The sequence below is a fragment of the Coturnix japonica genome, chromosome 1 (assembly GCF_054131305.1).
Source record: "Coturnix japonica strain WE chromosome 1, WE-NBRP24, whole genome shotgun sequence".
Lineage (NCBI taxonomy): Eukaryota > Metazoa > Chordata > Aves > Galliformes > Phasianidae > Coturnix > Coturnix japonica.
In genome coordinates, this window is record NC_140663.1 from 25705281 (window position 1) to 25976773 (window position 271493).

General features: G+C 37.5%; 1 protein-coding gene across 17 annotated transcripts; it reads left to right on the plus strand.

Moving 5' to 3' along the window:
* Positions 1-9066: 9066 nt before the first annotated feature.
* CNTN1 (contactin 1) lies at positions 9067-234748 on the plus strand. 17 transcript variants are annotated; one of them, XM_085536143.1, is made up of 27 exons: positions 9067-9158; positions 26769-26802; positions 34291-34361; positions 76430-76475; positions 102708-102816; positions 151124-151253; positions 167506-167653; positions 169873-170045; positions 173422-173517; positions 174264-174470; positions 175664-175760; positions 175912-176093; positions 177270-177394; positions 179208-179325; positions 180924-181074; positions 181567-181694; positions 184294-184469; positions 196103-196223; positions 199702-199860; positions 202882-203031; positions 206474-206544; positions 207881-208115; positions 211793-211896; positions 217777-217963; positions 219251-219363; positions 219954-220110; positions 232128-234748. In XM_085536143.1, the coding sequence occupies exons 6-27, from the start codon at positions 151199-151201 to the stop codon at positions 232205-232207; spliced, it is 3033 nt and encodes a 1010-aa protein (XP_085392269.1). In that variant the 5' UTR covers positions 9067-9158; positions 26769-26802; positions 34291-34361; positions 76430-76475; positions 102708-102816; positions 151124-151198; the 3' UTR covers positions 232208-234748. The 17 variants fall into 17 exon arrangements, with proteins under 17 accessions (XP_085392269.1, XP_085392310.1, XP_085392285.1 ...); XM_085536184.1 differs by lacking the exon at positions 102708-102816 and having other exon boundaries at positions 9067-9260; XM_085536159.1 differs by lacking the exon at positions 102708-102816.
* The last annotated feature ends 36745 nt before the right edge of the window (positions 234749-271493 follow it).

Consider the following 271493-nt stretch of genomic DNA (forward strand, 5'->3'; position numbering starts at 1 on the left):
TTTTTTCAACCCATGTATGGGTGACAAGAAGGTGACTTAAAAAAGAGGGAATTTCTGAATTGCTTCTTAGCCATTTACACTAAGGTAAACTCTTTATTTCTGGTGCAGTTTCAGCAGCACGTATTCAGTTTGTTATTGTTTCAAACAAGTGGTTAATATTTGGGCAATGCAGCATGTAATGGTGCAGTCAAAAAAACATTTTTATGAATACTCCACAGTGCAAATATGTTTAAAACCACTGTTACCAGTAAAAAAAATATATATATATATCTTTTTTTTCCCTTGAGTAAGAATATGGAGTTTATCTTGGAAGGTCTGTAGACACTATTGTTGAGGACTCAAAATTTCATGATAAGTATGGGGATACTTTGTACTAAGGGAATGGGATTAACAAAATCATTTTCCATCCTCACAATTCTGTCTCACTATGAGTCCCAAGGGGCTCTTTAAAGAAATGCTCATAATGAAGCTCTAGGGACTACTGTATAACCCCATTATTCAGAGAAATGCTTTTCAGCTTGGGTTTTTTGTTCTGTTTTTTACTTTTTCAGAGCTCCATTGTATCTGACTAACACATACTGAATTCTCAGAAGCCTTCTTGTGATCTTCTTACATCACCAGGGCAATTATTCTGTTTTATATGCAAACTAGTCCATAAATTTTATGGATTTTTTTTTTGAAAGCTGAAATAAATGCAAACTGATGTTGTGTATATTTTTCACTCCAAGGGGTACATGTCTAGAGGATGGTCTTTGGCAGTATTGATTTGCTTCAGCATTCTGGGTTTTCAAATAATCAAACAAAAATTGATCCCTCATGCACTTTATTTCCAGCAGCCCCACAGCTAAGAGTTTTCTTCTATTTTCTCCTGTGATTCTCTGATTATGACAGCGTTACAGAAACCAATATTATAATAGAAATGGAAAATGAAATGCTTCCACTAATTTGGTTCACGCACCACAGCCATTTCCATGGGGCTTGGTGGGAGGGCCAGGGACTGCGATCCCAGTCAGGACACCTGGCCCTCCTGAGGAGAAACTGGTAACACCATGCGTGTATTCAGTAAGACACAAGTTTTGTTTAGTACAGTTGTTGAAGTGTGAGGAAAAAGAATTGGGGCAAAAGAGTAGATTTTTCTTTCTTTTTTTTAATTAGAAAATCAGTTTTAACGAAAATACTGGAATAAGACAGGCTGTCATTTTTCAGCTAGAAATGAGGTGAAGTGCTCCTGCCTTCTCAGTTGTTTTCTTCTTTAAAATGTTTGAAAATATAAAAATCTGGTAATGAATATATAATCCCAGACACATCATGAACTTTTTAACAATTTGTCTGGTGTGCCCAAGGGAAGATATCCTGTACTTTTCAGTATAAGTGGTTGTCCTAATCTAAAATAATAATCAGTGCACAACAGTCATGTATGAAGCATTATTAATCAGTGGACTCTTCTTCATCTAAAAAAAAATACTGATCCTGATTTTACATATTAATTCTGTTTTTAATATAATCTTCCTCCAAGATTTATCTGCTGTTATCAGCTGTTCTTAGCTCTTTCTAGAAGCTGCTAGTCAACACTATTGTGTATCCAATGTTGTGGTGTGGATACTGCTGTGCTTTGACATCAACGCACCGGGTAGAATTTATCTGAGGAGATGAGGATATTTGCTGTGCAGATCTCCCCATCTCAGCTATTTCTCTAGCCTGGCTGGGCCTAATCAGTGGAGAGAAAGAAGCACTTGGGTTTATCTCACCCTATTATTGACATCTAAATGAAGTCAAATGAGCAGAATCTTAAAACTGCCTAGTTATATCCATTCACTATGCATGAAGATTACAATGAATGCTGCAGCTGAAAATATTTATGCTGAAGATGTGAGTAGGTAAATAAGATGAATCTGACCACTGCCTTTATATTTTCATCAGCTCTCTCAGTTTCATAATTCACAGGTTATGCTATGGTTGAGCTGATATGGTACAAGGAAGAGCAACAAAGTAACCACAGCCTATTTTGCAATGCTTTCTTTTTGAAGGAAGTAGGCGTTTCAGTAATCATTTACTTAATACAGAGTATTACAGGTGCAATAATTTTTACAGCCTCCAAACATCATAATGTCATGGTCTGGAGAACCTAAAAAAAATACTTAAGACTGTTTTATTGTTATTTAAGGCCTTTGCTACAAGAAAATATTATAGTTTTGATTTAGACACCAGTAAGACAATCAGTCACAGGACTGAAGTGACTTTAAAGAGATCACCTAGTGCAGCCAAGAGGCAGGACCATCTGTAGAAGGATTACTCGTGATTTTCAAAAAGCTCCCAAGATAAAGTCCTCAGACTATGAGTACCTAAACCACTGCTTTCTTGTAATTTACAGCCATTACTTGTCTCCTCTGTTATGGGCTTTAGGAACAGGTGAATCTCTTATTTATTATTTATTTACTTGATTGCCATCAGGTTATCATCTAGTTCTCATTCCTCTAGGCTAAACAAAATCATTCAATCCAGTTTTTCCATATGGCACAGTGACTCTTCTCAGCACATGTGCTATCTCTGTCCAAATTTGCAGCACGTCCCTTTGCTGTTGTGTCTGAAATTTTGCAGCTTTGCTTAGTTCTTTATAAATGACAATGTTGTGGTTTTTGTTTGTACATCAGTGCAACACCATTTCTCGTGCTCATGAATCCTTTCCTAGAGGACAGTTCATAAGCCAGCTAAATCCCACTCCTGTACTTACCTACTCGATAGAATCTCTGCTTTTCAATATTCTGTTTTGAACTAAAACTTGTCCTGCCAAATTAACTTCTTTCTATTAAACTGTCTTGAAACTTAGTAAGCTGTGTGTCTCTTCTACCTCTCTGTCACCAATGAAAACATTGAACTATGCCATTTCAGGACAGGTCCTTGATAAAACATCTCTTAGAGCACCTCTTCATTCTGACCCTGATTCAGTGCCAATTACGCTAGATATGCTCTTCAACCACTTGTAGTCAGGCAATAGCATTTTTTTGTCTAAGCCATCTTGCCCAGTTTGCTTTAGGTCTGTTATGTGAAACCTTAAAAAATGCCTAGTATTTGACATCTACTGCCTTTTATCTCTTAGGCTGTTTTGTAAGAGATTACCCTGGACTGATACAATTTGTTCCTGACATATCTGCAGAGAAGCAGATGTGGGATTTAAGTGCCACCTAACTGTCATTTCTGATGCTTAAGATCCACATCCTCAAAACTCATAATTCGAAAAACCTGAATTCTCTGGCTTCTATGTTCTCTCTAGGAAGTGTGTATTTTGCTAAGTTCGGTCTGCAACCCAAAATTTAGTCCTTATATTCCAATAGGCTTAAGGGTCTCTTAAGCCGAGCCCTGCAAATAAAGATTTAATGTGAGAGATATGAAGAAGAAATTACACTGCTCGCCTAAGACTGAGACATTCAAGTTCTGGTCATAGTTCAGAACTGTTTCTGTATTTTCCACAGAACACTGCTGGAAACAAACAGACAAAACCCTACAGATAGTATCAGGCTGAACTTAAATCTCCCTTTCTAAACAAGCCTTTTAACAGAGGAATTGTGTGCACTGCAGTGTAATGATCCAGCATGTTGCAGTTAGTCACTAAAATGTTAGGGACAAAGGAGACACTAATTGTGAAGTGTAATTGTCTTTTCACCCCTCTCCCCATTGAGTTACAGCATCTGTTAAAGATAATCTCTTCTAATTCACAGATAACATTTTTAATTCCATGATAAATGTTATCTTTCATCGATACCTAGAAGAAAAAGGAATCAGAATACATATAGCTTACAGCTACAATACACGACTTGCATATAAAACTGCCCTTTGCATTAAATTTAATAATTGATTTTATTAAGCAATGTTATTTACAGTACCATTGATTCTCTAAATTCTGTTTTCACAAGCACAATTCAGCAAGACCTGGACGGACCGGGGAGCTGGGCATCAATAAAACAGATAAGGTTTAACAAGAGCAAGTGTACAGTCTTGCACCTGGGAAGGAATTACTGCAAGTATAGTATAGGTTGGGACATGACTTGTGGGAGAGGAGCTCTGTGGAGAAGGACTGGGGAGTCCTGGTGGACAACAGATTGGCCATGGGTCAGCAGTGTGCCCTGGTGGTCAAGAAAGCCAATGGGCTCCTAGAGTGCATTAGAAGGAGTGTGGCCATCACGTCAAGGGAGCTGATCCTTCTCCTCTCTACTCTGCCCTGGTCAGGCCTGACCTGGAGCTAGTAGCTAAGTAGTATATAGACATATAAACAAGTTGTATTTATTTATAGATATATATGGAAACTGACCGTAAATTCCATGGTAAACTTTCAATGCTATTTCTTCAACCTTGGCACTAGAAAGAATAATATTCCATACACTGGAACAGAGATCCAGACTGCTCAAAAGTTGAGTTATCTCTATTCACTGCAGACAGCTAGTGAAAGAAGTGAGTATGAAGGACAAGAATTAGTTGTTTCCCTACAACTCTTTGTCATTACTTCTATCTCTTCATGTTTTCAATTAACTGAGTTAATTCATTAAAATAAATTCAGCAAAATTATTTGTAAAGTATCTTACAAATAGTAAAAAGGGTGGAGAAAACTTTGAAATGTGAGCTCTATAAAGTATGCATTTTGTTACATCTCCCATTCTTTACTTCTTTGCTTTTGTGTCCTTTAAGAAGCAAAAAACATCTGGCTTGAAAAAGAATGAGTGAAAAATGTATAATCTTTTGAAGTGGAAGTTCCTGCTCTTTGAAGTTTAAAGATTAGCCATTTTTAGATGATCGTGACTGCTGGGCAACCAATTTATGTCAGCCCCATGAGAATTCTTTAAATTAAGTTTAGCAGCGCATTGCTGAGAAGATTAAAGACTTTTTTGGTGTTGTAAAAGAAAAAACGGTACTGGATGAAATTTAGGACATCTTAGTTCTTTTTGTTACTTTTTTTCTGATTAAATCTGTTCTAAAATAAGTCATACATGGCATTTATGTGTGTATACCTGTATAGTGGTATGCATATGTGCATGTATCTATGTCAATTACATCCCTTCTATCCACACACAGTCAAAGTGAGGTGCTGGTCTCCGTAAACATTCAGCAACCACCACTGAATGTCAATGGGAGCTAGTTTTCCATATGGTAGAATTACATGACATACCTTTGTTTCATGCACACTTCCATGTCTGATGTCATTTTGTCAGACTGCCCTTCTGCTGCCATCTGTTACATGACAACAAAACGGAATGGGACGTTGTCAGGAAGGTTCAACCATTGCTGACATGCCCCAAACATCCACTTATAGCACTGCTGGCCAACATAATAAAATAGGGGGCATTACTTTTGAAGCAGCCATCACATTTTATGATCTTATACACCTTGAAGAATGAGACATGGATTCATAGAAAAAAACGTAATGATCTCATGTAAGGGCTTGGGTAATGATTAAGAGAAGGGTGATAAAACTAAGGTGATAATTCTTGAAGACTTGAATTGCAACTTTAGTAATTACTAGTGTCCTATTTGCATAGTACCTATGTATATAGCCAGCTCTGTATATACGTAAAGAAAATGGAGATGTCTTCTGAATGAGTAGAACTGTCAACAGCTGAAGACTTTTCTATTCATGACATGGTCATCTCTCACTGGGACTAAATGAGTAAATGTTGGCATTAATAGGTATTATTCTCCATGAGAAACAGCCAATATAGCTGTTTAGCAATATTACTATTTTTAATGTATATTTATTTCCATTAATTTTAGCTTTCTCCTTTGTTTTTGTGTTGAAAGGCTGTAGGTAAGTGCAGGTAAGCAGCTATGGCATCTAGCGATAGGCATCAGTGGAAAATGTATGTAGGTACAGTATTCCATTAAAAGAAATGGTTAGATAAGTTGTTTCTCATTAAATTTACCCAATTTTGTCATTTTGCATCCTCATAATTCTCTGAATCGTTTTCCCAAAACATTTGGGTCTTGAAAGAGATTAAGTACGGGAAATAATAACCTGAATGATTACACAACAGCCTACTGGAAGTAGTGCTGTAAGATACAGAAGCTAACTTGAACTGTAGGTTTTGCTGTATGCCATAATTTAAGGCCTATAATGAAAATGACCTTTCTGACATTCTTTATTCACTTTGGAGAGTTTGGAATTCAACAAGGGTAACGTTCACCTCTGCAGTGGCTGACTCCAAAACTTCAACTTTTGTATGAAAAATTTTATATCATTGGAACAATTTTGCACCGTTTGGAAGCAATGAAAAGGAATTTCCATGCACAAGCTTTATGGTTCAGATGTGGTCAGAGTTCAAATTACCTCCGCAAATACTCACCTGGAATAAAATAAGAGGAAAAAATAGTGAATAACTGTAGAACTGTAGATGTATTGCATTGTTAGCCTTCTTATGGTCACATAAGCTGCAGCGAGGTATTTCAAAGAGGGCATTCAAGACGTTTTAATGTGTTTCCTTCAGCTGCACCACAGCAGTGGGACGAAAGGTTAAATAATTGTTTCTTTTGTGAAATTGCAGGTTAGAACGTGGTTTTCATTTTTTTTCCTTTTAGTAGTAGTCCAAGCACTGGAGCATGGAGCAACATATGGTCATTTCTGTATGTTTACAAGCAAAGCCCTTTTTCAAATAAACAGCCATTAGCAAAACAATAGGCGCTTCTAATCTTATTAATCCTCTGAAAGATTGCTGAGACTGGTAGGGTTGCCTAAAGCTCACGCTGGCCTGAGTCTCCATCTTATCGTAATAATGGAAATCTGTTGTCTTTGCTTCATATTCCCCTGCCGACCCTTCCTCTCCTTGTGGATGCTGTGAGTGTTTGCTGCAGCATATATGAAGCAAGGTCAGTGGCTGCTGTTCCTCTGTGGGAGCTGCTGGCTGCCTCTCTGCCTTTTTGCTATGTATGGTTGGATCCTGAACGACTTCTGCCTCTTTCCAGGAAGCAAATTCAGGAATCAAATGCCAAGGGATTAAGGTATGTGTATAAGTTACAAACTTGCCTTACGAACGGAGTAACAGGCAGCTGATGCTTACAAATGCACAGTGTTGAATCCAATCCATTTCTGCTTTTTGCATGTTTTCTGTTTCTGTTTTGCTTTGCTGAGTGTCTGGCTCTACTAAAGGATGCTGGAATCAAGCGAGGGGAGAGGCAGGGATGTTCTGTGCAGCGCAGAGACACCCACTGGTATATTTAAGCAAAAAATTACCCTGGCTCAAAACGCATGTGACAGCCATCTTAACTTCTGGCAATGAAACTGAAACCTGAATTCACTGAGTGTTATGGAAAAACATCCTTCAGAGGGTATCCTAAATATTTAACATACTGCAGCAGTATGAAGCTGCCTGTGTTGTAGCTCTGAGAGGAACCAGCACTCCCTTCAGCAAATCTTCACCGTAAAGTTGACTTTCATATTTTAGTGCTTCTAGCTGCAAAATGCACCCTAAGGCTGTTTTGGAACCAAGAGCCATTCATAGCAGTCCTAAAACTGCTCTAAATTTTGCTAGGGGCTGAGATGGTTTTATGGTCCTCACTGTACGGAGGCAGATAAGGTCTCTAAAAGCTGGGGCTCAGATGAAGTCTCTACCAGAGTTTCAGCGCTTATTAATATTTTAATGCCTTCTGCTTTGTTAATATATACTGATTGCCAATATGTATAATCCAATCTTGCTCCCCTCGTATGACCTGCTGTATTTTAATGCTCATTTTTCCTTCATGTTTAGTGCTACCCTTGTTGCTCTTTGGTGTGCAAAAATTTCCCTTGGTTCCTATTGATTGCAAAGCACACACACAGAGCAGTAGCTCTCCTCTGCTTTACATGTTTGTGTACACATCCAGCGCTCAGCACCGGATTAAGACACAGGAATTAAAGACCCAGCCCTAAATCTCCAACTCTGGAATGATTAAATGGGAATCTGCTGGGGGGTATTTTTATGAACTATCATTTTATTCCCTGAACAACAAGCTTCTGACCCATGTGCTTCTGGGAGTTATGATCCCATTTTAATTGTCCTATCGGTGTTTTCTGTGATCTGCAGTCTGTAAAGACACGAGGTTGGTGGTGTCTCCTTTAGGGGAGTGAGTTTCACAGAATCACAGAATTATCAAGGTTGGAAAAGACCTAGAAGATCATCTAGTCCAACCATTACCAATACTTCCTGGCTAAATCATATTCCTCAACACAACATCCAAATGTTTATTGAACACTCCCATGGTCGGTGACTCCACCACCTCCCTGGGCAGTGCATTCCAATGCCTGACTACCCTTTCCGAGAAGTAATACTTCCTAATGTCCAGCCTGAATCTCCCCTGGCACAGCTTAAAACCATTCCCTCTAGTTCTGTCACTGATTACACGAGAGAAGAGGCCAACCCCCAGCTCACTACAACCCCCCTTCAGGAAGTTATAGAGAGCAATAAGGTCTCCCCTGAGTTTGAATCCTTTCAGACAAGCAGGGATTGAGAGGACGGATGAATGAAGCAACCCTGGCTATTTCCTCCTATGCCTCTGTCATGCAGATGTGCCAGTGCTTGTGTATATAGTTTACTGATCACAGAGAAAGTAGACAGAAGCAAGTTAGTATTTATGAATGTAATAGAGATGTGCTCCCATTCTGGGGGTGGCTGTCAGGTAGAACCTAATGCCTGTACCTGCTTTACTGTACTGTAGTGTACTGATGCTGAAGGGCATCCTCTTGTTGCCAGCCCCAATCCACCACTTGGCCTTTTCTTACCAACTGATAGAAGGCTCTTAATTTCCACACTAAATGGGGTATAAGTGGCTGTCAGTACCCCAGTATACTTAAAGCTCTTGCAGCTGTTTTACCTGTACCTTGTCAGTACCTCCATTAGGCGGGACCTTCTTCCAGGTCCTTGTTCCACACAGCAGCTTCACCCCGCGCTCAGCTCCATCTCTCCTCACTCAGCTCCATCTCCATCTCTCCTCACTCACCGCCCACCCCACGCTCACAGTGACATCACCCGCGTCCAATCATCCTCCGCCGCGCCCCGCTCGGTCCCGCCGGCTCGGCACGCTCGGCGGTTGGTGCTGGAAGGGGGGGCTGAGGGGGGCGGCTGTCAGCCGAGCCGAGCCGAGCCGTGCTGTGCCGGGAAGCCTCTGGGTGGCAGCCCGGCTGTCACGGCAGCGCTACGCAGGTAGGCACGGCTGTCACCGCAGCGGGACCCTCCCCCGTTCCGCGCTACGGGGCTCGGCTGTGGGGATGGGAGCGGTGAGCCGGCATCGCGACAACTTTCCCGGTGCGCCCGGGGGCGGTGGTGAGGCGGCGGGGTGAAGGGCAAGGGCGGCATCTCCCCGCAGCGGAGCGGGATGGAGGGTAGAGCGGGGCGATGCCGCCGCAGTCGCGGTGCCCTCGGGCGGGCGGCGGGGCGGGGCGGGCGGGTGCCGCAGACGCATCGTGCCCGCTGCGGTTCGGTCGGCGAGCAGCTGCACCGCTCGTTTTCTCTTGGAGTGGATATAACGCCGTCTCACTTCGTTTCCCCCCTCCCCATGTGAAGCGCTAATTGCGCATCTTTTTTGTGCCACTTTCCCGCGAGCTGCAGTAATTGCAGCTGGCTCCAGTGACACACGCGGGTGAGAGGAGAAACGCCGCTGCTGGGCTCTGCTCGAGGCGTCTGAGCGGCTCAGCATCATCGGGAGCCGCGGCCGCTCGGCGGAGCTCTGCGAGCTTCTGCTCTCCGCCCCACCGCAGATGGTCTGTGCCGTTAATCAGCCAAGCTGCGTTTAATAATTCCACCTATGGGCTGAGAACGGGTCTGATGTTAGAACGCATTAAAACAAAATCTTAAAATGTCGTAGGGTTTTACAGACAAGCCGTTACGTAATCGATGTGTGTACAACGTAGGCAAAAATTGCCTACAAATGAAGCCACGTGTGCAGAGGTGGCTCCGGGAAAGGAGGTGCTGACCGATAGACTTCACTTAGTGTCAGTCGTTCGTGCAAATTACTCTTAAAGCAGATAAAATGACGGAGGAGTTGAAACAGCACGAGCACAGGGGCGAGCGTACAGGTCTGTATGTCAGGATGATCTTTTGTCCCATCTTATGTGACTTATTGCCAATAGTTGGCAGAAGAACTTTCTCTAATGCTGCAGAAACCTAATGTTAGTGTCGATTTCTTGCATGTTTATTTGTTTATATCCGAATGCTCACTATCTCTATCTGCATCATTTGATACATTCTTATATTTGTGTTTAGTGATAGCTGACAATGAATCAAAATACCTTATCCATCCCTAAATTATTCAGAACGTAAATATAAACAGTTAAGGAAAAGACTGACCTTTCCCACATTTGTATTCTCTGCAGTTCTGTTCTAAACCACCCAGGGAGGTGGTAGAGCCACCATCCGTGGCAGTGTTGAAGAAGCGTCTGGATAGGGAGCTAGGAGACATGGTTTAGGAGTTTCCTGTAGGTATGGTAAAGGGAGGACAGTTGGATTAGATGATCTAATAGGTCCTTTCCAACCTTGTGATTCTATGATTTTATGAAACCAGCAAGAGATGTTAGTTTTCATTTCAGACTGACACCAGAAAGTAATTCAACTTCTTTACAGCTGCATGGTTATGCAAGAAATGGGTTGATCTCACTGGACATTAAACCCTGTACACCTAGTACAGCCTGGAGAAGAGGAGGCTCAGGGGAGACCTTATAGCTCTCTATAATTTCCTGAAGGGAGGCTGTAGTGAGCTGGGGGTTGGCCTCTTCTCTCGTGTAATCAGTGACAGAACTAGAGGGAATGGTTTTAAGCTGTGCCAGGGGAGATTCAGGCTGGACATTAGGAAGTATTACTTCTTGGAAAGGGTGGTCAGGCATTGGAATGCACTGCCCAGGGAGGTGGTGGAGTCACCAACCATGGGAGTGTTCAAGAAACGTTTGGATGTGGTGTTGAGGGATATGATTTAACTGAGAAGTATTGGTAATGGTTGGACTAGATGATCTTCTCGGCCTTTTCCAACCTTGATAATTCTGTGATTCTAGTAGAAGAAGCCCTAGATCATGGTTACCCAAACTTTTGACTTGCTTGGGCAGTACTGAGCAAACAGGAGTTGCCTTGAGATGCATATAAAATATATAATATTTTTCAGTGTATTTAAGTAACAAAGCTGATTTTTGATGTGTTTTTAAATTAAAACTTAAAAACTGGCAGCAGCAAAAATGTACAACTGGTGGGATGTTTGACCTTGGTTTTGTGGAACATCTGTCTGCTTTAATGGAAGCAGTTGCCATTCCTAGAGACTTCTTAAGGTGTTCATCAGGTTTTTGATGAAATATTATTCTTCCCATACTTCATCCTTGATAATAATTGTTCACAAGTGTACGTACTGCCCAAAAGCAGTGACGTGAACAAGGCATGGCTGTGAAGCAAGGCATATTTTTCTCAGTTAAGAGGGGGCTTACAAAAGTCTGGTAGAGACATGACCATGTTTTTCTTTGAGTTGAAGGTCTGACTGCAACTTCATACATTCTGTATTAAAGTTTGCAAGTAACTTATTTATGTTGGCTGAAAATGAAGTTGGAAAGAATCATTTTTTTGTGGGGTTTTTTGTGTTTTTGTTTTGAAATTTGGAACAGTATTCTCAAATTTCTTTATCAAAATGGTAAGCATGGCTGCGTATTCTTCAGTGTTCACAGGTCTGTGTTTAGCCAGTGTATCAAAATGAATGAAATTATTTGCCATAGTTCAAGCTTGCTGTAATTTAAACTTCATTTCAAACATGGTTATTGTCTGAAACATAGCACAGATAAGGTGATTTTCACCTTGCAGATGCACTCATTTAAATGAGTGGTCAAGTCCAGCAAAAATGCTGAATCTATTAGCCATTTTGAATCCCTTCATTCTGGTACAAGATTTGCTGTCACATTGCAAGCCATTGAGTTTTTTTAGCATTTCATCCCAACTTATGCACCTTCCTTCAGAAAAGTAAATGATGAACCCGTAATCTACATCCATACTTCTGAGGAACTTGTAGAATTGGCGATGATTCAGTCCCTTGGACTTCATGAATTTCAGAGCTTTCATGATGATTTGCATGGCATTCTCCACTCTTAAAGTTCTGCACATAAATTTTCTTGCTGCCAGTGCAGTGATATTTCATCAAACATGAGTTACTGGGGGGAATTGCATCATCTTCTATCAATTTTATAAGTTCCTCCTTTTTACCGACCAGTCTGGAGAAGTCTCTGAGGGAACCTTATAGTCGCCTTCTAGTACCTGAAGGGGCCTACAAGAAAGCTGGGGAGGAACTTTTTATAATGGCAGGTAGCGACAGAAGGAGGGGAAATGGCTTTAAACTGAACGAGTGTAGATTTAGGAATTAGGAAGAAATTCTTTGCTGTGAGGGTGGTGAGATGCTGTAATAAGTTGATCAGTAAGGTTGTGAATGCTCCCACCCTGGAAGCAGTCAAGGCCAGGCTGGATGGGGTTGTGAGCAACCTGGTCTAGTGGGAAGTGTCCCTGCCTATATCAGTGGGGTTGGAGCTAGATGATCTTAAAGGTCCCTTCCAACCCAAAGTGTCCTATGATTCCTTGATATGCATCAAATTTGGCAGCATGTTTGTGCATACAGTGTCTTTTCAGATTGTAATTTTTGAAAACAGACATGATTTCCTTGCAGATTAAGCATAGTGCTATGTTATTTGTCAGCACTATGCTGTGCCCTCGTGTCCTGGTGCTGGGCTGGGCCGCTTGGTGGGGCAGAGCTTACAACATGATGATGCATTGCGTGCAGGTTGGGCATGACTACTCTAGATTATTAAGATTATGGAACAGAGAACTGAACAGTGGCGTCCTGAGTATGTCCCTGATAGAATCTGCATGATCGCATGCTATTATTTTTTTCCTACAGGAGCCCTGCCTCATTCAGTGCACAAGGTGGATGGAGCTCACCTAACACAGTTCAGTCTTTGTTTATCTTTCATATTGATCGATACCTGAGCACATGATTTATTTTCTCTTTCACATAGCTCTGTTTTGAAGACAGAATGGATAACATCTGTATAGGCTGTGCTTATGTGCTTATCGTTATGTGATCAGGATACCTCACAGTTTTTACTTTAGCAAATTCTATGTAAGGTGACAAACGACATTTACAGATGGTGATCAGAGGGTTAGGTTAAAAGCATTCACTATTAAACAACCTTACTTCTGTATATTTGCTCAACTTCAACTGCCACTGTTTTTACTGACAGTCCTGAGTGCTCCACACATAGAATTTCAGAATGACTTAGTCTGGAAAAGAAAGACCTTAAAGACCATCCAGTTTCCACCCTCCTGATGTTAGCAGGGTTACTGCTTACTAGAACAAGCTGCACAGGGCCCCATCCAGCCTGACTTAGATGCCTCTAGGGATGCGATATCCACTTCTTTGGGAAGCCTGTGCCAGTGCCTTACCACCCTCTTAGTGAAAAAATTCCTCCTAATGTGTAACCTTAATCTCTCCTTTTTTAGTTTAAAAGCATTCTGCCTTGTTCTGTCATTGTCTGCTTCTGTAACAAGTCAGTCTTCCTCCTGTTTATAACTTCCAGTCAAGCACTGGAAGGCTGCAATGAGGTCTCCCCAAAGCCTTCCCTTCTCCAGACTGAACAGACTGAACAATAAGTGGAGGCAAATTTAAAAAATAATAAAAATAAAAATCAAACAGAGAAAGTGTAGAAAACATTCAACTTTCAAAGTAAATTTCATACGTTTCCTGATGTGTTACTGCATTGGTCTAGACTCTCCTGTTTCCATACACATTTGCAGCAGTTTACCAGACTCTGGTCTTAATTCTTACTCGTCTTTGTAGCTCAGTGGACTTTGTTTGTACTGAAACATCGCAGTACTTATTTCCAAAAAGTTGGTTAATTTTAGGTTCATTTTTAGAGACACAAGAAAACTTGTAGCATTTACTTAATGCCTGCCTATGTTGATGGCTTGAAAACAGGCCTTATGAGGAGTGTCTAAGGGATCTGGGATTGTTCAGTGTAGAGAAGAGGAGGCCCAGGGGAGACCTCATTGCTCTCCATAACTACCAGAGGGAGGTTGTAGTGAGCAGGGGCTCGGCCTCTTCTCTTGTGTAACTGGTGATGGGCCTAGAGGGAATGGCTTCAAGCTGCGCCAGGGGAGGTTCAGGCTGGTTGTTCGGAAATGCTGCTTCTCTGGAAGAGTGGTCAGCAGTGGAATGGGCTGCTCAGGGAGGTGATGGAGTCACTGACTCTGGTGGTGTTCAAGGAACATTTGGACGTTGTGTTGAGGGACATGGTTTAGTGAGAACTATTGGTGATGGGTGTATGGTTGGACTGGATGATCTTGTAGGTCTTTTCCAATCTGTGTGATTCTGTGACTCTGTGAAAACATAGTAATGATTTTTGAGGTGTTTTGACTCTTTTGCTGAATGAAAGGAAGGATTTTTTTTCTTTATTGTTATGTTTTAAAACTGAGCTCTGCACATTTTCCAGTGTAGTTCATTAATTAGGGTTAATTCACCCTATTGAATTTTGTGGGTTTCTGGGGTGGCAGATTAAATATCTTATGAATTAGGGTTTGGTGTTGATTTTTTTAGGGTTTGTTAATATGTTGTGGTTTGTTTGTTTGTTTGTTTGTTTTTTTAGTTTGATGTTGAATATTCTATTGTTTTATTATTGCTACTTTAGTGAAATTCATAACAAAAGTGCATTGTAAGCCTTTTGTTGGGTTGAAATCTGAATAAAATTGTATCTGACTGAGTTAGCACTGCACCACAGTATTTTGTTTACATAAGCAAGTTGTTTGAATGTGATGAAAATGCCACTTGCGGTGATTAATCTGAAATGGGGGGGTGTGGAGTTGTAGTTTGCATCGTAAATTGAATATTGTAATTCTCGTCAGAGTATATAAAAAAACAGTTGAATATGTATAGAGTCTTCTTAAAGCTTGTATGAGCAGTGCGGTGTTGAAATGAAGAATTACAAATATTTGACAAGGTCTTTGCTTGTAGTTATGTAATGTTTCCTTTTATAATGGACGTATATTGGCCAGATCATGTGTTGTTTCTCGGCAGTGGCGCTACTGTGTCGTGTGTGGGTCATAATTTAGTCATGAGATAAGCGTTCTTTTTATAGTTTTTCTGGAAACATCCTACTTTACCCAGGACAATTTGATTTTCTCCAGCTTAGTAAAAAAAAAAAATTGAACACAAGAATACCTGTAAATTGCTGATGACTTTTGGTCAAGGCAGTAATCAATGTTGAGAAGCTTCTACATGAATTCATTGCTTGTGCAGTTTTTGCTTGCAATTGTTTTTCTATCCAAGATAATTGAATTAATGCACTTCAGTTTAACAACACTTAAATTTCATTTGTTTGTAAAGATAGAGGAAAGGTGATGGTATCTTTATTTATAAGTAGTGATAACTCTTCCCTTTCATTGGAAGAAAGGATTTTATTATTAAAGCTACTTTTCCACAGTATGAAACTGGTATTATTCAAACAGAATCTTGTACACTTAATCTTCTCATACAGAATTCAGATATTTAAAACAAACACTGGAACAGGCTTTTAATGCTGTCTTAATGTTGTTACTTGTTAATGTGTGAATCTTTCTGACAGTGGTGTTTGCTGAATGAAGGAGGTAATTTAGGGCCCTTTCTCAAGCAGAGGGATGGAACAAAAGAAGAATGACTACTTCTAACACATTAGCTTTAGCAAAGTGGGGAATTTAAGATTTCACACAGCTGGGAAAGAAGTTCACCTCATTTTTAACTTCTGTCTTCTGTAAACGCAATGATATTTGCAGGGCCTATTTATAATTTAAGTAATATATGACACAGGAGCGAATGCACCATTTTTGAAGCTGTCTTGATGTTAAGACAAAGAGAATAAATTCACATATTCACATATCATTTTGTTTTTCTTTTCAGACATTTTATCTTCAAGCCCAATCACACTTGAGAAAAAAAAAAAAAGCTTTTTTTTTTTTCCCCCCTGTGTGTAAAAAAAATAATTGCTTTGTATTTTTAACAAAGATTTCCTTCAAGATAACTGGTTTTCAAGCATTTGAAACTAGAGATACTGGCAACTTTGTTTTGATAGAAGAAAGTCAGTTATTTTTCATCTACTCATTGGTAAAATAAAATGAAAAGAAATAAAATGTCTCAAAATGTTAGATATAAACACTCTATTTTTCTTTGCCAACCACTAGTAATGAACTTCTTAAGGGTTCTACTGGGATAATTTGTCTGTTGTAAAGGCTTAGGGTTTCTAGAAGTTAAGAACTGCTCCTGCTAGTAATGCTTCTAGATGAAGTGCAGTTGAAGTGTAGCAGTTTTTTTGCTATGAAGATTTTTCAAGCAAATCAAAAGAAAAATAGTCATTAGGATAGATGGGGAAGAGCAGCTAGAAATATACGTTATTTAGTTTAGTGTATTTCTTCTTGTGAAGAGAAAGCTCTTTTGAACTATTACCAGGCCAGCTTCCCTTTCATTGCCTGTCTTCAGTGTAGTTATTTTCTAAAAATGACGTTTGGAATATTGAACAGTTACCACTTCAGATTTTCATTATAAAGTAGCTCCAAGGGACACCAGCTGCTGTTGAAATAGATCTTGGGAAGGCAGGTGTTCTAGAACTCCATTTTCACTTGCCACTTCCTGAACTCTGCTTCTCTTTGCTTTTGCTATCTATTATATATTTTCTCTCTGACTTTTCCTAGCCCTTTAAATTTCCTTTTTTTTTTTTTTTTTTTTTTAAACAAACAAGCAAACAAAAAGCAACAACATATTAATGTTTTGAAAAAGTATTTGATTCCACCGCTTTTGTAACTTGTAGCAGCACTATCTCCAGAAAAAGCACAGTGAGGATCATCACAATGGCAAAAGCAGTCAATACCTTGACTGCTACAGGTTAGTTTTGAAAGTCACAAACTAAAGAATAATTACTGTGCAAGTTTTGACATTACCTCAGCATTAAAAATGTGTATTAATTTCTTTCTGATAGCTTTTGTTTTTTTATTGACTCCATATATATAGAACACTATAAATGTGCCTCTTCCATTCTCCCCTTCTCCCCTAACTAGCGTGTAGGTCCATGGGTCCCTTCTTTCCCTTGTCACGGAACTAGGCTGAACCATAACATTTTTGGTTCATAGAATCATTTGAGTTGGAAGATGTCTCTAAAATTTAGTCAACCAGTACAACCCAGGTGCAGGACTTTGCCCCTTGTATTCTGCTGTTGATTCATTGATGAAGGTATCAAAGAGCACAGGTACTAATAGAGACATCACTCTGTCTTAGTTTGGACTTTGAGCAATTGACCACCACTCTTTAGGTAAAATCTCATAACCAGTTCCTCATCCATTGAACAGTCCACCCATCAAATCCATATTCAGTATTCAAGGCCCAGCTGGATGTGGCTCTGGGCGGCTTGGTCTAGTGGTTGGCAACCTTGTGTATAGCAGTGGAGTTGAAACTAGAGGATTATTATGGTCCTTTTCAATCTAGGCCATTCTATGATTCTATGATCTTTCCAATTTACAGAGAAGGATGTTATGAAGGGCCATGTCAAAGGCCTTACTGAAGCCCTTGCTCTTGGTGAAGCAGTCTTGGTTGTCTAGTGTCCCTTTCCTCTCCTTCACGTGCCTTAGCATAGCTCCCAGGAGGATCTCCTCCATGATCTTCCCTAACACAGAGATGAGGCTAACAGGTCTGTGGTTTCCTGTTTTGTCCTTTCTACCCTTCTTAAGAATGGGTGCTATATTGCATTTTTCCCGGTCACCCAGGAACTTTACCTGTCTGCCATGACTTTTAATTATCATTGAGAGTGACTTGGTGACTATATTAGCCAGTTCCCTCAGGACCCTGGGTTGAATCTCACTGGGACTCATAGTTGCTCAGGTGGTCACAAACCTGATCTTTGCTCACAGTGGGAGGGACACTGCCCCAGTCCCCCGTTCCAACCCATCTACTCAAGGGGTGTTTGAAGAGCAGTTGCCACTGAAGACTGAGGCAAAAATATTGTTCAGTACCTCAAACTTCTTCTTGTCTGTTGTTACCAGCCTGCCTCTGCTGCTCACTAAGGGGGTTAGGCCTTCTTGGACTTTCCTTTCCTGACTGATATATCTGCAGAGAGAAGCCTTACTTGTTCTACTTTTCATCCCTTGCCCATTTCAGCTCCAGCTGGGCTTTGTCCTTCCTACACAGCGTAGCAGCATCCCTGTACAGGTTACCTGTCCCTCCTTCTACTGCATGTGCATTTTCTTCTTTTTCTGTAGTTTGACCAGCAGATCCCAGTTCAGCCGTGCCAATCTCTCGCCTTTCTTTCCTGACTTCTGTACATGGGGATGGAGAGCTCCTGTGCTCCTGAGGAAAGCTTCCTTAAAGATCTGCCAGTTCTGTTCTGTTCCTTTGACCTTGAGGATAGATTCCCAGGGAGTTTTGTTGACTGACTCTGAGGAGCTGGAATTTAGCTTTTCTAAAATTCAGCATCCTAATTTTACTCTCTGTGCCATGTCCCTCAGAAGTGTGAACTCCATCACTGCATGCTCACTATGGCTCAGGAAACCTCCTGTTGTTCCCAGTCAGTTTGCTAGCATTGGTGAGCTAGATTTGCAAAACTTATTGATGGATTAAATGAAAATTTGTAATACATGGCAAGTTATTTATATCACAACCTATTTCTGTCAATTTTCATGCCTTTTTATAAACTGTTTATCTGTGTAAGTGTAGAATTAGTGGTTTAGATGAGGAGTTAACTTCCTTCTATGCAGTTGGTATTTGCAAAAAGAACCTGGAATGTACAAACAAAAAACTAGTTAAAGTGGAAAAAACTAAAAATTTCACATCTGATGCATTGTTCTAACCTTATTCAGTCACCACTGAACTAGCATACATATGTACTCATACACAACCATACATGTATATATGGCCTTGTTTGTTTGTTTGTTTTCTTTTTCCCAATGCAGTTCTATTTGTCTGGAAGTAAAAGTCTCTAAAAATATCCCCAAAATAAAGAGAAGCAGAAAATCTTTAGTCGGGTGACTTTTAAGAAGTGAGTGTAGTGGTTCATAATTGCATTATTAAAATGTCAATATAAACAGTTTTTTGAGCTACTTACATTGTATTGTTCAAAATAACAAGAAAATCAAAATACAGATCCCTGGTAATGAATGCTGTTTATTCTTCTGGGGTCATTCAGCCAGTATGTGCAAAGCATGAATCATTACGTGAGGGATTTTCCTGAGATCTGAAGTATTTCTCTCCTTTTCTTCGCGGAAAAATCATGTTGAATATGAATCAGGAGTGAAAGCAGTTTAAATTCTCCTCCTGGGATAGTGGAGTGGATATTTTAAAAATATTAAATAGCTTTTTGTTTTTAATGTGATGGAAATCTGCGTTGTGTTAGCTAAGAATGCTTGAGATGACTTCAGAGTTTTGGATGAAGAAACTGTGATTTGTCGGTTTGTCATTTATTGGTCTTTGTGATTACAGAACCTGATTTTTGAGACCTAGAAGAAAGTGGTATTTCTGAGAATTAATTTGTACTTAGTTGCGCAGAGGAGATACAAGTCATGATACATCTGAGTAAACCAAATATTTCTTTGTGGAAATGGCAGCTGTGAATATGCTGAGAATAGTATAGAGCCCTACCTTAGGATAACATAGAGCCTCCTTAAAGGCATAAAGAAAGTTTTGTAGTTGAAACTGCCGCAGGTTTGTAGTAGAGCACAGCTGTTCCCATTTCCGCTCACATTCTTTTATTGTAATATGTTCTGTGGGTTCTCTACAGACCAGCTGACCCAGTCTTAAATGTGGCTGAACCATAAAACCTGTTTTGTCCAATTTCTATGAGATCTTATTTAAAGCATTCAAAAGATATAAAGACTTCTTTTATGTTGTTGTTTTTCTTCAGTGATTAACTCCACTCAAAAGTGATGTTTGTATCTAAAGTTAAAACAGCTACATGCCATTCAGACCTTGGCTTGCTCATATAATGGAGGCACACAGATTCAGGATGTGGGGTTTTTTTAGCTAGAACAACTCTGATAGAACAATACTTACTTCTATTAATGTATACTTATATACTATCTCAATTTTATTCACGTTCATGTGAACTGCTTTGGTGGCCAGCTGAACAATATGTAGATGATCTTATCTTTGGTAATGTTACTAAGTGACAGTATTCAAACTGACTCTGATTAGATAAAGCTTGCATAGAGTCATTAAGGTTTTCCCTGTGCATAGCTTTATTTTTTGGTTTTATTTTTTTGCACCAAGCACTCTTCTATATCTGTGCTAATGTTTAGTGGTACCGATGTGACAAAAGAAGAAAGGAAAACTTGAAAGCAATATCCTTACACTTTTGATTGATGGCCAAAGAATTCTAGCATTGATTTTGTAAATCAATGAGAACAGGTCAGAATTTACTTCCTTGTTGTTATTTAGTATCTGTGCACCCACATTGTATTATGTTACTGAACTAGTGATTTTTCAGACATTTTTCCAGACCAGTTTGAAGGAAGATTTTTTATTGGTGGGTTGATATAAGTACAGATAAGGATATAAAGTATCTTGTAATGTAAATTTGCATCAGCAGTTTTGCACCTATCCTTCACATAGCTCCTTGCTATTCACTACAGCTCTAGGCAGAACTGTTTTGACACGTTTGTGACTGCTTTAAGTAAATCACTTGAAACATTTAGGATATTCTCGGCTTGGCTTGCAGAGTTTTCCGTGATTGATGTGCTCCTAATCTCTTTTTACAGGTGCCTCTTTTCAAATGGGGAACATATTTATTGGTTGTCTGCTAGATAGGTACTGTGGTTTTCAATAGGGTATGCAATTAGCCAAAAAGCAATTATTTGACTTTGACTGGAGATACTATTACCTAAAATAATAAAATAATTCAAAGGAAAATCTGTTAAAGGAAAGTTTAATTACTTGTATGGCTAATAAGTTATATTGTGGGAATTTTAGTTTACCATCAGGTTAATTCCAGTTCAGCTTTGTAAACACAGATCAGAGAATCTGAGTGCAATTTCTTTCCTGCTCCTGGATAATCCGTTGTTCCCAATAATTTTTTACATGTCACTTTTATGTTAATGCATAAACAAGCATGTCACTTCAGTAAGAACACAAAAATCAATCAGTGCTTTTCAGAGTTAAATAGAGGGGCATTTAAAAGAGAGAGTTTGTATTAGCTGTTAGGATTAGGCCTTTGAACTTTATCATCCAAGTTTTGGGCAGGACCCAGCACTCTGACTGAAGGTGTTTATCTTAGCATCACATAAGAATATTGAGGTGTATGGACCTGTATTTGCCTAGAGTTCTTGTGGACGTCCCATCCCTGGAGGCATTTGAGGCCAGGCTGGTTGTGGCTCTGGGCAGCTTGGTCTGGTGATTGGTGACCCTGCACATAGCAGGGGGGTTGAAACCTGATGATCATTGTAGACCTTTTCAACCCTGGCCATTCTATGATTCTGTGATTCTGTGACCACTCACAGCATAGACACTCATGCTCCCTCTAAGTAGAGCTTCAGTGTGTTAGTAAGTTTGTCACGTATGGCTGTTTAATCTGCAGTTTTTATTTAATTTGACTTAACTTCACTCTCATTCTTTGAGACCATTTGCTGGCACATTTTTTTGTCTTTTTTTTTTTTTTGTCTTTTTTTTTTTTTTTTTCCTTTGTTGATGTGTTGAAAGTTGTCAAGTGCCTTCTTTCAATAGGTGAGAGCTGTATGCTGCACAGCTTGGTAATTGGCATAAAACTTGGGTAAGGAAATTGTTTCCTTCTCTCATGCTACAGTATAGTCTTTTAAGACAAGTTCTTTTTCTTTTCCAGAGAAAATCAGCAATTATCCAGTCTTCCCAAAGAAAGAGCATGAATATAAGCAGCATAAGGAATAAGTACTGTCCTCAGAAAAGCTTGCATTTTGCTGAACCAGCTAAGGGTTGACAGCTCAGTATCACTAATATTTTTGAAAACCAGTCTAAGGATGCTTGAAAGTTAAAGTAGATGCCAGTTAGAAAAACTTTAGCTGTAAATGATTCAACTGATTGGAAGAAGTGAAATAAAAAAAAATCAGCTTTTAGTTATACAGACTGTGACTCCTTTTTGCCTTCCGTGGAAAATAATATTGGTACTGTGCATCTGAAAATATGGTTCCTTGCTCCACTTCTTCCTGCTTGCTAAAAAACTTGAGAAAAAAACCCTTCTCCTTCTCCAAATTAAGATGCATATAATCTGAGATTGTAGGAGCTTTGGTCCTGAACTCATTTAGAGCATCCAGACATAGTTGTAAATTCTCTCTTCCCTGTTAGGTGAGTCAGGGAGAGGTAAATCACAATGACAATTTGTTAATCACCTTTTATTAATTAAACTTTTACTATTAGTAGGATCAAACTATTAGTGAAAACAGATAACACTTCACAAAATACACGTGGTTACTCCCTCCCCTGCTGTCACTGATGTGCTTGATGTCACACACATCCAGCCCTACTGTTTTCTCTGCTATGCAAGGCTGCAGTGGTGTGCCAGGGGCTGTGAGCTGGGAGTTGAGGTGCTTTCTTCCTCAGCAGCACTATGGGCCTTTGGCCCCTGACTGCCCACAGTCGCCATTGTCACCTCAGATGTTGCACAGCCTCTTGTCAGTACTAGGATGTGCAGCTGTGCTGAAGCTTGCATTACTGCAAAACATTCCAGCTGTTAATGAAAAAGAACTTCAGTGCATTGGTTCACTGTAACATAAAGTATGTTGTATCTTCTTCAGGTCTTCTTATAATTCCTAGATAGAAACATCAGAAAACTTTATGGATTTCTACTATATCTAACAGGCTGTTGTATCTACAACAGTAACACATGGAATTATGCATTGGGAATAGTTTAGCTGACTTCCAGGGATTGGCACTGACATAAAAACTGATTTTAATGAGTCTGATCTGCCGCTGCAGAGAACTTTGAAGATGAGAATTAATTTACATAACATCTTATTTTGCCCACAAAAGAGAATATTAATTCATCTTCTTAGTTGGTGTTAACTGGACAGTTCATAAAGCACTGTTGGCCCACTGAGAATAAGACAGAAAGATCTGACCTGAAAATGTAAGAACACTGCAATTACTGTTATTTAATCAACTGTTCTCTAAATACTGTTCTATCAGCTACTTCTAATAGATAACATTATTTCTCTCTATTGTATTTGTCTGAACAATATCTGAACCCTCTCCTGAGAGGATGCCCTCGTAACCTACTGTCTTAGCTGTTTGAAGTTCACTCTGGGTACCTTTGTAGATTATTGAGCAATATTGTCATCAAATTATACAGCATCTGTTATGTCTGTATCCCATTAGATTATCTTTGAATTTTCTGTTGGAGTACCACATTGCTTTCAATTGAAAGCTATGTATAACAAGGATACAAATTACATTTGACTTCATTGCTTTGCAAAAGCCTTTTCCCTCACTTTGTTTCAAATGGTGAAATGGAATAAATATATTTCAAAAAAGAACATAATTGATGCTTCAGATTTAATGCATTTCGTTTCTGATGCCTGGTAAAGGCAGCTTGAATGCCTCAGCATGTGAATAAATTTAGGCTGTGCTTTTCACTTCTGAAAAAAAGATAAGATCCCATGTGGATATTGGCATTAGACATCAAAATAGCTGAATTTCTGAGTTGGGTGGTTTTTATGTGTTTTTTGGTGTGTGGGGGTGTTTAGCCATTTCATGTATCCTTCAGATATAGATTGCAACTGTTATGTTTTAATTTCATTTGAAGACTCTTAATTACCTGAACATTTCACTTGGCACTGATATGTACCTTCAAGCATATTGGCTGCAGAGTGTTCTCTTGATGGTTTCGCTATATGGGGTTGTCAATTTTATGTGAAGAATAGCTTGCTAATTATGGAGACATTCTATATTTTGTAACTGTACTGAATTGTGTATTTCAGTCATCTCTGAAAAACTAAATCAGATTCTTTAGGAATCATTAAGCCATATATATATAAATAGCACATTTATATATTTTTCTGAGCCTAGAAGCAATTTAATAAGATGCTGCAAGTAAATTAGACAATTTTTTTTAATTTCTTTTTTTAATATAAATTGCACTAAAATGTGTGTTCTTGCAGGAAATTAGATCTTTCTTTTTTGTTTGTTTATTTCCAATTTTCTTCTGAACTATTATTGTAATGTAATAAAATAATGTGAATTTCTCACCACTGTTCCTACTGACATGTTGCATGTAAATATCTGGTTCTTTAGCTTGTGATAAGTGAAAATGGAATTCATGGTCTTCCAGGCTGCCCAAAGGCATTGAAAATAGTTAACAAAGACTGCTGTGACATTAAAATACCCAAGGCTATTGTTATTTTGCGAGAACTACTTATTATGTAACAGTTCTTGTCTTTCTAGATAGTTAAAATCAACACCTCATCAAAATATGATGAGTGGAGATCATGCTTTGAAGTGTTTCAGTCATGTTTACATTGTTGTTGCCTGGTGGTAATAAGAGAAAAAGTAACATCCATCAGATATCAGATAGTGGTACCTGTGTTCCACTAAACTTCATTAGATGATGTGTGGTCATAGCACTGAGGATTCAGGACTGGAGAGGAAGGGAAGGTTTTGGTAGTGTTTAATTTTTTTGATAATTTTTCAATGTTTTTGAACTTCAGTTTTAAATAATGCAGTTCCTCATTTTGATGTAGTCATTCTGCTTTTCTCTCAATCTTTGCATAACTACTGTTATTGATCCTGAACAATTTTGTTCTTAAATTTCATCCTCAGAATTGTTCATTTGGAGTAGAATTGAATATGGAGCCTACAAGTGTGTAGGGTTTGGAGAAGAGAAGATCAAGTGTTTTTGGCATAGATTTGAATGACTACTTAATGGCTCTTTGAGTTGGACTATTGAAATATGTGAAAAGTTCAAGAGAAGGAATGATATTGCTGGTTATTTAGTTACTTGCTACTGATACAATATACTCACTTTGGCAATAGAAGATTACAAATTTTCATTGGACAAACTATCCAATGTTTAAAAGATGTTTCCCACTTAAAAATTCAAGAGAATCACTCCACTGGTTCTTGGCTTTTTAAATACCTTTGAGTTAGTGCAGGAACACACTGAGCTCATAACTACAGTCTGAACAGTGAAAATCTTAACAGTCCTTTAAAAGCAAGTTCCCTTAAACTATTTACCAGTTCCATTTATCTCCTTTCAGCTCTTCTGTAGCTTAGTGTAACTCACAGCCTTGCAGAGTCTCACCAGATAATACCCCAAAGACACAGCTTGTATTTGTTATCTCTGTGGGTGTAGTGTTTTATCTTCTGTGAAGATATGTTTGATATGGGCATCTTTGTACTCATATGGGTGAGTATACTGAGAAATGCCCTTAGATGTTAGCATGGAGGACTGTGAGCACCCTGTTTTTGTTGATGTACTGGATTGTGATCCTATTTCTTTCTTCTTTTAACCCAGTGCTTAAAAAGGTGTAACAGTCAAAATAGCATAATACAATTTGAATAATTATCATAGATTCATAGGAGCGGGAACACTACTGAATTTTTTGATTGGTAGTCTTAAAATACTCATTTAATTTTGAATAAGTTTTATGTTCTGCTTCTGAATTTTGGTAGCTGTTCAAACAACAGCATTCGTTATTGACACGTTTGGGCAGATGGTGGTCCTGTACAATATGTGCAAGAATGTTCTTATCTCAGGAATGGAATTTCAGCTTTGACTGTTGAGAGCTGGGGTTTAATGCTCATTTTCCCTCTCTGATTCAGACACTGATGGTGTCTCTTGGAGAAAGGTTATTTGGTTATCATTAAGGGTTATAGATGAATGCTGTTAAGATGGAAGATGTAGATCTTTTTCACAAGTGATTTTTTAATTTCTCACTAAATGGAGTAATTTAAACTTCAGTGCTTATGTCATTGTTTTTTGATGCTGATGCTGTCATTGTGAGCTGGAGTTTGACAAGTCCTTGGTTAAAAATGTGCGTGATCGAATTTAACAAGAAAAGAGGTCCTGATGCTATTTCCATTTGCATATGATTCTATTCAACCAGAAGATGGTTTTGCCTTTGATTTTTTTTTTTTTTTCTCCCTAATTTTGGTGTATCTCTTTCTGTAACATTTACTTTTTAAAAGAGATTGCCTTTTTAATGATTCAGCAAAGGTCATTAGGAAGACCACTTTTGAAAATAGCTGTCTCCTATGCTATCTTTTAATCAACAACTTTGTACTTCCCAGCTGGACATTTCTTTCAAGAAAAAAGAATTTTTTTCCCAGAATGCTTATTTTTATTAAAACAAATTTGACATAAATAAGTTTCAGTCAGATGTCTGAATAACTGACAGTTTCACCAGTTCCAAGGCACAAAACATTTCAATTGAATCAAAATGAATGAAGTTTTATACAAATAGGGTTTACTAAGTAATTCTTTAAAACTTTATGTGACAGATTTGGAAACATGAGCAGATGTATTTTTACCCAAGTATGTGGCCATCCAGCAACAGAAGTTTCTTAAACACGTAGTGATATCAGCTAATGCTTTGTCAAATCATCCACAGTGATCTTACAATCAGAAAGACAACAATGGAAGCTTGATGTTCGAAGAGAAAAAAAAAAAAAGGCAGTTGATATGCCATTAATCTTGACATGAAATACAGAGAGTAAATAAACATGGATAAAATTTTCCTGTTATAAGCCAATGTAAGGCAGTGTGGAAGCAGTGCTTTTTTGCATTCTTGTAGTTGTGATTATTTTTCATTTTTATTTGTTTACTATTGCAGATAAAACTGACAGATTCAACAGGTGAACTATGTGGTGAGTTATTTTGGTAATTGTGTTACTTGGTAGATACATACCTTAATGTAATATCATTTTTTTCATAGGTTTAGGCCAGAAGGGTGTTTACTAAAGGGCAGAAATGCAATGTTTTAGAATGCATAAATGGCAAGTGGTTAAGTTCCCAGCTTAAAAATACACATGCTTCCTAATGTAACTCTAAGACTATCAGTGTGATAGCATGCCTTGCTCTCAGCTGTTCTGAATAGTTGTCAAAAACAATCCTTTAATATTTAATTTGCATTTCTTTTTCTTTGATACAACAATAGGATTATGGGTTAAACACTCATGCTTCTAACATGCATTTTTCTTTTCAGTCCAAAAACTAGCCAGGATTTTTAGTTATGATTTGTTTCACAATGAAACTGCTAATTTTGTTCCAAATATTGAGTAGTGCAGATTATGCACTGATTTGTCAGATATTGACCTTTAGTATGCAAATATCACAGCTTCCTTTAACTGTCTTATAAAGTGTATGATGAACCTAATATTTCACATTTTCTTTGGAAAATATTTAGTCTGAGATCAACAAGATAGAATAGTGTTATGTTTTCTTTGGTCTGCTGGTGGACATTGGTAGGTAGCTCAGACCTGTGTCTTGTCCCACTGGTGATTTCATCTGCAGAAGGCAGTAAAACATGCAGGAGGTTGGATGGCACTGCTTCCATTGGGCCAGTACTGCTAAGGAAAAACTCCTTCAGGGTCACAGCTCTTCTATAATGGAAAGACTGGAGAATATACAGATCTCAGGCTCTGTAATGTTTTTTCTTTTGTTGTTGTTGTTGTTTGGTTTTTGTTTTTTGCATTGTCATTTAGGAGAAACTTTGATTCTGTAGCCACTGGACCATTAGTGCTTTCAGCTCCAACACAGCTGACATTTGGGCCAAATCTTTAATGTGGAAAGAGAGGTACCTATTACATAAGCAGTTTGGTTTTGTAGAATTCTGCTGGCTGTTCAAGGTTCTAGCAAGCAAGGTTGTTGTATAAGGTGCGTTTTGTAGTTAAATGTCATGTAGTCATTGTTTCAGATACTGGACAAATACCCAGGAAATAGTACTCTTTTTTTCCCCGCTCATTCCTCTGGTGATGTATCTAGTAAAAAAAAAAGACTAGAATGCTCAAGAAGAGCATTCAGAAGGTGTTATACCACACAAGGTACGCACGAACTGATCATAATTGCCTGAATGTGCTGCTTGTAATAAATGGAGACAAATTGCTCTAATTATTTCTGGTCAAGTAGATGAGTCACAGTGCAGTGTTGTAATGTCATATTCCTCCATTCACAAGGGCATTACAATCTCTTTAGAAAAATACTATGTTAAACTACAATTAGATGCTGTCAGCTGGTTTATCTTTAAGAAAAGCAAGTACTTTACTGAATTTAATTTTTCTCATTGTGGTTTAACTTCATAATGCTAGCAGCACAATACTGTTCTTTTAGTGTATTTTTCCATTTCTGCTCTTAGATAAGTCTATAGTGAGTCTTAAAGGTTTGCTGTATGTTGGGTTGAGGAAAGTACTTCAAGAATTTTCTCAAAGTGTTAGATTATTCTGCATAACTCGATTCAATCTATTCTTAATGTAGTATGAATGAACTTTTAGTTCTAATTGTGGTTCTACTTTTGTGGGGTTTTTTGGTTTTTTTTTGTTTTGTTTTTTGTTTTGTTTTGTTTTGTTTTGTTTTGTTTTTGTTTTTTGTTTTTTGTTGTTGTTGTCGTTTGGGTTTTTTTTTGCCTTGAAATGACCAAAAGGACTGTTGTGTTTAAAATGACATTTCATAAAGAAATTAATAATCTTGTAAAGGCGTGACCATATGGATGGAAATTAACACTGATGGAGAAAATAATCTGGAACATTCATATGGCAGTCCATAATTCAAACATCATCTTCTTTTTCACGTGAGCTTTCATGTTGCCACATACACTGTATGCCAATTGCATGTTTTCCAGTTGCTCTATAGCTTTAAGGCAACTGTCAGCAAGTACATCTCCTTTCTGAAGTGTACCCAGGTAAGGTGGCTGTTGCACAAACTTGCTGTTGTTAGACAAAGGTCTAAATAACCAAAGAAAATGGTGTATTTTTAAACTGGAGAAAAGAAAAACAAAAACAACAACAACAAAAAAAAACAACAACATTTTTCACAAATAGATTTAAGCGTCTTAAACTCTAGTTGCTACTAGCATTTGGCTAGAATAAAAATCTGTTAACTGCACAAATTCTGAAATACTGATTCCACCAAGAATAGAATCGTATTGGAACAATTTTTGATCTCTATAACTCTTGCTGGCATTGATCTTAGGGAATCAAGCATAGTCTCTGTGCTAGCAATCAGTGAAGTGAAATAGTCTTCTTCACAGGAACTCAGTTGCCTGTAATGATAATCTGTTTTTGGGATCTTGGTCTGAGCCATCAAGAAACAACAATAAGATTAGTTCAGGAATTGATATTATCCTGGAACCATTTTCCGGGATACAGCTTGAATGTGGTTATTCTGCTTTGGTGTATAAAGGATGGTAAAAGTGTGGATATGTGTTGCTTAAAACCTTAACCTGCCTTCTGTGTCAAGCAATATAGTTGAGGGCATCTTTAATTTCCTAGTGTAGACATAGCTATAATAATGTAGAATATGTTGAATGACATGCTAAGTTTAGGCAACTGAATATTTTATTGTTTAGGTGGAGTTACAGTAAATGTGACACACGTTTTTGAAGATCTGAGAATCTTATTATACCAGCATCCCTTTCATATTCCTCTGAACCATATTTTATATAATTGTTTTTTTTCTTTTGTTGTGAAAAAGTGTCACCAGGTCCTGTGTTATTTCTGAACAGGCATTGATTCAGCCTACCTGATTAAAAAAAAGATGCTTAGGATGTATCAGGCCAGCTGTGATTGCTCCAAGTTAAGGACTGAGACTAAGTTTTACTTTCTTTTAATATCAGACAAAATTGCCTGAGCCCAGGCAAGTGTGGGTTCATCTACCTAGGCTTTTGCATGTTAGTTGTGTTCCTCTCTGAGATTTAATTGTGAAGCTGAAAAAAGCTGTAATGACCAACCATGGGTTGACTCTACGTCAGGTTTTCATCTTTCTCAGGGCAGATCTTCCCATGAATAGTAAAACTGTTTCTGAGTGAAAAGGAAGAAGACTTTGAAGTTTTCTTTACTTGTATCTGTGCTTCTGATGTAACCTTTTTAATTATCCAGTGGCACTTCCAAACTTATTTAAAGAGCCATGAAATGTAAGCATAGTATTCAAAGCATGAGGGAAACTCAAAAACCAGGTTACACAAATAGTCATGCTGACAAGTCAAGTTGAGCTTTTGTGTTAGAGATAAGAGGGAACTGCAGTGTATTCCAAGGGTAATCCTTTATTAGAAAAAGGTGTGATAATTGATTTCAGAGAGCAGATTCAAAAGCAAATAGTGTAGGTATAGTGTGTATGGGTAGATTTAACTGTATGGATCATTTCACTTTTAATGTTTGGATTCATTGAGATTGATGGCCAGTGCCCAGCCCTCAAGACTGATCATAGATTCGTAGAATGCCTTAGGTTGGAAGGGGCCTTAAAAATCACCTAATTCGAACTCTCCTGCCATGCAAGGTTTTGCTGCATATTTCTATGATACGTTTCTACAATCCCTGGCCGAATTTATAAATCTATATTTGTGGATATATCTTCTGAAATCTGTGAAGAAAACCTCTAACTCCAATGTGGTGTTAGAAAGCAGCATTCCACGATATGTACCAGGCAACTTGACAGAGTGTGCTCTCCTGTAGTTCAGGTTCTACATTTAATAAATAGTTAAGACATACATATGCAGTACATTGTTATACATATTCATTCCTTTCTGAGAATGTATTAATATTTGTTAATATCCCTCTGTGCATGCCCAGTTAGTTGCATTTAGGGTGGTTGTACAACCACTTACTTTATCCTTATTTTTCCATCATCATCTTCATTGCAGAGATGTTTGTCTGACCTTTAGCTGTTTTTTTCCCAATTTGGCAAACTTCCATTGCTTGTTAGAACATAACGAGCAATTTCCAAAACAATATATGTGAAAATCTGAGGGAAATGTTTTGCACCTGATGAAATGCAATGATAAAAGTAGTCTATTATGACTCCAGTGCATCTTGTGAAGCAGAATCGTTGAAGAACATAAGGCTAGAAGAACACTAGGCTAAAGCAAAGTTGAAATTGAAAGTTCTGGTACTAGCACTTGATTCCTTTTGCTAAACTAATATATTGGTCCCCAAACCAATATACTGATCCCTATTGCTAAACAAACCAACTTGTATCAGATAAAATAAGATTGCACTCTATAATTTAATTTCATATCAGTTTCTTGTTTGTATGTTTTAATTTTTCTTCACTTAGTCCTCTAATTTCAAAATTAGTAGTTCTTTGCCTAGGGCTTGCTGTCTTGGATCTTCTAGAGAGCTACAGGTTGTGATCCTCTGTTGATTCACTGAGTTGTCATTCTAGTTTTGCAAATAAATAAATTCAAAGCAACCCACATCCCATGCAACTGTACAAAACTATGGGCTCGTAACAGCAGGTGCCTATTCCTCTATCAGAGGCATTAGCATTTTTAATTATGCTTGAGCTAATTTTAAGCTCACTTAAATGTGTTAATTGGTAAGAAAGCAGACTAGGACAGTGGGGCTCAACAATGGATGCAAAGTCTTCCTGGGGTTTTGGGCAAATTCTTGAGCAATTAACTAACAGTTTCTCCCATGCTGCCACACTGATGCTACTGTCAGTGCTGGGCCTAGATAGGGTAAATATGCTGCAATTATATTTTTGCATAAATCATATAAGTAAGTCTGGAAACAGTGCCATAAGCTCAAAGCATTGGTTTGTATGAAAGACCTGTTAGTGAAAGCAGAATGTTGCTGGGTTTTTTTTTGCCATAAAAAAAAAAAAGTAAAAAAAAAAAAAAAGAAAAAAAAATGTTTTGTCTTCATTTTCAGGGTAAGAAACTGTAGTAATGAGGGCAGTGCTGCAGCTGGATTTTGGTGGCACACTCTAATACACAAAGGAGACAAATCTTAGTCTGTGGAGTTATGCTGGACAGAATGTACACAGAAGCTACAAATGAAGATTTTGGAAGAAAAAGGATCCAAGCTTTCACTTTAAGTCATGCATTTCTCTCCTGCCTTACCCAGTAATGCACAACAGATTGTGTATCTGTGTAATATGGAGCAGGTTTTGGGTTTTTTTCGTTCATTTAGGTCAGGGTAAATAATTCACATATCTCATTAAACTGTGCATCTGTATCATTAATCTTATGAATCAGATGTTCATTGGAAAGCAGTGTCAGCATACAAGTGTTTTAAAGTAGGTCTCACTAGCTTTTCCACTTTCTTAGGTGAAAAGATTCTCTAAAGCAATGACCTTGACCAATATGTTTGAACAAAGGCTACTCAGGAGGCCAAATGTAACTGGTATGGAAAAAAAACTGTTTGGTCTGTGAAAATTATTGCAGAATTTAACATTTAACCTAAGTGAAAGCATTAGTACTTGAATCTGGTTAAAACAGAAAGGTATACTCATGAGGTCATCCCTGATGACCACTAAGTTCAAGCCATTCACTTAAAATGTATTTTGTAAGTTGAGTGAGAAAAGATGGGAAATGCAAAAAGGATAAGAAACTGCACAGGCAACGGATGGATATTTTTGGTATATCAGTTCCTGCTAATTTCATTACCAGCTATATTTGATGCCCTGGTTTGTTGTTAAAAAGTGACAAAATTTGCTTATTTATTAAACTGGCTGGTGTTTACTGTGTCCTTTGAATTCAGAAGCGGTATCGTGAAATACTTCAACTACAGCTTTGCTGGGGTTTTTATTTGTGTGCCATTTATTGATGTCTCTGCAGAGATAAATGTCATAGTAAAGTGGAACATTAGATTACCTAATTAAGCATTTCAGAGGGATATGTGCTAAGAATAAAATTGATAAATGGTAGGAATTCACTGTTCTTAGTAGTTATAAATGTGGAAAATATAGAACATAACTTCAGGCCTAGAGTTGAACGGGTTTTATTTTAAGAGCTTTATTTACAGCCTGCATCATTGCGGGGAGGCTTTTCGTGATTTCTTTCAGACTTGGATGAAGCCCAATAACAACTGAACCACTTAGAATCTCCCAACAGTTTAATTGCCAATTATCTCATTTTTTATGTGGCCTTCAGTCTTTAGTAGGGTACTTTGTGCAATGACAGGCATGGGAGTAGTAGTAAACCCTTCTAGAAATACGATTTTAGTGTTTTGCATGCAGCATGACTCTCTGAGGACTCTCTGACATTTGTTTGCCAGCAGTGATAATACTGTCCATTGTAGTTTTGCTGACAATCAGTGAAATGATTATGAATTTTTCTAGTATTGTAGGATTATGTGGCACATGACTGACAGCTGCAAAAATGATATAATTTGGGCTCCACACAATCATACAGCTAATTGCTTATTAATAAAGCAACAATTATCAAGTAAATGTTATGACTTAATGTGCCCACAAAAGTATGAATCATGTTTCTCTTGAAAATGAATGGTGAATTATGAATTACGTCACATGCCAAACAATATTAGAAAAGAATATGACATAGGTATGTGTACATGACTAATGCTTTTGTTGATTTAATACAATTTAAAGTTTGTTAATCCTGTGAAAATGAGATTCTTTTTCTTTAACTAGGAAGCACTCCATTAAAGGCATTTAATACTCCATAAATCTATTAAATGAAAAAGCCTTAGGATTTCCTTGACAGAAAAGACCTATGATGTGTTTTGCATTGAAAAGTAATTAACTTAGATCATTAAATGGCAACTACTAAATGGGAAGTGTGTGTAAGCATGTTTCAGAGTATATGTTAATGTGATGTTAATCAAAATGTCAGTGTTTTCCTTACATGCTTTAGTGTAAGTTAAGTACTAAGTGTTGAAAGTTACAGCCAAGAAAATCACATGAGTAATTTGATATTTTTGCTCAAAAATAACAAAATAATTTAATTTAAAATGCAGATTTCGTATGTGTGTGTTTGTGTATAAAATGACATACTTAGTGTAACTTGGGGTCAAATGTTACTTGCATAATACTAATAAAAGTGGAGTAACCTGTAAGGTTTCAGGTTGAGTTTGTAAACTGAAAAGTTATATATAACTTAACAATTTTTGTACTTAACTTTGATTTAGGAGGAAGTTTTTCACTCAGTGGGTGGTGACGCACTGGAACAGGTTGCCCAAGGAGGTTGTGGATGCCACATCCCTGGAGGCATTCAAGGCCAGGCTGGATGTGGCTCTGGGCAGCCTGGTCTGGTGGGTGGCATCCTTGCACATAGCAGGGGGTTGAAAATGGATGATCATTGTGGTCCTTTTCAACCCAGGCCATTCTGTGATCCTGTGTAAACAGGTTAATGAAAGTGTCTGCGAACAAACCCTTGATATAATTTCCATTATATTTCACAGAAAGGGGAAAAAAGATAAGAAAGTGGTTGAGATGCTTCATAATTTCTGCAAGCAGAAAATAATTTTCACAGGTTGGTGGTTTCTTTTTGAATTCATTAGTCTGTGTCATGGAGTTTGGCCAGTAAAATGCTTGTTAGTAAGTTATTGCATCATATGAATTTTTTTAATTATCTGATTAAACTGATCGATTGCCTGACACATCTGTTCTCTCTCTGGAGAAGTATCATTCATTGACTAGCACTGGTGTATGAGTTCCTTGGATCAGTCATTTTGCATGGTATTCCATCAGTGTTCTTTTTTATGTTTAAGTGAAGTATGCAGACTATTCTTTTGGAACTTTTGACAGTGTTTAAAGCTATCCTAACTTTGTCATTCAGAGGGTGGTGAGGCACTGGAACAGTTTGTCCAGAGGAACTATGGATGTCCCATCCCTGGAGGTGTTCAAGGCCAGGTTGGATGGAGCCCTGGGTAGCGTGATCTGCTGGGTAGCAATTCTTCCCCACAGCAAGAGGGTTCAAATTCTGTAGTCTTTAAGCCCTTTTCAGTCTAAACCATTCTGTGATTTTGTTATGCAAATTGATGGAAGTATTACTGGTAATAGTTTGCAATGGGATGTTTATCATACAGCTGTCCAAAGTAAGTTATTACTGTGTCCTACTTCTGGTCACCAAATCATGTCAAGTGCATGGTATCATTAGTGCTTTGTTTTGCTGCCTGCAGGAAGCTGAAAGTATGTTACCATTTACTATGGTTGAGTACATTGCTACATGTGTGTATGTATATATAAAAGTGTCATTTAAAAACTTTGTCCATTGCTTTTATATATACACTTTTCCCCACATATCTTTTCTTGAGCATTTTAAATCCATTGTAATGTTGACTTAGCTTACGATATTTCCATTTGTTTATCATAGAGTGATCTGCTTGTTTTCTTTCCTTCCAGGGATGCCAGGAAGTGTAGTAAATATTAGCAGAAAACTCTGAGTTGTAAGAGGCTCCAGAAGACCAGAAATAAAGTATTAGATGGAGGTGCTGCTCAAGGGTCATATGGAAAGCAAATTTTCCTTTAATAAAAGCACTAGATTAAAACAGTTTTCGATTTTTCTTTTTTACTGTCTGTTTTCCAGTAGCTAAAGAAAAAGTGACAGTATGCCATGTCCTCAGCATGGTACAATTAGTTTGTACAATGTAGCTGCCAAACCTGAATAAAAATTGATAATTTCAGTATCTAGAGAAATCATCCTCAGACGTTCCTTAAAGTTTTCCTCTTGGTGTTGTGTTACGGATAACAATTAGTTGTTGTAGCTCTTGAAAAGTTTTCAAAATACTATCAGCTGAATTTGTAAATTACACTTGAGCTCCTGAGGGAACATTAGACTCCTTTACAGTTGAAGTACCTAATTCAGTAATCTAATGAGCAAGGAAAAGCATTTGTGCTGTAAGAATTATTAAATAAGATACAAGAATCCCAATCAAGTCACTCTTATGTTGCACTGTTATAATTTCACTTGACTGAATGTCTTCTCTAGTGTTCATTGACCTCCAGCTTTCCCTGCCTATTAAATCTTTTCATATGCTTGATTACTAGACAACTGCACTGTCAAGTGCCTTCAGAACACACAGAGGAACTTGCTCTCTTTCCTTTTATATGTATTCCCTTTCCTTCCAGCCTTAGCCTTCCTCATTAACCATCATCTCATGAGTACACCTCTGTGAAGAGTTTGGAAACTGCTTTTGTTAGTTCCCTGGAAATGTTGTGAGGTATTTTTACTGTGTCTAACAGGGAAGGCGAGGAAAGGTTAGTATCAAGAATTACACTGAGATTACTTTCCATAATTAGTTCACTTATCTTGATTTCATCTTCCTTTTAACAGACAAGAGTTACATCAGCTGAATTCCAAATGCAAAGGACTTTCTTTCCATTAGGAGTTTAGAATCAGAAAACCAGGACAGTGCTCACAGTATGAAGCAATCCGTGCTGACTTTGCCCAGCTCGTGGCAGCCAGCTGCTTTGTATTGCTGTTTACAGGTCTGGCAAAGTGAAAGGAAGTTTGGGAAGTTCTTAAGTATTCTGATGAAACTCATCTAAATTAATTCAGGCATCTAAAAGTTATTTGTGTCAGCAATCAGTTCTAAGTTAATCCCTCAGAAGGGAGAAACAGCCATGTTAACAATGTTAACAGGAAGATTAATTCACCCTCATTCTCTCCTCTGAACCTGAAGAGAGTCTGAGGGGCCCACGTCTGACACATGTATTAAAAATAATACGGACACCCGAGACTGGCTGAACTACATCGCTCCACTCTGCCATTTCCCATCCACAAAAGAGCCGGGGGCGACAGTACGATGAAAGCAGACTCAGAATTGAGAAATGACAGAGTTCCCTCACCAGTTACCATTATGGACAGAACAGATTCAGCATAGGGAGATTAGTATAATTTATTACCCACTGCTAACAGTCTAGAGCAGTGAAAAGAAAAAACACACTAAAAACACTTCCCCCATCCAGCGTCATCTACCCTCTCACCCTGAACAGGCAGCGATCAGCCCGTAACACTTCATTTCTGCCACAGATCCATGCTCACTGTCCCCTGCTCCGTGCTGGGGCTGCTCCTGCTGGGGTATCCGTGGCCGTACCCCTTGGGGCCCCATCCGATGCCTCCCCGCGGCCCCCCCGTGACCGCAGTTGGGGATCAGCGCGGTGCGGTGCCCACGGGCCGCAGGGGACGGCTGCTCCTCCGCGAGCATCTCCTGGGCTGGAGGGAGCTGCTGCCTCCTGCCCTCCTCCTGTGCTTACACTGACAGATTGCACCTTCCTCCAGTTATTTGTTATTGTTAATTAGTCCTATTTATGAGCAGGGTACACATTACAGAACGTGATTGTTCTGATTCAATGTAAGAATTTGAATCAAGTTTGTTAGGTAGGAGGCAAACCCAGCTTCCCATTGCTTCATAGGTGAGAAGGATTGTATGCCAGCACTGCTGTGTCACACTGCAGCCCCGTGTCTCCCCATGGCATCCAGTGGAAGAGTCCAGTTCATGGGGCAGCTCTGCTCTGCCTCTCTACAGATGTTATGCCTGCCTGTTGGAGTAGATTTCTTTCTGGAATACAAAACTGGGCTAGAGATGAGTTAGGCTTTATTTGTACGTGAGCCTTACTGATTGCTGAAATAGAGCAGTGGCAGAATATCTTGCTATTCATGTTTTCATTTCAAGTTTTAAACATGCTTTCCTAAATGAAAACAGTCTTTAAACTTCCTGAAATAGTCTGCATCATAACAGTGTGAGTAGTCACACATTTACTATCTTCTAAATTGATAAGTCAAATTAATGTTTATTTCCATTTTTGCCCTATTCAAAGAAACTTCAGTTTCATTCATGTGATGTAGAAAAAGGAAGCAGCTTGAACTTTGTTTTTTGATACTGCTACAAAGTCTCTAAATAAGAAACTTGAACCTTTGAAAGCTTCTCTTTAGCAGAAAACCCCACTAAGAGTTTTTTACTTACATGTGCTTTTATCTCTGTTTTCTGTGTTGAATATTCCTTGATGATTCTGCTTCAGAGTGAGAACAAAGCTATTACTATGTTCTTCATAGTCACATGTTTGTGAATGATGAGCTGCTGGTGCCAGTGCTGGCTTTGTTTTATGTTTATTGGTCCATGCTGTAGTGCTGTTGAGCTTGTCCTGAATTTACTCCCTTGACTCAGAGGAACGCAGTGTAAAGGAGAAACTTCTGCTCGAACAACTTCATGGGTGAAAACTGTTTTCATCTTACTTTACTGAGAGCTCAGCAGGAAAATGTAATTCTTCATCCTTAAGAGAGCATGCTAAATGTTTGATCGTATCTTGTTTTGTGTAGCATTTCCAGTTGCCTTGCTATTGCAGGAATAGTCCCAGACCCCACAGGGGAGACTCAGGCAGTGTCACACTGTCACATTCTGTCCCTGCAGTCAGAAACTTCATTACTGCTCTTCCCTTGTGCAGGCTTTCCTCTTTGGGTTTTAGACAGAAGATTTCAGTTAATGTGAAATGATATTCAAATAACTGTGTTAGAAATAAGAAATACTTCCACTTTACCTGGATTGTTTCTCACTGGCTTTCTTTATGTTGTATAGTTAGTGAGGTTTAAAATAAGATTTCCCCCCCAAAAATGATCTTTTTCTGTGTGGTCAGTTAAAATGCTTCCTTGCTGCTTTTGTATGTCCATATGACACTGCATCTAATTGTACTTTAGATACCATTTTGATTGTAACTTGTATTTCTATTTTAGGCACAAAGGAAATAGAGGTCAAAAATGGCATTTTTTTTTCTAGTAATTTCTTCACATGCAAAACTTTACAAATTTCCTTGTGAAAGTTGTTGACTTCAGTTTCTAGAGTGCATTATGGCAAATGCTTATTAAAACTGCTGCATTTTGTAAGTAGATTACAAGAAATTCAACATGCATCAAAATATAGTATCTTATTAGAAATAATTTATCAGTAAGGTAATTTTTCATTTTAAAGGAAAAATTAAGAAGATATTAGAAACTAAGACTTTTCAGAGCCCATAAACACTTTGCTTTTTGTCTGTTCTCCCTAGGTGAGTTTATGTATGTAAATTCTTTGTCTTATTGTATCAATGATCCACGACTGCATTGATCTTTAAATAAATAAAGATAATTCGGATAATTAAGAGTTCTATGACATTCTATGACATGAATTTTCATTCATACGGTGTATTGCTTTGCTGCTGAATAAGGACATGTTCAATATTTCTGTGTATGTGTTAATCTGTTTTTTTCTTACGGGGCTTTCTGAAGATTTCTATATGAAATCTGAATCAACAGGGTCAAATAGCAGTGAGTTGGGGTTTGTTGTTTGTCTAAAAATGTAAGCATTAAACCATGTGTGCAGTCTGCTGAGGTTGTGGAGTAGTAGGAATTTATTTAAAAGTAATAGGTGAGTTATTACTAAATGATGTGTTTTTCTTCATCATTGAGTTCTGGTGTCCAGTGAACAAAAGGGATGTAAAAGGCAAGCATCAGATGCTTTAGTTCAAATATTATATGCAAATGTACATAACAGGCACATAAAAACGTGCAGAATTGTTTTTACTTTTTTGTTTGCTAATGGTAGCTACAAGAATACACTAGAACTGATATTTTTGTTGTCTTGTTTAACATGAGCTACTATAATTTTTTTCTCACTCATATCTTAAAAAAGAGGTTAATGAGAGAATAACATTCTATCTGGAATGTGTTGTCTCTGCTGAAAGACGTTAGTAGAAAGCTTTACCAATCTCTTCATTTCAGTTTCTGATCTGACATAAGATGTTGCTACTACATGTTCCATAAAACCATTAGGTTTTACTGAGAATTAATTAGTCTAAAACCAGCCTATTGCAATCTTAAATTAAGACTTTACTAAATAGGAAATTGTGATCAACGGAAAAATTAACTGTTTTTAAAAATGTGTTTTTCTAACCCAATGATACTTTTATTTTTTAGTGTCTCAGGGCTTAGTAAATATGAAAAGTATACGGACTTCTCTAAGCTGCATTTGCTTTTATTTTAGCAGTCTGTGCAGAAGTGGAAAAGTCATTCACACGTAGCTCATCTCCTCCGAAAGCAACTGCTAAAATTAGGTAATTTTCTGTTTAACTAATGGAACTTCCAGCTCACCGCCCCTCAGATGTGGTGAATGAAGTGTACTGTGCTGCTGTTTTCTAAGTACAGTAAATGCTGTGGAGATTGCGGTTAGATATTTTTTGTAATTAATGAATTGTGAAAATAGTCAATACTTCTTCATATTTTACTAATTTAATGCATTTTACAGTATTAGCAAATGAAGCAAATTGATTATACTTTTTTAAATGGTGTGAGTGCTTGGTGTTACAACCTTTATCTCCAGTAACCAATTTGTGTGCAGCCTCCTGGGAAGGAGTACTTAAGTACTTCTCTGAAGTACTTAAGATTTAAGGAGAATTAAGTGCCCCAAATGAGGAAGGGAAGGTTTCCACCAGCACTGATACGCGTTTTATTGAGCTTTTAGTAGGTTAAAGAAGCTACCCTACTGTTCATCTCTTGTCGTTCCTCAGTCCAGTGAGACTCAGGATACTGAGTGTAAAGTATCCTTATTTTTGGATCTTCTTTGGAGAGGGAGGAGTTCCTTGAAGAAATGGTGTTGCTGCGTGTTGGTACTGCATAGTATTCCATTCACACAATCGTAGTTGTTCCCCAATCTCTCTTTATTTTAAAATACAGCCTAAGCGTAGCTGATGCTATTGTGCTTGCTAAGCATTTGAAATGAGATCTGTAAAGCTGCCTCAGCCTGTCTGAGGTTGTTGGCACCATTTCTGTTTTTGTCATCCTTTTCTCAGTGTTTTTTTTTTTCTTTTTTCTTTTTTTTTTTTTTCCTTCTGTTTTTTAAAGTGTGAAGAAAGGAGAATCTTTACTGTGCAGATCCAAAAGGGTTTTCATAATCTTTCTCTGTTGTCGCATTTTTTTTTTTTTCTCCTTGGGGGTGGCAGACTTTGGAGGGAGATTAGTTTTTCCAGTTTTTAGTCTTAATAATGGAGCATACCTCATGTGAAGGATTTGGAGGAAATCAGCTTTACCTACCATCTGAATTTTGATGTCTGGTTTTGGCAATGGCCACTGGGGGAGATGAGCTTGTTTGCAGAACATGGAGCTATGTTTTCATATGCATGGTTTTCAGGGTATGCCTTTCCATCTGGCCCTGCTGTCTTGTCCTTCTTACTGCTGTGGGCAATGCTGTGGCCCAGGTCCACTGCTGGAGCTGTGGTATGCAGTGTCTTCACAAGCTGCAGTCAGCTGGTCCACAGTGTTTGCAGTCCTGTGTCTTCCTGAGACTGGCCTTGCACAGCTTAGATCAGAAACGTGGCTTGTCAGGGGATTTGTCAGAGTAGCTTCTTTATCCAGGATGACTTGGTAGCATAACACTAAGTACCTGCTGTTGAAGAGCTGCTTGAGGGGCCTAGGTGGCTAGCAGCTCAGATCTGAGCTATGTTTCTCAATTAGGGACATTCTGGTTACTTCATTATGCACTGTATTATGCACCACCTGTCAGTTAGTGTCCTGGATGCAGTGTATTTTCCACTGGTTATATACTTTTCCCATAAAATGAATACGTATACACTCTATAGATGGAAGCAGCTGTGTTTTCAACTGTGTATCTTCAAGAGCTATATTTGGACAGTAACACCAATGTCTTTTATAAAATTTTCAGACTGCACTGAGTACATTCATAATTATTATTTGTTAAGCTCATTGTTAATCCAGTTGCACACCTGCCTTTTTAAGTCTTCATGTTTAGTTTGTTGCTGGCTTCTCAGGCTGCCTATCCTTTTTCCTCACCCAACAAGACATTTGAGATTCAGTGGAAGCTCTGGCTCAGAACAGGGTCAAGGACTGTTCTTAAAGCTTTTTAATGCTTGCTTGGGATTTTGCCAGTTCCTATTCAGCTTCTGTTTGTGAGGAATCTTCTTGCTGACACCTTTCACCTGCCTTGTAGAGCTCTTAGCCTTGTTCCAGTTGTTATTTGGAGCACTAGTTCTGTTGTTGCTGTTTACAAGCGTTTCAGATTTCATAATTTCTATGAAGTATTATTAAATATTTCAAATCATATGTTTTATTGCTGAAATTACAGAGAAGCAACCTTGCAGAATTTCACTGTAGGCGTCCTTGTTGGCAGACTGTAACTGTGTATTCATTGCTGCTGTTTCTTCAATTTAGTCTTCTCTCATCTTTAATGTAATTTTAATAGATTTGCCTGCTTAAAGCTCCAAGATGCAGTATGTGGTATTGGTAATTTCTAGAACTGTAAAAATGGAATGTGCTTGCATAAGAACTAGATTATGGGAGTTGGCTGCGTATAGTTTGACATGAAGTACTGTTTTGTAATATTAGTAAATGAGCAAAAATAAATGTCAGAGAAGTTAACAGCTAGAAATCATTCTAAGAAGGAGAGTTTTCTAAGTGGGAATATTGCTCAGTAAACTTGCATGGTTAAATAGGATTTCTGCTCCAAAAACAGAGAGATGAATTGTATCCTTTGTACCGTGAGAGGCGATTTTCTTTGCTATAAATCTGCCCTGCCAATGAAAGAGGGAATATCTGGCATCCTCCTGGCTCTGAGCAGGGTCTTATTGTCTCATGTTAGTATTAGCACTTGAAAACTCACAGTGATATGAATCATTCATTGTAATGGTGCAGAAAAAAGGGGTTAGAAATAGCTTGAGATGCTGGTGACAACAAGTTTAAGCATAGATTAAGTGTCCTCTTGCTAATCTCAGTCCTGTAAAGCTGTGTGAGATGGAGGCTCCTCCAGAGAGGAACCATTCCTCCAGATTTTGAACAGGACATATAAAAGTCATGCAGATGACTAATTTGAATGATTAACCTAAAATCTGGCATTTTTTTTTTTTTTTTTTTTTTTTTTAACGCAGTAAAATTTAGATAAGAGTTATGTTCTGTATCACCCTTTTGGTCCTGATGCTTGTATGCACTTAATAATCCACTATCTCAAGGAATTCTAATTTTGACCTTATCAATTCCATTTAATTCATTTAATTGATCAGCAGGTGACAGGAAAGAGAAATCTGTTAATAAACTCTCAGAGAAACAATTTAAAGGAGAAGATAAATTTGTTGAGCTGTCTTTTTAAAAAAAAATTATTGAAAACCCCACTCATTTTTTGCAGTGAGAAAAGTTGTATCCTAGCTGAGCTATTTAAAATTAATTTTATTACCTAGAAATCATTGCTAGGAAGTTATTTGTTGTTTTTTTTTTTTTTTTCTTTAGAAAAAAATAATGAGCAAACATGGAGTATACATTCTAATGTTTTGGTCCATAAGTGTGCAATCAGAGTGACTTACAGACTGGAAAAATAATTCATGCTTAGGAGCTATTTGTGGAAACGTGCACTGGAATCTTTCAGTGAGACATTTGTCAGTGTTACATATATTCTTCAGTATAGAGGAGGCTATTACTTTGTGGTTGAATAAGAGCATATTTTGCCTAGAATTTTTAATACATAATAGCATTTCTGAAGAAAATTGACTTAACAAAGATTCAGGCTGTAGGTAGCCAGAAAATGCTTATTCTGTTGTTAAAACTCCTAAGTAACATGCTATTCAAGTTTTACTCACTTTTAAAATTGTTCCTGGTAATCCTGTGATTCCACTTTAATGGCCTGTAACTGTAAGTTATTAGAGCTTTAAGTATTTATCATTATTCATAACTTCCAAAGAACAATTTAAAATGGCTGGTTGCATTTTGCATCTGTTTTCATGGAATAATAAATATTAGTTTAGAAATAAAGATACGCTATAGCAGGCAGGATAAGTCATTTCAGTTTTGCTATTTGTACTTAAAAGTCTTATGACTTAGCACAGAGGTTTTGGGGATTGAGAGCCCAAGCATACGATACTACATGCGTATGTGTGATTTGGGGTAGTAAATTGGTTCATTTTAATATTATTTCTCATTCTCTTAAATTATCCTAATAAATAAATGAAGAAATAGAGCCAAGTAAGGGCTTTGTCTAAGATAGAATATCTGACCATAGGTACCTGAGTCCAAAATTCCATAACAAGAGTGATATTGACAACTTTTATTTGACAACCCATTGTGTGACTCACAGGCTGAAGGTGCTTACCTTTCTCTGTGCTACATGGCTCATATTAGGAGCCTGCACAGATGGAATGGTTGAGCTTGTAGCTTTGACACCCTTGTGAAGTGCTGTAATTGGATGTAATGAGACTTGTTTTAAGTGTTTCTTCGCCTGAATTCTCTGAAGAGTTTGGTTTCACACACGTGTCCAGGGATGTGCCTCATAAATCCATTTAAAAGCAGACCTGTAGAAAAACCCTGGATTGTCTCAGTTGTTATTTTGCCTTAAGAAATAGACCGAGAATATGGTGTGTAGCATTTTATACAGAGCACTCACCCAAGAACCTGAACATCTGTTTGTAAGTGCAATTAAACTGTTTTTTTCCTGCTTCTCAGAGGAGTTCCCAATCTGCTTTGTAATCTGAATAGTGAGTGTACTTATGAGGAAGAGTCCCAGTATTGAAGATACATTATTATGTCAAAAGCAAAGTGTTTTGGTGAATATGTGAGGCCTTGCACTGTCTTCTCAAGCAATGAGTTGATGCATTTTTATATGGGATTATATAGTTCTGCAGTATGACACTGCAAATTAATTTCTAGGTAATACCATGAAGTTCCCATAGCGAGTTTCACACTTAAGCTGAATGGAATATAAACTGAGAAATCTGACTGCTAAGCAAGTGAATTCTGTCTAGGGAGGAGGTTCAGATCTGTAAGCTAAATTATAGAGATGACAGGAGAACAGGAGAGAATATTTCAAACATTTAATCCTGGTTTTATTTCACACTTGTTTCACACAATCACAGTCTGATTTAATAGAAATAGCCCTTACTCTCAGCCAAAAGTCAAGAAGTCAGTTGATGATTCATCCTGCTTGACAGGCAGTCAGAACATAGAATTTTGTATTGCACAGAAGGACTTAGTGAACATGTATGGAATTGCCATCACCTTCATAAGCTTGCCAAGGTTACTGGGAACAGTTCTGACTACATTTAATGCCAATCAGCTGCCCTTAGCTCTCTTTTTAGAGTCAGATTTGTGCACAGTGTTCAAAGCATAGTCAGAGGTTTCATGAGTGCGCATAGAAGTTGATGAGTTTTGAAGAGTCATTTAAAGTGTTCAGAAGAAGGGACATGGTGTAGTGCAGGCAAGGTGGCAGCTCAGGAGATGGTTTGAATGTCTTTCCAGAGCTGTGAATGTCGTGATAAACACCGAAACTGCTGTGGGGGAAAGCAACCAAATAGGGCTGTAAGGGCAGCATTCTACATAATCCTAGAAAGATATTGTACATCCATCTCATTGCATCCAAAATCTTCTATGCATAAAACTGTTTTCACTTTCCCACTGTGCTCTGTGTCTTTTACCTTTCAATTTTTCATATATATACAGAAAGCTTTACTGGCTGTGTATTCGTAACTTCACAATGAGTTGTGAGTAATTCAAAATGAAGGTTTAATAGATAGCACTTGGTTCAGTACCTTTGCAGACTCTTTAAGCAAGATAGAGATGATAGAGATGCTAATGTGAAGATAACAAATAGCAATAGAATAGGTGATGTTTTATTCCTTGCTTCTCATAACTGTAATAGGAGGAATAGTCATAGAAATCTACAAATGAAAAGATTAAAAACGGTGATTAAAAATGATCACCTTTGAAACTAATGTACAACAAACTGGCGGAACTAAGTGACACAAATACCACTGAGGGAAAGAATAATGTAATAAATCATGACTTGTAATGCTGTCTGGCACTTACAGTGTCTGAGCCTGAAGATATGGAGGACAGAATTGTTGAAGAAGTAAGACATCAGATAGCTAATAATGCTACCGGATTGAAAAGTAGCTCCCAGGAATGCATCAGTAATGACTTGTCAACTTTAAGGGCTTTTAAGACTCATTGTAATTCAAAATGTGCAATCAGTCAACCTGAACCACAACCTCATCACGTATGGTTATCATTTTTACGATGACAAAGTACGGGAGAGGTCTGGAGAAATGAGCTCCAGAAAGGTGCAGAAGCAGATGAGAATCGTTTGACATGGCAGCGTGCCTACAGGTACTGAGTCTATTCTGAGGAATCACAGCTGAAGCCTTTTCTCTCTCTTTCTCTGAGGGGAACATTTATGGAGGCAGGTAACAGCAGTTGCAGGATGAATTGTTTCAGCATTTTTCTAATTCCAATAGTGATAACAAAAGGTTTGTGCCCTGAAGAAAGAATGTTAAATGCAACTTAGCTCTGGAGTGCTTTTCCTGTATTTGTCTGATGAGAGACTGACAAGTCTCCTATGCCATTTGATATACCTTGTTTCTTAGACAGTAAGAAATGTGTAGTTTCTGGAGTTTAGTTTAAGAAATATAGGAACAAAAACTATGCAGTTTTTCCTAGTCCTTTGCTGTTGTTAGGAAGACTTCATAACATTATTATTATTATTATTATTATTATTATTATTATTATTATTATTATTATTATTATTATTATTATTAGAAGTATTTGATTTGCACAGTCCATGAATGTGGTTTGCAGTTCTGCCCTTGAAATGTGTCCTGTGCAATGCTGGCAATGTGTTTTTGTTGTATGCTTTTTTTTCCTGTCAGACAGCAATTTTAGACATCTTAAAACCCTATTGTTTCTAGTAGAATTGTCACAGGAGTGTCCTACTTTATGATTCAGTTCTCAGAAGGGCAGATACTGGTTTAAATGTGCGGTTCCAGCAGCAGAATTGTAATGGCTGTTTGATGAAGAGGATTTAGCAAACATGGTCACTGCAGTCTATAGAGAAAAATATAGTTGTGTGGTCTTCCTGATTGCTTACAGAAAACTAGAAGTAACACATGAAGTTTCTTAAATATGGACTAGGGATCAAAGGATGTGTGCTGCTGATCACTACCACTTGAAGTTTAAATGCAGAAAATCACCTTTAGGGGAAAACCCAGAGCTTTAAGTTCACACTGGAACCCCCTGTCATGCCTCTCAGTGCCTTGGTCTCTGTTTTGGCCAGCAAATAATGAAGCAGGCCCAAGCTAATGAGCTTGGATATTGGTACTGAAGGAAGGTGACTTTCATTGCTTTCAATTCTGCTCCACCATTACTTCTTGCTTCTTTCCGTAAACAAATTGTCTTAGAATTCTGGATGTTTTTCCATTAATCAAATTGAAAATTTAAAGTGTTATTCATTAATTAACCACATTTGAAAGGGTTTATATTTTGTTAGATAACAGATCACAAATCAGGGGAAGCTTTATCTTATTTTTTTTATTCTCCTATCTCCTTTACAGTCTAAGTATCTTCTAGTTTGAGATTTTATTTTACTTTTTTAATTACCTTGCAGGGCATCTATCAGAACGATATGTTCAGTATGATTTCTCCAAGCAAGGATTTTAATTGACATAACTTTTTGATTGTATCATCCATCGTGTGTATTTCTGCTTTCCCTACAACAGTATTTACAGAGTGAAATAAAATGCTGAAGCTCTCCAGAAGTTCTCCAAGCTCCTTTGATATAGTGATAGTTACTGCTTGGCAGCTCAAGGATTGTGTCAGAATATCTGAGCAACCATAACTGAAATTGTGCAATAAGTCCCACAGACATTTTATTAATGATTGCCCAGTTATTCCAAATCATGTTTTTACCATTAGAGTGTATGTAAGTATCAGGTTTGGTTCATCTTTGAAAAATAGAAGATTAGTGTTATTATAGCAAAACAGCACTGGCTTGTCTTAAAAATCTCTTTTGGAAAGTGTGCCTTATTGAGTGGACTAAGAACAGTCCTTGGGAATTCTAATTCCTTTTAACAAATTAGAAAGAAAATGACTTTTTCTTTATACCTTCTTAAGGTAAAAAGATTAATTTGAATTTGAAGGGGATCCTTGGGGCATTGGACAAGCAGTAAAAATTAGATCCAAACTGGTACTGATTCAAGATTTTGTTCCTGTCAGTCAGTTCATCCTTTTATTTCAGAAAAGATTTCCACTCTTCAAATATCTAAACTAGGACTTGTGGTCTTTGAGGAGCATCAGGATCCCAGAACAACTGATGTTGGCAGTACCCTCTGGGAACACTTGCCCCCAGCCCCTGCTCAGCAGGGACACCCAGAGCAGGGTGCCCAGAGGGAACCTCTTCCATTCCTGTTTGTGCCCACTGCCTCCTGTCCTGGCACTGAGCACCACTGGCTGGCTCTGTGTTCCTTGCACTCTCCCTTCAGGTATTTATGGATGCTAATGAGATCCCTGACCCTCCTCTTCTCCAGGCTTAATAGATCCATCTCTCTCAGCTTTTCCTCACAGGAGAAGTACTGTGACCTGTCCCTTTGTTATCTTCATAGCCCTTTGCTGGGCTCTCTCCAATATGCGCAGAACTGGACCCAGCTCTTCAGCTGTGGCCTCAGCTGTGCTGAGCAGAGAACATTCACCTCTTTTCACCTGCTGGCAGTACTTTGCCTAAAGCAGCCTGGGATATCGTTGGCCTTCTTTGCTGCAAGGGGACACTGCTTCTTTGTTTCAGGATGCCAGGGATCCTTTTTAACTCATGGGGAAGCTCTGGAAAAAGTTGAAGGTTAGTAGCTCTGGTTAAAAGGTTTTTAGTTTTTCATTTTGACTGTTCTGGGTATTCCTATTTGAGAAATTCCTCAATCCTTTGGTTGCTGTTTGCAACAGTAGTGCTTTTTGATTGCCACTCTGTAGATCTGCATTTGTTACAGTGATTGCTAGCCTTTGTATTTACACACACTAAATGATGCCTGTACAGTCTTTAAAACCTTTTCCACTTTCCGGAAGATGTGCCTTTTTTAATTTTTTAAATAAGATAGGAAAGGTATAGGAAAAGTTTAAACAATATGAGTAAAAATCACTTGAATGGGTACTGAACTCCATGTAAAATGGTAAACGTATTTGTCAGCATGATCAGTGGCAGTCATGTTTCATATCAGGACAAAAACAGGGCCTTCTCTTGCGGTAACTCACCACCATGTATTACTGCTGTGAAGTTCATACATCACTATTGCACTACTTTGAATAACTTCTAGAGATTAAATCTAAAAATCTCACTAGAAATTTAATCTGTCCCTGTTACCAAGTACGTAGCAATTTCTGTGTGGTAGGACCATGCAAGAAGACCTAATTCCTGAGTATTTGTAGTTTAATTCATCTCTAGAGGTGAAAGGTAAGCAAATAAATATAGTTAAAAAATTCCTGTTTTCACTTGCTGATGTGTGTTTATTTTTTTCTTCCCGTTCCAATATCCATACTGTTAAATGCTACAATTTGTAGGGTATTTTTTTGTTGTTTTTGGCACTGAGTTATATCCTTCTATTGCTTTTGAGAGGTCAGCTGCATATAAGATTTGATGAGTGCTTGCCTGTAATTGCAGAAAATCTTCAGTGTCTAGAAATAGTCATAATCTTTTCCTAATGTTTACCCTGTCAGATAATTCTTGTCTCTGACTTCCTGATATGTGGAATGGAAATATTGATGCTTCTCCTTTAAAGTGCTTTGATATTGCTGATGGAAAGCACTACATAAAAGCTTGATATTAATATAATTATATTGTGCAAGGTGCTGCCCTGCCTGATTATTATTAGATAAAATTCTGCTTTGTGCAGAGGACTGTAGTCATGATTTTATTTAGAAATATTTCTACTGCAGATAATGTTATCTGCCTTCTCTCGTTAAGACCTTTTCTGGTTGAATTAGACCAAGACAAAATATATTGGCTTCTCTGTGGCACTAATTATTATAAGTTCAAAATGTGTTTAGAATAGCAGTCATGAGCAAAAGTTAGTGTTTGCTAATGAATTAGGTGTATTCAGTCATTTTTTCAGCAGTATCATAATCTCAATTTAGGCTTAGACTTTTGATTCATTTCCTGACTTCAGTTCATTTGTGCATCTATGACACACTGTATCTGTGCCACACTTTTTCGTCTGAGTTATATCTGAGTTAACGTCAGGCATTTGATACCTGACATCAGGAAATGCTTCCACCCAGTTTACAAGGACAGTAACTTCAGAGCTTTGGTGTATGTAGTTTTCATATGCAAAACTATAGCTTAACTGTATTTCCAGTGCTGCTGTGGCATTTCCTGAATTTTAATAACAGGCCTTTTTTCCTCTCATTTTCTTTATTTTCTTTTTTCTTCTTCTTTCTTTTCTTTCTTTTTTTTTCTTTTTTCTTTTTTTTAAATTGTCAGATTCTAATGAGTTATTTTATTCCTTCTTTTACTTCATATAGATGAAATAAACTGGTTTATAGTTCTAAAATGTACAGTAACCAATCTATCAATGAAAGTTATTCAGTAAATGCTAAATAAAGTCACTTTGTTCATTGCTAATAGTAAACATTCAGGATATGACTGACTGCTTTTTTTTAGTTCACCTTTTTGTTAAAACAGATAAAGGTTATTTTCATCTCTAGCATTGCTGGCTGATCACTGTGTTCCATGTCAGAGAGAGGCTTGAATAATCTCTTTGAAGGCAGTATTGAGGCAGAGAATTAGCATTCTCTCCGGCTGGACTCCATTGCACACAGGTTGGTTTCTCATTTGTCGTGGCAGTGTTTTCATTAGGTCAGCTGAAAACTGCCTTTCTCTCCTTCAGAATGCAAAATGAGAAGGGAATAGAAGCAAATGGAATCATATAAATAAATAGTAGATAATGTATATCAATTAACCATGAAAACATTGACATTTTAATCTTATAGAAATGTTAATAATTTGCATACGCGTGCACAAAAACATATTAGACATGTTGAGCACTCTTATGTTTAAATGAGGACAGTGCGTGGTCTACCAGTGTTAAGTAAGTCTGCTGTCACAAAACCGGGTTAAAACTTTGCTTTTAAATCTGCAGATTGAAAATGCAGATGGCTGAATTCAGAGATTCTATTTGTGAATTAGCAGAAGTGCTTAGCAATAGAGGTGTTCCTAGTGATTTTGTAAATTAGATACTGTTACGAACTTTTCCTTATGTCTTCAAGCCTAGAGCTCTGACCTTTGAGATATGCATTAGTTTATTGAAGTTTCTTCATTTTTGGAAGTTTCCTAAGAGGTGTTTCCCAGTAAAATAATGAACTGTGGGTCCTAAATACTGCATTAGTATCTCTAACTATTTGAGAGTTGATGTGCTGTGATGTAAGATGCCCGTGCCTTCAGCTGTTGTTGCTCTTCACCTCCTTAGAACTGTATGCATGTGCATACAGTGTGTATGTGCGTATCTCCGTGTCATCTATATTTATGTAGATGCTCCAGTATCTACATAGATAACTTTGGAGACACATCCTTTAGTCTGGTTTCCTGAAGCCAGAGGGGAAATCTCACCTATAGGGAACAATTATAACTTTCCTTGGATGGTAGGCAGGAGCAAAAACATTTTGTATTGGACTTACTTTTTACCTTCTTGAAATCTGCAGAAGATAGGGACAATTTTTGTGTACACAGTAAGGTTAGGAACTGATGACTAAGGAAGATCAGATGAGAAATCTATACTGTGTTTAAATTTACTTTAAAATTACTGTTCTTATGATTTATATGTTATAATATCAAGCTGTTATTTCTAGTGCTTTCGAAGTTGTTGTTGTCACTAAAACAATTAGTTGCTAGAAACCCAGTATAATAATATTCTTCCATTCGTGTTAGAAAAAAATTATATAGTCTGTGCCTTGCATCTCTTCAAGATGTCCAGCACATGCAGAATTTTAATAGAAACAATACTTCAGACTTGTAAATTATATAAATAGTGGAAATAGTTGTCAGCCTTGGAAATAACTCCTAGATGCAGCTGGTGGACACAAGGAAGCTATTTATTTTGGATGATACAGTTCCTATAATGGAGAAAAAGTACTGTTTTGCCATCTTTTTATGTTGTTGATCAATTCTGCTTGCACATTAAAAATATTATTCAGTTTCAGATTTCTGACGAGTTCTGTTGATGAATCTCTTGAAGACCAAATGGAAAAGTTCTCTGAAGTTACTGTTGCATTCTTACAACAGTAGTTTAATATTGCTATGCAGTTTAATATTAAAGGCCTTTTATTTATTTATAGGCCCTTTATTTAGCCACAGTGATTTATTTGAGATCCTAGAGAAACATGCTCCAAAAGTCTAAAATTCATCATGTAAGGCTAGAAGTCCAGCAGTCTACCTAAGACTTGGGTTGGCCTTTTTCTTAGCAGTGACAATGGCACTAGAAACATGGACAAAATAGTACAGTGGAATACCACAGAAGGATGTAAATCAAGAGATCCAGTGCTCTTTTCTTTCTCACGTAAAATAAGTTACCTTAGGTGGCTGTAAAATCTGTAGTTCTGATGTCGTTCTGGAGTAGAACTCAAACATGCTGTGCAGTCCTTTGTCAGGCTTGTGTTTGCTCAGGTCTATGTACTTGTGTGTTGTTTCAGCGAAACTTAAGGAAGCAATCTCTCTCTTGGACACAAATACATGAGAATCCCTTAATTTTACAATGATAAAATGCATAAACAATTACATTTTAAGTATACTGCTCATAAAATATCTGAGGCTTTACATTTAATAGTAATCTATTCTTACATGCACTGGCTTCTCCAGTGTCATTTCTTAGGCCCCAGCTCCAGGTGGGGGAATCAGGTTCCTTGTTTTACTGCCAGAAGAATCTGGTGGTTCTGGCATTGGTTAAATGCCATCCAAGTCTTTGTCAACAAATAAGTGACTGCACCAGCAATTGCACAGGAAAACCTACTGTTTGAAAGGCTTTAGCTATTTAGACAGATAATTGCTTGTGGTTGTAACTTTTCACCATAAATTACCATTTACTCTTCCTCGAGGTCTTCAATAACCTGCTGATTATTGTGAAGACCTTTCAAACCATGTAAAAATAAAAGAGAATATTCACTTCTACTCCAGACAACTGAGTCCTTGGGCTTCATGGTTACTTGTGTTGTCAGAGTATTTTTGGCTGCAAGTCATGCTCCAGACTAGTGTGGGGCTTTTTTTTTTTTTTTTTTTTTTTTAATTGTAAAACTAGCAAACAACCAAATACTTCAGTCACATAAAGAAGATTGAAACAGGACTGAAAAGAAGGTCAGAGAGCTGAATTCCCCAAGAGCTTAAGGAATGCCTCAGTTAACATGTGCTGGATTTACTTTCAGAGAGCAATAATAAAATATCACATTTAAAGTCTCATATGAAAACAAAACAAACAAACAAAAAAAAACATTAGAAAAACTGAAATTGCTTTCAATTATACAGTCTGTTTGTGTGAACATGTATTTTTTATTCATGTTTACCATACATGGTGATAAGCAGTTTTCATCCAATTTGCAGGAGATTTGTTTCCTTTTGTAACCGTAGCCATCAGTGTGTGATGTAGACTTCAGAAGTACTACATAATTGCTGCATAAAATAAAAATATTGCAACACTGTAGTCACAAAATTCATGTAGCACTGGTGAGCTGATATTTTTCCTTCTTATTTGTTTATTTCTCTTTTTACTTTAGCTTGACATATCAAAGCCATGTGAGATAGCATGGTGTCATTTATAGTTGCAGGCTGTATAGTTTCCCACTTTGCTTGATTCATTCACGTTATGTGTTAGCCTTGTTCAAGGACCTGACGTTCTAGTTGCTATTCAAGGAAGAGGATGGTTTACAGAAGTGTGCACCAACATGTTTGTGTGCTTTTTTTTTCTTGGCTGCTCATGCTTCCATTTTCTTTTTTCAGTGTGTTCAGGAAGAAGAGTGAAATGCTAAATACAGGCCCGATTCCCTATATGGAAAATACAGCCTGCCATGTAATGAGAGAGAAATTGTCTATTTAAAGGCATAACTACAGTAGTTCTAAAAACCACTGTGTGTACGTTATTTTAAATTAAATAATTATTTTTTTGTCCCTGGTAACTTTATAAGGAGTACAGAAAATGTAAAAAAATAAAAATAAAATAAAACTGAAGCTTCTATTACTTGGTATTATCTACTGCATCCATTTTAGTTTTGCAACTGTCAAATGAAAGGTAGGAAAGTGGAAACAGTGACAGTCCTGAAATGTTTGACAATACAAATAGCCTTCGTCATTAAGAGAGATTTTTCAGTTTAAGAAAGGGCATCGTTATTGTGTTTCTACTGCTGTCTTCTATGATTTTTTTTTTTCTTCCTTTTTCTTTGTTTTGTATAAAACCAACACTAAGAACATGTCTAGTCCCTGCATGTCAGTGCAGCAGTGAGTGCTGTCTGGTGAGTAGGGCAGTAGGCTGGGAATGAAGAAGCAGTTCTGTTCCCAGTGCTGTTTCCTCCATCTCAATGTGTAACTTCAGGAGTGTTATTTTTAGTTCTTTATACTTCGCTGCCTGCGTGTGCTGATGATAATAATGGTATAAGACATACAGTGGAAAAGATGTGCGCTGGTTATTTCATATTTGAAACCAAAACAGACTTAAAACAACCACTGCACATAATGGCATTTATAATCTGTATATACTTGCCAGATCCAATAGGATTGTGGATGCAGATGACACAAGAGATGAGGGTGTGCACATATGCTGCAGTGTAACCCATGATATATTTCCATACAGCTATCCTCTATCCAGTGAATCAACCCCATTGAGAAACAGGGCATATGGGCTGGCTTGCTGTGGTGCCATGCAGATCCAGCTGTACAAACTCTACAGTTGCCACTATTGTCTATATATATATGTTCTGCATTGAGAACTGCTCCCAGAGTTGTAGTGGACTGTGGAGAGCCCTGACACTGTGCTGCATCATAGCATCTTCATGGATCCCAATTTCATGTATGAAGAAGCTTCTGAGGTAGGCTGCTTACACTGGGCAGGCTGTTAATATACACACTCAATCTAAGTGGCATGGTCACTCTTCTCCAAGGAGTTTCAAAATTGTACTTAATGATTTATCAATCATCAGAACAGCATCTTATGGTAGACACTGTTGTAGACACCACAGTAAGATGTATGAAATGATCTCTGTCCTGTTGCTCTTCTAAAAGTAAAGCAGGTAGGAAGAACTACATTGTGGAAGTAGTGTAAGTTGGCAAACAAGAGTTTTTTTCTGAATGCCCTCAAATAATAAAGAAAAAGGAAGAGAAAACCAATTTTAGGGAAAGTAATGAAACTGGAGGAACAACGAATCTAGAGAAGACAGTTCTTGTGGCAACGAAGAAATAGATATAAAAGCAGTCTTGATTTGTGCTACTTATATCTCTTTTCCATTACTTTTATTTCAGTAGAACATGAAATTAATCATATATAGATCAATGTTTTCCTTGTACTTTACATTTGCAATCTGTAAAATAAGACATTTTTAAGTGTCTGCATTTCTTAGTCGATGTTGGAAGGATCAGAGTCAATCAGTTTCTACAGATAAAATGTTAATAAAAGCAGCACATTATTTAGGAGATAAGTACAAAAATCAGAGTAAGTTTTATAAATAGGTAGGAGATGGAGGTATTTTCAAAGATCTGTCTAGAAGATATAAAGTACAGCAGCTGTTTTCAACAGTATTATATATGTATCCTTGTGATGATGTCAAATAGTTCAGCAAAATCCTCTTTAAAAGGCCATATCTACAGTGCTGGATTCTGTGGTAAGTAGATATTTTCTTGAGTCAGAATGCTAATCACTGTCAGCAACGTGTATCTTAAAAATGACCTTAAAGTTTATTTGATGCAACACATGAAATATATATACACATGTATTCTCATGTATACAAATGTTTATTGCCAAAAGCAGTGGCCTGGAGAAATCTTTACATTTGGAATGAAGTCATGTGATATATTTCATCATACAGTCACACTAGCTTGCTCAGGCCATAGTGAGTAGAGGAAGCTGTGATTACAGCCCTGTATCTGCACAGCCCTGGAAAGCTGAGCAGCCTGGAAAAAGTTTGTTGTTGTTTCTAATTGAGCAAAATGAAAAGTTTCTTGTAGTGGCTCTTCCCTCTTAAAGGCTGATGATACTCTGAGTATCAACACACAAGGAGCTCCATGTGCACCATTCAAGATGTGCAGCTAATGGTCTGGCCTCAGTAGTCTTCTCTGGGTGTGTATAGTTGTGAATAGCTGGTGCAGGTTATGTGGACTTTCCTTTATGTCCTTTTCACATTAACTCAATTCACTGTCTTATTTTTTTCTTTTAAAAATCCTTCCGTATCCAAACTGACAGGTATTTTTAGACAACATTGCCTGAATGTAAGTACATTTTTGATAAATAATCAGAAGTAAAAGCATATTAAATGATAATAATAATAGAGCAAATAATAACAGTGTAAATCTGATGCTTTTCTCCCAGTCTGTAAGGGTATTTTTAGCAGAAATTGCTGGTGTCTGTTATGTTATTATGTGGAATCTCATCTTCAAAACATCTGTACATTACAGAGTTAACTGAAAGTATAAAGAAAAAAAGGGAAAACATGGCATTAAAACATAGCTTGGCTTTTTAAGCCTTACTAAAGGAAAATAAGAGAAAGAGGAAATACGTGTTTCTCCCTTTCAAGATGGAAATATGGGCACAAGTCAAATTCTTAAATTGTTTTTGCTGTTAAAGTGCATATGAAGGTTACCCTTGGAGCTGCTGGCATCCTGTGGCTTCCAGCACATTATACAGGTCACTGTATGTGAGAATCTGATGGTGTGATGCGCAGTAATCTGATGGTACTTTCTTTTCTTCTTGCATCTGCCAGACCTGCAACTGTGCTCAGAAAACATCAGTATGGTCGAGTGGATTTCATTTTTATGTATGCAGTCATCTGCAGCAACAGTGGGTAGCCAAGCATTGTTTTCACTGTGTAATTTCAGGGTGTGTAATGTCAAAGAGGAAGAAAAAAAACAACGGTACATCTTATTCATGCTTTTGTTCTTATATGCCCTGGTGAAGTTTTACCATAATAAAACTACAGTGAAGCCACTAGAACCAGTACTGAGAATTACTGTGTTGGTGTCCATTATGTCTATTTTGTCAAGGGCTAGTTTGGGTAACGGTATTAAATACAGTGTTATAAAAAAGCCTGGCATTGTGGAAGCATAAGGTTATAGTAGGAGTGCTTGGGGCAGCACTTCCTATGCTAGAGAACAATAAAAAACAGTACAAACATCAGAGTTTGTTTCCACTTGATGTTGAAGGGAAGTGGTGGGGAAAAAAACCTTAATCCCTCAAGTGTGATTCAGCATCACTGCCTCCTTTATGCCTCAGACCATTCCAGGCATAGGTGAATGTGTGCATGTGTCTCTTGTCAATAGAGCTCTCTAGCTGCCAAGGGCTGAGAGAGAAATGGTTGTGCTGGCTGTGGGGAGGTTCCTGTGCTGGGTTTCTCAACTGCTCCTGCTGCACACCCACCAAGCTGTGCCTCATTGCTGTGTGCTGTGATAGCCCTCCTTTATCCCCTTGAACCAGAAAGACTAGAAAGGTTATGATAGTCCTGGGGTCTTTGTAAGCCATTCTCTTCCTGCAAGTTCTTTCATATTAGTTCACTTTCTTCATGCTGAGGTTGTTATTGAGTTATTAAACCTCTATGCAAGTAAGTATTTATGTGAGGGAAGATATTGTGCTGTCAACATCTGTGGCAAACCGGGCTTTATAAATGATCCCATGTAGTCATGGGAATTCTTCATCTGGGAAGGGTTAGGGAAAGCAGCTGCAGAACAAGAAACTAAATTAAACTGTAGCATTTTTTTCTCTATATCAGAAATGCAGTTTTCAACTCTAGCCTCTCAGAATTCAGAGACAGATTATGCTTTCCTATTCAGAATATAGGGAGTTCCTTTCAACAGTTATTTATTCCTAGCATTCATGGTGTGTTTTAGCACAGCAATGTCATACGATCCAAAATAGGAAGCTTTTATTCAGCAGTTTACAAGTTGATGCGGCAGTCAAAGAAGATGCAGAGCAGACATTCCTGTAGAAAATAAGGTCAAATTGCGCAGTCTCCAGTGACAAGTAAACATCTGTTGTCCTTGTGGTTTTTTTTTTTGTTTTTTTTTTGTTTTTTTTCACTAGCATTAAGAGATGTTTACTGCTCCTTTAATAAAAATGCTGTTGAAAGGTACTGCTGTGCTTCCCCCTGGATTCTTCTTCCTCCACTTGGTATTCAGTAATGCCAAGGTACCTGTCATTAGTTTATTTTGAAGGTTTGCACAAACACAAGCAAAACATACTGCCAAGATACCACAAGATGATGAGAAAGTAAATGAGGATCCACAGAGTTAGTAAAAGTTACAGTTACAAGTATTTTTATTGATTTTGTACCAGCAGTCTACTTTCAACTGAGGAAAGAAATCTTTTCTCTTTCACTCCCCAGAATGTATCCAAGCAGAGTACTATGGGTTAGTAATGGAGAAGAATAGACTGTGAATCTTAACTGAAAGAGAAGAAATGGAAGAAGGTGTTTGGTGGTTTTGGTTGTTTTTTTTTTTTTTTCTATTTTTTTTTTTTTAATTAAATAGAAGGCTTAAAAAATAATCTGGGGAAAGTATATTTTATTTAATTGGGATTCTGAGAATTCAAGTTTGGATTTTTTGAGCTGAAACAGTACTGTTTATATGTGTATTATAAACTTGGGAAGGAGTTAAAATACAGGCAGTTTGGGATGGCCAGGAGATTCTAATTAAAAGGTGTGAGGAATAATCTTGTATGTACTGGGGAATTCCATGACAGCAATGAAATAAAGCACAGGAGAGACTATATGTACCGTCTTTTGAAAGGTCAAAGCAACAGCTATGCTTGTTAAACACTCTGCAGTTAGAAATGAAAAGCTTTATTCAAGAGCATTCAAGAACACACATAGAGAAGAGTGTCAAAAGACATTTTGGGATATAAACAGCTTCTTTTCAGACTTCAGTAGCTTGCTAGCTTCACAAGTGCTTACAATTGAAGATCTGATGCAAAGCGTTATATTTTTTCTCTGTGTTGATGGGTGCTTTTAGGTGTTTAGCTAAATCTGTCAAGAACGCAAGACAAGCCAACTCCCATCTATGGCTATGATCTTTCATGAGGGACTTTTGTGACAGACTGCAGTGTAAGCTGTGTGCGGGGAAAAAAAATACGATAATGGTTTGAGAGTAAAGAGACTTAGAAAAGTATTTGGGTATTTTCCTTAATCAAATCCAAATCAGTCATGTTGAGCAAAAGGAGCACTGATCTGGGGCACAATTTGGGGTGAGGAAGCTGAAGAACAAAGTGACAAGCTGTCACTGGCTGCTATTCCTTTGAGAGCCACCTAGCACCTTACCCAACTGTTTGGTCCAGTTAGTATAGTGTTGTTTTCCAGGGAGGCAGAAAATTAAATAAGCAATGTAATGCAGATCCTTAATCATTTCTAAGTGGATATTCAGGCATGGAGACACACTATCAAAGTCAGCTATGGTATATCAGGACAAATTAGTTTGACTCATTGCTGACTCTGCAAAGCTACTAAGCCTAACTCCAGCAGAACCACTTATGTGTCCCTGTACAGTTAAGAGGAAGCAGGTGCTAATTTTCTTGGTAGGATGCACACATTGACTTTGTAGTAAATCAGCAAGTGCTTGATAAGTTTCATTTCCTGATATTTCTTCAGTCCTCTCCTAGGGTGATACAACATGTTGAGACTGTGCTTTTCCTACTTGACTTTATAGCTGTGAGCAATAGAAAGTCTGGCATATTGAACCTGGCCTAAAGCATCAAACTAAAATACCTAACTCGAGATTCTAATTCATCTATTTTAGTTTCTTACCTAGGTAACAGGCTATTTAGTGGGTTTCCTAATCTGGAAGTAAAAGCATAATTTAGAAATAGCTTTGGCTTTGAAAGATTCAAGTTCCTTTGGATTCAGAGTTAATAATGATGATTATGTCAAAAGCAGAAGGTCAGAGGTTCAGGATTTCCTTCTTAAGGGTAGAGAAGCCGCACAGCCATTCACAACTGGATTCTAACCTTGAAAGGGTGAGAATTCAAAACCTTTTCATCTTATATAAAGAACTTAATTACAGATTTGTCAATTAAATGTGTATGGCGTGTCAGTTAAAGCTGAATGTAGTGTTTAGTCTGTTTCTGATTTTTGCTGGTTCCCAGCTGATGTTGGGTATCACTTACTTGAATAGACTTAACAGTTAAAAAAGGTTCTACAGTGAGAATTCCCAGTTTGAATATGCCCTACTTTTGGCAATGAATCTGTCACCATGTCTATCTGAATTTCAAGATATTTTTTTCTCCTATTTGTCATTTGCTAAGTGTAGCTTTTCTGTCAATTTTCTAATCATAGGAATTGCAGAAATGTAGTTTACGTAATAACAAACAAGGGGTCTAGCAAAATCAGTTTCGGGTCAGTATTTCCTTAAAGCCACACTGGACTGTCGTGGAGGCTGGGGAGTTGTTTCCCTCCTCAGTTTTCCAGTCTTTGAAAAAGAGGAAGTGCAGCAGAAATTACCTTTGGTGAAAAACATGACCTTCTGGGTTTGATTGCTGAATTTTCTTGATTAATTGAAAAACAAAAAATAAGATGACAATGTAACAAATGACTAAGAAGATTGGGTCACATACTCTTTCTTGGGAATCCTGTCTAACCTGTTATGTAATTTTTGTTAATGAATTGAAACACAAACCCTTGCACAGAATGCTTAACCCTTTGTCCTTTTAATCAAAAACATTTCCCAAACAAGCCTATGCATAAGGAGGACATGCAAACTGCCTGTGCAAATCTTGCTATGTTGGTTTATAGCGGCCGCTTTTGTACTACTTCATAAACCATTTTAATCTTCTAGAAATTTGCATCCACATAAAATCCTCATCATTTTCATTAGTGGTCCATTCCCCCATTGCAGACTGTTACATTTTTATTACAGGAAATTACTTCTATAGGACACTGTGGAGTAGTTGATAGAGTAAATGTGTAAGATACAGAATAAATTCCCTTTGTAAAAATTCAATTTACTGACTGGCAAAAAGTTGCTACTTCTAAAACTCTTCAAAAGATACTATTTTTTCAAGGTGTTCCGTTAAATGGTGCTGCAATTCCTAGGCAAGTGCTGACCTGTTAAGGGCTGTTAAAGAAAAATTGTACCACTCATATACAATTTTATTTTTTGACCACCAGATTTATTTGGGAGAAACAAAACCAAAATGTAATGAATAAACAGAAATGTAACAAATTAATTTGCAGCCTAGTAATGAGGGGTTGGAAATGAAATGGAAAAACCAATTTTCATTTTCATTAAAGTACAATTTCCTGGCTATAGGATTTCTTCCAGCATATTAATGGTGCTAACAGGCTTTGATGTGAATAATTTAATTTTGGGAAGTATGAGTATGCATCAAAGTCTATCAGTCTCTAGAAGCCTTGAAATCTACTTAATGAACCACTGATGACTTTATTCTGAAACTATTTCTGGCTTTTAACCAGATTTGAGCAGCAGCAGTGCAAAATTTTTCGGACATCCAGTAGGGGTTAAAGTTTACAAGGCATGGTTGAGCCATGCCTTGTAAACTTCAGGTTATATTATAACATCATGACTTGAGCACAAACAGAATTGGAGTTTGACAGTGGTGTAAAGGGAGATATATGGTCTTTTGGTGGTAAAAGTGAAATGATAACTCTCCTGTGTGATAAATCAAATTTGTCATTGTGATAAATCAGATCTAAATGTACATGATATAATCCACAAGCTTCACAGTACAAATAAAACCTCTGCTCCCTGCATTCAAGGGATGGCAAGGTTCAGGGCACTGTGCTCAAAGAGTGCAAAATTTTCCTAAGCAGACAGCGTTTGCTCTTGTACTTCTTTTGTGATACGGGAAGATGAATGACCTTGACTGAGTTCAAAAAATAACATAAAAGCTAGAAAAATGTAGTCGCTGTTGAGGTCAAAGAACAGAACCACAATTAGTACATGATGCTGTGCCCTGTTTGATTAGTGGGAGTTCTGCCAGAGGCTTCAGTCAGAGCAGAACTGGTTATTTTTTTTGCAGACTCTTACCAGAAGCCAGATGGAAGTGATTTCTTTATTGGCACAGGTTTTCTAGGAATAACTAAACAAGCAAACTTGTAACTTAAAAACAATAAATGAAACTAATGAAACATAACAAAACTAGTGTTTTCATCTGGGATGTTTTGGTTTTAGGAGAAAAGCAGTGTGGGGAGCTGAGTGGGAAAAAGAGATGGGATGGTGGGTGGGTTGGTGGGGAAGGTACAACAAAATCAGAACAGGTGACCTATTCTGGCCAAAGGGATATTCCACTCCATATGATATAATGTGGAAAAAGAAAGCTTGAAAATGGGGGGAATTGGTCAAGTGACCCACTGCTGGTACTGGCTGGGCATCAGTCAATCGGTATTAAGCAATTGCTTATGCATCACTTGCTTTGTGTGTGTATATATATGTGTATCAATGTGTATATATATGTGTGTGTGTGTGTGTATACATACTCATAATTTCTTCCTTTCTCTGTCTTAGTTAATAGCTACTATCTCAACCCACGAGTTCTACTATTTTATTTGTTATTCTCTTCTACCATCCCACTGGGAAGTGGGAGGGACGGGCAAACAACTGTGTGGTGCTTAGCTAATTGCTGGGGTAAACCACAATGAACTAGCATCTATTTTTACTAATTCTGATTTTTGATGATGGTAAAGTAACAGAAGACTATTAGGCGATGTAGTTGTTAAAGCTTTAAAAAGCTGCTCAAATATAAAAAGCAGCAAAGACTAAGAGGAAGAATAGGGGCCAGGAATTTGGTTTCCTCCCCTCAAGGGGAGTGAGATTTGACATACACAGAGGTAGGGGGAAATTGGTAAAACAAAGGGGACTGCCAAAATGATCACCTCTGCAAAAAACATAAGAATTAGTCCTGTGTCCTGAGTCCTGTGAAGTCCTAGAGTAGAGGGGAGGGAAAGCTTATGACCTTGGAGGAGTCTGTCTCACAGGAGCTTCTTGTCTCAGCCAGGTAGACCTATCTGGATCAATCAGAGAAAAATGTTTTCTGGGCAAGTCCTGCAGAAGTCATCTGACCAGTGGCAGTGGTGACTAGGATGACTAACGATGCTCCAGCACAAACATCTCCTCTTTTGGATGAGGGAACAAGGCGTATAGTCTTGTGTAGACTTGTCTGTCTTTCCTCCTCTCCTTTGCATGGAAAAGCTTTATTTCCTTTTGTCCCTCACTGCTGCTGGTGACTGAATGGCAAACTATATTGGCCTGACTTGTGCTCCAAAATCTTGGAGCAGATTACTTCCCTCATCTCTTGCTTTAGGACTACTTGTTAGATCATGAATGTTGAGATATTGGATTTGGAAAGTGTTCAGAAGAGGAAGCTGAAGAGTAAGAAATCAGACAAAAAAGAATGGCCTGTAGTTCTATAGGCTAGTCCTATAGGCTGAACTGTGATGTACTGGCAGGCTACAGATAGCGTAGAGGAGCCCCAGTGTCACTGAACTCTCAGGGACCTAACACAGTGTACATGTTAACAGGAAATCTTTCATAGTGTTTTACTAACAATCTCATTTTCCATGTGTGCCCCGTTCATACACATGAGGAATTATCTCCGTTCTCTTTCCTTTTAGTTAAGTTCATTCAAAACACTGAAGTTCATATTTTTAAACCTATTTTTGCCAGTGGATAAATTGTTTATTACAAGATAAATGGGAACAGGTGATCTGAACTTCAGCATGGTTAGCCTCCCACATTTACAATCCTGTAGTTAACTTAATAATGCTTATGTTGGCATTCTTCTCACTACACTTATTTTGGGGAAATTGCAATGGTAGCTGTAAGTTCTGCAAAAAACAAATATGCATTCCCTCCACCCTGTACATTTCGTTTCAATCTACACCAAACCATCTTCCTTTTCACAGATAGGCAAGTGACATTTAGTTCATGCTGGTGGACGGGCCAATACCCTTGCTAGAGAATTTGAAGGTTGTTCTGAATCTTCTCTTGTTATTACTAAGCTAAACATAAATTCACATCTATATACTACACCATTAGGATACGTATTTTGATGCTTTTATTGCACTGTTTCAGAATGGAGATGACTCCTTGTTTGTGTAATGCATCTTCTAATGGATGCAGGAGGTCAGAGTTCTGCATAGGTTTGATTTGGCTGCCTGCCTGATATATGGATATGTTCCCTCTGACTTCTAGATTTTATGCCCAGGGTGTAGGCTGAATAGAAAAAAAAAAAAGGGGGGGATGGACTGTTGGGGATTCTGCAGTAAACAAAATTATCATCTTCTTGGTTGAGAATGCCAGTTGTGCCAAAGAGTGTGAAATGATACATACCAGCTTTACGGAGTGAAGTGTGGTTCACAGAGTACCAAGATGAAATCATAAAATTAAATCATTCAATGTGGAATAGAGCTGTTATCTCATAAATTGGTTTGTAACGAAAGAGAGGAAGCACGCATTTATTATTTATGACATTTTAGACTCAGTGGGAACACTTCTATTTTGTGTTTTGTTTGTGTGTTTGGTTTTGGTTTTTTTTTAATACCAGAAATTGCCTCTGTGGAAGGCCAGTTTGATAAGGGGGCATGTAATGGAACAGAAATGGTTTTAATTTTAGTACAGATTGAATCCAACCCAAGTGATCAGTATCTTAACAGGATGAATATCTGACATTTAGAGATGGTAATTCATGTGACAGGAACTGGTGATTTTGTTCAGTTCTCAGTGGACTAATTTTGCATAAAAATAATATTTTCAGTAATTGATTCATATCAGAGAAGTGAAAAAAATATGGTAAATTGGCCTTAGTAACTTGAGAGAAGCTGATTTACGCTGGCTGTATGTAAATGTGAGATTTACATTAAAGCATGTCAAAGAAAGCCTATGATGTGCTTGGGGTATCTAGTTTTCCAGACAAATATGGAATGAAAAAATAATCCGTAGCCTATTGTTGAGCCTATTCATAAAGAAATGAAACTTATATTATGGTACTGTTAGCATTCATCTGTTTTTCCCTGATAACTTTCAAACCTACTGTATGAATTTCAACTTCATACTTGATGAAGGGAACTTTCAAAAGTGTCAGTGACAGAGCAGCAGAGTTCAGGTTGCCAGATTTTTGTTTACCAGTTCTGTATGTAATGCGCACACCTGGGATGGCTACTGGATCTTAACTAAGATGTATGGCAGTTTTCAGGGATACTGAAAATGGAGAGTGATTTATGGAATGTGGTGATGAACTGTGGGTGTTGTGGCACACTTAAAGATGTGGCAGAGTAAGGGAGAGAGCTGGATTTCTAATGGACAGTGGAGTCAGTAAAGTTGTAGGAGTCATATGTGTAAGACTTCTTCATTTGTCTATTCATGCAGCAGCTTCTGTCACTCTACATGTGTTTAAAGATACGCAATGAAAAAAGTGCCAAGTGTACTACACAGAGCTGTACTGTTAAGCAACTTGGAAATACAAGTCAGATATAAAAGGTATTTATTTGCTAGTACAGCCAGAAGTGTACATTTTTCTTGTCCAGGTACTTTTTCTTAATAAAGATGATAAATGGCTTTTCAGTATTTCATAGTAAAAAGCAAATGCTTTTAATGTATTGTTCTCTTTAGAGGTTCTGCTCAGTGCCATGCATGATAAATAAAGACTAATAACCAAACAATCTTTTTAAAGAAGTTATTTTATTTCATACTATTTAAATAATAGTATGCTTATTCTCGAGGCTTGGTACTTGTGATGGTGGTATTTTGAATATCTCATCTCATTCTGTCAGAGAAACAAATTAGCACCTTGAAGATTACAGTATTATTGGTGATTTCTCATTTTGTCTTCCAGTTAAAACTCTCGGACTGAGTAAGCTATTTATCATCCTGCTACCTGGCAGAAAGTTTAAGGCAATCCTACTCCCATTTATAGCTAAGCCATGACTAAAAATTGTTTGGTGGTTCCCAAGGAGCCAATAAAATGTGCTTTCTGGTTTCACAAGTGGAGTTAAATCCACAACACTTCGTGATTCTTCAGCACATGCTGCTTAGCTGAAAATCCTGTAATGAAGAATCACATTGTTCGTTTAATTGGTGTTCTACGTGATAGAAACAAGGGCAGGTGCAATTTCTTCCTCTCCCTAGTAAATCCGGGCCTGGGAAATGTACTTTGAAACTGTGTCGATTTCATATTCTCTGGAGTAGAAATGAATTACTCGTTCTACACTCGATGAAATAGAGTTTAGAAGGTAATATAGGTCTAGCTATGAAGCTCAGAAGTCAGCAATCAAAAAACTTAAATGATGTAGAACTTGTAGTTTTCTGCAATCTTTCTTTCTATTGATTCCACTGATATTAATTTTGAACCTTTTGGCAGTTCTTGAAACATTTTTATCAAATTCTACAATGGGAGATTGAAGGTGTCCATGTAACAGAGGTGAACAAGGTTTTTATCATAACTTTTCCTGAGCAGGCTGGATATGCTTGCTGATGTTATTCTCAAGGCTAAAAGATGATTTCTTTCTTTTACTGGCAGAAATATTTTACACGTCCTTGACAGTCCTGAATTTGGACACCTCTGATACATCATTAGAGCTTGGTCCAGTCTGGCAAGCTGTTTTGATTTGGTACTTTTCTTTTGGCAAAACCGCTTGTATTGCATCCTCTTATTTAAACTGTCCAGTTATCTTTCTGAGCAAATACAGCAGTGCTAAAATAGATGAGATTGAATCAGTAAACATCTGACTTTGTTTTCACTCCCTGTGATGTTTTGTCTGAAATAGGAGTATGCTTTTCACATTTAATTGAGCCAGGAAGTGCTCTGGTTAGTGTTGAAGAACATCCACTTTAATGAACTCTGAAATACCCGCTGTAATTACAATACTAATGCCTCACTGAAGTACCACATAATTCTTCATTGGTGTGTAGTTCTAATAACCTAGCATGCAAGATACTGTCTCTTGTTTACGTTACACAATGAAAGCCACTGATTTACACAAATCCATCTGAGTCATTTGATACTAAATCCACACAGAATAGGTCAACAATTTGCTTTATCTTAAGCTCACAATACAGTATGTAGGCAAAATCTGTCTACAGTCCAAACATGTTCCCTGAATCACTGAAATCTACTAATGATCTCTTCTGTCCTTCACTGAACAGGCTTTTTAAAGACAGACAAATGTCAGTGAAGTCAGAGCAAGAAAAGATTGCTTAGTAATGAAGGTCATGCGAGGAATTTCTGATGTTGTGCAAAATAAAATTTACCAGTTCTTTCAAAATACTGTCTGCCTTTTCACTATCACTATCTTTTTAGAGAAGCTTGTTTACTTGTCCATTTTACTGTCATGCAGGTGGTGAGAGTAGCGATGTAAAGGATGACTTTTTGTTTTCTGAGTGTTTGCTCTGTGTCAGCGTCATGTAGGAATGAGGGGAGGTTGCAGTTCAGGATGCTGCTAACCTGTTTGTAAGACATTTGCTAGAATGCTACATATCGCATATCACAGACAGTTGCAAAGAGACTTTTTTTGTTTTCTAGTGCTATAGTGTATAGTCAGTTGATGGCTTGCATAGCCAGTAGTTATTTTCTCCTGTTTCCAGGACAGCTGTAGCTTAAAGATATTCTTAGATTTTCTTTCTAGACTTGGAGGCATCATTCTCTTGCGTTTTTGTTTGTTTGTTTGTTTGTTTTGTTGTTGTTTTTCCTTAATTTAAGTTTATATTGACAGAATGGGTATACCTAGCTTGCCACAAGCAGGTCATTTTGGCCTTGCCTGGATTGATTTCTGCCGCACTTCAGGAAGGAGTCGAGCTGTAGGAAATTTTGAACAGAATTTCCTACTGTTCACCAGGTAACACTGCGTCTCCTGTACATTGCTAAGTTATAGGTTTCCCAATAAGTGGAGTGCACCTCCTGCTAAATTTTTGTGTTAGTCAATATGCTGTTCAAATGCAAACCATATATATCATTTTAATAATTTTAATATTTTAATGTATTAGCAATTCTTTTCTCAATGCTACTGCTAAATTAGTGATATAAAATGAATGACCGCTACTGGATGTGAAGGCTTTATCTCCATGCTGCTCTTACAGGCTTATTCACTAAAGAAGATCCCAATCCTGCAGGATTGCTTGCGTGAATAGAGTTCCTTCTGTGTAAATCTTCTTGGGATAAAGCCTTTGTTTGTAATTTCTAGGGCAGGAACCATATCTGTCTGCTTGCTTTGTGATGCGCCTCCAGTATGAATGCATAACTAATAATATTCAATTTTAATACCTTGTGAAAGCAGTGCCTCCAGCTATGGCCAGTGGCAGTTTTTTTCCATGAGCTAAATCCAGAATAATTAGAGAGCAAGTGTTACAGAGGCTCCTAGCAGATTTGTCACATCCTGCTTTTTGCGCTGTGAATTGCCTGGTTTGCAGCTTAGCTTTGCAATAGGACTAGCTGGTGAGAAAGCAGGAGTCAGAATCTCCACCACTCCCAGATCTAGATCCCCCTGGTTACAGACCTCTATATCTGGTGACACAGCCTGCAGCTAGTTGATGATGAGATGTTGACATGATAAGCCAAAGCAATTGTAAAAACCATTTTCCCCTCTAGCTCAGCAGTAGCATCTGGAAATGTCTTCTCTATCTGGTCCAGTTGCTCTGGTCAGAGCATTGCTCATCACATGGAGCTGCAGGTGTTGTGCTTTTGCTACAGGCAGAAAGGCAGCAGTTAGATGTGGAACTCCAAATTTATTTCTAGACTAACTGAAGATTATATATAGTTCTGTGATTTTCCGACAGTTAATAGCTCATGCGTAAGTATATGTTTTGTTTCCGTAATACTTAGAAATGGGGAGAAAATTGGAAACAATGAATATTCCTTCCTAATATTAAGATCACATCTGGTTAATTAATTTTTTTATACTAGTATAGATTCAAATCTGAATGCAATCCTTTACCTTTTTTTTATTTTTTTTTTAAAGTCAGTCTTGGCCTAGCATCCAGTAATTGAGCTTAGGTTTACACCAGTTAAGAAAATCTGGTGGGACTTATACAACAGCCTGTCCCGAAGGAGACAGTGGTGTGGTCTTTCTGCCCAGAGGACATACTACAGCTACTTCTGTAAGAGAGTTTTGTACACATTCCCTCCTGTTCCATAATGCTGGGTAGACTGCAGAAATAGGAGGGCAAATGCAGCACAGGAGCTGGAGTCTCTCTCCTTGTGCTAGCCTATGTTTTATGTTGTGTGATGGGGAGCCAGTACCAAGTGTTCTCTATGCTCTTAAGATCTGTTCTAACTGGAGCACATCCATGGTAGATTCACATCAGTGTTACCATCTGTGAGTAGTTTGGATGTTCTGGGGACAGGCAAGGAATGTGCCTTCAGCAGTGTGTCTGGATCAAAGACCCTAAGTGAGAGAAATTAAGCTTAGAGTCATATTTTGCCTGTTTCTTCCTGACACCAATGTAAAGGTCTTCTTGGGGTGAAGATTAAATGGAATAGCTTGAGTTGAAAGATTACAACTCGAATGTAAAGTTTTTCTTCCTTTACTCTGATCATTTCTGTCAAAATATCCAGTGACAGATGCTATAGCAAAGGTGAATGCAAAATGCTTACCAAGGTAACAGTTCATTGCTTTGCTCATGCAAATTTTCTCCAGTGAGGTAATAAAGTACACATTAAAACTTCAGTGATCATCATTATAATAATGTCTTTGTTAAAATAAGCTCTCTGAATATTTATATGAACAGTTGTTTTAATAAATCATATTTTGTATGTCAGGCTGTATTTCTGGAATTGGTAGGCACATCCTTGCTGTATTTGCATGTTTTCTTTTTACATTTTGTTCTTGTTGCAACTTTCTCAATGTTGACTCTTAAAATTGCTCTTTTTAATAGCACAAAAGTTAAAGATTCCATCCATCAAAATAGGCCTCTTAGAACTGCTAAGTTGGAGGAAATACTGTTTGAATCTTTCAGGAAAAAGAAAATCTGAATTAAAGGAATAGCTTCATTTTTAAAGTGATGAAGGTCATCAGTTTACACTCACATTTATTATAAGGGAAAGGGAGATTCAGTATGAGAGCATCTATGTATGATACTTGTGTACATACTGAATAGATTATCAAAATGCCATTTCAGATGTTTTATGAGATCACATGGGCATTTAATGCTGGAAGATTTTCCAAGAAACAGAAGTTTCTAAAATTTCTGGATAAGGCTGTGTGATGTGTTTGGAAGCAGACTTGGATAAACTACTAGTCTTGCTGATGGCTTGTTTGTTTATTAGTTTGTTTGTTTTGATATGAGGTACAAAAATGTGTGTGAGTGTGTGCTAAAGCAATTTCCCATCATCAGAATTAAGAGAAAATGGAGAAGTATAAAAATGTGGTAAGGTCAACTTGCATTACGAATTGCTTAGAGAATGGGAACTAAAGTTAGAAAGCTGATGGAAAATTCAATTAGCATTTCAACCAACCACTTAATTTATAATTTTCCAACACTGTGAGTTTAATTTGCTTGGTTTTGACTGACATCTTTCTAATGTAGCATCTGTGATGTCACACTTATGTCTTTTGCATTTGGGTAGTACCCAAATGGCCACTAAGCTGGATCTCTCTCTGAGCTGGTGCTTTTTGCCATTGTTGTGCTGGTTGTATCTTCTGTTTTATATTACATCTATATGCTTTCTGAAACTGTGAAACTGTGTTCTTTCTTATTGTTTATGTAAGTCAAAGAATACTCATTCTGACTTCCTTTTAGAATTGCCTGGAAACTACAAGAAATTATTATTTTTTTGAAAGATATGAACAAACTTTATTTATTTATTATTTTTTTTTTAAAAAACACAGCTTCTTTCTCACAGTAATTTTTGAGCTTCACTTATTACTTTCTGTCATTTTTCCTTGGGTGCACGTGATAAGTGCAAGATGAATTTTCTAGCTATTATGATGAGAGATTGCAGAGAGAGTTAAACCACATAGTCTTTTTTGCAAGTCTCTGACTTTTTTTTAAGGCCTTATGGAAAAGGCCATACATGTCAGAACATGAAAATAGATTAGATGAAAAAGTACAGGAAGACAGTATGGAAAGGAAGCAAATTATCGCTGACAACTTTGACAAAAGCTACTAGAAAAAAAGTCAAAAGTCTTTCCCATTCTGAGTCGAAATTTAAAGCTGAATACAGTTTTTGCCTTTAGAAGGTCTAACAGTTATTACTAAGGTCAATTTTGTGAGTGTTATAATCTAATGTAGCGCATTTCAGTTGAATCTTGATAGAACCACCAAGTTTGGAAAAGAAGTCCAAGGTCATCCAGTCCAACCTTCCACCTGCCACCAGAATTTATTTCCCCACTAAACCATGTCCCTCAGTACAACATCTAAATGTTTCTTGAACACCTCCAGGGTTGGTGACTCCACCACCTCCCTGGACAGCCCATTCCAGTGCCTGACCACTCTTTCAGAGAAGTTGTTTTCCTGATAATGAACCTGAACTTCCCCTGGCACAAAGTGAGGCCATTCTGTCTAGTCCTATTGCTAGTTATGTGGGAGAAGAGGCTGACCACAACCTCCTTTTGAGTAATTGCTCTCTACATGAACTTCTTCCCTGAGTCTCCTCCAGACAAAACAATCCCAGTTCCCTCAGCTGCTTCTCATAAGGTCTGTGCTCCAGACCCCTCACCAGTTTCACTGACTTTCTCTGAACATGTCTTTCTTGTAGTGAGGGGCCCAAAACCGAAGACTGTACTCAAGCTGCGGCCTCACCAGGGCAGTGTGCAGGGGTAGTACCCAGCTCTGAGTACAGTATAGCTCAAATAGATAACGGCTTTATCAGTCTTTGTGCTTTGGAATATCTCTGGAACATGTGAAAATACGTAACTAATGACAGTAACTATGTAGAAAAATAACGTTTTGTAGCTGAGAATTTACTTTATCAAATAGTGTTACTAAGCTCTTTATATCTGTTGCAGTTTCCATGGGAATAAGTAGAGGCATTGCTTTCCAATTGACTTATGTAGATAACAGATAGATATACAGGTATCTTTCAAAGACAAATAATAAATTATCTTTTATTTTGGTAAAGTTAATCTTTTGTGTGTTTCTTGTGATCTTTTTGGATGATGTACTTCTCATATAGCACCCTCTGCAATGGAGTCATCAAAAGAATATTAAGTATTACAAAAAAGCTTTTTTTTTTTTCATGGAGGTTAATTTATGGTGACAGTGCACATCAAATGGCTTATGCTGAACTGATTGGTCCTACTGATTAGTGAAGACTGAAAGTGGCTTTTTCAAGAGCTAATCATGGCTTAGGCATTACTGAGTTCAGCAGTAATCTGTCTGAGTCGCACTTCTCTCTTACCTCATGCTGTTACTTAGACTGAAGAAGTGAATTTAGATCTGCAAAGAGGATCTAAATTTTTTTGTGTTTTTTCATTAATTTAGATGTATAGAGATTGAAGCAAATTACTTCACTATCTTTCACCAGCCACTAAACAGGCAAAACAGGGTAAAATTGAAAGGAAAAAAAAAAAAAAAAAAAAAAAAAAAAAAAGAATATTAGAAACATTTAGATTGGAAAAAGACTTTCGAGATGATCATCAAGTCCAACCATCAACCTGACCTACTGAGTCCCTTCACACATCTTCTAAATACCTCCAGGGATGTTAAGTGCCTATCTCCGTGTGCAGCCTGATCCAGTGCTTGACAACTTTCTCTATGAATAAATTTCCTGTTACCCAATGTAAACATCCCCTGTCACAACTTTAGATCTCTATCACCTAAGAAAAAAGGCTGTCGCCTTCCTTGCTGCAACTTCCTTCCAGGCAGCTGTAGAAAACAATGAGGTTTTGCCTCAGCCTCCTCTTCTCCAGCCTAAAAAGTCCCACTTCCTTCAGCAGTTCCTCATACATCTTGCTTTGCTCTTCTCTGCATATGCTTGAGTTGAGCAACCCAGTATCCTTCTTGCAGTGAGGGGCCCAAAACTGAAAACGGTACTCAAGGTGTGGGCTCACCACATAATGTGTAAGGGAACAATTATTTCCATAATCCTTCTGGCCACATGATTTCTGATGTGGGCCAGGATGCTGTTGGCCTTCTCGGCCATCTGGACATGCTGTTGGCTCATGTTCAAAGAATCTTCTGTCTGTCTTCATTATGTTATGAACTGAGATAATCTAATCAGGTTTTTGTATTACATGTTGCAGTGTTGTCTGCTTGTTCTTGGACGATGAAAAAAAAAATAAAAATTAGGAAAATAGGTAGAAATGCTGTCACTTTCCTGAATGTTTTGCTGGCTCAATTCAGGTAATAACAGACAAAAAAGACGATTCTGGTGTCATTGCTAAACTATGAAAGAAGAGAGTAATCTGGGGGCTCTGGTAGTCTTCTGTTGAAGACAGCTTGTTTTGTCACCACTAGTGAATAGTTTTGGAACACATCCATCCTTCCTCTGTACCTGTGGTGAGCAGGGAAGAGCAAAGCGGCACAGTGATGTGAGCTGCTGTCAAGGAGCTGGAGTGGGGTATCCTGTGGGACATCCCTGCCAGTGCACACCTGGGTATTTCATAGACATGTTTACTTCTTTATATTTTTTTAATACTTGTCAACAAATTCTAAGGCATAAGAAAGGGAAAAAAATAATGAAGTTTTTGTTCTTGCTTCCCTTTTATTTATGGGCTAAAGACCTACAGAGTTCTTCTACTTTCAGAGTTCTCTGTATCTGCGTTTGGTTTTACTGATGCATTGTTTTTTCTTTTACATTGAAGTCCTATAGAGTAGAACAGAGGAAGAATCATTCCTCCAATATCCTATATTCCGTTCATAAGCATCGAGTTGTTGTCTGTATTCCAAGTCAATGCAGTGAGCTACGTAAACCCCTCTTCTTACCCTGTGCCCAGCTGTCTTTACCAAACTAGCTTAAAAAACATAGTCCTCTGCTAGCCATGTAAACAAGAAAAATTTATATTCAATTCTATATGCAAGGACAAGCACTTAATTGGTAATTTCCCACACTATTCTTGGATATTTCATATTTTCCCTTAATAACTGTACCACTCTAGATATTCTGTTTTGTGAATTACATATTTCTATGGCTTATACATATATATTTTCATTCATCCTCCTACATTTCACACTTGGAAAATGCATTTCTAGTTCCTTAATATCCATAATCTTTCTCTCTCTCTCTCTCTCTCTCTCTCTTTTTTTTTTTTTTTTTTAATGGCTACCTACGAGTTTGACAGGCTTTTTCACAGAACATTGGTAGTTAAAACTTACAGAGAGAGGAGAAATACTCACAAATGGTGAATTAGTAATATGCATAATTTCCTACAAACGGGAAAGAAAGTGTAACATTTATCACCGTTTACTTCTTACCAAGTGTTGCCCTCTTAAAGACGAATTTAATGCCTGTTGATTTCTTTAATGTTCCGTGATTCTGTGAATAATGTTAGCATGTTTCACTGAATGTGGTAGGGAATAGCTTTCAACCTGTTACTATTAAAAATATGTTGTAAACTATGGGAACTCACTTGACATTCTTTAAGTGTATATAATTTTATAAAGCTGTTCAGAACCTTGAGGCTCTTCTTTCAGCACTTCAGTTTATTTTCCACCCCTGATAACAGATTATGGAGCAAACATATAAACTTTCTTGTTAAGTATAAGAAGATTAGAATATATTGCATTATCTTGATGATACAGTACCTAACTTGTTACCTCAGGAATTTCTTATTCAGTGTATATGTGTCGCTTGGAAATCAATTTTCAGAGTTGTTAAGAATTAGGAACATGCAAATATGTATTCAGCAAGGGAGTGAATGGGGACTAAAATCTAGTTACAAAATTTTGTGTATATGTTTATGTAAGATTAGTTTAAATTATTTTTGTCCACAGTCTCTCAAGAATAGTTTACAAGAAGGGGGAAATAAGAGGAATATTCTTTATAGATGGAATCTTCCAATAGAATTGGCAGAAGGATTAAATCACATCATATTGAAGAGTACACTTAGTTTATGTGAGTGAGAGAAGGGATGAGCCTGAAATAATAGTTGTTGTTTTTCTTCTCTCAGCACAGTGGCACATTCATGACATTAAACTTCTAGAGATAACGTGCTATTTAATGAGAATGTTGCCAGGGCCACAGAATTGTTGCACTGGTTTACACAGATGTGCATGTGGGGAAAGAACTGGAACTGCACTACTTAATGAAGCCTTGAGAGACATTATTACATTTCCAAATTTGTAAAGAGCCCTAAAACCACTGAAGACAGATCTGATTTTATTTTGCAGTAAATCAGAGCACAGTAGAAACAGAGTACTGACAGCACTTTGACTAAGCTACCTACAAAGTAGCATAGGCTTCAGACAAATACTGCTTTGAAGCCTGAGTGCTTGGTTCATTTATCATCAGTTGAATTAGCAATTAGGCCCTGTATATCTAAAAAATTCCTTACCTCACATTTTCCTTCCTAAATCACTGCCCATTTGGCTATTAGCTTAGAAAGCCTTAATGTAATGTGTATACACTACAGGAAGTACAAGCATGGGAGTGAGCACTAAATGTGTTAGTTTACATAGCCAACTTCTGAAGTGAGTACTCTGAATGATATAATGCACTTGGATTATACTAGATTTTGGAAACATTTGCAAAATTGCATTTAGAGTTAGTGTTGTGTAGTTACTATCTTGGATCCACTGATCCAAACATATTGTGGTTCTTACACCCAAGCTGCTAAAAGAAGAAAAGCAGATTTGGAAGTAGGTAGAAGGTATCTGCAGCTGTAAATCAGCGCTTTGGAAAGAAGAAATCAAAGTAGAAATTGAGTAAAGATTTGTGAATCATTTTGGATGGATATGGCAAAATATACTGGTTGGAGACAAGAATAGGGAGGGATCAGATGAAATACTGAAAAGGGAAGAATTGAAATGTTTCAGAAATGAGTAATTGTGTAACTGAGAATGTATCTGATCAGACACAGCAGTGTAATTTACGGCAGGAGATAACTTCAGGATCTAGTTCATGTGTTAAGGAATTTATGACTAAAATCTTAAATATGCATTTACATTTACTTTCAGAGATGATCTCCTATAGGTTGTCTATCAAGCAATTAGCAAGAGACAAATGCACACAGGATCCTTCTGGACAAGCAGGGCAAGGGGAAATGGTTTTAAGTTGAAAGAGGGAAGATTTAGGTTGGATGTCGGGGGGAATTTCTTTACTAGGAGAGTGGTGAGGTCCTGGAACAGGCTGCCCAGGGATGTTGTGGATGCCCCCATTCCTGGAGGTGTTCAAGGCCAGGTTGGATGGGGCCCTGGGCAACCTGATCTAGTAAATGTGGAAGTTCAGTGGCCCTGCCCGGCAGGGGGTTGGAGCTTCACAATCCTTGAAGACCATTCCAACCTGAGTCATTCTGTGATCCTGTGTATGATTATGTGTGATTCTGCTTTTGAAGTTTAATGTTACTAGGATTTTATCAACATGTCTTAGGTCTGTGCAGGACAGTGGCTAACTGGAAACCCACATGTTTATGAATTGCAAGAAACATCTGGGAAAAGCTGATTGTAAGATCATGTAATGGCAGCATGAATAATAAATTTAAGCATCATCTGTAATTTAAATATTGAGTGTTCAGCAACTAGACTGAACTCTGTCTTTATTCAATCCTAGATACTGCCTCTGGATCTGCTCTGAAACGGAGTCCACTTTGTTAGAGGTTGGTGACTTTCAGTTCTCTAAGTTATTACTGCATTTAAGTAAGGAAGTAAAAATTAGGAGCTTCTTATTAACGAAAACAGTAATCTCAGAATAGTGAAGTAGGTCATAAGGATGCGGTTAATTCAGAAAGCAGTGTTTCTGACATCAACATGATAAATTATTGTCAGCTGCATTGATACATAGTATTTTGTTATTAGATATACATTCAAAGTTTTTTTGATTCAAAGACTTGTCTGGTTAGAATTGATATTTACTATGTATATTTTCATAAAGGAGGTTGGAGTAATCTGTACTTCTGAAACTGGACCCTCTATAAAAGCCACACCAGATGAACTTGTTTGTGTAACACAGAGGCATAGGATCTGATCTGTACTTATTGACTATTCAGAAATGACATATTAGGCTTTACAAAATATGTTTTAAAATGTCAGATGGTGCCTGCTGATCAGGTTTGAGAAGGGTAAAGCTCTTCCTGACATCTCTGTATGTACATATTTTTTGCTGGGAAGAAGCCAAGAGCTCAGTGATGACTGTATTCAATATATAAGATAATTAACCTTGGGCTGCCCTAAAAATCATATTACTCAGCAGTAGGCAACATTACGTGTCTCTTACTCCTAGCTAGTCTTTTAAGATGGGCAACTGAAATAATAGTTGCAACTGAGCAGAGCACAGTTGCTTCTAATTCATCTTGTCTGCAAGTAGAAGCTTGATTTTCATTAGGGGTAGGCAATTAGTTTTTTTGCTCCTTTAGGTCACTTAAAGATTGTATTAAGTTGATGTAATATTCCTAAGACTACCAAGTAGGTATATAAGCAAGAGACATTTTTTTACAGATTTCAAGCACAAACTGAAAACTCTTTTGAAGTGAAATTCACTTTCATGTAGGATGGGACCAGAGGAATTCATGGTTCCTAATGGCCACAATCACTTCCCCTGGTTACATAGCACTTACATTTGAACTTTGGCATCTTTTACCTTCTATAACATCATTAATTTTCTGCTGCTGTACAAGGGGAGAACCAGCTCAGAACTGTGCAGTATCAAATCCAAAAGATACTTATCTCTAACTGTAATCCTCTGGGGAGTCGGAAACCTTGGTGTCCTTGATATACTGACAGACATTTTTGTTGGACATCTGTATTGTACTGAAACCAGAGGATACACACAAATGACACTGATTGTTCTTATGCATTGCTTTTGTGTGTGTGTGAAATGCCACCCTGCATTTCTGTTTCACATACTGCTTCAGTTAATTTTGGTATAATGACAAATTCACATAGATCCCACGTAACAAGAAGACTGCTATAGTAGTTCTGCCCTCTGTGCTTACAAATGTAGCTTATTCTACCTCTGTTTCCATGAGATGGGGGTTTGTGACACAAATCTTCCACTCACTGAGCCCATTTTCTATCTGAGATGAGGTCTGTTAAATTTCACTCATGCACCTTCTCTGTTTGAGAAGGGTTTTGCTACCTTTGTTGAAATGTTGCTTGTATTCAGTTGTTCCATGTATGTGTTATACTTGCCTTACTAATGACCCCATAAATTGGCATGGTGCATGCTGTTATTCTCCTATTAAAACACAATTGTACCCCTGCTTATTGTTCTGTACGAATGAGCTTGTGATCCCAGGAGCAGCTGGATACACCTGATGCTTTTTGTCTTCATTCAAAATGGCCACCATTTCCTGCTGTTTCTAATTTATAACTGCCATCAGCAGAGATGAATAATGCTTTTATTCGTTGGATGAAAAAAGAGCAACATGAAGGATGAAAGCCTTATGTAGGAGGGGGAGGTGGGAATGAAGGATCCTGCACCTTACTGCCACTGCAGAGAGCATTACCTGTGCTTTTGCAGGCACAGGTCACCAGCCTGCTGGTCCCTCAGTTTGTGACTCAGGCCAGGGCCAGTGCAGCAGGCTAGCAGACCAGGTGCAGTTCTGTGGTGTGCAAGTCCCAGCCACTACTTTCCCCCAGGGAAGAAAGCTGACAGTAATCCACTGGTCTCCTGCAGGACTTTTGCCAGGCTTGCAGAGGGAGCAGGCCATGCGGTAAGCTTGCAGCTCAGATGGCCATCTCCTGATAGTGCCTGTCATATAGCACGACAGAGAGGTTGCAGGAGAGCAGTGTAGCCATAATGCGCCATCGTGGCAGCCTGCACATTGCACTTGTGCGCTGATGGGATGAGACAGGACCTGCCAGGGGTTTGTGCAGGGCTCAGGCTGGGGAGGGGTGTGGTGCCATGCTAAGCTGCCTGCTGGGCACTTTGGCTGTGGGCTGACGGGAAGATGTGGCTCTGTGATGTGACCAGGCAGGATGGCCCTCATCTGTTCAAAGGGAAAGCTGGGCAGCAACTCTGTTGTTCAGTGAGTATTGAGCAGGAGCAATGAGGCCATGCTGTGTGTTGTTAATTACTGCATCAGCTGTAGAATCTCACTCAACAAAGCTTTTTGAAGGATGTTATAAGATAATGGAATATCCAAACATTCAAAGGCAATACTTTCCATATAACCATATTTCTGCGATGCAGTATGATCACTTTTAATAAGCAGCGCAATGCCCAGGAAGTACGGAAGAGTTGGATCTGTGTGCGGATGTAATTGTTTCTTCACACTAAATTCTTATTGACAGTCTTTCAGAATTCAATTTGAATATGTTTGAGTAAGTAGAAGCAGTTCAAATCAACATTTTCTTGGGAAGGCCCACACAAGATACATTCTACATTAATTTCTATAACTGTGCAGCTGCCTTTTATATAGTAGATATTATTTTCAAATTACTGAAGTATGGGAAGAGCTATGCTCTTGAAAAGGCATAAACAAAGCACAATGGCCAGTCTGTTTTCCACATAGTAGATTGTTGTTAAAGAGTTTGTGCCAGCCAGTACAGAGAGTGCAATCGTGTCTTACTGCTCTCAAGAGAGATGAATTACACAACTGCCTCAGCTCCTGCTGCTCCACATTCTTACCCATGAATTGCATTGTTGGAATGGCCTACAACTCCTTATTGAGCAGCCCCTAAAAGAGAATACTTTTCTAGTTCAACTGACAAAATGCATGGGTTGATCTGAATGTTATGCCTCCTATATTTTTCCATGGAAACCATAACAAATACAAACACATGATAACACTTTTTGGTAGAGCAAATTCTTAGCAACAAAATGCTGTTTTTCAACATAGTCACCACCATTAGCTATGCATTTATGCTAGTGATGAACAAGAGCCTGCATGTGGTGCTCATAAAAATAATTAAACAAATAAATAATCTTCCCCAGTAGAGTTGACCCACTGTTTCACAGCTGCTATGATAGTGTCATTACTGAAACATACCACCCTCCAGCTCGTTACGTTAATGTCCACAATTTGTTCTCCAGAAATGTTTAGCAAGCATTGATGAATGCTGATGGATGCAGGTTTTTTGCACATGGAGGAATGCAATTACATACCTTTGCTTTATTTGTACTTCCATGTCAGACTCACTTTTGTCCCTCTGCAGCTTGTCTGTCATATGGTAACAAAATATAATGGAATATTGGTGGGAAGCTTCAACCTATGGTATGTCATACCACCAACATCTGCCTCTGATGTTGTGGGCCAACATAATAAAATAGTCACCATTACTTTCAGAGCAGCCCTCGTATAAATGTATAGTTCTGTCATTTTCATGAAAAATCTTCACCTATGAACTGCTTTGGATATGTATCAGCTTTCCCAACAGAGTAGTTAATTCTGCTTTATTTATTTATTTTTTTTCTAATTAACAGGTTTTTTTTAACAACTCTTTCTCAAAGTAACACTATGCATAACAATGTCTGTTGAAACTGTTGTGAATTTGTAGTGACTGTGCCACCTGTTGACACGTAATATATCTTGCCCTTTTTCTACTGGATAGAGTTGTTATCAAAGCAGCAGTAAGTACAGAGGGTCGAGCACATGCATTTCTGTGCAGAAGGGTCACAAAAGCCAGTACCTTGGAGGAAACAAAATACCAGGAGTGACAGCATGCATTTGCAAGTTCCGGAAATAAACTGTAGCCCTTCACTTGTAGAACAGAATTGTATGTCTTAGTAACTGGTTAAAAATTTGATCTGAACATGCATTATAAATGATTCATTGTCCCCAATCAATGCACTATAATAACTATTCTTATGTGTGCTTGCTAATCCTCAATCATAATAATGTAAGCATCAATGATCCTTTCTGTTTCTCTTTATGTACACTTGTGTACACACATATAGTGACACACATACATAAGCAAGGACCATTTTTATCTTCCTGGTCTCTTCTGGGTAGTATCTGCTTTAGTTACTCTAGTGGATGTAGTTCTGTGATGCTTATATGTGATTTATTTTCATCTATCTGGAATAAGCTTCAGAGATTCTCAGTAATGTCTTGTAAAGCATTTGGCTAACGTGCTGTAAGTGCTGGCTACCATCCCAACCTTTGGAAGTTTCTCAGAACTATTAACATTTCCCTTTAAGTAAAGAGCATCACAGATATCATGAAAACAGTGGCAAAACAACATTAAGATTTCAGTGGTGACTATGCAAATTAGATTAGGAATCACTGTGCTGCTGCTGCAGTAGCTCAGAAAAATCTAATATTCATTTGAAAAATAGCATTATGAGTTTGCTTCTGGATGCCATCAGGAGAGAGGCCATCTGCTGTTTGCTCTGTGCCATTCTCATGGTGAGAGGAACTGTGTTGGCAGCTGATGGGAAAAGAGGCAAGTCTGTTTAGGCAGCAGTCAGGTTGCACTGTTAGTTAATGGATGAGAAAGGTGGTTCGTTCATCTATAGGTGAGACTTGCGTTAGCTGGATCTTCTAATGTTCTTAATAGGCTGAGTCCAGTATCAACAGAAACTGTAACTGAAGGGTGTTTCTAGAGAGCTGAAGACAGCTCATCTGTTTAGTGGTAAAGTACCCCTGCTTATCCAAAGTGTTGTTAGTGTTGGTCTTTTCATGCAGAGGTATGAGAGGCAGTGACATGCAGGGGTCACTTGCTTTTACTAGGGACAACTTCATTTTGAAAATTAAATTTATTTGTAGAACTGTCACAAATAGATAGACACAAAATATCAAGTAGTGCAAGATAATTTATATTTGTTTATTGAGGTTCCATGCAAACTGACCTAGATGATACAAGTGTTTCTTTTCTCTTTTTCCTTTTGTGGTTTTTACATCATTAATTTCCTTTCCATAGTCCACCACCTTTCTTAGCTAGTTTTCTATTCTCTTTCTACTCCCTTCTTCTGGAATAATTAGTTTCACCAGAATATGGTGGTCATTAACCTCATGCTAGAGACAGGATTTTAGCCAGGATCTTTCTTGTCTTTCTAGCTAGCAGCTGTTCTCTTTTTTTCTTAGACTTGCTTCAGAAGACAGAAAAGCTGGAATCATAGAATTGCTTTGGTTGGAAGGCTCCTTAAACATGATCTAGTTCCAACCCCCCTGCTTTGGGCAGAAGGTAGAAGCTCTTTCACCACATCTGCTTCTTACGGTTTTTACGGGTTCCTACCAGTCTCCTAGCAAAAACTGCCCAGTGTAAGTAACCCTACAATCATCAAGCAAACTCCTCGTAAAATGAATGGAGTGATGACAGGCCCACTCTTTACTCCATATCTCTACCAGGTCACCATATGAAAAAGAGGAAACAGAAACAGATTGCTATAAGCAATATTGCATCACAGAAATGTTCTACCTTCTGTTTTGTGACAGAACTTAAGTGTCATGACATTAAGAATGAAAATACTCTTCTAAATGAAAATATTCTTCTGTAGCCGCAATTTGTGTTTGAGTCGATAAAGGATTTAATCCTAAATTTCAAATGAAATAGAGAATATAGACTGGAAAACTAGTGTATGTTTCATTTTATTTTGGTTAAGGAGATTCAGCTTTATTGGTCATTTAAATATACTGTGAAGTTTAAACTTACATGAAAGCTGTGGCCTGTAGTTGAAGACTGCCTGTTGCTTAGAGTGTTGAGCTGTGCTCCCATTTTGTGGCTGTGCCCGTGTGTTATATATATGTGCTGTGTACTTTTGCCTGCAGCACAGTTTACCTTCTGTGCTCATTATATTCCTTTTATAAATTTCCTTAGTGAATTTCAGTCAAGAAGTATTGACTGAAACACTTCTTGTGTAGAGAAGTCCTCAAAGAGTAGAAGATATGCTACTGAGATTTCAGGCTTACTATTAAACAACAATATATCAGGTTTAAGAGCACTACGTTGACTTAGGTGCTTTGATGTGTTATTAGGAGAATGTGTTACTGAGCTGCATCAGCTTGCTCTGAATTACTTTGGTACTGATAACAATGTCTCACAAAAATTGTTTAGAGAATTATATTTAAGGTGTGAGAAGCAACCTGCATATTTCTAAGCCAATTTCCCCTTCTGCTTTAAAGAACAATAGAAGAATACACTTTTTAAAGTGATATTTTTGTAGACTGGGAGTGTAAAATTGTTGCTGGTTCTATGAGCATTGTCTTTATCACAACCTCTGTTTTGACAGGAGACTTTAATTTAGCTTTGTATGTGCATTTCATGAAACGAATTTGCATGTAATAGCCAAACAGCGTCTGGGAAATTGTGACAGGAGCAATCACACAGTGAGTGACTTTACAAGTAAAACAAGAAGCTCATTGCCAGCAGTATTGCTCCACTCTGAATGATGCCTTTCAGAATGGGGCTGGCCCAGGGAACATGGAGATTCCCCTTGAGAGGTGCAAGGGAGGAGGATTGTTGCAGAAAGGTTTTCTCTGACTGGAAGCCAAGTGAAGCAGACATGGAGAGCTGCCTGTCCACAGTGCTCAGGCCAGAACCTGGACTGGTTATTCCTCAGGGGATTTAACTAAAAAATGAGTAATCAATCAAGTCAGTATAGGATGATAATCTTTAAGCAACTCTGGATTTTAAGCAAGAGCACTCAGAGACTTGCGACTCAAATCCAAAGCAATCCGCCCTTGGGGAATGCATGAAAGAGACAGCATCTTTACATTAGGGAGCTAAGACAGGAATCTTGTTTGGTGTTCTGTTTCTCGATTCAAACTAAAGCTTGTTTATGTTCCTGACAAAATTTAAGAAAGTAGTGAAACCCACAAAGAGACTCATTACAAGAGTAATGAATAACACAAGCATTGTAACTGGCTTGTGATCTATTGGCCTTCTCTGGTCTGTCTGTTGTGTCCAGATGTAGCTGTGATAGTAACAGCACACAGTTTTTATTCAAACTGCTGAGTCCCACAGGCATGCGAGCACCAGAAGTTCACAAAAGGATCAGAAATATCTAATCACTCATTTAGATTGGTTTCTATTTAGACAAAATGCTTAGAATTGAAATTTATATGCATCAGTACAATTAAAATGCTTTCTTCTGGGAGTTTTATTTAATACTTTGTATAGTTATATATGCAAAAATGCTTTATATAAAATCTATCATGTGAAAATTATATATAAATTTCAAAATGTACATTCTAAAAAAGCCAACATCTTCAATATTTTTTTAATTATTTTAAGCCAGGTATTTGTGTTACATACATCACTAAATGTAATGAGCTGCTAAAATTTTCATAGAGCTTGTGTTGCCTGCACCATTAATGTTACTTAGCTTTAATTTGTTATGATATTTTAACTTGGTTCCTAAGGAAATAAGGATTATGCAATCACTGTCTTCTAGTCCCCTGTGTTGGGTTGAACTGCTCATCTAGGTTCTGCAGCACAGGGAGGAAGCATGTGAGTCTTGAAGATAATTAAGTTCTTACAAGTTTCATGATATCTGTAGTTCAGCAAAGAGAAAAAAAATCCAAATCAGTGTCCTACGGAGCGGAAAGCTGTTATATATTCTCCTTGGCAGCAATCAATATATACATACCTTCAGGCTAAGCACAGCAGGTGCTATCTTCTGCCCAGAAGAGATGTCAGAAAGTATATTTGATGGAGAGGGAGGCTGAAATAATTTTGGTTAAGGAATGTGAGAGATGTAGGAAATTGTGTTTCATTACACCTGTTGGTTCCAGAAAAAACTGTTGTTTTTTTTTTTTTCATTTCACCATTCATTTTCAAGTAATGTAATTATTGAATTTACCAAGTAAAAGATGCCTCTGAGAAGAGAACAAGTGGGATATTAAGAGTTTTTGTACAGCATGCTCAATACAGCTGACTGTGTTTTCCTTCAGATTTTATCTTTAGACTTACTAGCAGTGAGCCATTTTTTCCTTTTTTTCCCCCTCTGACAATAGACTGACTTGCAGCTTCAGAAAACTCTTCTGTTGGTCTGTGACTAATTTCATTAGACGTTTTGCATTAGTGCTCAGTGAAATATACTCCATAAGGCCATTAAAAAAACCCAACAGATTTCATTATGGAGTCACAATGTATTTAAACACTCAACTATTGCTATTGTTCCAAGAGCTAGTTATTTATGTTTGGATTTCCATTAATATCAATATATTTACTGTATCATGACAGAAGGATTTGGTGCAGTAAATAATTTTTAAAACCAAACAAAGCAAAACATTAATTCAGAAACCTCGCTTTTATAAAACCTTGAGTGGCCTCGTGCATCAGCTAGATTGAACTAAGAACAGCAGTTAAATAACCAACTGGAAATCCACAATATGATTAATAGAAGTGTATATGTGTATAAAGCTTCACTTACCCTTTCAAATTATACTTAAAAATAAGTTACATCGCAGTAGATTTTTAAAATAAGTAACTTAAAATTAATAAAAGTTTGAGACATATTTTACTTATTTATGAAAATCATCACCGGAGTGTAGCATATCTAAAGAGGTTAATAAAACTCTAGAGAACATTCAGTGATTATTCCCTGAGAGAAGATAAAAACAGTGTTTACTTGTGTTCCAGGGCATAAGCTTGAAAAAGACTGAAGGCAGAGGTGTTCATTAAGAACATCCAAACAGTTTTCTGTTCAGACTCCAATGTGCTGCTGTTGAATTGGAGATTGGAGTAGATGAAGCTAAGCTCTTGATGCCTGCAGGTCAAGTGCCATCACCCCTAAATCCTGATATTGAGTTCTGTGTGCACTCAAACAGCCTTTATTTCCTTTCCTTTTATAATGCATCTCATTACACACAGCACAGCTTCTTAGAATTCTCAGAATTCATTTGAAAGAGAACTGATGCAGACTGAGAGTAGAGAGGATAAGGAAGAATGAATAGAGGCGAGAGGAGGTCTCATCCAGATCTCCTCTCAAAGCAGGACTTAACTGGAACATGGCATGTAATATCCTTATAGTCACATAATACTGAAAATACTGTGTTTGATCTAATTGCTGCTATACTTGTCTTTTGTAACATCCATTTTTTCCTCATTTCTTGCTTTCCTGATCTGTTCCTTTATAGATTTTATTGCATGAGACAACCTGTGTGATGCCATGGCACGTTAGAGAGGTCTGGTGTGTCCATGCCTCTAGTTCACATGCCAGAAAGACTGAAGGGTATTCAGCTGTATGCATCTCTACTCCTTCTAGTCCTAAAGCTTGCTGAGTGTCTGCCCAGTCTTGCCCTGCATGACATAGAGTTAAACCTTATAATCTAGACTGTCAGCCTATTTTTCGCTAGGAAACGTTTGCTCAAGCTTGGATGCATGTAGAAGTGCATGTAATTAATTAAATATTCTTCAGTGGTGCTGTGGATTGTTGGTTTTTTTTGTTTGTTTTTGTTTTTTGCTTATTCTTAGCTTTGGTTTCTGAAACCTTTATGAGTAACCTGCCAGAGTCTGGTAATCCATTTAAGTTCCATCAGCAGTACAGAGTCTTTTCAGTAACTCAAATATAATTTATTTTAGTATAGTTAATCACATTTGCAGTCATCTTTTCTGGTACTGAGTTGTGTTTAATACAATGGAAACTTCCACCTTTTCTGAGTTTCTCAGGTCCTCAGTATGATATTATTTTGTTGTCACTGTCTTGCATGCTCCTTTGGATAAACAGCAGGCAGGAGAAGATGGAATTATTTGATTAATATTGAAGTTTAAAAACATTTATGTATGTATCTGCTTAACCCATAGGTATTCCCTGATAATAATCTGAGCATGATGGTATACTTCAAGATTGATTAAAATGTATTGTGTATAAATGTACATTGGGAAGAGAGAAAGGAAATGGGTGGCTCTATGAATAGTGTGTATACAGGAGTAGAATGTTCACTGGCAGTGTGGGGAGGGGAGAAACTCTGTGAACAGTGAAAATCATCCTCTCGTTTCATTCCTCACCATGTTGAATATATTTAGAAGGAGAAATCTCTAAGTCGCATGGTGCAAGTGACAGATAAATATTGTAGGCAGAGTTTACATTTCCAAATGTCTGATGATGAATGTACTGGACTCAGTATATGTAAAATGAAATGCTTTAAATATCTATAAAGATTTTAAAAATGGTCTGAAATAGCAAAAATAATACAGAAAAGTAAAAAGAGAACAGGATTAGATGTAGAATAAAAAATGAATAAATGATTCATATTCTCAGAAACTGCAGAAGATCAAATTTATTTGAGTTGTTCAGAATTCATTCTGCTGCCAGTTTAAGAAATTTAAAGAAACTCCTCATTGAATACCACTGTTTTCATAACTAATAGAAGAAAATAGAGGGAGATACATGCTTCCGCCAAGCTTTATCTGCATTTGAGCCTGAATACCCTAATTGTTCTAGTTCAGTGTAGGTTTTAAATTTCAGTGAGCTGGAAAGAGTCTTTGGGCAAAACAGAACATGTTTCCATACGAGATTCTGAAGACACTGCTTGTTTTAAGAAGATAGGTAGATAGCTTTTGAGAGTCTAGACAAGAAGTGACTGGTTCCAACCCATAGGATAAACAACTTTTCACCATTTAGGTGAGATGAAGGGAACTGGAGCTGGATGCAGGCAGAATCCCTTCCAAAAGCAGCAAGCATTTTGTCCATAACTACTTTGGTGAGCTCCTACACACTCCAATTACAAACATCATGCAGATGAACATTCAAATGTGCTCATGCATTCCTTTCTTTTCTTCTGCAAATTACAGCTGAGCACCAGGACACCTAGCCTGTGTTTTTGAACCAAAAAAATAAAATGAAATCTGTCCAGATTCTATAATCTTTCTGGAAGGTATTCTGCCTCCATTCCAGCTTCAGTCCCTTTCATCTTAGCAAAGATAAAATAAAGAAGAAAATGCATTTCAAATTCAGATGCAGAAGACCAGGTTCATGGTACAGGATCAGGTCAAACACTTCAATCTTGGCCATCCATAGCAGATACAGATCTTTAGGCCATCTATGTTTGTTATATATAGGTTTTAAAAGTACTTGATTTTGCAATAGTTTTTTCCCCCCCCCCCAAATTAGTTCCTATATGAGCTTTCACTTTTGCTTCGTAGTCTCCCATAAAAAAAATAGACCCATAGAGAATGTTTGATAATGGTACAAGGCAAAGTTCTGGCAGGATTTCATGGATTACTCTTATAATACTTTTACTTGATTTTCCCACTATACGCTTAACAAAGCCAAGATTATCTTAACTTAGGCATGTCAGTCCTGTTGAAATCCAGGCCATTATTTTTCTGATCAAAAATAACACTTTTGAGTGCTTTCCTGGATTAGGGCCCAGCTGATTGTTACCTCTTTCAAATTAGTGTTTTAAAGCTTCCTTGATCATCATAATTAAGGGAATTATACCAATAATTATTAATGAATAGCATTACTCTGTAAATTCTCCTGCGAATCTAACTGCATACAGCAATTAGAGCCTTGTTCCAGTATTTCAAAAATATACTTCAGCAGTTTTAATGCAATTTATTTACATTCTCACCCATTGATAATAAATTTCTTTTATTACTTTTCCTGGTAAAGATAAGTTCTTTTTGACTTGAAAGTAAAATGTTTTTATGACACCGAGTTAGGATTCTTACAAACTGTCTGTGTTGAGAAAAAGAAGAAAACCTGAGTTGAATTTTGAAGTTACCCTTTAATAACATAAGATGTCTTCCTATCCAACTTGAGGAAGAAAATTAGCAGAGATTGGGAAGTCAGGGAGCAAAATAAGGACATTTGATCTAGATCTTTGTATGAATAGGGAGTAGAACATAAAAATAAGATTGAATGGAAGTAATTAAACCAAGCCCTGGTAATTTGCACTTTTCTGTAACCATTTATACAACTTCTAGAGGTGAGTGGTGAAAAAAAAATAAAAGGGCACTAAGCCCTTGATGCTTCCTGGTGGCATCCACATCTTTGTGTCTTACATCCCTTTGGTGCTGAATGTGCTTGGGAAGAGCTTCAAATGGGGTGATGCAGGTGTCCTCCACTGGTGGCATTATCAAATGCTGAAGCAGTCCAGGATTGGGGTCATTCTTCTTGATTGCAACTGCATATGTATAATGAAATGTCATTAAATAGTCTTTTAAATAATTTGAATATACTGAATAGTAGGAGAACTAAAGTGAAGCTTCTGGACAGGAGCACCCAGGACAGCTCCTCTTTTCTGCTCATCCAGTTGAGTATTAACATGAAGCTGGAGTCCTTTCTCCTGTCAGCAGTTTCCAGCAAAACTCAGTCTTGGGTGTCTTCTGTGTCCATGCTTGCCATCAGTCTGATGACAAGCACCGGTGCAGGACTGATTAGTCATCATGGGAAGAAACATGATTTCATGGCTGAAGTGAAGCTGTGAAAGATATGGAGAACATGACTGAAGTTGTGTGAAGTACATGGCATATGTTGTTGCACAGTTCATAGTCTGAAGTGGGCAGTAGATAGAGAACCACAGAAACTGGTGATTCTACAGGATTTTTTGGTTTTATTTTTTGCATAAGAATGGTAGGAGTTGTAATTTTTACAGGAAAAATCAAGAAATTAACTTGTTTTTGTTGAAGGGCAGAGGCTACCACAGAGCAATGTATGAGCTATTTATATTGACGTATGTCTAGGGAGGTTTTTCAGATATTCTTTCACAATTGATAGTATAGGTACTTTTCAGCCACCTTGTAGGAACATTCTGTGGTAAGCAAAAGATGGACTGAGAAGTCAGAGGCTTTTTTCATAATGTCTGTGTAATGTAGATGATGAGTTTATGTTTGTTTGGAAAACTGAGGTAATAGAACTTTATCTAACAGCATACTCAAAAGGCCCAGAAAGGATTTATAAGATAGGCTTCATTAGGACACAAATCAATACACTGAAGCAGGTATCACACTGAATAGGAAAAACTGCAGGTGAAATACATTAAAGGAAAATGAGTAAGATAAAAGGCTTTGAAAAGCCTTCTCTTTATGTTCTTGTGGAGCTAGCTCTTTCAGCTTTGCTTGTAATTGTAGCAAATTGCCTACAGTCACCCCAGTTGTCCTGGCTTTTGTAACCACAGAGTGCTGGCTGTAGATCTGATCCTTAATGTATGTGCCCCACCTCTTCAGGGGTTTCCTGTTTACCCCATAGCTCTTGGGTCCCAGTGTCCTGCCCTTCTCCTATCAGCTAATTCACTCTACCCTGACTAATTGCCTCTGGTTGGGGAAACCCTGAGGGGAAAGAGTTACCTGAAAATGTGGGGCACCATGTGAGCTCTCTCAGCTTGGGAGGCAAAGCCATAGGATGAATTCAGTCTTTTTCTCTCTCTGAAGATTTTTGGCCCCAGACTCCAGTACCTAGGCAGCACAGAAAGACAACCCAGATCCTTCCTGTTCTGCTGTACAATATACATTATACATGCTATTTTACTGAAAACGTGCCAATTAAAATGGCATACTGTCTTCCAGAATACACATGCATCAGTAAAGAACTAGAAGTGGAGGCAGAGGATATGCTGAAACCTTAATCATAAGAGAGTTTCTTTTTGGATGACTGTGCTGTCCTTCCTGCAGCATGTCCCTTACATGAATTTTTGTGGGAACAGACTGATTACTGCCCATAATGCACTACAGCATTTACTAATGATGTAAACTCAGCCTCGTCTGCCTAGCTTTGGGTAGGCATGAGCTATTAGAAGGTATTTTTATGTGTCCCCCAGTAGCCACATTCTGCTCTATGTCTGAGGAGGCTAGCTCTCCCTTTTCATTTATCAGAGTATGCTCTCCTTTGCCTATCTCTTCTGCCCAGTTTATCTACATAATCTTTTTTTTTTTTTTTTTTCTTCTTTCTTTTCCACGTTCTTCACCAAGTTCAATTCCATCTGCACCTTGGCTTTCCTGACTCTATCCCTGCATATCTGGACAGCATCTTTACATTCTTCCCAGGTCATTCATTCTCACTTTCACTACTTACACTTCTTCTCTCTTTTCCCTCAGCCTGAACAGCAGGTCCTTGCTCCGCCACGCTGGTTTCCTGCTTCATCTACCTGTTTTCTTATTCTGAGGGATGGAGAGCTCTTGTGCTCACAGAAAGGCATCCTTAAAGAGCTGCCAGCTCTGTTCCATTACTTTGTCCCTAACTACAGTTTCCCAGGGCATGTCATCCAGCAATTCCTTTAACAGCCTGAAGTTTACTCTCCTGAACTTCAGGGACTTGATTCCAGTCTTTGCTAGGCATGCATTCCTTGAGATCATGAACTTAGCTAGGATATTTCTCCATCAAAACTATTTTAAAGCCCAGATGATGAGCCCTACCAGTATGTTCTTCATAAGGTGCAGCAGGCTGAGGGCTCCTGCTAGAACCTTGTTCTTCATACTTAGATCTGCTGTCCTGTATCTTGTTGTAAACAGATTTGCTATCACACTTCCCCCTTCAAACCTAGTTTAAAGTCCCATCAGTGAGCCCAGACAGTTCCTGGGCCAGAATTCTTTTCCCCCTATGACCTAGGTGGAGCACATCAGTAGCCATCAGGCCAAGTACAGAGTAAATCACCCCATGATTGAAGAAGCACTGCACTGGCACCAGGCTCTCAGATGTATTGATTAGATGGATTTTCTAGGTCCTTTCAGCAAGGAGGGATCCTTGCCATTGAAAGGATACAGAAAAATACCACCTGTACTCCTGTCCTTTTCACTGATCACCCCAGTTCCCTGAAGTCTATTTTGAGAGCCTTCAGGCTTCTCTCATTGCTGCCAGACTGAACTATGAGTAAGGGATAGTAATCAGAGGGGAGAACAAGATTAGGTACTCTCCTAGTAATGCCCCTAACCCATGACCCAGGGAGGCAGCATGTGTCCCTACAGGTACAGTCTGGCTGACCCTTCGTTCCTCTCAGAATGGGGCTGCCCATGATGATTACCTGTCTTTCCTGTTTAGTGGAAGCAGTCGAGGTATGGAGTCGACCTTCTTGCCCTAGGCCATAGCAGACGTCTTTGCATGTCTTTGTGATGAACATGACTAATTACTAAGAAACAAAAGTTTCTCATACTTGGACACAGTGCAGTACTGCTGAAGTTAATAGAAACTACCTATACCCTTAAGGCATAATTGGAACCCATAGGTAAAAAGTGATTTTTCAAACTCTGACCATGGTTTATAAGCTTGTATAGGTCATTTAAATGTCACTAATTTGTGTTATGTGCAGCATAGCAGCAGTTTTGTTTTAAGTTAGAAAATGAGATGAACAATTCTCCAATAAGAGAAATCTAGCAAACTCTATGCTCTTATCACAAAAGATTGCCAGCTTTCTAAAAGGTGATAACAAATCAGTAGTCTGAAAATACTTTGTTAAGTTCATAATTGAATTGCCCAGAGGATTCCTGTCCATTTTTATTGTTAGGTTATCTTAGGATATTACTCATTCTGATAGGGACAAAAGCTTTAACCTGCTTTTTGGCAGAAAATACACTTGAAAACAGGGTAAAGAGATGGAACGTGGCCAGTTTCACTCTTAAGAATTTAAGACTTTGTTGTTTTGGGTTGGTTTTTTTTCACTTTAAAGATCATTAAATACATTTATATTTCATACTGTAATGGATAAATTCTTTATTTTTATAGCTGTATGCCTTCAGTTTTCTTATTTTAGTACAACATTGTGCTTGAGCAGATTAATTATTTATATGTGGAATTTGGTGAATCTTGTATATAATGAAACTGTTACTGAACAGTTGGGCTGTATCAATCAGCTTAAGTCAAAATTTAACTGCCAGATGGTTTATATACAGTTGTGTTTCAGTTTAGTTATTTGTTAGTTTACTTTGTTGATACTGCTGTTGTAGGTAAAGGCTTTGTGCACAGAAAAGAGTTCATCGTTTGATGAAAAATCTTAGAAGTTATAACTCCATGTATGCAATTAGGTGAATGTACATTCACACATGAATGGGAAAAGTTTCAACTGGGATAACTAAAAGGCTTGTTTTTGTTGGGTAGTTTGACACAGATTGAACTTTTTATTAACGCTGCCACTTATCTTCACAGATGCTAAAGTGGCTTCCTCTAGATGTCCATTAAACAGTTAATTGCATTATCTTTGAAATATGTGCTTTTTCTGCGAAAAAATAATAATAGCATCTGTTGCTTGTTGATTCAACTGGAAAAACAAATCAAAACAAAAAATGGAAATGCAAGTTAACTTCTACAAACTGTAAGGTCCAAACGATTAATTTTCAGTTATTTACCTGCAGAGTTAGAGAGCTGTAAGAAGGCAAAATTGCAATGACTGTTTTTTGTTGTTGTTGTTGTTGTGTTTTTTTGTTTGTTTCATTTTGCTGTCTTTTAGCTGATCCCATTAGGAATGGTATTCAGTCTTAAACTGTCTTAAATGGAATGTATTCTTTGTATTTGTCAAGGAGCTGCTATCGCTTTTTTTTGGTAAACCTCAGTTATTAAAAAAGCTTTTTTGAAGGTTTCTTTGACTAATTTTCATAGGACTATCTCCATTGCACAGACACAACATGGTGGTTTTTCCATATGTCTAATCTTAACCTCCTTTGGTACTACTTGCAGCCGTTTCCTCGGGTCCTGTTTGTTGCCTCGGAGAAGAGGGCAAGGCCCTCCGCATCACAACCTCCCTTCAGGAAACTGTAGAGTACAGTGTGGTCTCCCCTGAGACTCCTCTTCTCCAGACTGAACAATCCCAGCTCTCTCAGCTGCTCCTCTTAAAGACTCGTGCTCCAGACCCCTCACTAGTTTTGTTGCCCTTCTCTGGACACGTTCCAGGGCCTCAATGTGTTTTTTGTGGTGAGGGGCCCAAAGCTGAACACAGTACTTGAGGTGAGGCCTCACCAGTGCTGAATACATATTCTCAGCTCTGGCTGGCCATGTTATTTCTAATGCAGGCCAGGATGCCGTTGGCCTTCTTGGACGCCTGGGCAAACTGTTGGCTCATGGTCAGCCAAGCATCAATCAACACCCCTAGGTCCCTTTGCTCTTCACAGTCCTGGTAGTCTGTTCATTCAGTTTCCACTATGGAAATACCGTGTTCTCAATGTGTTGATGACATCTGCCTTCAGCTGAAAAGAAGGTCACATTAAAATTAAAAAAAGAGTTTAGTTTTGTTTTTACTCCCAAAGCAGTGAAATTTACAGATTTAATTGATTTCGCACTAAATCCTTACTGACAACTGAGAGTTTTCTGCTTCCATTAATTACTAGGCTCTACTCTGCAATATATGATGTATATTTAGAGCTGTGTGTTTGCAATTTGTAATTTCTCAGAGATCATTTCTAAGGAGAGAGTGGAAAATTACAAACATGATTGCTCTTGGACCTGGGAGTGGATATTACTGCAGGGCAGATTCTTCTTAGGAGAACCTGAATATGTGTCTGCTTCATACTTTATTTGAAGGAGCATAGCGGACCAAAAGCTAAAAAGAGGCACTTTTGCATTTTGTACTTATATGTTTATTTTCTCCTTGCTCAGATAGGACAAATGCTGTGTGTTGTGAAGTAGAGCATCTGTTGATTCAGAGCACTGTAAAGAAATGGAGATGACAAAGTCAAAAGCCCTGTTCTGGCAAAGCAGAGTGCAGGCTATGTGCTGGTGGTTGGCAGCAGAGGATGATCATCACTGACAATGCAGGCTGTTGGTGTCAGGAAAGTAGGAGGCATTCTGTTTATTTTGTGTCACTTTTGCTTCTTTACTGACAAGCTACTGATGTAAGTTGACCTGCATCTGAAAACACTAGGTGGTACTGACTGGCAAGTATGTTTGACATGAAGATGAAAATTAAATACTGGCCTCCCATCTAGGTTTTCTTGTCATTTGCATGCAGCCAAACTCTATCTCATGCTGCATATCAGGGAACACACTGACATGTTCTTCATTCAAATATGTAGTGTGACATGCAGAGCTAGCAGGGATCAGTGGGCTGTTATGGGCGAGTGCACCCTCATTTTCTCCATCCATGCAGTGGGGAGGAGAGAAGCCCATGCTGAAGAATTGCTGAGCCATTCACCCTTCCCCAACAGTTTGTAGGCCAAACTAGGCAGAAGCTGAACATACAGGTTGGGCTCTTGAGGCACAGGGCTGCCAGAGAAGCTGGCGGCAGCACAGCTGCATGCCTTGTCTCTCCTTCCTGACATGCTGCTCTCTGGGGATGCAGAGAGGGTTTCATAGGTAAAGATATTCACCAATTCCATTCCATCAAAACAGAGCACAAAATGAGATAAATTGCACGACAGGCAGGTCAGTTGTCTTAAGCCCTTGCTTCTCCCCTCAGCTTCAACCACCCCATTTTAAGCCTTCTGATTGCTTTTGGTCCAGGCCGCCAGTGAGTCTCCCCTGACACTCGCCCCACTCATTCTATTGCACCTGCCTCACAGTGTTCACAACCCCCTGCTCACCATTCACTTCCTGTCTCACCGTTCTGCTAATGCCATTATCACTTTTGGTAACCTTTCAATTTCACTGTTTCCATAGCTTCTTTTCCCATTACTTAGACCAAATTTCATAGCATTTTTGTATATTTCTCCCTATTGCTTCTTTTTCTTTTTTTTTCCTTCATCTTATTTTTCCCTTCCACCTCACCAATCTTCATGGAAAATCTCATAATTCCTCTCCCCTTCTTGCAGCAGATGTCAAGATCCTGAGTGCACCAGGAGGCTTCCCTCTCCAGAGCTGGCTCCAGGCGTTCAGAGCCAATTCAGAAATGACTGGGCTGTGAAGCCTGGGATCAGATTTGTATGAAAGCTGTAAGAAGCCTTTTCAAGGGCTTCCTCCTTTCATCTGAAAACTTATTGTAGAGCCCTGGCCCTTGCCTGAGCTTCATCTGCCCTTGCTCTGCCATCTTGCAAAACCAGGGACCTGCACTAAGACCTTGACCAGAGACCCAGGCCTATGGCCATCCTGCTTGCTCTTAGTCTGGCCCCATACGATTGTTTGGAGGCTCTGGGCTTGTGCCCCAGGGTTCAGGGCCTCATCTGCTACCCACTGCCCCCAGCTCTCCTGCTCCTGTCCTCACTGGGCAACCAGAAAAACCCCAATACCAGAATAATAACCCCAATGCCAGAATAACCCCTATAGGATCTCTGGATACTGTGTTTTGTCTCTTGTTTGTTTGGCGAACTGCTTGTAGTGAAAGGATTTCAGTCAACTGGAAACATTTGTTGGCTTGAACTGCATTCTTACAGAGCTGGCAGCTGTGAACATGTTGCTGTGTGCAGGCAGTGGACTTGAATGTTTGCTTCTACTGATGGTTATTTGGCTTTTTCTGCTTTTCACCAAAACATGTAATTCAGTTGATTCCTGCACTTTGTGGGTCTATGGGTAAGAGTATTGGAAAGGGCTGGCTTGAAAGGGAAGCAGCCTAACAGGGAATTGCTACTGAGTTGAGTATAACGGCTTTCTTTGTTTATGCAGTAATGGAAGTTGTTAGGGTGATGAATGAGGACCAGTAAACTTTCCTGTGGAGGAAACGAATGATGGATAGGAAAATCAATCCAGAGGTCAGGAGCAGTGTAGAGGAAGCACTCACAGTAAAGTGTGAAACCAGCAGTAGTGAAGATATAGGAAAAGATTTTATCAGACAGATTTTTTGCTAAGCACAAGAGTTCAAAATGTACATGGAAGTTCAGTGCTGTAGTAGGATTAGGCTGTAGACTTGAAGGCAACAATGTGACCAGAAAATCAGGTGAAGAGAACTAAAGAATGTTTTTTTCCACCAGTGTTGTGGACTTTATAGGGATATATATACTTCAGGTCATGCTAGTTTGGGAGCAGTAGCAATTTGAAGTAAATAATTCTACAAGTGTGGGAATGTATTTGGAGGGAAGGTTGTGTGTGTTATTTTTTATGAAGTCTTTGTTGCTTTTGTAATCAAAGCCCTAAGAGAACATGGAAGTAATGCTCCCTCCAGTTCTGTGTGTGTAGCTAGTTCCTGAAACGCAAATGGCATCTTGAGTATCGCCTGTCTCATAGACCTCCACAAAAGGAGGAGAAATGCTTAATTCAAATAAAACATATGAACATATACAGAGATGCATTTCCTCAGTACTTACAGGCTCTCTTAAATATCAGATTTATGGTGTGTATATGTATGTATATACATATATGTAGTAGATGTCTATTATAATAATCATAGTAACATTCTATAATATCAAATGTGATATCTTAAAAATAAACTGATATAATACGGCATAGTACATGTAGTAAAGAAAATATTTTTATCATTCTAAGCAATAATTTATTCCAAAACAATAATTAAAGAAGACATTTTAATATTAATTATTATCTTTGATATCTCAGAACACTGATTTAAATAGTAAAGCAGAACACAGTTGTTTTATTCAGGAATGTGTTTAGGTACTTGTAGTAAAGTGCTCCATACAGGAACAAAACTATGTTTTCAGCTTAAATAATTGAGCTAGCATCCCTGATGTCTTTCAGCCCCTTACAACTCCTCACTAGGTGTTGTGGGGCAGCAAAAAATCTATTCCTGAGTCCCCAGTTCTGTTAGATAACTGTTGTTAGATTCCCAATCTGCTGAGCACTCTATGCCCTTCAGCACTATTGATTGCTATAGTACTGAAAATCCACAGTCATCAACAAGAGACCTCTTTGAACAAACAAAACAAGAAGTATGTTGGTCTCCCAGTGAGAGTTGCTCATAAGTAATCATGAGTATAGCACAAAAGGCAAAGACAGATGGAGAATGGCAAAGAAATGGTGAGAAAAATCAGCTTCGAAGATAGGCAGTTGTCTCAGCTCTCCCAAACAGCCTACATTCTGTCAATTTCTTTGTAATTACCATAGAAAATGAAATTTAAGAAAGGATTTGAAGGAGGATAATTCAGTGATTTTGCAGGTGTTGCAAAAAAGAGTTCTTCCAAAGTATGAAGTGTAATGGGAGGAAGCATAGAAGTGCTTGACTGTAAACTTAAAAAGGGGCTAATGAGAAGTAACTTAAAGACTAATTGTAAGTTGGCTGTTGAGTAGTGAGAAAGAATAATAATGAGAGCACTCATTGGAAAGGGAAAGGAGGGATGCAGGGAGCAAAGTCACACAGTCAGAGTAATGAACCTGAAGAATGGTCTTTGCTGCAGCATGCAGCGCTTTGCCTGTTTAGGACAGAGAAGAAGATCTGAGACTAGGAGAGTCTGCAGAAGGTTACTAATTAAATGCATTTTAAAAGATGATATGTAAGCAATATTATGCAGAAAGATTCTGCAAGAGTTGATCTGTCTTTGATGACATAAAAGATTGTCTGAGTTGAAGACAGCACTCAGGCATGTATCTTAAATGGTAGCATCTGAGCAAGGATCTATCAGGATGAGTTTGTGGAGATTGATCATGAAAACCCTAATTTGGCAACGTTACCTGAATTTACAGCATCAGAAATATTGGCCAGTTTGAAAAGAATTTAATAGTATTGAAATAATGGCGTAGAAGCATAGCATCAAAAGAGGAGCTGGTAGCTGACACTGTGTTTTGAGATTACAATGTTAAGAGCAAAGAAGACCATAAAGGACATTCCAAAACATATAAGAAAGTATAAAGTGTTTCCTCTGAAATACACCCAGAGCAGTTGTTACACAGATCAGGATAAGACAGTGTCAAGGAAGGAAAAACTTCAAAAATAAAAACTTATGCATCCTAGCCTTAAAAATCAGTTGACATATCAAGAAGAATGAAGAATGAGCCCAGTTCCTGAGGTATATATAAGTACAAATGATATAGATTTTAAGAGTTGCTCCATTTGAATGCAGAAGGTAAAAGCCATCAGGAAAGAACATCATGCAATAGCATTAAGCATCAAAGGACAGAATGCAGAGGTAATGGTGACTTCAGAAGCAAGTGAAGTTCAGGGAAAGATAAGTCAAGTTTTGCTTTCTGGGAATGGGAGGAGAATTAAGGCAGATATCACAGGGAAATTAGAGATTCTGAAAGAAATCATGAAACTGTGGGAGACGGCTGTGTCTTTTAGGAAAGGGGAACAGTACACCTGAGCACAAGTATTTTCTGTGTTTCGAAGGTAAGACAGGGAAAGGAGAAACAAAAGAACAAAAAAATCATGGTGCTGTTATATTTCTGTTGGATATAAATAGGTATATAAAAAGAAGTAGTGAGAGTAGTGCTTGAGAACTGGAGTCAGGGAGTTAGAGTCATTGTGGATGTGTTAAATAGATGGCTGAATAAGAGTTATCTACCTGGGAAAAGTGAAGGAGGACAGAATTAATTTTTTTGGAGGACCAGAGTTTTATCTCAGTACTGGAAAAGGAGCAGAAGATGAAGATTGTCAGTGATGAACTAAGGCTGGGGTTAGACCATAGAAAGGGAGAATGACAAAAGAATAAAATAAAAAGGTGCATGAAATGAGGATTCAAACAATTAGTTAATGAAATAAAAAGATCTGTGAGATAGCTGCATGAAATGGCTTTGTGTTCTTTTAAAAATGGGTACCGTGTTTGAAAGTACCTGACAGTCTGCCATATAGCACATCTTAAAACCTTCCAGACTCATGAACACTTTCCCAATAAAACTGGGCAGATTCCTAAGTCTGGAGTTTCTGCTTTGAAAGAGTAATGTGCTCTGAAGGCTGGGGGGCTAGGTGTGGTGTGTTGAAACATCTTGTGTTTGTGGCTGTAAGCGTCTGATTTTTACCTAGACATAATAAGAATGTCACCGTCTGGTATGAAAAGTGAACAACCAGTGTAATAAAACATCTTTTTTTGACACTGGCAAATCAGGGAACATGAAAAAAAAAAAAATAAAATCAAAAAGAGGTAAATGCACATACAAGGCTTACGTCTATCAGCAAGTATTGTCAGATTTCTCTGAGATTGTGCTGAACACAGTGACTCCATAGGTAGTACTTCAATTAATAAAATGCATCCTTATTTGTCCATATACTTGTGTTTCCTAACATCAGAAACAAAGCACTGATTTACCCTGTTTTTAGATGTTACCCATCTGAATAGTAAAACTCTCTTTTTATCTCTGTATTTTTTTAAAGAAAGTGGCACCAATTTCTCTTCTTAGTGTCTGTGCCTCTTAGGAAGATCTCTGATAGAGGGAAGACTTATTTAACTTTTATTTCCCAAGGATTGTAGCTTTGCTTAGAGGAACCTGTATGAATACAAAAATACCAGGCAAACATTGCGAAAATTCAAAGAGGTTTTTTTTCTTCATTAAAATACGTAAGAATGATTTATTACAGAACAAATTATATACACGTGGAGATGTATGAATTCAAAATGTAATGTGAAATTTAACTTTAGTTCTTTGTAAGAGGAAGAAATATTGTTCCTTTTAAAACTGGTAATCAGAATCAGCACTCTGGACAGAACTGAAATTTCACTAACGTCATGGCATTTGCATATGAGATCAGTTCAAAGCTATTACTCAAAACGTAGGTAGAGTAGGGAGAGTAGGAAATGTCTAAGTAAATGTAATTGCCCCAAATTATCTTGTCTCCTGCCCTGTGCATGGGGAAGACTTTGTTAAACTACATGCAGGGTAGATACAGTGCCAGATTTAGGTGTCTAAACTTAGTGTTCTTCACGTTGGTATGTGTATGGGATTTACGTGTCTGCAATCCAATCATAATCAGTAGAAATGTAGTCAATAACAGTCAATAGACACGAGCACAGTCTCAACCTAGGAAAAAGTGGCAGGTATCCACTGCAATGGTGAGTGCAGGTAGAACTACTCTTCAGTGCTTTGTATGAGCTTTTTGTTGTTGTTTTGTGGTTTTTTGTTTTTTGTTTTCCTAGTAAATTTTCCACTTATAGTTGGTTAGAGTAAGAGCAGAGTGAACTCATGGGGGTTGTATGACCTGGGGCATGAATCTCATATCTTTGAGATTTTGTTTTACTGTAATCTGATTAATTAGTTAGGTTTAGAATATCATTTTTTTCTTGTATGTCTTATAACTTCTAGTTTAATGCTTGTCAGAGATTATTGTGACCCAGAACACAGGATGTAGTAGTGGCTGAAGATGTTTTTGCTTCTGTCCACGATTTATCACAATGTAGAGATAAACTGTATTGTAGCCCTTGTAGCTGTTGGGAAAAAAAGGACATACCAGATTTCTCAGTGATTTCTTGTGATGCCTTTACCAACTCAAGTATATGGGCATACTGTAGCCTAAGTGAATGCTGTAGATACTGGATAGACGGGAAGGCTGTTGCTCTAGTGAGAGACTAATCAAGCCAAACTTCCTTCAGATTTTCCTTTGAAAAAGCCTCTATTCATTCTGGTTTCCAGATATTACACAAAATTCTGCTACTCCAGGCAGCTTTCTGTGTAATCACCTGAGAGGACTCTGAGAGTGCACAATTGCAGTAGAGCATGTAGTGTAGCCCAACGTCATGTTTTCATGAGTTTGTATGGTGTCCCTGTTAATACTACAGAACTATCAAGATTTTTTGGTTTAGCCAATTGTATCCTATCCAGTCCCAGCAAGAGGTAACTATTGTAGGTCTTAAAGACCTTTTGAATTTCTTTTCAAATAAACATGAGTAAGAGTTATTTTGAGTTATTATTAAGAGTTGAGCTATTATTAAGAGTTATTATTTTGTGATGACGATGTATGTTAATATTAAAAGATCAGATCTCTATCAAAACTAGAACTCATTCCATGTGTTTGGGGAAACTGAATTTCTTTGGTATGAACTCAGGTGACTGTGCTATTTGTCAGCACCAATCTGACTATGAAGTTTCCTATTGTTTTACCATTAGATATTATTTTGGAGCTTCACCTCAGTCCTGGCTCTACTGTTTTCCTAGTGTCTGTTGTCCCTTTCTCATCTTTTTCTTCTGGAATGACATGTCATGTTTTTTCTGTGTGTGGAGGGAGAGCTGTGTGGGAGTTGAAGGGTGGGGTTGCCCAGAAGTGGCTGAAGACAGCAGTGGAGACAGAGCTGGGGATCTGTTGATGAGATTTGTTTAAATGCTCTGGGTGCAAGGAAAGGATGGAAGATACTCAGATCTGTTTGAAAAAGCAGAAACTTTGGGATTTGTGTGGTTTTAATTGATATATTGGATACAGATGATGTGAATTGTGCTAGATGCATATGAGCATCTCTTTTTGATTGAATAGAATAGACATGTTATAATAAAAGGATTCAGTGAGAGTGATTTAATCCTCTGGCACAAACTGGCAGGTGTATATGGGTCAAAGGCTTCATCATGAAGTAGAAAGGTTTTATATTTTCTCTTTGGTTTTTGAGTTTCAATGTGCTTTGAATGTGGAGTTAGGAAATCATAATCATTTCTCATGCTGTGTGGAGTTTAAAGGAGAAACAAGCTGTGGGGAATACAGACTTGAAATAAAAGCCTCAGATAATGCAGCATTTTTCAAAAGTCAAAGAAATGTAGAGTCCAGATTAAACACTCTGCAGTATGTAAATGCCACGCCACGTATGTTGGAGTCGTGCTTGAGTGCTGCAGGGGTGGGAAGCTCGTGTCTGCATCCCATTTTGGATGGAATATTTTTTGTTGCAGTAAGCCAATTGCCTAGCCCAACTGTTTCTGTGATGAGCTGATCAATATCCCATTACTGGATGTAACAGTTGCTGCAGGAAGCGCACAGAAGATTTTAATGCATGAATTATGCATGCTGTGCTCATTCTTTAGTCTCAGAGCAGAGTGGCAGAGATTGTAAAGATGACTGGGATAGTTTCTTGCATAAAGTGACTGCAGCGAAATGCTTCATATTTTCATGCACACAGGCAGCATTGAGTGGGACGGCCTATTTACGAAGATATAAATCCCCGAGCTTACAGCACAGAATGCTTGATTTGAAAGCATTGCAGTCATGCACAGAGCCAGTTTTCCTGCTGCCTAACCTGCTTTCTGCCGGAGGTTGGCTGAGGGATGCTAACGGCTGTGCTTTGCTCTGAGGTCACAGCTTGAAGTCTTTTTTTTTTTTTTTTCTTCCTTAATTTGCTTTCTGCCGCAGGAGAGGATCTGTGAAGTTTATTGGTGCAACCATCCTTGTATTTTATCAAAGGTACAAACTTGCGATAGTTATTATGAACAAAAGGACAAGAAGAAATTCACCACCCAAGGTAAAACGGGGTATTTTTCCTTTGTAGCTCTGAGTGCAGGAGAGGGAATATGCTGAGGCAGGATTATGATGATGCAGTGTGGTTGTATTGACTCAGATGTCTGTTCTGGAATGCAGCGTCAGGATTCTTGGGGGGATGTGGCTGCATGGATTCTGCTGGTGTATGTGTTGGAGAATGGTTGCTTAAATAGTGCTGAGAATAAATAGCGTTTACTTTTTGTATCCTGCAGTTTGCTCAAGAGCTTGCATTTCTGATCAGTTTTTGTCTGCTGTAGATGATTGCATTGTAGGGAGGGGCAGGACAGTCACCGAGCTTAATCAATATAATAACACGATCTATTTCATTAGAGGTCCTAACTGAATAATGATAGTGTAATTTCATTGACTTTTATTCCTCTATTTGTAAATTCTCTGTAACATTTGCAAACGACAGTGAAACGCTGTCTGGCAAACAAGGTCCCAGAATCTATTGCCTGTTTGTCCTGTAAATAACTGTGATCAAACTGTTACATTTTGGATAAAAGACTGGGCTGTTGTACAGGGAAGGGAAAAACCTGTCCTTATTGTCCTTCAGAAAAATTGGTACTGTCTGAGTTTTTACTAAGGCAGCTATTTCTAATTATGTCATTCACCAGGAAAAAAAAAGATACCACCTTTTAAAAGGAGAGCAGTAAATTACATAATTTTTCCTTATTAATAATTTATCAAAATGAATGTTTAAAACCTTATACGTCATTAGTATTTTGTGCTTATGAATTTTTTCATATTTTAGAAAATATTAATTTGGAAAATATAGTAGAAATACTTTATATTCAGCAACTTGAAGGTATAACCCTGCTTTACAATAGATATATTGTCACAGAACATTGAGAAATAGCCAGTTTAATAAATCTGAAAGCTGTTTGCTGTGTGATCTGGATTAGTAAGGTGCTGCCAGTCAGCATTACAGATGGCCACAACAGCAATGCCATGTGCTACCCTTCCTTGTGTAGATACCTTTTTTTCCTTGAATTTACATTGCATTGCATTTACATTTGCATTTTATAGCACTGGATGCTCCAGTTATGTTTCCAGTCCTTACACCACATTATATAGAAATACATAAGGACCTCTGTCTCAAAGAACAGTGTGTGTTTGACTATTAATTACCTGGTAAAGAACTGTAAGGAATGTATGAGGAACTGAATAATCAGCTGGAAAAATGTTGTACTAGAAGTCAGCCAGTGCTAATATTGCCCATTTCAGATGATAGGATGTTAATATTGCTTACTCATGTTCCCCTAAAAAGCTGTCAAGCAGTCATCAGATTGAGGCAGTATTTCTGAATCCTTCTGTGTGGAAATGCCTGCGGTGTTGGGCAGCGCCCAGGTTATGCTCCCTGCTGCTTCTGCAAGCTGTACCCTGCCTGCTTGCACAGGGCTGTGTCCTTGCATCTTTCCTGAGCTGGGAGAAGCTGTCTGAGGGGTGAGGGATGTGTTCAGTCCTGGTCTCCTGAAGGCTTCCCGGATGCTGAGTCACAAGTGGGCCAGATAGATGCTGCCAGCCCATCAGCAGGCATTTTAGCCGTGGCAGCCAGGAAGGCACACACATTTATTCAGGAGCATTTATTTAGGGCAAAGAGAGAAGGGAAAATGTTAGAGATCCTCATTGGCAAGCACCACATCTCAAGCATGGTGAGTGCAAACGTTGCTGGGCATGCAAGCTCGAGGCTGGGAGGATAATGGGGATAGGAGTGAAAAGCTCATATTGCAGGAGCAGGAAGAATACATTTGTTAGTGGCCACTTGCAAATGTGGGAGTCATCCTGCACTGGTCTGCAGGGTTGATTATGTCTTCTCCATCTCTGACATTTAGTGTCACCTGAAATGGAGAATGTGTAAATAAAGCAGACTTTCAACAAATAGGTATAAGAAGAGAATAACTGACAGGAGGAGAAAGATCTCTTAAAATCCTCTCATGCAGTTAATCAGGGAGTATCTAATTCTATCACAGTAACTAAGGAAAACAGTAGGGACTATTTTTGCAGAGATAACTTATATAAACAGAGAAGGTTTGCACATTCACATACTGAGTTCAGAGCATATGTGGCTTCCTGAAATATGGCTCTGCTGTTTCAGTGCTTTGTTAGTTTTTCCAGATAACGGGATAAACCTGTTACTTATGTTCTTTGCTTATCGTATTTAAAAGCTACTACAATCAGTCATGGAGATGCAGACAAATGTTAATCTGGTAAGAATATCCTCATTTTTTTTCTCTGTCCTCGTTTTTTTTTTTTGTTTTTGTTTTTGTTTTTGTTTTCCCACACCAAAACAGAGTTACTTATGTTATCTGTGTTATAAAAGGCAACATACATTAATAAATGGTAAAGAAGTGGGAATACAAATTTTCTGTTAGAGATACTGACTAGGATTTTCCAGGGCATTTAAGACAGGTTGTCAGGGTCCACTAAAATTTGCTGGGGACTGTGACATTAAATCTATTTAGCTGAGAATTTCAGAGAAGCATATAAAAACATTTTAGTGACTACAGAGAAAACAGCTTGAATAAGAATGAAGGAAAACAAAAGCAGATGAGCAACTCTTTGCTGTTAATGTAAGTAATTAGAGGAAGATCTGATTTTTATATATATATATATATACATATATATATATATATATATATTTTTTTTTTTTTCATTCTCCCTCCCTAGTTCCACAGGTTACCATGCAATCATATCCTAAAAAATATTTAGAAACAACTTAGAGTGTTATACAGAGAAAAGGGTTAACAGAAGACCTTCCAAATATCTTATTAGTAAGGAATGTTGTTGGAAAAAATAAATTTTAATGGAAGCAGGATTCTCCTTCATTAACCTTTTGGAATATTCTGTGTCTCATTCTCATTATAATGTCAAAGACTGAGTAACAGAATGTGGTTTTCTCAAGTCCTGACTTTGCATATTTTAACTAATATAGACCTAATTCTGGGAATTTGTCTTGTTATAATTACATCTGCAATCAGAGAATTGATGCCTGCTACCAGAGCTCATTGATTTTGTTCTCCCTCTAGGCTGCAGAGCAGCCCCATTCAGTACAGTTAATAACTGGAGGGGTGACTACTTATAAAAATCAGAAGCTTCAAGTGCTGATGCTTAGCCAATGTGTGAACCCTAATGAACACTAATCAGTTCTCAGTTCCAGGTTTAGTGAAGTGGCACTGACATACTTTTGAATTATGCCTCCATGAGAAAGTGAAAGATTTTTTTTTTCTTCTGGTTTATATTGCTTTTCATCTGTTTCATTTGAAAGGCAAAGCAAGAGGGACGATACTGATAAAAAGATTGTCAGGAATTTGTGTGTTAATAAGTGATCATGGAGTAAGAATTCTTCCAAAAAACATTAGTAAAGTCATATGTTAGCAATTTAAAAATAACTTCCCTATCAGTAAGAATGCATGTAAAATGTAAGTTAACAGGGCAAGTAGTATTTTTTTCCTAACTTACCAGTGTTTTATATACACTGGTACTAGTCATTAATTTATTTTTGTATTCCCTACTGTGTTAGGGAAGAGGTCACTGAGTGTAATCAGATTGCTTGTGACTGAATACATATACAGAGACTTAAAAATTGGAAATTCCTTAGAATTATTTTAAGTGAATAACTATGTATTTGTCCACAGTGCTTATTAAGTGAAAAGTACATCCATATATGTGCACATATATACATATGTATATATATGCATGTGTGTGGTACCTGCTTAGTCTATAGATCCATTGTTCTTTTATCTGTTTTTCTCAGCTGTTTTCTAGGAATAGCTACTTTTAAAATTCTGTTATTATTTCCCTGTAAATAAAATGAAAGGGATGACTGAGCTGAGTTCTGCTAAACATCACCCATTGATTGCCCTGAAAACTCATTTGCTTTGGTTGAGAAGCAAGAGAAGTGAAACTTTGTTCTCCCATTTGCCAAAGACATTAACCTCAGTACAGTAATATTTCATTGTGTTGGAAACAAGCTCTTTAATCTCAGTATTCTAGAAACAAGCTCTTTAATCTCTTAGGAGAAACTGCTAAGAGGAGCCAATGTGGCAATATCTCAACAGGTAACAGTGTTTTTACTTAAAAAAAATAAAATAAAAAAAATGTGTGGACACGCTAAAGATTACTATATAAAACCAATTCTTCACCTGCCTTTAGAGATGGAAGTTCATTGATTAATGTAGGTCACTGAAGCTGCACAGAGTTTGTCAACCTAGCTTTTTGAACTACATCTTTTTTAGCTTAAAAATTGGTTTACTGCCTTAAAATGTTGATTTAGTACAGATACTCCTAGTGCCTTCAACAGCAGCCATGCACAAGGGGCACGTTAACTGGTGGCACAACGTGGCAGAAAATAGTTATAGACAGCAAAATCTGTTCCTCCAGGGTTAGTGTTTATGGCAGACAGAATGCATTAACATAATTACAGAGAAATTTGCAGACCTGTCAATAGAGAGCCCAAACACAGGCTTTTCCTTGGGATGTGAGAATCCTACCTGAGCACAACATTCTTTTCTCTTTGGGCTAGCAGTTCATTTCCTATCCCAAGACCTTATTCAGAGAAGAATGGGAATATGATCTTACACATTAACTATAAGGCTGTTCCCCTTGCACCCCGTTGCAGGATGAAATGATCCTTGGGCTATTTGTTTGTTTCTGTATAGAAACATCAAGCAATCTCAAAATAACTTGCTAACACTCTTGACATCAGATGAATATCATTAGCTTGACATTTTTGTGTTGTAAGGCTGAATACTAGTTGTTCCTGACTGGAAAGTGATGTTAGAAAATTGATTGAATTAACCAAAAGAAATGAACAACTGTATTACTGAGTGTACATATCTAGCTGCACTGATGATTATTACTTTGATATTTTAGCATTGCTTTCAGAAAATGTAGTCCATATTTCTTTATAGGAAAACACTGCAGTCTCTTTACTGAGAGAGACCATCATCATAAAGTGTTTAAAGATTTGAGCAACTTATATCCAACCAGTGCCAAATTCTAACCTAAGCTCTGGAAAGGAGGTTCAGCTGTTTTTAGGGACCAAAGTATGTCTTTTTTTTGTACTGGGGCTGGAGCTAAACTCTACCTGAACATGCTGTTCATATAAGTTTTCATATTTCAAAGACTGTGCTCTTTTGAAATTGTTCTTGGTGGGTGACAAGGATTTCATAGCCACAGGGAATGACTGCAGAGCAGTCACAAATCTGGCCAGTCTTTGTCCTCCAGGGATAGAGCGTGCTGTTCCCTTTGTGTCTTTGATGAGAAAACATCAGAGATGGGCATGAAGAGAAGTCTCAGTGAAAGCCAAAATTCAACAGGACAACAGCCGGGGCTGTGACTGGCAAAATTGACAAACGGAAGAGAGGTATCAGTAGTGTTGCTTCTTGTTTTTACTTTTCTTACTTATTTGAGTGAACTTGTTTCTTAGCGTGTCTCAAGCTGAGGCCTTTCTGCTACTTTCATGAACAATTTAATGGGAATGAAATCAACAGAAATTTCCATCAACATTGTTTCTGCAGGGACTTTAAGTGGGATAGAAGGGGAGTGTATGGGATGGAGAAGGAAAAACGCTGAGAAGAAAATTAAGAGCTCCTCCATAGGCTCCTTCCAGGTTATGGTCTTTTTGGAGTGTCTGGAGGACTATTTACTTTGACAAAAGGCATTTTCATCTTGAAACATCTGGGTACAGTGAGGCCCATTTATTCACAGCTTGGCCATCTTCTCATAGTAGCGTATGATCCCAGATGAGGAGTACAACAATTTACTCATGGTATTGACTAGGATCTGATGCTCCTAAGATATTTGGTTATGTAGATTCATATTTATATAAATTGTGATTTGACTAAGCAACCCAAGCAATAATACCATATATGATAATTAACTCTCATATGAACTAGTAGCTTCAAAGAGAAGTTCAATATGAATAGAAATAATTACATAGAAATGTAAACTCCTCTGCTTCCCTGCACAAGAGTTCATGGGGCTCATTATAAAATGGCACTGGCAGCCTCAAACCAACCAGTTGTTTAATTCCTCCCATAGCTAAGATTTCAGATAATCAGCAACCACATTGTCAGTAGAATCCTTTAGCTGGGCATGGGAGCTATACCTGAACTGTTTATGAATTACACATGGCTCAGCAAGTTCACGTTGGCTACTACTGCCAACGCTGTAGTTGCTAATGTCTTTTCTTACCTGCTGTAATGCCATACGTTGACAATTATGTAGGGTTTCTCTTGGACAACAAGATAATTTCTGATGTTAACTTGCATAATTAAGTGCTTTTAATATTTTGGGACCCAAAGAAATCCCCTGCTAGCTTTTTAAACCTTTTATTTTTTTAAATCTTCTCAGCCAATATATGGCAAAACAAGGAGAAGGACAAATGATCTGACCCTGTGAGTCATTACTGTATTCATTAAATAAATGCATAAGTTTTTATCTTTCTGCCATTTGCTCATTTGTTGGCAGTGTCACAGAGTTGTCCCCACACATAACTTGGTCCAAGTTTGTGTCTCAGATTCCTGAATATTTTTTTACCACATAAGAGCTTAGGGTTCTGATTGTTAAAGTTGTGATGGTAATATAGCTTTGATTTATGGATTTATTTGTAGAATTACTTCCGTAATTTTTCTCACTGCTGGTTTCATATTTGAGCTAGAAACAGTGGGAGCTGTGTTGGAAAACAGTTAATATTGTTTTGTTACTGTTTCAGAATAAAGTAATACTTTTGTTGACTGGGTATGAATACTGGGTATACATAATCTTTTACCAAAAATGCATGCTACAATGGAAATAAAGTTGTTCTACTACTTAGCTTTTACAGCTTCAAATTTGGAGCAAAAACAGTTTATTTCCTACCTGTTCCTGTTTTGAAGGATGCAATTGAAAAGTACTTGAAGAAGGAAGAAGATATAAATGCTACTAGTTTTAGGGAAATGCACTTTTAGTCATTGCTTATTTTTGTGCCTAAATATATGCAGCATTAGACCACTTTGGAACGAGTTATTTATGCAAGCAGAGAGTGTGTGAACTCCCTTGGGGATATTTCTCCCCCCTAACTCACTTACGCACTCAGTGCTTTTCAGCAGATTATTTGTGGATCTGGTTTCATTTAACTGGCTGAGACATCTATCTGTCCTAATGTGGGCATTGTCAAAGCTTAATTTCCAGGAAAAAAGGATGTGTCTGTTCCCCGGTGAATTACTCTTTTCTCCTTCCTTCTTTCATTTTTTTTCCATCTCTCAAGTATCAGCCAGCCCAAGAACCATCTCTACCCAAGAGGCTGTAAGCTGGTCTCCTGAAACATTAGGAAGCACATGGAGAAGGAAATCTGCACAGAAGCTGTCCATATACTTTCTTTAAATAGCAGAGATTCTGCAAGAGTTTCTGGCTCTAAATATCCTGTCATCCTTGCAACATGCCAGGTAGCTGGAAGGCAGCCTGGCTCCCCCTGCTCTTTGCCTTCCTGTCTCAGGGGTGAAATAGTCTTAACTCAGCATCCAAACAACCCATGGCAGCAGTACTGGGTTCTTTCATTCCCAGAAATTTCAACACTTGAGCTTTGGAGCACATCATCCTCTTGTTAAACAGCTTCAACACTGTGTAGTAAAAGCATTACTGATTTCTCTCCTCCCTTCTTGCTTGCAGAAGTGCCTTGGAACCTACACATAGGTTTCCTGTTGTATAAATTATACTTACCTAATTCATACCTTGATAAATGATATTTGGCACTGTTTTGTTTATTTTCTTGTCATGATTTAGGTGGTATGGAGCATGGAAAAATGCAGAAAGATAAATTTAGCATTCAGTCTATTTTTGGCCACCCAAGGATTTTCTCATCTGCTATATAAAATTGTAGTTTATCGATGAATTCACTAAGTGTAGGATAACAGGTTCTCATCCTGATGGGAAAGTCAGTGAAGTGTCAATATTTACAACCCTTCAAAGGATAATACTGTGTATCATTGTCAGTAATGGCAGGACTGTAGCACATCAGAGCAAACTGCTAAAAAACATGCATCTGTAATCTGCTGGCACTACCACAAGTGGCTGCAACTCATAAAACAGCTTCATAATTTAGAGGCAAGCAAATGTATGAGGAAGAATACATGAGGGAAGTTTTTCTATGGTGGTTTAAATGTGTTTTCATGAGCATATGAAAGCAAGAGAATACAGTAGTTGCCTTTTTTGGGAATGCTCCTATACTAGATATTTCTGTCTGCCAAGTGGAGAGTTCTTCCAGTTCTTCCAAGATCCTGACTTGCCCTGCTTCTCATAGCAGGTTGTATATTAGACCTGCTGAGGTGGGGGTAGGATCATCCTCCAAAACTGCAGCTTACAATGAAATGCTAGACACTGATTTCAGCTGTTCTTTGTTAAGTCTTCCAGATGTGTTTGTTTCCCATCTGGAACTAACACAGATAGCAAACGAGCATTCCTATATGTAGCTTTTACCAAAAAAAAAAAAAAAGAGAGAGTCATGATGTTAGTATTAGTGGACATTTGGTGTTCTGGAGTGGGTGCATTGGCTGGATGACTGTTTCTGGCTCCTGTGCACTGTGGCACTTTCCTCCTGAGTTTCACCCATATAAAGCATGAATTCTGCTTTTAGAATGTCTCAGTGGCCATCTGCTTACATATGGCAAGCACTAAAAAGAAATATATGCTTGATTCATCATGCATAATTTTCTGCATTTGTATCTAGCCTGATTAGTTCTCTGTAACACTGAAAAAAGAAAGGCTGATGTGGCATTGCAGGAAATAGAAAATTTTCTTGTGAAATGTATTATCCAGATTCTTAAAACTTAGTGTAGATGTAAAGTGTCTCTTGCCTTGGAAAGAAATATGTTAGTGGAGTGAGGATAAAGATATAACAGAGCTCTGTGAAGTTATGAAGGGCATGCAGAAAGTGAACTGGGATGACAGTTCCTCATTTTCTATAGAGATTTCATTTGAAGCTCCTTTATTCTTTTGTGAGAAAAGACTCAGAGTAAAAAAAAAAAATGTAACGAATAGTTAAACTGTTGGTCTTGTTGCTGCAGGATGTATAAGTGCAAAATGTTCTCATGTGGGCTGAAAAAGTGAATTTACAGAAGAGCAAACCATCAAAAACAGAGAGAGGAAATCCCCAGATTCCAAATTTCTAAAAGAAAAAGGATTTTCTTTTAGGGAAGGGAAAAGAGCAGGGTTGTAACATCCTGTTCTCCTTCTCTTAGGCAGTGCCAGAGGCAGGACTGCCATAAGAGATGAGATGCACCATGGTCTTAACCTGTACCTTTTCATTCTCAGATTTTAATGTTCAGGTTGTGCCAGCTGTGTGACAGGCAGCTAAGAAGTTGTCATGTGCAGTAGTGAAGGCTCTGGGCACTCTAGATGTCCATATGCAGCTCATCACAGGCTGCTGGGTCTCAGCCAGACCCCTCAGAATTTTCTGGGTTATACCAAGAGCCAAGACTATGATCCTACAGGTTTCTATCGCTGACTATGGCAATGGCTCCTTATTCAGAGGAATCAGACCTTCTGTTACTAGTCCTTTGGCATTACAAGGTTCATCTTTTTCTTTTTGTTGGACACACTGTTTGCTATAATCTTAAAGATTTTTAAGTAATAAAAAATATTTTAGATATATGTTTTAAGAAGGTCAGGTGAAGTAAACCAATACAAATTGGTACAGACATGTACTCACATGTACACATGGAAGTATAATATTTATACATACTCAAGGAACCATAGTAAAGCTTTATCAAGCACAGCATACTAAGGAGATGGAAGCTCCCCTTCCTTCCCCTGACTCTGTCAAACATCTGCTGCTATGGTTCTCCACTTGGGACACATTTAAAAATAAAAAAGGCTACATGAATTTTCACCTGTACTGCAATCCTTAATGAGCTAACACGTCAAAGGAGGAGTAGTTGTCAGATAGGTGGTACCATCTGGCATAAGATATAAACCTGTTATTTGTGCGAGAAATGGTAATAACAACCAGGAAATCCATTGATGTCTTGGTAGCCATCCAGACCATGAAGAATTTTTTTAAATGGATTTTTGTTGAGAAAAATAAGAAATTCATTATTTTACAGAATCTGGTAAAGTATCTGTGTGAGGGGCCAGCTCTGGCATGTTATGTGTGATAACTGGAGTGAAAGCAGATCTAGTGCAGCTGTAGTGTGACATGATGGAAGGCCATAAGGAAACTATGGTGAACTGTGCCTACTCCAGCTTCCTGCCTCCAGTAGGGTCTCACAACAAATGCTTCCCCCGCTTTACCTTCCAAGCTGCCAGCCTTCAGCTGTATAGTGATGTCCTGTCTTGGAGCCAGCTGATAGGTGTTTCAGAGCCACTAATTAACCTGTCCACCAGGAGTTCCTCTCATCTCTTTTGAAATGTTCTGTCCCTTCAAATGCTCTTAAAAGTGTTTTCGTGGCACTCGTCTCTGCACTCTTTTTCAGCCTGATGGAAGTATAAGCAATCATGTCAAAACTTGCCCAAGTAGGGAATGTGTTAGGATAAAAGAATTTATAAACTAAAATATGTGCTTCCACAGAGAAAATTCTTTCTCTTAACTACCACTGTGTATTGTAGATGCTGTAATGTGTTCCCTCTTTGTTCCCTGCTGTGAAGATGAATTCTGTGCCTCAGTAGTTTTCAAGGTGACTCTGAAGAGCTCTTCTCTTTTATTGTATCTCTGCTGCAACTGCAGAGGCTTCACAGGTGACTTTGTTTTCCTTCTTTTGCTGTGCATCTTGTCATGAATTATAGAATTCTTTATACTGCCAGCTATTTATAATAGAGGCCAGAAAAAAAAACAGTGAGAAAAGTGTACGTTGCACATTTCTATACTTGCCATGTTTATTCTTTCTTAGCTTGATACAAGTATTTACAGAGAAGGCCTATACAGATGTTACTACTTTGCAGTAATAACTAATTTCTTATGTTGTGTTGTTATGTTGTGGAACGATTGCTGTGTAGGTAAGATGTTCATGCTTCTGTCATCATCCTTTTTGTGACCTTGGAAAATACAGATTGTTGTAATTTCTATTTGTAGTTCCCATTTTCCTTAGCCTGATTTTTGTGTACATCCAAACCTTTCACTTCTATTAAATGAATTTCCAGGCAAAACTTCTGATGGGGAGGTTACTTTGAGTAATTAATACCAGTGGTGCTTGAAGTACCAGCAAAATGAGGTTACAAGGTGTTATCACCAGTGAAACTAAGCACACTGCTAATCCAGTTGCCTGCTGCTGCAAACTACGTTATTTGCTGTAGCCGCCATGTGACTGTGCAGACTGGCAATGTCATGTGGAGTAAGTATAATGAAAGAACTTCGCTAGGCAAAATCAAAAATGGTGAAGGATCTTATTTTAGCTGAGTTTACTGTGTTTAATGTGGGAATAACAGTGCTACCTTCTTTCCAGGTTTGTCTCCTTTTTATTTTTTTATTTTTTTAATATAAATTCCTTGGGAACTTTATTGTATAACTTTATTGTATTTTTTGTAAGCAGCAGCTTTTGAGCCTTGGTTAAGACTTCCTTGAAGAACAGATGATAACAGTGTCCATGACTGTAATGACTTTCTCCAGCAGTGGGAGATGTCAGAAATCTCTCTGGATATCCTGTATGTCTTTGTCAGTGTTTCTGGCTGCACGAACCTCAGCTGGCAATGATAGCAGATAAGCTGCTCACTGTGCCTAATTATTTAGAGAGATTTCTGCAGTGATGTCTGTGCTGGAGCATACCTGATGGAATATATAAACCCCACGTTTAAATGCAGTGTGGGGAACCAAAAGATAAAGGATTAAGTTGAAGGCATTGCAGAATAAGGGAAGAGGTGATTTCTTTGTGCAACATACTGAAACTAAGTTTTTTAGGCAGAACTGAAAGCTTGAATGTTAGAATTGAATTTTAAAGGTTGGGCATGAACTGTTTTTCTATCTTCTTGTGAGTAGCTATTACTTTGAAAAAAATATATATACTGGATCTGTTGATTTCCATCCAGTATGGGTACTGGCCTCTAGGGAGGCCAGTATTACAGCTTGAAAGCTTCTTGAGATGTGCTGTGTAGGCACAGCTGGCTGTTAGATGTGCCCAGTGATCAGGTCAGTGAGTGAGTGAGTTGGGGAACACAAGCAGGGTCAGAAACCATTAGAGACTGAAATATGATGGGATTAAAGTCTTGTTTGTTCATTCTCTTAACATATGATAAATCTTTGTATGATTTTTGAGTGATCAAAACCACAATTCACCTTCAAGTTGTTTTTGTTTGTTGTTTTGTTGTTTTTTTTTTAATTTGTGTTCCCTTGAAAACTGAACTTGAAATTCTGAATAATGGAAAGTTTAGAGTAATTGTTTATAATAAGGAAAAATGGCCTGAAAGTAGAAAATTTTGAATTGTTTCCTTTGTCAGTTCAGAAATATTTCAAATTGAATGACGATTTGTTTTTTGTCTTTTTAAATGATTAACTATTTATAGCAATCAGCCTTGTTCTCATCAAGTGCTTATGCACATTTCATCACCTGTTTGCCTTTTATTGCATGCTCAGGACTCTTCAATTTTTTTACTCCCATTGCTGCAGTGGTACACATGTGCAGGATACACACAAGTTCAGTGTGTTCTTATACTTGACTGTTTTCAGTGCAGTGTGTTATGCCATGACAAGTTTGGTGACTGAGACTTTCTTTAAATCCCTTCCTTGTCTTTCTATCCCTGTGTGTTTATAGGCTCATGGGAGCCTCCTGGGGAAATCATTAGGGGAGAAAATCTTTAAAGATTTATGTTAAGACAATTTGTAAGTAAACTTTCATACCCATCTTTACTGTCCAGATCAGAAGGAACTCAACTGAAGTCCCTAGAGTTTTATCAGTATAAGACTAGCATCAATTCTTGATTTTGCAATTCATTATCACAGCTCTAGGACCCTGTGGAGTCATTTACTCTAAAGGACAAGCAGGGACTGGACTGACTTTTGCCAGTTAATCTCCTGGTGCAAGGCTGATCTGAGAGCCATGGTGAAATGTTCAATGGTAATCTCAGATCAATAACATATCTTCAAGGTGGTAATGTCAGAGCATTTGTCAGATCTAATCTGAATGGATGTCCATAAATCATCTCATGGGACTGTTAAGCTGTTTCCGTTGAGGTTCAGCTGACCCCAGTGACATTAGACAGGTATGACCCCCACTGAAGAGGTTTGTGTGAGCCTACTGAGCATCTCATGGCGTTGAAAGCTTACCAAGCACATTTAGTAACAAATGAGCCAAAACCTGAGGGCTCTGGTATAGCCCTCTCTGCAATATTTTGCTATGTCTCAGTTCTGGGTCTTAGCACCAGGCACTAGAAAGTGGCCTCTCATGCCTGAGCTTGAGAAGAGTTAAAATCCTTTAGGTGACTGATTCCTCCTGAGCTGGAGAAGACTTAAAATCCCCTGGGCAACAGATTCCTCCAGAGGCTCTAAAGTCTAGGATTTCTGTTTCGTTTGTACAGAACTGAGCAAGATAGTCCATCTTTTGTACCAAAACCTCAACCAAGAAAGCAATGTCCTACTTTTCCACTTCAGTTAGCTTTCAACCTTCTGAATATTTCTGTCCAGGACTGGCTCAGTGGTATTGTTTGCCAGTGCTTGGCTTTCACAACTACCACTGTAATTCATCCATGAAACTTAAAGAAATCATCCTTTGATTGAATCCTTTGTTTTGTGATGCTAAGCAGTTTCTTGTAAAACTCCACATTTTGTTGTGCAGCCTTAAGAGAAAACAGTTCCAGATTTACATACTCAGCTCTGGTGGTCTCCTTAGCTGACAAGCATAACATGACTGGGGACAGGAAATCAGTCAATAGGAAACATCTTGATCATTCTTCTGTGGGATGCAGAATCCACATCATCTGAGGGAATCTGAGGCAATGAGATTGGCATGACTCAGGTTATCAGAATTGCTGCAGAGACAACTGTCATATTTGGTACAAGGACTTGAATTTTGGAAGAAGAAAATAAATATTTTTTATTCATTTTCATCTTTCAACTATTTGTTATTAAAACGTAGAATATGAGATAAGGAATACAAACAGGAGATGATTCAACTTTGTATTTTCTTAAATTAGAGAAGTATCTGAACTGGGAGGACTGGAAGAGGTTGCAAAGGAAGACTCTGGGGAATAAACTACAGGACATAGATGGAACTTACTCTGCATTTCAGTTTTTAAAATAACTTAGGGAAAAAATAAGAATGAAATTCATTGTTTTCTTACATGTATTTATTTTAAAGAATTTCATTTTTTATACTAGTTCTAGAAACCTTATATTTTTTGATTCAAAAAAGGCTTTGTTGTGGTTAATTACATGCCTAAGTGAACATTAATATAAATATACGTATATGATAGAGAAGCAAACTACTATGCTAATCAGTCTTCAAATAATGAATAGCCATTGAATCAGAATTGGATAACAACAGGTCTCATTTTTAATTTTTTATAATCTTCTAAAGTTGTTTTTCTGAAGTGTGTTTATATATATATGTATATAAAGACTTTATGATCTTTGTATTCATTTTCTATATTACTTTTTAATGAACCATTCTCAGATTTATTTGACTTTTTAAAAGAAACTTCAAGAGCTATAAAATTCTCTGGAGATGCAGGAATGCAGTCATTAGGGACTGAATTATTTTTATGTCTTACACAAACTGGAGCAGTTTACAGAACTGTTTTTTAACTACATCATCTAAACTCAAGGACCACACTGAAAAAAGCAAAATAAAAACCTTTGCTGTATTTTAATTCATGAGTAAAAAGAATTTTAAAAATCTTTAAGAGGATCCCTATAGCAAGTTGTAGTACTGAGGAGGGTAACAGCATAATCTGTCCTTAAAAGTACTGCTTAAAAAATCTATCTGGACCACACATTTATAAATATTGTGATAGACTACATCCAGCTGGTAGGGATTCATAGATACAACAGACACTACACATGTGCAGAGTCACAAGAAGAGTACGAAAAAGAAATGGATAGGACGGGAGCAAAGAGAAATTTGATGGAAAACAAATGAAAACGTGGTACAGATGCCAGATGCTCTATACAAGAGCAGGATGAGGCCAAAACTCGAGCTTCAGGCATTTGAAACCTCCTCCAGTCCATCTGTTTTCTATGAATATTAGCGGGCGCTCAGACATTAAGTATTTAGGGCATGTCTACACTGCGCATCAACAAATGGCCTAGCAATAGGCAGTAGTAAGCTAACGAAGTAGAGCTCCAGCTGAGTTGCCCTCCCTCATTGTAGTGGTAATCAAATCAAGTGGGTCTCCAAGTTCAAGCCTTTTAGTACCCAGGGATGCTAGTCAGTGAGTGTGATGAAGCCAGACTGCAGCGTCTATGCGATTAGTGCATTTCAAGCTCTTACTGTTATTCTCATACCCTGTGTAGTTTCTCTAGGCTCAAGTCCAGAGCTGCTGCATCACAAAACTGCAGATTTATACTACTGCCAGCACTGACAGAGTCTCAAATAATCATATGCATGTTCAGAGAAGGATGTTTTCCTTTCTGGTCTCAAATTATGGAGTGCATCAATCTATTATTCTCAGAATTGCAGACAAGATGGGTTATAAATTGTCCATAAGACTAATCTATGCAGATTCTTGATGCTAAAACTTGGGGGAATTAAAATGTTACAGAACTTAAATAATCCAAAATTGCACCTACTTTAAAATTATAACTTAAACATTCATTTTCTGTGTTACACAAATTTAACATTGCCAAAACCACACAGTAAAATATGAGACAGTGTTAGAAAATTGATGTGCAAGAAGTAGTAAATACAAAATTGATGCCTCTGATGTAAATGAGTTTACTCTGTTGCCTTTAGACTTTTAGAGATTGAAACAGTGTATGTCAGATTGTATATGGCGCTAAAATAAATAAGAAACTTTCCTGGGCCTCTATTAATGCCCTTTGAACTCATAAATATGTTCAGGCTTTCAAAAATGCTGGCAAACTTTTTCCAGTCAGCTCCGAAAGGAGGTGTAGATGCATGACATCTTTAAATACAAGTCATTTTTACGTCTAAAACTGTATGTGAATTTTAAACATAACTTTCAGAACCCAGGTTTAAAAAAATGTGAGTTACAAGTTACACTTGATGCTGCATCATTTATGAGCTCTACTCCTTGGGCAGCACAAGCATTCCCACTTCGCCAGCCCCCTCATGTTTCATTTCATGAGTTCTTTTTAATGAAAATATCTTTGCCTCTGGTGTATTCAGAGCTGAAATAAATTTGTCATTCTTTGACAATCAGGAAACTGAAAAAAAGTTGACATATTTTCTCCTTACAAAAATACACAGAGTGTTAAATCTATGGGTGGAAGAACAGATCTGAAGTTGACAAACAGTGTGCTCTTATCAGAGCAAGTGACTTTCAATGCCCTGGTAAAATATAAAATAAAATTATTTTTTATTTCAACGGCTTAATGGCTTTGAAATTACCTGAGAGAACAGCTTTCTTGTTTTTTTCTCCTACAAGCAAAATGCCCATCTTATAAAGATGTTGTCTCTACATGGCTAATTTCATTGTAAAACGTGTACTGAAGGTATGTCTTAATCAAGGGAATAATGTGCGCCTTTAAATCAGCTTCATGTAACTAAAGAATAATTACAATTGCTTTACAGCAGAAGGCAATATATGAGAGTATGCAACCATTATTATGGTTGCAGGTCCTGGCCCTGCTGTTATCTGCCTGATACTTCCTTTCTCAGAAAGTTAATCTAATCAAACTTTAAAAATCCTATAACAGGAAAGAATTCTTGAGATGAAAAGCATGCTCAACCCCTGACATGATAATGCAATGCTAGAAATCGAAACCTGTGATGAATACAGAAGTGTGGATAGTATTAAGTTATTTTTGTCTGCAGCACAGACTGACCAGTGGGAGAATATAAAAATACTCTGTGTTGAAAGGCAGTTGTCTCTGGAAGACAGTTTCTGAGTTGTCAAGAAAGAGAAATGTATTCCACCATGATAGTGGCTAAACCGAGGTGCCAGGTTATCCTAACTTTGCCTGACATTGACATGTTGAGTGTTTACTGTGTATAAACAGCTTTTTAAAGCATATATATTTCAGTAGCTAACATTTATGCAGCACTTGAGCAAAGCCATCCATCTAAGTAATATGACAAAATCAAATAAGCTTTCAAAAAAGTCATATTTTTCAGTAGGAAGAGGCGAAGATGTCAAAATACAACTGCTTATTTCTTTGGTATGCAAAGGGGCGTGCATATAAGATTTACTAATCTGTATACATAAGCAAAATTCTGAACCCGAACAAGTTTCACATACAGTTTTATGTGATGTTCACCTGGACTAGTAATTTCATCTCTGGGAATTTCAAACACATACTGAGGAAAGTGTGTAAAAAAAGGGAAAAGTTAGCATAATATACTCCTACAATAATTTGTCCTCAGCAATTTGTTACTTGAGAATTCCCAAATCACATCTACCATCTTTGAACTGAATAGGATTTTGTACTGCAAATTTGTGTAATTATTTGGGAATTTATTTATAAAATAATATCATTACATGATTAGTGGTAAGATCCATGAAACACGTGTTGCTTACAACAGTTTTTGATGCAGATTGCCGATTTCACCCCTTTTTATTATAAAGCTACAGGAAATGTGTAAACTAAATTTCTTCTTCAGATTGGGTATGAAGAGAAACGTGGCCAGCAAGTTGAGGGAGGCGATTCTGCCTCTCTGCTCTGCCATGGTGAGACCCCACTTGGAGTACTGCATCCAGATATGGATTTGTCAGTACAGGAGAGATGTGGACCTGTTGGAGTGTGTCCAGAGGGCCACAAAAATGATAGAAGGTGTGAAACGCTTCACCTGTGAGGACAGGCTGAGAGAGCAGGGGCTGTTCAGCCTAGAAAAGATAGGTCTGGAGAAGAGACCTGGTAGCAGTCTTTCAGTATCTAAAGGAGGGGATATAAGAAAGGAGACAGGCTCTTTAGCAGGGCCTGTTGTGATAGGACAAAGGGAAATGGTTTCAAAGTAAAAGAGAAACAATTTAGATGGATAAAAGGAAGGAAGATTTTTAATATATGAGTGTGAAGACTCTGGAGCTCGTAGTCCAGAGAGGTGGTGGATGCTATGGAGACATTCAGTGTCAGGCTGGACAGGTCTCTGAGCAACCTGATGTAGCTGTAGGTGTCCCTGTTCATTAAAGGGGAGCTGGACTAGATGATCTTTAAAGGTCCCTTCCAGTTCAAACAATTCTGTAATTTGAAGCTGAACTGGGACCTGTGTTCCACAGGCATCTTTGCTGTGAATGAAGCTTCTCCCTGGGACAATGCAATTGATGAATACGAAGTGTTATTTAATATATGCAATATATAGGACTAAAACTGTCTGAGCTACCACTTTGATATTGTATCTGTCCTACTGTTTTACACAAGGTGTCAGCCATGTAGAGAAGTTATTAGTCCTCCTTCTTACTTGCATCAGACAGACCTTTGTTTTTTCTGAGTTTCCATCTTCTGGTTCCTGCTTTTTGTCTTGGTGCTTTAATCTTTCGATATCATCACTTTTCCTCTTGTGTCACTCAGCTGTTGTCTTTTTATCATCTCAACCATTACATTACTTTTACTTCTCTTATCTCACATAACTTCAGGGCACATACAGTTTCACGCCTTCACAATGTTTTGGTTGAATTAACCTGAGCTGTGGTCATGCAACCAGGCTTCTTACAGAGAGCCAAACCCTGGACTGAAGAAGGCCCTGACAGCAGTGAATGCTCAGTCTTGGCACCACACAACAGCTAGCTGAGAACAGATCACGCAAAGCACCCCTTGTGTGGGTACCAGAGCCTTGCACCTGTGCTTATTCTCTCTGTCAGATGCATGCCCAGATTCTGGCACTGATTCCTTTTTGCCTACTTCATCTTCAGTAGGAGGGGAATGAAAAGAGCAGACTTGTTCACAGTGCTCAAGATGGGGACATCAGGCTTCTGGAGAATGGTATAATGACATTTGCTGGTGCATTATGTGTTTCTGAGTAGTACTTAGTGGTTTTCTTTCCCACTGTTAATGAGCACTGAGCTGACATTCTTGCGACTCCTTCAAAGGACACCAGCGGAGCTGGGAGGCATGATTTCCTGGTTAAAAATATAACTGATCTTCACTATCTTCACTGATATATCACAGAACAAATTACAGGGACATATATGGCCTACGAAAAAAATTACAGGAATATATTTGCACTTTTGAGCTACCATTTCATAAAATGTAAATCATTTTTATAAAAAAAAAATACTGTTATCTCATAAAAATATGTTATCTCATAACATACATAAATACCTGAATTTGTTACTATGCTGAAGAATTTTTTTTTCTATTACATACATGAGTTAATTCTTAATTCATTTACTGTTACTAAATGTAAATGGATGAAAAAGAATATAGAATTCATAAGGAATTTTAACAAGTGTTAAAAAGGAAGTATCCCCATGGCATGTCTCAGCTGTGTCTTGACTACTAAACTTATGATACAAAATAATATATTTAAAGTTATCTGTGTTAATTTATGATCTTAAATTTATTTGACGTGATACATACATACATATGAACTATAGTTTGTTAAATTAATTAGTACTCTTGTCAGTCTCAAGTTATTTGAGTCCACAAGGAATAAAGTAGGTTTTGAGAAGTTTTTTGCAAAGCCACAGAGTTTTTTCATCAGTATTTCCAAAACACTTGAGAAAAGTTGTTTAAAAAGTATTTAAAACTGTTAGTTGTAATGGTAGTGGAATTAAAAGCATAAAACTTAAGTGGAAAAGAATAAACATATTTTCATTTTTTCCCCTCTCTTTCTTCTTGAGATATAGGATCAGATTTAATTACTGTATGCAAGCATTTACATTTGCCAGGGAAAAACTAAATACATGTAATTGCGAACAACAACTCAGTTGCTCAAGTGAGGAGAATGATTGCTTGCGCTGACACCCACTAATTGCAGCTAGTTTTCATCTACCAGTCTGCAGCAAGTGACCTTGCTGCGGCTGCAATGAGCAATGGCTGTTCTCTTGTTGAAGTAGAAAACAAATAAATCCAAAAGAAAAGCGAGAGTACAGAAATTGAAGCAGCCATTTTCTAAATGAGGATGCAGAAGCTAGTGTCACTACAGTCTTAACAATATGTCTCTTTCTCTGCCTGCTGAGTTGACCTGTAGACTATCATCCATCTGACAAAAACCTGAAGGAGTGTGAGCTATAGGTATAGAGATGATGCATTGCAAAGCATGTTCCATCAAGTGTTCAGAAATAACAAGATGATTGAAACTCAATGGTCTTTAAGGTCCCTTCCAGCCCAAGCCATTCTATGATTACAATAAATAGTAAATAAGCATTCTCTTCATTTTCTCTACATCGTTTCAAAGGTGATAGACATACTAAGGTTATCAGCTACCTCTTTTACGAAACAAAGAGTACAGGCTTGTGCATTACTTGGGTGGTAGATATTCCATACCTTTAGTCCTCTTTCCCTTTCATCTCTATAATTTCTGGTTGTGGCTTTTTTCCTTCTTTTTGCAAATGAGTGGCCATAGTGGAAATTGTATAAATACGGTGGGCATAGAACAGACTTCTGGAGCATAACAGTATTTCTCTATCGTCAACTCCTTTCCTTATTATTCCTATTTTAAAAATATCAGTCTTAGAGGCTAAATGCAAGCTGAGAATGGTTGTTTTGAGTTCAACTTTAGTGTTTAACCTTATAAACTAACTGAGAAAAACACCTCCCACCAGTGGTGCAAGGTGAGACTATTAGAAAAAAAACAAAAAGTGATGAGATCACTGGTTGCTATGTAAAATATTGCTTTAAAAGCGGAGTGGAATTTGCCGTAGTCAAGCTGGGAATTTAATATAGCTCAAAAAACTAATGACCATTTGAGTCCAAGACATTATGAGTTTTTGTTTTAAGGCTTATCTTCAGAAGACATCTGGTTGATCTCAAATCATCAGTGCTGAGAAGATTTTTTTAAAGGTGTTTTTTCCAACCAATGACCAGGTGTTGCTGTCACATTTTGTCTGTGCAGACACTTGAGTTTTTATGGTTCTTGTGTGAAGGACTTTTTGGATTCTTGTCAAGGTGGCCACCAAGCTTTGCATTTGTGCCCAGTCTGGTTCCATTGTCAGCAGGTGTTTTGCCTGAGGGGAATCTCCTCCTAATCAGGAGCTTAACAAAGTTGAGGGATTATTTGGTCAACAGGAGCAGCATTTAAGCTGTCCATTAGTCAGCACACTTAATACCCCCTGTCTGCTCACCTTGGTTAACTGCATGACAGTTGAACTGAAAATTGCAGCAGTAGATTGTAAGTTTTGAAGATTTTGCTAAGAGCCAGTGGAGAGTTGGAGAGTCTGAAAGGTGGCTAGTTTATTACACCTATATGATGTATCACTTGTTTAGGAACTGCTGTAGCATTTATCTAGAATTTATTGCAGCCATAACAACGTGATTGAAGTTGTTGCCTTTTTGACCACTGCTGAAAATGAAGGTGTTATTTTCAGCAAACTTATTCATACTAAAACGTATTCTGAGTAGCAATGACTGATTTAGTCTGTATTTTTCTGTATATACGGTTATTTCTCAATGTTCATCACCTTTTTCTTTTCCTTTTTTTTTTTTTTTTTTTTTTTTTTTTCTCCTGCCGTTTTACCATTTTCCCTTCAGTTACTTGGTACTATGATATCCTTCTGTAACTCTTCAACAATAGCTTTGATCTTAGTGCTGTGAAAAGCCTTGTATCTTCAATGGTCTTTGCCATCTTAGGATTCTTTTTGTTTCAATTCCATTTATGATTATGATGAACAGCAAAAATATCTCAGGGATCCTCTGACAGCCTTGTTCCACTGTTAAAACCAACCCTTTGTTTCTGTAGCTGGGTTTTCTTTTTGTTTTTCCTCTTTAATGCTTCTTAATGTACAAGAAGAGAATTTGGTAAGAGTGAATGCTTGCCATGGAACTGCCGCCTTCCATGCATGGGTAGAGGCTTCATTGCAGATCTCAGGTATTCATTGCTGTGCTGGTTTCTTGGTTTCTTAGTTAGTTTATTTTTTTTCACAGAGCTTCATTCAGTAGAGAAGGAACTTCAGTATTGCTAGGCTACTTTTTCTCTTCTTTCCAGATATGCTACTCTGCTAAAGTAAATAATCCAAATGATATAAAGATATCATTTTCATTTTAGCTATAACCCTGTAGGTGACAGCAGGTTCTATCATGACTGAATTCTGAAGTAAGATGACATCTTGAATGCTAATGATTTCCAGCCTTAGCTATTTAAACACATATATTGCAGAAACTTGATATTTGGGTTTGTGATACGTGTATACCATTATACCTGGCCAATACAATCATGGTATGAGAAAACATGATGATAACATTCAGTAGTGAGATGTTTGACTCTGTGATGAGTAGGCACAATTAAGCTGACTTTAATTTTGTGAGGCCTGATAGGCTTACTGTCAAGAAAAACAAAATATGATATTAGGGTAATTGTAATGGCTAGTGGCTGTAAAATTACAGTTTGTTACTTCATTTTTTTAAATGTTATTGATGCTTACTGAACCATTTCAATCTGCGAAGTCAGATGGGTGATAAAAGTGATGAGCAAGCTAAAGAAGGGTGTCAGCATGAGGGTGATTTTAATTCCCAATAGGGCCATTTCCAAGCTTTGCAACCTGATATATGTTTGTGCAGTGGCTTTTTGTTCCAAGTAGCAGTGACATCCAGCAACGGCATCCACTTAGACAGTCCCAAATCTGTTAACTCACAGATAATCCAAAGGTCTTGAATATGCAGCCACTTGCAGTTGGCATCTCAGGACTGTTTTATTTCCTAACCTAATTCAGCTTATCTATGTTTTATTGTTTTCATTTCAGTACAACAGAATTTCTTTTATTACTGCCTTGACAGTGAGGTTCAATGAATGCCTCCAGGTGGCATTGCCTTCTTTGTGGCTCTGCATGATATCTAATAGATATAGAGTTCTGGAATCTGCTTGAGATTACCAACTGTGTACTTTAGAAAAATATTCTAGTATCATTAGGATTGTATAGTCAACTTCCTGCAGTGCTTATTAGGGACAAATTCATGTTTATTTGCAGTGTTGACAACAGAAGTTGAAACCTCATATGCTTCCACTTTGTTTCATTTCTAACACCTGGTGGGGAAAAAAAAATAATCTGAGATTTGTAGCAATTAAAATAATGCATAATAGAAATCTTTAATCTCAGCTTGTTACCAAACAAAGCCTTCTTCCTATCTTAAATTTCTCTTCACGTTTTTAACAGGTTGTGCTCAATTTTGCCTCTTGGTACTATCAGTGTTAGCACAAGACAAATGCAGTAAGAATGTTAATTCTCATAAATACTAGAAGATACATTCATGACAATAACACCTGTCTGGCATTTAGCTGCCCTCTAGATGTATTATAGCAATTAGAAGGACTGACTTATTTTTAAACACATACAATTTCAGAAATAATTCTAGCAGTTGTGAGGTTGTTCTTCCCTATTAGTGAAGCAAATGAGAGCCGACTTAGTTTTTAGAGAGTTTTCCATACCAAAAAAAATAAAAAATAAAAATAAAAAAAAAACTAAAATAAGTTAGTTGAGTTTCTAGATTATCCAAGAGTTAGTGTTTTCATTTCTGCTAGTTCTGTTAGATTCAGTTGTCTTCACAGTGACACCTACATTTAGTGGAGGGAACTGTTGGCAAAGAAAAAAAAAATCAAAGGAAAATATAAGCTAAATGTCTTTGTTGATGAAATATAAATCAAGGTTTCACACACTACTGTCAGTTCCAAACTGGAAATATCCCTGGGGTGATCATTCAAAAGAGCTATTTTTTAAACTTTTTTGTCTTCAAATGTGCTGATTTGCTTTTATTAGCCCTTTGTATATATGACTGTGCTGTACACCTGAGAACCAGTATTTCACTGATTTAATGTAACATAGTTTGGATTTCTGTCTCAGTTATGCAAAATTGTAATATTTCATTCCATCTGAAGCACGTCAGATAAAATGTGTGAAATTAAAAAAAGTTAAGGAATCCTACCAAAACTTTTCTCTACTTAAAACATTTTTCAGATTCTAAGAGATTAATTCATCACAAGCATTATTACTATAATATCTAGCTGACAGGAGTCAGACATGTTCCATGCCAAGGGCAAAAAAAAAAAAACCTTTTCCAATTCTGGAAGTTTTTCTTCTTTTCAGCCATTGATTCATAGAATGGCTTGGGTTGGAAGGGACCCCAGGGATCATCAAGCTCCAGTCCACTTGCTGCAGTCAGGGCCACAGAACTCCACATTTAATACCAGAGCAGGTTGCCCAGGGCCCCATCCAACCTGGCCTGGAACGCCTCCAGGGCTCTCTGGGCAGCCTGTTCCAGCACCTCACTACTCTCTCAGTAAAGAACTTCCCCCTGATATCAAACCTTAATCTTCCTTTCTTCAACTTGAAACCATTTCCCCTTGTCCTGCTATTATCTACCCTTTCAAAGAGCTGGCTCCCGACCAGTCCTAAATTCATTCTTCTATTGTAGTTTCAACTAAATTACTACACCTTAAAACCTTACATGCAGGCAGCTTATCTCCTCTGCAGCACAAAGGCAAGCTGGTTTAATTTTCATAGTTTTTGTTTGACTGTTTCCAGGATTAGCACTATTGTGTATGAATTGGAGAATGGTGGGTGGAAGAAAGATTCTGGGTTCTTTTATTCACAAATGAAGATTAAGAGTTTATTCATTTTTTTCTGGAAATTTTGTAATTTTTTTTTTTTTTTTTAAATTAATGATACAAAACGTAAAAAGAAAATTTGCTTACAGAAACATTCTAAAAAGAAAACAACCAGATCACTTACAGTGACTACATTTTAAAAGGTGCTGAACATCTGTAACTACTACTGGCACCCACTGGAATGAAATCTCAGGTTATGAACATCACTGAAAGCTGCAGTCTGGTAGGAATAGTTCAGCCTCTCTTTGGATTGAGCCATCTTCAGAAAAAAATACATTTTATTTGGAATTATAAAGATTCAAGTTTTCTTTATGAGTGAGGAATGCATGTTCCTCACAGGGAGAAACTATGAGGTTTGCGGTCTGTCTCTCATCACCTTTAAGTAGTTTATCTTCAGCAAAAAAGAAAAGAGACATCATAGACAATCTGGAATTTAAGTTATATTCAGTATGTACAGTTTTTATGGTGTATATATATTTTTTTTCACACTGACCTTTAAAGAAATTTCCATTTTATAGCATCCAGTTATTGAAACACCTTTGCTAATCTTCCGTCATATCTCTCTTTAACATTTTCACATACTTCTCCACACCACAAAAGAAGTAATTGCCTAACAGTTACACTCTGCTGAAATTACTGCTCCCACCAAAGTTATTTACAAGAATACATGATTCTGTTATTGGATGCTGCTGCTAATACTGGAAATAAAAGTAGGAATGGACTGTATGCTCCATTTCTGGAACTATTCATCCTCCAGCATAAATGAACAAAACTCTGTTTGGATCAATTTAGCTATGACCCAGTGTCCAAATCCAGTCTAAATGATTATGCATAAAGATCACTGTAAAGTGCCAATTACATCTTGCTGCGCCAGTGATAAGAAAATAAAAGTACAAATGCGAACAATTCTAAATAATTGAGGCGAAAAAAAATGAAGTATGAAAAGATTAGAGATTTTTTTTTAGTTACATATTGACATTTGTTACTATTCACCGCAGTACTTTAGTCTATACCATCGACATGAAAGAGCTCCATCTGAGAAAACACCACTGCAATTATTGGATGTTGTTGACCACAGTAGCTAACACACTTCACCACTGTTTTCTCCCAGAGATGCTAACAGGAAGTTAGGGCAGAATTGCCACTGATATCCCCTCTTCTATGTCTGAACCAATCAGGACCTTGGAGACAAACCACTGCCTAGCACATTCCATAGGTTTCCTCTCCATACTTACAGTGCCTTTAAATGCAGATAATCTCCTTGAAAGTTGCTTTGCTGAGGGGGCTTGCAGGTCCATCGAACAGTATAAGCTTGACATGGGCAGCCTTTTGCTGTCAGTGAGCAAACTGGGTAAGAGTAAACTTCACTGCAGTGCCTGATCAACTTTCTCTTAATATCCCACAAAAAGGCAATCATCATATCATGGAGAAGTGGGCTGTAAAAGCATCAGAACTCTGTTCCCCATGGAAATAGATAGGTTGTACTGCAATAACTGTAAAAGGCATTTCTTCTCTCACCTTGGATGCCTTCTGTTTTCTTCCTTTAGAAAATGCCCTTTCATGATGAAGTCCTGTGTTGGCTCATGACTGCCACAATCAGTTCCTGGCAGAACAGTGAGAACTGGTCCTCTTGAAGTTAAGTATTTAAAGCAGGCACAGGCCTGCTCGGGCTTGGCAGCAACAATAGGGTACGTCTTGTTACTTCATCCTGGAGCTTGTGCTGATGGTGGGCTAAGGAAATATTTCATCTCTTTTATTGCTGGAGACCAGAACAAAACAGACTGTAGAATCTGGCTTCCATCACCAGCGTGTTTTTTGTTTTACTTGTTTTGAGTCTGTTTTGGCATTTGTAATGCTGTTGGTTATCCTGAACAGAATTTTAACTTATCCCTGAAAAATTACAACTTGCATTGTGAGACTGTGTGTGTGTTGAAGTGAATCCTTCAAACTTTCATTGTATTGAAGAAAGATATAAATGTCCTAAGGCATTTTATCTTTGGAGAATTATGTGACCTTGTTCACTGCATGAAATTGGAAGAGTTCTGAATTAATCTCATGATGATACTGTATTTTTAAAATTTAAAGATGAACCTCTTCATCATGCTTTTGCAAAATAAGGGCTTGCTTTTCTAAGACATTTAAAAGGAAGTGTGTGTGGGAGATCCTTCAAAACAGAGTGAGAGTCCAGGGAGAGTTAGAGGTAGAAGAGAGAACTAAATGACCTTCTACCAGCAAACAGAAATAGATTTCTTCTTTTTATTTCTTTGCTACTAAATAAAGATTCTTCCTATTAAAGCAGTTGGCCAAATCTTCATGCTTAACCAGTCTGATATGGTGTCAAATAAGGGACATAATGCTGCTCCTGCAGCAAAGAACTGCCAGAAACAGAGCCATGAGTGCTGAATTTGTAGTTTTGCAGACAGGGGCTATAGCAGAATTTTTAAAATGACATGACATTTTGGAACGAAACACAAGAAAAAAATGTTTGAAGATTTTCAGTCAGCCTAGGTTGTGTTGAAAAATGTTAACTTTGGAAGCAAGGACCATTGAATGAATCATTTGTTCTTGAGTGAATGTCAGTGTGGATGCATTTTTTTTCACAGTCCTACAGATATTTGAAATGCTTTAAAATGAGATGCTTATTAAGAACAAGCATTGTTTTAATACTTGCAAGAATGGAAAACATAAATAGATGGAAGATAATGGAAAACGTTCTATCAGATATCAATATCTATTCTATCACATTATTCTAGAATAATGAAATTTGCATACCTGGCAGAAAAATTTCTTAAAATAGGGTAGAGTCTTCTCCCCATCATTTTCTCTTGTGAGAATTGAATAGTTTAGCATGCTCTATGAGAAAAGACATAATTTCTAAGACTCCCATTGTCAAATATGATGGAATTTTACAAGTGAATTGGGAATTAAGTAAACAAAACATATTTTCCTGGGGATGTTTTATTATATGTGGAAGGCAGGCAGTTCTGAGGTATCACAGAATGTCTTGTGGACTAGAAGTAGATAACATTTAGTGATGGATTGAAAATTTACTTTTGAAAACTTTGTGATGGAAGTCTTTACACATTAATAGTTGATAAGCTAAAACAGGCTATTAGCAATGATCCTAGTGCAGAAAGCTAAGAAATAAAGTGTGCATGTCTGCTTATTTTTTGCTTTATCATACAGAAATTAGGATGAACAATCTTGGCAATAAACTGAGAAGTATCCAGCTGCTTTCATGGCATAGGAAGCTTGCCACCAGGTTACAAAAGCAGGGATAATGCCGTAATGATTGTTGTGGAGTTTGTCTCTGGCTTTGCAAATGGAATTTGAAGTTCAGCTGGCAGTGAACAGTAATAAACCTCTTGTTGGATACATAGCACAGCAAGGTTTAAAACTCTTCATTTCATTTCCTGAAGACATGCACAGAATGGTTGTGTTCCCTCCCTCTGTGTGAGAATTAGGCAGTTTTCTTCAAAAAATAGCATCCTAAATGTTCTAAACTGTTGGATGCCATTAATTTGGAATAGCTGTGAATTACCTCATATAGGATGTAAATTATTATGGTCTCCAAAAATTTTCTGTTTTGAGTCTTCTTCCCCCCATGTACAAGCACAGCCTTTTGTTTGCCTTTAGAGGGAGATGGAGCAATAGGCCCAGACCGACAGGAGCAGGCTGCTCTGCATTAATGGTGTGCCAGGAACCAAGAAGGGGCCATCAAGCATCCTCTCCATTGCTGCCCTTTATGTAGACCATTTCCCTGCATGGACACACATATGAACTCCTTATCATCCCTTTTTACACACACAGGCTGTTACAATAGCCCGCTCACATTTCATACGCTAACACACAAATCCTTTTCTTATCTGCTTATCTATGCTTGTTTGTAGGGACATATGCCTATGTTTTAAGAAGTGAGTCAGTTCTAGCTACCAAGTAAAGGTTTTTCAGGAGGAAGAAACTCTTGAAAAGACAGTGATAGGCTCACATAAAAGCAGCATGATTTCAAAAATTAATTTTCATAGGAAACTAATCAAAAAGGAAGGCAGTGTTTTTACAAAGATGAATCAATTTTTGACAGATTTACTAGCCAGAGGCTGGTATAACGGGTCAGCATTTGCTGTAGGCTGAGAACAGATGTGAGAACAGGTGGCAAAAAGGGAAAGAAATGTGATAAAGACTCCAAATGTTTGCCTCATAGCCAGGACCCAGGAGAGCAGGGTTTTGTGGTTGCAGTACCTGGCATGGCAAGTGGTTCAGGAAGTGCTGAGACCTCCTGGAGGGTGTGTGTAAGGGAAGCATTTTTGTGATACCTGGCAAGCAGAAGCCCATTAACAATCTCATTCCCTCCATCTCTCACTCTTCCTCTCTCTCATCATCTTTTTCTGGGGGTGTTCTTGCTTTCACGAGCTGTTTTGGTACAAAGTCTTGTTGTTTACCTCTAATAATTTTCTGCATAAATAGGTTCTAGGCAGCAAACAGAAACACACCAAGAGTGTGTATATATTTCATATATTCTCATTTACCTCAGTTTGTGACAAAATGAATGCCAGGTCTAAAAAGTGCTAAAGAGTACCAACATAGCTCTCTTTTTACCTGAAACTAACTGGGGGCATGAGGGAATCTTTTCAAAAGCACTTTGAGACAGGGTGTTTATTGTATTTTACTTCTGTTGGTATATTTTTATAAAAGCCAGTGGAGTTCTTTGTGACAGTGAGCAGTATACCAGACATGTCGGGAGCTGTTAACATTTAAAGTTGCCTGAGGATCTGCTTCTGGGTGATCTGGGCAATATAAACTACTCTCTCCTGATAGAAGGTATTTGTGTTACGAATCCCCAAATCTCCTTGTATTTACTTTCAACTGCAGAGGTAGGAAACTCATTGTGATGCAGGATTAAGTGTGGGATCCAGAGGAGTCAACCAATATGTAGTCTATTATCTGCCTCTTGCATATGCTGGCCTCAAGTGGCATCACTTATTCCAGTTCCCAAGGGCTCAGATGTTATATGCATTGCAAGAAGATGAGCATTTGACTGAAAAGTGTTGATTTTCAGTCATATTTCTCTGCACAACATTTTTACATATAGATCACTTCAAATCAAGTGTCTTATGCTATAAATTGCAAAACAAATAACGCCATATGGACTACTGTGTTTTCTGAGAACTCTGAAGGAAAAAATGTTGGTATTAATACTGCCACTCATACAGTCAGTAAGTTGGTTTGCTCTAAGCTATTGGACATAGAAGAATTGCATCTGGGCATCTTTGTCATCTGCCTTGTCAGTGTTCACCCAGTTGAGGTACTGAGTTTATGAACGATCTCCAAAGTGGGGAATGCCATATGCTGAGGTTCACTTTCAGAACTGTGTTATTGTCTGCTTTGCTCTAATGCTGTATTCTTCTACCAAAACCATGTTTATGGAACAGCAAGAGCCCACTCTTTCATTTGGCACGAGGCAGTGTGAAAAAAGGCTTGAGAAATCTTAACAGGAAATGAGGTGTATCTAATCCACTTTGATACAGTAGGCAGGATATTATTAAGCCAAATTCCACATTTACCCCTTTTTTAATTTGCACCCTGCTCCCTAAGACCAGTAGTCTTCCATCTTGCAGGCAAGTTGTGAAAGGATTTATAGCTGGAGGGATGACTCAGCCTTCCCTTTATCTCCTTCCCTTTTCCACCCTTGCTTCCTTCCATGTTCATGCCAATAATTCCAGCTGAATAAGAAGCAGTGTGCCATTAAAACCCAGCTCACTGAAATAATGAATTGGAATAACTTGCCAGGGGCAAAGTGTGTTTTGTTAAGATACCAGAAAAGACCAATGGACCAAATCCACAGAGCATAGTCTTTGCATTTACTTCCATCAAATGCAAAAGAAAAGAAAGGAAGATGGAACAACTGTGAGAAGTCTATCCTAGTTTTATGAGGCTTATTTTCAACATTGAGCCTGTTTTTTCTTTTCATCCAAATTTGTTAGTTTTCTATCATCGTTCTGATGTTTTCTGTCATTTTTCTTCTTTCTTGTCTTTTCAAGTGTTGCCGTTCAGCTGAAATGGTAATCAGCTTCCTGTTAGGCCAACTCAAGCATTTGCAATTTATTTCTGCTTGCTACCTGTTGAAAGAAGACTGGAAATTCCTTTTCTGGCAGCAGAAGGAGCTGCAAAAGCAGCAGCTGCATCACCGCAGGGATGCACAATAGTTACATCCATCCATTACTCTTATCTACTTAGAGACATTAGGACAGATTGTTCCCTTTAATTCTTTACCTGGAAAAGCAGAAGAAGAAGAAGCCAGAGTCCATACAGTGGTTAAAATAAGCTGCTGCCTTTGAACTCATGAAGTAGAATTTCCAATCCCACAGAATTCTCTTTAACATGATTTTTAAAACAAATGTTAAAATTGTACCAGATTGGATGTAGTCTTAATTCCGTGCTGTGCTGCTACAATTTTAAAGCTGTGTATCCTTATTCAGAAGGCGCAACAACAGAGTGGTAAATCGGGCAGCTTCTCCAGACACTTTCAAAATCCAAGATTCACTGAGGTTGACTTGGCTGAGAATTCTGGTTATGGTCTGAAGCCATAATGGTCTTATTGATGCAAAAAAAGAAGTAACAGCCAACATACTGGTCTTCTTCTTTATAGGGTTTCTTATTCCCTCTTGTTATGCTGCTATTAGAAACACTGCAAATATGAATGATTACATCATATTTAAATCCTAATTTAAAGGAAGTAGAAATAATCAGAGTAAAAGCTGTAAAGTTTATAAGTAGACTGGAGCCAAGAAATCTGAAGAATGCTGTGGTCATTTTTTTAAGCTTTTTTCAGCCCGCTCCTTTCATGCAGCATCACTGTGACCTTTGGCAGGCTATTCCCTATTGAGGCTGTTTTCGTGATCTGTTAGCCTTCATTAGTCTTTGCCGAGTGCCAGTAGTGATGGATTTTCAGACACCCCTTCCAGTGATGGAATGTCATATACCCTTTTACTCCTTTCAAAAAAAGTACTTTCTGTCCTGGTTACCTGGTAACATCAGCAGTGCATGCAGTGTGGTATGTTGAGCTAATTGCCAATTAAATAATAGAGAAGGCTAAGATCTAACAGAAAATCATTGTGCACAGTTCATTAACTGCATTTCACAGATCCAAATTTATGCCACGGGGTTTTTAAAAACATGTTTAAGGAAATGAATAGTTCCTTCCATAACACTGGATAGCTACAACAGAATGGAAGGATACTGAAAGTAACAGTTTCTGGGGCTTTCATTTCTACTCCATCAAAAGGTGTGTCTGGTCCCTCTGATAATTTCAGTCTTCGTAGTCAGAACTGCTAACTCAAAAATGAGTACCTGTTGTTAATGCCAAGTAAATGAATTAATGTTTACTGTATGCCTAATTACCCTGTCAGATACATTCATTTTTTTTTTTAGACTGTAGTGGGAGTTGCAAACACATCTGAGAGCAAAATTTCTCCCTTTAGCTCTACAATGTTAACTGTGTCCCCTCAGCTGTCTCAAAGGGACTCAGCTAATGTTTACAGAAAACATCTCTCTATATTCCAGTCTACCTATGGGCTACACAGAAATCTCAACATGAGGTTGTTTTTTTCTCTTTAAGCTTTCACCCTGTTCTCACTGAATCTTACACATTTTGTTACAAAATCAATATAATTGTCCAACATGCTGCTAGGATGCTAATCACAGAATCAATCACAGGGTTTGGAAGGGACCTCAAGAGATGATTATCTACAACCTTAAGCACATGCCCTTCATCATATCACGCAGGTAGGCATTCAGATGGGTCTCGAATATCTCCAGAGTAGAAAACTCCACAACTTCTCAGTGCAGCCTGTTCCAGTGAACCGACAGTAAAGATACCATCTTTTCTCATCAAGTGTTCATTCTGGAAAAAAAAAAAAAAAAACCAAACAGAAAAAGCAACAGTGAAAAAAAACAACACATAACAATGAAACAAATGTGGTGAAGCAGAAAATGAGGCGGATTTCTGCGTATTTGAGATCTAAGCCTCTGCTGATTGTCAGAGTTTTTCACTTGTAGGAGAAGGCAGTGTGTGTGTGTGTGTGTGCAACTTTGTGTGCCTTGTAGGGAGAGAACAACTCAGTTACTCACTCATCTTTTGTGCACAAGGCAAAATACTTACTAGAGCAAAATATTAGAGCATGTTTGTTATTCTATAATTAAACTCTGGAATTTGGGAATTTTGATAATAAATGAATTGGCATCTGTGGGAACAGATAACTTGTTTATCTAGATGCTTCAATTATTTTTACTACAGAACTGTAGGACAGTAAGCTGTTTGACATATGGTCTATTGTGTAAACTTAGAGTTTACTGTAGGTTATGTTTTATAAGAGAGAAGCCAGCCAACATACCTTGAAATCTGTTTTAATCTTGCTACTGATGGAGTACTGAATGGCTGCGGGTTATAAAGATTTTTTTTCATGCGGTTTATTACTATGTGAATTGAACTTCTTTTAAGATAGTTCAGAAGGAGTCTTTTTGTTGCTAGTGCAGCTATATAAAAGTATTTTTTACAGTCTGTTCTTTCTGTATTGTTTGCAGTTTCCACTGTTGTTTGAAGTATTCAAACGTGAAGTAGACTGGAGGTTTTTTTGCTTGTTAGGAGCAATAAAAAATGCTGCTTACTAAAAATAATCTACTTTGAAACTCACTGGAGCTGAGCAATTTAGTGTGTGGCCTAATGGTGAAAGCACTAAAAGGTGCTATAAAATGGAGTAGTTAAAGACATCAAAACATGATTTTTACAGGCTAAAGAGACAAGTGCTTCAGTCACTGAACCTTTTGAAAAAGATGAGATTCTGATTTCTGGAACAGAAAAAAAAGGCCTGCCAGTCTGAAAACATAGATTCCCCTTCTAGAAAAGCACTGTGCCAACACATCATCACCTGTTTTCTTATTGTAACTTCAGTTCCTAGAAGATCATGAGAGCTCAGAGATACATCAGTTCATACCAGCTGCCTCAGCAGTTAGTCCAGTATTTTATACTGCGCTGGAATGTGCCTTGCAAGAGAGAACTAATTATCTATTGCAAGACCTCAAGAACTGGGCGTGTCACAGTACTCTGCTAAAATTTCACCATATATACAGTCCCTCGATAAAAGGGTTTTCTATAAGGCATTTTCTCATTTTCACTTATGTATATATGTGTATTCTACACTTCTGCACTATAATTTTTATTAAAAAAGACTTAAAAAATCAAGTTTTATAATTATTTACAATGTTCAGTACAAGTTACGCTAGCACCGACTAAGGACCGTAATAATTCCTATGATGAATGCACTTTTTAGTCTTTTTATACCTGTGGTACACACTGTTCCTTTAGCCACATCATTGTCCTAAAAACCCAAGTTAAATTGCTTGTCCTCTGTATCCCCAAGATGCTTTTCAGACTTGCTGTTGTCCACAGTGTGCCTGGTCTGTTTTATGACCTCAGTAATTTATGCCTTACTGCACTGAATGCTGTGTTTTTCTAAGCAGTGTGGAACACTGTGAGCACTTTTCCCTTATTGTTTTTTTTTTCAACTCATCATTTTTCATCTGCAAATGTAACAGGAGTGATTTTGCATTTAGTTCCAAATAACATGTATTATCAAGCTGAACATGTCATAAATATCCCATGAAATGTAATTTGTATTTTCTTCCATTGGTTTTACTAGGTGGGAAATACTCAACATTTCTAATCTTTTAATTCAATAGTATAGTCATGTGCCTGCCTGTTAGAATGAATGTTGATAATGTTCTAAAAGCAAAGACATAAGAAAACAATTTCCCTATGTTAAAGTGACCCTAAAATATGATATCACAAAGATAACTCTTTAGAGTGTCTTCTTGAATAGAAGGACACTTCTGCAGTGCCTGCTGTAAGATGCTAACGAGAGCTGTCAGACTTATTTTACTTGTGTGTTCTTTTAAGATCTATCATATGTCTGTTGGGATTTAGGAACAGCAAAGGGTTATATACCACAGAGAAAATGAAAAATAAATTGAAATCTGCAAAATCAGAAGCAAGTTTGTGATTTAAGCAGTTAATAGCCCTATAGAGCCATCTTCAAAATAAAAAGTCAGTTATCTTGAGTCAAATTCATTAAATTGTTTCATTGCAGCGGAAAACCACTTCCAGATAATCCTTCTCAGAATTTAAGAGAATTGATTACTTGAAAATGTGATGCCAATGTGGAGACTTATCCAATTCAATACATCAAATCTAATGCTGATAGTAGCTTTTGTATGTAGCTTTGATTTGCAAATATATTGCCTTGCTCTTGGGTAATTTAGTAGATTGTTTTGTTTTTACATTTTAGTTATGGTAGGTAATTTGTATGACATTTATGAGACATAAGATGAGTCACATTTATTTCAGAACATAATAGAGACCCAGAACTGTTGATATTGGTCACCGAGACTATCATCTGACAATTTGTGTCTGTATTTAATTTGAATTCATTTGGTTTTCATTGTAGACACATGCTCCTTGTGAGATGAATACAAATCACTAAATGCAATCATTTAAAAAAAATAAAATAATTCCAATGGTCTTTTAAAACAAATAATGTTTATATGTGCTGTGAAGCAAAAGATAATGGTGGTGGAAAATGCAAACACTTAGTGAAAATATCTGACTCATTGTATGGTATAGAAATAGCTCTATGTTATTTTGTCACCAGTAATCTTGTACTTTTGTAACTGGTTTCTTCAAACTGAATACCACAAAACATTCGTCAAGACAGAGGAAGATCAGTGATAAACAAAGGAAAGAAAATGCTTACTTCAATTTTTCTCTTAAGTCTGATTACTTTTCTTTTTGTAAGTCATGTAGCCAAGTAAAGTACATTTTTCATATAATTTACTAGAAGAAGCAGTGTTGCCTTATATAATCTTTTTGTCTGCAATCTCAAGTGACAAACATGGTAGCAGAGATGAAGAGCTTTTCTTTGGCTATATCAATAAATCCGTTCTGGGCATGCTACAGTAGTTATACACAGAGTGGATTTTGCCCACGTCAAATGGGAGAAATACAGTTTTTTCAATTCTCGTGTACAACAAAGAGATAAATTCAGATATGTTATATTTCAGCTCATACTTGAGTTGTTATTTCTTCTTTTCCATCCACAAGAAATGTTTGTAGAGTTCAGGTTATGAACTATTGAGTACTGCGCTCACAGCAAGCAAATATTCACTTAAGTGCTGCAGTATAGGGAAAAAAAAAAAAAATAAGTAGGAAGCTTTGTTGTCAGGGTAGATCTTAAAGCTGTCTTTGGTATGTGCTCTGCTGCTAGGACTTCTGCTAGCTCCTGAAATGGTTGCTGCCTGTCTTCTGAACTTCTTTTTTCCATGAAAATCACCTAAGATTTATTCCCACAAAATACCTAACCCAAATGCTCTCTCAGTTATTTTGCTTTCAGCTTTTTTCATGTCCTTAAATCCAGTCTTAATTTTGTTTGTACTCTAAGGAAGTGTGAAGATGGAATTAGTTTTGGAAAGGAACAACTTTGAGAGATAAAGTGATCACTCAGAAATTCTTCCTGACACCATAGTCCTGAAGTTTTCCTTTGTACCAGTGTGCTTAATTTCTTCAGTCCCCACGTGCCTTACTAACAACTGACAAGGGACTGTGTGCTCCTGTTGCTCCTCAATATCTTGCTTCTATTTCAGAGTCCAGAGAATGATCTGCAATTGTTTGAGCATTCTATCCTGTGACAGCTCACAACTTTTAGCTCTTTAAAATTGCTGGTGCCATTTCTGTGCTTACTATAAAAGAAAAGCCAGATTGCAGCATTAAAATAAACCTCTGAATCTGAAACAGTGATGTACAGTGATTAATCTCTTGATTAAGATAGAAAGCCATACTGCCTTATCCTCAAATTTTAATATCCTAGAGAAGGAATGTTCAGTTCCTTTTCTTAGGGATAGCCAACACAGAAGCTATCAAAAATTGCCTGTGTTAAAGAGAAGAAAATATTTACAAATGTGCTGCAAAATTCTTGGTGAATTTGAATATCAAATATTTTTCAGGCAAGGAGCTAAATAAATTTCCCAGTTGAGAAGAATGTTTTTAATGTTGTGATACTCCAATAAGAATTAGAACATTTTCTCATCAGAAAAATGCATCCCCCAAGTTCTCAGAACCGTTTAGAACATACAGCAAATTATAATACAAACGTTGTACATTAAAAAAAAAAAAGATTCAGTGTAATATTTTTAGAAGTAGACCGAATGACCACGTATGTGTTGCCTTAATGATTCATTTGACAGATGCATTAACAGACCACAGAATGTGATACACAGCAGTTTTTGGTAGTTATAAATAGTAGCGTCCTTCACATTGCCTTATTAAATGATTAATAAGGCAAATTGGACTATGTTAACATTGTATCTCCATCACTATAAAAGCACAAAGATGTCCATGAAGATAATATTATTTCAATTTCTGATATAGGTAATTGTATATGTAATATTGTCTGTTCTAATTTAAGGTGTGTATCTTTATGTTTTCAGATGAAAAGTACCTCACCAGTTGAAATAGTTCAACTGAACCTTTGAGGCATTTAAGAAAGCTTGACCACATTGGATAGGAGGCCAGGTTTGAAGGTTAAAGGGAAGTACAGAAGAATATGTGTGTGTGTGTTAATGAATTAAATCACTTACTACTGATTTATTTATTTTTTTAAGTGTGTGGATATTTTAGATGTAGTAATGCATCACCTAAGATATCAGAATCTGTAATAATGACCTGGCTTTTGGTGATTCGAACAAAAGGTGTGCAGGAGCTGCAGGTAACTGTTGGATGGAGACTGATTATTCCATTTTGTTGCTTGGAAAAAAGTGGAGTTGCTGCAAGACGTCTCCTTTGCAGTCAGATCCTTTTAAATGAGGAGGTTATTTTGATTTCTTAGCACACTGCCATTCTAAAATAGCATCTATGAAAGAATGCACTCGTATGTTACATTCAACAGAATAATTATCACTTAAAGTATATGTAATTATTTGAAATTAGTCTATTGGAGTTGGAAAGACTTATTAATGTGACTTCAATAACCAAAAGAGAAATGTCTTTCTTGTGGCTGACTTGCTTAATCTATACTTATCTACAAATAAAAATGTAGTTTTTGTTGCAACATTATGAAACTTGGGAGAAGATCTGTGAAATGCAGATTTCTAGGCTTCAGTCCTGCAAACATATGAGTGCCCATGGTGATTTTGCTATACGTGTTCATCTGACACTTGAGTATTTGTAGATACTTCAGTAGGTCAGGCATTTGGCTTTCAGTTGCTTAGTTTTTTGTTGTCATTTTCATTTTTATTTTTTTCTCAGTGGTATTTGAAAATAAAGGGCAGAGCAGGATGTAGGTATAAAATCTCCATTATTCTTAGCCTATTCATTGCTGTGATTTGAGCTTAGGCAGTGCTCTGGACTTGATGTCTGTTGGTGATTACTGTCTGACATTGGCATTCACACCATATTTATGTATTCCAGCTTCTGCAGTGTCCCATGACCCCTTCTTCAGTGGCTGCCACTTGGGCCCCTCTTACACACAAGTCTCTTTATGTGCTCTCCCCCTGGACACCAGGCCCCTTGGGCTCCTGGTCCTACTCCACACTGACACTTCCACCTCCATACACATACATGCACACTCAACACAGAGCTCTCACCTAGGAAAACAGATAGATATGAAATTTAATGAGAAGACAGGACACATGTTGCTGATCAGGGCAGAGCATGGCCAGACAAGCCTACTCACCAGCCCACTGTTTACACACAGCCAGACTCTTTTATAGCAGTATGCCTTTATTTTCCTTCACCTGTTTCTTGCCACTCCACCTTAGTCCCTCACTGAGATCTGTGAGGTCTTCTAGAGAGCCTCTACTGTAGTCCTTCATTGGGTTTCAGGCTGGTGCACAGCTGATTGCTGTAGCTTTGGAAAGAGCTGGGCAGCTGATGGGATCACTGGGTTTCCTTGCCCTGCATTGTTCCTTTCTGCTTTTGCATTTGTGGTGATGAGCCTTTAAAACTTTTTTTTTTTTTTTTTTTGGTCGTGATGAGCATTATGGATTAAGGTTTGATTATTTATTTATTTATTTGTTTGTTTATTTATTTATTTATTTAGAGCAAGACTTTAAGTTTTCAATGAGCTTAGAAAAAAGATTTTTATCGAAATGCAATCATGATGTCAGTGTTCTGCCTCATTAACATGGGAAGATCTCATTTCTGGTGTTTCTTTGATACTGTGGTTTTGACTCTAGGGTTCATCCAAAGGCCATTCTAATAGTGTGTATCAGTGCATTTTTCCAGCTGTCGAAGTATTAAGTGAGATTTCTTTATATTTTGTGTGCTTCTGAGAGTGTGTTACCATTGATGGAGAATATATGTGTGAAAAGTATCAACTGATAATTAGCAAATTATAAACTAAGCTTTCTCAAAACTGTGCTTGTCTGGGGACTGTGGATGCAATGCTTTTGTTGCTGGTAATTATACGTACACTAGAAGTAATTTAACTTCTGAAATGTTAAGGATACAGTAAAGTCTACCTCATGAGTAAGAATCTGTGAGACACAGAAGGTCTTTGAAATGGTATAAGGCAGTTGAATGTGTAAAAAATGACCATGGATCTCATCCATGGCTGTTCTGAACCGTGCAGTCTTAAACCAAAAGGCACAAATGACATGGTATTCCAAAATGTGGTAGCAAAATCTAGTAAACATGGAATTATTCCCCCCTTTTCTACTGTTTGCAGCTGCTAGTCTGATTCAAATTGTTTATTCACAGGATGAAAGAGACGTTTTTAAGCATTCTCAAGAGTTGCAAGTGATTGATGTAAATTTAAAAAAAAAGCTACTCCAATTTAAAGAGAGTTGCTAGGAAACGTGTAACTTGAAGATGAAATCTCCCACAGAGCTTGTCTTTGGCTGTGCCGTAAGAAAACATCATACAGTGTCTTAAATTACAGATTACATGAACAAAACTGTTAAATTTTTATAAACTGTTAAATTTTTATAAATATAAATACATTGGCTTTGAACTTGTCGAATACACATGATTAATTCCCATATCTGTGGTTACTGATGAAATACAAGGTGTCGTTAAATTCAGGAAAGTTGAAAATTGAATAGAAAATGGCATGAGTGCTATAAAGGTTTTCATTGGCCCCATCCAACCTGGCCTTAGTAGGCCAGGCTGGATGGGGCCCTGGGCAACCTGATCTAGTAAACATGGAAGTTTGGTGGCCCTGCCAGGCAGGCACATTGGAGCTTCATGATCCTTGAGGTCCCTTCCAACTTGGGTCATTCTGTGATTCTGTGATAATTTCATTAAATTTTCTGAAGCATCAAACAATTTTTTCTTAGGAATAGATCTAGTATACCTGAGATTTAATTTCAAGATGGCATTCTGAGGTTTCAAAGCAATCGGTGTTTATGTTCTTTTCCTTTTTTAAACTTTAAAAAAATCTAATCTCTGAAAGATAATAGTTATGGTCTTAATTTCAATTGAGAGTTAATATTTTTTGCACCATGGAAGGTGCTGGCTGAAGAAAATAAAAGTTTCTCTTTATCACATGGCATAATGCTCATTTTAAGTAATAGATATCTGCTTATATTCATGGTGGATATTTTCCATGCTAGCTCTAGAGTCCAGGTGTGTTTGATTATCTTGGATTCAGCTGGGCTTTAAGATACAAATAGAAGCTAGTGTTCCTGATCTTGGGCTGCATAAAGAGAAATCAAGGTCAGGGGAGGTAATTCTGCCCTTCTACCCTGCTCTCATGAGACCCCATCTGTAGTACTGTGTCCAGTTCTGGAGCCCCCAACTCAAGAAGGACACAGAGCTGTGGCAGTGAGTCCAGAGGAGGGCTACAAAGATGATCAGAGGGGTAGAGCGCCTCCCCTATAAAGGCAGGCTGAGAGTGCTGGTGTTACTGAGGCTGAAGAACAGAAAGCTCTGAGGGCACCTTATTGCAGCCTTCCAGTACCTGACAGGGTCCTACAGGAAAGCTGAGGAGGGACTTTTTATGAGATCATGTAGCAAAAGAAAGAAAGATAATGGTTTTGAAGTTGAAGAGGGTAGATTGAGACTAGATATTAGGAAGAAATTTTTTTCTGTGAGGGTGGTGAGACACTGCTCAGAGCCCCATCTAGCCTGTCCTTGAACACCTCCAGGGTGGGGGCGTTCACATCCTGTTCTAGTGTCCTTGACCATGGCAGGGGGTTGGAACAAAATGATTGCTAAGGTTATTTCCATGCCAAACCATTCTATGATAGAAACAGACCAGTTTGCTCTGCATGATGCTCTGTGTTTGGCCAGAGTTTGTTTATTGATCTTGGTTTGCTGAAATTCTCTAGCAGGCAGTCTTTAAGCAGCATCCCTTACAGGATGCTTTAGAAAACTCAGAGCGATGCCTATGAATTATAGCAGCAGTAAGTGATCTTTTTCTTATTTATTGCTATAGAAGACAGAACAGCCAGTTGCTGATAGAGCAAAACGTGTGAAGAGAGGCTTAGAGGACTGGCTGCCAAGCCCTTTCCTACTGACATGATGATTTAGGAGCGTTTGAGTACTTGTAAGCAGTACTACCTTATCTGAAGATATTTCAAAGCAAAATCTTTTCACAGCTCAACAGCTCGAGAAAAGTAACCATGCAGTAACTGACCCTACATATTGCAGTCACTCATTAACTGCGAGATAGGTGTGTGACCACTGCGGAACCCTTGCAGAAGAATCTTGATTTATAAAGGATCTGTGAATGCAAATAAGAAAAATACGACATCTCATTAGTGGCATGAGCTATCTGAGAGGACAAAATAACAGAAAGCCAAAACAAACTGTGTAGGAGGCAGGGGAGGAGGGTGAAGAAAGAAAACAGAGGGAATGATGCAGTAGGCTAGCAAAGGAAAATTCCATAGGGATCCTTAATTGCTTAACCCAAAAACGAAGTACTTACTGAGCAACTGACTGAAGAAGTCTTGAAACCTGGAACCTTAGATGTGCAAATATAAAAGAAGCAGGAGGGTGACATTCACAGTGTGATTAACTACCAGCATGTTTTCCTACTTGGAAAAAAATTATAATGCATTAGAAAATTGCAATGTAAAACAGACATCTTGTAGCAGTAAAGTTGGTGTTCAGGTCTGTAGTGTCTTTTATATCTTATAACAATATTCTGAATGTAGTACTACATAATACGTTATTGTTTCTTCTTATAGGCATTATGTGTTCTTGCATTGTAGAGTAGGTGCTATGGCTTTGAAGTGCAATAGCTCTAAACATATCTATAGAAGGAATTTATTATCTTCTTTGTGCCAAAGAAGGAGTGTTCTAGGAAGGTATAAAAAAGGTAACTGAGTATGTTCTCAATATTGTCCCCAGGATGTTTGTTCTTCCAAGCCTAAGGTGTGAGAGTTTCGTTCAGAAGAAGGGCAATAAGAGCACCTTTATAAGTATTTGTGGAAGAACTGAACTATTTAGTTAAATAACTAAGCATCTAGTTAAATAACTACAGCATCTGTAAACAACGGAAAATGAATTGGGAGTGGGTGGTAGTAAACACTAGTGGCTAAAATGTTGGTTTCAGAATTAAATGGAAGGGTTGTGGATGATATGCTTTTGAATAAGATGCAATGTGCTTTCTTATGTCACCATCTTAACTAAAATTCAAAAAAGGGCTTGATCACAAAATTAATTTGCAAGGACTAAAGCAGTAGAAGATGACAATAAGTAATTTTCAGTATGCATCATTATTTTCTTTAACTTCAAATGTTTATTGATAATTCAAAATACTGAGCAAGAATTAAGGTTTATGATGTTTTCATCCTCATAGCAAAAAAGAAAAGAAAAAAAGAAAAGCAACCTGTTCTAAGAAAATCGAGATAACAAGCAGTTAGATGCTTACTAAAATCACTAAAAAAGCCTGAAGTAAAAACAAATAGAAAATACTGATTAGGCTGAAGTATTGTGTCGCTTCTAAAAAGCTTTGATTATAACTTTCCACTGTGTTCATTTACTAGTGAATTATTGCAATTATATATATTCATGTTTTGAAAAAGGGTGGAGAACCAGAGATTTCCTCTAGATTATTGTATCTATTTATAGCCTAATGTGGCTAGAATCTCTACAATTCTAAAACTTGAATGTGTATAATGATAATAATACAGCAGGAATGAGAACTGCGACAAGGATCTTGATTTACCTCTCATAGCTAAGAGTACCAAGCCAGAGCTCCTAAGCACATTTCTTTGCCCCATCTCTATCAGTTCTGTACTAATTTCTAAGAGGGAGCCTTGAGCAGATGTTGGGAGCTGTTGTAGCAGTCATGCTGCCCCCATGCTGAATACACTATGGTAAAAGTTGCTGAGGTTTAGCGATACACACAACTTGTCTGCCTTTCTTCTTCCACTCTCATCATCTTGATGGTTGTTTTTCTAGTACACAACTGCAAACTGATTCTCTGTTGTTGTTTGGTTGGTTTTGTTTGTTTGTTTTTTCCTAGTTTCTCTGTTTTAACTGTGTGCTAGTCTAGTTTGATAAAATAACAGATAAAATAAACTTAATCATCTGTATCAATTCTGTTCCTTTAGTCCTTTGATCTCTTGCTGTGGATAGTGAAGACTTCTAATCCTCATCTGTATTCACCTACCTACACCTCAGTCCCTTTTTCCTTTCTTTCCTTCTTTCTGACTGCCCCTTTGGGGTAGTTTGTTGGTCCCATCATTCCACGTTTCACTTATGTTTCCCACCAATGTCCCTCCCCTCTCTAATGCTGAGTTGTATTTCTTTGTTTCCTCTTCACCCCTTAAGCATCACCACTGGTGCTTTGACTTCCACTGCAGGCTTTTTTCCTTTTGTTTATCCCGCTCCTAATTTCTGGCAATTTATGCAATTTATTAATACTGCTTTAGATCTTATGATCTTTATTCAACTGACTTGTTCACCTGCTCTTTTCCCCTCACTTCTGTGTCTGGGTTATGAGTTCATCTACAGGTTTACATTAAATAGAGAAGTGTTTTAAACCTGGTGATTTCATAGCTGTGAAGCAAGTGTCTTTTGTTTCTTAATGACGTCAAAAGGCATCCACTGAAAGTCAGAAGAAAGCCACAGAGAATATGGAAGAAAAATTAGATATTTTCCTGAAGGGATTTTTGAGAGATTAAGGAATCTTTGCGATCTGGTAGTGTGGAGGGGTAGTTCTTTCCTTTTGTCTCAAGAGCATCCTGATCATAACGAAGCATCCTGAGACATCAAAAAGCCCCCAAAACAGTTCTGGGAGGTCCCCATGCTCAAAATTGAACTCTCTGTCTATTAAGCAGCCAGTGTCCCAGTTTTTTCACACTGTCTCTGGGAGGACTGCACTCCAGACAGCTCACTAGAAGGAGGCTTCTTGAATCTAGAAAGGCAAAGACCTGTAGTTGTGATTGGGTCTTTTGGGAAACAAAACAGTCAAAACGGATTAAAATGTGCTAATGAGCATTAGATAGTAATTAAATTGGGTGCAGTTGTATCTGTGTGCTTGTTCATTGTATTATATATGAGGAGTGCTTCGAAAATGCTGCCTTCTGTTTTATGGTGTTGGCCCATTGCATCAAAGGTGGATGTTGGTGTGCCAGTAGATGTTGAATCTTCCCAATGATACTGTTTCATTTTGTTGCCCTGCATCAGGTGGCTGCAGAGGGTCACTCTGACAAAATGGTGCCTAAGGTGGAAGTGTGTATGAAGCAAAGGTGTGTCACTGAGTTCCTCCATGTAGCAGCGGGTGATGCGTTTCTGCAGTGACAGCAGTGACAGTGGGTCACCTTCACTGGTGCAGACTTTTATGAGCAGATCATGCAGGTTCTTGTTTATTGGTGGTGAAAATGTACATTTAATAGGGCTAACTATACTGGAAAATACCGTTTTCTAGCTGAGAATTTATTCTACCAAATAGTGCTGCTATGCTCTTTGTTTCTGTTGTAGTTCCCATGGGAATAAATAGGAGGCATTACTTTTGGAGTGACCCAAGCATTTTTTCAAGTGTGTTTTTCATTTGCTGAAATTGTGATTCTTTGTTGTTAGGGAAGAAAACGCACAGTGCAGATGAAAAGGCACAGATCCTGGCATGTGATCACTCTGTTTTTACTGGGAGGGAAGTGAGTAGTACTAATGATCGTTCTTTTGTTAGGGAATTATTTTTAACAAGGCAACAGTATCCTTCTCTCTCTGCAAGGAAAAAAAGCACGAGAGCTGTAAAGTTAAAAAGACAGAGGATGACACTGCATGAGCATTGCAGCCCACGGAGCTGCCCCCGGTGGGAGAGCTGCTGCCTCAAATACGCCCAGACTTGCACTCAGTCAGCTGGGCGGTGCCATCACTTACAGTCATGGTGTTTCAGACGTGCAGAAGATAACCCGCGTGCTGTCTCATCTAATAGCAGGCAGTGCTGCCCGAATTCACCAGAGCAATGTGGAGCAGCCTCACTTCTTTTCTGCAAGCTGAGATAAATCGGGAGAGATGTGCTACATAGACAGAACCCACTCAGCTGAAATAAGTGAGGGCAAGCAAAGGATTTTAGTCCTGGCAGGGAGGATATTTCTGTATCTGAGTAAAATGAGGTATTTATAGCATTTACTGACACAATTTTTGTTTACTGTAATTTGAACCAAACTACATTTTCTGTGCCAACAGGAAGGAATTTTCAGCGAGCTGGAGAACAAAATAATATTCCAGTAAGAACCTGAATTCTGCAAAAGAGAGGGAGGGGGGATCTGCTGTTTGCAGAGGTGTCTGTAATGTCAGAGAGAGAGAGCAAACGTTTGCTCTTAACATTTTCATCTATCCATGCATTTGAACACAGTTATTATGACCCTGAGTTACTGTGTAATTATTATTGTTCCCAACAGAGTTACTGTTTCATTGCTGTTTAATTATGTGCATTATTTCAGAATGACTGTGCAATTTAATTCCTGTCACTGAAATAAATGTTCCAGGAGAGTCAGTGTCATACCAAAAGAAGCTTCGTGCTCAGGATCTGGATACTGGACAAGTATACAAAATGATTTGTTGATGTAACCTACATCTGTCTTTTTGAGGCATCATAGAGACGTAGCAGACCATACCTCCACCATTTAAAACAGGTGGCTGAGATAGTGGTGAACACCCTTTAGCTGACAGAGCAAACTCCAGTGCTGAAGTCTGAAAAAACTTCAGAGCTGAGAGAAGCAGGAGAGTAACACTGTTAAATTCTGATGCTTGCATTCAGCTACAGGACACATTTGCATTTGTTATCTCATTAAGAGCCTTTTTCAAGGGAATGATTCCAAATCAATCCCAGTTCTTGGGAACCCTGTTCATGTCTTTTGAGTTTCACATGGAAAGAATATTCAGCAAAACATAAAAGATTTTCAGGATCACAGCAACTAATACAGTTTTGAGCTTGTTGATAAAGATTTAGGAACAAGTTTGAAGCTTCTGTAATTCCTGACTCAGAAGGATTTTCTTTTGGTATCTCCTGCCATTTTCCTATACTGTGAACTTAATAAAATATCCTGTGTAACTCTCTTCAAGGAAATCTCACTGATTTTTGAGGCATATTCGAGTAAATGCCTTTTCAGCATTATTTGAAACTCTGTATGCGTGAGTGGTTCAGCAAGAAAAATGGAAACTAACTTTTTGCTCAGAGAGCTTCTAGTGATTGCTGATGAAGTAAAGGCGGCAACAGCTGTTAGCTAACACCAGCACACTCAGAGTGTAGAGCAAAACTGATGCTGCAGACCCACCAAGTTTGAACAGAAATGCTAATGTAGGTGCACTCTAAAGTGCTGAGATTGCTGTCACTGACCTGACTGCACCTCTAGCTGCCAGAGACAAATCTGGGAATCACAAGGGAGGAGAAATGGACAGCCCTGAATGGTAGTAAAACAGCAGCCTCAAGGGTTTAGGAGGTTTTTCAAGGCAAGGAACATGGGACAAGTGAAAAGCCCTAACAGCTGAAATGTATTCTTAGTTGCCTCGGGGAGACACGAGACACTGAGGCAGGCGTATCGAGCAGCAGCTCATAGACTTGCTGGTAATCACAGCAGCATTTATCCCAAGCATAGTTACAGAATCAGGTATGCTAGTACTTGTGATGTGAAATTGAAAACTGCCTGTTTTTTGGTGCTTGAGGTGGGAGACGGAACACCTTTCAAAGAAAATATAAAGAAATGTTGTGCAAAAAGAGAACAATACAGTAAAGACTTTGACCTGGGAAGATGGAGAGTCTAGATGAAAGACAGAAGCTGTGGTCAGTCACTGATACCTGTTATGGAACTCTGGGAAACAGGAGCATCAAGACTGCATCCTGCTGAAAGTGAAAAGGTCTTCTGATCATGCACACCTCCTGGGATGCATATTTCTGAAGGGTATTTAGGTACCTAGGAGCAAATTTGTGTAATGAAAGTAGCAACAGAATGTATTAACTGTGCAGAGCAGATAAGATCACCACATGCCCAAGATAGAGTAATACTCTTTTAGCAATGGAAACAGTGCGTTGTGTGAAGGTCATAGCTTAACCAGTGCTACAATAGAGCCAATCAAGAGGAGATATAGAAAAAGGTATAAACAAGATGTGGTGCATATAAAAGATGGTTTTATGAAAGTATAGCAAGAAACCTATTAAGGAAGACAGGAAATTACACTCTGCAAAATTGTAGTGCTGATGCAGTTCCCTAAAGAAATAGACAAAGCCACCAACCAGAAGGAAGAGTCAAGCAAAACACTGATTGAGAAAAGCAGAAAGCATTACAGAAGTAGAGCATTCAAGTAAGTAAAAATATCAAAATACTCAGAAGAAGCTACATGTTCAATTAGTTTCAGTTTAATATATGTTCAGGCAGAATTTCTCTCATAGGGAGAAAACTTTAAATATGATGTTCTGATAATCATTATGTTAAGGAAACACATAGAAACTAATACTGCTTTTCCACAGGATTATTGATTGTGTGCTAAAGCTTTTAAAGTAATTATATAGTAGCCAAAATAATTAGCCCTGAAGAAGGTTCATGTGCTTTGGTTTCACTGTAGTTTTCTTCTCGTAGACTTTAAATCCGTTAATTACTGTGTAGTGTTTACTGAGATTAGGGAGGATAGAATGGTACAAGCTGCATAATATTTAGTATTTCCTATAATCTGAAATCTATAAATTATCTAGATCCAATCTAAAGCATAGTTTTGATTTAGGAAGAAGGATATAAAAGAGGACGTTCAGTACTGACAGTTGCTATACAACTTATTACCACCAGAAGGCCTGAGTATTGTGTGGACTTCTAAGGAGTGTGCTGACTGAATAAAAGAGATCATTAATTTAATGTAGAAAATTCAGCAATACATTAATTATTCAAAAGGCTCTGTACTATGTTAACTCATAAGTATTTGGTTTAGACAGATAATATGGGAATTTAAATTCCCATAAATGATATTAGATAAAGCTTTATGTCGGAATTATTCACTCCTTTTTCTTTCTCTCTAATCAGGTGGTTGTGGTTCTCTGAATACTTTTGTTGCAAGGCAGAATTCCTTTTGAGATAATCTCTGAATAGAAGGTAGCCATGAGGTTCTTCATCAGTCATCTTGTTACACTCTGTTTCATCTTCTGTGTGGCAGGTAAGATGCTTTACTTCATTTAACTGTCTTCAGTTTTGTGCAATCCAAGGTCAGTTGTGCTTTCTGTATGGTTTCAATGCAATTAATTAATAAATGTGAGTAAGAGTGAGCAGGGAAGCGTACTTCCTACATTGAAAGCTATAACTAAAAGCTTGGAACAAATGCAGATCTGGACTTTTCTCGGCTATTCCCACTCAATATACAGAACCATTTATTTTCTCTAGTTTCATCTAAGGTTATAAAAATGTATGAGCCATCATTTTGTGCACAGATAATCAGGATAATTAGAAGAACGGAAAAATTCCCATGTGAAGACATAACAAACACAACATTCTTTAATATTGTCACCATCTAAAATTCACAAAATTAGAATTTCCTACTAGGACACTGCAGTGGTAGTTTTCATAATACAGTGGAGCAGTGCTTCATATACTAACTGTGATTGGAAATTACAAATAGTAAAGCTTTCATAAAGATAGATATGGCTGTTTTAAACTTGCTGGAGCCATATTTCTGATATCTAAGATTACAGAGATTTTTGCAACTTAAATTTTGGTTCAGATCTAAAAGAAAGAAGAGATCTTTGGAAAGTTAAAATTCAGAATTAAAATTTATTTTCTCTTCCAACCTTTCCAAACAGCTCTGAGATTTGTAAAGCCTGTTTCAGACATCCTTGCCAACTTAAATGAATGCTGATTTTTAGTTGCTGTCATGAATTGGGTTGCCAGTATAGAGCTCTCAAGAGAACATTTTGCTTATGTACAGCCTGCATGAATTAAGATCACAGCATGTAAAAAGCAGAATAATTAGGTTTTGCATATAAAAAGCTTTGGGAAGGTCAAATATTCATGTGAATTCTGTGGTTATTTTCTAACATGTATCAATGTAGGCTGTAAGTAAGTCCCTGCTTTGAGGAAAAAGTTAAATATAAAGTTAGTTTTACATCATTTTATAAAACAATTTTTGGAATTCTTTAGGAAGATATTTAGTCTTCCAATGAACTTATGTTCATGTTCTTCCTCAGTCTAGCCCATCATTTCAGGCATCACCTCAACATCACTGCTGTGAGGTGATATTGTTTATATTATTGAGTCTGAAAATATGATTAAGGCCATCAACTAACATCAGTAACATTACATGTGATTTCATTGTGATATTAGACAAAATCATCAACTACAGGGCACAAGCAAGGGCTAAATATTAGTTAAAAAAAGCTCTGAGTCAACTACTGGCAATAAGAGATCCATTTAATTCTTTCATGGATAGCTATTAATAAACAACTAACAATTAGTGCTATTACTTCTGTATTTTGTACATTGCAGTTGTTCCCAGAAACCAGAGATATTGGCATGTTGTAAGTGCCTTAGAATGACATTAGAGAATATGATGTTCTGTGAATGTCAATAGCAAGTGACATACAAGATCTGCTCCTCAATTAAGGCCCTCTATTTTGTTATGTTGTCCCTCAACATCAGAGGCAGATGTTGGTGATATGGCAGTAGGGACTAAAACTTCCTGCCAGTATTATGTTACATTTTGTTGCTGCACAACAGACGTCAGCAGAGGGGCAGACTAACAAAACAGCATCACGTGTGGAATGTCTGAATGTTTCTAGAGGCCAAACAGTGGATGTGAGCACAATGAGACTGTGGGTGATGCATTTCAGCAGTGTGTCACCTCCACTGATGTGAATTTTTAGGAGCACAGCATGCAGGTTCTTGTTCATCACTGGTGAAAATGCACAGCTAATGGTGGGTTGTGTTGAAAAATAGTGTTTTGTAGCTGCAAATTTGTTCTATCAAGTAGTGTTATTGTACTCTTTGTATCTATTGTAGTATCCTTGGAAATAAGTAGGAGGCATTACTTTCAGAGTGACTGACATAAAACGAATGAAGTTGAGTATGGTGATATAGCATGTAGCATGCATTGATATATTCATAGCAATATTTATCTTTCACCTGATGGTAGTTGGCTGTGTTAGATTCAGGTGAGTTGAATAGAAGGCAGTGGTATGAATGGATTTGAATGTGGAGAGGTTATAATTGAGCTGGTTTTAGAAGGCACTTCAAGTTCAATTTAAATTCCTAACATTCTGGTAAGTAATAAATTCAGGACTTGCATGAATTTTAGTCAAAAGCCAAATTTAATACTTCAAGAGTAAAAAAAAAAAATATGGCACTGTCTACCAACATGAAGGATTCATAGTGTAATACAGTCATGGGGAGTTTGTTATCTCTAGTATATTGTTACGAGGCTGAGTAACACACACACACACCAGCTTTATTTTGCATCCCTAATTGCAAAATCCTTTTGAATTAAGAAGTCTGCTTCTATTATCTGGTCATTTTAGCACCCTCTTAGATTACATTCCTTATTCGAGGACCAATTGGATGTTGTGTTGAGGGACATGGTTTAGTGGGAGCTATTGGTGATAGGTGAACAGTTGGACCGGATGATCTTTTAGGTCTTTTCCAGCCTTGGTGATTCTATGATTCTGTATTTGAATCTGCAGTCTTTGCTCTGCCTCAGTATGTGAATCTCACTAAGGTGTTTCTCATTCCATGACTACTAGAGTTATTGGTAATTAGTTGTAGCAAATTTTCATTTTCAGTATATTTCTTGGCAATGAAAATGTCATAGAAACCAGGAACCGCTGAGCTGCAGACATAAAAGGGGTTACCTGAAAGTGTTCACAGAATGGTTATGAGATCAAAGATACTGTGGAAAAGAGGGAGCATAGTTAGGGTGATCAGGTTAAGTTTTAGCAGGTATTCTTCCACATGCAATTCTATAAAGAGGAGTGCTAGCAATGTAAATAACAACAGAGAATTTGGGAATTGAAAATGTTTTATAAGTAAAGATCTTGAGTTCTCATTTAACAACAAGATATGCCAGAGATCATATTAAAGAGAGAAGTTAGCAGGGAGCAGACTTTGAAAGCAGAATACTAAAAACTTTTCTTCAACATTTTTTAAGTAAACATGGGGTTTCATTTGGCTCAAGTTGCCTCCTTTAGTCCTGGATCCACAGATCTAAGGTGCTTCTACAAGCTAAGTTCCTCTGGGCAAATCAGTTCATGACTGGCGCCACCAGTCAGGGTTTCTGCAACCCATGGCTCCTAAGAAGATGTAGTAAAAGATCTGTTCTGGAGCCAGAAATACAATAGCATTCAGAACCAGTGTCTTTTCAGGTGTACCACCATCTGGTCTGTCTTGGGTTTAAAAATAGCTGTCAAAAAGCCTGAAAGTATTGAGGCTTCATGCTTCGAGTTAAACTTTGTGAGCCTCCATAACTACGTACTGGAAAACAGGAAGGTAGGAAACTGAAAAACTGAATGTCATGTTGACTTGTGATTTTCAGAATTAGTCCTGCAAGAGTCACAGTGATTTTATCACTCTATAAGTCAATGATACCTGTTTTCAAACAGATCTTATTACAGGAAATTTACAAAGGGTTTTCTTTTCTTTTTCCCCAAGAATGAACTGTATGGTTTTTAGAATTTTTGAGTTTTCTCTGCAATAAAAGCCCAGACTTTTAGCTACTTCTGTTTTATGGTAATCAAAGCCAGAAGTTAAAAATTAACAATGACTAGCCATTTTCCATTGGAGGGGAATGTGCAGCTACTTGAATGAAGGGAAGAAAACGTTACACAAATCAGTGCATTGGAAGCAAATGCGCTGAAAAATCATCTGCCATGAGACAGGAGCAGTATTTATTTTCCAGGTAAATTAGTGCTTGAAATGTAGCCTTGCAGATGAAAACTGATGAAAAAGCTGTAAGTAATTTGGTCTTTCACTTAGTGATATAACAGTCAGTTATAATAAGGGTTGCTTTTCAGAGTGCACTTTGAGCAGTGCAAGGCAAATGAGAGCAGAGAATCACTCCTCAGGGAACATGAAGATGATTGTCAATCCACTGCCAAAAAAGTTATTTCACGCCTATTACTAGTAATACTGGACTCTATTTCTCTTTCATCTGACATCTCAAACATACTTCTCCATTGCCTTTGACTTCCTATTAGATTCATGTACTATTGCTGAGTTTGGATTTCAGACTTTTCCTTCATCTATCTTATCCCATATAAATCAGTGAACCATATTGTATCTTCATTTGGGAGAATATCCTTGGGCGAATAGAATTAAGACTCTGTTACAGCCACAAAAAACTAATAACTGTAAAGAGCTTTTTTTTTTTGCTTTGGTTTGGTTTGGGTTGGGTTGGGTTTTGTGTGTGTGTGTGTGATTAATGAGTACTTGATTACATTTGGCTATAAGAAGAATCAAATAGAAAAGATATTACTCCTTTATTTATTTATTTATTGTGTTCTGATCAAACTGTTGTACTTTCTACCTTGAGATTTCATATTGCAGAGCCTGGTAATATTTGATTTTGGGTCAGATTAGGACTGAAAAGGCAGCTTGCCATTCTTGGAACTGTTTTCATTTACGCAAAATGAGTTGATAGTTCAAGGACAAAAGTGTCAAAACCTCTTCCATTATTTAGGGATCCTAATGCTTTGTTTTCAAAAATCACTTAAGTGAAAGCTAGTAAGCCTTAAAGCCGGTATGACACAGGGCTTCTCAGTACAGGACAATTACTGTGATATATAAATGAGGATACCATTAAACAGCATGCTGAATTTCTGACTATGTTGCTGACATTTCATATGCACTTGTGCAGGGAGATAATGCAGAGTAATAACACAGTCTAAATTAATTCCTAATTTGCTGAGCATTGTCTTTCCCACAAGGTCAAGTCGCTAGGCTCTAAAGTAACTTTTGAAATAGTTCTTACGTTTCTAAGGAGTCACCTAATAGGCAAGTATATGTATGCTGAAAAGTACTATAATTTGTATTGGCAAATTCTAAGAAGAGAAGCAAACTTCACCGTTTCATTCTTAACATAAGTGGATGAAATTGCTTCATGAAGAGCTGGAGCATTTTATACTAGAAACTTATTATAGAAGTGAAACTGTGTAATAAACTACATTGCTCATAGAGGACTTTGTTGGCACATATCCCATTGTCCTTAGTGGATTTCAAGGAAGGTGAATCATTTTCTGTCTCTGGAGTCATGCCTCCCCTTGTCAGCAGAGGTTGCTACCATAATGGAATCATCCAAGACTCAGAGAAGCAATACAAATCAGCTTATTGAGAGCACCCTAACAACAATTTATACACTACTTGGAAGTAACATTGGCTAATTTGCTGATAATTAGTAGTAAGTGTTACAGGTAAGAGTACTTTGGCAAAGGAGTTATTTTTATGCTGAGAGTTCTGAGACAATATTAGTCAACAGCTACTTCAATGAGTGAAAGAGAAAAGAGAGAAAATGGGGAAAGGGACAGACGCACAGACAGACAGACAAACACAGCAAAGCAAAGTAGCTCGCATCTCCTTAGTCCAAGGGGTGTCAGAGGGTGCTAATCTTTGGTAGCAGTGAGTTGTCCAATGTTGTGGTGGTCAGTTGAAGACTAATGATAAACATACATACTCTTAATTAACAGACCAGTAATCCAGTTCTAGGCCTGGCAAATTTTAATCAGCAGTGGTAAGAAAAAGCAGGGAGACACCAGCTTGTATGCAATGGTTTAATCTCCCAGTCTCCTACATCAAGCTGGAAAAATTTGCTCCCAGGCCATGTCTTCAGTCAGAAAACATTCCTGGGCCTTCTCACTTGAAAGAAAAAAGCTGCAAAGAAATGCTTTCAAATGCAAAATTGCCCACAAAATGTTGTTGATTGTCTCATTTTGATTTGAGACAATGCATTCATTACCAGTCTTAGACAGCTTGTGTGAGAAGGCTAAAGATGGATCTGATTCTCCTGTCTTTTCACTCCAGATAAGTAGAGGTAGCCTTCCCCAAGACAATCAAACCCTTTTGTCTGGTATGAAGTGAGACAATATGAGTGGTTACTTTTTCTGTCTGAGGACTGGCTCTTGGTGATTGATGTTCCTCTAACATCTTTCTGGCTAACACAGGTGTCTTCGTCAGCATAACAGAGTCTTCTTTCTAGATGACTAAATGCTTGTCATGAGTTTTTTGGACATTAGCATGTTACTGCTTCGGCATAGAAGCTTCTGTAAGGGCTAAGTGTAACATATCTCTCCCCAAACCTTAGCGTATATAAAGCTTGGATTTTTAATACAACATGTTCAAATACATGTTATGAACTGAGTTGAAATCTGCATAATTTAAAACTTTCAGACATGTTGGTTTTATTCACAATTCCTAAAGACAGATATAGGGTTGGTTTGGTTTTTTTTGGGTTTTTTTTTTTGTTTGTTTGTGGTTTTTTTTTGGTTTGGTTTGGTTTGGTTTTTTTGTATAATATGAAATGGACAGATACACTTAATACTGATTTATGACATATGTCGTGTCCCTGTTTGGGTCTTAGTAAACTATTGCATGCTGCTGCAGGTTATTTGACATTTGTAGATAAATGATCACAATGTACTTTGTGATCATAATGACCTGAAAGTGCTTTGTTCACCTTCCTGCTAGCCTGGTAGAGATATTTAGTCTGATTCCCAGACCAGCCTGGACCCAAGCATGAGTTTCTTGTGTACTAGTAGATGCTCTTTTCTGTGACACTGAAAACAGTAGGAAATATGGTTCTGAATGTCATATGGTTTCCAAGCTTTCAGTGATGATATAGAACTTGATGAGTTGATGATAATTAAGGTAATGAATGAGTCCATGGTTCTTCTGTTTGGTAGCTGTTAACATTCAAGGTTAATCCAGCCATGTGCTGTGTCAACAGATCTTTGTCCCTCTCTCATGTGAAAATATGTAACAGGATACAACAGTGTCAGATAGATCAATACTGATGATAGTGATACTGAATGACTGTCTCAAGCAGACACACTTAGCAATTCTAAATGTCAGAAATAGAGAAGGGCACAGGAAGCAGGAACAGAAGGAGAAAATCCCCAATGGAGTGACAAAATAAAATGAAAATAATTTTATGTGGGTTAGCAATGGGAACAATACAATTCTGCCTATTGTAGCTTCTTTCTGACATTGACATCTTGAAAACTGTGATTTGTTATCGTTACATCACAATTTATGGTGTTTTTAGAATCAAGTTGATTCTCATCCAGCACAGAACTTAAACACATGCTTAACATTGCATTCAAAAGTAATCTTATTTAATTGGATTTACTTATGTTCTTAAGTTCTGTGGTGAATCGGGTGCCTGGAATAATATGAGACCTTTAATGAACTTTCAATACTGTCTCATTATTATTTTCCTTAAGCAAACAATAATATTGTTTTACCCTTTTTAAAGATTAGCTTAAAGATCTTAATGTTTCCAGAAGAGACTCTTATAAATATTCATTAGTAAAACTGTTATCATCCTTTATTGAAAATATATTCTCCTGAACATTGAATTAATAGGCATCTGTCCATCAAAAAAGCTACTTGCCAGCCTTCTTACAGTTACCTTTGAAATGAAATGTTTTATGCACAGACATTTCTGAAGGAAAAATCCATACTTTTTTTTTATGTCTTTGATTTTGTGAAGCAAAATGATAGCTTGTTTGCTCTAGCATGCAATCTGTAGATCTTGAAAAGCATTCAAATCTTTATCCCTTTATTTTTCAGCAGTGCCTTCTAGTACTTTGGATGTTGGTTTTCTAGTCTCAGAGTTTGAGATTTTTTTACTATGCAATTGCAGTAAAGAAAAGCATTTACAGGAGTGTTTGCAGGACTAGGGCCTTAGGATAATTCCACTGTAGTTTCTGAACATAAGCAATCATAGTTATTTATAGCACCACATGTTTTACTACCAGCCTTTCACAGCATTTCAGCAATCTATCATTTCCTTTGTTAGTTTCTTTTACATAAGTTACTGTACACACTAATCTTTTCCTGTTTGACATGCAAGTTGTTCTTACTGAGTAAATCACCTTTTCAGTAGTGTCAGATCTGGGAGCATTTCCAGAAGCCTGAGTGCCCTAAATACGGTTAAGTGAACACGTGCTCCATTTTGTTAAATTGACTGTTTCCCCTATTAAGAATCAGTTACTTCTCTGGATTTTTTTGTGTTTTAATTTAAGGAGTTAGCAAGATTAAAGACACGCTAGAGCAACTGAGGCAAATACGCAAATAGACATCCATTAAAAATATCTTGCTATTACAGAATAAGAGTCATTTGGATGAAGTGACAATCTTATACTTAATGTCACATTTAGGGTATTTTCCCATTTAATATCCACATGGCTACATATCCACCAGTTCTGATTAATCAGTTTAAATACATAACATTTTTAAAAGTTGCATAGTGGTACTGTATATCAGCCATAACAGTTCTGTTCTAAAGGGAAATGTGGGTCACTTTTGTACATCAAGCCCTGGAGTAGGCTCCCCAGGGAGGTGGTTGAGTCACCATCCCTGGATGTGTTTAAAAACCCTTTGGATGTGGTGCTCGTGGACATGATTTAGTGGAGGGTTGTTAGTTAGGGTAGTATAGTTGGGTTGTGGTTGGACTCGATGATCTTTAAGATCTTTTCCAACCTGAGCAATTCTGTGATTCTAGAAAGATAAAGCATAAATAACTTTGTAAACAAGGATGAAGTTAAAAAATATATTTTTACTCCGCAGTGAATTTTCTGCAGCTCGTGTATGAAATATAGATTATAAGTGCCCTGCAAGGAAAAGGCATATCTTGTAAAAAACATGGAAAATGAAGACATACTTGTAATCTTTCACTTATTTATCAAATAAGGGTTGTTAGTTAGGGTAGTATAGTTGGGTTGTGGTTGGACTCGATGATCTTTAAGATCTTTTCCAACCTGAGCAATTCTGTGATTCTAGAAAGATAAAGCATAAATAACTTTGTAAACAAGGATGAAGTTAAAAAATATATTTTTACTCCGCAGTGAATTTTCTGCAGCTCGTGTATGAAATATAGATTATAAGTGCCCTGCAAGGAAAAGGCATATCTTGTAAAAAACATGGAAAATGAAGACATACTTGTAATCTTTCACTTATTTATCAAATTTAAAAAGAGAGTAAATGTTAATTTATAACATTATTTGCTTATTATCTCACTAATTGCAAGAAGACATGAAAGTAAACAGATCTTTAGCATGATTTATTGGTCTCTCTTTGACTGAGAGACGTGGAAGAAAGTCATTTCAGAAGACTAATAGTAAAATTACAGTATATTTTTCCCTTTGGGAAATTTCTGTTTTCTTCTATTTTTGTGTGTTCAGATTGCACAGAGAATTGATGGCACAGAATGTAAGGCTGCATATATTGCTTGGGCAGGCAGAAGTCAGTACAAATAAGCTACTAAAGAAATAAATGTCAGGAATTACTCCCTACAAAGTAAGAGATCAGTTAGTAGGTAGCTCCCTGTGTACTCATGACAACTGTCCCAAAGCAGAAGAGATAATGTGAATGATCGGTTCTGTTAAATGTAAAATAACATGTTATTATTATGGGCTGCATCTACCACTGTACATAATGGTCTTCATTTCCCATTTTCCAGATTTCTTTCCATTGTGAAACAGAAGTCATTATTAAGATCATCAGCTTCTTTATTCTCTTCATGTTTTATTTATGTCATCCTTATGATACCCTTTGCTAAAAGTATCAAAGAAAACCTGAGGCTGCTTAACTGCAGGCAGTCCGCTGTACTTGAGCTTGCTCCTTTAACTGCAATGGAAGACAGTGCGCCAGAGGCTAATTCTCATCTCATCAGAAAGCTGCTAAGTCTCTGAAACTATCCAAGTGTGGAACTGGTAGACAAGAAAAAAATGATTGAACCTAGAATGACTTGTTAAAAATTGATGGTGGAGAGTCTAACTCAGTTAAGCCCAGTACCACAGCAGGAGTAGGGTCCTTTCTGCCAGCTGCTGTGCCAGATGTTGAGTTGCCATTTTCTGGAGGCCTGTGAAGCATGATGATGTTACTGCAGCAGGTTGTCACAGATTGTATATTTGTATGGAGAAGGTGTGTCTGTATGGAAAACTAGTCTACGCTTGGCATACTTCAGGTTTCTAAATCTCTCACTTTTGTGACTAACTGAAGGTACTAACTTCTTCCCATTACCATACTGTGATTCAGGGGAAGTGGTAGCCTGGGCCGGTCTCTCTCTTTGGGTTGGAATTCAGGCAGTTATATCTCTCTCAGTAACAAACAGAGCCTGACATGCTGAAGCAGCCTTCACTGAGCACAACACGGAGCAGTGCAGTCCCCTCTAGCTCTGAAAAAGGAAGAATAGATTGTGTAGGCAAAATTTCCCTTTTTTTTTTTTTTTTTTTTTTTTTCTGATTTAAATTTTAAAACAGAAAGTTGCTGAGCTTCTCTCTCCAGCTTCACTCATAACTCTTTTGTCATATCTAGTGTCCTATTTAATCCAGAAATTAAATTCTTCATTAGAAATGGGTTTAGGAAAACCCTATGGACTTCCTACACCCCCGGTCCCATGGAGGCAGATATCCTGACTGACAGTAATTTTACCCCCAGGGACTTTATAGATTAAAGGTATACTTCAAAATTTATTATTTAGAGATCCAGACATGGTAACTGTGCTGGCAGTAAGTGATACTCAGAGCTACTGGTCGCACAAAAAAGGGAACATTAGAGTCTGATAAAATATCTGGTAAATTATCTGTTAAAATAATCTGTTATGTATATCTGAATTTATGTTCCCGTATATATTCAGAAGATCACTGTTTCAATACATTTCTGTGTAAGGTTCATGGAAAAAAGAAATATATGTATACATATATATATATTATATATATTATGGGGCTTCCAGGAGAAATTATTATTATTAAATTTTGATAAGATGGAACAGATACACTGTTATATCTTAGAGCATGTGATGATGTAAGGACAGTGTTAACTCTTCATGCTTGACCTTCCCCATGTTCTTTGGGTGTCTGAGCCCTGCAGAACAAATAAGAAGCAGAAAGTACAGTTGGTCTTCCGGTGGTGCACTGGAATGGAAGAACAATCTCTTTAGGGTAAGGATGTTTTTTCTTGGTGCAATATCAGTGTGCTCCTTGACCTTCCACTGAGATTTCTTTATGCTGCTGCAAGACAAGTGAAACTAATAATATAAAAACAGGCCCCTTATCAGGTGTGGAAGCTCCAGGAGAAGGATTTAATTTTGGGTTTGGTGCTAGTATGCTCACTAGGGAGACTGCAGATCACACTGCACAGTCAAATTAATAAAGCCAGATTCTGATATGGAAAGGTTCGTATGATTTTTTTTTTAACTTTCTATGAGAAAGGTACCAAGTACAAATTTCATCTTTCTCTGTGGTTAATAAAGAGGGAATTGGATTAATTGCCTGCTTGAAGTGCTCATCTAAGCTCTCTGAGAGAACTGATATGTGACTAGTTTAGATGAAATCCTTAACTTATAAAATTACATGAGATAAATCCCACAATGTTAAGAGTCTCACTCTGAATTTACTACTGTACACAAGAAAGTAGATTGAGTAAAAAAGAAAGATGAAAGGAAGATAGCTATTATTGCTATCTCTTCATTTATTGAACTTTATTTCTCTTCTGTATCACCTTATTAAAACTTGAGATATAGGTACAATGCAAAGCCAGACTACCTATAAGGATGCCTTTTGAAGCATTTTATATTCCTTGCCACACAGGTTGTAAATAATCACTAAAAATAAGAACGATGTGAACAATCTGTATCTGAAAATGGATAAAACAAAAGTAAACAATTAGGTTTTATTTACTTTTCCATACTGGAAAAAATAAGCCCATGAACTGCTGTTTTCTTCTGCGAAATAAACAGCTTCACAATAGTCTTTAATTAATGGTATATACTAACTTTCTTGTCTGATTGTGCTCATGGTAATTTCTGTAATTATAAGGAGCTTTGCTTCATGGCATTATGGAGTCATAGAATCATAGAATTCTTATACTGTTATCCTTAATCTATGAGCAAAATGGATTTTCAGAGTTAGATCCTCAAAAGGCTGAAGTAGCTGATAATAAACTGACTTGCCTGAAAGAGATTTGGATGCTCTCTCAGCAGAAAAATTATTTGCTCAGAACTCCAACCCACTGAAATTGATGGTTTGAGTCCAAGATTTTGTAATGTCTATGTCAACAAGGTAGCATAGTTTCATAATGCTATGTGGAGTGTAAATATTATGTTTATGTTTAGGGGCTTCTATTAGATACGGAAAACAAGATGAGTAGTTGTGCACAAATGCTTTTGATATATTTTTCCCCTCAGTATTTCATAAGAGGGAAGACTCAAGAGACAGATAAAACATCAGAAGGTGAAACACAGATCTAACATAAGAACTTTCAGTAAAATTAGAAACTTGAAAAACTTTAGGTATTAAAATTTAGATATATAAAAAAAGCTTTCATACTTCAGGTTTCAGTAATGGAATAGAAATGCTAAAAACTATGAAGCCTTACATCTGCAGTCTTTAGAATCAGTTGAAAAGGCATCTTTTGGGATGATTTAGTATCGTGGGTTTGGTAGGGTCTACCTAGGTCACGTCGAAACACCAGGTAATCAGTCATCCTTTTAAATGAATTCTGTAATAAAAGAAAAAGTGAGTTATTTTCTGTTTTTAAAAGGATTAAAATTCATCTATTTGGGAAAGTCAAACATGGGAAGAATGACAGGGATGTTACTCTGAATATGAGTATGTATATCTTGCATCAGATCTAGAACATACATAGAATATGTAGCTAATTAGAAATTACAATGAAATGGTTTGTCTTAAGGAGGATAATACCAAACAAAAACAAAAAAACCATCACTGATAAGAATTTTTCTGAACTCATCCAACAGTTTAGCAATTAAAACAATATTTGTTCAGAACAGTCTTTTTCTGGTACTGTTCTAAAGAATTGTGTGAACGAGAAGTTAAGAAAGAAGCTTTTGTATGCAAGCTAGCCCTGCTCACTCTTTCCTAGGCAATGAGAATTCCCTACGCTTTTCCCCTTATCTTAACTCTGCCCACATTTCTGCCTATAAATTGTGTCTGTATTTTTATTTCTACACAGGCCAGTGTTTTCCTAGTACCTGATAAATAACTTTTTGTTTTTTCCTCTTTTCCTCTGGTTTCTTTCCCACTTGTATCCTAAGCAGTTCTGTAGTTATGCCTCTTCTGAAACTTTATTTCTTTTCTTTATGCTAATATAAAGGCAGCCCAAGATCATTTTACCACTCCCACAAAATAACCAAAGGCCCAACACTTGCATCCTCCCTTTTTCAAACTAAACCAAGCTTCATCTCTGGGATGCTCTTACCTTGAATCTTCTCAGGCTCACGATTCTCAAATCTCAAAGCCAAGTGCTCATACTTAATCCCATCCACACTCAACCTTTTTTTTCTCTGCAGTGGGTGCTGGGTGCATGTAAGGGCAAGAAATGATCCAGAATGGAACCCAGAAAGCTAGATGTAAATAGTTGTTCACTCCCTTACGTTTTATTAGCTACTTCAGTAGTCATTTGAGCATAAGGAATGTTGCACAAAGGGCTAGAAGGAAAATGGCAGCTGGAGAGTATTGCTTGCAGGAAGGTTACAGGGCCACCTTCCAGCAGCATCATTACTTAGACATTTACTTATCCATGATCACATGAGTTACACTGTTTTTTTCTTGACCTTCACCAAGACTACTGAATATTTCTTAATCCTGTTGAAAATTCTGTTTCACGTTTGCAGAATTCACCGAACAATTCCTTGGATAGTGAGAACTGGATGACATTTTTTACTCAAATTTAAAATATAAATCAGAGTAAATTTACTCAGGAAATAGGGCATTAAGTGTCCTTGAGAGGTCACATAGTTCATTCTCTTGTTCTAAAGCAGGACCAGAATAGGGGCAATATGCTTTTCTTCTCATCTTGTTTATCTAATGCAGCCATTCCCTTTTTCTTTTCTCTGCTTCTTCTTCTCCCCTCTTTTGTAAGCACAATGTCAATCAACTGATCTTTTCTCATCCTCTTTGTGTGCACTTCTTCATCCCCAGATGCCATCACATAGTCATGTTTCTCCACTAAAGTGTAAAAATCTGTTGCTGTTCTTTTCACAAACCCTTTCTCTTTGTTTTTCTCCCCTGTGCTACTTACATATTACTGCTCCGCATTCAGCTTTTGGCCAAACTCAAATGAAGGGCTTATTGGTTGCCCCACCTGACGTGCAGTCTGCTCATCTAGTTCCACTCAGCCAGACATCTGAAACTCAATTCATAATAGGTGGCAGCAGAAGTGCCATTATAAAGCATATTTGATAGGTGTAAGAAACAGACATTCACTCAGTATAATTAATAGTGTTGGAAGCATTAAAAATGCATGCCATGAAATGCCTAAAAGGTCTGTAACACCATTTGAGTCCTAAGATGGAAACAGTCAGCTGTATTTGATATGACTATTCGCTGCTAGAGGCCATTGTTATTCTATATTCATACTTAAGGTCTGCAGAGAAAGTGCTTTCAGGGCTGTGGCTCAGTCATTCAAGGCTCTGAGCAAGTACTCTATTTATTTCTGCCTTTACAGTCTGAATGGTCTTCTTTTGATCTAGCAATACATAGATTTTTTTTTGTAGTGTTGTGCTCTAAAATATCAAAGAAAGCAGGCCATTTTTCAAAAGCTCTTCTTTCTTTCTAGTTGCTTTTCTTTCATTCTTTTAAAGCCTTATCTTCTCATTAGATGAATTTGTTTCAAAAACGAAGTTGCCTGACTATCACAGCATAGGAGTGCCTTCTGGATCTGTTCCTGTCCCCTAGGGAATTAGTGATTATTTCCACTAAAACTTGAGCTGGAAAGAGAAGTTAATGTTTATCCTCCTGTAAACAATTTTCTCCTAGTTCTATGAAATGTGCATCTACGAATGTGGATTTTAGAAGCAATGAAATACTTGCATTAGGATTGTTAAATGTGTATATGATATTTTAATACTGACAATTTGGATTACTTATACAGGTAAACTCTACCTTCTATTTTATCTTTCATAAGAACTGCCTGATTTCATCCAAAAAGTTTTAAAAAGAGAGGTAAGAATTTTAAGAGGATAAGTACAGAGTCGTAATTTTATTTAGAGACTTTCACCTGTACCATTTTAAGACATACTGCATTTTGTATACACAGCACAGATACTGCTGCAAAATGGTAGAGTTTCTCTGTCCTTAATAATTGATTGGGGAAATTTTTAAGATAAAAGTAGTCAGTCAGTTTGTTATAGGAAAACTATATTTGGTTCCTTAATCTTACAAGATTTTTGTCATCATCTTCCAGAGGGCAGAGGATTTGGCAGGGTTCTAAACATGAATGGAAAGTGAACCTGGTAGTGGACATGCCCTATTTGCATATTAACCACTTTCACAGAAAAATAAAAAAGGAGTAAACAACAAAAAAATCCATAGTTACATCATGGATTTGCCAAGCAAAATTTTCCCAGAATTTTCTGCCGTTGCTCCTAGTCTTGCTTTTAAAGACACCAAAGAACAGAGGCCTTATGCATTAGGAAAAGATGAAGGAGAAGGGAGTGCAGCAGGGGGAACCAGAGCCTACAGCCGTTATAACGGCATCAGCAAATGGAGGATAAAGATTAAAGAAAATAATTTGTTTCCAAATTTGTTTTATTTTCAGTCACCTTTAACTGCTTGTTTTGACAAATGAAAATTATTTTACGCGTGAGACTTCCTTTTATTTTACTTTGTCTTAGAAGGAAGAGAGTTAACATATATACTTACCTGAGCTTGGAAAGAAGGACAGAAACATTCTGGAAACAATGCAGTCCTCAGTGGTGATCTCCAGTATTAGTTTTTATTTGTACAGTGCTATAAAGATTATTTCTGAATATATAGGACATCTGGAGCTGTTTAGGTTGTAAGATAATGAACAGTTAATGTTTGAACTGTGGTTTTCTATCTGGACCTATTTTATGAGAACTTGTTGGCCGCTGTGAGATAAGTTGATCTTAACTGCATTTCTGAAGGGCATATCACATTCATAATTAGCGTCATCAAGTCTCACATAAACTGTGAAAAATAATTGATAGTGTCAGCAGAGAATGCAAAGAAGGTAGTTCTACAGGAATATAGTTTCAACTCATTCTCAGAGGACAGTAAAGGAAGGTCAGCACTATTATCCATACTGTTCTAGTTTTCCTGATGCAAATGAAACTTGATTTTGCTGGGCTTGCTATTTAGCTGTATTCACATTTTGAATATGGTAGGTCTGTTGTAAATTCCTTTTCAGTTTGGCTACTAACCAATAACCAATAACTGATTAATTTTCAGACTCTACCCATTTTTCAGAGGAAGGAAACAAAGGTTATGGACCCGTTTTTGAGGAGCAACCCATTGATACCATCTATCCAGAAGAATCTTCAGATGGACAAGTTTCAATGAACTGCAGGGCTCGAGCAGTTCCTTTTCCTACTTACAAGTAAACTCTCTTATTTTGATTGTTACATCTTATTGTGTATTCTACTCAATGAATGGTTTGGGTTTTGATATTAAATGATTGTCATACCAAGAAAAAAAAAATGATAGATTTGCTATTTTTGGGTAAGAATCATCCTGGATTAAAGTTGATGAAATGTCTAGACAGTTTTGAAAATACTGTATTACTGTTGTGTTAAATGGTTTTGGCTTTTGAAAAGAATACTGACCCAGACACGAAAGATGAATAAGTGACCTTTAAGAAACACTTCAGAGGCTTTCTGCCTTAGGTTAGGAATCGCTGAGGTTCAAGTCCATGTTCTTCTTGGATCAAAATAGCTTTTTATCCCATTTTACTCCTAAAGAAGGACTGGTATTGAGCCTGAGTATCCAGTATTGCTTCTGCCACCAACTTGTTATAAAGAGATGCTCATGAATGTAACACAGTTAAGATTGCTGTCTACTTATACAGATCTACCTGTGACTAAAGGTAACTATAATACCACTTTTGAATCTCATCTCTAGCTCTGACAGTGTAAGTTTTTTCTGCATGGTATTTTGCTTCTTAACTTCTTTGTTCTCCCCATGCTTGAAAGATCTGGAAGCCACGTAGCAGAGTGGAGATTCAGATTCAGAACCTGTCAGATATAAGTAGCCATTACATTCAGTTCATCCAGCCTATTACTCCCTACCTGCAAATGTAAGCAGAGAATGATTAAAAGCTCTAACGAAATTTTAGGGTTCTTCCTTAAAGAAATAAAGTCACTCTGGAAAAACGATCTTGAATCTCTAGTGCTCTAAAACCATAGAAAAATACATATTTGATGTTGCAAGAGACCTGGGAGGATCTTTGATTCCCAACTTCTGGCTCCACAGTAGACCATGCAGAATTGAAACCGTGGCAGCCTTGTTGCTGTGACTGCAGCCCTGGGCAGTGTGTTTCAGTACTCAACCATTCTCCAACCCAACCTGACCCTCCCCTGGTGAATTTTCATGAATGATATATGCTCTCCATGTAAGAAGTCCAACAGAGCCTTGTGAAATTATCCATGTGAGTTTGGTTGTTTTGATTTACAAGTTAATAAATTCAGAACAAAACAATATTCCATGTTTTGTTTTTATTTTTACTCCTCCCAGCTGCACATTTTATGCAGTGCTTTTCTGATCTCTTTCTATGCGGCATAAGCTGTGCTCCTGACAATTATTCCTAGATATTTCTGGACAAAATATTTATTACTCATAATACAGACACCATATATCTCAAAAGATTGAACAAGAATGCCCCTAAGATCCTATAAAAGCTAAACAGTATTTATTGCAGGTTGTAAATCCTGCCTTTTATTTCCTTGCTTTGCCTTCCTTCTTGTTTCTTTTCATTCTTTCTTCTTTCTTTCTTCGTTGTTGTTGGTGGTGATAATGCCACTTTTATTATTACCTTCTTCTACGACAATTCGAATTTCACTTTACAAATGATTATTCTGTGTTTTTGACACGACATTTTAATCAGGAAGAAGCACATAATGGATGTATTCTCAATCTGAAAAAGCAGTGCCTGTCTTTAGCTTGGTACAAAAATCTAATCTACACTGCAAGACTTTTATGATTGTTAAATATATTTAAGTTGCATCTTTCCTGTTTGTGCTCAGAAGTTTATTTCCTTTCGAAGAAGATTATGTGCCCCCCCTGGTGGACATAGTAATGAGGAGCAGACTTCATTGATAACTCCTCTCGTAGTTTGAGAAGGGAAGTTAGAGCAGTAGAGTTTTACAAGGACTAAGATGGGAGTGTCTGGCAATTTTCCGAATATAGGAAACAGCTCTTAAATCAGTCGTGCCACTGTCATTGCACTGACTCACTGGCAGTTTAGGCTTTATGAAACATTTTCATTTCCTTCTGCAATTTTGCAAAAAAAAATCTCTTCAAAGTCTCACTTCAAAGGTGTGGAAGAAACATTTGCTTGGCCTTCAAAAGCTATCTGATGATATGTTTATGATTCCAGTGCCTGATTACTAGCTAGTTCACTGGCAGTCAGTTCTCTACTACCTGGACTGAGTTTTAAGGTACCTCCTATCTCTGAGAAGGCTGAAGCAGTCTGAGATTCTTATGTTTAGAATACCTATAATGTTCACAAAATCTTAATGAATTAATCTTCAAATTGTGATGCTTACTAGGTTTGTTTTTGGAGCCAAATCTTACATCTGTCTTTTTTTTTCTTTATAATAGGTGGAAACTCAACAACTGGGATATTGATTTAACAAAGGATCGCTACAGTATGGTAGGAGGCAGACTTGTTATCAGTAACCCAGAGAAATCAAGGGATGCTGGAAAATATGTCTGTGTAGTGTCGAATATCTTTGGAACTGTAAGAAGCAGCGAAGCAACTCTGAGTTTTGGATGTAAGCCAATGTTTATGTCAAAACCTAGAAACTTTATGGTTAACATGAAATGTCCAGTGTTTTTTCACTGCAGCGTCTTCTGCTTATATGTGCTGTAGCTGTATTACTCTGTTAAAAAAAAAAACCACAAACACACAAAAAAGCTCCCCTGCCTTTGCAGAGAACAACACAGAATCAGTTTTGTAAGGATTTTATATAGTTTAGCATTCAGCTGTCATTCCAACTCTCTTGCTGAATTAAGTTATTAATTGAATCAACTTACAACAGAACCAAGTTGTGAGATAATAATGCTCAAAGAGTTTAAACTGTGGTAGAACCGAAGGGGAAATAGTCACTGAAGTAAGACATCAGTAGTGACAAGTGGTGATCAGGCAGCGCTGTGGTGAAAGCACAAGTGGGATGCCTGCAGGAGGAGGGCATGGCACTTGTTACGAGGCTCATTCCCTGACTGCTGGGCTGTGGGAAGGCCCTGCCAGAGGACTTTTCTGTCAACTTCAAGCAGTCATGAGCTACAGTCATGAACTCATGCATATGTGCAGATGTAGACTGCAATCAGATGCATGCTGTATAAGAGACTGAAGTACTAAGTGAAGGCTAATGGAAAATTTTACTGAGTGAAGACAATCTGGGATTTTTATTTTATTTTTCCTTAAAGTACTTTTTTTTTACTGGAAATTTTTTTCATCAGAACCCAAAAACAATCTCACTCTTACCTGGTGCCCTGTGTGCCCTTCAGCAGAACAGTTTAACTCCTTAATATTTAACATCAGAGATGAACTGAAACGTTCTTTTTTTCTGCCACAAATTGTAATACTGTGGTTCTTCATATGTCAAGAAAGTCCAGGAGCAGTAAATAGTTATTTGAGTATCAGCTTATGTTATTTTAGCTTTTATCCTACTTGTTCAGGACTGGCATCATTGACGCCTGTTTTATAGAACTCCATGTCCCTCTACCACTGAATACAGCAGCAAATATCCTTCAAACTGAATATTTAGGTCATTTCCATTAGAGAGAAGTAACAGCCCAGACAGGTTCAATAAAATGGTAGCTGTGTGTCTTCCATTCTCATTTTTATGATCATCTGTAAAAAAATCATCCTTTGGTAATCAGAATGATAGTTATAAAAGAACTGAATTCAAAGTTGCTAAAGGTAATACAGAAAATGACCTTAAGTAGATTGTTTTGTTCTTTTGCTTCTACATAAACTGCTTGGAAAATGGAAAAAAAACATTTTTTTGAAGAGTTCAAGAAAATCTTGACCATCTGTTCATGAATGAGCCCTTTTATTTTTGTCTTACTGTCAAATCTGCTGAAAGTATGGAGCAAAAGTCACACTCTTGTAAACTTTGTTTCAATTAATCCATCTGGGAGCACTGTCTTTGGTAGATGTGGATTGGCCTCCAAGAATAAAATAGTTCTTTTTAGCAGCAGCTCTTTAAAGCCACTAAAATCTCTTTTTGCTTTTGTATGCATATGTATGTGGGAATTTTATCCTCCAGGAATATTCTGTGGCTTTTTTTTTTTTTTTTTTTGCTTTTTTTTTTTTCTGTGCAAAATTAGAAGCTGAAATACAATGGTACTTGCTGGAAAACAGTCTCATAAAAGTAAAGCACTGCAGTTTCATAGTACAGAAGCTGCAAAAGCAACAATGGAGAGAAATTTCCATTTTCTCTAGATGTTAGCTGTATGCTTCTAAGAGTGCAATACTTATGCCAATTCTAGCTAAAAATGAATTTCTTCAAATTAAGAGTTCATGGAATCATGGTTATTATAATTATTGAGTAATAACCAAGTAGTATTTATGCAAAGAAGACATCAAGACCCAATCAGAGTACAGAGCCGTTCATAAGTGAGAAGAAGGTTACAAATTACATCTCAATAATTGTATGGCATTCCTGCACCTGGCATAGATCATTCTATTTCAGTACTAACATACAGATGTTTTACTTATACAAGTTGCCTTTCCTATCCGCTGTCATTGAATTTATGGTGGTGACTGTCGTAAAGTTTCAAAGATTAGTCAAAGAACATCACAAAAAACAATAATTCTACACTTAAAATAGAAACTGAAAATATCTGAAAAAAAAAAAATAATAAAATGAAAAGCAGCAATAGATTTTTCTTTCATCAAGCCCTGCACTCTCCAAATACAAATAAGGATCAAAATAGCAAAAGATTTCTTTCTATTGATCACACAGCATGTTAATTTTTCTTCCCGTTTATGTAGCAGATTGTAAAAGCTGATCTTTACCAATTAAAGTAGAAATGAATAGCATCACATTTACAAGCTGATGAAAAGGTCAGTGATGAAGAAAGTAGCTGTTTGCAAAGGAGGATTAGTCAATCTCTAGAATCACAGAGTCCTTAGAGTTGAAAGGGACCTTTAAAGGTTCAATTTCTTCTTTATCAAAGAGTGATATTCCAAATGAATTGGGAGCCACTTGTGGAGGACTGAGCATGTTAAGACACACAACAAAATTATATTTAATAGTAATTAGAAACCCTTAAAATGGACTAATATTTCATGCATGCATTATCTAATATAAAGATTCAGATAGTCACTGGAAAGGTTTTATCTTCTAGTCATTTTGAACAGAAGAAAAACTAATAATTCAGAAACTGAAAAAAGGGTATTATCCGTAGAAGTTCACATAACTACCTAAGGGGAGAGTTTTCCCATACATTTGGCAAAGTGTTATGTCATGTTCTTCCTTGATTCTTGTAGCTGTTCATGTCTGAAGGCTACAATTGGCTTTGGAAGACACCTATCAAGTGTCTACTGGGTCTGTCTAACTGTGCATTGCAGTTATATTTGTGAATAGTACCTGTTTTCTACTTAATCTTTTTTTTATATATATGTAGCTTTGTAACTTTTCTTTGTTTCTGGGTGAATGCTTTTGAACTGAACTTTTAGTTCAATATCAGAATCATTCTTGGGAATGTAGAAGAAAGAACATTCAAAAAAGTTGAAGTAATCTAAACAACATTAGCTTAGATTGTATCTATGATAAAATATTGCATTCAGAAGCTCTGCACTTCACTGTTACTGGTATATTATTTACACTGCAGCAGTATTTGAAGCAGGACTCCAGTACTGTTGCAGGTTCACTGCACTTCCTGACACAGAGGTGTTTCTTTTATCTTTTTAGAATTTGTAGTCAGAATGACTAAAATAATGTAAAAAAAATTTTGCACTTGTTAATGACAGAGTTAAAATGAGCAAACTTGTCATAATCAGTCTACAGACGCCTCTGTGCCAGATATTGTTTTATTTCTATGTTTATTTCTACAGAGTGAAAATATTATAAAAAATAGGTGGGTTTTTTTTGTAGTGAAAAGCCCACCGTTTTCCTTCTTCACCCTCTTTTATACTAGATCTGGATCCTTTTCCACCAGAGGAGCATTATGAGGTTAAAGTACGAGAAGGTGTTGGAGCAGTGCTTCTTTGTGAGCCTCCTTACCACTACCCAGGTAATTCAGCCCAAAGAGATTCATTTTCTAATGCATAACAGTAGAAGACAAAATAAGATTTATTTCTAAAAGCTTCCTTTATGTTTAATTAAACAGTAACTCTTATAGAGCTTGAGAATTTCTCTTTAGATTTGATTTTGATCTTGAATGTATACTTGCGGTTGAATGTATGTAAAAGACAAGGTTGAATTCTCAGGCAGTTTTTGTTATTACACATCACATTACTAAAACTAATCTGGATAATTGAAGGTGGGCCTGACCTGCCATTCAAAAGATCCAATTATGTCTTTATGTCATTGCGTCATCCCAGACTTGCTGCTGCAGCTTCATTCTACCTAATGAACTCACCACAACATACTCCAGTTAAAATATTCTAAAGGTTTTTTTCCAAATCACAAGACTGACAAGGGCTTACCAGCTCCACAGTTGGATCAGGGCAAGACACAGCTTCACATCTCCTCTCCACCTCAGTCCATCTCCAGTGGAAAGGCTTGTTCTAAAGGGAACCAGGTGCATATTAATCTGCACTCAGGGAAGCAGCACTCTGATGTCCAGTACCAGTAGCTAGCTGGCTACTGAAATGTGCATATTCTCTCTTTCATAGCTATCTTTCCTGAATAAATGATGTATAAGCTGGAACTCAAAGTGAAGCAGTTCATATACAGAGGGTATTCCATGGTTTATGTAGCTGACACTATTATTATTGTGTTTTTATTTAATATTAACTAGAAAATATTTTCCTCCAGATGATCTCAGTTATCGCTGGCTTCTAAATGAGTTCCCAGTATTCATTGCTTTGGACAGACGACGGTTTGTGTCTCAGACAAATGGCAATCTCTACATTGCAAATGTAGAAGCATCAGATAAGGGAAATTATTCATGTTTTGTGTCCAGCCCTTCAATAACAAAGAGTGTATTCAGTAAATTTATTCCACTTATTCCACAGGCTGATCGTAAGTATTTATTGGAAATACTTTCTGCATACTACATTCTGTTTGTATTTTAACTTCACTCATTCATAAATATTTTAATCTCTTGCAAGAAGAATTAAATGGCAACTCCTAATACCTACTGCACATCTGTTCCTCAGTCTTTCGCATATAGAGAGGTCCAAATCATTGCCATCCACAATGAGAGCTCTGTGAAGGAAATCTCCCTGGATTCATTCTTTTCATATCATTGAGAACAGAGTTTTTCTCATCTCTTTTATCTGTGTTCATCTAAAAATCTTTAATTTCTTCTGTGGTCTTGGCATTGGTTCAAAAGGTTGTGACGAAAAAGCAGAAATTCTGTGTAGAATTTTATAGAAAGTTTCAGGATATTTGTTTTCAACTCTGTTGAAATATCCTTTCCAAGAACTCTGTGTCTCACCAGGCAAGCCCCCGAGACACCTTTTTCGTTTTGTTACTAGATTGTTCTCTGCCATTTCATAAATCTGTGTGTTTTCTACATGGTAATCAGAATCCTTTCTTCAACTTTAGACAGTCACTAGAGACTCGTGAACTAATCATCAGGATTTCAGTGCCCCTTTTATTGGTTAAATTTCCTTTATTACAGTGAAGAGGTGTGATCAAATGTGGGTATTACAAATCAGTGATCCTTGTCCAAATTGTCCATATTGGAACATCATACTGTAATCTTCACCTAGAGCTATAAAAGGAGTCCCACAGATATCACACTAGGTAGATCTGCTTACATTACGTACTTGTACCCTTCTTAAGCTGTAGGTTTGCTGGCTGTTGCTCTTTCGTACCATTAGTGAGAGACTATAGAGCTTAGATTTGCACTAATTAAAAATACTTCATCCAGTAAAAGAATCTGTAGAAAATAAAGGCTCAGGCTTTTTATTTCTATTCTTTCACAAGACATTGTCACAATTTAAATGATAATGAATTAGTTTTGTTAAATTATTGTGTTGTAAAGAAGTGTTAATCGTTAGTGTCCAAACATAACTGTTTGCTGAGTGAAATAATTCTGTCTCAATACCGCATGTTCTGTGCTAAATCAGATTTTATGGATAGCCAGGCTATATGTATTGTAAGGAAGGATTTTGTCTGGATTTTTACAATGGGTTTTCTTGAACTGTAGAAGTTGCAATAGTTTTGTCTACCACATCTCTTCTGAGAATCTCTTGTTTTCATGTTAGGTGCCAAAGTGTATCCTGCTGATATCAAGGTGAAGTTCAAGGACACATATGCTCTCCTGGGGCAAAATGTGACACTGGAGTGTTTTGCTCTTGGGAAGTAAGTGTGTTCAAAAATATTGTAGAGCACTGTTTGCTTTCATATTTCAGAAAAATAAAATATGTTTCATCATCAAATACTTTTTTGTAGTCTGCAATTTAACAGCCACTTCTAGAACATGCTGATTTGTTCTTTACTGTACCTTTTCAAGTCCGGTTCCTGAACTCAGATGGAGTAAATACCTTGAACCTATGCCAGCCACTGCTGAGATAAGCATGTCTGGTGCAGTTCTTAAGATCTTTAATATTCAGTATGAAGATGAAGGACTTTATGAGTGTGAAGCTGAAAACTATAAAGGAAAAGATAAACATCAAGCAAGAGTTTATGTGCAAGGTAGGTAGAAAAAAATTATTCTTCATGTTGCATGTTGCTTTTACTTATATTGGAAGTATCTGTGTTTTCATCGTGGACTCATTGCATCATCCTGGCACACTGCTGTTAGAGTTAATAAAACAAAATCAAAATCCCTACATAGAATATCAAGAATATCAAGCATTCATGAATTAATTAAACAGCTCAGTTTGCCTGGTTTTGGTAGGTCTATATTTACTTTGATAGCATTATTTGTTACTGTTAATATATTTGTGCATAATGGAATATGCTCAATGAAAATTAAGTAAGTGATTGAGAACAGTTGAAGTGAAAGAACTACCAGAATGAAAAAATAGGCAATTAAATTTGTTGTGCCTTTTTGTTTCTGCATTTTGTCCTTTATGTCTTAGCTCTGTTTTGCATTAGCTACTGTCATTTCTTCATACCTTCAGCCTCTGTCCCTTCCCTTCACACATTTGAATAAAAAACAGACCAAAAAGCACTTATCCTACTGCTATAGTGGAATCTTCAAGTAGTCTCCTTGACTAAGAATTATGCTATAAATCTTTGGCTTGAGAATATTGTCCATAACATCTGAATTGCATTCAGAATATTTCAGTCACATTTCACTGGCAATAAAGAACATCTTCTGAGTTAAGATCCTCAGTTAAACTCATGAACTCTGTGGAATAAATGAAAATAGGCATGAGAAGATTGTTACTGATTGCCATATATTAGCATAATAAATTAATTCAGTTGCTTGACAAAGACAAAAATACAAGGACATTTCAATATTATTAAGTATATTTTCTGAACCAAAAGAATATTTTTCTTGGATGCCCATTCAGAACATATCTAGATTTGCACAAATCCATTGAACTGACATTTTTATGACACTACTGAATAGTGTGCTTGTTGAATAATCTGCAGGTCAGTGTAAGTGGTAACATCTTACATCTTCTGGACATTTGTGAACCGTTCTTACAATTCTGTATATTTCTGCTCATTAAATGAGTTGCAGCTGTTTTGAGTCTACGTGGTGAAAGAAAAACAATTCATTCTTTCCTGTGCTAGCATATTGATTCAGTGTTATCATCCCTGTCTGCCCGGTTAAGTATTATGGAATTAATAGATTGTAATGCTACTTAAATACACATCTATATTTACTAGGTATTGTGTTTTGTTTTTATTCTTCAGCCGCTCCAGAGTGGGTAGAACATATCAATGACACAGAGAAGGATATAGGCAGTGATCTCTACTGGCCATGTGTAGCTACAGGAAAGCCTATTCCAACAATTAGGTGGTTGAAGAATGGTGTCTCGGTAAGTTTATTGCCATAGGGAACGCAAGATTGATAGGCTAGCTGATGGAAATGATTTTTTGAAGCACACATTATTAAAGGGCAAAAGAAATTGAATTATAAGTATACAAAGATCTGCTGATTCCCCCTGTGCTAGTGATTAAAGTCTATTTTTTTCTAGTTATATGTCAGTCTTTTTGTAAGTTTTGAATTACATTTTTTCACACTATTTAGTATTCAGCTCTGAATTCTGACCTTGTCTTTTGACTACATGTCTGGGGTTGAATTTTCCCTTTTTTCTCCAACCCATTAGAAGAAACTGCTGTTTTTTCTCTGTTCTGGATGAAAAGAGTTATCAGCTTCTCTCCAAAAATAATCCTTTTGTATCGCATTAAACATGACAGCATCTTTAAAAAAAGTATGAAAGAATAAGAATGGAGTCAATGCAGACAAGAAGTAAGAATCATTTAAAAATGATCAGTGGTCTTATAATGTAATTTTTCACATTTTTTTTTTCTATTGCAAAATAATGTGAAGTTTAAATGAATGCCACTTGATAATTGTAGGTTATTACTGTGATTTATTTTTTTAACAGAGTAGATTTTCTGTCCAGATATTTCAGAAATTTATTTAATATCCCTTTCTTGTACTGTGTGATGTGCTATTAAAGAAGAGGGCACAATACAAGACTGCATTTGTGGAGATGCAGTGATGCTTGTCTTGGCGTGCAAACAAAAGAAAACAAAAAGGCAGAGTTGTTTTGGCTGCATATCTTAAGAAAAATGTGGACTGGAAGGAGAACATGGATGTCATGATCTGCCATATGGAGATGGCTTATATTAGAAAATAACAATGTTGTTTTCTAGCTTCTGCACTTACTACAAACAAGTAATTCTACAAGCAAATTACTTGACAGTCCCTACTGAACTTGGCTTTCACTCATAATTTACATGCTAGATTTCAGAAAACATGTAATTCGTCAGTAATGCGCCAGGAGATTATATTGTGTGTTAATGCTGTGAGATGATTTCCAAGTGGAAAATAGCAAAAATATTTCAATTGCTTTGATAATATATCTTGATTCTAAATCAGATAATTTTTAATCATGTATTTTACTTAGCTCAAAACAAAGATTCCTTGTAGAAAACTGATTTTTTAAATCATAGAATCATAGAATTACCCAGCTTGGAAAAGACCTTGAAGGTCAAGTCCAACCACAGCCTAACCATAGTACCCTAACTCTAACAACCCTCTGCTAAATCATATCCATAAGCACCACATCCAAACGGCTCTTAAACACATCCAGGGATGGCGATTCAACCACCTCCCTGGGGAGCCTATTCCAGTACTTAACTACCCTTTCTGTAAAGAAGTGTTTCCTAACATGCAACCTAAACTTACCTGGGTGCAACTTGTGGTCATTTCCCCTCGTCCTGTCACTTGTCACCAGTGGGAAGAGACTTGCCCCACTCTCACTGTAAGCACCCTTCAGATACTGGAAGAGAGTGATAAGGTCTCCCCTTAGCCTCCTTTTCCCCAGAAAATAAACCAGTACAGGGAATATGAGTCCTCTTTTCATATAAATATTTCTGTATTTTATATAATCTTAATTTTCCACTACTTCGTGCACTCCAATTGACTTATATACATAACAGTGAGAATGTAACAGATTTTTTTAAAGTCTTGCCAGTGCCTTGATGTTACATGAAGTAATCTCTTCTGAACAGTTACTGAAAAAAAGAAAAAGAAAAAAAAAAAAAACAGCAATGGGGGGATGGATGGGAATTCTTCAGCATATATGATGAATACATTGTTTCACTGATTTTATGTTTTAGTTCCGGAAAGGTGAACTACGAATTCAAAGCCTGACCTTTGAAGATGCTGGCATGTATCAATGTATAGCAGAAAACACGCATGGAATTATTTATGCAAATGCTGAACTGAAGATTGTGGGTGAGTGAGATTATTTGCTTTATTTAGCAGTGTTATTTGCAGGCATTGTTTAGTAACAAAGTACTGTGAGGATGAAGGAATGAACCCTCCTTGAATCTAGGTGAGATGGGGATTATTTGAGCTCTTTAGACAGGTTTTGGCAACAGTAGGACCAACCAAGTTACTAACTTATGGAGAATGTTTACTGCATTTTTTCTGATGTTTGCCTGCTGTTGTTACCACACAGAGGAAATGATAACACAGAAGTTATACTTAGCACATGGAGTTGTTGACTACTTGGTCAAGCTTGCAAAACAGGTTGATAAGTGTTTTCTATTTTAGTCATTTATTCACTCCTCTGTTGGGCAAAATTTGCTTTTTTCAAAGCCATGTTGCTGGGCACCAGGCCTTTCAAACTCTTCCTCTTTACTCTTGCCTTTGGTTTTGCCTTCTCTGGACCATTAAGACCAGTTGCAATTTTTGTGTGCAGTATAGCTGTCCCATTTGATACTAGGATAGTTATTAATCCTGTGTATTTTCTAAAGCATTGTTCTGTAGTCGAAAGTTAGACTTTCAGATCCAGAGGCCTACAATAGGCCTACACAGACCTAAAATAATTTCCTACTTTTTTTAGTGATGCCATTAGAGCAGGTGTGGTGGCTACTTGGCATGGCTTTCATAATAAATTTCCCTGGAGCAGTTACCTTGGGTTCTTTCTGTCTCATGGTTGTATCCAGATTTTCTGGATCTGGATCTAAACTGTTTTTGACTTACCCAACACATTTCACAACAATACTTTGTCCTTTGCTTTTCTTCCATTGCCATGTACTCAGTACCAGACTAGATTACCCAGAAAGGAGCACTTTTTGCAAGAGGATTTTCAAGCATACTGATTGATAAGATGTGGGTGTTTAAGCAGACTTTGTACTATCCTAATTTACTAATAGCTGTATTTCCCCAAGCTCTGCATGGATTTGCTGACATGGTTAACAGTGATGGTGCACTAAAATACAAAGTAACTAGAAGTATTTTTCTCATGTTTTATTATAAATTCAGAGAGAATTAGTAAGCACAGCTCTGATCTAAGGTATGTTAGTGTGGTGCTTTCTACTCATTACTGTTGTACATGTCAGAGCACGCCTAGGATAGTTGGTCAAAGAGAAAGCTGCAAATAGAAGGGAACAACCTTTAAGTTGTTAGACGGGCTTAGAACCACAGAAAAGTAAAAACGATGTGTTATTTGAAAGTCTGATGGAGTGAGATACTTCTTATAGAAGTGGGCCTCTAGGAATCTAAATTTTATTAGGACTGATCAAAAGGCCTTTGAAAAGAAGTAGCTTTCCATTGATTTCAGTTGGCTTTGATCTTGTTAGATTAAACTTCGAAGTTCATAAGTGAACAAAAATAAACTTATGCTGTAACACAGTATTAGATCTAAATGATTTTTGCTGTTTCTTTTAAATCACTGTCTGCTTCTCATCACATCTCTGTATCATTAATATTTTTCTCACTGGTCTGAATATTGGACATTTGTATACAATTCAATATTTCATTATTTCAATATTGCATTCTTCAGAAAATTCACTAACAGCAGTACTCGTGTTAAATTTTGTTTTCAGCTTCACCTCCTACTTTTGAACTGAACCCTATGAAGAAGAAAATCCTAGCAGCTAAAGGGGGGCGTGTAATCATTGAATGCAAACCTAAAGCTGCTCCCAAGCCAAAATTCTCCTGGAGCAAAGGAACAGAATTGCTTGTAAATGGGAGCCGGTTAGTATTGATTGTTAGTGAACACTATGAGTCTTAAAATGCTGCCTTGTATTTTTATTTAGTATGCAAGCTAGTTCTTATTTTTGCAGAGATCATTGGCAAGAGCATGTATAATTTCAGGAAAGTGATACACCTGGCACTGTGGGTCCAAAGAGCTAGCAGGGCATGCATGGCATGAAGCTTTAGCCAGTGTGGTTGGTGCTGTTCACATTTCAAAATTGAATTGTATCACAAAACTGTAAGAAAAATATTTTAATGACTACTGGCAAATGAAAGTAGACCCTCTTGCTCCAGCAATATAAGGCATCTAGTCATGCCTCAATCTATTTAGATATTTTTGGGCTATAGGAGTGTTTATATATGTAGCAGTCAGGCATGAGATTCCAAGATATTTTTGTGGTATCTTTCAGCTTAACGCAATTCTTACTGTAAGTATTTCTTTCTGATCTAAATGCCAAAATTTTCTTGCTCTAATGCTTACACTTTCAATAGCATACATATTTGGGATGATGGGAGCCTGGAAATTATCAATGTCACAAAGCTGGATGAAGGCCGCTACACCTGTTTTGCCGAAAATAACCGAGGAAAAGCTAATAGCACTGGTGTTCTGGAAATGACAGGTAAACCTCTGCTTTGCATTTGTTTTGGGGAGAATCCTGCAGTTCAAAGTCGCTAATTTTCACTCTCAGCATTGCAGTACTTTTGCAAGCCATCTTATATCATCTTCCCTTTATAAATTAATGGAACTTTAAACAATGAGTTGTGGCTTTTAAAATGTGTTGCTTAGAAGAAACTGGGTGTATGTTTCATGACAGAGACTGAATGTCAGTTTCCAGGAATTATTAAATCTGATCCATTAAACTGTCATACTGTGATGGACTCATTCAAGATCACAGTGGTTTATCTCAAAAATGGATGGAGGACCATGGTTAGAAAAGAGAAATGGGGCCCTTATTTGACCGTCTTTCACTTTTTCTTTTTTTCTTTTTTTTTTGACAAGGTGAGCAAGCTTGAGAGGTCATTGCAGTTAAATAAATATAGATTAAATTTGTGCAATAGGAGCATGTAGACATAGGGTTGCATTACTAAATTCTCTTCACTCACAGGTATTATTATTTGCTGATTGAATACTGATATCCCTAACTATTTTAAATCTGATGTCAAGTACCTGTAGAGCACAAGCAGAAAGTGTGGCATTAGTGAACAGCTGTGTCTACCAAGTCTCACTGACAGTAGGACAGTTGTTTACTTTTTCAATGTCTGTTCCAAAAATCATGCTACACATGGAAGCTTAATACCACAACTTTGAAGCACTGACTTAAGAATGAGTCTCTGTCTTCGGATCAGATGAAATCATTTTTTTCCAGCTGATTTACTGTACCAAATGAAAGGGTATTGTAAGAGTTTATTTTGATTAATCAAGTATGCTTCATGTTTGCTTTTTTATCATCTTGTGTAGTTTCACATGTCTTGGCATTAGTCTCAGTCATAACTTTTAAAATCAGGATGAACATTTGCACAGTAAATCTGACAGTGGAACTCTTATACCACGTACCTTCACATGGTATAAACTACCTATAAAGAAGTTTCCAGTCTTTGAGTATTCTACTCCATCAGAAAAGGAATTTCAAAGGACTAAGATGCCTCCCTTGCATCACCACAGAAACAAGATGGTCAAATGATATATTTTAAAATTGCATTGACATGGTGAATAATAATGAATATTGACAAAATATACTTTGAAAATGGCATTCTGAAGCACTTTGTGTGACCCATAAAATTTTTAAGACATTGCTTGTGACTACAGGAAATTAAAAAGTTAAACTGAAGCTGACACACACTGTAAAGTTTGATGGCCTTTGATGGCTGTTTGTTCACTGCTTCTTATCAACTTCTTTAATTAATAGTCCTTAATATAAAGACTTAGAAATTCACTGATGGTAGAATCAAAGAAAGAATGAACAGGTATAACATTAGAAAACATTGTGTATCCTAAAACAAGTCCATAGCTAGGACTTTAGAGATCAGATGTTAAAAGGTTGCTCCAGTGCATCATGATGCTCCATTCTGCGATATGTTGTGACATCCTCACAGTCTCAGCATTAAGCACGTTTTGGATTACTAGGGTAGAATCTGGGAAGTTTTTTCCTCATCAGAATGACAAGAAATACGTTTATTGGGGTTATTTTATGGTTATGTGTGTGGTTAGGTCCTTTGAAGCACACAGAAACCTGGATCTTAATTAGGGGCAATAGCTTTTTTACTGTCATCTTCCACGATCTGGTACACCCTGTATTTGTGAGAAAGATATTACATGTCATGGTATGAGTAGTAGGTCAGAGGATGGCTTAAGTTGGAAAGGACCTTGAAGACTGTCCAGTTCCACTGCTCTGACACGGGAAGGGTGAACTAGGGTGAACACAGACAGAAGTAGGGTGGCCAGTAGATCAGGCCATCCAGGGAACTATCCAGCCAGACCTTGAATGCCTCCAGGGATGATGTTCAGTGTCTTTTTATTGTTCAACCATTTTTAAGAGAAAAGGAATGTACCAGTGATTCCCTTCCAGGACTGTGTTAATTTACCATATGAATTTGATGCATGTACCAAGATCTCTAGCAAGCATCATGAACTCTTGCCATTTTCTGTTTCTATAATGATGCTTTTCTGGGAGGTGTACAGCTTTCCTCCTTTTCTTGTATTCTTTTTCCTTCCACACGTAGCTGTTTTCATAGTTTGTTACACATCCCTTATATTGCTTCACAGCAGATAAATTAAGGTCTCCCTGTGATGCTGTAATGGAATTCTGACTCAGCCTGACAACTGAATAGAAATTTCCACTGGTTAAGGAGACTTACTTTAAACCTTAAGAAATGCTGTAATTAAAACAAGAAATTCAGCACAAATCGCATAAGATTCATTACGTATCTTCTTTCTACCTGAAGTAGTCAGTGAATAAAAATAGCTTTACATAGTTAATAATGTGATTCAGAGTCTGAAACAGCCATTTTCAAAGGGCAGCTAAATACGCATGAGGCATTTCAGTTGTAGAAGTTTTCCTTTGTTCTGTTTAATTTGTTTCTTTCAAGCATAGCTGCACGAATAACACGTGAAATGGAGTGGAGGGAGTAGTTTTATAGATAATCAAACAGTTACTGAGCTGTGTTTGCATTTGAATAAATATTTATTGGAATTTTCCATGTTTGCTGTTAACTTCACAGAAGCTACAAGGATTACTTTAGCACCACTGAATGTTGATGTCACCGTTGGAGAGAATGCTACCATGCAATGCATTGCATCCCACGATCCCTCATTAGACTTGACATTTATTTGGTCTCTGAATGGCTTTGTAATAGACTTTGAGAAAGAACATGAACATTATGAAAGGAATGTCATGGTAAGATACTCTCAGTCCTTATTTAGTTTGTGAAAGCCTGGTTTTCTTTATTGTGAATAGCTGTTTTACTTTTTCTATTGTGTGTCCAAGTCTGTAAAAATACAATAAGCTAAGAATACAGCAGAAAATTACAATGTTGGCACCTTCTAGACATGTAGACACTTGCAGATGGATACCTGAATTCAGATATTCAAATTGACATGAGCATTTTGGTACTTCAGCTAAATGCCACCCTGATGAATAGTGAATATAACTGGTAAGTAGGTAACCTGATAGTAAGCAGGGTGCAGATTATCTTGAAAAGGCACGCACATGTATTCACTTTAACTTGCCCATGTTTTTCTCCTCAACATTTCTGGAATTTGGCACAAGACTGGACCAGATGGTGGGTAGGAGTCAAGCAGTCTGTAAACACTGAGCGAGAAGAGTTTGTGTGAAGTCTAAACAAGTTAATACAAAGACGCTCATTTTGGCACATATGAAGACGAATTACAAACCTTCTGTGTTTGCATGTATGGATATTTCTTTTCAGTCTTCTGTCAAGCTTATTCAAAATTAATACCTTGAGCAGAAATCCTTTCTAGTGATAAATTGTGTTATTCAACAACAACCTCAGAGTGGTTGCCGAAAGTGTATTTATTTATTCTATTCTGAGTTTAAATGATATAAAAATATTCAAATTTTGACACAGATTCTTCTCATGCTCCAAAGAGGATCTGGAGATGTGAAGAGAAAAGGCTGTTAACAACGCCTCTAACGTCAGTATCTTCAAAATTATCTACCTTGTCACAGTCCCTCCTGCGGAGTCCTAGAGCAGCAATGTTACTTGATCTTTCAGTAGAGAAGAAATTCTGTTTATTTTGTTGTTTTTCAATTTCTATTTATATCCATGTGAGGAGATATTTCAGGCATTATTATTTTATTCTAATTTGGAACAAACCAGTTCTTAAAAGGCTCAGGGTTATCTTAGTCTACTTATTTGCTAAGTTGTAAACCTCCCTAGGATGTCACCTTGTTCTCTATCAGTGAGAGAACAAGTCTTTGTCCAAAAAGCCAGTGTAGCTATGCTAAGCTCAGATGAAAAATACTGAAACTCAAAGATACAAAGTCTTTTCTGTGACTAACTCCAATTTATGTCCAAACTTAACAGGGTACTATGCAAGTAGAAATATGTATTATATGTTGCTTCACAAGTGACAAACGATGAAGATTTACACCAGTTGGTTTTTTTGTTTGTTTGTTTGTTTGTTTTTTTAATAAAAAAAAAATACTGCATATGGCTGTTATGTCACACTTTTGATAAGTTTCTGTTCCCACATAGATGAAGAAGCTTTGGTCACCTTCTAGTAGCATTAGCTTTCCCTTAGCTGAAGACAAGAATGAGCCCGAGTGACAGTCAAAATAAGAGCTCAAAGAGTAAAGCCTTCTTTCAATATATTCTATGTAAAAGGAACCACTCCCTGTTTTGTCCTTTTTTATTTATTTTTTCTTTTTCTTTTTTTTTTTTTTTTTTTTTTTAGTTGCTTATAACCACTTATAAGGAATCACACAAAGAAATTGTGTTCCACTTTAGAGCAAGTCTGACAATAGTAGATGAAACAATAATTTTGATGTGGAGGAAAGGTGAAGCTGTCTTTATCAGAGGACTGTAATGCAAGACTGTGTAATGCAAGACCCTGAACTTTCTGCATCTGCTTATCAGGCGTTTAACAAAAAATTTCTGTCATTGACATACACTTCTGGGTTTTCACCTTAACAGTGAAAGTAGAAGGAAAATCAATATGTAAATACATATATTTAGGAATTTTATTTGGAAATTTAATCCCAAGTTGGGGCACTTTCTACCAAAACACTTCAAGTGAATGAGTCTGGGGCTAAATATATGCTTCAGTAAGTGTGCAAGGCCATAATTCTTTCTGCAGTTTAACTTAATGTTTAGGCTTACAATCTCATCTTTCAGCTATAGATAGTGGTCCTGGATCACTGATCCTAAATTCTGACTGTCTCTCCAATATCTTAGACACTGTGCTGAAGTTACTGATTTTTAAAAACAAATTAGCCTACTTTGTTTCTATGGTCTGGAGACAGAAAGGGAGAGGTCATTCACTTTGTGTAGATGTTGTGCTAGATGTAACTTGTCTCTTTCAGTAGATTATAGAGATATGTACTTCACAGGATACAGAAGTAGCTGAGGTGTGACTAACTCTTAATTCATTTAGACAGCTAAGTACAGTAAAACCAAACATCAGTTCCTTTATTTGTCAAAGTGTAACTCTGTTTCCCTGAGGCAAAATTCTTAGTTTGTGTTCCTTTTGCACATGATCAGTACTGGTATAAATAATTGAAACATTTATTTTAACTTTCTGTGGCCTTACTTCCGTGCTTTCAAATGCAAATCAAGTGCAAGTAATTTCTGTTTCTCTTCCAAAGGCAACTCAGTCTTCATCACTCAGGATAGAGGGGGCAGTAGGATGGCATTTGATGTCTGTAGTCAAGATATGTAATTATTTCAGGGTTCAGGAATTAATAATGTAGAAGAATTGGGAAGAAAAAAAAAAAGAAAAAAAAAGGAAGGGCCACAATATACATGTTTATGTAGGGTGTAATTAAGAGGAATATTCACTTTAAACATTAAACTCTGTTTCATGTATAATTTTCTAATAGTAAGGTGCTTTTTATTCCCCTTCACATGAGAGCAAAGGGTTTTCCTCCTGTCTACAGCTTATGTACCTCTGGTAGTTCTCAGCTGAAGTCACTGGGTGGCAGGTTTGCTCAGGCTTTCTCGGGTGGAAAGGCATGAGCTGCTGCACATTTGTCAATACAGCTCTAATTTTTGTATTGCCGCACAACTCTTCTCAAACATGAAAGAAATAATATATCATTGTGAACACTGCAGTCACTGGATATGTAATGCATTCCCTCTATGCTATAATTTCCTGTTAATGAAGGATCCTAATCTGTCTTCCTGAGAATACTGCTAATAATTTGTGGTGAATCGCAGATCAGCTTGATAGAGCTGCAGTATTTCAGTTCTCAAAAGAGTTTTGATATTGTTGTCACATAAACACTCTGACATGAGAATGAAATTCATGTAAATACTTGCATAAGTCTTTTTTTCTTTAAATGGAAGCTTTGGTAATGACACCATTTATTGAAGGCAAAGCTAATTTGCATTACATTAGTACTAAGACTGATTTATCAAAAGAATGCTTCTCAATGCTGTTTTGATTTCACATGACCAAGTGTGACAGTGATATTTGAAATGAAAAATACATCTACTAATTGGTTAACTTTCAAAGAATCAAATGCATTCTTCAAAATCTTATTATTAAATTGCTTGCTTTTGACTTTATGTTTGTTATTTAATTGAGGAGCAAGACAGTAACACATCCTTTCAAATCCCATACAGATGTAGTGCTTCAAGTAATCAGGAAACATCTGATGTCTGGTCATTTGTTATCTATGGATCTTCTTTTTGCCATGTATATTTAAAGACTGAAAGACCTACTTTTAAAATATATTGGAAAATACTATACATGACCCAAACAAATGTATTATTTTGATTTTTAGTTTATTACAGAACATTCTCTTTAGAATGTGAAAGTGAAGCTGTATCATTGTATTTTTAATACACTTTTGGAACATGCTAGTCCATTTGTATAGATAAGAGGTACTGTATAACTTAACTCTCCCTTTCCTTCACTTTCCCTTTTCTTCACTTAGGAATTCTTTACCTTACCAGGAGCTGTAATGACTGAGTTTCTTTTATAGAACCTTTGCTATGAGATCCCAGGCCCAGCTCCCTGGTGGTGGGCATTGTGTAGCATTTCAATCAAGTAAAAAGTTGTCGCTAAATGAGAAGCACAGTATGAGTTTGTGCTGACACACCTCACTGTCATGACTGCTACAGAGCAGGAATTAAAATCTACTGAATCCATACTGACTCTGAAGTCAGGCCCCTGCATTGTGCTCTCCAGTGTTTCCGAAGACATGACAGAAAGGTGACAAAGTATGTCTGGTGCAGAACTTGTAGGTCTTGTAGCTCAGGATCTCTTTGCTTTTGAAGTTGCTTCTGAATCTAACTTGTCTGTGTATAACTACAACAGTATAGACTGGACTTCACTGTATTCTCAAAAGTTACTGGTGTCTTTTTCCACTTATGCAAATATTACTCACCTTATTCCTCTTCAAAGTGCAGAAAGCTTTGCAGTCTTTGAAGACCACATTCATAGTACTCTGAAGATGTGTGGCCAGACAGCAACTGTATATTGAGGTAAATCACACACAAAAGGGCCTATTTCTTTACCTTGACTGGAAAAGGTGGTTAGTTCAGATACCAACATCCACACTGTGGATGTATAAAACTGGTGAGATGAATTCTAGATTGAAGACCAAAAAGGAGAGTTATCCAGAACAGACATTTTTGTACACCACACACAGATTAAGTTGGACTGCAAAAATCCTATTAGATGAATATAGCTTAGTATCTGTTTAGTTTTTCTAAGTTATAATTTGCTGAGAATGGTGATTCCCTGCTTGGGCATAGTAGACAAAATTATTTTACTGTATGTTCCTGCTTAACAAATTACTGAATAAACAGTTTCACTGTATAAATCCGTCCTTTACACTCCACTGCAGGAAAAAAAAAAAATATATATATATATATATATATAAAGGTTTTCTTTTTTTTTTTTTTACTTTTTTTTTTCACTGGTAATCCTCCTTGCAGAATGTTGAGCTTAGCTTCAGCTGTATGAGAGAAAATCAATAGAAAACTCAGGAGGAGAACTGAAGAATTAGAATATCGGGGGAGTAAAAGGTTGTTCATGAAGCATGGCCAACCAAATCATCTGAGCTCTTGATTTTTCTGAATAAAAGTCCCAGAACTCTCTGAAGGCACTGTCTCAACCCATTGCTACCAGTGTCTTAATGCAGCAGGGAGACACTTTGGACATGAGTAAGTTTGAAGTCAAATTTTTCTCTAGATTTCAGGGAAAAAAATCTTAATAATAATGTAGTGCATGGAATGGGATGGATGGAGCCAGTGGTTAAAATTAAGGAGGGGTAGGAAAGCAGAAGACATAGTGCTGAGGGTGAAGCCAACAAGCAGTTAGCTCCAACAGAAGGCACTGAGGAAACATATTATTAATCTACAATGCTATTTCCAGCACTAACTGTTAAACAGTCTACAGAAATGTAGTCTATGTAAAAGGATAAGATATGCCAACTACTGTTCTAGAATTTAAAAAAAGAAAGTAACTTTATATGATTGTGAGTCCTCACAAACTGCCCAAATCCATGAGAAATATCTACATCGTTCTGCCAAAGACAGAATCTGTGAAAAAAATGTAAATTAGCATCAGGATATAAGTCTATATAGTAAACTGTAAACAGCATCAGATCTTGTCTAATATCCAGCCGTGTCCATCAGGTATTATAGAGTCATAGAATCCTTGGAGTTGGAAGGGACATTCAGAGGTCATCTAGTCCAGCTCCCCTGCAGTGAACAGGGTCACCACTGCTAGAGCATGCTGCCCAAAATTTCCACTTCTCTGGGCAACCTGTTTCAGTGCCTCACCACCCTTACTGTAAAGGATTTTTTCCTTATATCCAAATTCTTTCGTCAGAGAGTGATGAAACACTGGCACGTGCTGCCAGGAGAAGCTGTTTATGCCCCATCCCTGGAGATGTTCAAGGCCAGATTGGATGAGGCCCTGGGCAGCCTGAGCTGGTGGCTGGCAACCAGCCCACAGCAGGGGTATAGAGCTAGATGTCTCTCTCAATTCAAACCATTCTATGATTCTGCTTAAGTTAAACAGGACTTGAAAAAGTCTCACGAGTTAAGTACTACCCATAGAAATATAGTTTGTAGTTGATTGTGAATTTTCTTCATCAGCCATAGCTATGAGCCATGAGTACAAGTGAACAAGTATCTAGACTTTTCTTTTTCCTCTTGGAAGTGAAATAACAGGGCACGATACCACAGGGGTACTGGTACAAAGCAAAGTATCCTGAGGCATTCACAACAGTGTGCTGAATGGGAAAGAATAATGTGTTTGTTGGAAGTATTTCCTAGTCCACATTTCAGGGCTAGAATTAGCACTGTTCTTCCTTTACATGTAAGTATAGTTCACTGAAGGAAGAGGTTCTTTATCGGGAATGGCTATCATTATCCTGCTGATTTTTTTTATTTAACCATCATTTTTTGCCAGCTGTGGCTTACAAAATAAAGTGAGATAAGATCTTTTGTGAACATGATAGAGACACTGGAACTGCATTGATGTTTTTGTCCCTCTGTTTTCTGTTATCTCCATGTCAGGAAAATAGCTGTAATCACATTTACATTAACATTCATCAACAGCTGCTGGATTTTCTGCACTACTTTTAGCTAACACACAGCAGATCCTCTACTGGCTGGAAAAAATGTTTCAGGTGAACATGTTTAAAATTCATAGTTTTGGGTACTGAGTTTACAAAGAATATTTAAGTTATTGCTAGCTTTGGAAAAAATAATCTAATCTCCAAGAATCTCTTCTCTTCCAAGTTACCTCTTATTAACTGTTCTATCACTGTATTCCTGGTGTGCATTAAAACACATTAAAGTTCAGAATCTGGGAATTTTAAAAACATCTCCATCTCTGCCTACCAGATTCTTACATAATTTTGTTATTACAAAGGCCCTCTTAGCTTCCTAGTAACGTTCTTGCTGAGGCCATAACAGAAGTTTCAGTCGAAAGAAATGATTTTCAATCACATAGAATTAGGCATTCAGGAATTATGAGCACAGGCAAAGGTGACTGTCAAAAAGAAACAGTGGATCTCAGATGTAGAGCATGCAGTGCCATTTTTGACATCACTATTAAAGCATAAACATAGGGTTTGTATGATGAAAGTCTTTGCTTGAAACTTGGTAAATATCTGAGTGGTGAACCACAGATACACTTGGAACATCCCTGAGTACTGCTATCACAATTTCCAGTCTGTGATTCAGTTTTCTGTGTATTAAGGAAGGCATTTTTTAGCTCAGCCATGCTGAGGTTTTTCAATGAAAACATGCAGTGCATTCATATCTAATTTGTGGACAGAATCTGCTGATGCCCATGTTCTTTATTTGCTTTGTAAGCTCTTCTTTTACCACCAAGAACTTGGGCTTCTTCTGATGCATGGAAAGCTTTATCACCAACAATATAAAATCTTTATTCAAGAGAGCTTCTGAACATATAGGGTAAAATACCGTACCTATAGGATGATAATGTTTAAACTACATTACATTTTTCCATTTGGTTTTCATCATTTGTATTTTAAGACCAAGTTTCCAGAGAGAAAATTACTGTTAATGGAAGTATGTTGGCACATCATTAAGAAATACAACAAAGTATTTTACTTTATTTGCTAAAATATGAGTTATTGAGTTGTAAGACTTAAGAAATTGTAATCATTTTTATGAAGTAGAGATGAGATAAAGAGAATTCCAGGTTTGTGCAGTTCTTGTAAAACTTACTGGACGAACTTTCGTATGTTTATATGAAGATCAAAGTGTAAGCAATGATGAGAGATTCCTGGTCTGTAGTGTTCTTCTTAGGATGGCATTTAGTGTTAATAAACTACAAGCTTATAGCGGAGAACTAGAATAGAGGATTGTTTGCCTCTTTTATTAAAAACTGAACAACAACAACAAAAACAGTGTAAGAACCCAACCACAAACTGGGAAATCAAGAGGTCAGAGTTTATGCAATTTGGTTTTTATCATTTTTGGAGCTCAGAGCAGTGGGTAGATACCCTTCTCTGCTCCTACACTGGTACTGATACTCCTCATGACTTTTCTTCTTGAAAGCTGTTGACAGCATTTTGTAGCCCACTACAGACAAATGTGGTTAGTCAGGCAGCCAGCCAGAGCTCATTTACACAAGTAATCCCCACATATTTTCACAGGATGCTGTCCTTGAAGGTAATCCCCCTGCAATTCTCATGAATTAACGAGGGCAAGGAGCACTCGTCCAGAAATGCTTCTGTTCCAGACTGCCCTCGTGTAGGAGGACAGTTTTATCTGACTATTTTAATCTCCTCTAAATATATACTCTGAACTTGCATTCTAGTTTCAGAGCATTTGGAAAATATTTAACCTTTACTTTTTCTTTTTTCCCCCCTCATTTTCAGTCAGGAAATATAAACTGAATGATGTAGCTTTATTTCATTTCTTCAAAACATCAGAATTTAGGGACTGCAATGACAGACTATGATACTTCAAATTATGTTGAAAATCTTTGTTGTTAACTGGACACTATGACTGTCCAGTTAGAACACGAGTTCTTATGCCTAAACATTCAGCATTTTTATTTACCATTTTGCATCTTAATTCTTTTTGTGGAGGTTTCAGGGTTGCAGTGTTTTGGTTTCCTTTTTTTGTAGCATAATGAGATTTCTGAACAATCTGGAGTGAATTACAAAAACAGAATGTTGCCTCTTCCAATTTTGTGTGGTATAAAACCATCTGTTCATCTTTTCTAACATTTCTATTTTCATGAAAGCAATCAGTTATACTTTGTATATATATAATTTGGTTTTTGTTTTTTCTTCTGAAATACTATAGAACTAACACATGCATAAACCTAACCTACTAATCTGTTTTTAGGGCTTTTTTTGAGGGATACTAAAATTATTAGAAATGTTAATTTTTAATCATTTGTATAATTCTATTTCTTAATATAAAATGTGCTCTCCATTCAGGGTAGCTGTGGTCTCTGTTCTGCTCCTTGTTCTACAGGTGCGTGTGTAGTGGGTTCAGAGAAATGTTTCAACACAATTTTTTTTCAACTTATGGTACTACCACAGGTGGCTTGAGACAGTGAGCCTTATAGCTATCTGAAAATGTGACACATATTTTCCCCAGATATAATCACTTAAACACTTTGTATTGAATGTCCATTCAAATATGGCTTTTATTTCTTTCTTTCTCTTCCTTTTCCTCTCCTTTCCCCTTTTCCTTTTCCTTCTTCCTCTTCCTTTTTTTTTTTCCTTTTCATCTTTCCATTTCTCTTCCTCTTTTTTTTTTTTTCTTTTCCTGCAGAATGATGTATGTATGTGGGAATTTTAGAGATCTTCTACATGTTATACATTAAGAAGTTTTAACTCTTTGTATAAGAGACAAAACTTTTAAGCCCCACAGCTAGGGTTTTAAATTTGCCGTAAGAATTTATCACATTGTCAAGACATCCATTTTCTACTTATCCAGTTTATGGGTCATTTATCGTTAATGGACATTTTAAATACCAATTTCTCTCAGCTTCAGTTCCTTCTCCAGAAATAGGGGTAATTAAAACAACTTATGTCACTTGTAGCACTGTAAAAGTTAAATGAATGAATTTTCCTGAAGATTTCTATAGGAAGAGAAAAAAAGTTGATGGAGGAATAATAATTCAGTATTCAAAGATGTTTGATTAATGAAGAACAAAAGAGTGAATAAGTTGGAGTTTGTCAAAGCTATCCATTAAAGCAGGTAGGCATCCTTTACACATTAGCACAGAATTATAGGGGTTGGAAGGGACCCCTGGAGATCATCTAATCCAACCCTCTGCTAAAGCAGGTTCCCTATGGCACATTACACAGGAAAGCATCCAGGTGGGCTTAAAATATTTCCAGAGAAGGAGACTCCATAACCTCCCCCAGCAGCCTGTTCCTACACTCTGTAAATCTCAAAAAAAAGTTTTTCCTCGTGTTTAGTTAGGACTTCCTGTGTTCCAGTTTGTGCCCATTGCCCCTTTTCCTGTTGCTGGGCACCAGTGAAGAGAGCCTGACCCCATTCTCTTGATACCTGACCTTTACATACTTATAAGCATTGATAATATTTCCTATCAGCCATGTCTTCTCTAGGCTGAACAGCCTCGGGTGTCTCAGCCTTTCCTCATACAGGAGATGCTCCAGGCCCTTTATCATCTTTGTGGCCCTCCAGTGAACTCTCTCCAGGAGACCCCTGTCTTTCTTGAACTGAGCAACCCAAAACTGGACAAAGTATCCCAGATACAGCATCAACAGAGCAGAGCAGAGGAGGAGGGTAGTCCTTTTAGAGTAAGAACAAGAGGGCAGCATTAAAAACCCTTGTCTTAAATATATAACAGGTGCACAGGCTGTCTCTAAAGCTGGACTTTTTTCTAAATGTGCAAATTGTTGGCTTTTAATTTCTTGTAAGCTCAGTAATGCACTTCTTGGTCTAGTGATTGAGTCATCATGAAGGTTAGCTCCTTGCACACTACAGTTCTATTTTTTAGAATGTGTAATTTGTAGGTTAGCCAGTTTCACCCCAACTGGAGAACTTTTTCCTAAACACAAGATACTGATAGCCATTACTTGTAGTCTAAATGCTACATGATCATGAAGCATTATGTAAAGACTGTGGATATCTCTTGGGTCGCATAATGTGGTAACAGAGCAGTGAAGTTGACAAAGGGCTACAGCTTCATATTAGACTCTCTCGGCTGAGAAGCTGATTTTATACTGCAGTCTTTGCTACATAATACTGAATCCCATCACTTTATTTTATGTGAGTGCAGTTAATAATGACACCTAATTTAAAATGTCCCTCTGTGTTGGTTAATTGTTCTTATTTAAAAGACTACATTCTGTATTTCTGTAAAATTGCATTTTATTCACTTTATATTTTACATACTAAAAGCCTATTGGAGATTCTGGCTGAAATTTAAATACATCATGCAGAAATACTTAGTCATTATAAACTCTGATGCTGAATTTTGATTAGAACCAACAGATTTTAAATCTGTGAAGATGGAGTAGTACTTCCTCTGTTAATTTGCTAGGTAAGGACACTCCTCTCCCACCCAGGAAAAAAAACAAAACACATAAAAAACAGAATAAAGCTTCTATTACACAGATAAAAAACAGTCAGTATTTTACTTATATATATCCAATCTAGCTACCTCAACTGAAGGTTTTAAAAAGTGAATTTGAAATAGCAAGATTTACAAAGCATTGTGTAAATCTATCTGAGGTTTGGACCTTTAAAAATATTCCTATATAATATAAAGAGAAATTAGAAGGGAAAAGATTGAAGATATCCATGTCATATCCATATGACAATAAAGTAAGTGTGGTATGTGTACAGAGAATGATGTATATGATGTATATGTCAGCGGTGGCTGCTGGTAGATGATTTGGTGAAGTCAATGGAAAGTGAGCTTTGGGGCTTCATTCTCTTTTAAGTCTGTAAAAGAACTGTCAAACAGCATTCTGGTCTGTTAACGGGTCTCAATGAAACTTATACAAACATGCATAATTAGGAAATAATGGTGTAGATGAATTGTCTGATTGCTGTTTACGAGAAAAAAAAAGTCTTAAAATAGTAGAAAATTAACAATGCCAGCTAGTGAAGAAGTATCTGCTCTCTTATGTCGTGGTTTTGTTTTTCATTTATGGTAAAGTGCAAGTGTCTCTTCAAGAAACACAAGACATCTACAACAGTTGTCTCATGAATCAAACATACCTTTGAGAGTGATCTCAAAACAAGCACTTTTTGGAAACAGCAACTGCTGTATATCTCTATATCAATTGGGAGGTATGTGTAGATGGGTATCAGTTACACAGGGATGTTTACTGTCTTCATTAAGTACTCTTTTTAACAGATTAAATCCAATGGTGAACTGCTCATTAAAAATGTTCAGCTGCGGCATGCTGGAAGATACACGTGTACTGCCCAGACAATTGTTGACAATTCTTCAGCGTCAGCTGACCTTGTCGTAAGAGGTAAGGTTCTCTGTGTAAGGGAGAAATGCTGCTGTTTTGTTTTGCTTTTTTTCATCTAGAAAAGTAGGGTGTTTCTGGTTGTTGAGAGTAATTTATTTCTCATTTAGAACTGACTGTAATTAAAATGAGAAATACATAAACGTGTATCAGGATACTGATCCTGTTCTGGACATTTAGATATATGTTTTACTGAAAATCAATAAAGGCTTTTTTTTTTACTATGTGTACTTTCTTTCTGTTGAAGTACATTTGAAGTAGTTTAATTTGCTGTTTATTATTAAATATCAAAGGTGGTAGTAAGTATTATTTCAATATATCTACTGCATAATAGCTTAAAGAAGCCATTTCCATTTTCTTATTATGCTTCATTGATACACAGTTTTGTATAACACTAGGCCTAAATTTTTAAAGGATCCGTTGTTTTCAAATGACAGAAATCATGACACTGAGGTTAAGATTATCACTCCATCGTTAAATCATTCTTCTCTCTGTAAGTTTTACTGCAATATGAGAGCACTGCATACTGAGAGCACTGCATACTCCTTTGGTATATATGCTACAAAATACATTACACTATGTGATTTACAGTAGCATGAGTTAATTCTTGTCCTTTGGACATTTTACTGTTTTGTGCCTCCAGGAATAATATATTCCAGAGTACTAATGCTCTGTAATGCTGTCAATTCAAAGGATATTTAACATGTACTTGGATCTGCATTGCTATCATGTTGTACATTCCAGCTGTACTATATATCTGTCTAATAACTGAAGTGTAACAAGTGTAACTTGTTCCTTCATTCTGAGTTTCTGTCATCTGCTGAGGTTGTGGACTTATTATTTTTCACTGAGTGTTAACGGCCAGTGAAATGCCATCAGTTTTGGATGAAATGTCAAAGCAAATTTGATATATGGTAAAATTTCAGAACTGTGAAGAAAGGTAAGAGTTTGGTTTTGTGCCTTAGTACTATGTAAGCAGTTCCTTTTACATAATAAAATAGGAGTTAAGCTGCCTTGTCAATCTTCTGGTTCTCACAATGTGGTAATTATAAATAGAATAATAACTCTTAGCATGCTTTTTGGAAGATACCAGCATTCATTTTATGCTTAATGTTCAGGTTTTAACATCATGATCACAGTCCTACATAGTGCTAAGCACTTCTCACCCCTGTTTTTGTCAATAGAAGAATCAGCACTTTAAAAATTTACATTTTTTTATGATATATTACAGAAGTGACATTATAATTTCACTGTATTGATAGTAAGAAACAAGAGCAAAATCTGGTTCCAGAGCAGTAAAACTATAGGCACTGTTCATGCAAGCAAATGAAGATATTTTGTCTCTCCACAAGACAATGGAACTGTTCATATAGTCTGTCCTTCATGACATTAGAGCATTAAAATTTGAGTTCAGGAAAGCTAATAGTAGTGTGCAGAAGAGCACTCTGTGAGACTGAGTACACCACCAGGGCTTAATGGCCGTGATCTGCCTCATCCAGAACACCTATCTAGGTATACTGTAATAGGACCCAGGTGCCCAGTTTAAGTTCAGTCCTGGCCTGGCTTTCAGTCCTGGCTGCATTACAGATATGCTGGCTCCAGCTCTGTCTGTGGCCCTGCCTCCTGGATGGATCTTTGACCTGTGCTTCAGGTGCCTTCTCTCCTGGATGGACCTCTTGGATATATGCTGCATCTTGTCACCTGGATGCACCTGATGAATTTTGCCTGTGTTGCCCAGGACTGTCTTACCAGCACCTAGCTCTGCCCACCTCATTGTGATCCCTACAGAGCTGGATTCCTCACTGAAGGTGCAGCCTACCCAGTGGTTACACTTATGTCGTGGCTCAGCTTTCCTGATGGAACTGTTGGCCCTTGGTGCTTCCAGACAAAGGCTTTTTCAGAAACTTTGACAGTGAGATGAGAAGCTGCAAGAGGTTCTTCTCAAAGAAGGCAGGAAAAAAAAAAAAAAAAAGACTAACACTGATGGACCTTTCCATACTCTTCTTTGTTTCAGTTCATTTACCTTGATCACTTTTCCTCAGTTGTATGGGGAAAGGGAAGAGCTCAAGAGCTGAAGATACGTTTGGCACACTATGTGTTTAGATGTGATGTAGAAATCCCATTCCATTCTTGTTGGTTTTGTTCCTGTTTTCTGTGGTTTCCCTGTTACATGCTGCAGATAAATTTGTCCTGTTATTTCTTGTTGTTTTGTTTGTTTGTTTTTCAATGTGCTCTGAGACTTGTTCAATCAGATTATTAAGTAATTACCTGAGTCATGTTGGCATGTTGTTATCTCTGGAAGTGGAATCTGAAACTGCTTCTCCATAGTTCTCATACATAGTTTCTGTTTTTCCACAATTGGCATATTATATAAATGTGTATCATATAAATGTGTATCATATAACAAAACTAGAACAGTCTATAAGAAAAGAATAATATGAGAGTATCTGTGTAGAGCTTGCTTGTAAATAGCCTCTCCGCTTCAAGTTACAGAATTACCGTTAAGTTCAAACACTTGTATATTTGTGGGCCTACATCACTCACTTGCTTCATAACGTTCTAGTTTATGAAATAAAAATCACATGGTTTGCACATTTTAGCCTCTGTTTGAAGCACAGTCTACAGCTACACTGAAAAGGTATCCCACGCATAGTGGAGGCATGACAGTAGTAGTAATAAAAGATAGCGATGTTCAAAATGCATATAGATAAATGCAGCCATTCACTACAGATGCTTTTGCATGTTGTTACTGTTCAGAAATAAACCAGATACGATTTGATGAAGGATTGTAATACCATTTATTAGACTCACTACCCTTATCATAAAAACAGTTTTGTCTTACAACCAATCCATATCTACCCTCTTTTAGTTTGGAGACATTTCCACTTGTCCCATCGCAATGGAGCGTGGTGAAAAGTCTTACTGCCACTGTATTTTGTTCATTAATATTGACTGTAGATATGAATTCTGAAATTCATCTTTGAAAGTATCAACCTATTGAGGAAAAATAAATCCTTATTTTCACAGTATTGTACAGGTGCTTCTTGATGATCCAAAATGAAGGAGGCAGTTTTGTGAAAAATACTTTCTCTTTTTGACAGCTTAGTGCTTCTGTTCTTTGTTGGTGGTCTTTGTGATTTTTTTCTGGTTCTTGGAGTTTGTTTGTTTGTTTGTTTGTTTGCTTTACACATATATTTTTAAAGACTCTGTTTGGATCACTGTGTATAGTGGATTCCACGTCTTGGCATAGCATGGAGTTTGAGATTCTTGTTGTGAGAAGGTTTTGGGGGGACTTTAGAGAAGCAGTGACTATTTCTACTTTTTCCTAATTTATGTTAGCCCATAGGAAGTTCAAATCTCATGGTGTGTTTACCAGATTTGGGTTAAGATGATGGGCCAAGACAAATATGAACATACCTATAGACATATAGTGTTGTATAATTAACCTGTAATTATTTATTTACTTTTTTTTTCCCCTCAGGTCCTCCAGGCCCTCCAGGAGGCATAAGAATAGAAGAAATTAGAGACACCACTGTAGCACTTACCTGGAGTCGTGGAACAGACAATCATAGCCCTATTTCTAAATACACTATCCAGTCAAAAACTTTCCTATCTGAGGAGTGGAAAGATGCCAAAACAGGTAGGAATAATGTCAGAAACAATAAAATCTATAGGTTATAAATACTTTGATTGTTAAGGCACTTAGCTAATCACAAAATAGTCCAAATAAAAAGTAACCAGGGATACTACTAATATCTGCTTCAGAGTTTGGAACCGGGTATCATCCTGGCAGTGTGTTGTCAACATTTTTGTTCCCAGCGTTAGGAGAGACTGAAGTGAATACCAAGATATGCAAAAAAAGAACAGGCAAAGTTTTTTTCCTAGTTGTTGTTTTTGTTCTCTTTTCTTGTTGCTTCTGGAATTGCAAAAAAGCGTCACAGGTTAATTTGGATGATAAATGAATGTCTTAATTTCTGAATTTGTTACGTGGAAAATAGGTTGAAATTGTCTTATTTTTCTGTGAAGAGACCAGTTGCTATTTGCATTATAACTGGCACTCCTAGAGAAAACATAGCTAAGATGATCCTTCTAACCACTGGATGTCATCAGTGTGCCACATAATTGTAGTTGAGGAGATACCTATCTGAATACAGACATACTGACTCTGAGTCTTTCCTTATAAAAAATTAACATAAAAACATAACTTGTGACAACAAATTAAAAATACTTTTGTATTTGAATGCTTTATGATGGATAGTGTTTCTACAAGGTATACTCGATTCTCCTGACAATTCATTAGGCCACTGTAATAAAATACAACATTAGCTCTTTTATGTGGAATTACTAAACTAGTAGACCTGCAACCTGAAATCACATCTCTCTTCTAAAACATGAGGAATGTGTAACACTATTGTATATAATTACCTCCAACAACCAATACTGCTATATGACTTGATAGCTTGGAAAATAAAACTAGAAGATCCCTCCTTAACTCTAGTATCTTGTTTAACAGTTACTTCAGAACAAATTCTTTTGAAATTTTAAAATGAATATAAGAGTTATAAATGTTCAAATAATTGCTTGATTGTTTATTTTGGTGAATATACAGAGGACCCATTTAGATCAGCCTCCCTTTTTTATCACTTTAAATTGTATTCTATTTCCAGTTGATTGTTTCCTTTTCAATAAAGAATGTGCCTGGGGAGAAGCCAGTTTGTACGAAGATATAGGAAGAATTTATGCAGAGGGGATGATATCTCTGATATTGTCATATTTTAAGCTGCATGTTACTAAAACCTGAAATATTTGTGTAGGACGTGCAAGTTCAGGATTCAGATCTTCACTCTCTCCAGTTCGGAGCAAACACTTGAACTCACTTTTCAGGAAGATTTTTTATTTGCAGTGTTCTTCGTATGATGAGATGAACCTCTCTGCATCTCTGAAGTTCTTTGTATGATTAATAAAATAATTGTTGAGACATACAGTCAGACTTGGAGTCTTGTAACATTTTGAGTGGGGATTCACATCTTTGAGCAGAGAGAAACCTAGTTTCTCAAATTCCTTTTCTAAGAAGCTAGGGGGATAGATAGAAATGTTTCATTTCTGAGAAACTGAAATGAATTATTGCAGCGGTTCCAAATTCATCACTTTTCTTTAGAACCACACTGAGTACTTTTGATGAGCTGTACTCACCATAGTAACCACTGCTGGCACCCCTGCAAGCATTACTTAACTCCTGGGCTCCTCCCAGTGTGGCTCAGTGCTAACTTTTATATGAAGGAGACATGATGATCGTTCCAAATTGATCTCTCATCAGTATTTAGGCTGTCATTTACTGCCATCAACTTTCAGTGTGTGAAACAAAATTATACTTTGGCATTGCACTTTGGAAATCTTGTTGTTGTTATTGTTACAACCAAGCCAAGTAAATCATCTCAGGTTGCATAATACCAAGTATGTTGTGTTGTTTGGTGTTTTGGTCTTTTTTTGAAAGAAGTGAGTTCTGCTTGACAGTATGGAAATATGTGTGAATAGGTTATGTAAAAAGTTGTTTACATTTATGTTGCTTATTCAGGTTGAGGGGATCAGAGTATTTTCAAAGTGTTGAGTTTTCATAGTTATTTTGGGAATGTGTGGCACAGCAAGATTAAATGGAGAGATTGGAAGAATCGCAGAAGAAAGAGTAACAGATTTTTATTATGTTTGGAAGCCATAGGAGTTTTGCAATGGCTTTATTGTCTGGACAGAAAAATAATTTTGATAATGATGAGGAAGGTGGTTGACAGATGGAAAGAAATAGAAAGAGTTTTCCTTTCTCCTTCAAGGCTTTGGAATGAAAGCTGTGTCACTATCCAATGTTTACGTCGTTGTTCATGGTTTTGTTGGGGTTTTTTTAGGCAGCCGTTGCACTCATATTTTAATTCCAAACCTGCCACCTTCCCAGTGCAGAGTACATCATTTCTCATCTCCCTCTGAACCCAAGATTTTAGTTTGACAGACAGCTCTGTTGGCCCATACAAGAAATGAAAATCCTCTGTCTTTCCATGGATGTAGAGTGTTCGCTATCCTTGAGTTATACACACAGTGTCATGAGTTGGATAGAGTACATCTTACAGGACATATGTAAGAATGCTTCTTCTTGAATCAGAACTACCTAGCAGGTTGTAACATGCTCACTAGTAAGGTGCACCAAAATACAATCACATTTTATAAACTACTCTTTCTCAATTGATCAGTCCCAAAATTTACACCTGTCTAGCTATTGCATATGTCATTAACTTGTATTTTATTCTTTTTGCATTACACATTTCTCCTTGTATTTTTCTGTAGGTAAAGTGAAATTCCACAACTCCAGTATATGTAACTAATAAGGATAACTAAATAATTGAATGTACTTCCTTTGCTAGTTCACAATCAGTTTGAACATAAAAATATGTAAGGGTTTATCTAAGCATCTAAGATAATGTTATAACTTCCAAATTTCTAGCCATTGCCAGGAGTACTCCTTATAAAACATGGCATCCCTTTTGTGTAACGTAGTGCTCCAGCTGGCTGTGTGTGGTTGTAGACTAGTAGCAGTTCTGTGGATTTAAAAATCTCTTTCTTGACTGACTCCATTGTAAAAATGAGATTTTCTAAAGCAACTTTCAATCTCTTTTAGATCCATCAGATATTGAAGGAAACATGGAATCCGCTAAAGTGATTGATTTAATTCCATGGATGGAATATGAGTTCCGGATAATAGCAACAAACACTTTGGGAACAGGGGAACCGAGTATGCCCTCACAAAGAATCAGAACTGAAGGCGCTCGTATGTAAACAGAAAATGTCAATTTTGTTAAATGTCCTCTTTGTTTTCACATTTTTATTAATTGTTTTGTCTTTTTTATTTTTGGAAGGATTTTATAAGAAGCAAATTCGGAAAATGTAGTCACTAGTAGTAGTGACTGTCTAGATAGACTGATAGATATAGTAGACTGTCTAGATATCTTAATATTAAAGCAGACAGAAAGAAAACACAGTGATAAAACCAGCAAATTTGTCTCCAATATTGAAATAGTCGTGCTGTATCTTTCAGAGACTCCCTCCACTTCTTTGATTGATGTTGGGTAAACACATGCACTTGCTTGACATTAAGATTCATGGCTTAGCAGAAAAAAAACAGATGCGTGTTTTTGACAAGAAAATGTCCTTTTGCTGTTTGGTTTATTTTTAACTAAAAGATGCATGACAAGATGTTTGTCTTACCATATAATGCTATGTATCTGTCAGGCTTGGTCTTGTTTCTTCTTATTCTACATGAGAGATGTGGCATTATTCGACATGGCAAAAACCCATAACAGTATAATGGCTCTGTGTTAAAATTATTAAACTATTTAAGGATACCCTCTAGGCTGAGACAGGTCCATTTTAAATTGGATTCTTGAGAACAAGGAGGATAATACATTCTGTTTGAACTGTACAAAGGAGATAACAGCAGTGCTTTAGGAAGTGATGTATCACTTCAAAATGGCTTTATCCTACAAAGCCTGTGTACCAGTATATCCACCTGAATGCGTATTAGCACCCATGTGCAACCGTGAGATATTTATGATTTTTAGAAAGCCTTTGTCCCATGGCTTGTGATTACAAAATAAAAATGCAAAACCAAAATTAGAAAATTAAATTTTGCAATTAGAGCAGATAGGTTACTGCTGCCATTAGATAGCATTTTAAAATGCATTTGCATTGCAAATTTGAAATCATTTGTTAATAAGGATCCACATTTAGTCCATTTAAAAACTTGCTTAGGAAGAAAGAAAATACAAATCGGTTAAATTAGTCAGGGAAAGAAAATGTGCACAGAATTTCAATACTCAAAGTAGAAGAAAATCACTTCATAAAAAACTGACTACTAATATTGTCTGTTTTCTGACTCAACAACTGTATTTGAACACAGCCCAAGGGTCTAAATGAGAAATCTGGAAATGCTCCTTGTAATTCTGAGTGCACAACAGCCATTTTTGAAATGTCAGGAAAGAGGCAGAAAGGTTAAGGACTGGCATGGGGCTCAGAAGAAATGCTCACAGGTGGTGACCATGGTGGTGTCCTGCAGATTGGAATTTGCCACGTTCATGAAGTTTGTTTTAGCCCCTTTCCAAGGCCCTACTGACTGCTTATGCTCCACTATTTTAGCAGGATGAAATGCTTTGCAAAATGTAGTCTGCTAGGCTGCTGTCCCATTCCCCATGTACAGCACCATTGTCATCTTTGGTAGATTTTGATAGACATTCATGGTGGAGCAAAGCAAAATTCCAGTGTAGTATCCTAAGAATTAGTAAAGACTTCTTGCAATGCTACAAGAGCATATAAGTCAGTAACTATTTGCTGATAAACTTGTGTGCCCAAGAACTTTTCCTGCCAGAAGCTGGAATTTTTATAAGCAGCAACAATAGCATTTGGGATGCATTATCACTCTCCAGGGTGCTACAGAATAGGGTTGTGTGTGCATTTTCATCTTAAAATGAAGAAATTAAGTATTTTGTTCCCTAGACAGCCCACTTCTATACATTGCTGTTATTTTTAGCATTTGTTCTGTGTTAAACAGCAACAAACAGTGCTGCATCTCTGAAACAGCAGCAAACTGCTGTGTCTCATGTCGTACTGTGTGTGACAGATAATGTTCATTCGACTCTAATGTTATCAGTGTCTTTTTCAGTTCTGAAGTCTCTCTTCTTGAAGATAACTTTAATTTCAATAACATTTTAATTAGCATGCCAAGAGCATGTGCTATGGAAGAGAGATCCTTCTTTTAATAAAACATGCATTCTTCATCAGTAACACCCGTATTTCACAGTGACTTCTTGAAACTCAGTTGATCAAAGGCTGATGATTCTATTTTAGCTTTAGTTTATGTTTGGCCTCGTTCTCCACTGATTTTCTTTCTGGAAGGCCAGAATAAAAAATATAAACTGTGCACCAAATGAAGGTTCTGATTTCAAATTTATTTTTACTTTTTTTTTTTTTTCCTTTCTAAATACATTAATTCCTTTCTGCTTTCCTTTTTATTCCCAAGTGACCCTAGCAGTAGACCTCAGCAAACATGTTATTTAAGTAGAGGGAGACCACTAAAGATCTATCCTCTTACTCTCCTGTGACCTTTACTGATTTATAGGAGAAAATGTCTGATCATATAAGAATGTTTTAACACAGAGAATGTCCATGTAGTTAATGCATGATCACCTGAGTCTCATTTAATGCACAGTATTTAGACTTAACCATCATTTGCTTTTTCCAGCAGTACTGTGCATATCCTTCTTATTGAGAGACAGCGAGTAAATACAAAACCACCACAGACAATAGCAATGAAATCATCATATTTAGTGTAAATATGTCATGAATTAATTAGACAGTTCTTGCTGGGTGTTTTCTGTGTGTCATTATAGAAACAAATTTTGGAGAAATGTCTATACTGGATTCCAGAGAGAAAATAGATTTTAGCTGTTTATGGTAGTTAAGAGAATTTAGGTACTGACAGAATCTTACAGAAATATAAATGTAGGGAGTTTGACAGAAAAAAATATTAGAATGACTTTTAACAAACCCTTGAGAGTATCTTTCTTACCTTACCATTCAACTGCACCAGTGAGAGATTAGCAGAGTTTATTGCATCACATAGAACAACAGTGTAAAATGTGATTACTAAATTACTTAAGTACTGGGCAAGCTTTGGTTCCTAATATCTACCCATGCCAATCAAGAAGACATCTGCCATTCATCTAAACTAGAATAGGACTAGGAAGGCAGTGCTTCAAACATGTACTCATTTTGCTCACGCTGTGAGTAAATCCATTAAAATAGGTGGAACTAATTGCAGTCTGTTAACAAATAAATGTTTATTCCCTGGGTACTTGAGCCTTTGGAATATCAGCATCTGAGGAGACATAAGAACATGCTGTCTTTCTATTGAGGCCTATAATTAGTGTTCTACTTCTAAATATTGAATTAAATATTTGTAGAGTGTATGGTTAAAAAGAAGAATGATTGATTGCTCACTATAGTTTGAACTGGCATGTTTCCTGTTGCAGTAGCTATACTTTAGTTTTGGTAAGACCACAGACTGACAGCTATTACAGGCTATCATTATTTTAATTTTGTGGGCCACATGTGCTCATTGGACTTACTGGTAAAAAGAAAAGCAAATCATACTGTTGCTTTCTTCTTACTGACTACATACTCTGTAGTTATTTTTCTTGTCTCTTCTGTTTTTCTAGCTCCTAATGTGGCTCCTTCTGATGTTGGAGGAGGAGGTGGAAGCAATCGAGAGCTGACAATAACATGGATGGTAGGTACTTCACTGAGATGAAATTAAACATATAATTCCACAGGTCTGATTTTGTTGGTCCTGAGATGCATGGAAGGTCTGTATTGCTCCAGTTACTTTACCACAAAAGAATATGTTTCATCTCTGTGAGATTTACAGGATATGAAGAAGTAATGCAGGAATTCTCTTTTGAAAGGATGATTTTGGTCAGCCTTCAGATGAGCTACTGACATTATTTTGGTTGCACTACATGTGCTAATAGTTTTGGTTGAGACTCCATGGACAGAGGAGGAATCACTGAATATAGAGCTTTACTAAATGAAGCAAAAAATTTTATAGTAGAAAATTTTCTGTAATTTTTTCAGTATTCCTAGTTATAGGGCATCAATTACAGTTTTGAGAAATATCTTTGGATAGATACCTTTAATGTTCATGCTGAAAGTGGAAGTCATTTTCACTTAAACTTTTGGCAGATAGTAGCTAGGTAAGTAGGTAGCTTAAAACAACTAACTGGTACCCTCTCCATCATGACTAAAAAGAGGTAGGATTAATTATTCTTTGAATACGTCCATCTCAATTAATTGCACAGGCAGGATTCCTTAATCACTAGCTTTACATAAATGAATATAATTTAAACTAGGCACTTAATTTTTCTCTCTGTGTATTGCAAAAATAATCTCTGCGTATGCACATATACCCACATATTTGCACAGTGTGTCTGTTTCATATCCTCCTTTGCTTATTCCTAGGACAAACTGACAACAGTTGTGATACGCAGCTGCTCTTGGTTTCTTTCTGTAGGCATTAGCTTGATGTGTCTTGCAGTGAGTTTGGAGGAGAAATAAGACCTTAAAATGTACTAGCAGCAGGTGTGCTACTACTACAGATCTGCATAATGGCTTACAGCTGTTTATGGGGGTGGATAGTGATAGGACAAGGTGAAATGGTCTTAAACTGAGACAGGGGAGGTTTAGGTTAGATATTAGGAAGAAGCTTTTCAGACAGAGGGTGGTGATGCACTGGAACATGTTGCCCAAGGAGGTTGTGGATGCCCCATCCCTGGAGGCATTCAAGCCAGGCTGGATGTGGCTCTGGGCAGCCTGGTCTGATGGTTGGCGACCCTGCACATAGCAGGGGGTTGAAACTGGATGATCGTTGTGGTCCTTTTCAACCCAGGCCATTCTATGATAATGAAAGCGGTACTTTTTTCAGTAGGGGATGTGAGCAAACAATAGAAGCAAACCATATGAAAATTGAACTTTAGACCAGTATTTTTTCAGAATCCACGTAGTTTTCTTTAGAGATCCTTCTGTTTGATCAGCTACAAAAATCTGAGTTTTGTCTTTTGCCTTTTTAGCCTCTGTCAAGAGAATACCACTATGGCAATAACTTTGGTTACATAGTGGCTTTCAAGCCATTTGGTGAGAAAGAGTGGAGAAGAGTTACAGTTACTAATCCCGAAATTGGCCGTTATGTCCACAAGGATGAATCAATGCCTCCTTCTACCCAGTACCAAGTAAAAGTGAAAGCCTTTAACAATAAAGGGGATGGGCCTTTCAGTCTCACTGCTGTCATTTATTCAGCACAAGATGGTGAGTACTAATTTTACTAGATAATGTTTACACTGCAGGTTCAAATCAGCACTACGTTAGGGAGAACCAGCTCCCTGTCTCTAATTAGTATAGCAATTGTCCTTGAGCAAGGAGAATGTATTTTGCTCACAAATGATTGCTGTTCATAGTAAATAACGTTGAACTCTACTTTCTAAGTGCTGGAGATTACTTGGTTATACTTGCAGTCTTAACGGGCAATCTGCAGAAGTGTTAATTTTTCATACTTTTTAAAAGATTTAATAATTAAATGGATATATATAGTCTTCGTATTTGCTATCTAAAAAAATTTCATCATTATCCGGCAGTTCTGCCTCTGTGATCTTAATACATCTGATTGACATGTGTATGGTTTTTTAATTCCTAACAGACCACGCTGAAGCCTGTTGATCTAATAGATCACTATCAGAATTCTGCCCCAAAACTGTGAAGCAATGACAGTTGAGTTCTATTTAGTTACATTATGAGTATGTTTAGAGTCTAATATAAATCAGCTTTGTTACATCCTTTACTCTTGTTTGGATGTTAGAAGTACCAGGTGAATAATTTAATAAAAACCTCTAAATTCTTTTTCTTAATTCTTGCTGGAATTATTTCACATGCTGTGATGTTATGGTTGAAGTTAAATTACATTTCCAAAATTATCGGAGGAGGGTAAGCACCAGAAGTTTACCTTAAGTCAGAAGAAATATATACAAGATCCTAATTGCAATGTAATCACTCAAGACTGTTTTTAGAAAAGTATAGTTTATTAATTTCTGCCAAAACCCAAAGAATTGCTCATATCCTTTTCTTTCTGTAGAACAGAATCTCTTTCACAAAGTCAGCAGATCTAGACAAAAAAGCCAAGAGAAGGGCTATAATAACAAGGCCACATTCTCACACTTCCAACTCTATTCTTTATTCTGTGTATTTTATGGGAGATTTATGTTCATGATTCCCATCAGCACTAATGGGAACTTTGCACACAAATTGCCCACACACAGAGAAAAGATAAAGTAGTCCTTTTTGTTTCATACGATAATTCAGGATTCAAGCTAGCAACACTTAGCTGGCTGAAGAGATTAATATTAATCCTTTTTATAAAAAAAACAAAACAAAAAACACCTTTCAGGATATCATCTTCAACAGCTGAAGAGATTAATATTAATCCTTTTTATAAAAAAAACAAAACAAAAAACACCTTTCAGGATATCATCTTCAACAGCAGAAAATTCTTAATGTTTCTGCAATTGTCTAAATATGTTAATAAATTGCTGTGGTATAATAAAAGCCATAACTGCCAAATAACATTTCAGTATCCGTCCTTTCTCAGAGGCATTATTGACAGTGGACCGATAAGCTCACATGTATTTATGTTAGGATTATACTAACTGTGTCAGGGATGGGGATGTGTTTGTATAGCTCTCTAAGTTCAGAGACATGGCAGAGTCTAGTAGCTCCAAAAGGTGGTAGAAAAGCAAATGTTCATTAGTGCCAGCTTCCAGATAAATAAATCACTTTGGTGTTCAAGCATAGACTTTAGCCAAGTTCAGTCACATTATTGATAGAAACACTTGAGAACAAATGATGGCAGATACAGACAGCAAATGCAGTAGAAGCTCAGAGAACCTACTTCTTTCATAGATTTCAAACACACGAAGCACAAAAAAAATGTCAGATTTGTGGTGCTGTAAACCTTTCCAGTAGCGCTAAAAGCTGCTGTGCAAAGCTGCAACCTGACTACTGGCCATTACAAACACAGGAACTGCAGGACAGGTTAGAAGGAATTTTCCAACTGATGTAAAGAAAGTTAATTTTAAAAGCATTCTGTTCTTCCATCAGAACTTGTACAAAGTCCCCTTGGCACTTTGTAGTGCTTGCTGCCTCCCAGCCTTACATTGTAAAGTTACATTGTAAAGAAGATAATTGTGCTATGACAGCTCTTTTTTAGTGAAGAGCATTTACTGGAAGCACATTTGATTGTTGTTTTTATGGTTGTTTTTTTAATTGATGGAATTACTGAATTAGAGGTCTGGAGAAGAGCAACTGATGTCATCTTTCTGGCTCAGGAAAGACTGCAAACATTTATAGAACATAGATGCCAAATAGGGATGTAAATTTCAAGCTCATGAATAAGCATAAGCAGATGAAATACTATTTAGAATGTTGTATCAGCAAAATCCCTGTTAGTTGGAAAATTTCAATATGAAACATTCTGGCAAATTCTGTAATTAATATGAATTAATTAAAATGAAGATTCTAACACTGATTAGATGATCACATCTATTCCACCTGTACTTCTGTACCTCTGAATCAGCAAGTGATTTTACTACTGTCAGAAATCACAGCTTCTCAAATGCAGCAGAGGGATTTTAAAGTAATACGGTGATACAGTATTCCATACTACTATTTACAAGCATTCATACACACACATACATACATATATATACACACAGTGACTGTATTTCTAGTTAGTTGTATATTTTGTAACATATCTGTGTGTCTATTTATAATTGTGGGCATCTTTGTTAAATTTTGTTGCTGGAGAACTTCCGCTTTCCCACATGCTTTAAGCCAAGTTCCATATCTGACAACTGCATGTCATACCTTCCGTTGCTAGTAGAGAGTAATGACTGCTAGTGAGTGCACAGCCTCTTGCTTATCTAAATGTCTGTCACTGTAAAAACAATTTTGCAATAATGCATCGTTTTTTCAATTACTCATTTACATTATTAACAGTCACTGAAAGACAATTACAAAAGGTTACTTTGCATATAAAATTATTTTGTTACCTAGGATACTTTTCATATGAGATGTAGCTGATTTTTTTCTTAACACTGGCTGTTTTGATGCATAGTTGACATGATGCCCAGTTAGAAGATTAAGTATATGAAAGCTTTCCTCAGCTCGGGCTGCCATGACTGTCTGTTGCAACTTGTTTCAAAAGATTCACAAAAGGGTGCTGTTCTTAGCTTGAAAAACTTTATCTTTTGTAAACATTGCTAAGTTTACGCTTTTGAAGTTCCTTACCTCATTTAAAATACAAGCAACAGTGAAATTAACAGCTTTTTGTAATTTATCTACAACCTTCTTAAATAAAAGCGTCACACTATTGTGGTCTGTATTCTAACTTGGCTGGTATCCAAAAAAAAAAAAACAAAACAAAATCACTTCTCAGACATGTGCCTGATAGAAGGGTGCTCTTGGATTATTTCACATGTATGTTTAAGTTTATATGTGCCACTAATCAGCTCATCAATATCTGGTCATATGAAAACTTTGTATCATTGTGTGTAGATAGCTTAATACATATATATGTGTGTATGTGTGCATATGTATATGTTCTAATCTGTCAACTGCTGTCCAATTTAGATCACTGGATGCTTCATTCAGTTCTTTGTCAAAGCCAGTTTTTAATTTACACAAATGGAATCTCTTCAAGCATAAAAATACATAATCTGAGCCAAGTAAAGAATCGTTGCTCTGTTTTTTTATAGTCCTTTCCCATACAGATCATCACTGAATTTAAAGTTTACACAAGTTAAAACAGGTTAAAGACTAAGACACTTGACCCCCTGAAAATAATACAAAACACTAAATTGAGATGAGTCCCTGTAGATAAGTTTAACAATAGCACCAAATGAAACTGGTTATTTAGCATGTGTTCTATCTTGTAGCTCCAACTGAGGTACCTACAGATGTGAGTGTGAAAGTTTTGTCATCTTCTGAAATTTCTGTTTCTTGGCATCACGTTACTGAGAAATCTGTGGAAGGATATCAGGTGAGTTTAGCTGCAACACTGCACATTTTCTCATTAATTTAATTTCCATAGTTAAATGCAAGGGTAATTCCTATTATAACATTCCAGCTTTTAGGGTTCACTTGTCTTAAGTTTGCTGTCCAGATTTCACATCCCAAAAAAGAGATTATTTTTGGTGCTCTGTACTTCCTTACTAGGACATTTGCAAGTCATTGTTATATCATAAAATAATATTGTCTGTTTATGTTATGTAATCAAATGCATATTGTTACCTTCTCAAAACATATTGAAATTAAATTTGGAGTGTAATTGTCAACAGAGACATGAAACTGTAACTCATGACCCATTTAAATTATCAACAATTATTAATATAATTCACTGACAACTCTATTAAGTAGAACAAGGTGAAATATGCATATAATCCTGTAGAACGGGTACAGTTTTATTGTGCAAGGCAATGTTTTGTTTGTGTTTTCTATTCCTTGTATGAGAAAAAGCTTCAAGGTATGTTTTTCTGGTCCAAAAGTAAGTGGTCATAGTGGTTAAAATTGTTCACGTCCTTTTACAAAGTTGACAACAGCCATGGGATGGTTGCAACTAGAAATGACCGTGTAGCTCTCCACATGGCAGGGAATTCTTACATCATCCATGCACAGCAGATGCTGATGAACTCAGCTGGCTTACTTTGGCTGCACTGCAGAAAAGGGATTTGGGCACTAGATTGTTAGTGATTTGCTTTGAAGTTTAAGTCGTCAGCTGCTTGATGGTAGCTTCTGTGTTCCAAAATGAACAGAGGGTCATAAAATGTGTGTACGTGACTGAAATATATGAATGAATGTTCTTTTAAATACTAATACTTTCCTCCATATTTCATTATTTCTATTTATCTCTCCTTGAGAGGCATGTAATATTTTGGGGATATTGTAACAAGATGCAGATCATAGTGAAGATCTCAGTAGGAACTAGCACAGTGTCATATGTAAAAGGATTAATAATTGTTGATTCGTCAGAATGTGCACAGAAAATTATAAGCACAATTATAAGCTCAGGAAACAGATTTGAAATAAAGGCACTGACATCATCAACTGTAACTTTTAATTTACTAAAACAGCACACTGGTTTGGTGTTTCATATGAGTTGTGCAACTAGAATCTAATAGAAAAAATCATGGTCAGATATGAGAGCAGGTGGAGAATGTGGAACTGTGAGCTCAACCCTGCTACCATGTAGCAGAGTTGCACTTCCAAGTTGGACTGTCAGTTCAGAAAGTGAGCAAGAAGCCTTGGTGCTGTGAATAACCCAGACATTCTGAGCAGGTGCACACCAGGGAGCTTATAGGAATGCAGAAATACCAGTAGCAAAGAGGTCTGGAAATATGCTGGATAGATTGGGGTTGCAGCAGTGATAGAGCATGGCAATTATGTTGAAAGTTGTGATGTGGGGCAGGACATATGGAAGGATGTTGAGGATGGCTGGGAGAAGAACATGGTGAGAGAACATTCTCATAGCCATTTTAGATCACATTTTTATTTTGCACTATTTTTACCTAAAGCCAGCTGAGTTTCTGACAGGGAGCATCAGGGGAAGAAGAAAGAATGATGTGGTCACCAAGGATGGAAAAGACCTCCAAGATTATCCCTTAGTACAGCATCTGAGGAGAGGAGAAGGAGAGGCTGAAGGAGCTGGGAATGCTCAGCCTGGAGAAGAGGAGGCTCAGGGGAGACCTTATTGCTCTCTATAACTTCCTGAAGGAGAGTTGTAGTGAGCTGAGGGTCGGCCTCTTCTCTTGTGTCATTAGTGATAGGACCAGAGGGAATGGTTTCAAGCTACAGCAGGGGAGATTCAGGCTGGACGTTAGGAAATATTACTTCTCAGAAAGGGCGGTGAGGCACTGCAATGGACTGCCCAGGGAGGTGGTGGAGTCACTGACCCTGAGGGTGTTCGAGGAAAGACTGGAAGTTGTGTTGAGGGACATGGTTTAGTGGAATCTATTAGTAATAGGTGAATGGTTGGACTGGATGATCTTTCAGGTCTTTTCCAACCTTGGTGATTCTATGATTCTGTGATTCTATGATCTAAACTTTTCTTGAACACCTCCAGAGTCAGTGACTCCATCACCTCCCTGGGCAGTCCATTCCACTGTCTGACCAGTCTTTTGGAGAGTAAGTTTTTCCTGATGTCCAACCTTAATCTCCCCTGACGCAACATTAGGCCATTCCCTCTTGTCCTGTCACTACTTACGTGGGAGAAGAGGGCACCCGCATCCTCCTTTCAGGCAGTTGTGGAGAGCAATAAGGTGTCCCCTGTGCCTCCTCTTTTCCAGACTGAACATTCCCAGCTGCCTCAGCTGCTACTCATAAGACTTGTGCTCCGGACCCCTCACCAGCTTTGTTGCCCTTCTCTGGATACACTCCAGGTCCTCAATGTATTTCTTGTAGTGAGGAGCCCAAAACTGAACACAGTACTCAGAGTGTGGCCTCACCAGTGCTGAGTACAGGGGGAAAATCACCTCCCTGCTTCTGCTGGCCACACTGTTTCTAATACAAGCCAGAATGCCATTGGCCTTCTTGGCCATCTGAGCACACTGCTGCCTCATATTTAGCTGAGCATTGGCCATCACCTGTGAATCCCTTTCTTCCACACAATCTTCCAGCCACTCTCCCCCAAACCTGTAGCATTGCCTAGGGTTGTTGTGGCCAAAGTGCAAGACCCAGCCCTTGGTCTTGTTGAACCTCATCCCACTGGCCTCAGCCCAGCAATCCAGCCTGTCCAGATTATTCTGAAGGGCCTTCCTAACCCCAGGCAGATCAACACTTCTGGCCAACTTGGTGTCATCTGCAAACTTACTGAGGATGTACTTAGTGCCCTCATCCAGGTCATCAATAAAGATACTGAACAGAACAGGCTCCAATACCAACCCCTAGGAAGCTCCAGCTGTGTTTAAATCCATTCACCACCACTCTATGGGTCTGGCTGTCCAGCCAGTTCTTTACCCAGTAGAGTGTACCTTGTCCAGGCCACAGGCTGCCAGCTTCTCCAGAATACTGTGGGAGACATGTCACAGGCTTTGCTGAAGTCAAGGTAGACCACATCAACAGCCTTTCCCTCATCCATCAGCCAGGTAGCTCAATCATAGAAGGTCGGGTTGATCCATAACCTTTTCAGGCACTGAGATTAAGCTGATGTGCTCATTCAATCAGATAAAAATACAGGATACAGGGAAAAGTCAATATTATTGCAGTGGAAAAGAAGCACAGAGGACTACTGGGATGTAAAGAGGTTAACTGTAGTTCTGAGAAAGGCAGAATACCCTGGCAATGGATGGGAAGTTCTGTTACACAGAATACACATGTAAGGGATGTCACCTTATTTTGTCAGCTGGAGCATGATGGTTCATCCACTGACTCCTAGCAAATTACTACATTTCCACGGATCCAGCATGGATGGAATGCTTGAATATGTACAATAAGCAGTGGTATTGGAATCTTGACTTTCTTTTCTTTTTTTTGTTCTCTTTCCATAAAGTAATCTTCTAGTTAAGGTGACTGGGAAGAAAAGTTTGTATCTGAAGCATTAATGAGCAGACAAATAGGTGTGAATTACTGCCCCCATAGAGCTCAATACCATGTTCATTCTGAGATCTTTTGCCCCTAGAACAATAATTAGCCTCAATCTAGCAGAGAAGAGAGCAGCAAAGGGTAAGCCAGTAGGGGTGAGAAGAAAGTCCTGTGCTCCGGAAGAACAGAATTGCTATCCTCATCACTCCAGTAGGAGCTATTTGTACAAGGCAGAAAAATAGAAGACTGTAGACTACCTTTCTGAAGTTGTAGAGGAAAGGGCACAGATCTGGTCAAACTACTTCATAAAATTAGAATGAAAATGTCTAGAAGGTTCTGTCTGTATATGCATCAAGAAATTTTCCAGTGTTTATTTTTCAGTTAGCACTTAGGTGAAACACTTGTTGACAAAGTCCCTTATTCACCAAAACACTTCCTCAGTTTCACGATGGTCTTCTATTGGTACCTAACAGTGGCATAACTGACCTCAATGCTAGAGTTCAAGAGGTGAGAGTATTCTGAGTTATGTATCCAGAGATATTTCACATGTGACATGACATTTTTCACACCAGGAAGAGTCAGATTTTCTTGACACTAATGCATGTTGTCTGAATGATTGCCATCACAGTAATGAGTGTGAGCTGATACATTTTGCCATTACAGTGGAGTGTCCTCAGCTCACACTTAAAGAAGAGATAAAGTAAGAAAACTATCTCCATCCATACAGAGAATTTAGGATTTATGAGTTCTTGTAGTATCTTGCTAAAAGACACAGCTCTTTGGTTCATGCTATACCATAGACACTATATTATTTCTTCTGCTTCTATGAAATGGATGTTTATTTCATTAAAAACATTTATCTCTGTTCATTGATATTGTCCCTCTCACTGAAATACGTCATGAGCATTTTCTTACTGTGAATGAAATGTCTCTTTTCTGTCCCTCCATGCATTTGAAGCTTCCATGCATTTGAAAAATGTTGTTTCATGACACTAACAAAAATCTCCAGATATATTTCAGAGTTTTTTACCCTAACTTTGAACACAGGCAACTGTGCTAATTCATAACAGCTAAGGCATTTTCTTCCCACCAATCTCTGTGTGAACCCTATGTTGGTTTTGGCGTAATTCCTTCAAGAGCCTCTGGAGTTGGAGTTAAATACTCTCTTCTGTCCTTTAAGGATGTGTAGACTACCCTAGCAAGGTCAATGTAGAGCACTGAGATTCATATCCGTGCTCTGAAATAAAAAAAGAGAACAAAGTGGGAAAATGGGGATTCTTGTAGAGTGGGACACAACATTCTGGATACTACTTTCAGAGAGGCAAGAGAGTGTAAGGGAAAATCCTAAGTATTTCAAGAGACTTTTAAAGTATTTAAATAATATGTGAGAAGAGAAACACAGGAATAAATAAGACAGTACTTTTTCCTAGCTCTCAAGGCAGTTGTCTTCTTATTTTAAATCTTTATTTTCCAAGAGTTATAGTCCAGCAATCCGACTATAGAGATATGACTCACTCTCTAAGAGTACTTAAATCCACAACATTCCAGCCAAGAGCAATAGTATTTGGGATTTAGATTTAGTTTAATTTTTAAATTATATTATTTTTACCTGAAATGTAATATGCTGTCAGTGTAATTTACATTTTCTTTCATTGTTCTCACTTGTCTTGTTCGATGCTATACATTACTGATTACATTATGCCTGTAATATTCTTGCAGTGTAAGCGATCAGTAAAAAAAGTAGAAAGTTTTACAAGTCTGAGGTATTCAAAGGCTTCCATCATATGTCTAATATTTAACAAAAGCTTCTCATATGAGTTGTTTTACATATTTATGTAAAGCAGATAATTTGCAGTTAAAAATAATAATAATTTTTAAAATGGCATTAAAAATGAATGAAAAAGCCTTCAGTGATCACTTAATATCCAGATATTCTAGATACATGCAGTATCATGGAATCAATAGCAGAGTGTATTCTATCCTCTAGTGTAGATAACAATATTAAAGTTCTGAGTGATGCTCAGCATCAAAATAGCAAGAAAATAGCCTAATTTGGCCAAAGGCATTATCCATTCTCCAGACTTTCAATGACTTAACTGAGAACAAATTAATCCACTTTGAGAAAAATTGTTATAATACAATCTGACTTAGTTTCTGTTTCTTTGCATTTATATACAACTTAGTTAAAATCTTGGCCTGGAGAAGGAGTTCCATTCTATTGCTGTTAAATATCTTTTAGTTCACTTAACATCCAGAGTATGTAGTATCAAAATGTATACATCAATTTTTATAAACTTTCTCTATAACAAAGCATGTTAAATTTAATTATTCATTTTGCTTACAGATTCGTTACTGGGCTGCTCATGATAAAGAAGCAGCTGCACAGAGGGTACAAGTAAGCAATCAAGAGTATTCAACCAAACTGGAAAACTTGAAGCCTAATACACGCTACCACATAGATGTTTCTGCCTTCAATAGTGCAGGCTATGGACCTCCCAGTAGAACCATTGACATTATTACCAGGAAAGCACGTAAGTAAATTGAGCATTATTGAGGTTATTTATAGTGTTCTGTATTTCATTATTGCATGTTGTATCATGTCTATCATTTCTTCAAGCTTGGCTTCTCATTTGTGTATCTGGCATTCTCCCTTTATGTAGTGCTAATTTTCTATGAAAAATTCAACCAAGGCTCTCCTTCCTCCCTTTTGTTTCCATGTATCTTACCAAAGCCAGAAAGGAGATGAATATTTTACAATTATAGGTTGGTTAAGGGTGGAAAGGACTCAGAAGGCCCTACATCCTTCTCAAAGCAAGGTCAGCTGCAGGCTCAGACCAGGATGCTCAGGAATAGGTTTTGTGGGGATGGAGAACCTCCCTGTGAGCCCTGTTCCACTGCCTGACTTTTTCCTAGCATCTAGTCTGAGCCTCTGATATTCAAATGTGTGTCTTTTGTCACTCATCCCTCCTGCCATGCACCACTTTAGAGAACCTCACTCCATCTTATTGATAAACACAGACAGGCTGTTCATAAGTTGCTCCTAAGAAAGCAACCTCATCTTGAGAATGAACAAGCCTGTCGTTCTCACCTTTTCAAAGGGCAGTACTCCAGCTCCCTACAAGGTCAGTGGCCTTGTGTTAATCTCACTGCACATTATCAGTGTCTTTCTTGTACTGGGGGACCCAAAGCAGGACACGATGTTCCAGGTCTCTCGAACATTCTTAGCAATGTTCAATTAAGAAATATATCTTGTGTATTTAAAACACACTTATGTGCACTAAAAATGTGTACAACTAGTTTGAGGATTTCTGTCAGCACATAGTGTACTGGGCAACTTGGACCTGCAGGGTTGTGCTGAATTATAATATATTTTATACAATTATTGTGTGAAATACGATCAACAGTTTCTGCAACAGGGTGCTTTGATTACTACTGAGTTAAATGCTTTAGAACTGCCTTTAAATGGTTAATTAAATATTAAATTTCAATGAATAAATATGACCTAAGCCACATTTCAGGGAAGTACTGAAGGTATTTGCATGCCAGCAAACACACATGGTCAGCAGCATAGTAAAGGGTAATTTTGGTCACTTTCATTCTGACAGCACAGAAGGGCAAACCCACAAAGCAGCCACTGCAAAGCCATACGCAAATTGTCTGGCTGAAGTTGCAGCACTTGGTTCAAGGAAGGGAACTGCTTACCTCTATGGAGATTGGATTTAATTTCCCTTTTTACGTTTCTATATATCCATGAAAATGTCAGTGAAGTTTTATGAAGTCTCAGTTCTTTTCACGTTAATATATATGTTGCTTTTCAGCTCCAAGCCAACGTCCAAGAATCATCAGTTCTGTAAGATCTGGTTCAAGGTACATCATCACCTGGGATCATGTGAAGGCAATGTCAAATGAGTCCGCAGTTGAAGGATACAAAGTATGACCTGTGAAAATAAGTTTTATCAATGTGTATTCTAAATGAGCTGTATTTTATAAACTGAAATGCATTTTGGTACCTAATGGAGCTTAGATATAATTGCATGCTAAAGATGAACATGTCAGGCTCAGAGATCTCAAACATCTAGTAGACACAGGGCAGAGCTGATGGACTTAGTCAATATGATGAGAAAATACTGTGGGTAGTGAGCCGTTTTATGTTAACATTTAGATCTGCTCTGACTGTAGCAACCTGATATCCAGTATGATTATATTTAGACTATAGGCTAAACTGAATATTTTTGCCACCCTCTGTTCTTATCCTCCATCATTCAAACACTCATTCTGAATGTAGAAAATTGAAATTATTCTTCAAAAGGTGGTGTAAACTATACTACAGAGAAAGCAATGAAGAAACGTGTTATCTAGATTATCCCTAGATAAAAAGGTAAAAGATGGTATCTGCAACTAAGTTTTGAGATATATACAAGCATAAAGCTAATACCTTTTCATTCACTTACTGTACGTATATAACTGTGTGTTTGTGGAAATGTGGGATTTTAATAACAGTGTTTGCTCTGACTTTCCTAGGTGCTATATAGACCAGATGGACAACATGAAGGCAAGTTGTTTTCAACTGGAAAACACACAATAGAGGTCCCAGTCCCCAGTGATGGTGAATATGTTGTTGAGGTCCGAGCACACAGTGAAGGAGGAGATGGAGAAGTAGCTCAAATTAAAATTTCAGGTGAGCAGATAACTTCTTGCTTCCTTCCAACACTCCTTGGAAATTTTGGAGTAAACATTTTCTTCTTGTGCGCTCCCCAGAGATGTCCACACCATTCACACCCAAAACTGGAGAGGTAGTTAGCTCTTCAGAAGTGACTGCACTAATAATTAAGGTTTATCTTAGAGTCTTCCTGAAGCTGAAAATGCACACAAGACACTTCAGCAGTGGCCTAACTCAGTCCTGGAAGCACTGCCAGTCTTCCAGACATCACTGCTTCTACAGGTGCCCTCAGTTATGCTGCCACTTTCAATAGTTTACTGCAAGTTTAACTGCACGTGCATGCCTAGGGCTGAAGAAATCAAGTTGCAGTAATGCTGTAGTTCCTAGGATCTGGTACCTCGGCATCTCATTCCATTCTTAACTGCCACAACAAGTAGAAAGGCAACTCAGACAAAAGTTGTCCACGAACCAATTGTTAGGTGAGTTCCACTTCCCAGGGTAGAGGAAAAGCTTTTTCATAGACATGAAAAAGCAGTGAGAGATGCAAAATGTTCAACTTCAAAGTGGTTTGGATGATTGGTAAAGAGGGTGGCCAGGCTGATTCAACTTATGTTCACTATTTACTCTAAATACAAGGTTAGACGTGGTCTGTACATCCTTTCCCTACTAGTTTTGCACCCTTTGTATAAAACAAAAAATATAATGAAGTCAGGGACTCGGACAGTGTTTTTGCAAGATTATGTTTTAAATGTGCTGTATTATTTTATTTTTTTCTTTACTTAAAAAATGAACTTCGGGGATAGTAAGGTTTAAACATAACAATATTATTGTCACACCACCGATGCAACCATTATTACATCGTTTTAAAAAGCATTACCTATGCTATATTGTGAGTGTACTTCATGAAAATGTGCCCCTGTTGAAAAGAATGGATCTCTAACCTGCTGTTTTTCAATAACATAGACAGTTTAAATCACCTAACGTGAACTCACTACTATCACCAGTCTTGTTTGGATGAAGCATCTAATCCAGGCTTGGTAAAATGAATCTAGAGGTGGAGAATCATGAGAGTTAATTAATCACTGTCACTGATCACAACTTTTTGTCCTGTTTTTTTTGTCCTATAAAATGGTGTTCAGCTTCTTTTCTAACCACAACCTTAAATCCTTCCCAGAGTCCTATATTTCCAGGATGCAGCATCCCTTCCTGATTTGTGTAGCATTTCCTTAGTGTGTAATTTTATATAAGGTTGTGATTATACACAGTTGGTTTGAATGACCTTAAGTTCCCATGCTATCTGGGATGATGATTTTTCTTGGAAACCTGTAGAGGGGGTTTGGTTTCCTAGAAACAAATGTTTTGATGGTCAGCTGGCCAGAATGGAATTTATATGTTTAGAGTGATGTAAACTACAGGGAAAGCAAGGCATAAAGCATATTATTTAATTTAGAGAGGACAATTGCCTTTAGGCATCTGGTTGCAGAATTTACAAACTAAATTAATTTCTTGTATAAGTGAGTGGGGAGAATGAAACAGCAAGCACAGGGACTGAATATAGCCTGGATGATGACCAGGATGGAACACATCCTAAGCAAACTGGAAGGATGCATGGAAGAGAGAGGAATGTTTAAAAACCTGTGTTTCTTCCAGATTTATGTCCTCATGCTGTTCATTGGGTATAACATCCAAATTAATTTACCTCATATACCTAAGTTAGGTAACTGAGTTTCCATTATAAACAGTGTTCATTTAGGGTATAATTCAGATATTTAAACATTCAACAGCTTTAGCAACACTCTTGGCACTAGACATACCCTAGATTACCAGGGATGTCCATGTAATGCTGGCAGTATGACAGGTTCTACAGGAGACCTTGCATCTTCTGGATCAGCAACTGGAGACCAGGCAGGATCTTAGAAGCACCATTTGCCCTTTATTTCAAGCATCTGAACTGCACATTTTGCAAACCAAAACCATTTCCTTGATTTGTGCGGCTGAAATTGCTGTGCTAGGAAACCACAGCATAGTCAGTCTGTTGTAGATGTGCAATTCTAAGCTCATACTCAATCGAGCACCTAGCTCAGGAGCCCTAGGTAGCCCTGAGATCTTAACTTATGTATTAAAACTACAGTACATTTTAACAAACACAAGTTGCATTTGGAAGTCAAATATAAAAGAAGCTAGAATTGTGTGTTATTTCTAGCTTCTTATCTAAAGCACAGACCTTGTTTTTCTCCTCCTTCTTACAGAAAACCCAGGCATAGGCTGAAGAAGGAGGCAAAACATCCCACCTTTGCCCACTTATATTCAGTCACTTTCCTAAGGATGCACTGTTTTAGCTGAGCATGATGTAAAGGAAATTTAGCAAGCAGTTGTCATGCACACATTTCTGCTCTGTGAGCATCATGAAATGCCAGTGCTTATCATAAAGTAATTCACTGCATATATGCCGTGATGTGTTTTGGCATATTGTTACAATCTTTAGACTAGTTGTGAACCACTGTATTTTACTCAGCAGTGCCTGTCATACTGGAGGCTGGTGATACTTTTCAAGCCCACTATAATAAATACATGAGCTATGCAATTGAAAAATAATTCTTGAGGTAAAAAAACTATTTGACGATGGGCACTACTTGTTTGGCCAAAGGAGTCCGTTCCAGTGGCTAATAGTAGCTTATCTACTTTCTCTGACATACATTAAAGGCTGAAAATTGTGGATTTTTGTCTCTTTTGTGCTTTATGGATTGCAATGCTTTGTCATAATAATAGCATTAACGTAATCAAAGCAGTCCTGCCATCAGTCAGAACTAAAACTATGTGATACTTAGTACTTTTCTCATTTCATTTGTGTATCTGCATTGGCCTCAGTGCAATTAATTTATGCCAGAGAAAAGAAAAATAGAAGCAAGCTCTCAAATTTTAAAGTTTCATCCATGAGGGAGGAGAGTAACTTCATATTTAAGAAAATGCTGTGAAAAAAAAAATAAAGATGACACTTTCACCTTCAAATATAAAATAAGGTTAATATCTCATTTTAAGTAGTAACACAAAGAATAACTTACCTACTGCATATGCGAACAGCAAGAAAAGAAAATTAAACAAAATTATAGCTCTAATGGCCATAAATAGGTTGTGCAGTGGTGTTTGACAGGCTGTATAAATTAAAATTAGGTATGCGTGCAGGGATTAAAACACAGAGCAATATAGATGACTCATTATCAGAATAGTGCTAACAAGACAGTAATTGCTATACATCAGAAAACAACAAAAGTGACTTCTGTCTTGTAAAGGACCTTGTAACTTCTTGTGTGCTGCTTTCATCTTCAATCTGAGTTGCTACTTGCCTGTCTATCTAAGCTTGAGAATTACCTGCAGAATCCCAGCTGAGGGTTGCTGCATGGTCACGTGAGTGCCTGGGGACTCTGTAAAGGCTTTTCAACATTAGCCAAAAAAGAAATGTACCACAACTTCAGACACCTTTTTACATGTCATAGATTATGCCAGCTGTCACCAAGCTTGGAAGAATGCTCGATCTTCCATGTATCTGCCATAGAAATGTATTTCTTAAAGTTGTAGTTGGATTTCTGATAGCAAAGCTTCTAAAGATAGCAAAAAGATACTCAAGAAAAATACTGAAAAACTATCGTGAAAGCCAAGGGAGTGTACTACAGCTATGGGGTGAATTCTTCTGCAAGTGAATCAAGGATCTTCTGCTAGACTAAGGGTAGTTAGTAAAGCAGATATTCATAGTAGGGAAAAAGTAACTTGAAAAAACAGTCACTTTTCTTCATAGTATGTGGATGAAGGTACTCAGTAAAAGCAGGCGGCAAGTTGAAATCTGTCCAAATAATACACTTTTACGTGGCACAAAATTATACTATGGAACTTCCAGTGCCAGGAGCTGAGCAGGACAGAGTTATAAATACAGACTTGGTCTAACAGTGCTTTATGTAAAACAATGCCCTGTATCCAGCCCTTGAGTCAAAAACTACTGATTGACAGATGTGGGGAAGAATATGAGACAAAAATTAGACTCTGCCGGCAATGAATTTGTTTTTCTTTTCATTTCATCTGTTACAGACCCCTGTTGGAGTCAGTGTCCTGAATGAGGCAAAAGCTTGGATATCACTCATTTAATCTGACCTTGTACTCACAGCTTTAGGAAAGTGCACTACAAAATGCTTGAATAATATTTAGTTGATAGACAAAGGATTCGTTCTTTTGAAATCCTCATATACTCTCTTTACTATTTTCACTTGTTTGGATGTTATCCACCAATAAATGACTGTCTTCTAAAATGTTTAAGTAGACAAAGAAAAATAAATTGTGGCTTACTACTGAGTTAAAATACCCTTCTGAAAAAATTGGCAAGCTTTTGATAGCCACTGTTTCATTAGGACCATCAATTCATCAGTGAAGCAAAATGCTTGATATTACACTCACTTCAGCATTAGAAGAAAATAAAATAAATATTTATGTTCATTATGTATTTTAACTCTCTCTTCTTTAAATGGAACAGCATAACAAACAGAGAACTGCAGAAAAATATTACGTAGCCCATAGTCTGAATGCCAAGATGCTTATTGTGGATTAATATAGTAATTCCTTTGATGCATAATGATTTAATTTAATTCAAATGCATATTCTAATTTCACCTCTTGGTAGGACATTTAACTACTGAACTATATACAGCATTTTTAATTGCCTTGAGAAATCGAAGTTAGGCAAGTGATCTTTAGAGTGGTTTAAAGTAATACTTGAAGAACTCATTATTTTTTCCCCTTAATAATCTAGACAGGATTGCAGTGGTGATCACAGGGATAAAGAAATGAAGAAGGGAATTGTTTCTAACTGTGACAATTCTTGCATGTTTTAATTTTTAATAGTAGCAATAGAATTGCATTATTCAAATTATTTTTAAGTTCAGTGGGTAACAAATTATCTTACTTCTCAGGGGTGCCTTGAAGTGGTGGCATACTCATAACTCTCAGTTGTATGTACCTGGCCTAAACAAACTACTTTTCTTCTCATTTAATGAGGAGAGTGGTTCAGAACTCCTAGGTTAGACAGCTGCTGTATCATAGCTTTGCATGAAACCATGAAACCTCTCTCACTTGTAACAGAATAAAACCCAGTGATTCTCTGACAAAAGCCATTGGTGATTTTCTGGTTACTTTAGTTATTACAGGTATAAAACACAGATAAAATAACTTATTTGCTAAGTCAGAATTATCTTTTAAGTGGCAGTGACCACATGGGAAATACTGGTGTATATTTGCCTTCTTTCTATAGATATGTTCATAGTACATCTTATTACGTACTGAAATGCTCCATGCCCTTTTCAGGGAACTTCAAGGACTTAAATGTCAGAATGTTCTTGCCTTTAAATGTGAATGCCATATATTTTACTTTCACCATATTCCAAGGCCTTTTCATAGAAGCAATAGGTGGAGAGGTGAAGATAGATTTGTCCTAGATATAAGCTTTGTGATACCAAGGTTCTTGTTTGTCTTCTGTGCCTGTTCAACAGTTATATTGAGCCAGTGGGGAAGGGAAAGAGGAATGTTGATGCTGTCAAAGTAGGAAATTTCAAAGGGATCTTTCATATAAGTTCAAATGAGTTGTTCAGAGTATCGAATTTGGTGCTTGTGGCTTTTTTCTATAGAGTTGCTGAAGTAGGAACTTTTATTGTTTGAGAAATTCTGAGAGAAGGCCAATAATATATTTTTTTTTTCTCAAGCAGCATGAAAATTTGCTTCACATGTGAACTTTTGGTTCTTTGATTTTAGAGACTGGATTCATCACAGAAGTTAGAATCGAAGAGACATTAGTCTTATTGTTTGTATAAGTCTCAATGACTAGTATCTTATAAATTCTGAACTAGCTGCAGCAATATCCTCTACTCTTGCACCACTAGGCTATCATGGGGCCCTAAGAAGATTCCTCTGTAAAACTGTGTATATGAAAGTGTGTAAGTATTAATCAGCATAAATATCTTTTCAAATCTGCGCTATCTTTTTGGTCTTTAAATGATGCACACTGAGAAGAAATAGCTGTGACTATGCATTTCATTTTTCTCATAGTATGTAATGTTCTACCAGCGTGCATTCCAAAAACTGGATCAGAAAAGGGCAATGTGGAACCACAGTGAGTCACTTAAGGCATGTTTCAGAAGACATGAAGGCTAGGGTGTCCCACATAGTACTATGTGATAACCCAGTACCCAGTCAGAAGAACCAGAAAAGTGGTTGTAAATTCTTCTCAGGGTTATGATTAAGCTTTCTTTTCTGACCTCCTTTTTTCCCCCCTTTTTTTACCTCCTGAAGAATTACCCCTTTTTGGTTAAAAACCTGTCAGTGAGACTCCCAGAAAAAAAGTTTGATTTCCTCTGAGTGGTTATGAACTGTAATTTCTGTGGCAATGAAGAATATATCTGTGTGGAACATTCACAGCCAAGTGTTTTGCCATACCAGGCAATCTATGTAATCACAGATGAGATTTTCTACATGGACAACCTACTAAAACTTGCTCTAAGCTTCTCCTGCTGCTTCAGCAGACAATTTCCAGCATTGAACACCTCTTCTTAGCAGAACACATGAGTCAACCTTGCTTGGTCTGGCAGTAGTCCTTGAATTTCTTGTGAGCCAGTTTATCAGGTGTGATTGCTCACCACTGAGAGAGCAGATGCTGAAAGGTATAACAAGCCTTTGCCTGAATATCACAGAATGGTGTGAGGTACAAATCTGGGTCACAGACAGACCTCTACAGATTGTTCTTGCTCTTATTTGTTGAGTATATCACTTAAAAAGTACGTTTTAAAAAATACTCTGTGTGGTCTTCTACTTAACTATCCATGCAAGATAATCTCTAATCTGTAAAGGGGAAGAAGATTCTGAGAAATAATTCACATTTATTATCTTGTTATTTTGGCAGCACGGGTCTCCAGCAGGGTGAGAGTCAATAGAAAGGTAGCCCATGCAGCTTCCAGCAAGCCAGGTGCTGTTGCCAGAGCAATACAAAAAGCTTGTTTGGCTCTGCTATGGATTCTCAAGTAGGAGAAATGAATAAAGCACTCAGACTATCAGTAGCCTTTGAACATGTTTTAATGCTGTCTCTCTTGTTCTTGCATTAGATTTAAAAGTGTTCTAAAGCAACGCAGTAAACATTAGCACAACACTAAGCACAAGGAAATGCACAGACAGCATTACTGCCATCACGTCTACTGTGATGCAAAACTAATTCACAGAATTACTCTATACAGCCTTTCTTGAAATGTTCGTGGCAAAGACAGAAAGAAAATTTCTTCGTACCTATATAAAGTAATTCTAGACAATGGAAATTGGACGTATGACTTAGCAACGTTGTCACTGATGCAAGATAAACATATTTTAATTAGTTAATTAGTTAATTATTTTCCATTTACCACGAATAGGAATAGCAGAATTAAAACCATGTCTGCTGTTTCCCATTTCTTCTTGCAGAAGCCTTTCTTGAAGTTGCTATTTCCAGCTGGGACAAGTAATAATTCTTTTCAGAAGCCAGTTCACAGAATGACAAACCAACCCACTTATTTTATGCAGCATAGTTTAATCTAGAAAAAAGTCTATTTATTACCTCCCTTCCCACTTTTCTATTCTGCCTGAGTAAATATGCACCCAAAGCAAATATTGATGAAGCCTAGGGGATGCTAAAGAAACTAAGGAACAGTATTCAGAGGATCTGAGGTTACAAAAATACCTTTACCTTTCCCAGCTGGCTTATTTATTTCCCACAGAACTGAACATGCAAGCAAGGAGATACACAATTTGAGAAAACGTTACATTTACCTTTCATAAAGTAAAAAGGAGAAGTATAGGAACAGGCAGCCCTGATGGAAATTGCCTGGTGGGCAATGGACTAAAAGGATAATATTGTTTACAGGAAAGTGAATAGGAGTTTTTGGGGGGTTTTTTTGTTTGTTTTTTTTTGTTTGTTTTTTTAAATAAATCCATTTTTCAAAATAGGTGCAACGGCACATTCATTTATTAAATAACAAGAGTAAATCTTTGTTCTGCTACAAACTTAAATTATTATTCATATAAAATCTCAATTCTGATAAGAAAATATTCTGTTTCCCTTCCTTACTTGTAATAAATTTATGATAGGTTTTGTCAGGAAAAATGTGTTGCATCTATTGTGTCATTCAGATGGTCAGGCTGTGTCTACCTGATTGATTTGTACAGTGCAGTAGATGGTGGATGTGTTGAGAAAAACAGTCGGCATTGAGGATGCAGCTCCACAGTGTATGCTGAGGTTGGGTTTTGCTTTGCATTCTGTCTCTTCTGTTCCAGCACAGCGTGTCTAAGCCAGCTTCACAGTGATAAATAAAGCCCAATAAATGGGACAGCTGAGATACTTCAGATCACTCTCCTCAAACTAGAACATTCATGTAGATATTCCCCGTGATGTTCAGTTCCCAGGAACTAAAAAAACTGATGTAATTTAATACAGATTAATTCTTCAACAATATTTCTTGATAACACAGAGAAGTTTTGCTTCAACAGGATCAGTTCATGATCAGCCAAGAAACAGCTTGAAGTTTGTGTATGTTGGCAGAGCAGATGCTTTCTCACTGAGAAAGAGAAGTTATTTACATATGACAGTTTCACATATGACCAGGAACTAATTTCCTGTTTCACAGACCTGATGAAAGTAAGATTTCTAAATAGTCTTCTACTTTATTTATTTATTTATTTATTTATTTATTTATTATTTTGTAATCAATATGGAAATGATACCAATGTTGGGAAAAGGGCCAGAAATGTCTTAAAGATAAGTAACATTTAAAGAAAATGATGACGTATTTTTAATGAAAAGTCATTGCAAAGTTTTGGGAAATATATAGAAGTCTAAATTGTTTTAACTTCTTTCATCTGGACCTTTAGTTAATTTCATTTCCTTTGAATATAATTGGAAAACATGTTGCATAGTGTTCACGGTTACAGAAAATTTGGAATCTCCATTCAGAAATATATATAAAAAATTAGACTTTAGATTATTGAATTGGAAACAAAGAATATAAACTTGAAATAGAGAACTGAGGATTAGTGGGACTTTACCAGGAGATCCTGTGGTATGTAAAGGTCTTGCTGAACCTGTCCAGCAGTTTTTCCCTTCATTTACTCAGGTAAGCAGCTGCTCAGGAAATGATTATCCCAAAAGGGTACTGAGCAAAGAAGGAAGGAAAGAGATACAATAACTGCATGTATCGAATACAAATTGTATTCACTAAGGCGTACATTTCTGTAGATAGTTTAGTCATTGGCTTAAAAATACCATCAATAGGAACTCTACAGCAGACAGTAGTAAGGCCTCCATATGAATATAGGAAACAAGATTTCATTACTTCTTTTGTTTGAGGCAACTGGGGGAAAAAAAAGAATTTAAGGTGTGTGTTTCATGTTTATTTGAAAGAAATGAGGAATCTTGATCTGCTGTCCACACATAATGGGTTGGAGTGGTAATTAGGTAATGCGACAGTGATTTGGTTTTGGCCTCAACTTTCATGACTGTATCTTGCAATGACTTGCGTACAGGACATGTAACATGCTGACTGGGAGAACAGAACAAATGTTGTAGCACTGAGGAGAGAATGAAGCTTTATATTGCTAAATTGTTCATGCCTGACTACACTTCAAGAGGAGTTTAATAACCCTTCTGTTTTCATTTAAATCCACATGTTTATCTCTTCACATTCACTAAGTCTTTATCTGGCATTTCTCTAGTTTTTGAGACATTGTTAAAGCTGGCAGATCACAACTGCAGTACTCTATTGTACAGAACTAACTGTGATCATTACTCATGCACAATGTACACCGATTTCTGTTCATGAGCTACTGGAGAGTATGGGCCATCACACAGTGGTGAATGGTAATTCAAGTAAAATATGATTTCTGACATGTGGGTTGGTAATATAACACACAAAATATATATACATGAAAAGAGAAGATGAACTTAATGTGGAATTATCTACATAATGTTCTGTTAATGTGCTATCCGATGGCAGGATTTACTTCATTGCTGAGTAGTTATAAATATCTCTGCATTGGTGCTTAAATCTTGTAAGGAATAACTATAATGGGGTGACCTGCTAACTCGTAATTCTGAAGTCAGTGAGTGCATCTCAGGGCAAGATTTATTATTTCTTTCTCTTTGTAGAATAGTTTCATGCAAATAGAAATTTCCTTTTATTTTCACATCATTTTTTCTTCATGTTTTCTTTAATGAGAAGCATTCAAAATACGACTTCAATTGTGTCTTTGCAACTGCATTTTCCTATTTTGACAAAGGCAGAATATGTTTTTGTGGATATTCTTAAACACAGAATATAGAATTTGTTTTCTATGGCCATTATCATTCATTAAAAGCTACTGCAAATAAACTACACAAAACGAATAATGTGCCATATGTATCATTAAAAAGGATAGATAAATATACTCCCATACTTTTCACAATGGTCAGAATGCACAGTTGTTATGTGTGAGAATATATCTGAACATACATTTGTATACATCCTAAGTGTAAATCTCCTCCATTTCTGGGTACTTTGAAGGAATCTTTCAGTATTTTCCTTAATTTTACTTTTTATTGTGCTGTACTTTTTGCAGCTGAATTGAAGCAATGAAAAGGGATTGGTAGGTCTCTTGTCTTGGTTTTCCAAGTGCTTGGATGTCATAAAGAAGTTCAGAAGAAATGTTGACTTCAGAAAGGATCTCCACTGTGCTAAGGGAAAGAGGAGAAGTGGGAGCAAAGAGTTCTGAATGGGTCAGAAGTAAGAGAAAGCAGCAGATGGAATTTAATATAGGGGACAGAGAAGAGAGTGGAGCAGCAGAAACATCTTCATTTGATAGAGGCGCAGACCAAGTGGAATAGGGTAATAGGCCTAGAAAGAGGGAGCAGAATAAGAGGAACGTGGCTGAAGTTGAAAAGAAATTCTGTGGGGAAGGCCCTAAAATTCTAATTTCATGGCAGATGCTGTGGACTTTCCCCCCAGAAGGACAGTAGAATAACCAGGATGGTGTGAAAATGCCTGCTTCCTCCTCCTGTGACAGAAACAAGAAGGGATGGCTCCATCTCAGAGGCAATTTTCTCAATAGATCTCTCAAAAGGATCTGCATAGATCTTCCTCTGTGGGTGAGGAGACACTGTCTTGTAGATCTGCCTTTCTAATAGCACCCAAAGTTCACTGCTTAAGGCCTCTTGTAAAGAAGCCAAGCCTTCTGTTTGCTAGTGGCTCATGGTCCTGTTTCTGTTAAATGATTTGCTACGTGACAAGCCCTAAGAACACAGATTCTCACTTGAAACCATCATGGGTTTTTTTTTACACTCACTATCATATTCCAATGACTTTTAATTAGTAAAGCCCTTTATTAACAGAATATTCAAGAACAAAGATACAGAAACTTCTCAGGCTGACGCACAAAACCTGCAGATCTGTCTTTCTAGAAAGACCCTTGTGACTTGCACAGACACAGATGTGTAAAGGCCACACTGCTAGAAGCCAGCCATCTGGACTTTGTAATCAAGCAGGTAAACAAATGGTCCAGGCTCTTCGACATCTTTCAGATTATTGCTGATCATAATAACATTAACTTTTCCAAAGGTGTCTCTTTGCTTTGTCACATTTCAAAGACTCCATTAATTTTGTTTTCACATGCTTAAATATTTATTTTGACCTTTTGCCTCCTGCTATAACCTCCTGGCTTGTTGGACCATCCAAATCAAAATACACTGATGTGTTCTGAATGGCCTTGCTGCTTGTATAAACACACTGCATAAACAACTCTTGCAGAACAAAAGACCAAGACCTCTGCTGTACTGTAGAAAATCTCTTTGTCCATTTCAGATTATCCATACAGGTAGGAGCTGTGTTGAGATACGCCAGCTGGTTTTCCGGTCTTCTTACCCTGCATTCTTGCTCACATCCAGCCTTGTTTCCTTACATGAGCAATGTTAAAGAAAAATCAGCACTATGTTGTTATCTGTTTTCTGTGCAGGTGCCACTGCTGGAGTACCAACTCTGCTCCTGGGCCTGGTGCTGCCTGCCCTCGGTGTCCTTGCCTACTCGGGATTCTGAATGTAGCTGGATTTACCTTGTCCTCACCCGAACACAAGGGACTCCCTTTGAAGAGGAGGACTGCAACTCTTGATTCCTGTGGCACCATCCTAAGCCAAATAAATTACACTTCAAAATAAATTACCCTACCAATTTCCTATGAACTTTGGAAGGACTGAGGCATCCAGGAACTCCTTCACTAAGTAAATCAACTTTTGAAAGGATAAGAAATATTTTTAACTTGTTCCAATATGCCTTATAAAAACACTTATGCTGATCTGTGACAGTTGCATGATTCGGTCCAATGGGGCAAGTTACAGTGTTAAAACCCAATAACATAGGCTGTACAGTGAAAGTAAAATCACCATACGTAGGTGCTTTAACTTGAATAACAAATTGTGAAATATAATAGAGATTGAAATGTTGATTGTATGTGATAAATGTAAGAGTACTACGTCTGTCTGTACTATCCTATATGTTTTGTGTACTGCATATTTTTGAATGGCCCCATCATCATTCATTGGGATTACTGGTTTTTTGAGAGACAGTCAAAGCAAAAACATTTTGTTTATTTTCACAGCTATATTTCTTGAGGCTATTGGATACAATCGGAAGGACTTGAAATGAACGTCAGTGGCAAGAAAAATGTTGTTTTAACTATGTTCAGAATACCTGAGACATTCATAGCAAGCTCAGCTTAAAGGAGTTCACCTGTACTTCACTGACACCAGATTTAATGTATTTTTTTCTTAAAACAGTTCTGTTGAAAATTCGGTTATGGTCATTGTTGATGATTTTAGGAGTGAAATGTCAGCTTTCAGGGAAGCAGCACAATATATCGGATTTGATTTAGTATTAATACTGTTATTATTAAGGTAGCAATATAACACATAGAAGACTGAAGATACAGTCTGAATTAAGATCAGCTAAATGGACCATGAAATGGTAGGAAACTTATGTTATTTTTTAAAGTAAAGAGATTTAAAATATATTAAAAAAAAAAAAAGAAAGAAATAGATATACGGTAAATGACAAAAACAGAGTAGCACAGTTAAAAAATTATTATATTTACATTTCTATGCTGCAGATGCCAGGTGTTACCTTCTTGTGGTGAAGTGTACATTTGGGAGAATTATATGCTTTTTCAAGGATTTGATATTATTCTAATATTCATATTGTTGTAAATAAGAGTTATAAAGTTCTGGGACTGTTTCCCTATTTGACAGAGTACTGAATGATCCAACTGTGTGTTAAAACATGAAAGTCAGATCCCAAATGTCAGTTGAAACTAAATGTTTGCTATGGCCTTTGCAGAATGGGAATTCTATTAGAGATAGAGAATGTTTTTGTTCTGACTGTATCCAGAGTGTTTCGGGGGTTTTTTGGAGTGTGTTTTATTTTTTGAAGTTTTTAAAGAAATACACATTCTTTATGTTTTCCATGGTATGCTGGGAATTAGTTTGAGTATGAATGTTGAAGAAACACAGTGATATTGAATCAGATGGCTCGAGTAATAGTGCAATGTCTGATGCTTCAAGAATTATAAGCTTTGAATCATATTTTATTAGCACAACCTTGCTAGCTACTTAGAAATAGATTTTATCTTTTTAGAACTGATACTGTAGAGGTCCATAACAATATTTACATGGAACAAGAATAGGCCTATTAATGATTTTCACCTCCTTCTTTAATTTGTATAATTTTGTACTATATATTTACATGTACAAGTGTAGAGTCTTCATCAAGAAATATCAATGATACTGTTTTAGTTTAATTTTAACTATTTGTTACAAGATGAAAATTTTTTAAATAGGTGAAAGTGATAACTTCCCTATAGAGGAATGTCAAGGTGTCAAGCACTACTCTGTTTCGTAAACTGTATAATTATTTGAAAGAGCAATGATCTGTCTTCATACCTGAGAAACTAATATGCTGTAAGCCTTCTGTACAAAAAAAGAAATGTGTTTTATTGTATTTCATTTGGTTTCATTCTTTTACAGTATGACTCATTTTTATATAATCTACAGCCACAACTAAAACTTTTGCCAAATGCATGATTGCCTTTTACTTTTCTAACACGTGGTGTAAAAAGCAAAACTGGTTAGTTTTTGCATGAAAATGACCTGGGAGGGAAAGCCACTTCCTTTTTTAAATCAGCAGCACAGATGAGGTAGGTCTCACGTACTGAACTGATAGTTCAGAGTTTTTCATTGCTTCACATAAGTGTATAAATTCAACTGGGACCTGCAGTTTCAAATTGCTGTAAAGAAAAACTAACCAATGTATCATCCGCTTTAAAACGCAAGGTTCTTAATTAAAGTTTATATAGATAGACAGACATATTTGTTGTTTCTTTATATTTCAGGAAACTTGATATTACTATTATTTGATACTGATGAATATTGAACTGGTTTTTTAGTTACTTTTTATCTTATTTTTCTTTTTCTTTTTCTTTTTTTTTTTTCTTTTTTTTCAAATGAATAGAGCAGGGTCGTGCTTTGTCCTTTTTATGAATGAAAAGTAAATTAAAGTTAAATAAATGTATTAATGTTACTCAAGGAATAATAACTGCCTTTTGAATTAGAGCTTTCTGCTTTCACAATAATTATGCGGTTCTCTGTAGCAGTGGTTAGAATGAAAACCTGTGTATCCCTGCCCCGTGTTGTTATGAAATTATCAGAATTGAAAGAGCTTCTGTGCAGTAAGGGTGGCCGTTTCACTTTGATTATGGGTGACATCATTTGAAAGATCTTCATGATGTCAATGGCTGAGAGCTTTTCAGAGTTTCTGGGAGGAAGTGTTAACCAAGCATTAAACTTTGTACTGGTTCATACTTGGTATGATCACAGTTTCAAGGGCTTACTTACATCAGAAATAACTAAGAGGCTGCTAGCCTTTTGGGGATCACTTTCAGGCCCTCAGCTGCACCAAATGTAGCATGGAAGAAGTTTATCTGTTGGTGAAGCTCACGATCATATTTCAGAACTCAGTTTCATTTATCTATCTTCAGACATCCCGAAAGAGAAGAGCTGTTGACAGAATATGTTTCATAAAATCGTGGAATCATTTTGGTTGGAAAAGACCTTCATGCCCTGCACCTGAGGATTGTCTTGTCAACTGGAGCAGAGAACAGACTGGGGAAGGGGATATTATGAGTGGTTTGATTTGATATGTTTTGTATTTTTTCTTGGTCTCTAAAAGTAATAAGTTTCTGATTATCTGACTACCTGCTAATAATTCTGAATCTATTAGAAAGTGGCAGATGAATTAAACAGATATCATACTACAGAAATACACAGCCTGAGTAGTAAGTGAAGACTTAAATTAGAAGTTTGCACCAAAGCAGGCAGCAGCAAGGTCACCGTGTTTCCTCTTCTGGACACTCAGCCAGCAAACATCTCAGCTGGGCTTGCTCCTGCCTTGCCCAGGGCCTGGAGAGTACTGAACAAGTGTATGCTGGAGGGAAGTCTGAACACGTGGCATTGCAGGAGGTAAAGGTAACAGAGGGAAACAGATCGCTGCAGCAAGATGGAGAGGAACTGGGGAGAGAACATACATCTGGAAGAGAAAATGTTTCATTAATTCCAGTCAACATTATTTCCAGATGAACTTGTTTTCATTTGTGAGACTTCCTTGTTTCCAGACTTTGGGGCCTCTAGCTACAGAAAGTGATAAGAAATATGCCTTTAAATAGTAAATATCTGGCTGAAGACCAAATCTTCCAGTCTCAGTCTGCCCCAGCATGACATTAAGCTACATTTCCTATTGGAATTAAAACAAAAAATGACAGATATCAGGGAATACATTTCAGTACAGATCTTCAAAATGTTCCAAATGCTTTTGTTTAGAGGTTCTGTATATTTAAATACATCACTGAAGTGTCAGTCTTTCAGGATATGACAATACATGTTAAGCAAATTCTGTTGTCATCAGTGTGCATTTCTATAGCTCCTAGCACTTGTGTATGTTCCATCTTCACATGTATAGTCCAGTGGAATCTCTACACCATGTTAGGACATCAGTACTATTTGGGAACCATCTGTGTTCATCTCATTTTCAGAGAAAGATTGATCCTCTCTGTTTTGTCCAGAGATGATTCATTTCCATTTGATTTTCTGCCACTGCTTCCTTTTACTTTGTCAATTCTTTTTATTTTCAAAAACAGAAGAAATGATAGAAAACATGAGAATCCACATGAATGCAAGATAGAAAAATATCTCAAACCAGTGGCTTTTCCCTCTTCTCTAAAGGACATCTGAAAAGACACATGGACAGCCTTAATATTATGTCTGGCATACATGCAGCTGTTCTGACATAGGGTTAGCCAGTGTTGTGTGATACAAGTAAAATAATTATACTGGCAAAATGTACGTCGAAAGTACTCAGCACCCACTAGGAGGAAGCACTCAACAGCATGGCAGCAAAGGCACTGCATTGAAAACTGGTTCCCATCTGGAGGTAAGCCTCAGGAGGGTTGGGAGAGACACATGCTCTTGAGCATGTCCTTCCCTGGACGTCACTAATGGATTGACTGCAGAAACAAGAGAATTAAAGACATTTAATTTTTAATTTTCCAGGTTGGAAAAGACCTTGAAGATCATCAAGTCCAACCACAGCCTAACCTAACCATAGTACCCTAACTCTTAACAACCTTTGCTAAATCATATCCTTGAGCACCACATCCAAATGGCTCTTAACACATCCAGGGACATGCTTAACTTCTCCATCCTACTCTAGGATAGTAAGAGATAATGTTTTTGGAAGAGAACTCTTCTCTGCACCCACTTGAAATCTCTTCCTGTACTGAATGAGTGAATAGGGTAAATAAATGACTTCCCTAAACATTCCTGCTCACTGTGAAAGAGACCTAATTCGTAGCTATCTAATGGTGTAGAAAGGAACCTTACTCCAGCTGTGCTATGACAACGCACAAGGTCAGCCACTAGTAAAAAGGCAGAGGTAGACAGAGAATACAAAGGCTGGGCCTCATACTCTATAGATGCAGGCACGGATGGCAGCGAAGGGTGGGGAGCACATAACCCCAGTGGACAGATTGTGGCACCAGTATTCAGATTATCTGTGCAGGTACACTTCTGATTCTTACAGGAGGAAAGTAGAAAAGCACAGAGTCTCCAGAAGCATTCAGACTCAGGAACTGATCTTCCTCAGGAGGCTCCCTGCTAGCAGCTTCTCTGCAGAACCAGTAGCAGGAATATGACATATTTGTGGCCATAGCAGCTTTGTATTAATAAGTGCATTGCCTGCAACTGCTCTCTGGTACTGCGCTTGTTAGGCTTTGTCCCCTGACTGAACTGCTTACTCATCCTGACTGGGTCACCATGTTAATGTGATGGTTCAACCATATGTAACGTGGTATAATCTCAAAGTTGTATGAACAAGACTTTAAGACGTGGCCCTGTGTGACAAGATCTTTGCTGATCCATCTCTTACACATTGTAATTTAACTGCTGTCGTTTGCCTTGTGAGTCCACACATAGCCAATAATATTAATGAAATCATATGTAGCTTTCTCTGCTACATCAGTGCAGGAAGACTTTTGCTATAAATATTGAGGCAAACGCTTCCATCAGACCTCCTTAATGACAACACTCTGAAGGAATTAATTACAGATTGTAGTTTAACTGTATTCTGGCAGAACACTCTAATGCAAAGCAGACTCTCTGTGGATTGACCTGTACCTCAATGAGCTGTCAAAAAGCAGCCCATTCGCCAGGAGGCTCCTGTCTGCCTGCCAGAACACCGCACTACCACTGCAGGCCTCCAAGATGTCTGCTGAGGCCCAGATTATGTCTCTTCTTTGCACCAAACTCCACAGATCTTCAGCCAACTTCATTCTCTTGGTTTGCTTTCCAGTAAAAAATAGCTGATGGAATGATGCAAAAGGTTGGATTTGTAAATGTGAGCCTTGTACAAGTAGGTAAACAAACAACAGCAAAAGAATTCTGCAGGTTTTTTTGAGGCAGTTCTAAAACTTCAGGTTGCCAGAGCCAAAAAGTAGGCAAAATTATTCTACTCAGTTCTGCTCAGCAGTGTATTCTATCATTAACTTACAGCACTGACTTTTCTGTAGTGTTGCAGATTTTTAAGTGATTACATAGACAGTAGGAAAGGAGAAAAGAGGGGAGAACGGTTCTGTTCAAGCAAAGGAGGAATCAGTAATGCAAACTCTCAATACTGGGCTAAATGTGCTAATACAAATGACCTAGAAAACAGCATAAATACTTTATTTCAGTAACTGTGTTGGTACGCAGCACAATAACACTCGGCTTTGGAGTTTACTGATTCCAGGACATAGGAAAACTGGATTTTCTTAATAGAAACAGCATCATGGCTGACTTAGTCTTTTTTTAATCAGTAAACTGAGCAAGCTAGACTCCTTCATTGTGTCAGGAACATGGAATCAGAGGGCATAAACTTAGCTAACACAGTTTATTTCCTTATCTTGTTTGGTCCACAATATCCTTTCTGGGATGCAATAACCTGATGGCTTCTGACCAATGTTCAATCCTGCACAAACCCCTCAGGCAAGTGTAAATTAAAACAGGCATTTTCAAGATCAAAAATACTGAGACACTCTCCCTTTGTGTTTCTTTGTCTTTCTTCATCTTTCTCTCTTTCTCAGTGTTCTTTTCTCTCCCCATTTCATCTTTTCCCTCTTTCCTCCTTTTCTTCTTTCTCTCTTCCTCTCTCTTCCATTTCTTCTTCCTCTTCCATTTCTCAAAAGAAAATCAGGACTAGGAATTTGAACATCAGTAGTATAAAGTTGCCAGCACAGAACACCATCTCTGATCAAACTCTGAAGAAAAACAGTCACCTCCAGACTAGCTGTGTATTCAAGAGATATTTGGAGGCACTCAGTTTCTAAGAAAACTCTAACATGAGAGAAAAACTGTGTGACATTTATTTGTGTCAAACACTACATAGGGCTTCTTCTAAAAGCTTTGAGTTGGATTTGGAGGATCAAGGATATATTCCAGTAGTTTAAAAAGGCTTGGCATCAGAATCTTAAAGGACTTGAAACCACGTGTTCTGAAATTTAAGCAAAATTTTATGTGTTTTGAATTATGTGGTGACTAACACACAATCTCCCATCTAATTTCATAGTATAACTGATAGGTTGTGGGATAGCAGCATTTATTCCAATATACAGCATAGCAAAATCAGTGAAAAAAAATAGATTCAGCTTCACATTGGATGACAGATTATTGCATTCATTAACTATTTGCTCACCACAGCCAACTTTACTCCAGCCTATCTCGGGTACCTCCACTACCAAAACCATGTGGGGGAAGACAGTAAGGTACTTCTCAAAGAGCTGTTCAGCTCTCAGATGACAGTCTGGGCACTTTCTGCTCATTTCTGTTGCTCTCTATTGAAAGCTATGATCCTCTCTGAGCCTAGACAGGATCCATCTATACCACTACTGACCAGGCAGGATCTCCTTGGTAAAGACCATCCCCTTTTTCAATGGAGGAAGAGTTATTCTAACATTCATGGAAATCTGTCCTTCAAATGCCTCTATTTCCAACTGTACAGTGACAAGAAAACTGGATAGCTTAGGTAGTAACTCTGTATTCTATGTCTTGTTGACAGACATTTTCAAAAAAGAGAGAAATCTGAATTGTAGTTAATGGTGAAATATACATTTGTAAGAAAGACAATTTCTTTCCCTGCCAGAATATCTAGTCAAAAACTAAATTTAGTAAACGTTCAAGTATTTCATATGACCGTAGGCATTACTAGACAAATTGCCTGTGCTTGTTAATTGTCATTAAACAGTTACCATGGCCATGTTCCTTCCAATTGAATAAGGTGTGAGCATGTAGGTTGGCTTCTTACAAATCATTGCCTAGATGAGTCTCTGTACCTCCAGTGAGAATAAAGAGTGACTGAGGGACAGTTGCAGTCTAAGATATCCAACACACAATTTTCTGCAGCAAGATCTCAAAACACTGGAAAACTTAAACACCAGTGAAATACTTGAACTTTATGATACCACAAGTAAAACCCTGTGAGACATCTGCTCAGGAGAAATAGACTTTGTAACCACCCTCACAAAGATGAAACTCAGGGCAACAAAAGTGAAAAGTCAGTACTCTGAAATATGCCACTGGAGACATAGCAGTAAAGAAGAAATATTATTTCTAATGATATCATTAAAAATCAAAGTGTTGTTGACAGTGTTAGCTTTTCAGAAATTAATGAACTAGAACTTGCTGTGAGAATTACTGCACATAAAACAGAATCATGCTGACGCTGTGCCAGAAGCTGTGATGTTTACCAAGAATTAATTTATAAAGTCAAAACTCAAAGGAAGCCAACTTCAATTATGACATCTAAAAAGTGCAAGTAAATATAGGATGAAAAAATCTCATGAGAATGTATACTTTTATAAATACAAGTACAACATTAGGTCTATGCTAAAATAACAAATATGTAATTGGTATTTGAAGCATTTCCCTCCTGATGTTTATTTCTAAAAGGTGTTGCTATGGACTCTGTTTTTCATATTGCTGTCCTAATAACTATTAATTTTTCACTGGGATAGTGTTTGTTGCCAATTCATGTAACAGGATCTGTTTTGAGTGGTTTTATTTGTTTTGTTTGTTTGTTTTGATTGCATATGGATTTACCTGAGCAGGAGGCTTCGAAAGAACGACAGATGGGAAAGAAGAGCATATCTCAAGATATCCATCTCTCAGCAAACTGTGCAGATCTGTTCAAAAATGAGCTAGAACTATTTTCTTTGAAGATTTCTCTTCTTTTCTAGAGCCAATCTCTACCAGGAATGATCAAAGAAGAAAATGCAGAATGAGCCATCCTCAGGCCAGAAAGGACTTTTCTTTGCAGTGGGCTAGGAAGGGATCCAGGGATCTGCTGTGGCTGTAAAATCTCTATTCCTACTATCCCTACCCTAGGTTTGGGGTAAAAGCAAGCAAGCAGTCTTGCCATACTAAGCCTCAACAAATATATGGCTGCTCTTGTGATCACAGACAAGGAAAAAGATCTCCATTATATCATGTCTTAATGCTGGTGAAGCTAGGAACCATAGAGAAAGCAGTATAAACTACTTCTGAAACGTTTTATTACCTTCTACATTAAAATGATTAAAAACTGCTTCAAAACGAAGATTACAGAGATGCAAAAAGTCAGCAATGAGCAGGCCCCAGCCTCCAATAAGAAGTGGATAAGTGAGAGAGTGTACCCATGCTTCATGGATTTACTCACGAGCTGAAGGGATGGAACAGGTTTATCAGTATAATACGGAGCAGTGAGCATCTTTTTGTCTTTCACAGTGTCGCTCTGCATTTTCTGTATGTTGTCCACTTCTACATTTGAAACAGTGAGAATGTATATATGTGTTCTTTTTATCATGTTCTAAACATGTCTATTGCTGTTTTGACTTCTTGGTGATTTTCACTAGCTTGCTTCAATGACTATAGGAATAGTTCACTATGTCCAGACTACTAGTGCCACATACTTAGAAATATCTTTTTGAATCTTTAGGGATTTTGAAACTGCGACTACCCTGTAGCAAGCTGCAAAGTGCATATATTTGTTGAGTCAGAGCAGTTGGGGCTACTTCTATTGATTTTATTAACTACAAGATGCATTCTTCTGTAGTCTAGAAGTGAACATTGTGTTGTACTTTATGTAGTGTTCAAAAATTGAGACTTTCTGTGTTCAATTTGCTTAAACAGCCACGTAAGGGGTTAAATAGCAGTTATTCCAAGCATGCAGTTATTAAGCTTTTCTGTGGTATAACTGCTAGCAAAATCTAGATAATGCAAATGTACACTTACTTAACTAGGGGCATGTAGAAAAACATTACATGTATTCATGAAGATACCCAGTAAAGTATCCATCTCTAAGGCTTTTTGACATCCTTTAGCTCAGAACAGGAAGCCCCCACTGATTTAATTTACAAAGAACTGTACGCTCAACAAAATACTGAACCTAAATCATGTTTAAAAAACAAACAAACAAAAAATCAATAAGCATGAAAACAATTAATAAATGTGGAATTAAAATGTTTTGAGAAAAAGATCCTTCAGTTACGGATGCCAATGCTTCAGGCCATTAGGCATCAGAAATTAATTTTCTGGAATGGATGTACTGAAATTACCACTCATTAGAAGCTGATGGCTGCCAGATGTTAATAAGATAGTCGTAAATGATTATCATTAGGTATAATAATGACTAAGCTCATGAAGTGTTTCTTGTTTATGGGCCTTTAAACCACAGCATGTGGACCAATGTCTGGATACATTTTTTAAACGAAAATGCATTATATAAAAGTCTGTTCTCTACCAGATAATGAGAGGGAAAAAATAACATTTCAGTCTGTAATAGCCTAAGAGTTATTTTGAGGTCAGTCTTCCACTTTCAGGTAGATAGATTTCTTGCTGAAGCCCACATCCATTATTTACTTAATTGGTGCCTGTATGCTGGTTAAACTGACAAGGAGATCAACCTTTGTTGTCATTTGGCTGAATGGCAACATTTGTATGTATTTTTTTCACTATATTATCTATTTTAAATAGTATCCAGAACAGCATAAAACCTGATCCTGCCTAAAGGTATTTATGACAGGTGCTGACTATAATGACTGATGATACTGCAGACTTGAGCTGGAAGGACTGTTTCTAGAGGGTGTCAGCAGCAGAGGTATAGAAGAATTTCTTTCCTCTCTAAAATACTTATTTTCTAAATATTGTGATATTTCTAAGTATCTCTGGACTTCTGTTGTTTCTTGTGTCATGTCACAATCTCTGCTGTTGAATAACTTGAAAAGCCAAAAAGGAATTCCTAAGCTCTTTTAATTCGCAGTGAGTGTTGTACTCCACAGTAATATGAAGGGATAGGAACATCCTGATCTAGATTTCCATTCAGTAATGAGTGTTAGGGGAGTTCATTTGTCAAATCTTGGTGTATCTGAAATTACACTGAACTCTGTAGAGCAAGCTTTCATTTCAGGTTGATTAAATCCAGTGAAGAGACTTGTGATTCTAGTCAAAATCTCACAGAGCCTGACCTGCAGGGCTGTGAAAGCTTTTGCGCTCCCAGGCAAAGCTGAAATTTGCTGAGTAATTCTGTAGGCAAAGGAGCCTACAAAGTAAGAAAGTCTGCACCTGCAGCAGGAGGAGCAACAAGTGCTAGGTGCTGATTTTTTTTTCCTCTCTAAGGCTTCTATCCTTCAGACACAGACCACACTAGAGCCAACTCCGCATATCCACAAGGACACTGAGCTCAGAAATAATTTTCACCTGCTTGAAACCTCTTTATCATGGCTGTTTGGTGCCTTTGAACTGTGCTTGGAGATCTCATACCTAAGAAAAGTGCTGATTTAGCAGCTACATATTGTTATGGTAAGTGTTAAAGCATGTATGGAAAAGTCAGTTTTCTCTACCACCTTGGTTGTTTGCAGTGTTTCAAAACATCTAACAGTAAGCTTTCAGCTGGAAGGATTTCTAAAACAACAACATTAATTTTACCACTATATTTTCTGTTTACCTCAATCCTGCCATGTAAATTTTTTTCTCTTATTCTTTCTTTGGATGAAGTACAGCTGGCTGAGCTTAGCACATATGCTAAGGACCTGAACAACTTGACTGACTTGTTTAAATCCAGTCCTCAAAGTCTGAAACTCCCAGCAGTCTAAAAGCATAACTTTTCCTCCAGATAAATATGGAAAAGCAGCAGCAAAATGTGAAGACAGTTCCCTATGGCTGACCCTTTTCACAGCATGTTGGCATTTATTCAGAGCCAGCCAGGTCCTTGAGTCTCTCTGGAAAGATGAGCAGTGCCCAAATGCCCCACACACTACTCAAGCAATGACAGACAAGGGAAATAAATGAATCTTAATGTTGCTTAGTTAGTGAATGTATTCCACATCTGTCATGAAGGTGTGTTGGGTTTTTACTTTTTTTTTCCTTAAGTGCTCTGTGGAGTTTCAAATCCCAGCTGCAGCTCCATGTGTGACTCAACAGGGCACTGACAGGGCCAGCGTTGTCATCAGGATTTCAGTCCCCTCTGTCCTTTCTCTAAATATTCCCCTCTACTGTCATTCCCTGCTACCTAATTGAATGTATAGGATTAAATTAGTGGTCCAGACAACTGATGGATGGGAAAATAACCTCCCAGCTGAGCCAGAAGCTGCCAGGAGGCAAAGTTCTTGTGAAAAGATAGTGCTTTCCTTGGCCAAAAGTGCCTGCTTCCTTCTAGCTAGGCAGGCATGTCCTCTGCACCTTGAAGTCCCATTACTTAAGAGCCAGCTTTCACTGCCGTGACACTTCAGGGACCCAGGAGTTTGAACAAGGCCTCTATGAGGCTCATTAGCTTGTAGGATGATGTCAGCAGCCTTCTTTTTATGCCTACTGACAGATATTAGACACCTACTGGCTGAAGTAACAGCTGAGCAATGTTTTTTTTGAAGATATCAGTGGCGCCTAACTAGTGGGATCAGGCTCCTACATACCTTTGAGGTGCACAGCCAAGGAGATTAAGTGGCTTGCCCAGAGTCACATAGGAAATCTATGGCAGAGCCAGGAACTGAAACCAACTTTCTGACTTAACCACAAGATTACCATTCTTCCATGTATAAAATTATTAATTCTGATGCTTGTCAGGAAGCCTGGGGCACAGGATGGGTACTTATTAATTGGAGCCAGACACATAAACATTCTCATTGATTTAGGTATTCATTTATTTAAAACTAGATGAAAGAACAATCTGGTATCTCATTTGGGATCTTACTTTAGTCACTCTCCTCCTGGTTTACATAGAGTTGAGGATGCACTGGAAACTGACCAGATTATCCCCATATATGGAACCCTTTCTTATGGGCCTATACATGCAGTAGGACTCATTACAAGTTGGGAAGGTTGGTTTTGCCATGTATCATCTCAGTCCATCTTTCAGATATAGACAGTGTTGTCACACATTCCTGGCTGGAACTTGTTTCTTCATTAAGCCAGTGTGCCAACGGTGTATTTCTGCTAGTCTGAGTTCAGCTCAATTGCTTCTAATTCTGTGGTTCTTTCATTATTCTTTGCTGCCTTGAGAAACAAAAAAAGCAAATATCCAGGCAAGAGGGAGGACATTGGCACTGCCAAGGTTTGGATACTGAACTGGTATGTTTATGTTAGGAAACGAGGCTCCCTGTCTATTTTTCAGTCAGTGGAAGAGGATAACTTCTGGGGGTGACTCAAGGAGCCTAGTTTGCAGGCTCTGACTTGCCCTCTGGGGGAGACAGCCTGTCTGCTCAATCAGGAGAGCCCAAGGCGGCAAGGCTGGCAAATGTAGGCACTGAGGCATTTAAATTAGTGTGCTTTTAATACATTCCTTACACCTTGCACACCTCCTGTTTATGCTTGTGGTACTGGAGGGAGGATCATGAAAACACTGGATCTTATATTCTGAGCTGATACGTTGCTAGAGGAGGAATAAACCAGTGAGATTAAACTCCCCTGTAACAATGCTAATGTGAATAACCACAGGTACATTCCAGTTCTGGTTAAAAGAACAAGAGGATGGTCGAGACTTTTGTGGCACCTAATCAGAGTCTTCCCAATCAAATCCCAGCAAGCAAACCCACCAACACATTGGGCAGGTGGTGAGTGCTGGGAACACTGCTGAGGAAAGTGAGCTCCAGGAGTGGTGAGACGAGAAATGAATTCACAGCTTAGGCTACATGGGCTGTAAAGCTATGTACATTATGTATGCGCTATCTACTCCGTAGGTGTGCCTAACCACATGGAGAATATCAGGAGCTTTTGGTGGTCACCATGTAATATCTGTCACTGATCTTAAAATATCCCAGGGCAAAATATTTGGGGGTTAAGTTATATTTTAGCCAGATTATAACAATCAGATACGTAGGTTTTGTAAACCAGGTTGATGTTTCTTAACTCATATACTCGGTAGTCAGCTTTGTATCTGGTTATTTCTGATAAGTGTTTCACAGTACAATGTGGACACTTCACCATGTGCCATATATCTCACTCTGCAATGATTCAGTGATGTATGGAATTAATATTGTGAATCTTCATAGTTATGGGCATGGAAGTCCTAGATGTAAACAAATACAAGCATACAAGTTCTTGTTAAATGTTATAGATTACTTACTGTTTCTCCTCCTGAAAATGAAAATGTCTCCCATATATGTACTCATACAGTATCTTTTCCATCTGCAGCTTGCCAAAAAAAATGCAACCAGTTTGTGGTTCAGCATTTGGATTATTTGAATAACACTGTGTGCTTTAGCATGACAAACACAAACATGACATAAGTAACATCTAGATCCAGTGACACATAACAGCAAATAGCAATCAAGGAAAATATATGTAGTCGGCTTTCCCGTTCAGGGTGAGTGTCATCCTGCCTTTCCTGTACCTTTTACTCATGCTATATATATATATGCTATATATAGATATATATACTGTCAAGCTGCAATGTCGCTGGTCTCAAAGGAAATTACTATGATGTCCTTGGCCCTTTTGAAATTTAGGTGACTTTTACAGCACCCATATTTTGATTTCTAAGCACATCTTCATTTGCCTGCTTTATGATACAATCTACACCCATATTTTCAAATGGAAAAAACTGTATCTACATACCCAGTCTTAATTTTGAGTATGATGAGATAGACTTGGGTGCTAGAACTGCAGGTGTTTTAAAGACATTGGGTTTTTTCCCCCAGCAATTTTTTCATTTCCTCAGGGTAAATGCTGCACCTTGGTGCTATACCCAGAATAGCTAGTTTTTGGCAGGGTGCACTTCGTGAGTCCTTGTTCACTGAGGCAGCATCCTTACAGCCTTTGCTTTTGGAGAACTTTCTAAGTCAAGTCTTTGAAAAGGTGGGGATTGAGAGGATTTGGATTAGGGAACTGTTTTTGAAGGCGATAGGAAACTTGGAGGCTAGTTTAGGGAATGAGAAGTGAGAAATGGAGCGGAGAGAAGCATTATAGGTTGTAGTTATGATTTAGGGGCTTAGCAATAACACTGTGAGACAGGAAAAAGCTGAAGTATCAGAGGAGTGAGAAGTGGGCATCAGGGAAGGATGCACGTAAAAGTTTTATCTTTAGAATCATCTTAAAGTTGTTTAGAACCTTGAATGTCTAAATACACCTCTCAATCTGATAATGAAATCATTTTATTCTAGAAGGTCTCCTTTAACCAATTCACTCAACTCAATGACAGACCACTTTTTTTTTTTTTTTTTAATACCCTCCTCATTTGCTGATCTATTTACAGGGACTTTTCTGCATGCGTGTGTGTGGATTTGTTTGTTTTTCCTTCTCTTTCCTTCCTCTATTTCTTGTCTTTCCCTTATAAACATCAACACCCTGTGTTTGTCCTTGCTGGGCTGCTGCCCAAAATACTGCCGTCAGAACAAATCTGTAGAATAAGTGGTGAGCTGCTTAAAAATGTAAACAGCCAACAAGTTGTTATGGGTTTTGCCCACAGAATCCATGCAGCTTTGATTGTTGGTACTTGTTTTATTTTGTTTAATTTGTTTTTGGGAATGTTTGGGGTTGGTTTGTTTTTGCCAGACAACTACTGTGAGCCCCAGAGAATGGGTATGACAACGCGAGAAGTGGTTTTGGGTTACTTCAGGCAAAATCCCAGGGTTGCTGAGGAACTTCTGGATGAAGCAAACAGGTCAAGGCAGGCTGACCTCTCCTCTGGGCTTTAGGGTGTTTGCCCACAGAGGTGTTACGGCAGACTCTGGCATTGTGGATAGGCTAAGAAAACTTGTGAATTTTTCTGCGTAAATTACCATGAGCTTGAGGCAATCTTCTATCAAGGACTGTATTAAAGATGGGAAGAAAACAAGTTGTCTACACAGAAGTTACTATATAAAGAAAAGTAAAAACAAACTCAGCCAGCTGTGGCTACCACAAGAGGATAACTAGAGGCTTCTGGTGAGGAGAACAAAATAGGAAGGATACTAGTGGGCTCTGCAGGGGCTTTGGCCTCAACCTCTTCCTTAATCCAAATGAATCATTTGGGTTGTTGCTGGCACAGGTTTGTGCCAAACAGAAACACACTAGAGCAAGTGTATGATTTCTTTATGTGATTAAGTTGTACGGATCATGGTGTTGTAACATGACTGAATCTTTATGCTGCACTTGTGCCACAGGTGTCCATGCTAAATTATGTGATCCTTAAAGCTGCACCTGTGAATAATACAGTCACCTGGCCTGGAGTGTCAAAGAGAAGCCGCTGAAGGCCAGCCAGTTGTTTGCAGCGTGCCAGTGGCTTCAGAAAATGACTGGTTAATCATCTGTCAGAAGGCTGGGCTGTGCTTCGACTCTCATACCATGACTGACAGCACACTACCAAGTCCACCCTGCATACAGAGTAATCCATTCACCAGCTACAGCTGGAATCCTTCACGTGTTCTCCATAGAATATACTTGCTTGGCTAATTGAAAAATATTTTTGCATGAAAATCAAACAAGAGGCACTTCTGTGAGAAACTGTTCTCTTCTATGGGAAACAGCTCTCTTCTATCTTAGTAATGCTGGATAATTGATAATAGTGGAAAGTAGGGTGGTAGTATGTCTTTTCTCAGAGACACTCAGAGGAGGACTGGGAATAAAAGCCCATGGAGAACTTTTGATTAGAAAAATATGAGAAGAATTTTGCTGTACTGTAGTTAATAGCCATACGCTTCTGGAAGCACCAATTGCTTAAATTTCTTTTGACAAGATGTGGAACTGAGTGCTTTGGATAATATGTTGAAATACAAGACAAGTACAGAAAAGACCCCTCCAAAATGAGCACAAGGTCATATTTCTGCCACTCCTTATTCTGTGTGCTTCCTGTTACTTACTGGATGTGCACTGGGGAACATGACAAAAAGGGGAAGGAAGCACGTGTGAGGCTCACAGTTGTTGTCCTGCTATAGGTCTCTCTTCTCTCCTAGACAAGAAATAATGGTGTGTTAGGACTATGTGTTGTTGACATAGAACTTAGTTATTTTACTTCTGCTGGTGCCTAAGAGCAAGACAAAGATTGCAACACATGAAGCAGACAACAAAAAACAGGCAGTGACTAGAAAAAAGAGTTCTCTAGATTAAAGACAGAAAAAAATTTAGACCACCTAAGGAAGGTGCTTAGATCTCCAGCTCTAAGATTCCTGCTTTCAAACATTGGTTCTTTACATATCAAACTTTACAGTTCGAGTAGGACTTAGAGGGTACAGAGGTACACCTGAATCCCCAGCACATTTTGGCCCGAGTACCTGCAGTAGGGCTACCTTTGACTCCTCTGTCCACACAGCGGGAAAGCTTCCATGTCCATCCCTGGAGCAATGGTCTGCTACTGTGGGGATAGAAGTGCTGAGGCTAACTCCATGCCGGTGGTATGAGCATGTTCCTCAGATGGACTCTGAGCTGCAGCCTCCTTTAGAAGATCCCTGTCTCCCAGGGGAATGCTTTTACTATCAGACAGTACAACATCCCAAAAGGAGGCCAGGAAAATCATAGAATCATCAAGGTTGGAAAAGACCTCTAAAATTATCCTGTCCAACTGTCCACCTATTACCAATAATTCCCACTAAACCATGTCCCTCAGTATAACATCTAAATGTTGGACATGTCCTAGTCCTCCTGACAAACCAAGGTCCTTCCTGAAAGTAGCACAGGTGTTGTGGAATGGGAAGAGAAAGTGAAGTGGAGCCCAATAGCTAAGGACTCAGTGTGGGGAAGCCCTCCAGCTGAGGTGCAGGTGGTGGGCTCCTCTTGGTGGAATCTCCTTCTTCCATTGCTGAGGAGTGGGCAGGCTTGCAATGGACATGGTTTCATAATTCTTTTCTGCAGAAGTTATCCATGAGGGAAAGTGGCAGCAAGGGCCCACTTCTCTGGGCACACAGCTTGAAATTATAATTACAGAGAAGAAAGAGCCACTCTTCACAGCTGGCCAGTGCCAAATCCATTTACTACTATATCAGGTTGCTCCTTGGGAGGGACCTGTATCCTCCTTCCCACCCAGGTCATTGAGAAATTTTCCATGTAAGAGATGCGTAATCCCTCTTGGGTAGGGGATTTGCCTGGATCGGGTCTGACAGTGAAGCCAGACCAGGACTTTGGTAAGTGTCCTACAAAAAGAGGGGTTATAAGGATGGTTCTGAGTACGCAATCCTTTCTGTCCCTAAGGGACAACTAAACTGTCCTGGGGTGATCTCAGAACAGTTTCTGATTTCTGCTTGTGTCACTGTTGATGTGGTCCGAAAGATTTTAGGATACAAATTTTATCAGAACTAAGTTTTCCCTGTCCAACATTTGAATGTTTGGAGTTTCAAACTGATGGCTCTTTCAGCTGTGTGATGTGCATGACTAATTCCCTAGATTATACTAGGAGCTGGCAGGAAGAGAGCTTAAAGAAAAATCAACAAAGTATAATAAAATCTATCAGTGAATTGTATTTAATACTCTTATTATTTACTACTGAAAGATGGTTGTCTGCATGAAAAGATAGCAGATAGCACACGAGGCTTGTAAAGAGATCTCATTCTCCCAGCAGTGCATTGAGTGGTTAAAATAAAAAGAAAAAATGTAGTGGATGTGAGATTGAGTTGAAACAGCAGCAATCTAATGACTCCCTCTCCTGGGATTCAACTAACCTGGAAATAGAAATAATCACTTTATTTAATCTGCACCTAGGGATGTGTTCAGCTTCAGATTAGCCTCTGATGCCTTTTGAAGTTGGGGGTCACTATTTTTCTCCTTAAACATTTGAGTAAGACTCCTACCAAAATTTATACCATAGATGGAATAATGCATACGAGGCATTTTTATTACTATTAAGTGACTCAGTAATATTATTGACTGACTCTATTATTTATCTTGGTAGGCTTAGGACCACAGGCATTACTGCAGTGTAGTTTATTCAGGTAAATTGACTCCTTCAGACATATTTATGAAGACTGTCCTTTGTAATAGAATTTTAAAGTGTTTTCAACAGTAGGTTTAGTTTCCAGTTGGCTACATGAAAAATGTGATATTCCATAATTTTTCTAAGCCATTATTCACTTTCATTTTTGCGTTTTCATGATCTGTGTGTAATATGACACTTGCTACTGTGATTTATGGCTTTAGGTGAACAATATGCTGCATGTGCTGTTAATCATACTGGATAGAATCCAAAGACATTAAAATGCTCATCTTCCTTCTTTCGTGCTAATGAGCTTTGATTTCTACCCTGTCAGCAGGATTTATTTATTAGAGCATCATGTTTGTGATTCTACACAGTAGCTCAAGTGTCAGTGCTGTCCTCTTGGCACCCTTTATTCCCTCTTCCCTAATGCATTTTGGACACAAAAGAAAAGTTTCCTATTTCCCAAACAGGGTTAAATGCTTTGAACCAAATAAGACTATATTAATTGGTTATAAATCACAGAATAAAAGTACTACATAAATCTAAGTAGTGCCATTCACAAGAAGTCTGGATTTTCTTGTTGGTTATCTATAGAGCTGAGTAGCTTTGATTTTTCTTTCTGATCAATTCATCCATTACCTCACAAAACTCAGTATCTAAGAATTGATAGCACATTTGCATCAAATAGCAAAACAAGTAAATACAATCTTTGAAAAGAAACAAAAGCTTTACATTAATATGCTAATAACGTTAGTTAACACTTATATAACGATGATAAGCAGACAGGAATGTAGGGAATATAAAAATTTTAATTCAGCTGTAAAGTGTTTTGTATGATAGGCACTTGATATCATCAAACGCAATATGTTTTGCTACAGATTTAACTGGAAAAACAGGATTAAAAATATGAAAAATCAAAGCAGCTGCATCAGTGTTACATCTAGATCCTTATGTTGTAGTTGGCATAAAACTCTTTGATTTCTTTTTTAATTATGTTTAATCCAGTAAGTCCCATTTTTTGAAAGCTTCCATATTTATGTTTCCTAAATGTTTTCATTTTTTTAAACTATGTAGCTATAATGTTTATTGATACTGTTTTGTATTTAATTCCCATGTTTGTTTTGAATTAAAACCAACCTGTCTGCACTTAATAACACAAACAACTATTCTCACAAAGGTTCTCACTGTGTCAGCTGAGCACCCTCAGAAGATTTTTTTTTCTTTTTAATTGCTTTATATGTTGCTTTTAATTACATTCCTTTCCCAAGCGATTATATCCTCATATAGGCCCCATTCCTGCAAGCTATCCTGGCACAAAAGCAGAAGCAGAAAAGTGCTGGGAAGGACCGCCACGGGAAAAAAGGCATGGCTTTTCAGGCAAAACAGAGGGATGCCAAGAAAGCTGTAGGTCTTGAAAAGGGTTCTCTCTGATTTAAAAAACAAAACAAAATCAACAGAATAAGTCATTTTGGAGACTAAAGGGAGCATTAGGCTGTTGTTACCTGCTGTAATACTGTGAGCTGGCAGAAGGATCTCTTGCAGCATATGAGCAAGGTATGAAGAAGACATTGGGTCTTCCTTTGGGAGGAGAAAGCATAGTGTGCCTTGGGCTGGGCCACCTGAATTCCTCTTTTACTATCACAGAGTTTGAGCATGACTGTTCCTTGAGGAGATGCAAAGGCTGCATGGTGCCCCTGGGATGACTTTTCAGGGACAGGTGATGATCCTCAGGAAGCACTGATGCACAGCCCCCAGTTGCAAGGCTATTTTCCAAGTAGGATGAGGAGGTGTAGGGAAAAGTCCAACACTGGTCACCTATAAAGAGTTTGCCTTATGTTAGGAAGGATGAAAACTGCTAAGAAATACATTTATTTATTTATCTATCAAGAAATGTCTGTTAGAGTGAGAAAAGGAATCTGCACTGAATTTCAGTAATGAAGGAGCAGGTTGCAGAGACTAGGTTCCTGTTGGCTCTAGAACACAGCAGAACCATTGAGGTTACAGGAGTCTGAAGAGAGACCCAACAGTAACTACAGCTGAAATATGAAAATAGTGATTGGTTACCAACTAACACAGATAATGAGCATCTGTTGTCTTGCTGATGGGAGCCAAGAAACCAAACAGGGACACCTTTAAAATCCTAGATTTTGGAGTTCGGTGATGTCCCAATTTCCTGTCCATCTACCTACATAAGACAAACTACTCCAGTATGTATTTCCTGCACTAGTCTGTATTTTTTCCAGTTAGGACTGGAAAGTGAAACACCTTCAGTGGTAAAATTGAGCATCTTACCCTTTTATTTCATATCTGAGTGTCTTAATTTTAGTTACTCAGACTTGCCATATATTCACTTCTCTACAATGGAAATGCTTCTGTTGTCTTTTTTGTATGTATGAGCAGCACTGCAAGTCCAAACATGATAAGATTAATTAAAGATACTTATTTGGATGTCGTTGAATATACGTGGTTCATGTTTTTTGATTATATGCATATATATTTTAATCTTTACCTTTTTTTGCCCTAGAATTTGGAGCCAGATAGAAATATAATGTGGAGAGTAATTTCATTTTTAATGAATGTTGCATTTCTGACAAGACCATATGATTCTGGGATGCAAAGCTTTATCAAAAGAATCATGCAATAACATCACAGATACAAATTAAATGCCAGTAGACTATAATATTATTGTTTGAAGCAATGTATTTATCTTTAAACCTCTCACTTGTTCCTACCTTCCAGTTGGGATTTCTACTAATTTCAGTGAAGTCTTGACAACGTAAACAGTTAATGCCACATTCTGCACAAAAGCAGTGGTAAAATCAGGATCAGTCTCACATTAAGAATGTATGATCAGTTGCCTGGTAATGTGACTCTTTAAATCCTTGATCTGGATAGTTATTTCTGAAATACAGTGACTTTTTCTATAACAGTAACCTAATTTTTGGTTGTTTTTTTTTTGTTTTGTTTTGTTTTTTTTATGGCAAGGTTAAGGACATTACGTTATCTATGTTCAAGTGCATTCTGTTCAAATGAACTCAGCAATCCAAATTGCTCCCAAGTGTCACCTCTTTATCTAATAGCTAGCAGTCATAATTGATTACTCTTGCAATATTTTTAAAGCAAAAACACCTGACAAGTACTAATGAGCTTGGTTGAATGTATATATAAGAAAGCACAAGGAAGGAAATTATGTAAATTTTAATTCTATGTTTCTTAAATTCTCCCTCTGACTTTTGAAAGGAAAGATGAAAAATGGCTTTTACCTGGTGAGATGGAGTTGCCTTTATGGAAATAATTCTTGGTGGACCTCTTTGGAGTTATTTGAGAACTTTTACAATATTAGAAACAGGAAAACAAATCCTATTTCTTTTGTCTGATGTGACAGACAAAAGCTATAGCACCTGATTCTAGCTGTATTCACAGGGTTCTCTGTGCAATTTAGCTCTGGAATTTGGGGCAATTACACCTGGTTCCATATCCAAAGGAGAGGGATTGTTCATGACTCAGTTTTGGGAACAGGATATGAGGGCCAAGGCTCTTTTCTAAACATTGGTTGTTTCTTTGGATGAGTAAACAACAGTATTTTGGGAAAAAGGAAATTAGCTGTATGATGTTTTACAGAAAAAAAGTAAAATCTGTCTTTTCTACAAATGTTGCTGAAATATTGTTACACATATATATATTATATAGATATATATAAAATACATCTCTAGAACAAATTGCTTGAGTAGGAATAAATAAAAAGCATAGGCAGTCATAAACAAATATATCTATATGCAATAGTAGCATAAATATATCTACAAAGCCATGTGTTTTATTTGGTTTTCCCCATTCCTTTTGCCTTTCACCGTTGCTACTAGATGCATGTGCTCTACTGAGCAGTGAGAGGAGGAAAGCAGCTGAGTCACTGCACCCTGAAATTTTATGCTGAAGCAAGCTCTGAAATGAAGACAAAAAGTGTGGTAATATTGCACACAAGCAGCAGAAGTGTGAAAGCTATTATGTGCCAAAAATAGGACAGTGATAACTAATTCATACAGCAAGTAGAGTTTCTGTATGTAAACATGTATTTAGTGTAAATTAAAGGTAAGAGAGGCAAAGCAGGGGAAAACAAGTCCTCCTGCATCCTCCTGTGTATGAATTATTTTTGTGATCTACTGAATAGAAATGTCCTTTAGCCACATAAAAAATAGGGATGGAAGATCTTAGGTTTACAGCCTTTGCTCTGTGCAGTAGTTCAGATTTTTAATTTTCCTCATTTGAATGTGATTCCCAGACTGAAAACTTTTCCCCTTGTAAATAATTCAAGTCCTCTTCCTGTGACTGCAACAGAAGCCTGCTTTTCCACCCATCAACACTAATGTGTAAAGCACAGTATGTAAAATAGTGCCCAAATTAAAAGATTTAATAAAATTATTGCTATGAGAAACTTGAAATGCTGTGGGTACTAATTCTCTGTGGTACATGGCCTTCCATGACTCCATTTTGAAGATGCTTTTCTTCCAATACAAGTCATTCTCTAGTTCATTAAAACAGTACAGAACACACAAAGAATGTAACTTTGAAATGTAATTTTAAATCAATAGAAGTATTATGTATTTATGCTACATAATTTCTGAGACCAGATCTATCCATACTGAAAGTAATTTGCCCCAGAATATCTTACCTGCCTCCATAGCGCATGATGCAGAGTGCAGACAAGCACAACTAGGGTCCCTATGCCTTGCAGATACCATGAACAACCATGCAGCTTTCACAAGAGATAATACCCAATGCTAGTTATCTGGTATTGTTCAGAAAGGAATATGATGCAACTTGTAATTCAGCAAGGCCAACTGCAAGGTTCTTACCTGAACCTGAAGCAGTCTCAAGTGCACTGAAATGGTGAGGACCCCAGGAAATGGCATTTGGCAGGAGAGGTGCAGGTACTTGTATGCTGCTTTGTGGGAATAGAGTTGTGTCCATCTGGCCCTAGAGAGCCCCACGAGAGCACTGCAGGATGTGTGCTAAAGCCCCCATGGCCATGTCACCAGCCATGATCCAGCCTTCACTCTCATCTGGGGACTGAGGGGATGGAAGGTGCTGTATATTATATGTAAGGAGGAAAATCTTTATGCGGAGGGTGAGACATTGAAAAAAACTGTCCAGAGAAGCTGTGGAAGCCCTATTCTTGGAGATATTTAGGTCCAAGCTGAATGGGGCTTTGGGAAACTTGACCTAATGGAAGGTGTTCTGTCCTTGGCAGGTGGTGGAACTTGAGGTCTTTGAGATCCCTTCCAACTCAAACCATTCTATGATCTCATATCCTTTGAGAAAAGCATCTACTGATCTGTCTTCCAGGCCTAGGCAGTGAGCTGTGAGTGGTGTATGGGCAGGTAAGCAGCTAGCTGCCTCCTCAGTCAGCTGAAAGAGGCATTTCAGAACTATTCCAAGACCACTGCACCTTTGAACAGCAGTAGGTTCATTTTGTGCAAATTATTTGCATTTTCTAAGCTGATTTTTAAATTGTTTTTCTTACTCACGTGGGAAAAAAAAAAAAAAAAAGAAAAAAAAAAAGAATTGTTTGCTTAAATCTTTCTTTCCAAATCTGTTACTTGCCACTCAGAAAAAATTACTCACTCTTGAACACCCTTGATTTTACTTCCTACATTTAAGAAGAACATTGGTGGTTTTGATAAGAGTTTCTAGAAAAATGAACCAGGTAAATTTGTCTACATCTGCCCACCGTTTGTCCAGCAGAAAGGTTATGAGAGCTTATATCCCCACGTTTGTAAAATAGACCTCAGTCTTACATCTGAGTTTTCTGACATGCGGTTATTGGTAAAAACTGTGTCATGCGTTATAACAGATCTCTGACAAGACCTCCAATGTTGATGTTAATTGAATGTTTTTTTTCTTGGGATACATTTTCAATGTTGTTTCTCTTCGCTTGTCCAACTTTCAATGCTCCTGAGGACAGGGAGATGACAAGAATTAATGCCTGTTTGCATTAGCCCTAACTTTATTGTCACTTAATTAACCATGATTAATGTCAGGAGGCAAAGGAGAAATGTCAAGCTATTTTCAACAGCTCTGTACTGATGAGCTCAGGAAAAAAAAAAAAAGAAAAAAAAAAAAAAAAAAAAAAAAAAAAGGAGTGGCATTGAAGTGTTGATTACAGTAGAATCCAGCCAAGAGATGCATTGTTTTGAAGGCAAGGTTTATTCTTCAGCCTAGCACCCTAGTAAATTGCCAGTGTCTATAACCCCTAAAAATTTCACTTAAGAAACGAAAACCAAAAACAAAAACACTTTCCGATAGAGTAAAAAACAAAGGAGAAAATATTACTCTGAATTACTCAATGGTTGTGGACCTGTAAAAAGTGTATTTTGGTAATATAATTTCAGTGATTTCAGGGAAACAGGACAGCCCAATTTTATATTGTTGCTATTCTTTATTAATGTCATAAATTGAATATAGTACTGATCAACTGCCAAAAAAAAAAACAAAACACCAGAGGTTGATTAGGATTCCTACTAGGTCTAGCAAAGCAGGCCAGCAGACTTGCATTTTAACTAAGTTACTGGAAGCAGCTAAGCACTCTAAGACTTCTTTTTCCAATCATCAGAAGCAAACAAACAAACAAAAGTGAAAGTAATGAAAATTCCATTGTGGTTGACACTGTATCTTTACTGAGTTCTTCACTGGGAAATCTAGGACTTAAGATGGCAGTGTGAGTACTTGGTGGCTGTTTGTGCTGGGTAACAAGCTAATCCAAAGGAGGAGGGCAAAGGAGTGGTTTGAAAATAAATAGTCAGAAAACTGGTAATTTTCTCCAATGGATTTGTCTGTATAATCTTTCTAAAGGTTTGAGGGAACACACATACATTTGTTTGCCTTTTGCTAGTAGATAATGCTTTGGGTTTGTTTTTTTTTCTTGTTGTGCCTGTGATTTGAAAGCTCCATAAGGGTTCTATTACTCCCTTCTCCAAATATACTAGCAAGAGAACAAAAAAATGAAGTAAGAGTTTACAAGAAGCGAGCTCTTGAATGGAAGCAGCATAAGGCAGTGTCTGGGTGGGACTCACAGAGGGATAATGTTCTGGTGAGAACTTACACTGAGAACAATATTCCTGCCATGAATAAATCCTTCAAGGAATTTTCTTGTTTACTCATGGAATGAGAACTCCAGCTTTAGAAAAGGTTTTCCCCACCCATTCTTTTCAATTGGAATTTTATGTAAGGAAATAAAACATTTTATGCTAAGGCTGAAGTGATAGGAAACAGTCAAGGGAAGAAAACTGTCGTGGGTGACCACTAACTGATGTCACTCTTCTGAAGCATTCAGCAAAGCAGTCATTTTAGGGAGCAATGATTTGCAAGCATCATATTTTCACTGGACAACAGCCTTGCCATTTGAAATATCTAGCCAAGGTCTTTGGTTGTGAGGTCTAGTGCCCTTGGTGGGTTTTGGTGGAGTCCATTAGGCTAGTTACATAGGCCTTAACAGCATTTCAGTCTCAGCCACATAATTATAATGTACTTTGTCATTTGGCCAGCCTGGGGAGAAGAGTTAGTGTGAGTCATGAGAATTAGAACTTGTTATTTCATAGTATCATTGGTGGTTTTTCAAACAAATTTCTTTCTCTTCCTCTTTCTTCCTCACTCTTTGAGTGCACAGTCAATTGAGCAGTCTGTCATCCCCAATTCAGTCCCTATTCTGGATGTGGAAACCACTGCACAACAAAGAGGATTGAAAAGTTGTCATCAAAGTGTGTGATGTTTCTGTGTGCAATGGTTTAATACTGGAGGATGACATTTCACTGCTTACTTAGCATTTAGCTATTTCTAAAGCTATATCCTGATTAAAACGATTCCTGAATTAACACCAATTACATTATAACACCAGTTATCTAAACCCCAATTTTAAGTAAACATTTTGCTGTAAAAAATGCCCTTTCTTCAATAAGCAAAATAATTGTTTTGCAACTGAGATTCTGAAATTTTCAAAATGGGATATTTAAAGATTATTTTTATATAATAAGTAAAATTATTTCCATTAGTAATTTTACTCTGCAGAGCAAAACATCTTTGCTCTGAGATGTTCACAGCTTCAGACTGTTCTCAAACCCTAACTGATCTGGTCAGTCAGACAAGTGACCAACACAAAAAGCATGCTGGATTTCATTCATGACTTATAAATGTATGGAAGTGTTAGTTTAGTGTTGCATTGTGTTTGCATATAGACATGTCCTAAAAGTGACATTCTAAATAGCAGAAAATCAGTTCAGATTTTCTATTCAAATTTTCAAACTTGCTTGCATATCTGAACAGTACTGAAGAAGATGTATTTCTTCCTGTGGGATCTCTAAATATTTCTTACAGTCTACTGACGAGGCAGAGCATGTCAAGAGAGCTCCCAAAGTAACTATGAAGGATAGGAACAACAGTTGCAAGTAGGCATGCAGCTGACTGCTGGTTGAAAACATAGGTATATGTGAAAGATGAGACTGTGTATCAGAAGTTGGGCAAAGCAACCCTTTGATTCAGTATACTTAATTTGTTTCTCTGTGGCAATTAAATTTCGAATAGGAACAGTGTGCCTGGACGAGACACACTGGGAGTGGTATCTGCTGATGTATAAAGTAACATTCTTGCAGAACCCTTTTGTTCCCTCCCCTCCCCTCCCCTCCCCTCCCCTCCCCTCCCCTCCCCTCCCCTCCCCTCCCCTCCCCTCCCCTCCCCTCCCCTCCCCTCCCCTCCCCTCCCCTCCCCTCCCCTCCCTTCTCCACAGTCTCCTGTAGTATCTGAGGAAATGCCCTGTAACAATTGCAGCTATTCACAGCAGGCCAGGAAAGGAAGGCTCCTTAGGCCAATACAACACAATGTGAGATGCTCTTCCACATCATCCTACTTAGGCCTCTGCTATCTCCACAGGGCAGCAAAGATCTCCAAGAAAGAAAGAGAATGCCTCTGGAGTGGGGTAGACTTACAGGAAACACAGGATAAACTGTCCCTCCTTGAGAATTAAAATTGGTTAGAAGATGCCTAATATCTAGATAAGGCTTACCATGTGTCGGAAGGTATTTTGTATCTTGACACCTACTGCTGCTAGTAGCACAATCTGGTCAGCATTTGAAGCCAGCAGCACCCTTTTCTAGGTAGACATTATATGCTATTATGCTTCATCCCTTTCTAGTCTGTACTGGAGAAATGATAAAATACACATTCACATTTCTCCTCACAATGTGCATGTGTGGCCCAGCTCCTTAAAGGATGCCCTGGACCTGTCTCCATGCTGTCCTAGGATCTGGTCAGGATCTCTCCTCTGTCAGAGCTGAAAACAAGGCCAAAGATATCACACCCCTATTGGGAGAAAAGAGATTCACTCTATCTGATGATGATTAAATCAAAATTGTTGATTAAATCAGCATTGATTATTAAATCACATGGATAATTGCATAAAATCCAATTCAAACAATCCTGGTAAAAGCTAAAAATCTGAGGTCCTTGAAGAGCTGTAATACCTATGGGGCTATGAAGGGGTTCAAGATTGCAGTTTTGCACTTTCATTTATAAACCTACCTCAGGCATTAGCGTGCTTCTGTTGAGCATCTGTCTCAGCAGGAGGCTTTCACTGCTTCTTAACAAGGGAACCTCTTTCACTGAGGAGACTTGAAAAGACAAAGTGTTTGTACGTGGCACGTCATAGGCCATCAGTGTCCTGGAAGCATATTAGGGAGATAGCCAGGTGTACCAGGAGAGGAAAGAGAAGTTATAAACTCATGAGGGTTTGTTATTATTGAAACCCATCTGAAATACAAAGAGTTGATCAAATGCCAAAAATAAGTGATATACTGTTTCCTGCAGGGCTCATCTTAGATATTTAACCAAGATCATGAAGTTTCCCTTTTGGTTTTTTCATTCCCCCTTTTCTGTCTCAAGCTTCCTTAAATGAAATTCAGTTAACTGAATTTAATGTGAATGAATGCAATTGCTATACTTCTTCCTTTGACCGTGAAAATATTATTTACTTCTGCTTCATGGTCCACTCTGTACAGCTCCCTGAAAGTTCTTAATTTCTGATTCAGACCATGCCGTTATAAACTCTGCCTGCCATACAAAAATGTCTTTTCACTGGGCCTTATCCAAAGGCCACTGAAATCAATGGGTTCACAGAAGGCTTAGAGCCAGTTATCAGTGCTGCTCCTGACAGCCATATTCTCCTCATGTAGTATGTTCTACTCTTTTGGTTCTATTTTTTTTACCTTTTTTTTTTTAAAAGAAAAAAGCTCCATCACAATGCAGTGAGATATGTTGAATATTCAGATTTTTCTTTTTCTATTTTATACATAACAGTTTTTAATAGTGTTCCTTATCTTGCAGGGATGGTATGTAAATCCAATGAGTCTAATGATAAATTGCAGAAGATAAATGGAACATTAATACTCTGTATCAATGAGTGATGTTGTGCTGCTTAAGTAAATGTTACTGTAACATGTATCCTTGATTTACAGAGTGTTGACTAAAAATAGATGAACTAGCATTGTACTGACAGTGTGAAAAAAATGGCCAAGCCATACCCTTGTGTGACATGTGGGAAACTGACAGAATTGCATATAGGGCAAATATTTGTTTGGTTCATCCTCACTATTCTTCAATTTTTTAAATGGAATTAATAAAAGCAATTATTTTAATTTCACTGAATTGGTAAAATGACATCTCCTATGTGAGATGTGGTTGTTGTTGGTTTGTTGTTTTTTTGTTGTTGTTGTTGTTGTTGTTTTTATGACTTGCATTTAAACCTTAGAACATAATCTGCTGAATTTTGATAATCTTCTGAATGAATGATAATTATTGAAGTTCCTTAATCATTTTTGTAATCTTCAGCATCTTCCCATCTATTACAACCCATCATTAAAAATATCTGAGTTCAACAAATTAGAAAAAATAGTCTGTACATCCCTCTTCTGTATTTGAAGAGAACCCTTCAGACTTCTCCAGATCTCTCACATTCAGCAGTGTCTTCAAAGGTTTTGGGTAATAATAGAACTAAGAAATAGTAGCTCTAAATGTCACCATACCAGATATCCTGAATTACCTGCACTGCTTCACAGTGCTACCAGCTGCTGTGAGCCAAATCAGTGCCAGGAACAGCAAGCATCAGAGCACATCAAAAAGTCTGATTGCGCTCAGGGACCTGAGCTCTCCCCATGCCAAATCTGGGTTTGCCTTTTGATTCTTGGGCTCCACTAACACTTCCCCTTTTAGGCAAACAGGAATAGCACTAGTTCAAAGCTTTGGCATTTAAAAAAAACATGTCATCCTTTTTCTGTAGAAGACTGGAAACCCCCAGTTTAATCTGCTTACTAGCCTTTAATTACACAAACTGCCAATAGATTCTATTACTAGTCCAAAGAAAATACTGGCTGTTGCATATTATTTTAACTGTGATTGATGAAGCATATTTGTGTAACATTAGGTCATATTTGTCAGAGTCTAACTTTTTAGTTGGCAACTATACCATTAATTAGCAATATTGCTGATAACCTCTATTTTGTATAACCAGCAAGCTGTTTTTCCATACAAGCTGGCAGTGGAAAATAAGAAAAGGATATTTCCATGGTGCCACAAGTCTGGAGTCAGAATATTCACAGAAATACAGACTACAACATCCTCTGTGATAGCTATCTGTAAAACAGGCTCTATTTCTTGACAGGTATTATTTTCTTAGATGCTCTTATAATAGCTTCCTTCCTTGTCAGTCTTATAATATATTCCTTTTAATATTACCTCTCTTTTGGATGCTCTCTGTGTCCATAGTCAGCCCAGGAGCATATTCCTGAGGTTTCACATTTCTTAGCCTGATTTCAGCTTCTTATAACTCTTCCAAACTTTCCCTATTTGCAATGGAATTCCATCTAATCACTATTTTTCCAAATAATACTTTAGCTAAAGCTGTACTGCTGGCTTTGAGCATGAAGTATGGGATAAATGATATGATTTTATCCTGCTCATCTTTTACTTTAAATATAAGTATCTACTATCTTTCAGAGCTGGGATATGAAATTTTGCAAAAGGGAATGTCTTCTATTGGAAGCATCTCTTCTACTATCACTATTAAAATTCACCTTCAGCCCTATGAGATTCCTTTGAAACATCATAGTTCAAATTCTCAGTTGAGTCTGGTTTGTGTTCACTGGTTAAAGTCTCCAGAGATGAGACAACTTCTTGCACAAGCTCTCTGAGAACACCCAAGGGCACTGCAGCTCTTGGTGTGCTTATGCTATATAGCATAATGTTAGTCATTCTGGATTGCATTTCCAAACCTGGAACATGGGAAAAATACAAAGGCCATGCCTCAGATGAGCTGTATGAAACAAAGTCACGAAAGACTGTGAAGCACACATGCTTCAGTGATAGGCATTGCGGTATTGCTTCTGAGAATATGAATAATCCTATCTTTACATCACAGCTTCATCTGTAGAGGGCAAAGACAGCTTGGGCTATACACTGAACAATGAAGTGAAAATAAAATAGTGTGTTGTTACTCTTTAACTGAGTACAGACAGTTCTTTGCACTGAGAAAAGAACTGTGGGAAGCAAAAGAGGACATAAGGATGTGATGAAAGATGCCATCCTAGGGCACATGCACCGCCTTATTGCCTAAAAATTGTGTGGGTGTTAGGTCATGCATTTTCTAACTCCTGAGCTCTTAATAATGGTCTTTAACCTAATCTCTGTTATGTATCTTGTAATTGACAGGTGGGGAAGGACGTCTTTCTAGTTTAGTGCTGACCTGGGACCTGGGGACAGTGGAATCATTTCCAGATTCTACCACATACCTGCTGTGGAAACTAAATGTGTAAAAAGGACATAAAAAGAAAAGAAAAGAAAAGAAAAGAAAAGAAAAGAAAAGAAAAGAAAAGAAAAGAAAAGAAAAGAAAAGAAAAGGAGAGGAGAGGAGAGGAGAGGAGAGGAGAGGAGAGGAGAGGAGAGGAGAGGAGAGGAGAGGAGAGGAGAGGAGAGGAGAGGAGAGGAGAGGAGAGGAGAGGAGAGGAGAGGAGAGGAGAGGAGAGGAGAGGAGAGGAGAGGAGAGGAGAGGAGAGGAGAGGAGAGGAGAGGAGAGGAGAGGAGAGGAGAGGAGAGGAGAGGAGAGGAGAGGAGAGGAGAGGAGAGGAGAGGAGAGAAAAGAAAAAGGAAAAAAAACCCACCCAATTTTATTTTCCCGCTATCTACCATATCTGCTCGATCTTTCTCATTTCAAAATGTTTAGGGAAGTTCTTGTCTCTTATTCATTATTTGTCAGTCTCACTTGAGGCCCCTAGTTGCTATTTTAAAGAAATAATGACTTGATCAGTGGCATTCGGGGCTTGCTGAAAGTAAACAAATTCTTTCTAGTGAATACAGTGGCATTTGTAGTGGCTGTGGGAGCTTCTCTAAACAAATTCCTGGGAAATGCACCCCTTCTTAGCTTGGTTATAAAAATGTGAAGACTAAAAGCCAATCTTTCTATCTTGAGATGTCTTTAAGAATTTTGAAGTAGATGAGGCATGCAGTCATCATTGGCTTGACAGATTTTCCCAAGAAGCAAAACGTGATCAGGACATGTGCAAGGGGCTACCATGTTTGGCTGTAAACCCATGGGATCCTGCCCTTCTGTGCAGTGAGAGACATCAAGGTTCCAGGCAGGATATGGAAGCATGTGCAAGTGGCATCAAGAGCCTTGGTTCAGGCAGATGAATTGGGCTTTGTCCTTCTGAAACAGGATCAGAAGCATTTAATATGGATCATTTTGTGCATTTCCATTGTAATTCTTACCAATGTGGTGCTCTAATTGCATTTTACTTACAAATGCAACAAAATGATTATAAATCCTGAGAAGAAAGGTGATATCAAATGCTTCTTTTTATTTATTAGATTTCTTACATAATATTACAGTAGAAACTAATGGAGAAAAGAGGTTTATTGAACTTCTCAAATTTGAGGCTGGAAATCTAATTGAAGTAGAGTTTTTTTCTGGGTTACATAGAATTTTCTTATGTATATCAAAATCCTCTCCAAAATCCCAGCTTCAGCAATTACAGGTGTGAGAATTAGAGCAGACAGGCAACAGAGGAAGAACTGGGTCAACAAAGTAAAGTAAAGTAAAAACTGTCATGCAGCAGTCCATATTGGTCTATCTGACTTTGAGCAAAATTCCTGGTAATTTCACCTTGTGTTTGGAAATCGAACTTTTAATAGACACGTCAGAAAGGTGTTCTTGTGACTTGCACCACAATGGTTACTCTGTAGGAAGTTTTTCTACCTAACAGCAATGGTATAAAATCACTGAACAAAGAGAAGGTGATATGTTTTGATTAGGTACACAGCTTTCCTCTGACAGATTTCATAACCTGTAGTCTTACAGATCACACTGCAAAGAACACAACTGGTTTTCTGCTAGATCGCCTAAGGAACTCAGCAACCTTCTTTTCAGCCATGTGACATTCTCATTATTTGTTTTCTTTGTCTTGGGCTTTTTGCTTAGCTCCTTTTACAAGCTGTTCTTTATTCTTCCTTAGGTGCAGAGTTTGTTTTCTTAAGAAGCAGAGCCAGGAGCCCACCGCCAGCTTTCCTGGCCAGGCAAAGGGAGTAGGCAGTGGTAGGGCTGGCCCAGTTCCTGGCTGCAGTCCTTCAGTCCCATCGTGAGCTCTGAACTCTGCGCACTGGTGCACAGCTTCTATAGGCATCTCAGTGAGCTCTAGGAGCATGCCTGTATGCTTAGTACCATGAGGAAAGCCCACGGATGGATGATTCGTTGGTTTTCTCTGCTTTTGGCTAAATGATCTTTGAACTTTGAGACAAAACTTAATTTAGGTCAATCTGTCTCCATCTGTCACTGTTTTGATTCTTTTTCAGCAACTTGGGAATATGTTTAAGATGCAGTTCATGCCCAGAAGGCCTTTGATTGATTCCCATATATAGTAGATTTAACTGATGTGACCCCTGTGTAAAAGGAGTAGACCTTTTCAAGCCGCTGAGTAGGAGAAAGTTCAGAAATGTGCCTATAGCAAGGAAAACTAATATACACAGTCTCCCTGTGATGTAAAACACAAAGAGGGAAGTTCAGTATGAAGTTCCAGTAGGGAGGCAGATTCTTTCCAAGTAAATAATGCCATTATTTTAACTGCAAAAACATTGTTTTATTATGATATCATTGTTAAAAATAATAATAATAATTAAAAATTCAATTAAATTTGAAACAGGACACCCTTTTAAGGAGATACAGAATACAGAAAAGAGAATGATACATACGAAGAGAAAAATAGATAAACTGCCAGTCATGGTGTAGCTGTCACATGCCCCATAAAAACGTTCCCTTGCATGGCAGGCACAGCAGTGCTGTAAGCTACAGAACAAAGAAATATTATGCCGTATCTTATTCTCTATTTTTAGCATACCATTCAACACCAATGACAAGCGTTCTTTTCCTTTAAATAGATGACCCAATAAAAATATGTGTCCTTTGTTAGACTCTGCATTGTCATAGCAGTAGAGTGTAATTCATTGATGAGAAGGAAAAATTCCACTGTTGTTCCATTTGGGAAGAAGCAGCAGCAAGACTGCCCTGGGTGCTCGGGGTCCTGCTGAGTTCAGCACAAGTGGGCTCACGCCTCCGTGTGTGAGGTGCCTTCATTTGCCCTACTGGGGGTTTCTCCAGAAACTCCTCTTCCTCCTGCACTCACTTTCTGTTTTATCTAAGTAGATTTGTGGGAACAAAAGGGGCAAAAAGGAGGAGGTTTGCCAGCACAAACAGCAGTGTGTCTTTCATCTTTTGGGGAACAGCCTCTAGAGAGCAGCAGAGAGGAGTGCCATGCCAAGAGTGTCCTGGGATAGATTTTTTTGGGGGAGAAAGTATGCCTCCATGGCTCTCTGTTGTGAAGGGTACTTGCAGTTCCCTTCTCTTGTCCTGGGGACATCCTGGACCTGTGTGCTTCCTGTCACACAGCTGCCTTTCCACTGCCCGTCCTAAAGCCACACACTCCCCTTGGAACCCTCTGAGGACTGCAGGCCCACAAAGGCTCTAGAGCTGAGAGTGGGGAGGACACAAACAGCCCTTTTTCCATCCACCTCCAGCCAAAGAGCAGGAGCACACCGTGCTGACAGTTCTGAATCCCTCACTGAATCTTCTAGAAAATAAGAAGCCCAGACTTGCTCCTGACAAAATCGAGGGCAAATCCCTACAGATGATGAAAGGAAAAACTGCAACCTTTAAACAGGTGTCCATTTTAGTTTCCCAAATGAAACTAAAGGTGCAAACTACATTTGACAGTTTTTCAACTAAAACTAATATTCACTTCAAGCTTATGTCTGGATTATTTAAAATGCGATAACATTCCTTTGCTCTATTGTATTCAGACATTCAGGATCCCTGCAAAATATTTATCTTGGATAGTCCCTATATTCAATTCCTCCTTTTATCAATAGAACAATATTTATGGAGGTCGGACTGCCAACTTTGCCAGACAGACGCCCTTTGCATTCGAAAGAAAACATGATTCATCGGAGGATCTAGATTTCAGCTGCAAATTAAACAGTTCTTTGGTAGGCCGAGAGACACCAGTCAATAAAGGAAAACTCTTGATAGCTGGAAAGGAATGTACCAAAGGTTGCCAATATTCAGTTCTGATCACTAATACCTTACCTGATGGAAGAGAGTTTTTTCTTTACTTTATCTACTTAAACCCCGTGGGCAATATTTAAAAGAAATAGAAGGAGAGCTATAATCAGTTGTGCTGCTGAAAGTTGTCAGCTTATTTTTGTTCTCTTTTTCACACTGAAAACATCTTCCAAAGTATTTGTGCAGCACATGGGACAGAAGAGCTCTGATCCAAACTTACCGTTCTCTGGATAATGCATACAATTACTATTAAGAATATAAAGAGCAATAATAATAACAATGAGAAGAGCAATGATGAACCTACAGGCTTGTAAATGGCTTTCTGGGCATGAGCTTTTCGTACATGAAAATAGACTCATTCTAACAGCTGTCCAACACAGTATGAAAAAGAAGTTCCATGCTGGGAGAAAAAAACTTAAGATCTAGTAATCCTCATTGTTCAGAGCTGTTACTGCTGGTATGTGCTGTGGATATCCCACCAATTATTTATTGTCTCTGAGTGGTACCATTGAAAATAATATGTAATGTGTTTTTCATCACGTACCCTTTTAATGGTAATTAAATATCACAACCCTACCTTGCAATTAATTGCGATGGCTTTGTTATTTTTGGTTTTGCCTGACTATGATTTCAAACTAATGATCATTAGCAACAATAATACTCCTGTACCCTTTTATCATGCCTTACATCTGTGGGGCTCCATGTTAAGAATTACTATGTGCATTACACCAGTGCTTGCACTGAGTCACAGAGGTTAATTAACTTATTAAAGTTCTGAAGGCATGGCAGTGGCAGAATGTGAGTAACGACCATCCGTCCTGAGTGCTTCTTTCCCTGGACTTGGCGCTCTGACATCTCTTGTTAAAGGGTTACCCAGACTTTGCAAAATGCCATTAATCACTAAAAGATGGACTTCTTCAGGAGAGGATTATTTGTGTGGGAATAGAGGGAGGGAGTCACTTCATTGCTAAAAAGAAGTTGAATGTGGGACTAGTGGAAAGAAAAGCTTGTCTGAATCACACTGCTTGAAGGCAGAGGGTGTTGCAGAAGGCTGGTAGCATTTGGTAAGGAAATCTCAGAATGTCGCATTTACAAAACCAGCCTGGAGAGTTATGTACTGAAATTCCAAGTTCCCAAATGGTACAAAATCAAGTCTGATGACACCATGCTAATCTCACTGATGTCTTCTGAAAAGAACGTGGGAATTGAGCAGCTCTTAATATGTGGGCTGCCAAAAGGCCAGGTTCATCTAACTTGTGCTTCAGAGGAGACTGATGCTGTTGGATCTTGTCATCGGCAGTAGTGAATGGCTGCTTTTCTGAATACATGGCCAAGTTGTAGAGATCAAGAAAACTTGAGATTTTAAATTTGAATTACTACAGAAAAAAATATATTTTATGTCTCTCATTTCCTTCCACTATGCTGTTTTATTTTAACATGAGAGCCTTTCGCAGGAGCTGTTAATGCTGCTTCAGATTCTCATGGGATGGAGACTGGCATCAGTGAATTTAAATTGGCATTTTATGCTGATGGTGTATTAATATGTATGATCTAGCAAGGACTTTAGCTTTTATTACAATTTGAATTGTTACTAATTTTTGGACATTTTCTGGCTCTAAGATGAGCTGTAATGAATTTGAAGCCTCTGCATAGACCAGATAACACACTTAACATATATATTTTCCCATTTAAGCTGATAAGCTAAGTTATCCCAAACCTCAGTTTATGCACTCCCTGTTTCTATTTAAAAAGAAAACCCTGATAGCGTAATATCAGATTAATATAAAACATTTTGCTGTGCCTTAATCCACTTTAAAACATAACCAAGGGCCAAATCCAGCTTGACTAATTTAAGTGGGGAGACTCTTAGAAGTTAATAGCAGACTCTTCTACTAAATTATATGTTATTGATCTGGTTCTTCTGGGGCACAAGCAGAACCTTATGCAGCTAGAGCACGGTTAGAAGGGAGGCAAAGTACCATATAGTATATACCATATAGTATATAAATACCATAAAGTATGCTGAATGGAACAATACCAACAGGTATGAAGAAAGACACGTTCATCCTTTCTAAAAGCACTGACAGTTCTGAGGGCTTTTATCTGCTGTTGATGTCACTGAAACATCTGGCTGCTCAGCATTTCTAAAACTCAGTCTTCTTTCTTGAAGAAAAAAAGTGTAGGTTAAAAAAAAATAGTGATGAGGCAATCCAGCAGGTAGGAGCTATATTAGCATTTTGACAAAACACTGTGTAACAAGACTGTCAGGCTGTACATGTCAATCCTCAGTGCAGGACTACATAGTCATTACAAAGTTGGGTTAGTACAGCAGAATTAACGTTCATGAATCCGTGATGATAGGCAGCTTTGGAACACGTAGATTTGGCTTGTCCAAATATGTTATAATGTTGTCATTTCTGATTATGCAGGTCTGAGTCTCTCATAAAAAGAACACGCAGGAATCACCAGACAAATTCAAAATGTAGCAAGAGTTTGTCAGCACTGGAAAGTTAATTCTCTTTTCTCCCATTCCAGCCCCATTAGGATGGGAACTATGACACTGTGAAGTAGTAAATGGTTAATTCAGCACTTTTGACATTTCCAGAAACAGGAGAAATAGACATTTGCAAATGTTCTACCAGGAGATATTCAGCTGGACTGCATTCCCTCAAGTGCTGGGACAAATAGCCAGATCTTTCTGTGCCTTTATCTGTACAGGTTTGTCAGTGGCATCAAACCCAGCTTTGACCCCTGAACAAAAGAGATGTGATGTTAGTGAAACTCTTTCACCTACAAGTTAAAAAGTCACAAACCTGAGGGCACTCAGTCTGCTCTTAGACAGGCTGGCAAATGAGAAAAGGTGATAGAAAGAATAATATCCTAAATACATTTCTAGAATATCTGGTCAAGGTAGTCCTTCACACTAGACAGGTAGCATAAATCTTAGTTATGTATAACATAAAATAGGAGCCTTTTGTTTAAGTTTACTTCTAGAGTTAAGAATTGTATTTATTTTAATTCAGACCCATTATCTGGTGATTTGTCAAAGTGTAGTTTTAGGATTTGGAGGAAAAATAAGGTAAAACAAATTACAGGCTGGAAAAAAATTACAGAATTAAACAGCATGTTTTCTCACCACTCATAGTTTGCCTCTACTTTATGCTGATATTTTGAAAGATGTACTACTGGCAATCATTATTCCATCTTATTTGTATTGTCAAATGCAAAAACAAGACATTAATGATGTAAGTCTCTAATGGAGGAAGTGAAATATTTCTAGGTATCATGTTTGCTAGAGCACTAATGTATTTCCTTATACTTATTCCTGTTATTCCTTATTTCCCTTTTTAGCTGCGCATTATTTGTGTTAATGCAAGCTGAGTTTCAGAGGGAGTGGTCTTATGGTCAATTAAATATTTGGAGTGAGAATTTCAGACTTCATACATGAGGAACACTGGTACTAGTATTTCTTGGCTATTTTTTGCTTAACCTTCTTTGTCCATAGAGAACAGAGGTGTGGAGGTTGAAGAGGACACTCTAAGTCTACATTTTTAAGTACATAAAGGATAGTAAGTGTAACAAAGAGACAGAAGATGGGGGGGGGGGGGAGAAAGTTGAAGCAAATTCTTATATTCTCTTTCTGTGCCTCATCCATATGAACACTGCAGTATTGTTTGTTTCCCTTTGGTTTCTATACTTCCAGTCTGCTTTTTGTACTACATCTACTAGGGAGTCTCATACCACTAAAACAGTCCTTCC

Excerpts from the sequence above, each read along its gene's own strand:
- CNTN1 (XM_085536184.1), top strand. The coding sequence starts at position 151,199 with ATGAGGTTCTTCATCAGTCATCTTGTTACACTCTGTTTCATCTTCTGT. Across the intron at positions 181,695-184,293 it reads TGGTGTTCTGGAAATGACAG|AAGCTACAAGGATTACTTTA; the intron begins GTAAACCTCTGC and ends TTAACTTCACAG. Across the intron at positions 211,897-217,776 it reads AATCTGTGGAAGGATATCAG|ATTCGTTACTGGGCTGCTCA; the intron begins GTGAGTTTAGCT and ends TTTTGCTTACAG.